At 40.3% G+C, this 257362-nt stretch overlaps 10 protein-coding genes and 1 long non-coding RNA gene across 17 annotated transcripts; 4 read left to right on the forward strand and 7 right to left on the reverse strand.

Moving 5' to 3' along the window:
* Positions 1 to 12575: 12575 nt before the first annotated feature.
* Positions 12576 to 21161, reverse strand: ESM1 (endothelial cell specific molecule 1). The gene is made up of 3 exons (XM_048931934.1): positions 20559 to 21161; positions 16811 to 16966; positions 12576 to 14658 (listed from the first exon to the last, which is right to left on the reverse strand). Exons 1-3 carry the CDS (start codon positions 20857 to 20859, stop codon positions 14558 to 14560), a joined length of 558 nt encoding a protein of 185 aa, XP_048787891.1. The 5' UTR covers positions 20860 to 21161; the 3' UTR covers positions 12576 to 14557.
* Positions 21162 to 34188: 13027 nt separating this feature from the next.
* LOC125686756 (granzyme K-like) lies at positions 34189 to 40327 on the reverse strand. Its single transcript, XM_048931178.1, has 5 exons — positions 40266 to 40327; positions 40033 to 40174; positions 37574 to 37721; positions 35468 to 35743; positions 34189 to 35158 (listed from the first exon to the last, which is right to left on the reverse strand). The coding sequence occupies exons 1-5, from the start codon at positions 40324 to 40326 to the stop codon at positions 34997 to 34999; spliced, it is 789 nt and encodes a 262-aa protein (XP_048787135.1). The 5' UTR covers position 40327; the 3' UTR covers positions 34189 to 34996.
* Positions 40328 to 47165: 6838 nt separating this feature from the next.
* Positions 47166 to 51418, forward strand: LOC125686757 (granzyme A-like). Its single transcript, XM_048931179.1, has 5 exons — positions 47166 to 47226; positions 47942 to 48080; positions 49299 to 49437; positions 50169 to 50447; positions 50878 to 51418. Exons 1-5 carry the CDS (start codon positions 47166 to 47168, stop codon positions 51046 to 51048), a joined length of 789 nt encoding a protein of 262 aa, XP_048787136.1. The 3' UTR covers positions 51049 to 51418.
* Positions 51419 to 52008: 590 nt separating this feature from the next.
* Positions 52009 to 89871, reverse strand: CDC20B (cell division cycle 20B). Of its 5 annotated transcripts, XM_048931797.1 has the most exons (12): positions 89801 to 89871; positions 89488 to 89558; positions 77017 to 77230; positions 75334 to 75455; positions 72474 to 72570; positions 69279 to 69389; positions 67392 to 67588; positions 66555 to 66649; positions 60921 to 61149; positions 59679 to 59804; positions 58839 to 58956; positions 52009 to 56244 (listed from the first exon to the last, which is right to left on the reverse strand). In XM_048931797.1, exons 2-12 carry the CDS (start codon positions 89548 to 89550, stop codon positions 56093 to 56095), a joined length of 1524 nt encoding a protein of 507 aa, XP_048787754.1. In that variant the 5' UTR covers positions 89551 to 89558; positions 89801 to 89871; the 3' UTR covers positions 52009 to 56092. The 5 variants fall into 5 exon arrangements, with proteins under 5 accessions (XP_048787754.1, XP_048787755.1, XP_048787758.1 ...); XM_048931798.1 differs by lacking the exon at positions 69279 to 69389; XM_048931801.1 differs by lacking the exons at positions 89488 to 89558; positions 89801 to 89871 and adding an exon at positions 76231 to 76309 and having other exon boundaries at positions 77017 to 77081.
* Positions 79780 to 83815, forward strand: GPX8 (glutathione peroxidase 8 (putative)). Of its 2 annotated transcripts, XM_048931802.1 has the most exons (3): positions 79787 to 80019; positions 80616 to 80877; positions 83081 to 83815. In XM_048931802.1, the coding sequence occupies exons 1-3, from the start codon at positions 79813 to 79815 to the stop codon at positions 83242 to 83244; spliced, it is 633 nt and encodes a 210-aa protein (XP_048787759.1). In that variant the 5' UTR covers positions 79787 to 79812; the 3' UTR covers positions 83245 to 83815. The 2 variants fall into 2 exon arrangements, with proteins under 2 accessions (XP_048787760.1, XP_048787759.1); XM_048931803.1 differs by lacking the exon at positions 80616 to 80877 and having other exon boundaries at positions 79780 to 80019; positions 83081 to 83261.
* Positions 89872 to 90202: 331 nt separating the features above from the next.
* Positions 90203 to 96104, forward strand: LOC125686796 (uncharacterized). Its single transcript, XR_007373902.1, has 3 exons — positions 90203 to 90428; positions 93527 to 93607; positions 94524 to 96104. It is a non-coding gene; the product is annotated as an uncharacterized LOC125686796 (long non-coding RNA).
* An 8800-nt stretch (positions 96105 to 104904) lies between these two features.
* On the reverse strand, positions 104905 to 107200 carry MCIDAS (multiciliate differentiation and DNA synthesis associated cell cycle protein). Its single transcript, XM_048931739.1, has 5 exons — positions 106757 to 107200; positions 106596 to 106668; positions 106138 to 106322; positions 105921 to 106031; positions 104905 to 105802 (listed from the first exon to the last, which is right to left on the reverse strand). The coding sequence occupies exons 1-5, from the start codon at positions 107198 to 107200 to the stop codon at positions 105416 to 105418; spliced, it is 1200 nt and encodes a 399-aa protein (XP_048787696.1). The 3' UTR covers positions 104905 to 105415.
* A 707-nt stretch (positions 107201 to 107907) lies between these two features.
* On the reverse strand, positions 107908 to 109275 carry CCNO (cyclin O). The gene is made up of 3 exons (XM_048931194.1): positions 108970 to 109275; positions 108712 to 108897; positions 107908 to 108634 (listed from the first exon to the last, which is right to left on the reverse strand). Exons 1-3 carry the CDS (start codon positions 109207 to 109209, stop codon positions 108149 to 108151), a joined length of 912 nt encoding a protein of 303 aa, XP_048787151.1. The 5' UTR covers positions 109210 to 109275; the 3' UTR covers positions 107908 to 108148.
* Positions 109276 to 115557: 6282 nt separating this feature from the next.
* Positions 115558 to 142131, reverse strand: DHX29 (DExH-box helicase 29). The gene is made up of 27 exons (XM_048932387.1): positions 141924 to 142131; positions 140180 to 140259; positions 139403 to 139516; positions 138770 to 138899; positions 138229 to 138371; positions 137701 to 137826; positions 137067 to 137193; positions 136632 to 136793; positions 135887 to 136052; positions 134862 to 134985; positions 133871 to 134467; positions 133016 to 133159; positions 131399 to 131575; positions 130489 to 130629; positions 129229 to 129373; positions 128836 to 128956; positions 128039 to 128123; positions 126973 to 127061; positions 125921 to 126049; positions 125020 to 125095; positions 124078 to 124302; positions 123147 to 123283; positions 122685 to 122778; positions 121709 to 122011; positions 121019 to 121150; positions 119921 to 120017; positions 115558 to 119192 (listed from the first exon to the last, which is right to left on the reverse strand). The coding sequence occupies exons 1-27, from the start codon at positions 142114 to 142116 to the stop codon at positions 119137 to 119139; spliced, it is 4113 nt and encodes a 1370-aa protein (XP_048788344.1). The 5' UTR covers positions 142117 to 142131; the 3' UTR covers positions 115558 to 119136.
* An 83-nt stretch (positions 142132 to 142214) lies between these two features.
* MTREX (Mtr4 exosome RNA helicase) lies at positions 142215 to 184064 on the forward strand. The gene is made up of 27 exons (XM_048932388.1): positions 142215 to 142367; positions 142526 to 142657; positions 145383 to 145449; positions 146068 to 146130; positions 147013 to 147125; positions 147783 to 147957; positions 148207 to 148297; positions 148894 to 149018; positions 151198 to 151296; positions 153008 to 153110; positions 153265 to 153396; positions 154491 to 154570; positions 155216 to 155326; positions 156205 to 156306; positions 157487 to 157612; positions 167709 to 167859; positions 169657 to 169829; positions 170137 to 170205; positions 173973 to 174101; positions 175433 to 175543; positions 175875 to 176063; positions 177076 to 177239; positions 178524 to 178629; positions 179649 to 179705; positions 180113 to 180275; positions 183517 to 183621; positions 183951 to 184064. The coding sequence occupies exons 1-27, from the start codon at positions 142267 to 142269 to the stop codon at positions 184001 to 184003; spliced, it is 3090 nt and encodes a 1029-aa protein (XP_048788345.1). The 5' UTR covers positions 142215 to 142266; the 3' UTR covers positions 184004 to 184064.
* On the reverse strand, positions 184029 to 237324 carry PLPP1 (phospholipid phosphatase 1). Of its 2 annotated transcripts, none has more exons than XM_048932397.1 (6): positions 237106 to 237324; positions 214107 to 214258; positions 210448 to 210728; positions 198581 to 198638; positions 185514 to 185690; positions 184029 to 184491 (listed from the first exon to the last, which is right to left on the reverse strand). In XM_048932397.1, exons 1-6 carry the CDS (start codon positions 237161 to 237163, stop codon positions 184366 to 184368), a joined length of 852 nt encoding a protein of 283 aa, XP_048788354.1. In that variant the 5' UTR covers positions 237164 to 237324; the 3' UTR covers positions 184029 to 184365. The 2 variants fall into 2 exon arrangements, with proteins under 2 accessions (XP_048788354.1, XP_048788353.1); XM_048932396.1 differs by lacking the exon at positions 214107 to 214258 and adding an exon at positions 223435 to 223589.
* Between the last annotated feature and the right edge of the window lie 20038 nt (positions 237325 to 257362).

Raw genomic sequence — 257362 nt, forward strand, 5'->3', positions numbered from 1 at the left:
CTTTCACAAACCCTGTCCAAGATCCAGATACATCCAAGTTTTAGAAAACTAAAAAATTCACAAATTCTCTTGTTTCTAAAGTTCATTATCATGTGGGAAAAGATTAATTGCATTCAAGATGTATGTTTATCTATTAAATCAGATTATTAAATCAGTGTTACCTTCATAATATTTGTTCTCTATTTCCGATCTCTTCATAGCTACTAATACTATTTTTACACAGAAATATAAAGAACATAGGGGTATATGTATCAGTTAAAAGCATTGGGTGGTATTTACTTGGTTTATCTAAGACAACTGAAACATACACAACCACAAGTGATCTCCTTAGTTCTCCTTGAAATCTAAAATTCTGAGCTGCAGTTCCTCTTGCCCTCCAGTGGGCACCAAAATGAATTAGATGAGTGTGTCTAGATGTTTTCCAACTGATGCAGGTTTAGAATCAGAGAGATCTAGCAAGAAAGTGATATTGTGGTTGCAGCTGTATGGATATTATGCATGTGTTTACAGTTACAAGTTCTACAGTGTTCGGCAGAGAGGATGCCTGCAGAGCTCTAGTCCCAGCTGCCCCTCCAGACAAGGCTCAGTGCCACTAGATCAGATCAGCCATAGCTTTGTTAAGTTGTATATAGCCCTGGGACTAATGCACACAAGCTGGTCACGCCATTGACCTCATTTAGCCTGACCCCTTGGTCTCTGTAGCATCTCTCTGTTCAGTATTAGAATCATAGAATCATAGAATCACCAAGGTTGGAAAAGACCTTCAAGATCATCCAGTCCAACTGTTCACCTATTCCCAATAGCTCCTACTAAACCATGTCCCTCAACACAACATCCAGCCTTTCCTTGAACACCCCCAGGCTCGGTGACTCCACCACCTCCCTGGGCAGTGCATTCCAGTGCCTGACCACCCTTTCTGAAAAGTAATACTTCCTCATGTCCAGCCTGAATCTCCCCTGCCATAGCTTGAAACCATTCCCTCTGGTCCTATCACTAATGACACGAGAGAAGAGGCCGACCCCCAAGCACACTGAGATACCCAGAGTGTAGTAGGCAGTGAAAATGGAGTGCTCTCTCAACAAGTAACTTCACTAAGGTGTGAAATAATAACTAGGAGTCTTGCCCACATCTATAAGAAATGGCAAATATGTCATCCACTGCTTCTGAAGCACAGGGAACAAAGAGTAGGCCAGCTTTATGTGGACTTGTATGCTGACTTAAATTCCTAAATAAGATCTCAGTTTTACCCTTAAAAAATTAAAAATTTACTCTCTATCTGAAAGGGCAATAACACAGGTGGGATCTTAAATCTGTGGATGAGCAAGTTTACCTTGTGCAACTCTGCTATCTATTGCATTGTTGGCAAAGAGAAATGCTGAAGGCAATGTCCCTTACCATACTGCTCTGAATGATTTGAAGGTAAACACAGGCTGCACTTTGTGCTGAAAGCAAAGTGCAAAGCCAAGAGTTAATCATTGGCTAGATTGAGGTCCTTAGAGCCACTGGTAAATATTTCCATATGAAACTCAGTCAGTTCGAATGCTCAAATATAGCGTTTCCAAACAGCTTTAGTTTTAGCTGAGAAAGGGGAAAACTGTTCCAGACCAAGTGCTGAAGACATTTCAGCTACGGTGGTGTCTTCTGCTGATTTACTTAGCTAATGAGAGCTGAGTCACAGCGATCAGGAGATTGACACAGAAATGAGAGCATTTTCATGCAGACACACTCTCCACTAATTCCAGAGATGCTTATGGTGTCTCATGCCTGTAGGATGTAGAGCAATCTCATCATGGAAGAAATACCCAAATGCCTTTAAAGGTTCACACTTGAGTAAAATTTACAATATATATGCTTAAGCCTAAATCAGGGAGTTGGTCCTACTGGAGAACAGTGCTCTCAAACACTTGTGTCTACAACTGAGAAATCATTTTTAAAATGTAAAAACTACTGTATCTTCTCTTGCAAAATGTTTATTCTTGCTTTTCCTAAGCTTTGTTTTTCTCCAACAATCTCCAGATATCGATGCCAATGTTATTTTACAATGAAACTAGTTCTGAGTACAATATAATAAACTCCTCCACACAAAACAAACAAATGAAAAGAGAAACAGAAAATCCTTTATCTGTTTATTATTTTTTCAAAAGTAAATAGTTACTCACTGCTATTATAACCACAAATCACTCATGAAAACCTGGGAAAAACGAAGAACAATATCTGTGCCGCTAAACAGCTCTTATTTTAAGAAAATGTACATCATCACAGCAATGCATCTTGGTTTTATTTATAGAACTTCCATTTAAAGCACAAAATACCTATTTGTACTCATAGCAAATCGTTATATGATATGAAGATGTATGCTTTTCATTTTTTCTCTGAATTTCACATAAAATTTAGGAAGGTGTGTTTGAAAGAAAACATTAAGGTGAATCCAAACCTGCAATATTCCCAGAGAACTGTGCTGCCATTTTTAAGATAAAATAACTCACTAGTTATTTAACATATCCAAGTTGCATGTCTTGTTGGTTCTTTCTTTGATCCCACTTGCTTTCTTCCATTGCACTTTGGTCATTTGTTTCCACCCAGCACAAATTCTTTCTAAAGAGCAGATTTAAATCAGCATGAGATAAGCAACACGTTTTCAGTGGAGGTGGTACGGTACAGTCCCAGAAAGTTTACATACGTAGAGAAATTATTTCATTCTCAATGACAAGAAGAGAGCCGAACAGTTGGCTCTTCCCCTTGGAAAACAGGCTCTTTGGCATTATAAGTTGATTGAATTGCCACTTCACAGCGGGATGGTGCATCATGGTAACACTGGCTGTGAGCCTGAAGAAAGTTGCCAACAAAAGCCTTAATGAGTATATAGTTATTCCGGAAAAAAGTCTCCTGTCGGCAGAGCTTATTTGACTCTTGAACTGATTTGAGCTGTGCCAAGAAAAGCACTCTTGCTCAGGTGCAGAGACACTGCCAGTATTGCTGAAACAAAAAACTTTTCTAGTGTAGGCAGAGCTGTAGCATATATATATTACAGAAGCATGGTCCCTCCTGTGCTGACCTGGCCACAGCCTGACTCTGAGATCCTCACTTGGTTTATCAGTCTGGTTTTGCATTAAGAAATGGTTCCATGTGGACTTCAGAAAACCTACCAGTCATGTACTATCCAGGCTGCTTGGATGGGTCCTCCATCCCTCAACACACACATGCAAGAGTGCTGCTCACTTCAGTCCACAGAGGTGGCCCCGCTGCTGCAGAAGTGATATCTCGAACCCATGAAGGCCAAAACTGCAAGTTCACAGCACATACAGACCATATGTTAGGCCTGCATTGTGATCCCCATGCAGTTCCTGGAGCTCCAAGCACCATCTACATAATGAACTTTCAGGAGGGCAGTGAAGGAGGTGCAAAGGAGAGCCTGGATGCAGATTTGGGCATCAGATTTTCTTGTTTCTATTTCTCCACAGAAGTTAAAGGATGAGCTTGAGTTAAATGGAAATCCCTTTTCCACCAAACTTGGAAATATTCTGCAGAATCTCAGATTTTCCAAACTTTCAGCTTGCAAGAAACAAAGAAAGTACTTTTCACAAAATGATGTCACATTTTAACAAACCAAATAGTAAATAAACAAATTTCAAGCACAAGAAGATTTGCTGTAGAGTTAGTAATGAGTTTCTGGGTTCAAACAAGGTATTTTTTTTTTTTAAATGTACTTTATTAGTAATGAACTATTGCTCAAATATAACTTTTGACTGAAGGATTTATTTCAAACAAGAGGACAGTATCATGGGGCTGGTGAAAGCATTTGAAAGTGCTAAGTGTACAAATCAGAAAGGAAAATATTTATTTTTCATGAAGGCATGATGACAAAGAGAAGATTCTGGAGATGTTTCCAGTTGCTGCTTGGATACCTGGCTCCTTGGCCAAGGGACTCATTCGTACAGTTTTTACTTGTCTCATACAAAACTCTTGGCCTTCTGTAAGCCAACTACTTGTTGGTGAAGTATAGCAGAAACAGACCCATTCTTCTCAAGGATAAAAGTCCTGACGTGTAAGCTTCAGTCTTAAAAATTTGCAAATGATTTTCAACATCTCAAGGATTAGGAGGAAACATGAGTCTGTTTCCAGCTCTGGAAACCTGGTTAATGCTATGTCAGGATTTGGGGTGTCACTTTCTTTCCTCTTAAAAACAGGAATGGGAAATGTGCTTTGGAGGTTAAGTTGCAGTCATTATACAAGAGGTAAATATGGCTGGTATTTTAAATTACCAGTGGAGGAACAGGACATATTCATTTCACTGTAGTGCTAAAAGATTCTTAGCTTCAAACATTGGCTCAAATTTTCTTCTGGTTTTTTGTTTGTTTGGTTGGTTGGTTGGTTGGCTGGTTGGTTTTGTTTTCTTTCCTACACGTCCCAGATTAGGAAAAACTGGCCAAAAAAAAAAAAAAAAAAGTGTAAAGAAATAAGCATTTTAAATTTAATTAAACAAACTTACTGGGGGGAAAGGGAATAAATGATGAGTTTTAGATGAAAATGCCATTTTGTTGTGCAGATTTTGAAGTGAAGGCAACATGGTTTTTGTGCTGGAATAACTTTCTCTACATCTCGGAAAAACATCTGTAGTAATAAAAATATAAAAGATCTCTTAAGAACAAGAATTAGAAAAAGATCGGTCAAGAAGAAACAAATAATCCTGGTAGAGAAAGTGAATCTACTTTAGTGCATCAAGAGGCAATAAGAGAATACTTAAAGATTTCCTGCAAACCAGCAATAGTAACATATAACATGTTATTCATACAAGGGAACATAGTCTGATGATGTTATTGAGTCACAGATGGAATATCAGGGATATTGAATAAGGAGATATTGGGTGCTAAATCCCCATGCATAGTAATTACAGCCAACCAAGTCTGTGTATTTACATATTTGCGTGCCCAGCCACTGGGACAAATATGTGAATGTTTTTCTCAGAGCAGCATGGGTTTCAACGGCCCCGCACGGGACTGGGGCTTCTTTGTACTTCACTCCATAAGCTCACAGGAAGACATGGTCTTTGTCCCGAAGCATTTTAATGTCTATGGAGAAACAATGGCATGAAACAAAAGGAGGGAAGCAGAGAGGCAAAGGGACAATGAGGTCTCGCAATTACGTGAGTCAACCCCATGTACAATCATCTGAAAGTCTCCTCGGCTCAATAGCTTTGCTGTCCTGGGATGTGTCCGGGCAGCTGGTGCTTTTGCACAGCTTTGATGGTCTGTCTATTCAGTTTTATTGTTCTGATGTGGAGGATGTTGTTTGCGTTTGTAGGAGAAGGAGGCCTGGTTTGGAGGAGGGAAGCAGGACTTCCAGGTTTCCATGCCACTGCAAAAGGTTTAGGAAATAAAATAAACCTAGGACACACATTGCTGTTTTTCACATCAGGTGAGAGGAATGCAGCAGGAACTCATACTGTTTCTATTATCTATCCTTCTAGACTTTTCTGCCTCTGAAGTCTCAGCAGGCTCAGAGATGTGACTGGACAGGTGCTGTGCAGAAGATCCCCCTGCAACTTAATTTACGTTCCTTGGGAAATCAGTAAAATATAACTGCAGCTGACAGTCAGCAAAACCAATGTGTGCCCTTTGTCTTGCATAGGAACATTTTTTGTATGAAGAAATACTGGTCTCGAATTATGCGCAAATAAAAAAATGTCACATGAATTCTCCAGAGGAAACAGTTGGTAGCTATCTAGCCAGCACTAGGGGAAACATTCATGACTGTCGTGCAAACTTGTTGAGCTACTGTGAATCAGCTCAACGTTAGCCATGTCATTAGTGTTTCTTCATTACATTTACAATAAGATACAGAAAAAGTGCACACCGTTCCCTCAAGTTTCCCGTATAAAACCTTATTGACCAGAAGTCAGATGAACTGTATCCTTCCTCTTATTAAAGTACTAGAAGTTTAAATGTTCTGCAATCACTCTGTTAAAGAGGATAATCCAATATCAAAGTCACCTGCAATAGCTGGCTAAGGCCCTTGGTCTGATGAAGAGCACCTGAAAAGGCATGGACTCCTCTTTCCTCAGTTTGCCATCTGTAGCCTGAAGTGTCTTTCTGTCTGTGAGAGCAACAATGAAGAACACACTAACTGCAGTAAGATGCTCACGGAGTGGTAAAAGATTTTCACCACAGCTTGGTGAAAGATTTTCGTTATACATAGAGCTGCTGCTTTCAGACAATAAATGTTCATGTCTGGTCAGCACAACCTCATCTGCTCTTCTGTACATACTGCTTCTGTGCAATTTGAAGCGCAAGAACTACAGGTAGCTCATTTGCTATTTCTCTTTATGTTTGCGCTGCCAGCCGAACTCTAAATGCTTCTGTCTCCTTCCTCATTAAGGAAGCTATTTATAGCCCCTTTGGCTGCATTCCACTTGAAGGTCAGATTGTTTACATAGAGTGAGGATATATTGTGTTTTTCTAAATACAGAGCACATTTTTTGATCCATTAAAAAAAACTATTTTTCCCTGCACAACATAATGGACAGATAGTACTTCCCACTCCTAACTGCAAATCCAGGGAGTCCCAGAGAATAACTGGGATAGTAGGAATATTGAACTGCATGCAGGAAAATAAAGGACATCTAAGTAATAGGCAAAAGAAAATACAGGTAAATGCAAGTAATAGCATTTATCTCAATTGAGTGTTTATCACTGTCTTATGGTTGCATTTCTTCCAGCAGTGACTAACAGCATACGAAGTCCAGCACAATTTTGTCTTCCTCAGGCAGTACCACTGTTCCCATTATTTGTTTTTCAGGAATTTTACTATTTCTTTTGTTGGAAACAACGTGGGGTTGAAAAATTTGAAGACCTACAAGCCCAAATGAAAAAGGAAAACGATACATGCTATATGAGGTCAAATTATGTGGATATACAGTTTATTATATTTATTATATTTCTTCCACCAAATTCCCCATGTAGTATAAAAGTACTTCGTGTTCTAGTGGAACAAAAGTGTTCCTGTATATGACAGCATATGGTTTTCTCCTTTCTCTGTTGTTTTTTAGTTCTTCAGCATTTCCTCACATTGATGTATCAAAACATTACAAAGATTAGAGCTATTCTCTCCACCTCAGCACTTAAAAACATAAATAAAGAAAATGAGACATTTTATCACTTTGATGTTGCAGCAGTTTGCAAGAGAGCAACACTTGGAATGGACAGAAACTCTCACAAGTTCAACCAGCACATCTATCAGCCTAGAAAGCTATTTTTGACACACCAATTTGATATACCAGGAAAAAAAGTTTCTCGAGAATGAATTTTTATCCAGAATACAGAAGAGGCCAATGTCTGGCCATTGAGCTGTTTATAGGCTCAGTTCTTCGTGGACAGTTGGGGTTACTTCTTCTCCCCTCCAATTAATTCCAGCCACTGCCACACCACCTGGCACTTGGCTGTATTTTGCCCCTGAGCTGCTGCCATTTAACAAATCTATAGCCTGGTTCTTTATTTTTGTTGATGAGACTGCTGCAAAGTTAAGAACCTAAGGAAAAGGAGGTTTAAAATGAAGTGACTGATAACCACCAACCACTTTGCAAAAGCATCCATGAGGATATTCACTTGGGGCTCTGCACGAAAAAAATAGCAAGGGGAAGATTATGGTTGCAGCCCCTACAGTTGCGTTTGCTAACATGGTGTGGACAGCTGGGAGGCTTACAGGACCCACGTCAAAGAATGAACACAGTAGGGCCAAAGGCTGAGACTGGGTGGTGCTTCATTCCCAAAACAGTAATTTCAAATAGAGGAAAATTGAGGGCTTCACAGAAGCCCTCCTCTCTTAGACTAAAATGTGTGAGAAACTGCAGACAAGCCATCTGTTCATAAAGTGACAACACTGGGGTCTGCCAAATCTCCTCCCTCACAGCCAAGTCTTTTTGGGCTATTCTGCAGCACAGCCCAAGCATCTCTGCCACCTGCACTGGTAAGTTCCTCCATGGATGGTCCCATATTGTCTTGGTTATGGTCAACCTGCATGTGCATAAATGTAGCTGATCCATCATCTAATGCCACCAAAGATAAAGCTGTAGTAACATCAGTGAAGCTTTGATCTGGCTGTTGGAAAGAACTTCTATCTCCTGAAGAGGTTCTGGGAAGAAGACTGCCAATTTGGATGGATGTTAGGGAGCTAGAAGTCATTATGAAGAGATTATTGCGATAGAAGGAGTTTCATCTTGATCTAATACGTTTTCACTCTTAAATTATGTTGTTCCCTAAGATGAGCAGCAAGCGCTGAAAGATGGCTTTACCTTAGCTACTGTCAGAGCTGAGACTAGTAAGCATGCACTTCCTACTTCATGTCATCAGATTTCTGGCATCCCAGTATTTGCCCTTATGAGTTGTGTGCCTACTCTGGCAGTAAGTAAAAGCTTTTAAAATGGTGAAAAGGAAGATTTGGGTCACTTTCACTGTTCATCCCTTACTCTGGTATCATAACTACTGTTGGCCAGCATCGACATCAACAAGATAAGCTTTCCGTTTCTCTCAGGAACCCAAGTCCCAGAAATAATTACACCATTTTCAAAATCTTCTAAGATTTGTGTAATTTTTTTTAATGACACCTTTTGGACTGTACAAGTGGCTTGTGGCTTCTGAACTGCTGGATGCATGCTAGGAAGCCTACCCCTGCAATTAAACTAATTGGAAAACAAGGTCTCCTCCTCAACATCTCTTTTTAGACACCAGCTGATGTTACTAATTCTGTGTGGATAGGTCCTAACCTGCTAGCAAATACGCAGTAATGTGAGATTTGTGGTGTAGCTTAAGGGGCAATAACATCTCCTGTTCTAAAACAAGCTGTATGTCATAGATTCATAGAATCATAGAATCATAACCTTATGGGGACAGGCTGAGATGCCTGGGCTCAGAAGAGAAGGCTCCAATGAGACGTTATAGCAGCCTTCCAGTACCTGAAGGGGGTCCACAGGAAAACAGGGGAGGGATTTTTTATATGGGCATGTAGTGACAGGATGAGGGGAAATTGCTCTAAATTGGAAAAGTGTATATTTAGACTAGATATTAGGAAGAAACCCTTTACTGTAAGGGTGGTGAGACACTGGAACTGGAGCTCAGCAAAGCTGTGGATGTCCCCTCCTTGGAGGCATTCAAGGTCAGGCTGGATGGGGCTTAGAGCAGCCTGGTCTAGAGGGAGGTGTCCCTGCCTATAGGGAGAAACATGGAGTCATGTAGAATCATAGAATGATTTGAGTTGAAAGGGACATTAAAGCTCCCCCAGTCCCAATCCTCCTGCCCTGAGCTGATTGCCAACCACCAGCTCAGGCTGCCCCATCCAATCTGGCCTTGAGCATCTCTAGGGACGGAACATCCATAGCTTCTCTGGGCAGCCTGTACCATCACTTCACAGCTCTCTGAACGAAAAATTTCTTCCTAATATCTTACCTAAATTTCCTCTTCTTTGGTTTTAAGCCTTTCCTCTTGGTCCTCTCCTTATCAGAACATGTGAAAAAAAAATAAAGTTGGTCTCTCTCCTGCTTGTAAACTCCCTTCAAGTACTGGAAGGCCACAATGAGGTCTCCCTTTCTTACACATGGGAGAGATGTTTCCATTACTCCAATCACCAGGGCTTTTGCCTGACAGACACAACTTTTCAGATGAGTATAAGATTGCGAATAACTCAGCATATAAATAAGAATAGGACAAGAAGCTTCGTTATAATACACTGTTTTAAAACCGGAGTCCATTTTTATTTCTTTCTTTATTACGGAACTGTGGTGTTGGTCTGGAGCAGTTGTTTCTCAAGTGAAAGGAGGACCAGTACAACCAAGGAGTAGGCTTACATTCTCTTTGCTGCTATTTTCTTATGCTTACAAAGACTTACAATGTTCAAAGCTGAAAAGTAGCAATGAAAATTTCCTAAATGCCTTCAGAAAACCAAGAACTCAACCATTGCTATTAGAAACATGAGTTCCTGAAACTGGACAGCACTGCTTGGATTTCCTTTGAAAAAAAAAGAAGGAAAAAAAAAAAGGCCAAATGCCTGAAGTATGTAAGAAGGAGCCTGTACAGGAGTTAAAGGGAAGCTGCATAGGAAGCAAAGCAGAGCCCAAAATAAAAAGCGGGAATAGAAAACTAAAAATAACAAACAGGAAAGTGTGACACAGCTGCAAGGGCTCTTGTCCATTCTCCCTCAGCATTGTACCTTTTTTTCAGGAACATACTAATATTGTGTTTGGATTTCAATGGCATTCCAATCTATTATTTGTTCTTCAAAAATAGATGTTTCTCTTGTGAAGAGGAAAGATTTTTTCAAGTAATGTTCATATGATTTCAGTTGTCCTAATTTATCAAATAATGCCTTTGTGACCCGGTGCTTGCAAAGAGTGGGAGGACTGTGCAAATTACTTTGATTCAAGAAAAACTCAACTCAACCTCCTTAGGACAGTGAAAGCCATACAGTACGTAATTAACTGTTGCTCTTATTTTCAGGTGAGTATTTATGTGATGGTTTTAAAAGAAAGGATCTAGCACACAAGTGGGAGTTGCGGCTGCTCTGGGAGGGGATCAGGGAGGATCAGGACAGTGCACTAAGGAAATCTCTGTCTTATTCCTCATCCAAACACAGGTTTGTTTGTTTACACAGAGCATCTTGCCTGCCCTACAAGTGCACAAAGTGCTTAAGAGAGAGGGAGCAATGTTTCAGCTTTCACAGTTTTTGGTTTATTAATGTTTATTTAATTGTTATGCTCATTCATTCTGCAAAAACTAAACCATGCATCTAGATTTTGCATCATCACTGGCTGCACAGAACACAGATACAAAAATGACTCTGTTTGAATGGTGTTAGTGCCTATTCTGGGAGAGCAAGAAAGACAGAACATGCCATTTTGTCAGCCTAAGTGTAGTCCGGGACAGTCACAAACCCCAAAGGAAACCACATTAGACCCGCCCAAAGGGGGATCATGGTGCCTGTCAAGTTATCAGTTCCAACTTGTAAAATTCCTATTTTCAGTAGACACAACAAAAACAGGAAATATTTACCAACTCTGCAGGTGTCAGGAAATACCTTCAAACCACTGCTGTGGCTTGACAGTGCAGTTAAATATCAAGCTTATAGAAAGATGACAATAAATATATTTTCATTTAAAACATGCTTCAGTGTGTTTGTTCTAATACATGCATCTCAGCAGATCACAGAAGCAAATTTGTACTGTTAATTACACCCTGGTGATTAGACAATGATATGTGCCACAACACTTATGTGAATGTATTTGTACAAGGAAACAACAGGAAAGTACACTGAAGATGTTTTGTGCAGTTGAAACTGATACAACTGCTTGTCATTAACAGTCTACACTGGGAATATATTTTTTTTATTATTTGAATGGTGGATGGAATATATCTGAATATATCTGAGTCTTCTATATTCCTCAGTGTATTTCAAATGTCATACTAAAGCATATGACGATATATTGTTTGTACTGTTATGGTGTCTGCAACATCCTATAATGTAACAGAAACTATTACACTGTGCTGCGATGTAGACCTTGCCACTGGATCTGCACATCAAATATAAAGTAAGACATACTGTGTATGTTTCCAGTTTACTCTTTGATAGTCGGGAAAATATGTTGGGAAAATTACTTGAAATGAGACCTATTTTCCAAACATACTCTTACTGGAAATAATATAAAGCCCCACTAAAACCGAATCTATAATCTATGTGACCCAAGAACACTGATTATCCGAGAGAAGAACATCTGTATCTAAATTCAGGTTTGTGATGGATAGAAAGGTCATCTGAAAAAGAATGAAACATGCAGAGTTAGGTAAAGAAAAGAAATCTATGTAATTCCACACTTGCAAATATCAGGGAAGAGACCTAGGGTGTGCAGTGTGAAGCAAAAACAGATGTGAGAGGAGAGGTTAGAAAATAGAGAGGAAGGTTAAGAGCCTTTGTTCCCTTAATAACCCTTTCATCATTTGCATTATTTCCTTTACCAGTGTAATCCCACTGCCACTAGTAGCAATAGATAGAAGTTTGAAAGGATGATGAATGACTTTTCTTCCATCATAATCTCATGTTGGAACCTACTCTGTGTGGAGCAGTCTACCGCTGGGGTAACTGGGGAAATGCAAAAGCATTTTGTAAATTGGATGGAAAACAGAAGAAAGCATACAAAAACAGTTTGCGTATGTCCCACTCCTTCTCCATTCATCTTTTATTTGCCATAAATGAATCCACAGGCTATAACTATTTGACAAATCAAATTCCTGGCCACTGAGAGGTTCCCAAACATGTTCTGTTCTGTGCTCAGGGGTAAGCCAGGGAGGGACTTCCCCTGGCAGGCAACCTGGGCCCAGCCACCTCTTTGTGAAGTTGAAGATGGTGGGAAGGCAAAGACACAAGCCACTTGGGCGCAAAGTCACTCTGGAAACAAGCCATTCCCTTAGCTCTTGCCTTCAGCAAAGAAAATTCACCAAGTAGATGCAGACATTGTGAAATCATTTGGGAAGAAAACTGTGCCTAGTCTGCATGCCTAGAGGCTGTGCAATCACCAGCAGAACTGTCGTTAATGGATAAACACAACAGCAATGCTTTCAGATGTTTTTTATTGAACAATAGTTAACACATACTTTTAAAAATCAACCAGCTTATTAGATTTACATTCAAGAACATCATTTATGACACTTGTAAAACAACAATAATGTATGCAAATATTTACTACATTCTTTAAATAATGCAATTCAGTCTGCTGAAAGAGCGTGGATTGGATTCTGCTCTCACTGAAAGTGTCAGAAGATTGCTTTTGATATCAATAGATGAGTATCAATATGTTTTCCTATAAATATCCCAAGACAGAATTTCTCCCTCTCAGTCCTAGACATTCATTACAAGTTAAAATGTGGTATCTGCTAGTTTGAGATTTATGCTTTCTAGATTATCATGGACCCATGCTGCCATATTGATATTTGAAGTCCATAGCAGACATTGTCCTTTTGCTCTGACACGGTGTGACTCAGTGTTTCCCTCTCAGGTAAGCAACCTGCTTTCACTGAAGCTGCCTTTGGATCAAGGTCTGGACTTCTTAAAGGCTCCAGAGTTTCTCTTGGTTGTAGTTACAAGCTAAATTTTCAGATCCTGCACAAAACCTTGGCAGTGGTACTCTGTGCTCCTTGTTTTACTGAAGTCACTGTCAAAGCTCACATTGCTTTCAAAGTGAACATGCAATTCAATTCAAAGTGCATTTCCAATGAGAGTTTTCTGTCTTATGAGGCAGTTCTGAACTTATGCAGCACAGTTTCGTTCTGTTACGCTACATTCACTTCCTTTATCTGAAGATCCAGTCATTTCCAAACATACCGAAAAACCTATCTCTGTGTGGCATTTTGTGTTACAAATATAATCCAGTTTGGCTTGAATGATGGATGCTGCCAAGTTCCCGAAACACTCTGAAGTATATAAATTATACTGACTAAAATGGGGATGCTTGCTCATGCACATAAGAAATGGAGGGCTTGACACCAAAGCATCACAGAATCCCAGAATGGCTGAGGCTGGAAGGGACCTCTGGAGGTCACCTGGACCAACCCCTGCTCCAGTAGGGTCACCTGGAACTCTGTGAGCTTGGCTGCCCTGTCACTTAACTGAGAGTCCGAGTTTTCCATTCGTTTGATTAGATGAGTTCCAGCAGAGTGACAGCTGAGCAACAGCCCATGATGAGGATGGAGAGGATGAAGGTCCATTTGCTGTCCTCTGACCCAATAAATGGAGGCATTGCTCTAACAGCACCAAAACAGCTGCTTTATAGAAGCATACACATTTAAATAATGCCAAGCAACTTCTTTCTTTTCTGATCCTTCTCTATATATCAGTATAATTTACTAAGTATGCTTTTCTTTCCACAGAATTTAATTTCAGAAGTCCTCCTTAATATGGAATATGCCTGCAGTATTTCAGCAAAGTTCTTCAATATAAATTCAAATGTGTTTTCTCCCTGAAGAAAGGTGTATTTACCTCCAAGCAATTGTCACCAAACTTCCAAAGAGCAGAAAATGACCAGTGACTAACACTGGTTTATTTAATTCGCACCACTGAGCTCTTATGTTGTTGTTGTTACGCTGGTGTGACTCAGGGGCATTGCTTTCTATCCTGGGATTTGTTGACATCCCTTTTTATTGACTTGGCTCCATACCCATGGTTTCATTCACCCAAACTGTCAACAGAATTCAGTGAGAGCTTTCCTGGACTGAGGCTGCAAAAGTGGGCTTATGATATTATTTAAATGACTTGTGCTCTTTTTTCAATATTACTATACATTCAGAGATCCCCAATGTTTCTTTCTTCAAATACTTATCAAACAAATATCAAAAAATCATATACACTGTACAGTCTATTTTTAAGTAAACATTTTTCTCATGACAAACAGAATCACAATTGGCCTGTAGAGGTTACATTTTCATACGCTATAGATTTACTTCGTTCTTAAAGTGTGTTGTTGCATATTCAATAATCTGTGAGAAATGCATTCTTTATAAAGTCTTATTAGCACAAGTAAATATCAGCGAGGATTTAGCCACTTCATCACGGGGGTGCGAATTGCTTTCTCCTTAACAAATTCCTCTTTTACAGAATTGCCATCCCCCGATGCCATGTCGTTATCTGAAAATATAATAATAAAGTAGATTTCATGGGAATGAGATGATTAGAATAATTTCCTACAGCAACGTCTCTGGTTTTAGGAACATTTCAGAAAAGTCTCAGCTGACAATAATTTTTGCAGGAATTCACCTGATTTTCACCAGTTATCTGGTTGCAGAATTTCTGCCAGATTGTGGAATAAGACAGATGTGCCTCCTAATAGTCTAAGCAAAAAGCAGGTGATACGAGTTTGGTTTTCTCACTGTAATGCTCAGAAATGACATGGAACCAGCCGCATGTTCTCAAAGGGCTGAAGCTGCAGCTATGCTCAGACAGAGGCCAGCTGGCATGCAACAGCCCAATGTATGCCATTAGGCTCTCTTACAGAAAAAAAAAAAAAAAAAAAAAAGGTAAAATATATCCAGTTTGTCTACTGGAAGTGGTTCCTGGCTCACACTGATTCCTGAGCTGCGACTGAGGTTGCTTGGCAGGGATTGCTGGCCCAGGGCAATGTGTGGCAGCCACTGCCCTACTGTTTGATGAGGAAGGCGACCACGCAAATACACAGAAACATGCTCTGGAAGACTTAAAGTCCTGAGGGTAAATGTAGGCATAATGCCTTCATGGAATACACGGGCCAGAAATACCCAATTAACATACAGAAGTATCCACAGCTGTTTTAATTAACCGAGGATCTGCTCTGAATTATATAGCCACCTCTGAATACCAGTGTTAAATGAAACCTTGCGTGATCATCCTATGAGGCACTATGCATAGAGCACCTGGTCTACATCCATCCCACATTTGAGGAATATATGTTGGTGTAACATTTGCATGGGTAAAAAAGTCCCACTTGTTTCCATGGTGTAAGAACTTCATCCTGGCTGGGATAAAACAATATGCACTGAGGGTGTGGAAGTTTTGGGACAAAAGTGAGGGGAAAGTTCTTGAGGCATCAATTCAAAAAAAAGGTCTGGAATATAACATAAGTATAGTATCTGAAATGCATCTGAAAAATAAACTAAGTAGAAAGCAAGGAATATTTTCTTAATGATATTTTAGCCCCCTTTAATCATTTAAATTTAGTCATTTAAAAAACCAAACCAAAACAAACAAACAAACAAAAAAAACACCTGAAAAGGTGAAGGAACAAAATCATAAAGGAAAATCAGAAAGGATCAGGACTGATCCATCTTGCAAGGTGTTTTGAGCAATCACTTTAAACAAAGTACAAGTGTAAGGCAGTTTGTTTCTGTCTAAGCTTTTCCGAACAGTGGAAGAAACATAACAGATATCAATGCTAAAAGGTCTGGATAGCTAAAAATAGCAAGAGAAAAATCAAAACTAGGCAAGAAAACTGTTGTTTAAGGAGAAATAAAATTCAAAGCATTTGGAGTAAAATCCCAGAGAAGCCTCTGGTAAGTCTAGAATTAAATCCCTAGTATTCATTTAAAATCTTCGCATTTGTATTCATTTTGACTGGTACTTGTATTTAAGGTTAGCATTGTTTGGTTAGGTATACCTCAAGAAAATAAACCAAATGGAAAGAAAAGTTAATCCCAGCTTTGAAAAATTCAGTGTTCACTTCCTCCCTCCTCAAACATTTCGATTTTCCATATGTTCCCTTTGTTTGTTTGCTTGCTTGTTTTTTAAATAAGTCTGAGAAGATCTGCTACAGGTTTCAGACACAATCCTAAACATTAGAACTTATTCCAAAAGTATTGCGATTAGCAACTAAACTGAAGCACTTCATTAAACGGATCACTGACAACTGAATATGTAGAATGCTCTGTTTTCAAGGGAAAAAATACGTTATTTTTACCTATATTAGCTGACAGTGGCAATGTTAATATAACGAAATCCTGTTTTGACTTCATATGAGCTGGTTGATACAAGTCCTCACACATCCTCCCATTGCACAGGTGACACTGCAGTCTTAGTGCACTCAACAGCTGCAAAGAATTTCTCAAATGTTGTGATTTCTGAATGTTTTTACTATGTGTTACTGCTCACCTAACTCCTTGCCTTATGCTAAGGGAGCTGCCAATCAGAGGAAGCCTTGCGCTGTTAGCTCTTTGCTCAGCTTCACCAAAGCTCACACAGAGCTCACATCGCATGCCAGTAGATCATGTACAAGGAGATTACTAGAACCAGCTGCCCCAGGAAGTCTTACCTGTGTGAGAAATTATTTTTCGTCGATTTGGAGGCTTTGAAGCAGACAGTTGAAAAAATGGGAACTTCAAACACTTCCCAGTGACTCTGTCACAGATGCCAGACGGACAGTTGCAAGTTTTCCTGCACTCCATGCCATAGGTACCGTAGGGACACTCTGAAAAAAAGCAATATAGCAAAGTATTCCTCAGTGATCGAGGTCAGCTACCAGTGCCCTCAATAGCTGCCTCGGCTTTGTCCTTAGAAGTAGAAAACCTTTTAGTGCCACCCAGCCAAACTTTAATGAAAACATTTTGGGATGTTGATTATTTGATACAAGTATTTTCAAGTTCTAATAATCACAGATTTTCCCTTCCACGCATTATACACATTATATGCATCATTCCTTTTCCTGCAGCTTGTTTACAGTGTGCTACTCTTCACCGAAACTCTTGTAGTTCTAAAATGCAAATAGAAGGCAATATGAACACATGAATATGCAGTCATCGAGGCTGTTCTTAGAGGTTAAACACTGCATTTAGAGAAGAAGAATTCTTCAGAAAGCTTCTGAGCACACTGTTTGGGCACAAGATCACCTGGTCTGGAGGAGGCGCAGACTCGGTGCTGCCCACGCTGGGGTGCAGAAGGTGCCCCGCAGGCGCCCCGCGCGACCTTACGGAGCTCTCCAGGGTGGCAGTGCATCCTCGCATCCCCAGACATGGGGAGCGCTCCTGCAAACGTCCCAGCACACGTGCAAAGAGTTCTCAGAGAGTGAAGCGCTGCCTGCATATGACAGACAGCAATCAGGGGCAGAGGATTTGCCCCATCCCAGGGCAGATTGCATGACAGGGGATTGTATGATGTGACTTTGCTACAACGCGTATTTTCCCAGAGTTGTGAGACGCGGTGTCACAGCCCTTGTCATCCTCTGTGTTGCTGTTCGTATCTTTGCAGGACCAGAAGTTAAGAGATAACAACACAGAAATTCCAGCATGAACATGCCCTCTCCAGACACCCCCACAAGAAATCAACCCAGGGAACACATGGAGTGTGCCAGAAGAAAGGTCTGTATTTCAGACGATCCTTTCCATCCCAGGGGCCACCCTAAATGATGAGTCCCAGAGTATTTCCCATTCTAGCCCTTGGAGCACGTTAATCCCTCACTGGACCAAGGACACAGGTAGCCCAGACTCCCACAAAACCCTCCGGAAGGGCAACGGCCACTTTACGCACTTATAATACCTTTTCCTGTCATGTTCTTCTGTTCTCCCCTATTTTGAGCACTAGGATCTTCCAAGCCAGACCCGGTTTCTGTACATTTACCATTCCACAACAGGCTTACTCTTCTCTGTCCAATCTCTTGAACCAGTGCAAATATTTAATTTTTCTATACATCCTGGTGTATCTGAAAAGTCAGGATAATGCCCCAAAATGAAGCCAACATTTTACTATTTTCTCTGTACCCACTGGGCACTTTTCCATTAAGGAAAAGCACTGAAAATCCAACCAGTTCCTTGCTGAGCATTCCCTGCTGAGCATCACACAGTGAATCATCGCAGCTTGGAGAACCTCACCAAGTGTTCATATGCCTCCTTTCACACACAGTCTTTGATTTGCTGTTTGTGCACATAAAGCAAAACCCAAACCTTGTCACAAGTAAACAGTTTGCGTATGCACTGTCCTCCCTAAAGAACAAGCAGGGCTGACAGCACACATCCCATGAAGCCTTAATCTGTATGTTGTGAGTACTCAGTTATTCTGCACAGAAAACTGGGACACAAAGGCAATGGGAATAAGCCCAAATCCAAAGAACTATGTAATGACCCTGGCATCGATGATGCTCTTAAGGTCTGACCAAAATGGGAAATTTTAGTCAATTTTGCAGTTTGTAAGTAATATGTAACAGGGACCTGCTCCTACATAAATTACCAGATAGGTTGCAATGATTTAAGGGAAGCAAGAGTAGATTCTCTCTGTGACAGAAATGTATCTTACCAATGAAAGTGCGGAACACCAGCCTTCATAGACTGTTTTGAACAATAATGACATTGCTGCTAATAAAAATATGGAAACCCTTAAAGCATTTTTTAGCTAAGAACCACGAGGAACATGAATTTATACTCAGAAAGCTGCTCTGAAACATGCTGTGCATGTTCTAGCCATTCCAGAATTCAGACACTGAAGAACAGGGAGTTCAGGTTATTTTTTGTCCACTACCTAAAAATAAATTGGTTGCATGATATTAGAGAGAATCCAGCCTCCCTGACTCCAGGAATTACTGCAAACACAAAAGTTATTGAAATTAGTAGGTAATCTGCTAAAATAGCTACAAATGGATACCGAAGTTAAGAATACTTGTCCCCACACTTAGTCTGATGGCATTCACATAAGTACAGAAGGAGATTGTGCCGTCTCTGAGCAGAGATGAAAAAAAGAAATTAGAAATGAGCCCCGTAATAATAAGTGCAAATCTGCCTGTGGGCAATACAAGTCTTAAATACTGCTTTACAACTTCAGCTCATTACGCATTTATTGAGAGTATTTTCTTTGGTTTCTTGGGAAAAAAAAAAATGGTTTTACTCTGTATTTTCAACAGTGCTTCCAAAAATCATCTTCAGAAATTGAGATCTCATCTCCCTCAGCATTTCTTTTTCCAGTTTTAACTGTGCCATTGAAAGACATTCATTTGAGATAGTGAAAAATAAAGAATAGTTCAAATAACTGTTAAAATGATTAGAGATGGTACCATGCACTACAATAATTTTAGTAAAATGAAGATCAGTCATCTATCTCATGAAAGTAATTTTGGTGGGTGCACCAAAGACACGATCCTTACATGTAAATTCTATCCCTTAGAAACAAAATGAGGGTTTTGAATTTCACCCTCTAACATGCACATGAATTCACCTTCACATCCCAACATAAGTAAATGCATGCTTTGTGTAAGTCAGTCTGAATAATTTTTGCAGTGCCTGGTCCTCACTCATGCCTTTCACTACGACTATTAATACTCCTAACATTTAACTGCCAAGATGCCTCTGTGTTTAAGGAAGTTATTCAGAGGCATATCTGTATCTACTCACTGAAGTGGTGTGCAAGAAAACATACTGCTTTCATGCTTTGTAAAGCACTATTGTTAATGGTTTATTTTAAAAGCTTTCCCCAACCTCTCAGCAACCTAATTCCTTTTCTCCTTTAGAAGATTCTCGTGTTTGCATGGAGCAATGATGCTCTTAGCTGGAATGTGCTGAGCTGAGGGTAGATGCAGCCTACCTGGCAGCAGCTGCAAGCAGAGGCAGCCCGCACCCTCCTGCTCCCCATCTCCTGCCACAGGGCTCTGCCTGCCCTGACCATGTCCCCAGAGCAGCTGAGCACCTCACAGGCAGGAATGAATAAGACACAGCGTCCTTCAGCAAGGCTGGACACGCAGGATTAAGGTCTTTGCGTGCTACACAGAGCCACCATGCAGCTCAGCAGAGGGGTCAGGACAGCTTCTGAGTCTCCAAAGTCTCAACCACAAATCTTATTATCCCTGAACACAACCTATCTGTGCTTTCCCACAGATGTCCCTGATTCTAAACAACACTCTCCCATCAGTAAGCCTGGCCCTCCTCCATGTAACACCTTTTGATAAAGGCAAGTATTTCCAACTTTCCTCTCAGGTAAGAGCTGAGCTGGAAAAACCTCTTTTCAGACCTTGCAAGCAGGAGGCTACACGTAGGCTGCTGTCAAATCACCGCAGTGGGTGCATGCAGTGTGATGGTCTTTACCTTTGCAGATACCGAATTCATCACCAAAATCATCCTCCTCAGTGTAAAACTGGCACTTCAGCCCCGGGCCGCACTTGACACCGTCCATGCCCGAGACCGTGCGATAGCACGTCTCGCCCAGCACTGCCGCGCACACCCGGCAGCAGCCGCAGTCGTCCAGCACCGTCCGCTTACAGCGCAAGGTGCTTTTGCACGCATTACTGTCACAGGGCTCGGGGCAATCGACCGCGTATTTCGCACTCCAAGCAGCTCCAGCGTGTGCAGGCATTAGGAGGAGTGTGAGCAACAGGAAGCCCTTCATGTCTCGCAGGGGTCAACGCTCGGTCCCAGGGAGCAGATTGCGGTGTTCAGCCCGGCGCCTGGTGCGGAGGGAAGCAGCGGTACAGAATCCAAAGCAGTAGCTGCACACATCAGCCTACAAGTTTATGAGCTTTATACAGCGTGTTGCCCACATGCTGCACCGTCGTCAGCTTCCTCAATCCGGCAGCGCTGCTCCTGCCAGCCTCCCTTGTTTCAGTTTATGAAATCCAGGATGAAGGTTGGATTAGCACTCTACTGCCATCCAGGAATTGAAAAGCCTGAGCTGATGTAATCTGTTATGTTTAGTTAGTTGTTTTGCATGAGGGCTGAAAACTCTCACATCCGTCTCAAATGCTCAAGGACGACTGCCAAAAGGAAAAAAAAAAAAAGAAAAGAGAAAAAAAAAAAACAACAAAACTACACACACACACACACAAAAAAAAAAAAAAAAAAAAAAAAGAAACAAGAAGGATGCATACCTTCCTTCGGGCCAGCGGCTGCTGGCAGCACCGTTCTGCCCCGAGCACACAGGGAGCCAGGGAGAGTGCACTGGCTGTCTTACGTCCATGGTGATATAGTGATTTTGGACAGAAAAATCTGCACTCTGCCTTTGAGGGGAGGTGGACAGTTGCTGAAAAGTGCAAAATGAGATCATGGCAGCTAGGGTCTGAGCTCAGATATTTCAGTGATGTTTTTCCTGCCTGCTTGAAATAGTACTTTCTAATTGGTATTTAAGTGGAGTTGAACTAAACATCTTACTCAGAGGGTATTGCTAGAATAAGACCAGAATGAAAACAGCATTTTTTGGGCTGTTCTGCAGGAAACTGTGGAAAATGAGATGCCCCTAGCCTCACAGACCAAGAAGAAACCTCCATCCTCTGCCAGCATCAGTCCGCAGCCCCAGCACAGATCAGAGGGACAGATCCGTCCCTCTCTATGCCACCTCCAGTGACCAAGATCTGTGGGACACCCTGGTGATGTTCCTGAGTGAAACCAGTGTGAATAAACAGAAAATAAGCCTGAATTTTTCCCCCATCCCTCTTAGACTCCATTCTCAGTGCCAAAGCCTTGACAAGAAACAGCAAACAAGCTAGGAGTTCAGTGAGACAGATGAGCCACCAGAGAGATGGAAATTTCTGCTCCAGAGAAATAAAGATCTGCAGGAGAGGAAAAACGGAATAAGCCTAATCATAAATAAATCCGAGAACAGCAAAAGTTGCTGCCACTGAAGTTAGTGGGAATGGAGTCAACATAAACTTGTATGTGACCAGCACACCATTCGGGAATCCTGAATCTCGCGTGGGCTGGGGATACTGCCAGGAGTTTGCCAAATAGAAGAGAGGTCTGGAAATATGCTGGAAATACAGGCAATCAGGACAGTCTTCTCTTTATGAATGCAAATGTTCACTGACAAGTCCAAAACAAAATGCTTAGCTCTGCTTTCCTATGGAGAGAAAGAAAAAAACAGCACATTTTATGTTGCATTTGAGAGGATTTTCTCCTGGTCTACAGGGTTATAAAAGCCAGGATGGGATGGGATAGAGTAGGGTAGGGTAGGGTAGGGTAGGGTAGGGCAGGGCAGGGCAGGGTAGGGTAGGGTAGGGTAGGGTAGGGTAGGGTAGGGTAGGGTAGGGTAGGGTAGGGTGGGATGGGATGGGATGGGATGGGATGGGATGGGATGGGATGGGGTGGGATGGGGTGGGGTGGGGTGGGGTGGGGTGGGGTGGGATGGGGTGGGGTGGGGTGGGGTGGGGTGGGATAGGGTAGGATAGGATAGGATAGGATAGGATAGGATAGGATAGGATAGGATAGGATAGGATAGGATAGGATAGGATAGGAGGTGGGAAGGGAGAGAGGAGGGGAGGGAAGTAGGAGATTTAACCCATCAGAAAGGGTCCACACATAGGTAAACATTTGCAATAACTGTATCCATCTTAAAGTATATAATCACACAGAATACATTACTGCTAAACACTGCAGCTAGCAGGCAGAGGCATGCATTCTCTAGCTCATGACTATTTTCACATGTAAGGCAGGACCACAAGCAATGACTTTAAAGTATAAAAATTGAAACCTTAAAGATGGCTTTCCACATAAACTGACTGTTTTATTGGTAGTCATGAAATGACAGCAATGAGAGTAGCAGGTGACCTTACCTTTAAAATCCCATGCATCTACGCTTCTGGGAATACTACAGGCATTGAAGAAAGGTTGTAGGTGAGATTGAGGAGGTGTAAGGGGCAGATAGATCAGAAATGGCTCTGCTGTTCCTGACGCCATCACAGCCACAGCTCAGCCAAAGTAGAGCAGTTGCCACATCAGTCCCATAGCTCACTTTGCTTGCTAAAGTAAGCTCAGAGTAGCAGGTCACATCCTCAGTGCACTAAAACCTACAGGTCTGGAGCAGTGAAGAGCAGGAAGACTCTCCCTCTGGTCACCCTCCTGAGTAGACTTCCACCTGACCTTAAATTCAGTTCTGCTTGTTCATTAATGGATAATGGGGGAGTGTGCAAACCCATCTGCACTTGAACATAGGCATTTATGCCTGATAGTAAACACAAGATGGTAAAACCGTTTTGCGTAAATAAATGTAGGAGGCGGTCCTCATGTAAAACACCAAACAAATCCAAAAGGGCAGCATTTCACATTTGGGTTTCTCACAGGGAAAATGTCCTACGGAGATGATAAAGAAAAAAATTACACACAGATGTGGTGAGGAAAAGAAATTGTAAAAGAAATCAGCATGCTTCCCTAGCAACAAGCCAATATTATTTGGAATAAAATGGAAACTGTATTCTGTGCTTGGAGGTAGAAGCCAAAGTAAATTATTACAATGGATCAAAATATACATGTAATGGAAGAAAACAATATGAGCAGATAGAGGTCTGGCATATACATAAGTGCCATGGAGGAAATAATGATCTTCCATACTGTCCACTGACCAAGTGGTGAAATAAATCCAGTGCTTGCTCCCTCTGGTTTTAGTGTTCCTTTGTTGTTTTACCTGTTGAATCCATTAAGCATTTATTTCCAATGAACAGCTTGAGCCTGTAGAGCCCTCCCTTGAAAATTGCTACTATGGGAATTAATGAAGCTTCCCTAGCTATCAACAGCAGAAAAATTGACACCACTATTTAACTTGCAGAATAAATATACTTTAAAAGTGGAAGATATTCTGGATCAGATCATTTCCGTGCTGAATTTTTTTCAAATTTACAGTAGAAATTAGTGCCAATTTACGTCATAATTACATCGCCACGTATAATATGGTGTTTGCACTATGTTTTACCACTATGGTGGTGTAACTACTGCTTCAGCATCAGTGAACTATGTACTGCGGTTCCAAATGAGTACTTCAGTTTTTCTACTTTGTTTGCAAATAATCCATTTCTGAATTTGTTTGAGAGTCTAGAGTTTGTATTTATGCCCTTTGAAAAGCTTGACCCATCTGTTGAAGATCACCATGAGATGACACACTTGGTGGCACACGGATGTGGTCGATGCACAGGAGCAATCTAACCATAAAGGCAATACTCCAAGGCTTAGCTCATTTTATTCTGTAAGCAGAATGTCAGTCTCTTCAACTCTAACTTAAGCACTTTGAATACTGTAGTCAGCCAGTCTTTTGAACATGTAAGTCTGGTTAAACAGGAAGCATTATCCTTTAACACTGGAAAAGGTTTAACACGTGATCCTTGTTGCTGTTTTCCAAAAGGCAGTCCCTAAACTAAAAATATGTTCCTGTGCATTCCTGAATGATCCAACCTTTTCCTAGGCTTCCTTTACTAAAAGCAATAAGCACAATGCAGTACAACAAGCTAAGATTCAAAGGGAAACACCAAAAGGAAGCAGAGCTGCAAAGTCCAGAATAAAAAGCCAGAAATAGGAAGTAAAAGATAAGAATCAGGAAAGTGAGATACCAACAAGGACTCCCCTTTGTATGATTTCTTTTCTTGTATCTTTTCAATGTATTACTAATTACTCTTTGTTTCGACTGTAGCATGGCAACCCAGCTTCACTTTGGTAAAAATAGATGCTTTGGGACATTTCCTACTTGCTGCAGTCAAGAGATATTTACATCCTTTCTCCAGGCAGACTAGGTGCAATGCAGAGAACAGGGCAGATTAGGTACCTATGTGCAGACCTGAGTAGCCATGGGCTTACCTGCAGAGAGCTTCAGCTGCAGCAGCGACAAAGAATATTGGAAATATATCTGCATATAACTACACACAGAAATAAGTGGCATGCCTAGTCTGAAGCTGAAAGCCAAAGTAGATGTGGAAGCAGTGTAATTGCACCTTTTGGCTTCCTCTCAATCAGTTTATGAATCAAGTCAAATAATTTCACTCTGCTTGGAGAGCGTGTTTAAGGGACAAGAATTGTCTCAGAGTGATGGAAATGGTCTACATGGTAACAGTGGTCAGTGCTCTACAAAGCAAACAAGACTAGATCTGTCACATGCAATAAAAAGGCAGTTTAGAAATGGGAAAACTTAATGAAAAATAGATTAGGATTCTCTTGTGCTGAGATCTTTAATTACAACTATAAAATCATCTGTGTTTCCGGGGAAAGAAAGGCTTCTCAGCTCCAAGATCTCCATTAGAGTTTCTTGAAAGTATGAGGAAGTCACATACCTTCTCTCTACTTCAGAAAATCTACCTTTTTGAATGTAATAGTAAATTTGACCAATCCACCAATGCTCCACCTTTACCACCCCACCACCCTATCAATAGATTCATCAGCAGATGTTTCTCTTGTGAGATTTCTACTAGTAATTTAAATCACTCTGATCAAGCCATGTGTCCATCTAGGAAAAAGGTTTTTCATGCAGAAAAACATCTCCACTATCTTTCAGTTCTTGAGTTCCAAGAATCTGAGGAAAACGTCATGGAAATGATCTTCAAACATTCAGCATCTTCATAGATTAAAGAAAAGAGTAGGTAAATGATGATTCTTTGCATGGTTTTACATGGGTGCCCAGGTGCATATATTCTGCCAATATTGTTTGTACTTTTAAACCTGAGATAATGTGACAGAGATTTTGTCCCCTTCTATTTGACATAATTAATTGATCTAGGAATACACACTGATTGCTCGATTGCCACACAGGTGTTTACTACAAAATGAGAATAAAACTTGTCAGTCTGGGACAAAGTTTTTCATTAATTTTGTTGTGAGATATTGACAGTGGTCAATAAAATGACAAATATCGTGCTCCTTGTTCTTTCCCTACTCCATCTGAATGGTAAATGTATTCTGACTTTATCAGTTTCTGGAAAAGAAGCCAAATTCCTGGGTAACAAACGTTTGCTTATGGCACACGTGCAGAATCTCACCGCACTACTTGGGTTTCAGATCCTAGGTATTAGGAGCAAAAAGTTTAGGATTGATGGGGTGTATCCATTTACTTGTAGCTCTGGCTGATTTTGATCATTAATTTTAAAAATTAAAAAAAAAAAGGAAAGTGTCAAATCTATACGGATGACTATGTCAATAAAACCACTCCTTATATATTAGTGTGATTTCTCCCTTTGTGTACTAAAATACGTTTCTGAAAATGTTGCCATTAAAGAAGCACAGTTATCTTACAGCACGTAGAAAACTTAGCTATGCTTTATGTATAGTTGAGACTTGACTAAGTAGCTGTTTCCTGTAATGAATGAGAAAGCTATTAAAAGCTCAGCTCATGTTGTACTCCTCGGGATGATAACAAGAATGTCTGCAGTCACATGTGTAAGATGTTATTATTTGTATAACTTTGAGATAGATGTCCTTAAGAGAAAATATTTATATGTATTCTTTGCCCTGTTGACAGGATAACAGCCTTTCTACTGGCAGAGAAAAAAACAATCTGAACTAATTCATTTAGATACACAAAATGATAAAATTTGTTTCAACTGTTATTTATCTTTAGCAAAAAATCACTCCTCCTTTTCATAACTACCCATCTGTGAAGCATAAATATTTTCCAGAATAATAAGGTGATTCCAGGAAGGCCATAAGAGGACTTCAGCATCTCCTAGCTGATAAAACTTTAGCAAAGGGCCAACCAAGGTCTAACAGCAGCGGGAGCTGTTACAGAATCTTCTACAGCACTACATGCATTTTCTTTATTTAGGATGAGTGCCAGTTTTTATCATAAGATATGAGATGAAAAGATTGCAAGACAGAGAAGCAGGGATAAAAACTTCCCTATCTCACTCTTAGCCCTCATTAACAGTCTTTTCTTCATTGTGGGCATTTTATTTATTTAAAAGTCTCCAGAGCACTTTTATTTTTCACTGATCAACTTTTGCCACACACACAAAAATCATCTCCTAATAGCAAAAGTGGAACAAGAATGTAGCTCTTCATCCCATTTTTCTCTTGCTTGCAGTCTTCACGCTCTCTCCAGCTCATTTACACATCCTGAAGCCTCTGAGGCATCATGCTAACCAAACCAGAGCCTTGCTCCAGAAGAAGAATTTTAACAGTCTTCAGACACTTTCATGTTGTGTGCAACTGACATCTACTTCAGCAAATAGCTTTGGGTACAGTTTCTGTCATTATCTTGGCCTCCATGAAAAGGAACCCCATCAAGGTCTGGCAGAACAGTGTGGGATCTAGCACCAAGCAGGTCAATAGATCCCCATGATGTATTTCCCCATGGAGTTAACAGGATTTTCAAGTGCACGTATGTTTCCTACATCCGCTGCCCCACAAATCGCATAGCAGAGATATCACTTATTTGAATACATTTTTGCTTATTTTTCCTGGGGTGCATACATTACACTGTGCTCACCCTGAGGTGGACACCAGTGGCACTACTGAATACAACTACCAAACCAAATCCACGTCCAGTATGAAGGGTTTTTTGGTGTGTTTTGAACACAGAGTAAGGAAAGGAATGATTGTGTACAAGCTCTAATTAGAAAGCAATGAGGAGTAACATCTGCACTTTGCCTGTGATGTTTGTGTTCCATTAAACAACAAAACTGACAGAAAGCTTAGAACTACAAACCGCAAACCAAAGAATATCCTCATCCGTTCCAAGTCTACTTCAGCTCAGATCTCATTACTTTCTGCTTTCCTAATATACTGCTACAAGAAAAAATGCTCTTATTGTCATGCAGCTTTACAAGTACAGAACACGACCTGGAGTTCTTTGTCAGGCAAGTTCCTCCTGCTTCACCTCAGACAAATTCGCATTTGTAAACATGCAACTAAATAAATTCTGTTAACCTAGTGCATAAGGTATGGATTGACCTGAAAATGACTTTTTTTTTATATAAGATTACTTATATTTTGAATCCAAAGCTGCAAATCTCCTTGAAATGAATTATTTCACGTAGAAAAGATCGTAATGTTGGCCTATTTTAACTAAAATTCAACAACAGATAAAATATATGCTAGTGGATTAAAGCAACTTTAAAAGAGGCTTCTCAGAAATTTGGTGATTTATGAAAGTTTATATATCATCAAAATACTTGAGAGGATTAAATAAAACATGGAGAGTTTATTGCTTTTCTCATTTTATTCATAGATCAGTTTTAATAATTTGATCAGAAACTTAGTTTAAATTCTAGTCATACAATCAAAAACCTGGAAGCCTAATCATTTAAGACAAATGCCAAGGAAAAAATGATTAAATTATTCAAAACTGCAGCTGATTTCCCAAATTATGAACCAAACAGGCTGAATGTGTCATTTCTCCATACCACTCTTTTATCTTCCAAACTGTTGAAAAATAACTAGAGGTTGTATTAGATGCCTCCTGCCCCGATGGAATAGGCTATTTAAGCCTGTATGTTTTCTGACATAGTTTACAATCAGAAACACTTCAATCAGAAATGCTGTATCATGTATTGAGGGTTGGCTTGTCGTGTCAGTCCATAGAAGTTGTCTGGCTGTTGAGTGAATATGCATTACCTCATCCTGCCTGCCAAGGGGCTGTGAAGGGGGCTGAGGGGAAGGCCAGCTACAGATGGCTGTTTACCACAGGAAGGAGCCCCAAAGCTGTGGCCCAGCAGATATTCCTTGATGTGGATCCCATGAGGTTAGGTTGACCAGAATTTGACAACAGGACCTCCAGTTCTGACTCGAGCGGCTTAGTCTGGTTTACAAAATGAAAAATGCTTTTTCATGGAATAAAACAACAGTAGAAAAGAATTGTATCTGTTCTCTATAGCTAACCTTGAGGAAAAGGATTTTTGTTGTTGTTCATTGCCTGAATCAAGGACTCACACGTAACTGTGCTCATTGAAACCCACCCACAGCCACCAGTAAGTAGAGCTGGGCTAGGCAGACGAATAATTTCGTGCTGTGTGGCCATTTGTTACTTGGAATTCTGCTGAGACCAGAACAGGATGAGGACAGGAACAGGGCTATGATTTTTCGTACCAGGTGCACATTCCCTAGAGTTTAACTGTTGAAAGCCACATCACCGTCAGCATGATGGCAATTTCATTGTCATTTGAAGGCGTTACATGTTTTGTACGCAAGCTAGTCATCCTTCCTTTTAATCATTCGCTTTTATCTGGTATAAAGATAAAATGTTGGCAGTGACAGTTTGAGATGTGGGTGGTCCAAGAAACCTAAAAATTACATCTTCTCCCCTACGTGATTTCAGGATAACCAATGAAACAATTGTTTGTCATTTATTCATTTAAATGAAAATAGTTAACTAAGTGCTCGTCATGTGTTTTGGTTTTTTGTGTTTTTGTTTTTTTTTTTAATGACAGCAGTGATTAAAGCAACATTTTTTTTTTTCATTTTCTTTCTTCTCAGTTTTAATTACTGTTTATCTCTTTTTTTTTATGTGGCTGTGAAGAGGCTTGATATTTTACTGAGGTAAAGCTTTGTAAGAGTGTTTTAATACTTACTTTTTACAACCAAATGTAGGTACAGATGAGACTTGTGAAACTCAACAATTTACGCACTGAGTCTAATTTGTTCGTTTGGAGGTTGCTAAGATCTATTAGTTCCTGTTCCATTTTTTATTAAAATGTTATTGCTCGTATTTCTCATGTAGTTTTTTCTTTTTCATAACAATGATTTGGATCTCACTAGGGATTTTAAATTCAAGTACATTTTTTAAATTGGTGGCAGACTTGCAATGCATGTTTCACAGCTGATTTCAACAGTTTGGAATAACCTGGGACATACTGAATTGAATTCCACATAAATTTAACCTTCTTGCATTTTTCTATACAGTGCTCATTACAAGGGCTGCTCTGAAAGTAATGCCTCCTATTTTGTTATGTTGGCCCATGACATCAGAGGCAGATGGTGGTTTTGCAGTAGAGGCTGAACTTTTCTACAAATATCCCATTACATGTTGCTGCATGACAGATGGCAGCTGACAGGCAGTCTGACAAAACGTCATCTGACACAGGAGTGCTTATGAAGCAAAGGTGTATCACTGAATTCCTCCATGCTTAAAAAATGGCACCCACTGACATTCATCAACACTTGCTGAACATTTATTCAGACCAAACATTGGACATAAGCACAGTGAGGCACTGTTTCAGCAGTGGTTAAAACAATGTGAAAGACAAGCCATATTCCAAATGGCCATGTAGATTTTACTAGTGTGGCCTGCAGGCTCCACAAGTGAAAATGCATAGCTAATGCTCATAACAATGCTGGAAAATAGTATTTTGTACTGAGAAATTACTCTACGAAGTAGTGTTGTTGTGTTCCTTTAATCTACTGTAGTATCCATGGAAGTAAATGGAAGGCATTACTTTCAGAACAACCTACGTACATATTATTAGTAAATAATCAAAAAAGAACTTTTTCAAATGACCACAGGAAGTATCTGAATCAGCTACCAAATTGTTAATGACATGAGAATGAATTTTGGAATCTACAACATAGTGTTAAAAGATTCCACAGTCATATTAGCATCCCTTGCTATAATTTGCCAGCCTATGTAAACTGCCATATTTCGACTTTGAAAGAGTCTTCTTTAATTCTTTTTGGTAAATATCCTATACAGTTATCTTGAAAATCTAAGGGCTTTGTTTATTTCAATCTTGTTCTCTAAATGTTTCTTCCTGATGCCAGACTGAGTTGCCCAGAAGGAAAGTTACTTACACAGCTTGCTGCAGGCAGGTGTTTCTGTAGAAGATAAAACAAAAGATGTTGAAAAAGAGCTGAGAAGGCAAACCGTGCTCCAAACATGTTTATGTTTTCAGGAAGCAACATTTGTTGACAATAGACACTGCCACCTTCTGTACTGACAATTAGAACTTTGGAAAAAAAAAAATTCCCACATTAGACATAAAATGCACTATACATACAAACAGAACAAGTACAAAACATCAGTCACTGCTGCTCTGTACAAAGGTGAGGCAGCAGAATTGAAGGACTGAATATAACCAGCATTTACATCCCTATGCAACATGTGAACGTGAGTTGTCAGCTCCCTCTATTGGATAGAGAGCTGTCAGCCATATGCCAGCATTTTTTGCTCCATTGCACTGCCAGACATCATATGTCTGTGCCATGCTTCATGTCAAAGCATGACCTGGTCAGCCTTCACAGATGCTCCTTGTGCCTATGTAACAGGCTATGAGCAATGCATCAGGCTGCTCAGCTCCTTATGAAACACCCTTAACTAAAAGACCTCAACAAAAACAGAGAGAGTTGCAAATATAAAAACAAAAGCAACCTTGGCAAAAACTAAGTAAACTTAGATATGCTGCAAAGTACAAATGTAGATGGAGTCTAGCTCCAGCCTAGGGCAGAAGGATTTCTGGCACAAGACTCCATTAATCTACTCAGAATTTCCAATGAAGATAAAAAATAGAATAAAATAAAATAAAAATAAATAAATAAATAAACAACCGAAAAAAAAACATTATGAGGGAATTCATCTTGTACAAGGAACCAGTATTTGGAAACTGGAGAGTAATGTGAAAAGAAACTGAAAAGAAACACCCCACAAAAACTTAGAGGTTAGTGTTGGGGTGTGAAAGGGTAAAAGAGACAAGAAGAGAGTTCTCCTTCTGAAGAAAAATGAAACTGCAAATATTGTGCTGGGAACAGTAAATGTACAGTAAACGGCACCACTATCTGCTGAAGATTAGCTCTTCCTAGTTTCTTAAGAACCTGAGATTACTTTTGTCAGGATTCATGCATATCTGTTACAGAACTGTGATGTATTTGGAACTACTTTCTGTGGCTTTCCTGTTTTCAGAACATTTCTGAGAACCAGCCAGCAGTGGTTTCAGCAGTGACGCTTGTGGTCAACCTGTATAGTTAAAATTACTCCGTCTTTCCTAGATGTGTGATATGCACCTATTCTTTGTTGCAGAACTGTGTGTGCTTCCACTGTGTGCTTTCACCGTTGCTAAAAAATGCAGAATTGCAGAGCATTTTGCATCCCCAGTTCAAAACTCCTGGCGTACACAGCGTGTGACCCAGAGGGGCTGGTGGGCAAGCACTCAAATGTGAGAATCTGAGTCATTATTGCAAGACAGATGTTTATCCCCTTGCTTTTCTGTGGGGTGGGTTGACTGCCCACAACACTTTTGCATGGTTTCATTCAGTTTTCAGAACCCACATGTTGGATGTTCATGAATAAGCTGTTTTGTGGTATGGAATGCTAGTACTACTAGAGGTGAACATTTGTCTTTGTGCTGTTGCACAGAAAGACAAGGCACTGATCCACCCACGTTCATGGAGCCAAAAGCATGCCAGCCATTTATCATCTTAGAAAAGCAACCACTTTTCTGAAAGCAGGACAAGGTCTGATATTACATGTGTGGCCACATGTGGGTATGTGTGTGTATAAAGCCCAAGTGTACATGTGTGTATATGTACTCCTGGACTCTAATCCTCATATAGCGACACACAGAGAATTCATGTAAGTACCAGCCAGGGTGTGGGTGTCCAACCTTTCAATTTGCTTAGGTCACACTGAGTGAAAAAGGATTGTCTTGGATCAAATATAAAATATGTAGGATAGTCAATGTAAACATTAGTTCACAAATGTACGTACTGCCAAAAAGTCATGACATGAATAAAGCATGATTGTGAAGCGAGGGATGTTTTTCTCTGATAAGACAAGTTTTATGAATGTCTGCTAAAGAGATACAATCAAAGATCATGATTTTTTGGTTGGATATCTGGGTGTACCTCCATACATTCCACTTCAAAAATTTACTTATGTCCACTGAAAATAAAGTTGGAACTATACCAAATACAGATTTTTTTCAGCAATTGAGGAACCTGTTCTCAAATTCCCTTATCAAAATGGAAAGCAAAGCTGCGTATTTTTTGTTCACAATACCATGTATAGTCAGTATATCTAAATGCTTAATGGTAAGATGGAGTGGTTGAGCTGGCTGTGGCTTGCAATGAGGACCATGTTGGTGCTGGCTGAAGACAGCAAGGAGTTCTTTGGTCATGCTATATCACCGATATCTCCTGGGATGGTTTGAAACCAGGCCAGGACATAGGCACGTGCGTGAGCCTGGCTACATGGCTCCCATGCTGTGGCTGTGGGCCCCATGATGGGGCAGGCTCTTGGGGCAGTTAGATCTAGCATCTGGAGGCCTGGCAATAATGCCCTTCAACCTTCTACACGACCACAAAGAGGAAGAGATGCTCTAAGTGAAGTGAAGGCACTGCAGGAGATTGCATACACGATAGCTCAATCAGAATTAACTGCTGGATTGTGGCTTCCACGCTGCATCAGTTCTGTGAACATATGATGTGACCCTGGGCAGCTGGCTTGGATCAGACAGCCTACAGAGATGCCTTCCAACCTCAAGCATTCTGGCATTACTGCTCACCAGAAACTAAGATACAGTTAGTGTGTGGAAAATCTTTGTCTCTGGGAGATGAAATGCCAATATTACTGCAGTATGGGGCTTTGAAGAGTCTCTTGTAAGGATAGGAAGTAAGATATCCTTGCTGTCATTTAACTTAAAAATGCAAAAGATACTAGTTACTATCTGTAGCATCCTTTGAGACCTCCCAGATGAAAAGTATGAACAACAGCATATTATTCTTTGCTCTCTTATATCATTTGCCCATTTGTTCCACTTTTTCCCAATTTCTGTGTTCCTGGCCTGAGCCAGTTCTCACCAGCATCTTTTAACATCTTGCCATGACCTTCAGTGAGAATAGGATGAAGCTTCCATAAACCATATAGGCAAGTTTCACTACACTGGGACAGATCACCAGTACACATTTGCAAGGTCTGTTTGTTCCTTTACCTACATACTATCCACAAGATACCTTTCCTTTGCTCAGTTCAGTAGTGCAGCTGCTGATCAATAACCAAGGCCAGTATGCTGATGTGCTGGAGTTATTTATTCATATGTGAATATGAATATACGAATGACCCCAAAATCCACAGTATTAATATGATAACAAAAGAACTGCAGAAACTCTGTAGATTGTCACTTCCAAGTAATTGGAAAGAAAGAAACTCAAGAATGCTCAGGAGACAATGGGAATACAGCAAGCCAACCACAGGCTTATTCAGAAACACAGAGGTAAGTCTGTTATTAGAAGTCTGTTGAAATCCACCACAGAATCTAAAATCTCTGTTTAGCTGTTAGACAGACACGGTATTAGAGAAGTGTAATTACACCCATTATAATGAATAGTTACTCTTTTTTCGTGCTATCTATGGAAGATAAATTGGAAAAATGTTTGCTGGCTTTTTATTTTCGTTCCGAGAATGAATCTAGTTAAAGAAATTTTCCGTAATAGTTAAAGTATTTGGTTTTTTAAAATGTAAAAATGAAGTACTTGAACATTTAAACTTGAACATAGAACTTTTTTTACTAATTTTTCTCATTCAACAGATGTCATACTCACTATCAGTCAAAAACGGAATTTTTCTGTGAAAACACATTCAAAAATTTTGTCCTGTCACAGCCACAATGAAAAAGGTGACTTATCACTTTCCAGTCAAACTAAAAGTCAGGGTGAAATCACAAACTGAGTTATCTAAGAGGCAATTTCCTACTGAAGATGAACAAATATTATCTGTACAAAAGGGAATACTGGTGCCTTTTAAACTCAGAAAGCTGTGATTTGTAAAGGTGTAATGCCAGGAAGCACGCCAAGGCACACCAGTTGGCACACCAAGGCAGCTGAAGCACAGCTCTCTATTTACTGGGGCTGTCTTGCCTGTCTCATGCCTCTCCATTAAGAGAAATGGTTTTTTTAATCCAGTCAATGTATTTTTCAGTCAGTCGCGTGTAAACTCCAGGCTTGTCTCCCATTCCACATTTTTCTCCAAAGGAAACAATCCCACTGTATTTTCTGCCACAGATGAGTGGCCCACCTGAGTCTCCCTAAAACAAAACAGAAAGAAAGATCAGCGTGGTTTTCTCTCTCCAGAAAAACATGCAGTGCCATGTGCACCTTGTGTAAGCATGTTCAATTTTGTATTGTTAGATCCGGGCATCTGGAAAAGATCAGATAATTCAGACTCTGAAAGTCCTTCTTTCTGTCCGTTAGTTATAAACAACACCTGAGGAGAGCAGCTTATCTGAAGAAACGCATCTGCAGTGAACTGAGGTAATTCCCCAGCACTGTTGTTCTTAGTGAAAGGAGTATGGTAATTAAAAGCACATCCCTTTCTCTTTTTAATTGCTTCTTACCTTGCAAGCATCTCTCTTTGAAAACATAATTTTCTCTCCAGCACACAACATGTTCCTGGTTATCTTCAAGACTTTTTGCTTTTTATTATATTTTCTCTCACAGTCTTTTCTATCAACAATTTTAACAGTTGCTTCCCGAAGACATTTTGGCAGCTTTCTTGGAGACGTTTCTCCCCATCCGGCCACTGTGCACCTTGAGCCAGGTTTGATATCTTCACCAGTGTCAGGAAGGGACAAACATTTCACATATTTATTCAGATTTGCCATACGATCCAGCTGAAAAAAATAAATAAATAAACATCTTTCTCATGCAGAAAGGATGGGAAGTATAATCTTCAATTCAGCTAGCTACATGGTCTCTTTTTACCACTACTTTTCTTTCTAATAAAACGCTTTTCAATATTTAGGAACTGATTCTGAACTTAATCACACTTCTGTAAATCCAGAAGTACTTTTCTGATTGTTCCAGATCAATGACAGCACTATGAATTCAAGTCCAGATTTTCCACCAATTACTGTAGAAATTACAAACCTGTGCAGGAGTCAGGTTGTTGGATGTATATCCATTCAATAACCCAGCTTGCACTAAACTACTGTGTTGAAATCAGACTTAAGTGACAAACAGAAAAGTCCCAAAGCACTTGGGAGGCAATATGCTCAGAACCACATATGTAAAGAAAAATTGTAAACAACTAGACATGACAGCAGAGGTCTCAGCTGAGGGAAAAACAGGTTTTGAACTCTTCAGACTGCCAGATTTAAATCTGAGAGAGTAAGGGCTTAAATGATCCAAACTATATGCTATATTTTATTGGCCTTTACCTGACAGATTCATCCTTTGGCAGAGGTCATTTTTTTGGACTGTAAATGAAAATAAAGCAAACAATAACACACATACTCAATGCACTGTAAGGACTTGCAGTTACTGAACTGAGCATTCTTTCTATTTTACACATGGTCACTGCACTGCAAATTAACTTCACAAATGCTTACATGTTTTACTGAATGGCTGTCAGTTACAAGATTCTAGCTTTATACTTTTTTTAAAAGGTACTGTAATAAATTATGTGTTTAATTAAAAATCCCTACGGATTTCTGTTGCTGTTGAGAACTTCTGAGCAAAGAAGGTTTACCCCAAGTCACTAAGCACTCCATCAGAACAGAACTGTAGCGACAGGAGGTGAACCCTGCTTCTAACATTATTCCTGTTGCTGAGTCACAGTCAGACAAAGGATTTTAAGGTATCTTTGTCATTCTGGAACAGAGCTGTAGCTGTTAGCTCTAGAAATAACACTTTGTAGTGATCCATTTTAGTATAGTGTCCATTCTCATCAAATAACCCGCTATGGCTTATAAACAGAGACATAACAGTAAAGCACAGTTTGAATAAATGAATAAAAATCCATCCACGATTTCTTAGGTGTTGTACAAAAGTCATGAAGTTTCTAAAGATACAGACAAAATGATGTACAACTCTCATCTTTCCCGAGGGCTTTCGGTTGGCACTGAGACTGTTGTACAGGGCGGCAGTCCTCCATCGCCAGTTCTCCAGAACACCTACAGACACAAGCCTCCCTCTATTCAAAACACCCATGCCCACCCCATGTGACCAGGCTGAGCCAAGAGCTGGTATGCAGGAAATTTGTACATCTCTGCCTCATAAGGGCACACAGGATGATGGTTGCACAATCTAGGATATCTTTCCATTCCACAGTATCATGAGCCCTCTTCATTATGAGATTCTTCATTATGAGCTCTGTGTGCCTAGAGCTGAACTATTCTAGGTCTTTACTCATAATTCTGCCTCATGTGGTCACCCTTAATAATTAAGAACGGGTTTCATGCCCATTTTGTAATCTGTGTTGTGCTTTCAGAAGGGTTGCAGCAGTGAGTGGTTAAATGTGTCTTTACAACAGAATGGGCTTGAAATGTCAGAGTTACAAGATTCAGAGATCTTGTAACTGCATCTAGATCTGTACAACCAAAGCAGAGTTTTCAGTGATGTTGTTAAGCAAACAAAACAATGTACATTTCAATATCACAGAACAGCCAAAACAACCATTAACAATATTTCTTTTGTAATAATACAGTTATGATTAACAGTACCTTGAGGAGCATTATATCATTTTCCTTTGAAGATCTGTTAAACAGGGGATGAGAAAAGAAGTGCACGATCTTAAATCTCTGTTGTTCTTTTTCAGCTTTGAATGCCTGATGGGCTCCAAGAACAACCCTAATATCCGATCTTTGCTTCCTATAATTTAAGGAAGAGCAGGAATAAGTCATTACTAGGACAAGAGTGACATTTCTCAGGATAAACAGAACTTGTGCAACACAAAATTAGCAATTTAATTTTACAACCTGATTAAAAATAGGAAGGATAAAGTTCATTGTGACACCTTAACATGAGCTTGTGTTTTCCTCTACAAACATTTCTTCATTCCTTGTACTAACATTTCTTAACTGTAAATGTTATTTGCTAAAATAACTGACTTTAAGGAGACCCCACGGCTTAGAATTGTTACAAAAAAGCCTACTTATTTTTTAGGGAGGACCACCTGCACAAGGATTAGTGGTACTCATGCCTTTCAAATACATTTTAATGGCTACCTGTGGTCACATGATCTAATCCTGCAAAGGACAGAAACATGCCTGGTTATAGGATAAAGGCTATCTTAATGACATCAGTGAAAACCCAGAGAGAGTTTCATGTCCAGTTCTTGCCAATAGATATTAGAAGTTCAGCAACTCAGATCTCCCTCTCCCCCAAGCTCTCTGAATATCATTGGAAACATTTATTCAAATATGTCTTTCTTGGCTTTGCCCTTCTCAATCTAGTGCAACCCAGTAAGAGGACACTGTCAGAAGACACACTGCTGGTTTTCTGTTCTTCATCTTCAGAAACTCACTATACACAGGAAAACTAATTTGAGATAGAATTGAGACTTTGTCAATCCAAGAAGAGTTATTTTCTTCTTTCCAGTTGCATGCCTCGTTGAAATATTCATTTATTTGCATATGAATTGTTCTTTGTGGAAATAGCTGCAGAGACCATACCAGAGACTGAAAGAAAAAATTATTTTTTTTCACTACTTACACAGTGGAAATTACTTTACAATCCCAAAGCTCCTTTCCTAGGACTCTTTCAAGTACATTCCACTGAAATGTATCTTGCTCCAGTAGTGGAGCAACAGTGCAGAGAGGCCAAGCAATCTGCTGCTGCATATATAGACAAATCACAGATTAGTCATAGAACGGCTTGGGTTGGAATAAACCTCAAAGAACATCTAGTTTCAATCATGTCATTTCAATCCTGTCATTGGCAGGTTTGCAAACCTGCAGATCAAGCATCAGCTCAGGTTGCCCAGGGTCCCATCCAGCCTGGCACCATTGTGCACCTCAGGAAGAGACCAAACAGATGTTTCAATTCCCCACAATTACACAGACTCAGCCAACTCTAAGTTGGTTCAAAAAATGTCTTTGTTACAAAACCAAATCAGTGACTAGACCCATCCACTCAGCAAGACCAGAGACAGCCAGCGCCCTTTCCTATGAGTAGCTCCAAATTTAAATTTTTACAACTGTAACTGACTGGATATCTTGAACCCTGAAGGGTCAAAGACTCCCACAAGAATGTAACTTAACTCCAAATAGGGAGGTCAGGATTTTGTTTTGTAAATGTGTAAAACAGCACATGCTATGCTTGAATATTTCTACCTTTTTTTTTTTTTTTAGCAACCAAACATGACTCAAGTGAAGAACTGTGGAAGTTTATTTTCTAAGGAACCCCTGTCCCCTATTTCAGATTAATGATGGCCAAGCTGCCCATGCTGTGCTTGAGGAGGTCAGATGTCCACAAGTTTGTTATGATTGTCTTGCTTTCCATTACTTAAAATATAGGAAAAAAAAAATATCAGGGGAGCAAAATATGATTTAAATAACATGTTTTAGCCAAAACTTTTACTTCCTAACGCGAACACTAGATGTCCCTCAACCTGAGCCAGCCCTCCAACATGTGTGCCAGCCTCAGCATATCCAGCTTGGGAAGAGGTGCTCGAATCCACATTTGGATCACCAAAAGGATGTAGCTCCTTGTCATAGTTGCTGCCCCGGCATTTTTTGCAAGCATCTGAGTTTTTATGGGCCTAAGAAAGGACACTTAAACTGAAAGGGAATGGGGTTTCCATCTAATTCAGCTTCAGCTCATGGTGTTCTGAAACCTAGTTCCATGCACACAGCTTTGTTTAAGCACTGTGCAGTATGTCCCCTTCTCTAAGACACTGCTGTTTCAAATGCATAGATAATGAGTTTGCTCTTTTAACAGCACAGTCAGTATCTTCCAGCACTGTCAGGATCTGACCAATGCAGATAACAGAGCACTAAGCATAATCAAAGCAACAAACCAACTCAAAGCAGAATAAAAGTTCCTAAGTATGCTTGGTGAAAGAACTCCAGCTTTTACCAACCCTTAAAAAAATTAGTATCTAACTTTCTTTAATTATAGGCTTGAATATCATGGCGCACCTCAGTGAAGAGCTATGAACACCACAGTATAAGGTACTTACTCACAATGTGCTGCTGTCAAAACCCACTTCTTTCTCACAAGAACTCCTCCACACACAGTTGTATTCTTTATCTGGATGGCAGCCATGAAGGGTCGGGAATGGGCACGCACGCAGTGTCCTCCACTAATGTCACTGCAGCCATCTGAAAGGCAATAGAACAGAAGCTATGTTCCTCACCTGTTAGCCAGAGGAAGTATGAATTAGGATATTTTTACTCTTAGAGCACTTCTTACATCTCAGGGGTAGGATAACAGCAATTACAGAGAGAAAAAGAGCTAAGAGGTGGCTGGTCATAGCTTCTGTTACTTACTGATGCAAAATAAGAGAACACCTTTCTATTTAAATGTTTCCTACAGGATATAGTGGTTAAGTGGTTTGATGAGAAACTCCTCCTCTTGAAGTTTCCTTTCCTCCATAGTATTATATTAACTGCAGCTCTGCTCTGCTTCTTTAGGTTCTTTCTTCTTTAAAACCTGCCTGTCCCTGAGTCCATGGCATTCATCAGTTCACATCTCACAGGAACTTCAGCAGACCTGCACACTGGTCTTACGCTAGAAAACAAGTGCTAAGAAAGCTACATGTGATGAATGCATAATACAACCTACTACATCAGAGAATTCAACAACTCTTTAAAGAAGCGCAACTGAATGAATGAGACAAGAAATAGAAGAGTCACTTGAAAAGGCTTCACTGAGAACTGGCAGAAATCTGGAGCTGGTAGCCTAGGAACACCTAATACCTAATACCAACTATACATACTAAGGGCAATGCAGTTTTTTTCTTAGCAGTTATTTTTGTGGGAGCAGGGTTCAGATGTACAAACTCCTACAGTGAGCGGGACTCAAGTGCAAATAAGATTCTTTATCAGTAGTCACCAAATAAAAGATTAAAAGACACAGTGGTGAGATAGACTTTTCTACTGCTCACCCCTGTGTCTGTACCCACACTTTGCATATCTTGTTGGTAAACCACTACAAGTAACAGCACATCACCACATTAAAAAAACTGCTATCGGCTTAAGCACCATTAGAAAGAATCAGAAATGTAACCAACCCAACTTATTTAGCTCTTACTTAAGAGAAAATAGCAGCTCTGCAGATCGTTGAATGAGATTAGAATTGCGACACTTAGAGCACAGAATCTTACTATAAAATTTGAAAGCATTACACAATGCAACGCTATGTAACACGTTTTTGTTTTTGTTTTTTTTTTTTTCAAAAAACTCTTCCCAAGTTCATTTAAGTGAAAAAAAATCACTTTATCTTACAAAAGGGTCAGCTCTAGGTACCCCAGAATCACTCCCCATTCTCAAGATAATCTTGAGATTATTCACACACTGGAGGTTACCTCTGCAAATAATTTCTTTTGCCAGGGGGGTCCTTAAGACATGATGACTTACAAGTTTTTATGGCTTTGTCCTGACACTAAGTGACTGATAGCTTCATACTGTGATCAAGCAGAAGACTCATATATTTCTGCAGCATAATACCTGATGTATATTCTGCCATGTACATACAATTTTGTAAATGTTACATTGGTTGAGGTGTCCCTAAATTAACTAGTTCAACCATGCTGCTAAATTATTCTGTGATATTGCACAGCAAATAGACAAAAATAAGCCTTCATTTTTGCACACAGCTGAGGCAGAAAAGACAATGGAAGCAGAGGGGAAAGTGAAATAGGCATTTAGAGCAGAAAAGGGAATTAAGGGCAAGAAATAACGTCAGGCTGAATAAAATTGAAAATGGGTAGCACAATGAGTATTAAGATTGGTAAATAATGTGTGGCTAGACACCACAAAGCAAATGTTAGATTTCCTAGACTGTGCTAACTTCCATTTCCGTGATCTCAGAGTCCAGCTGCCACAGAGAATTCTAAGCAGTTCAGAAGAATCAGATCATCCCATTCAAGGAAAGATAAAAAACCCCAACTTCTTCCAGTTAGCTTAATCATATCTCATTCTTCAACTCTTATTACCATACACAGGACCCCATCTTGCCAAGACCCAATGCCTAGAGCAGGAGTGACCACACCAATTGGCTAAGAATAACAGTAGCCCTTACTACCCTCTGTCAGAATTTACTGCATAATTAACAAGTTTGCAGGGGGAGCCAGCAGTACGTGGTGGCTACTTTGTGCAGTGCTTTGTGCTGTGGAGGACTGATCAGCTAGAGCTTGGGTACAGAACAAAGAGTTTGGGTGTTGCCCTCTTCAGGTATGAGTGAAAACCAAGAAAAAAACTCTGGATATATGCCCAGTGGAAGGATGGAGCTGAGTGACACTCATGCTGACATCCTCCAGAAATACAAAGAGGGGCAGGAAAAAGTTTAGATCCCTTGATTTTCTTTCCACACAAAAGCAATCCCAGAAAAACAAAGGAAGCTCTATTTCTGAGGCTGGCTGGTTTTGAAGCAAAAAGGAAGTCTCCCAATTTCTAGGGAAGTTCTTTAATCAATGAGCCATTATATTAAAAAGTGTTGTTATCTGTGCTTCAAGAAGAGCTTAAGTGTGGTCCATGTGAATTGAAATTAGATATTCTTCTGGGTATATCTGATCCATATCCACGTCTATCACTTCTAAGTATTTGCCAATCTGTACTAGGTACAAGAGAAATGATCTTGAACCACATCATGGCCCAAGGAGACTTTCTGCATGCCAGTTCCCACTCCAGAATTTCCCCTGACCAATTTTTAGAGCGTGGTTGAGGGGGGTTGAGGAGCTCCCGAGGAACATCCCACCAAACTAAGCCTGGAAGAGCTGCAGGCAGGATGGGCAGGCGAGACAGGACTGGGTGGGAATGCTGCAGAGCTGCCATCTCCACCTTCTTTGCACTGTGATACTGCTGTCTCTATCACAGTCCTAAGATTGTCCCAGCCTATGCTCTTTACCTTTCCCAGCAAGTCTCCAAAAATTTGTCAGAATTTGGCCAAAGATGTGGCCAGTAACACAGTGATACACTGGGGTTGGCTGGGTCTGGAGCAGCACAGGGAGAGTCAGAGAAGACACTGTGCTCCTGGTGGTTGCCTGCTCTGCACTGCTCTCCTGTCCTCCCTTCCCTTCTATGCCTCCTCAGCTCAGGCAACTGCATGCAGTTCTGTAAGGTGTAGAGCTGAGGTCTAAATTGGCATCCTGCAATGGTCTAAAATTGTACTTACGTTCATCCAAAGCAGCACAAAAAGCAGCATGAATGAAAACTGAGCATAGTTACTGGGGAAATTCAGTATAAGAGTCAGAGAAGTGTTTGACACATTCAGAATAGAGCAACCCATTGACCCATGCTTAATGCCCATGGGAAACTTCCTCAGAGTCAAAGGCTTTATCTTGTACTGCGGTTTCTGCTGAGGGAGTGACTGCATCTTGTGGGCAAGGTGGAGGAAAGAGCAGAACACTTTTTTGTTACATTGGTCAGACCTCTTGATACCCAGCTGCTTATGCTGCAGAGGAGCTAATAAAAAAATTGATGATGCACTCTATGGAGAAGGCACTTTTGTTCTGAGGTTTCCTCCTTTATACACAGAATACCAATATAATCTAAACTTGACCATAAACTAACTTACTGCCAAAGCCAAAGAAGCCCAGCCAACTTCCAATTTTTCAGCCTCATTTAATGAGTTAAAACCAGAAGTGTAGTATTTGAGTATGAAACTACTAAAGTGATGATCTGCGTGTCAATCTGACCTTTAATAACTATACAGTCAAACCTGGGAGTAAGAGCTTGTGAAGAAAGCAGTCAGTTGTTATCAAACAGAAGTCTAGATAGCATATTCTTAACTCTAACCATCAATATAAACGGCGTCTCTCAGGATTAGAGATGTAGAATTTTTTTTAAGGCACTGTTGTGCAAATAGCTAAGAAGTTACAGAAAAATAACTTCAGAAATATCTAAGAGTTTGTTTATAGATTGAAAGAGATATGAACCGATTACAGAAGATTTGTTTTCAGATAGTAGGCATAGAGTAGCCTGGAAATATCTGGGAACATTCGGTATTCTGTGTTTCCCAAATAGTTTTTCTTGAAAATAGATCAGGTAAACATAAGATGATACTTTTCAAACCTCTTCTTTTCTAGACATCACACCTCATATAGGAATATATAAGGTTGAATCACTGTAGTTGTATGAGTTCAAGCAGATCTCACTTGTAGAGCACATGGTAAGACTTGCTATTAAAATGCTGTCAGCCCTAGACATCTATTTACAAACGATAAGTGAAACAAGAGTATCTGTGTCACTTGATAATACTGTGTGCAGGACAGTACTGAAAAAAGGATGTTAACAGTGCTGATAGTTATTGGGGATACATGTGCAGGTAGTTAGGAGAAAACTAAAAGGAAACTAAAAGCTTGGTATGGTTTGCAATCATGGATCTATTGCCATGTCACATAGGTAATCATGACTCCAATTTGCAATCTCAAAGAGCTCTGTAATCTCTAAAAAAGGCTCCACTTCTACCTTCACAGAAATTACCAACAACTACCCTCTGCACAGATGGGAGGACAATGGTAAATATTTGTCAGTTGTTTGGTCATATATGGGTAAAAAACACATCAAGCTGAGCCAACTGAGCTTGAAGATGTGACACAGCCAGCACGCAAAAGCTTCCTGCAGACTAATAAGGCTAAAGTCACCCAGAAACCTATCAGGCTGTGTAACAGTGGATCTTTTGATGAATACAGTCAGTTAACAGAATATCTGAAATTCCAGTTTAATACTGATGGAAGGAAGATATTCTATAAGTGGCTATATATTTGGAAAGGAAGGATTTGAGGAACTGTGCCTTTACAAGCCTCCAATAACATTTATTTAGTTTACAGAACTCAGTTTGGGTGCATGAAACTAGGCATTCTGTGACATCAGAGAGCATGGGTTCATGAAAGCCATGCCATGCTTGACCAACCTCATCTCCTTCTACGACTGGGTGACCAGACTGGTAGATGAGGGACAGACTGTTGTCTACCCAGACTTCAGCAAAGCCTTTGACATGGTTTCTCACAGGATTCTCCTGGGGAAACTGGCTGCCCGTGGCCTGCACAGGTATATCCTTCCTTGAGTGAGAAAGTGGCCAGAGGGCCGTGCCCAGAGGGTAGTTAGTGGTGAATGGAGTGTAGTCCAGCTGGCGACCTGTTACAAGTGGTGTCCCTCAGGGGTCGGTACTGGGGCCCATCTTGTTTAATATCTTTATTGATGACCTAGAAGAGGAGATTGAGTGTATCCTCAGTAAATTTACAGATGACACCAAGCTGGGAGGTGGTGTTGATCTGCGTGAGGGTAGGGAGGCCCTTCAGAGGGATCTGGATAAGCTGGATCGCTGGGCTGAGGTGAATGGGATGAGATTCAACAAGGCCAAGTGCCGCGTCCTGCACTTTGGGCCACAACAACCCCATGCAGCGTTATAGGTTTGGGGATGAGTGGCTGGATGAGTGTGAAGTGGAAAGGGACCTGGGGGTGTTGGTTGATGATCAGCTGAACACGAGCCGACAGTGTGCCCAGGTGGCCAAGAAGGTCAACGGCATCCTGGCCTGCATTAGAAATGATGAGGCCAGCAGGAGCAGGGAGGTGATCATCCCCCTGTACTCAGAACTGGTGAGACCGCACTTAAGAGTATTGTGTTCAGTTTTGGGCCCCTCACTGCATGAAACACATTGAGTCCCTGGAACGTGTCCAGAGAAGGGCAATGAAACTGGTGAGGGGTCTGGAGCACAAGTCTTATGAGGAGCGGCTGAGGGAGCTAGGATTGTTCAGTCTGGAGATGAGGAGGCTCAGAGGTGACCTTATTGCTCTCTACTTCCTGAAGGGAGGTTGTGATGAGGAGGGTTTTGGCTTCTTCTCCCAGACAACAAACAGGACCCGAGGAAATGGCCACAAGTTGTACCAGAGGAGGTTTAGATTAGACATAAGGAAGAACTTTTTCTCTCAGAGAGTGGTCAGGTACTGTAATGGCTGCCCAGGGAGGTGTTGGAGTTGCCATCCCTGGCAGTGTTCAAGAGGCGTCTGGATGAGGAGCTGTGAGATATGATTTAGTGGCTTGTGATAGCAATGGTGATGGGAGGATAGTTGGACTAAGTGATCGTTCAGGTTGTTTCCACCCTTGTGATTCTGATTCTGTGATTTGAGTCATGTGTTTTCTTGTCACCTGCATAGGGCTTGTAGAAATGACATGACATCTATAGGAGTAGCATGGCCTTATGTGCCAGCAGCTAAAGGTTCAGTTAGACATAAGACTGCTTAAAACACTTCAAATGGCATTAAACACTTTGCTGTAGACCACTAAACCACACTGCACAGAAGCTCACCCAGTCTAAAGCTCGCAATAAAAGATCAGATGCTGAAAGAAGAAAATATCAGATTCCTTGGCCATGAGGCATTCCTGAATAGTATAGATAACTTTCTAATGGGAAATGGGCTGGGATTTCTCTCTCCTCATTTCAGAGATTGGAATCAGATTCACAAAAAAGGCATGTGCAAGTGTCTCACTCAGACACCTACCTGTGAGAAAGGCACATTTTCTCCTATTTCAGCCAGTGTCCAACTAATGAAGTTAGCAGAGCTTCCAGAGTAATTAAGTTCAAGTAAACAGATTCCTAGCAACTGATCTGCTGAATATCTCTGTAGGATCCCTTGAACATGTTGACCAGGTAGACTTCAGCAATTAGCATTTATGATTAAACTGCAGACACTAAGGCATGTGAGATGGGACAGCATGGTATGGTCTCCCTTTGGTTACACAAGGTCTTTATCGTCTGGGTATTCAAGCTTAGGCACATTGCCCTGAGGTGTCTAAAAGGGAACTAAAGATCTTCAAGTGAGCTACAGAATCAAACTTACACTTATGTAAGATGAGTACCACTGTGTAAGCAGACAGGTAGTGACTTGCAAGATTTCACTTCAGCACTGATACTAGCTCTCTGCTAATGCTACAGAGACAACATGAAGAGGGAGATACTGTCTTCACACCACAACGGATGACATGATTTCTCATTCACACTTCTGCTGTGAGCTATATATTCAGAAAGGTCTTAATGTTTTTTTCACAGTTACAGATGTCAAATGTCCTTAAGAGGAAAAATAAAACCCACATCCTTTTTGTTTAGGTATATATCACAGAGTGAATAGGGGAGGACTCCAGGCAGACACCATGGGTGTTTTTCTCACTCTGTCCACCTCTGCTGCCATCGTTCTCCTGATAATCCCTGGAGGTAAGTGCACAGTTTGATCCTTTTGAAGGTAAACACTGACATACAGAGTTCCATTTAAGTAGAATATATTAGCATAAAGTAGCTGCAATTACTATTGGAGTTAAAATTATGATGTCTTTCTATCTTTCTTATTGTCTTTGATCTTTCCATACAAACCAAATAATTTCTGAATGGATAATAGTAATTAAAACTGCACAGAGGACAAACCGTTTGGAAGAGTTCAGAGAAATTAATATAGCCATTTTCGATCAGTCACTCTACAGGCATATACATAGATGATTTCTTGATTTTCTGTTCTCTTGAAAAGCATGTTCATGTAATGTAACTTACCCTTTATAGCCCAGTTGCCAAGGGTTTGCACAAGACAGACACTGCACAACATGTATCTAGTGGCAAGGCTAGGTTTCTTACAATGAAAGCTGAAAAATTAAACATATCAGAGAACTTCAGGACAATAAACCTGTGCAAGATCAATGACACTTATGTTGTTCTTTTTTTCCTCAACATTCATGCCACTAACCTTATTTTAATGCCACTGAAAGACACATAAGTAGTGCTGCTGAGCACTTTTTAAAGCCTATCCTGAAGACCTGCATAGCAACATATACATTCCTGCATGTCTGTGTATTTCATAATTATGTTAAATGCACTTTTCTAAGAGTTCACAGTGCTTTGCAGCTTAGCTGTGTGTATTATGGCCTACTTTTATTTGTAGATTTGTGCGTGGATATCATCGGAGGACATGAAGTAGCACCACACTCGAGACCATTTATGGCCATGCTCGAAGGAGAAGAATTTTGTGGAGGAGCTTTGATCAAGCCAAACTGGGTGTTAACAGCTGCTCATTGCAATCTGTAAGTTGCTTCTCTAATTTGTAGGTTAGTGAGTACCCAGTTTCCCTCTTCAAGAAGGAAAGTCCATGTCTCTGCTAGTCTAGTACATTTAGCATTATCACGGTCAAGTTTTTAAACTTACAGTGACAACCATGTTTTGGTGAGTAAAAAATAATATAAGAAAGTACACTGATGTTCAGTGTTTCTGATATTTTACAATACACTTGTCATAGGAAAGCACAGAATAACAATGCTGAAATTGTGAATTTGGGGAAAGATCTACGCCTGTTCTCTCAAACAGTGCAATTGGCCAGAGGACTGGCCAGTCCAGATAGCTGCTTATAAAACAGAAACAAGTTCTTGTAATTTTATTCTATAAAAGACAGAGTTCATTACAGAAAGAGGCAGCACATAATTATAAAGGAGCAAAAAATCCTGCAGATGACAGGAGACATTTAGAGACCCGCTTTACAAATTCTGTTAGCTTCTTCCTGTCTGACTCAAGACATGGATGGCTGTTTGGCCTTGCATGCTCCCCCTGCCAGGCGAGATGTGAGGTTTACATCTCACGACCCACCCACTGCCTTTGCTAGGGGGACTGGAGCTGCTGCTGAGCCAGACCTCACACAGGCTCTGTCAACAGCCTGCTCAGGGCCAGTGAATCACTGGACTTGTAACCATTTATCCTGCTACCAGCCAAGCAGAGAGATAACTGGAATCTACGACAAAGAAAGCACAAGGTCCAAAAGCTGTGGAATCAACTTATAGTGAAGAGTGATTCTGGATGAGATCTCATTAAAAAAAAATACATTACATAATTAATTTAAAATTGCTCAGGCAGCACTCACACAGCTCTTCATAGCTGAAGGAACAGCAGAATCACTTCCTCAGGGTTTTGATTGCTACAGTAAGAGACAACTGAGGACCAGCCAGCACAGCTACTCTGACAAGCTTCACCATCCAGCTGCGGCAAACATCAAGCTCCCAAGAGAAACAGCAGGGGCAGCTTCTGAGTCAAGGACCAAACCCTGTTGGTCGCTGGTGCAACTAGAATAGCATCAATTGTGATTCACTAACACAATTTTTCTAAACTACTTGTGGAAACAGACTAATCTTCTACATTCTTCTAAATTACTGTTGCTTTACAGGCCTGAAAAAAGAGACTTACAGCACCACCACAGCAAGGAATTATGGACTTGCAGCAGGTGAATCCCACTAACATGTTATCTTTCTTCTCAGGGAAGGAGGCAGAGTTATTCTTGGAGCCCATTCACGGACAAAAAGGGAAAAAGAAAAACAGGTTATTGAGATTGCAAAAGAAATTCGCTACCCAGGCTACTCTGACAGAAAAAAAGAACATGACATTATGCTGCTGAAGGTATAGATTTACTTACACACTACTGAAGGAATACACATCTCCTGTGATGCACTAGATTTTTCATTCTTGTGAGGAAGAGAGATGGGAGTTTCTGAGAATGTTGTTTCTTGGGTGATACAGACTGGTCTGCAAATCCAGCCGACTGAGAGATTGGGGATACACTGCAGACCAAGACTCAACAATTCCTGAAATATATGCTAGTACTAGCAGTAGAAAAACTGTAGTTTGGCCAAGCTTTTCTGGCTTTTCAACAAAATACTAAATATTCATATACATATGAATATGAATTATTTTTACATATTTCAGATGTAAAAATAACTGGGATAAAAACCATAATATTCTAACTGAAAGATAGTTCCATTAAGAATTTATAACTTCTCTGGTTCTCATTTTTGCCAGCGTCAGTTACTGCTGCTTTTTTGTCCTAGGAAAAAAAGCTTAGATTCCCTATGTATAAATATCTCCCAATGCTTGTGGGTGCAGCAGAAAAAAAACAGGGTCTTTTTGGAGCAAATATTTCAGCAGTTGAATGGATTTTCATTGGAAAGTGGATATTCATTTTCCTTATTCCTGCATTATCACACTGATTACATAAATTCCATCACAAACAGAAATCTCAAAAAAGGTCTGCAGTAATCCCTCATTTCCACAGGTGGAAAAGATCCAGTGATTAACAAGCAGAGATCTCTGTCAGACTCTGCCATAAAAATTATCTTCCTTATCTTCTACAGCTTACGAAAAGAGCAAAAATTAATAACGCTGTGAAAGTAATTCCCCTGCCTACCTCTGGTAAAGATCTCAAACCAGGAACAACCTGTAGAGTAGCAGGATGGGGAGAAACTGAGAATTACATGAAAAAATTCCCTTCTGATACCCTGAAAGAAGTTAACGTCACTGTCATCAGTAGAACAATCTGCAATGACAAGAAACATTACAATTACAATCCTCGTATAACAAAAAACATGATATGTGCAGGAGGATCCAAGAGAGAAAAAGCAGACTCATGTGAAGTAAGTATATTTATTGGCATTATCTGCTTTGACTACATTAAAAATACAACATAAAGTAGTAGTTTTTAGAAACATGGTATATTCCTACCTACAGTTCCAGAAGGAATAATACCACAATAGAGTGAGTTTACTAGGGCTTCTTTTTCTAATCCTTAAAATAAAACACATCTGGATTTTCACTTTCAAAAATACTGGACATATCTTAGCACAGATCTAAGCAAATGGTCACACTGAAGTCTTTTTTTTATTATGATTCTTTGTTAATGATAAACTTAACTTCTGGAGGAGGGGGTGGTGGGGAGGTTAAAGGGAAAAAAAAGGCACAGTCTACATATTTATTTCTACCATGCAACTGGAGTAAGTTTCAAGTAAGGGACAGATTTTGTAGCTTTTGTAAATATGAATGACAATTTTTCTCTTCCTGTTCCAGGGGGATTCAGGTGGACCCTTAATATGCAATAATGTGATGAAAGGTGTCACATCTTTTGGGAAGTCACCATGTGGTTCTCCTAATGGTCCTGGTGTCTACACTCTCATCACAAACCAGTACCTTAAGTGGATAAGGAAAACCATTGGCGGAGACTTACAGACCGAGTATTGACCAAACTATTTCCCACTTTGTGATTGTGCAACAAAATCTAGCTTTGAAATATGCACTCTGCTAGAACAGCTTTTGTAGTTTACAAAGCTGTGGAGTCCATTTGTGACTCAAGCTTTCAGCTTCCTTGCGTTGTGCATTCAAACTGAGCTTTACATAGATGAGTACTTCTGACCAACTGTCAAATCAAAGTGTAATTTCTACCTTTCATTTATTTGAAGCTTCTGCATGTCAACTCTGCATGTGATCTGCATTAAATAAGAGAAGTGGCAATAAAATCTATTTCTCAAAGTTGTCAGTTTATGTGGTACACTGTGTCTGTTGCAGTATAAATATTCCATGCCAATAATGTTTGGGATATGCAAGATTTAAAGGGGAAGGGAGGGGAGGGGAGGGGAAAACAGCTGAAAAGCTGAGAAGTGACAGAAAGTGTCTCAGCTAAAGTACCAACATGAATTGAGTGCTGTCTGTATTACAAGGAAAAAAAAAAAAAAAAAAGGAGAAAGAAATACATTCTTCGAGACTCATAGAATCATTAAGGTCAGCCCTACGATTCCATAGGTTTTTTGTTTGTTTTTGCATTACAAATAGCACTTTTTCATGTCGATATTCCAGCTGAGACACCTCCATGGTTCCAACTCTGCCACTGAGCAGTGGAATTTTTAAGTGCTTCAACAACTACTTGTCAAACAGCAAACAGATCCATTGTGAAAAATGTCTCTCCCCACCTCTATATTGACATATGGGTATTTTCAATCTGTGAATGCCTCAAGGAGGGGGCAGTTTTATTTTGTTTCTTTGGGGTTTCTAAACTGGAAATAGGTATCAAGTAAAAGAAAATGGTCAGCATTCACAAGGTGCATAAATCTAACATAATTTTAATTAAAAAGTATTTTTTCATAATGAACAATTGAACATAATTTATAAACATATTATGGGAAAATATGGATTAAAATACAACTGTTTTCTTCTGATATCCAGTTACTGAGGAGGGCCCAGTCTACTGGATCCTTATTGAAAGTTTTGATGCTGAACATTTTTAATATTTTCTGTCCATTACAGATGTTACACAGTCAGAACTTTTAACATTCCTGATTGTTATTTCTAAAGAGTAATTGCATATGTTTAAGTTACGGACTGAACACACAAACAAGTGCACAAGCACAAGCAAAGGAGCACAAGCACAGAAGCAAAGGAAAGCAGAGAGGAGGATTCTTGGCCAGTAAAGACTGCATCAGCGAAACTAACAGGACAGCTGGCTCACTGACCTACTAACACCCAAAGTGGTGATTTTATTTCTGTTTTAAACACCTAGAAAATGAGTATTCTATTCTATTCCCTTGTCATGCAAACTACCAAATCCTTAGTTTGGGAAGAATTGATTGTAAAATCCTTCAGAAAATACTAAGTATTTATAAGTCTCGTGAAAAATCTGCAGCTGATCTTCAAAACAATCAATCATCCAGGGCTACTTCACTCTCCCCACTGATTAGGCTTACTTTATTACTTTACTCCTTGTCCAACTTCCATTCTGCTATCGCATTTTCATCTTATTGCTTCCTCTGTCCAATTCTGGAAGTCACAACCAGCGAAGCTGAATACAGCTCCAGCACTACTGGAGGGAGTCCATGTAAGTTTAGGTAACAGAGAATCTCAGTAGCAATTAAGATCACATGTATCAGCTAGATTAAGTGTGAACATCAGTCAGTAACATTTTGACACCTAGGATGCGATGTCTACTCACTGTGAACCAGGAAGTGAACAGGTTTATGTTTATACAGCATATAAGTAAAGCAAATACGGCATATTAAGTAAAGCAATGTAATATTTATCTGAGTAGCATCGTCAGACTGTGTAGCCTCAGGAGTCCATTTATGTGCAGAACAAAGGCATTTCCAAATAGAAGTTTCTATAGTCTATTTTACTGCATCATATTCAGATAACCACTTCATTATATTGTCAGTGAATTTTTTCCTCTTCTAAAAATGATTTTTGTTCTGATTCTGATCATTGTCCGAAACTAGTCTGGGTCTGAAACGGAGTCAGCATCAGGCAAAGCATCACCAACAGGAAAAGAGAGGGGATCCTTCCCATTAACTCAACATTGGTGAGATCACCTCTGGAATGCTGTGTCCAGTGCTGTCCTACACTACGGTAGTCCAATGGAGGGCCATCAAGACGAGAAGGGTGTGCAGCAATTTTCCTATGAAGCGAGAGAACTGGGACTGCTCTTTCCAGAGAATAGAAGGCTCAGGGGATGTCACCAATGTCTATAAATACCTGAAAAGAGGGTACGAAGAGGATGAAATTGGGCTCCTTTCAGCATGCCAGTGCCTGGACAAGAGGCAATGGGCACAAACTGAAACACCAGAAGTTCCTTCTGAACATCATTATTTATCTGCTTAATGCAGATAAATAATGCAGGTCATGGAGAACTGGTACAGGCTACCCAGAGAGACTGTGAGGTCTCCTCCTTGGACATCTTCAAAAGCTGCTTGGACACTGTTCTATGGACCCTGCTCTGGCAGCCTTGCTTATGTAGAATTGGAGCACATACACCCAGAGGCCTTTGCCTACCTCAGAAATTCTGTGATTCTGTGAACCATAGACTAGGCATGTTGCACAGAATAAGACAAAAATACACCATGTTATACAAGGAGGATGTCAAGACCTCACATTTTGCCCAGTCCCTCATATATTAAGACCTTAGCACAGGCAGAATGAGGCAACTACACATGAACATTAATTGATTTTCAGCAGTTGTACTCTCTATGTCTGCAAATATTCAGTAACAGTACCTATAAAGCTCAGTGAAGCAGAAGCATGCCTCTCAAGTCCTCAAATTCCTGATAGGAAAGATAGATGCTGGTCATATGGAAGAAACTGACTAGAAAAGGCATGTAAGTATATGTTTAATTTGACTACAGATTAAACACAGACTGGAATTTAAATATATGTTTAAATGTTTTCTCAGATGTGGTCACAAAACAGGGCTACAGTGCACACAGAATTTCATGGGCTATTGGCTAGTCCTGCAGAAATAAGCAACTTCTCTCTCTGTCAGATATTGTGTTGAAATACTTCTGGGGCCAATACAGCTTCACAACTCAATAATGAACTTGGACAATTAAGTACTAAACAATTCTCAGTTTAAAAATAAGTGTTTTTTGTTTTTTGTATTTTGGTTTTTATTTCAACAGATAAACATCCAACAAAATACACCTAACTGCAGTGTTGATTAGTTCCTTCTCCACCACAGTCCTCCACCCTCTTTTCTTTTATTTGGCAAACCAACATTTATGTACCATCCAAGAACAAAAAGAATTTCTGGGGCAATTCCTGAAATACATGAGTAAAGAACTCTACAGAATTCCACAGCTTTTCTCCCAGTGAAAAGAGAGAAAATGCTTTTTTATCACTAAAACAAAACAAAACAAAACAAAACAAAACCAACCTTTAAAATTGTGTAAAACACTATTTTGAATATTTAAGTTGGTCTATTTTAATTAATTTAAGTTAAATAATTGGTCAAATATTACAAGATATGTTAGGAGACAGGCTCAGTGTAAGTTATCTCCCATTCTTAGGCATCAGCTTCTTCATAGTAATTTCAAAATTGATGATTGCTGTTCTCATTTTCTAGCCTTTTCCGAAGATGACACAAGGTGACCACAGAAGGGTTAACTTGGTGGCAGATTTATTGTAAATTAGTAACTTGTCAGGTAAAAAAGATGAGTGGTCTCAACCTGCCAGACCTAAAATTAGTGATCATGTGACTTACAAATATCAGATAAGGCTTTTAAAATGATGAGAACTAAAGACAAGAGAGTTTCACATTCATTTCCTGAGATGCCTGTGCGCCAGTTAATGTTGCTTCTCTTTTCAAACATTTGACCAACAGCTTATTTTTCCATTGACATTGATCTACCCCCCTTATATCCCATTTTCTCACTGTTCAGCTACAGGAAAGACACTAAATACATTTCAACTGGGAAAAAACCCTAATGAGCTTCTGAACTCACGAGGCTTTTAAGACAAATGCAAGAGTGAATCCTTGCCTTTCTTCATTCCCAATAATGAAATCAAAGTTCCAGAGACACTTATGGCTAAAATATGGTTTGGAATTGTATTTGAGTAGCATCTGAAGATCAAATCTGACATTCTTTCTTAGCTGTTGACAGTACATAGGTATTTTACAGAAAACTCCAATTAAAGTGCAAGAGGTGTGGCATTAGGTAAAATTCATACAAGGGTGACAGCTGCCAGATCTGTGGACACCCAGAACTAAATTGCTACCCTTAAGGGATAAAAAACTAACTGCTGCGCTTCTCTGACTATGCCTGTCTGGTTTATTGACAAGTTGATTACAAAACTCTGGATATTAATAGAATTATTATGCAGTTATTTGTATTTCAAACATTTGACAAACACAGTGAGTGCATATAAGGAAAAAATTCTGAACTTGATACAGCTTATTTAGCTAATAAAGTTAATTATCATTGCTATGACAGAAATGCTGAAGAATTGTCAAGAAATCATTTATTTTTATTTAGCATCATGTTTGCTATGATCTCCAGAAATGTTTTGTCGGATTCTGTACTATGAGCTTTGTGATATACGGAACAATCCAGTCCCTTGACTGGTACCTACTGACCCCAGCCCTTGACAGATTCAATGCAATTTAAACAGCCTGGCATTTGGATTCCAATACAGACGCAGACCATGTAGAATTACAAGAATCATAGCTAAAAACAGGACCTAAGACCTTATGTTGGCATGGGCTGGATTCCATCCACGCTTGCTAGTTTAATGAAAACAAAAATGATTTGTTTGAAAGAGTTAGAATTTTTTCCCTCTAGGCTAAGTAAGACAAGCTACTAACATTTCATATAATGGACTAAATGGAGAAAATTGCTTTACTCTTGAAAGAATGACACTATCTTTTGCCATGTTTCAGTTGGAAGGAATACACATATTTTGAATTACTGAATGAGTGAAATACATAAAATCATTTGCTTTCAAGGAAAATAAGTCAAAAGAATGAGCTCTAATAATCATTAGAAAAAAAACTTTCTTTTTTTTCATTGTTCTCTTCATACTCATGGCATTTCCACAGACAAGCTATCCCATCAGCAGCGACCGAAAGGAGCCTCCTCTGATCTGGGCTTAAGGCTATATGCAGGACTCTCCTTTTATGACCTGAAAAATAAAATATGTAAAAAAAAATGCCAAGATACATCACGATTTTACACAGAGATTGTCAATCGCTTTTTCTACCTATAGGTGTTCTGCCTTTACTGCACTGGGTTCATACCCTGCAAGATGTGCAAAGATAGCCTTTTGTATAGAGTATTTTCACATTAAGAGCTGAAGGCAGTATCTTCCTTTAGGGACCAGGCTTTAACTTCCAGGACTGAGCCACACTGAAAAGATATTTCTGTCAAAGGAGAACATGAAACCTGCACTTTTGTTTCTTCTCTGTATTTATAATTAAGTCTGTGTTTGGTAATGAGTCTGACTGCTGAGCTTTCCCATCTGGCTGCTTATGCCTCGCGACACTTAGTAGCTGATCCAACAATTACAAGATAGTGGTTCCAGCTGCTGCATTATTACTGTTGGGAAGATCTTTTAACAGTGATCCCAATGAACAATTTATTGGAATTTTACATTTGGTTTTGTCTGCAGTTTGAGAAAATTTTGGCAGCTGTAACTGAAGGCCAGAAGCTACCCTAGTCTAACAGCATAAATAATGTACACAACTCATTAACTCAGTTATACAAGTGTCTCTCACAGTAGAATCAACTGACGGAACTAAAGAAATTCTTTGATACTAAACTGAGACGAGATTTGCTCCACAGCTTTTACACAGACCTACCATGTGGTCCTGCACAATGTCACTCTTAAGAAAATCCATGGGGATTTTAGGCACATGGGGCACAGGTAATTAGACGTGTTTTTACTGCAATTTGCTGGTCATTAGCTTATTTGGGGGTGACTCACTGACAATCATAAAGCTGACACAGACACCTAAGAGAAAAAAAACGAGGATTTTGAGATGTAGCGTTCCTCGTCTAAAAACAGACCAGTCTTATCCTGAAAAGAAGTGAAAAGTTATGAAGAAAATCTTGGGTGACCATTTTGAACGAATATAGGTGATCTGCGTTCTCAGCCTCTGCACCTGAATTATCCATCAACACAATGGAGGTGGCATTTCTCTTTGTAGCTCAAAACAGCATTATGAAGATAAGCATGTGGAGAACTGTAAGGCCTTCTGAAACTGTAGGATTTATGCAGTAGTACTCCATGAATATGCATAAAACTGCAGACCAAAAGCAAGATTCTGGTGTCCTGGTGCTAAAAAATATCCCCCACCTAAACTTTGTGACTAGAATTTTGATACCATTATTTAATTATTTCAGCAGGTATTATTTTGAGGCTTTGATCCTTCTCAACCTATTAAAGACTACATGATCTTTGTCAGTATCAAAAACCATGAATTTACAAAGACAGCAAATTTCTTACACTCTTGTTCCATTCAGTGTCTCTAACAGCTCTAAAGAAGGAATTGCAGATGTGGTCTTTGGACCACAACACTGATTGAAAAACTTATTACTAGTTTCATTTGAAGAGTTGGGGGATCAGAAGAAATCAGAAAAGTCAAAATTATAAATTTCCATACTTTCCTAGTGGAGAAGGGTGGAGTTTTACAACATTGTTTGAAGATCACACCAGGGTATTTTTTCAAAGAAATTGCATATTTTGTTTTATTGTGTATTTTCTTTGATAAAAACTTTTTTAAGTTCTAAGGGGATTACATTTACATCCAAAATGAATCTTCTAGTAAACTGTTCTATAGTTCTATTAGACTTGAACCAAAAATGGACTCTGGTGTAAAAGGATTAGTATCAGTCAGAATTCTGTTGTAATTATGCTCAGTAATAGGCAATCTCAATTACTGAAGTACTTAACAATGCCTGATGAACTTCATTCCTACTGAGTGTTTTCAAGATATTCAGCATTACATAAAGGATTCAACAACAAAATTCAGTTACATTTATTTGTTTACTGGTTAATTTAACACTGAAACAAGTGAAAATCAATGCATCAAAATGACAGCAAACACAAGCAACAAGAAGGCTTAATAGCAAACAACAGCTGGAACACTACAGCTTTATGGACTGAAACAGAACTGTAAGGAGACTACACTTCCCCTAGCTATCAGCATGGTACAAGGACAACACAAGGCACTGCACTGCTTCACAGTCAAAAGCATTCATTAACAATCAGACAGCTCTTGATAACACACGGAGATTTATCACATTCAAACTTAATTTGGAAGCTGGTACAATATCCTGGCTCAATGAGCTGCAAAACTGAAGAATCATATCTAGTTTGTGTCATTTAAAAGGCCACCAGCCTACAATGTATTTGAAGCAAGCTGACACCAGCACACTCAGTCCAGGTTTAGTAATCCTTAGGGAGAAGTCTAAATCCACAGTCTGCGACTAGGACAGCTTTAGAAATGATAGGAGATCATCACTAAAACTGTACAGAATTTTACAGAAAAAATTTACATCATTATCTTACTAAGTCAATCTTTACGATCTCATGCATCAAGACTTAATGAATGAATACCTGCATGTAGATAAAGAAGTGTAGGTGAGTGCTCTTTAAGCTTTATTTTACTTAAATGTATAATGTACATATTTACAAAAAACAAAACAAAAAAAAAAACTGGTCAGAGAGAAAAATGGGTAATTGAAATATCTAAAACAGTGAACTGAAATACTTGCCATAGAGTTCTGATGAATTGATAAGTGCTGGATGCTTCCATATTTTCATCTGATTTCCAGGAAGGCCTTGTCCAGTCATCAGTTCACTGGTTTTGGGTAACCAGAGCAATGAACAAATCTATTGCAATTTAAAATTCTTTTAGTTTTCAGAATGAGTCAACATAGATCATTCAGGAGATCTGAAATGTTACCTAGAGCATTTGAAGAAGTTACTGAGAAATAGCCTCAGCAGAATATTTACTTATTTAGAAGGATGATTTCATTTCTTGCAACACTTCAAGGTACAGCTGCTCTACAGACTAAATGCATTAATAGCCTATCAGTATGAAACCAAGGTCCTCTAAGCATACCTCCAAGTTGTCACAGCTCCAGGAAAATCATCAGCTATACTGCTTTATTCCAGCTGAGAATTTTTTCTCCGTCTCCTAGTATTCTAACCCAAGAGACTGATGCCTGCCCTCTGACTCTTAGACCTCTCCCCAACCCAGCAATCTGGGTAGCCATCTTCCCCATTAGCACTCTCTCCATGAGAATTCTGGCCAAACCCACTATCGCCACAAATAAAAAGATGATGAAAAGTGTCTGGCTGTGAGACTACCCTCTTTTCAAGCCTTTCTGTGTGAAGAGAAATTGTAAATGAGAAACAAACTACTTCTGATTCCAGCCCCACACTTCAGGGCCAAATGTAGCAAACTGCAGACACACAGAAAATCCTGCTGCTCTCTTGCCCGCAGAACCACCCTCAAAGTCAGTGGGAGTTTGCCAAAGAAGCACAGCTATACCGCTGTGATATACAGCTATACAGAGCAGAGCCAGAGTATGCAGATATTTCATCTTCACCTGAGAATCTGTAGCTGCACTCTGGAGGAGTTTCTCACTGTTTATGTCCCAGACACGCAAAATCCCATCTTTCATTCCACCCCCTGTAGCAAGGACATTGGACTGCCAAGGACACCAGTTCATAGCCTTAAAAAAAAAAAAAAAAAAAAAAAGAAGAAAAGAAATCAGACACCAGAACAGACTGGGAGGTTAGCTGGAAAACAGAATAGATTTTACTTAAAAGCCCAGTTGGAAAAATGATCTGCAACAAGCACCCAGAATATATCTCTTGCTTTTTATTCCTTACTACATTATGCTCTTCCTGCTATACAGATGCATAGGATCCCAAAACTCCAATTACTGCTCTCTTTGTCACTTCTTTACATTAGCCTACCTACACTGCCTTACTTAAGCTCATAACATTCCAGCTTCTCTGCTCGCTCTTCACAGGTCAGTTTCACACCTCAGTACTAGAAGAATCCAACATAATGCAGTTTGACTTCTGTCTAACTCAAGCCGTTGTAGAAGCTTGAGCAATGCCATCTACGGGACTTTAAATAAAGATGGGTTCTTTGAGTTATTTCTTCAATATGCCCAGGGCCCTGGCTCTATCTGAAGAAAAGTTACAAAGAACTCATTTGCACCAGTTTCAATAATCTTCTCTTTATCATCAATGCTTCAGGCTAGTCTCAAACGTTTCTGGGAGGATAAGCAGCTTATAAATGCTGGATTCCTCATTCTTGCTGATATCTGACCTCTCCTTCCCAGACTAGGACTTAATAAAGAATCAAAGTTGTTTCATTTCCAGTTTCTCTCTTCAGATCCTTTGCTATCAGCAATCATAACCTGAAACGGGCAGGAGAGCAGAAGAAACTTCACATTTAAAATCATTTCAGCAGAGGGAATTCCAGAGACAACTTCCAACATCAGAAAGATCCTGTCTGATGATTTTTAAGCATTGTGTCACAGAATTTTACTTTGCAGGATGGAGAAAGAGAGGAGGAGGAGGTTGTAGATTTTTTGATTGATATAATATTTGCAAAGGCCTACTAATCCAGTAGAATTTCATGATCAATCAAAGCATTACTGTATTTATCTGCATCAAGAGAACTGGTATTAAAATTATCTGCATAACAATCAGGAGAGAAGAAGCTAATAGAAATCTAAATAAACTGAGACAATCTGAAAAATTCCACAACAGTTTGCATCAACAACATAACTTCATGAGAATAAATACAGAATTTTTCTTCCTCCTCCATATACCTTAACTGCTGAAGAATGAGGAATGGTTTTCAGTGGCTGTGTCTGCACTTTCACACCAGGATCACTGTGCCAGATATTCAGTGTACCATCACTAGACCCACTTGCGAGCAACTGATTGGTTAATGACCATTTGAGGCTGCAAATGCTTTGTTTGTTTTGGCAAAGAGTACCAACGTGATGCTGAGCCACTCGAACATCATGGTGATGAACAGACCCCAGTCTTGAACCACTGTAATTGAGAAAAGACAGCATGTGTTCAATATTAAAGACAAGATGCTACACTGTCATCCTGAAGTTGCTTCAGTAGTTTCAGCAGCAAACCCCATCAGAGTGAAGCACAACTGCAGAGCAACAATAGAGGGGTGACTGAAAATAGAAAGTAGCAAAGCAGCTGCTCAGTACAAGCCCAGCAAATTACCTGCTCTCCATCACAGTTTTCATTTTCCTGAAGACATACTACAGTGTACACCACCAATCTGTACCTTGTTTAGCAGTTAACCAGTTAATGTAGACTCTAACCTGTACTTCAAGAAAAGTTTTGCAAAATGAATTTTACCAAGGCCAGATATTACTCCAACAAAGAGGAAGGGTAAAACTTTATTGGCCTCGTTAAGGTTTTACCAGTAGTAGTCATTAGCACTCTGCTCTTAAATTCTCTCCCTCACCTTCTCTTTCTCCCTCCCACTTCCACATTGAAAGAAAATCTGCACTAATCAACTCTACTTGTCACAGCTTATTTACCCTTTCATTTTGACACTGTTGTATCACTGTTAGGAAATGCATGCATAGTTTTACCTGTCTTGAGGGACCACTCCCTCAGACTCTGCTCTCCCTTAGTTACCTTGGCCAGCTATGTCAGTTTACTAAGAAGGGCCCATTTTGGAAGCATGGCCTCTATTGCTGTTCTGACACAGGCTTTACTCAGCAATAGTATAACTGAGTTGAATATACTGAAAACAGCTTACAGCATATTTTCTTTTCCCTGGTTTTCATAGAATCTTAAAACCACAGAATCATAGAATTACAAGGATGGAAACAACCTGAACGACCACTTAGTCCAACCATCCTCCCATCACCATTGCTATCACAAGCCACTAAATCATATCTCACAGCTCCTCATCCAGACGCCTCTTGAACACTGCCAGGGATGGCGACTACAACACCTCCTTGGGCAGCCATTCCAGTGCCTGACCACTCTCTGAGAGAAAAAGTTCTTCCTTATGTCTAATCTAAACCTCCTCTGGTACAACTTGGGGCCATTTCCTCGGGTCCTGTTTGTTGTCTGGGAGAAGAAGCCAAAACCCTCCTCATCACAACCTCCCTTCAGGAAGTAGAGAGCAATAAGGTCACCTCTGAGCCTCCTCTTCTCCAGACTGAACAATCCCAGCTCCCTCAGCCGCTCCTCATAAGACTTGTGCTCCAGACCCCTCACCAGTTTTGTTGCCCTTCTCTGCACACGTTCCAGGGACTCAATGTGTTTCATGCAGTGAGGGGCCCAAAACTGAACACAATACTCTAAGTGCGGTCTCACCAGTTCTGAGTACAGGGGGATGATCACCTCCCTGCTCCTGCTGGCCACATCATTTCTAATGCAGGCCAGAATGCCGCTGACCTCCTTGGCCACCTGGGCACACTGTCGGCTCATGTTCAGCCGAGCATCAACCAACACCCCCAGGTCCCTTTCCTCTTCACACTCATCCAGCCACTCATCCCCAAGCCTATAACGCTGCATGGGGTTGTTGTGGCCCAAAGTGCAGGACGCGGCACTTGGCCTTGTTGAACCTCATCCCATTCACCTCAGCCCAGTGATCCAGCTTATCCAGATCCCTCTGAAGGGCCTCCCTACCCTCACGCAGATCAACACCACCTGCCATCTTGGTGTCATCTGCAAACTTTCTGAGGGTACACTCAATCTCCTCTTCTAGGTCATCAATAAAGATATTAAACAAGATGGGCCCCGGTACCGACCCCTGGGGGACACCACTTGTAACAGGTCGCCAGCTGGACTACACTCCATTCACCACTAACTACCCTCTGGGCATGGCCCTCTGGCCACTTTCTCACTCAAGGAAGGCTATACCTGTGCAGGCCACGGGCAGCCAGTTTCCCCAGGAGAATCCTGTGAGAAACCATGTCAAAGGCTTTGCTGAAGTCTGGGTAGACAACAGTCTGTCCCTCATCTACCAGTCTGGTCACCCAGTCGTAGAAGGAGATGAGGTTGGTCAAGCATGGCATGCCTTTCATAAACCTGTGCTAGCTGTGCCTGATCTCCTGGACACCATGACACGCACTGGAAATCGACTGTTCCATCTGTTCTTATGGCACTGAGATAATCAACCTCTATACATATTTTCACAGAATCCTAAAATCATAGAATCCTTAGAGTTGGAAGGGATCTTTAAAGGTCATCTAGTCCATCTCCCCTGCAATGAACAGGGATACCTACAACTAGATGAGGTTGCTCAGAGACTGGTCTAGACTGACCTCGAATGTCTCCAAGGATGAGGCATCCACCATCTCTTTGAACACTGTTCCAGTGCCTCACCATCCTTATTGTAAAAAATTTAATAATCTCTCTTATATCCAATCTAAATCTTCCCTTTTTCAGCTTGATACCATTTTCCCTTGTCCATTAAAAACAGACAATTTTGAAGTGTCTTTCTTACAACTTTGTTTAGATACTGAAAGGCACTATCAATCAGGTCTCCCCAGGGTTTCTCTTCTCCAGGTTAAACAACCCCAGATATCTCAGCCTGTACTCACAGGGGAGATGTGTCATCCCATGGATCATTTTTTTGTATGCCCGCCTCTGGACACACTACAACTATGGAGTGACTATGTCTCTCCTGTACTGAGGACTCCACATCTGGATGCAGTACTCCACATGTGGTCTCTCTCCTGCAGAGCAGATGGCAAGGTTCACCCCCCTTGCCCTGCTGGCCACCCTTCTATCAATGCAGCCCAGAATAAGGTTGGCTTTCTGAGCTGCAAGGGCACATTGCTGGCTCATCTCCAGCTTGCCACCCACTAGTACTCCCAAGCCCTTTTTGGCAGGGCTGTGCTTCATCTTCACATCCCCCAGCTTGTATTAGGGTATCTGAATAACTGAGAAACAAGTATCTCACATTACTGCAACAGATTTATTTAAGGCTATGTTGATTGGAGACACACAGACTCTTAAAGAATTTTCAGATACAAGTTGACTAATTTGGAAAATCTACAAACACATACATTAAGTGACTGATTGCAAGAAATGTCATTCAATGTGCTTGAATTATGGACTTCTCAAACTCCTGAAGGCCACAAAAAATTAGTAAGGTTCCAACCAAGCACTTCACCAGTGAATATTAAGCATGTCTTTATGGAAAATAACTAGGAAGATACACGTCATTATGTCATTATACTCAGAGGCTTCGCTTTCTGAAAAACGATGCAGACCTCCTCCAAAATAATAAGCAGAAAATCTAACCAACAGAAATGGACTGAATTGCCAGTGTTACACATGAAGAGATTTTCAATGACTGAATAAGTGCAAAAGACCTTGGCTCCAGAGAATATTCTTTGAAAAGAAATGGGATTTTTGCTAAATTAAGAAGAAGAGTATGGCCAGCAGGTTGAGAGAGGTGATCCTCCCCCTCTACTCTGCCCTGCTAAGTCCTCATCTGGAGTACCGTGTCCAGTTCTGGGCTCCCCAGTACAAAAAAGACAGGGATCTCTTGGAAAGAGTCCAGTGGAGGGCCACAAAGATGGTGAAGGGCCTGGAGCATCTCTCCTATGAGGAAAGGCTGAGTGAACTGGGTCTGTTCAGCCTTGAGAAAAGGAGACTGAGAGGGGACCTGATCCAGGTCTATAAACATCTAAGGTGTGGGGGGCAGAGTGGTGAGGTCAGACTCTTTTCTGTTCTGGAGACAGGACAAGGGGAAACGGCTGGAAACTGCAGCATAGGAAGTTCCACACAAATGTGCGCAAGAACTTCTTTACAGTGAGGTGACGGAGCACTGGAACAGGCTGCCCAGGGAGGTGGTGGAGTCTCCTTCTCTGGAGATGTTCAAGACCTGCCTGGATGCCTACCTGTGCGACCTGGTGTAGGGAACCTGCTTTGGCAGGGGGTTGGACACGATGATCTCTGGAGGTCCCTTCCAACCCCTACAATTCTGTGATTCTGTGAAGTCAATATTATTTTCTTTTGACACAAAATATTGCATCTATTTTGCTAAATACAAATAGAACCAATTAATTAGGACAAATTAATCTGCTGTACTGAAACGTATTTGGATATCCTTGAGGTTTTGTCATCAGTCTATTTTTAACTATAGGAATTAGTACGCTATTCCAAAGTATCAAAGTACCAACTTATAGTGAAGTTTCCTGTAAAAATGCTGATTTTATTTTAGTAGCAATGAATATTAACTCTATTTTTTTCTGATTATACAGGTAGCTTAACTGTGTAGTAATTAATTGGCTAATATCAAACCTAGAAAGAGAAATAAATGTCATCTGAACTTAATCTATCAACAAGAAGTGTAGTTCACAGTTTCATGTTGAATTTTAGAATCAATTTCTATTCAGAAAGATTTGAAATGTAAGTTTTTATTGCTTTCACTTCTTTGGCTAAGCTGAAATGCAAACTGAAACTGATACTGACTGTGATAAGGTCATGCCAAGCAGACGCTGAAGATGTGTATTTGTAATGTAATTCACAAACATTCTGCAAAAGCCAAAGCATTTTATTAACTGTTGATCAGTTGGTAATGTTGCATCTTACTCTGCCTAGCAGATCCAACAGAATCAAAAGCCACAACATCTTGTGAAACAAAACTACCTCTGGTGATCTCATCAGGAGATAACAACTTTCATTTTGAGATTAACAATATAATCAGTGAATGCTGGGTATAATTTCTGTTTAAGTAAAACAGAAGACTATCACATTATTTTAAAATAGGAGAAACATCCTTTATAATCAAGTTTTCCCTCGCATTCTTCAAGCCTAAGACAAAGATCTGAACTGGAAACTGAGAGAAAAAATGAATAAAACACAAAATTGGATGCTTTATCCTTCTCATGAGTCTGCATATTGAAATGATGCCCAAATATAAAATATTCAACTTGGCAGGGCAAAAGGCAACAATTTTGATCCTTCCTCAAAATAGGGTTCAGTTTCTGGCTAGCACTGAACCGGCCTTTCCTCACAGATACACAGCTAGAGAAGAGTGTAACTCTAACAACCGTGCTTTGCCATGCATCTGAAAAGTCAGTGGAAGGGCAGCCTAAGCTACATGTCCTCTCCCTTGCACTGAGTAAGGTATCTTTTCTGAAATCTGGACCCACTGCAGATAATATCAATTAATGCTCAAATATTCCGAAAAAAAACACAACCACGTGCTCCACATCTTACAGAAATTCTAGAAGCGGTGGCAGATTTCTTAAGAACAGTAAAAACAGAGACTAAAGAGGCAGGTTAAATTCCATTTGGTTGCTTTCCTGACATAAAGAATATTTACATATTGTTTCTGTGGTGGCTGGTAAAGAATAAAGCATTTTCAACCAAAACCAACAAAAACGAATCAAATAATTGGGATGCCTATCTAGATGAAAATATCAGGATTCTTTCTGTGAATAGACTATAGCACTCACCTGCTCAGAATATAATGATTCCAGCTCAGAGCTCCAACTACAGACAGGTGGCCAAACATATTTCTCAACCTTCTTTTCCTTTCAATGTCCCACAGCTGCCAATACAAAACAAACACACAGAACAAATGCAAATTTAACAGAAAAAGAGACAGAAAGAGAGAGGGAGAGAGAGAAATGTCTTTGTTTTCTTCATTTGTTTGCAGGTAAACACTATTCAGTTCTGATATGACATACAGACAACTTCAAGCTCATTCATTTCACACTATTTCTTTCACACAATATTTCACTTTATTTTATTTTAAGAGAATGTGCATTTCTAAATTTAAAGCTATTTATACGCCAGTATTTGGAAGCCTGTGTAGGAAAGCACTGGCGTGATGAATCAGAACTCTACCAGATAGATCCCCACATTATTCAGTATCACAGCCAACATCCAACAAAGACCTTTCAAAACAGGACTGTTCTACAACAGCAGACAGAGTTTTATGTGTATAATCTGAAGTGAAATTCAGGGATGTGAATCTATGAGTACAATTTTTGCTGAAGTTCTAAATGTATCTGTCTCTACTAGAGTGATCTTAGCAAGAGAGATACAAGACTGGCCTTTGCTGAGAAAAATAATTAAAGAGTTCCAATGACTGTTGAAAAGAAAATCTGAGTCCCTCTGTGCAGTTATTCTGTAACATGAGGGATGATGTAATTGTTATACACCATCTACAGAAGAGTTTTTCTGTATTTTAGCCAACTTTCTTGTTTTGTTTCATTAAGCAAAGAAGATTGTCTAATGGACACTTCAGCTAAAAACTGAGAAAGACAAAAAAGTAAAATATTAAGTACTTGCACTTCTCCATCACTAGTGCCAACAGCAAGGCAAGTTCCCTCTTTTATCCAAGCTAGAGATGAAATGTATTTGGAACTGGAATTTAAACCAATGCTTTCAATGCCTTGAAGAGTTCTTCCATTCCAAATATATGCAGCAGATCCCAGAGCAACAGCAATGAGATTTTCAAGGTTCCAGTCCAGTATGTTTAGATCTAGAAAAAAGCTTCTAAAAATTACTGCAAGAAGGTTAGAGGTAATAAGCTGGGGTTGGAGGGGTTATGGCTGGGGCAGAGGCTTTCTTTTATTAGCTACAGGAAAAACTCATGGCATTGCTTCAATGAAGCCATTACCAGCTCATATTCAACTAGGACATAAATGAGAACTAAATGAAGGTGAGTATTTCTAACAAGAAAAGATCTTCATTAGGTTAACTACCACAAATCTGTATATTTATACAGAAGAATATGACTTACAGATTCCTCACTAAATGTTTTTACACCTATCATCCATCATTTTGGATGGCTGCATCACCCAAATTTCTGCCATCAGAAATAAGTGTTCTCCAGTACCAGCTAGAAATGCAAAAACATTCTTGTTCCAAAATAATTCATGTTATTGGTAAAGACATAGGAGAAAGTCTATATGCTACAGTTCTTCCTTGAGCTAGTACTAACATTTACTCTCCATGTAACAGAAGAAAAATGCAGAAAGGAATCAGGGAAATTCTGCACCTCTCCCACAAAGTTTGCTCAGTAAGCAAATGCAAGAAATACTGTTTCCACTTATGTTAGGTGCACTACAGACCCTGGCAAAGGAAGTCATTACACCAGTTAGCCTCAGAACAGCCTGCTGTGTCAGGCAGAAAGTGCAGGCCAGACAGAGTTGCTATGCAACATCTAATTCTGACACAGAATAACAGTACACACTCTGATGTCAATGCGAATCATCAGCTGCTGCATTTATGACAGCTGAAAAGTCATTTTAAATGATCCCTGAAGAAAATAGTTAGCATAGGCCAAGGTCTGATGCTGTGCTTCAGTAACTAAAATCACTCTGAAGAACAGCTTAATCTTTCAGTCAGCTGTTTGATTAGAGTCCTGATTCCTACAGTCAGAAATATGCACTAAAAATAACTTCCAAAGAATTCTACTAATGCTATTGTTTTGTGGATACACCTTGTGCATAATCATGAAAAATCACTCATATAGAAATCCAGACTCAATCTGGATGCAAACAAACTTTTGGCTTGCTCATAGATTTACATCTAAAGAATGCTTGCAAGAACACCTTAGGGAAAAAAAAAAAAGGAAAAAGGAAACAAAACACAAACAACAATCGAAACACAGGAACAATTTCTAACACTTTCAACTATAGAATTGTTATGGTTTCAGAAGTGCTTTAATATATTTGCCGATGTAGAACAGAAAACCATGCATTTTTCTGTGCATGTTTAATTTTACCACGAAAAATGTAGGTGAGAATTTAGTTCAGAAGACATCTATCATCTAAACCATAAACAAATCACTGGTTTCTCCCATAACTAGAGATTTCAAAGTCTGTTACATTAAGTTGCTGTGTTGACAGACTGCTAACAGCTGAAATGTCCTTAGCATGGAGGTATGTTCACTGGTCTGATTTTAAATGTGAATTGAGACCTATTGCTGAAAAAAGTTGCACGAGACGTAGGTGATAATGATTCTAGGGTTTGATCAGTGATCTCTACATTCTGCGACAGGCAGTTTTCATTTTCAAGCTGCAAATGTCTAAGAAAAAATGACATCATGCGTAAGTATTGGAGAATTCCCATTTGATCTGAAGGGGAAACACCCTTGCCATCTTTCTTGAAGTATATATGTGTTCTCAATGTCTGCAGAAGCCTCAGTCTATAAGAAAATAACTTACAGTAATCATCATGCAAACCAGTAATATGAAGCCTCAGTTCTGGCTCCAATGTCACTGATGGCTTCATGATGGTAACAGCTCTGAACTCATTCTGCATCTCTTCTTGGCATCCTGCATTTGAAGATTCATCACACACAGTTCAGTCATGCAAAACACCAAAGCCTTTCACAGTCACTATGTTAGTCTTTGTCTGTGAACCACAGATGTCTAGATGAGTCTAACTCCTCCTGGTTAGGCCAAAACACCCCACAGAAAAGTAAGTGAAATCTTCCTTTTAATAGCTCTATCAAATCTCCATGGATGCACTCAGCTACAGTGGAGAATAGAGTTTGCTGTATTTTGTTTAAATTGCATCACAGTTCATTACAAAATACATTTCATGTCTTTGTCTGGTTAGCTTTTGCGAGAAGTTGCCAGTAGCAGTTCATATGGGCTCTCCCACCTCAAAACCCTCATGCTCCCACCTCAAAACCCTCATGCAGCAATTAACCTTTTTGCTTTCGGTGTTAATTTCTCTTCAACAGCCTCCTCTATCAACACCTAGCACAGGAAAAGGTTTTTAAACCCACTTTGATGACAGCATTCTAAGCTTGTGACCACACAAACTTCAGAAACCAAAGCAGTAACAGTAAGTTTCAAGTATGAGCAAGCAGAACAGTCAGCCTTTGTGGTCACTGTCTACGTGATTCTGCAACAACTGCTAAGCATCATAGTAAAAAAAAAGATCATTATCACCATTAATCATTTAAAGCTACATTTTTATCTAGCTGTAATATGCAGCATGGAGATCTGGAAACTAATATTTCTATATTTCTCTTCATGTTTTGACTTCATTTTTGAAATATTCCCTAGAGAAGAGCACTTAGAATGAACGCCAAAACTTCACAGGAAGAAGACATTATCCAATTCAACAACCACTCTTTCTGTTAGTAAAAATCAACACTGACAAAATTTTTGCACTCTGTAATATAAATACACACATTATAATCTTATACAGAAGTCTTATCAATTACAAATTGTGGAGAACTTTATCTCATACTTATTTCAATCTCAGTCTTATCCCCCAGCCAAAAATGAATTTCTGTCAAAAAACAATTGTTTCTCCTTTCAGCTGTGGTACCTGTCATAGAATCATAGAATAATAAAATCATCAAGATTGGAAAAGGTCTCTAAGACCATCAAGACCAACCAATAAAAGCAAGGCCAAGGCCTTCAGTCTTCCATCAATGTACTAAGTATGACCCTGCTTAGCTTCTGAGATGCTGCCTCTTGCCCACTGAGCACGTGGGACCAGCGGTGATGTGGTGCATCTCACTGGGATGCAGCTCAGACCTAGAGCACATCCATCAGGGATGTAGTGCCCATGCGTATGGGAAGGAGCTTCCATGAATGAGCCGTAAGTGCTGCCCGAGGGCTTTACCACAGTGGTGGTGTCTTCTTATGAGAGGTGCCTCTCTACTGTCCCAGTGTTGCCCCAGGTGCTTTGGGGTCAAGTGCACCAGAAATATCAGTGGTATGCATATAATACAGAGCAAATCAGTCAAATCCTCTACACAAATAAAAGCAGAAGATGAGCAAGAGAAGGGCCACAGTGATTTTCTTCTAAAAGTTTGTGGAATTAAAAAAATCAAGACTTGCAGGAATGGTTGGTTGTAAGACCTTACCTGCCCAATACAACATGTAACAATCCATTCTAACCCTAAAAAAGGTTTAATATCACTGAACTGTGATTAGGGTGTACAGAATAATATGTATTTTAAACATGTAAATTTTTGTTTTGTTTTGTCTTGTTTTTGATATTGTCAACCACTTCCAAACCCAGCCAAGTACGACGGTTTAAGAAAACTGAAGCACTTAGTTACAACAGCCGGAGAACGACAACACTTTTGAGATACTGTGAAAATGATCTCTAATACTGATAGCTGGGGTTAAGCACTGAGAAAGGATGAAATTATCTGTATAACTTATTTCATTTTTCTCTTCTCATGCGTAATTCACTTCAAATTCATAGAAATCACGCTTGCAGCTCTATTCACATACTTTGTGGACAGACGAATGTGCTTTATAGAATTTTTTTATCAGTGGAAATTAAGCTTCATTATCTCATTTTGTGTTATTTTACCTGAGTACTGGAAGATTATCACTGGCTTTTGAAAGAATTTTGGTTTTCACGTGCCTGTGTCAGTTCTCAAAATAAGACTTGAGAAGTGGTAAGTAGTACTGTAACACAAGACCACTCAGTGAACAGGTAGGTGGGTGGAATAAAACCCAATATACCTGATACATGTATTCACTTGCCATCAGGAAAAAAATACTATGATTAATCCCTATACTGATGCTTCTGAAAGCTCTGAATTAAGCTTTATTTGTACAGTAACAAATATATACCAGTCTATCACATACTCCACAACTTCTTCCACAGGAGCTGAACTTCAGGCTCATATAGAGGTTGTTTCTCACTGTCCTTACATGAGCATGAATCAGGTCCTGACTGGTTAAGAATTCAGCACATACAGAAATAGCCAGACCACAGAAAAAAATGACCTAAGACAGAACATAACAAAATATTGGCCTGATGCCTAGCAAACAACCTCATATTAAAAAAAAAATTGTAATATCTGTGTTATTTTACAGATCAGCTCCTCACATCCCAGTTGGCTTATAGTTCACAGTCTCTATATGCTCACTCATTCTCATATTTTTGGAGGAGATCAATCAGCTCCCAGTTAGATGAAATCGTGACTAGAGCAAGGGATAGTTTGTACCACCTACCTTTCCTTACAGGCAGGTGTGGCAAGATCCCATCAGGTTTGCATGTCTTGCTCTCTCATGTACCCAACACACCATTTAATAGATACTCTGGGCCCAGTCTGCAGCAAAAACCTACATTATTTCACACATCTGAAACTGGAAAGCCAAAGGGAAATTGTTTTTAGGGCCACCGATGTGTCTGATGGGGCCAAAACACAAGCCAGGTGATAGATAAAGCATTTAACCACAATGGAAGAGGTGGAGATCCATATCATCAGAGGCTACGAGAACTGCAGGGCAAGTGGATCCAAGCAGTATACACATCTCAGCCACCTTGCACTATTCTGTAACATTTGTGGGAACTGGTGATTTTCTCAGTGTAGACGCAGCCTGTTCTATCTTATCATTCATTGTACATGGGGTATTTGCTACAGTGGAACATACCTTTCCAGATGCAAGTGGCTTTTTCACAGACCTTCATGTCACTTTCTGCCATGCTATATCCAGTTTCTTGGACCATTAGAAGCTGTGTAGTACATTTCTGTCTATGCATAGAAGTGAAAATATGAATGAAGAAATCTGTCAAGAACATATTTAAGTACCATGGTTAGCATAACTACCTCTGAAGTACTGGACTTTCTTCACATAGAAGTTTTAAAACACCTGGACTCCTGGGTAGGAATTCAGCAAAAGATACAGAATATCAATGTCCAAATCGTATGTTCCATCTACAGTAATGATCTTCCCTTCCATAAAATACCAATTCACTGCTAATGATCATAAACATTTTAACAAAGCTGTTTGAACAAGGTCATCTTGCTATTGGAAGATATTTTAGGCCTCTATGTGTCACTCACTGAGTTTTAGTGTCTTCTTGCCCTCCTTTGAATTGGCATTCAGGCTAATTTTGTTAGCACACAACACCAGGTTTCTTTGCATGCAGACAATATATCTAATGCCTTAGGTCTGATCAGTTCTGTGGTGCATATACTGCAGAGTAATTGATTCAGCATGAAACCTACTGTAGTCCTCACCCTGGCTAGAGTCCAAATGTCTGGACTCCATGATCCTATTTGTTAAACCAGTACCACATTTTGAATCCACAGGTGCTAAAAATGTAAGCAAAGTGTCTCAGAGAACTAAGAATTTTTTGTTATATAAACCTCTACCCAGGGGTCAAAGAAATAGATGATGCAGAAGAAAAGTACAGGGAAACCTTAATTGTTATTGGAATTTTTTCCTTCTTCAAAAAAATTATGTTAAGTCTTCAGACAAATTCAGGTAAGGCTGAGATCATCAGGTAAGACTATATGTGTATGTATGTATGTATATATAATCCTTAATAATGCACACTTCTTCATAATGTTGTTGGTTTTTTTCATTGAGATGAATGCTCTCAAGCTTGTTGTCTGTTTGGTCCTTAACTCCTTATTTATAGCCAGGTGGAAATGTCACTGATGTTTTCACCAGCCATTTAGTATGTTCTTTTTAAAATTTTTTCTGAAATCTATCTTTCCAAACACATTCACTTTTATTCTTCCTCAAAACCCCGTTGTAATCATGATAAGAAATGTCTTGCAAAAACAACCAGAAAAAAGTTCTTCTTTTTCAAATATCAGAGCTGTTCTATAGCAAGCCGTCAGCTTTGAGAGGAACTTTCTGAATGATTTATACAGTCAATTTGGCAGAAAGCTAATCTGATTGCTTGCATCTGTGCCTCTAAAATAAGTGCAGATATTTCTATGGAAATCCTACTGTATGTACAAGGAAGCAATCTTTTGTCTCACAAGAAGACCACATACATTCACTGGAATGTGAGAAGATTTTATCCCACAATGTTATTTCAAAGACCCGCACAACAAACTTACAGGAAGTTGTTATGGTCCTTGGTGTAGAACTCTGAATAAGAGAATGAGATATGAAGGACTAACACTGACATTAGTAAAGTCACTGCAATCACCTTTAATATCACATAAAAACTGAAGCAAAAGAAGTACGTTTTACCAATGCTACTTCATACTTATCTCACAAAAAGGTTTTCTTTAATTTCTCTGTGGGGTATATACAACTAAGATTACTAGGCCCCTTTTCAACAATCTTAAAATGCACACTCTCCATAAGATCACGGTGGGTGAAAAGGCTGGAAAGGACTTTTCTTGACATATGATTTTTCCAGAATAATTTGCTTACTTAGAAAGGAAAGTGATTGTCATGAAAACTGGTTTTCTCAAGATGTTGTAAATGCATAGGTTGTTTTGCAACATTCAGTGGTCTTCAAAAGTACAAGTATTAAAAGAAACAACCAACCAGACTTCTAGCCCAGCTATCTTGACATTACCTCTTTTTCTTTGAAGTTTATTTTGACACTCTCATGGGAATTTTTCAACAATATTAAGAATTGTAAACCAGTACAAGCAACAACATTAGGTGTGCAGCTATCAAGTTTCCTCACTCAGGAGTTACTCTCAAAAAAGTCACCACTTAGGTGACTAAGGTGACTTTTTACATAGGTATCTATGACCTTGTAATTGGTGTAATCCAGGAAAGGGAATGCAGGTCAGTGACTACAAGTTTATAACTTAATATATACAATAGTCACAATCGGGTAGCATGAAAATATTGACCTTGCTTTCAGTATATGTAATGGTAATAACTTTTATTAACACAGATAAGTATCACCGTGATTCATATGAGAAGTCAGTTTTCAGTAAGTTAACAAAAATGAGTGGGTTTATTTAAGATGACTAAAAGGAAATAAACAAAGCCTAAAGAGAAACGAAATTTTGTGCCAGTGGCCACTAGTAAAAATGAAGGGTAAAGTGTTCAGCAATAAAAAACAGCACCAGAGTGGGAGGAGATATGAAGCCTTTATTTCACATAGTAGATTCCATGCGTTCTTCTGTCCTCTACCAATAACTGTTAAACATAACTACTTACCTTTTAGCTTCTAGTCATGACGAAAAACTTTATTCACAGCTACTTTTTGGCAAAATTTTTACAGTAGCCCATTCTGTCTACGTGACAAAATGTACTACATCCTGTGCGACTGAAAAAATGATCTTCACTGTGGTTGTGAATCACATGAAAAACTGAGTCATTCATCGCCCTTCAATTTAGTTTTACTCAGAAAGAGAAATACACTAAATAAAGTTAATGATATAGCAATTGTTCCTGACATTTTTCTAGTGGATATTTCCTAAACTGATATCTTCTTGTTATTGTTCTCAATGTAAATATGGTAGCATCTGCACAAAAGATGAGGTAATAAAACACATCAGCAAATATTCTATAAGCATTTACTCACCTGCTTTTTTTGTAGTTCAGTTTTCCTGTCGTTTCTCCTTTCCAAGCCTGCTGCAGTATGCCTGCTAGACAGAGTCACAGCACTTTTCATGATGGAGGGTTTCTTAAGCATCTTATCCATCACTGAAAACAAACAATTTTAATAGTATAAATATATAATTTATATATATATACATTATATATATAATAAAAACTAAAGGTATTTTTTTTAATTTACAGAGAAGTATTTCAAGTCAAGTACTTTTCAGCACATTACTTATTAAAAGCTTATCTGACATACTAAATGGGACAATACAAACACCGACATTTGAACTGGTCTGTTTTCCCTTTATTGTTAGAGAAATGAAACAGACACTTATGCTATTCATCTCATCTTAAAGTAGATGTCTGAAAAATGTCATACTGCTCACTCACTTTATAAACAGTCTATATTTATTTCTGTAGCTCATATCAATTCACTGGCTACAGAGGATCCTACCTCACATAAAATCCAAGTCATACTGGTTTTCACCAGTGCTGGTGGCAAGAACATCCAGGACTTTCTGTTCTAGAAACAGATAATGTATAACTGAGTTTGCTTAAGAGCCTGATTTTCCAACAGCTGGGCATGCCTTTTGTCCACACTGCTGAAGAGTATTCTGCTCTGCAGAAGACAGAATTTCAGTTTGTCTCCAACAGTCATAGTCATAGCCTCATGGGAACACATCAGGAATGCTAAAGAATACCTTTTATTTGCTGTCTAAATATTTCCATTATTAATCAAGGAATAAAGCACATTTGTTTATTTCCCTCATTATTCCAGGAAGCTTTTCTTGTATATGCAGTGTGTAAACCATTCTCCACCTTTCCTTACCACTACTATAGTAGGAGTGAGCTTGTTTAAAGGTTAAAGTCTTACTGTTTCCTCGGCCTCCCTCTGCTGTGGATGGAGAAAAATAACCTCCTCCAGAGTCAGTTCTTCAGACCATGTCAAAGTCCTGAAAGTTTAAGCAGTGTTCTGAACAGCATTCAGACAAGCCTCTCCCTAAGATGAACTGCGGGCGAGTGCTCCTTGGCAGACAGGACTTTTATCAATACCTAAAGCCTGAGGCATCAGAGGGGAGAATAACATAGGGCAGGCTTCTCTATCAGTGTGCTGTCTGTACGTGTGCACTACAACATGTCCAGGCACGCAGACTGGTTAAAGTTCTGCAGTTATGGCCAGGTCAGTGGTATCCATGTGCAGTGGAAAGGAGACGCAGAAGGGAGAGGTCTTCTGCAAGAATTCTTTCTGTCCTGTCAGTTATTGTTAGCTACTTCATAAGCAAAAGCGCAACAACAAAAGAGATTCTATTGCAGATGCAAAAAAAAGTTCGCCTGCAACAGAAATTACTTGCTTAAAGAAGAGGTTTAGGCTTGTCTTTTAACTGCCACGTTTGATGTCAACCAGATGTATGGCCTGCTGTCCTATCTGCCTGTGCAGTAGTAGCCGGAACCTTGGGCCTGGCTCTCTTATCATGTCAGCAGTGTAATCCCGCTAGAGGAAAGCTGCCTCTGATCTCATTGCCTGCACAAACTGCCACTGCAGCAGCCGCAGCCCTTGTCCACTAGGACATGGGGAGCACAGTGGCACACCTTGCGCTAACTGCCTGCTCCTGCTGATTTCAGCAGTCCCTTCACGATGCCGCCCTGTCTCCTGCCCCACCTGCAGTCCTCCCGCGCGTGCTGACGAGCCGGGCGCCCCGGAGGGCACAAAGGCCTGCGCTGCGGGCCCGGCGCGGCTCTGCTGTGAGGCCTCCCGCATGTCGCTGCTGCCACCTTGTGACAACAGGGCTGCTCGCCACCGGAACCCTGGCCGTCAGCTTCCTCTTGATGGAGCTCTCAAACCGGGAGTACGTGGTCCCGTCTGAATCCAGGGCCTGCACGAGTGAAGGGAGGCAAAACACCAAAACCGGTCATCACAGAATGTTGTTCTGTCCTTTCACACTATCTCAAGTCTTCATGAGTTCAGTCTCTCTCAGAACAAGCAAGCCATGGAAATGGACCTTGGCCTGAGGACACCCGGAACAACACTTGAGTGTAGACTCCTGCCTGGCTAAAACTCTGCAGGGTGAGGACAGCCTCCAGAGCTCTGCACATGGACTGGGGCAGCTGGTATCCTGCTCCACACAGCTCCTGTGGCTGCCGGGCTGGAGCACACTGTGACGAACAGGGCGTTCACTGCCCACAGCTAGCCGCAGGAGTCCCACCAAAACTGGAGCTGATAGAGATTCACGGTCACTAAATTAAAATGTCCTACTGATCTCTAGGTTAAGAGAAATATCAAGTATAAAGTAATCAGAGTTCAGGAGAGCAACTTTTCACAAGAGTCATAGAATCATGGAATCATTAAGGCAGGAAAAGACCTCTAAGATCATCAATTCCAATCATGAACCCATCCCCATCGTGCTCACAGACCATGTCTCCCACCTCTATGTGATTCTTGAACATCTCTAGGGACGGTGACTCCACCAGCTGCCTGGACAGCCCATAAACTCAATTACTTGCATGTAAACAGGTTCAGCTCGTGAAGAATTAAGGAAGATGACTCCTGACACAGTGATCAATGGGGTTTACCGTTCCCAGCTCACACAGAAGAAGCAGCTACCCTCACTGCACAGGAGTTGCTCAAAGCTAGGAGGGCTACTACTACCATGTATTTTGATCAACAGGATATTTACCGTTCCATAAAGAAATATTCAAATAAGAAGGGAAGTTAACAACTTTAGGGATTTAAGTGTCAGAGAGAAGGGAAGCAGCACATAGAAAATGGGGGGGGGGGGGAGGGGGAGGGGAAGGGAAGAAAAAAGAAAATACGTATATAGATACGAAATGAAAAATTCTGCTAGTCAGGTAAACACTCCTGAATGAATTAACAATATCAGGTCAAGGCAAGTGACAAAAACCTAAACTAAGGAAGGCAAAATTTCAGGTAAAAGTGGGAAGCCTGAAGAGCAGTAAGACAAGGGCATGATGAGGATATGGTGTAACTAGTTCTTATTGGTGTATAGATAAAAAATGAACGTGCACTTTTTGCCATGATCACGCATAAGAGAAGAAAGCCAAATTTGTGTCACTCACATTCTAGGATACAATAGTGGCCTATGAAAGACCAGACCTTTCAGACATTTAGTTTGAGGTCCTGGGCTGGTCACTCCTGTGATAAAAACACTCAGACAAAACTAAATGTTGGCTGTTTGGAACCAGGCTGGCTTTCTATCTTTGCCCAAAGGAAGATTTATTTCATTTATGACTTCAGAATTTTCTCACCACCAGGATGCCTTGCTCAAGTTATTATTTTCAACACCGCACTTAACATATTTACGAATACTGAAACAAGATCAAATAACAGATTAACATTTCTTACTTTTAAATCCATTCAAAAAGACAACTCCTAAACAAGTGCATCAGAGAAACTCAAATTTTAAAAAATGTACCAAAATTTAGATTGTGAGAGCATAGATAACACTGAACACAAGATTCTGCTTTTCAGACAGTTTTAGAGCAACATTTTAGAGCAAAGAGTGAAAGTATCAAGAACAATAGGGAAGAACAGCAAGTATAATAGGATTCTTAATCATTGTTAGATATTTCAGCATATATTTTTGATATAATGTTCAGTGAAAATTACAAGCTTTCAAGACATAAGCACCAGCATCCTGCCTGTTGCATTTTCCATTTCTGAAATCAAGCACATTCAAATTTGCTTTTAAAGCTGGCATTGTCACTTATGTTAAAACACCATGCACTGAAGGCTCATGGCCAGGCTGATTCCAAGCCTCACATATCCCCAGGACACAAGAAACATCCACATAGGTACTGAATTATAGTAACATTATCTCCCAACAGAACAGTATGAAACTCTCAATAGACTCCTGTTCAAGAAACATGCAGCTTATCTATTTAGAGAACATGATACAAATTATTCAACATACCATTATGATATTGTACAAATCAAGTGAAGTTGAGGTGGTATCAAAGCCACTGAAAAGCAACAGACACACTCAAACCCAAAGTTTTATCGGCAGTTCTACCTGCCTTACGTACACAGCTGGCCCCAGACTGCTCAAACTCAGGCCTGTCTCACTGAGCAGCTGTGCCAGGGACACCTGAGGGGCTTAAGGGGTGCCAGAGCTGCATTACAGACACAAAACAAGGATCCAGGGCAATTCCTCAGGGCAGTGTGCAAGCTGATACAGTGCTCCACAAAAAGCTGGCCAAACAGAGCAATCAGCATCCTTAGGTGATGGCAACATGCTTTTTATTTATTTTTTCCTAGCAGGGGGCATTTCCATACTTTACCAAGCACTCTAAAGGCGAGCAGCGGCATCCTGAAGTGAAACGGCTGCTTCTGAAACTGTGTCAAAATGAGCAGCTTGTCCTTTCTAGTCTGAGTAGCGAGTTTCATGTTTCAGCTCCTCCTTCACATTCCAGGCCTGCGTTGGCTCCGATCTTTTCGAAAATGGAGCCTCTCACAACCGCCTATCCTCTGAAATATTCAGTGCCTAAAGCTAGAGTCTTTGTTGTTTTTTTGTCAATGGTTTTTTGCACGGCAGTCCTCTGCCTACTGCAACTCAGATTTTTTAAACCTAAAACTAAAGATTTTTATTCTTTTGAAATCAAGGATTCGCGGGGAAGAATCATTTCCTTGGAGAAGTACAGAGGGAAAGTAAGTTACAACTTCTTTATGTATTTTCTTTGATTCTTCATTGGAAAGCAGACATCCATTTCTAGGTGAACAAGACAGTCTGTTGTGGGAACTTACAGCAGAGTTTTGTGCTAAATTCCTGTTACATAAGCAATAAGCTAGAGAGAAATTTATTTTTTTTAGGCTTGCTTCCAGAATTAACTATTAGAACTAATAAAAGAAAAAAAATGTTTTATTCATTATAAATTAATATAGTCTTGCAATTGAATTTGTGCATTTGATCTTAGTTAAGAATGGCAGCATGTTCTGTCGAATATTAAATGTATATCTGAGAATATGGCTTTAATGTCTGTTCTAAAAACACAGGTTTTTTTACTTAAAACTGTAAGCTTTAAGTTTATGCATTTACTGAATGTTTAAAGCAGGATATCTCAAAGTAAATGCTTCAGCTGCTATTATTTTATCAGCTTAAAGAAATAATGATCAGATAAATTATGTCCAGCTCCCAGGCAGAAACAACACTGCAACAGTAGGGGGATATCTCGTGTTAAGACTTAATGAAATCTCTATGCCATCTCTGGTTTCTTTCTCAGTGTTCTCACTTTATTTCTCCAAAGGCAACTTTGGTTGTAAACGTGGCGAGTTACTGCCAACACACAGACAAAAATTACATCGCTCTGCAAGATCTACACAGGGAGTTTGGTCCCTCCCACTTCACTGTGCTGGCCTTCCCCTGCAATCAGTTCGGAGAATCAGAGCCTGGCTCAAGCCAGGAAATAGAGGCTTTTGCCAAGGGGAACTACGGAGTAACCTTCCCTGTTTTCCACAAAATCAAGATCCTGGGATCAGAAGCAGAGCCTGCCTTTAAATTTTTAATAGGTAACTATTTTATTTCCTGCACTGAGCTACCTTCTACTGGTATTCTTCTTCAACTCCAGTCGGAGTTTAGCAGGCCCAGTCTGAGCATACATTACTTGTCTTCATAGTCTATGGAGAAAAAAAGGCATTCTTCGTGCACACAACTTATCTCATTTTAATGAGGATATTAAAAAAAAAAAAAAAAGAAGAGTGAAAAGAGCTGTACCCTGAATGCATCCATTTCTCCTCACTGACAATAAAATATCTTATTGTGACCAACCTCGATAGAAACATACAGTGATGGATGTAGATGGTTCAAAGGTCTGAACCATCTACAAAATCCTATGTCAGATTACATGACTTTTGTTAGAAAGCATTTTATTTTTTTACAGAGAAAAATATAAGTAAGGATGCCTTAATATTACTGGAAAATTTAACATAAAAACATGCAGATGAGAAAATCCTCCTTTAGCATAGACTCATATGTCTTGCTTGTAAGTACTGTAACCTACACACTGTAGGACATATAGCCACTAATGCATTAATTTGTCTTGTGAGCTTCAGGACCCAACCTGTAAATCCCACTTTCACAAACACTGTGCAGTACTGTTGCAGAAAGCACTTGCTGACTTAGGTTCTCACACTCTCACAAGCAACATGAAATTTTGCTCAGTTGTCCAAAAACCTCACAAAGCCTCTGTTTCTCCTGAATTTTGGCCACATCTTTGACCAATACTAAAAACGGATATTGTGAAAAGAAGGATATTTAGAACATAGCTGTTCTCTCTAACATCTCTTTATCTAGAAAATGAGGAAGGAGGAGGCCCAAATATGTACTGCATCTTCCTGCCCACAAACGGGATCACAGCTACATAAGCTAATACCAAGCCAATATCTGTAGCTACCAAGATACAGGTGCTTCTCCAGATAATCACAGTAGTCCTATGAGAGATGCAGGTACCTCTCTCTCTATTCCAGTTCTTCACAGCTCCTCTTGTCAGAAAACTGTATCAACATTTAAATGAAAGGTCTTAAACCACTGAAGCCCATTTCTTTTTCCCGTACTCTCTGTATACATTCCTGAAAACTACTGTCATGCTCCTCCTCTTTTAGGAGACTCTTAAGTAGTTGCTGTTGTCATCTTAATTGCATTTCTTCCTATCTCCTCTTAGGCAAGTCACTAAATATATCAGGCAAACCCTTACTGTTATGAATTGCCCCTTGATTTAGTGGAATTACTGAATGCACTCTGGAGATGCCTCTCTTCTGATTACAGAGAAGACAAGGACAAGTAGGTGCTAGAGCTGGATGGCACTGGACCCAGATAATAACTCCCAGTGTCAGATAATAATACAGAACCAGGTCTGCTATATTCACACATTCAGTACTCTAACATACAGGGAGAAAGATACTTTGATGCTCACACATTTTGAAATAACAACTTTTTCCTTTCTGAATCACACTTTTTCATATTAAATTACTGTGCATCTTCAGTTAAAGAGGAAACTGTCCTTCATTTGCTTGTCTTGACATTCAGAAGGCTGAACATCTTCATGCTACATCTCCTGACTGTGACTTCTAGCTAGCATTTTTCCAGCACTAACAGCTCAATGCAAAAAAGAATTCACTGGCAGTAGAACATGGTGTCAGAGCCTTCACACAACTACTTGTTACTTTCATAGCATCAGCAAGATATTTTGCTGGACCAGTGAAACATTTGTAGCATCATCATTCCCTCCCCTGTGCATTTGTACTCAAGATATTCTTATACATTAATAATTACTGAAAGAGTACTTAGAGTTGGGATTATGTCACCTAAAGACTGATTCTTGATAAAACAAGTCTGCAAAGATATGGTTACTAGCTGGGTCAGAATTTCCATCTGTCTTGCTCCAATTTATAGGAGGGAGATGAGGTTCTTTTAATATCTGTATACCTGGCATGAGAAACAATGGTTCAAATGTTGGTCCAACCAGTTTATTATAAATCCTAATCAGGGAGATGGGGAAGGAAAGAAGGGCAATAGAAAAGATAGGAAAGAAGCAAGAATCGCGTAAAAGAATAATCTGTTACACCATCATACCCACTCATTATCACTGAGTCCTCTTACAGTCATAACATTACTAATATAGTTCAAAATGAATATATGTAGAATCACTGCAGGATAATGAAACAATTACAAGAGAAAGGGCGTCACTAAAATTATCTTATGCCATTCTTACAGATTCTTCAAAGAAAGAACCTCGCTGGAATTTCTGGAAATATCTTGTCAGCCCTGAGGGTAAAGTTGTAAAATTCTGGAGACCTGAAGAGTCGATAGAAAGTATCAAGCCAGCAATAGCATCGTTAATTAGACAGATCATAATGAAAAAAAGAGAAGACCTCTGAAAAACCGTTCACTCTGTGAATCCATTCAGTGGCACAGATGAACACCTTACTACATTCCTGGGAAATGCTGCTAGAAGAAAAACAATCAGGGGATATTTTTTTCTTTTTGATGTTAGTATTTTCAGCTACACTATGTCAATTAATGTTGGGATGACTTCTGCAACAGCCTTAAGAACCACTGAGATTACTGAAAATGGCAAGGCAATCAGAACACTGCAGGAACGGACCTTCAGTTTTCATACAGTTCTTTAAATTGCTAATAAGAGCTAATTATAATTGTTATCAGTAGGCAAATAGCTAAAAAGAAGAGGTTTGGTGATTAATTACTCAGTATTTGTACAAAAAAAAAAAAAAATTTCCACGTGCCAGTGAAAATAAGTTTTGATATTCCATTTATACATAACCGTTTGACTGAAAGATGTGGGACTGAGAGCCATCATATTAGGGTTTATAGAGACAAATGCAGCTGACCATACCAGCTTTATAATATTGACAGATGAAAATGTCTGAATTGTGAAGCTGTCAATTTAGTTGTAAAAAACTGTACATAGAAAATAATATTATTAGAAGTAAAAGATGCAAAAATAATTCTTTGCCTGCTTTGTGTGTATTTTGATTCACTTCACCTTTTCAGCAATACTTTTGTCTTCTTTAGCCTTCTCCATACATTTGCACTGCAGTATAAGGTCTTGGCTACTAGCTCATTTGCTAGATTTCCAGTTTTCTGACCTGGATCCAGGTAGGGCCTTTGTGCATATATACATATGAGTGCTTACAGTAGGATTCAAAGAGTAACACAAATCAACTGCACAGCATTCTAAAAGACATCAGCTAGCACAGCTTTCTGAAGCTGTCCAATACAATGCTCCCCAGAATACCCAGAATACCTACTAGAATAAGCCTCCAAACAGAAGCTGAAAAGGGAGACAAAGATTCATGCCTTCTCTTCTTGCAGTTTACCCACTCCAGCATGTAACTACAAAACCATTTCCAGTTCTGTTCCAATGTTCTAGTTCAAACTGCCAAATGTTTTGACTGAAAGAATGAATTAAGTAAATTAATTGATGGAGACCGTAAAGAGGAATAAAGACCCTGCTCCAGCTGTCTAAGTCTTAAAGGAGAGCTGAGAGAACAGAAATGAGAGAAACCAGCATCTCAGAACTAAGAAGAAGAATAATTTTTTTTACAACAAGGTTGGTGAGATACTAGAATAGGATGCCCAGAGAGGTGATGGAAATCCCATCCTTGGAGACATTCAAGGTCAGACTGGACCAGGCTCTGATCAGCCTGACTTAGCTGCAGAAGTCCCTATTCATTGCAGGGGAGTGGGAATAAATGACCTTTAAAGGTCCCTTCCAGTTCAAACAGTACTATAATACATTCTTAAAACCATTCTTGGTAAAAATAAAGCATCCTTATCTATAAGATTTACACAGATTACAAAAGGCAAATAAATAGGAAGCAAGTTAGAACACTGTTATACAAGCACAAATTTATAGATAATGTTCAAAATTCAGCACAATTACCTGAAAGCATATTTGTGTAAATATCCACTTATGGTTTATATAAGATATGGTTATAAAGCTATATACTATATTACAAGCACTATTAACAGATAAAAAACTGTCTGTTGGATTCTCAAATAATCCCACCAACTTCAGCTAAAACTGCCCTTAGAAGATTAACAGAGCCCAGTCCATAAATGTTAAGGTTTATTAAATTCCATCTACAATATCCTATTCTATGCCTCCCTCACTCCTTAGATCTGACATATACTCTTTACTTCCACTGTTTATCATTTAGCTGACAGCTCATATTTCCAATAGAATTTACACTGGGGTGGATATATTTTAAATCCAGCTCTGTCACTGTTTGGACAATTCCCTATTAATTCATGTAATATTGGAAATTGTAGCATGACTTCCCAAACAAAATTTTTTTAGTCAGTAAGACCAGCTCCTTTTCTCATGCTCGCTCCTCCAATCAAAGACAAAGGCATTGCACTTCCTATAGGGAACAGACTATAGCCCATGATATCACCTTACCTGTCTCTGTCATGGTAAAGCCAAAAAAATGACAAGTGTGCAAAGAATTGCGCAGACAAATTTTGAACTCTGGCCCTGGGCAGCTTGTTTAGCTGGATGTTGTTCCTGCCAGTCTGAACAGCCTCTACGCATGATCAATATTCCTATCAACATGACTTTCCAATTTACAAAGCAATATACAGTTTTTCTTATGCAGTCAGGTTCCTCATCAAACCAGAACTATTTTATTTCCCTGCTTTGGATCTGTCTCCTGTTCCTACTGCCATCTGGATTTCCGTCCTGGTTTTGGCCTTTTATCATCTCAACTCTCTAGTTATGTGATTTTTGCTCCTGTTTTTTACCTGGTTCCTACATTTTGCCTCTGGATCACGATTAACAGATGGCCTGGACATTTTACTCCTGAATGTGTTAGTGCTGTTTTTGTGATGCTTGGATTGATGGGGAAAGAAATAAAGAAAAAAAAACTTAGAAATTAAGCTCCTCCCATTCATTTATTGACAAAATACACATATAGAATAAACTGCCATCTGTAGTTGAAAACTTTTAAATGTACCTCTGCAATGAATATCCTTTGAGTGTGAGCCTGATTCTTTACACAGTGAAGAAGGAGAAATAGGGGACTCCCAGAAGCGTTCTAGGCTGGGCTGGATGGGGCTGTGAGCAACCTGGTCTAGAGCAAGGTGTCCCTGCCTATAGTAGGGGGCTGGAACTAGATGATCTTAAAGGTCCCTTCCAACCCAAACCACTCTATGATTCTATGATTCTTCTCTGCTTATACTTTGTCTCTTTTTGTCCTACTCCTCAGGCCAAACAATGTTCCCTCAGAGCAAGCAGGATTGCTTTCAGAGCCACAGATTCCAGGAAGTGAGGCCATACTACTGTATGTCACCTACTTCAGTGCACTAGATGATTTTAAGATTATTTTATTTACACCTAAGTGTCACCAATTCAGTGTGGAATTCACTAACATCAACACTAACTACAGTTCATCAGATATTTCTTTCCCTACTCATTTTTGCTCATTTTCAATCATTTTTTTCATCAAAGGAAGTAAATTTCAGTGAATCATAACCATTGTGTTACTGCCAGTTCCCATTTAAGTGAGCTTCGCCTGAGCTGGAATCACACACCTCTTCACCTGAAGTAGGACCTACAGCAGTAAAGAAAAAGCAGAGTGCCAAAACCACATCTGTGGTTCTACTGTCCTTATTTTGATGAATGTTCCGAAGACTAACAGACATAAGAAAACATTCACGTGGGACCCAAACCTGAAGTTTTTACTTAAGTTATTGACTTAAGTAAGCAGCGTTGCTAGTTTAATTAGCCACATAATTGTGTAAAACACAGTTAAACATATTTTTATCAATTCCGTCAGTTTGCATAACCTAGTACACCTACTTTCAGCTGGCATAGGGCTCCACACCAGCTAAGGAACTGATGAGGTATTTGTAATAACAGTCTTTACATTCCTGTCTCAATAGTGACCCAGTGATGTGCTAATGTGGCAGTGTAGTTAGTTGCTGGTGTATGAAGAGCAGCTAACTAACAATACACTGCCTAATCACCACACACAGCGCTAGGTGGACACTAACTGCAGAGCTTCACAAACATTGCTCCTATTTCTTTTCACAGATCTTCATTTAGAAGATTTGCAAGGCATATTACTTGCTTCATTTGTGTGCTCCTATAATAAACAGATTTTTTTGCCTTCTGTAAAATGCCAAGATGAGGATAAACTTAGTATTTTGTTGCCTGTGGCAGTATGTGTGATAGAAGTTTGCAGTGTAACATGAATCAAAAGGATTCAATTGATTCAATGAATCAATTTTCTCCCAGCCCACATCCTCCTGAGAAATAATACTATGTCCTATTCAAATAGTGCTTCCTGATGAGACTACATGCAGATTTTTAGGACATCTATGGTCACAAATTAAGTTATTTTATGAAGCAAGTGGAGAAGAAAAACTCTAAAATGGACTTCTCTTTTTTTCTATAGAATGGAAAGGTAACTACTTTTTCAGATATAGCCTTCAGGTAGTTAGTGAAAATTTCTAATTATTCATTAAAAATAAAACTAAAATAACATTGATTGCATTTGCCAAATATCACTAAACAGAATTTAAGAAAAAAAATTTTAAATCATGCAGTTTTTAGTTGTGATTATTCAGCTTTAAGAAAACTTCCAGAGAGTTTAAAGTTGTTTGAAATTACTACTGAACTAATAACTAACTGAACTAATAGCTACTGAACAAACTGCCTATCTCTTTCAAGTATTTCTAAACTCCTGCTGCCTTGGTATCTATGTGCAGATGAAAATCAGAGACTGAATCAGTCAAAAGTTCTCTCAGTTCTCTGGATAACGGGAATATTATTCCAAAAGTGAGCCAAAAATACATATAAAATTAAAAAAAAAACAAAACAAAACAAAACAAAATCAATCAAGATGATGCAAAAGATTCTACACATAAAAATAGCAGCTCTCCAGTTTGATGCTAAAGGTATGTGGAGCAGGATAGCAACTGCATGTTAGCTGATGTTAAGAGTTTCAACCAGCTAACATACACTGCCACCCCACCGCACACTGCTGGAAATCCGATCTCTAATTCCGACCAAAGTGCCCTCCTCCACACAGCGGCAGTCTGTCCCTGCAGCAGGTGGCAGTGCGCTAGTGGCTGCCCCATTCAGCACAGCAGCCGCTAACTGCACACTGCCTTCCCACCACAGGGTCCATGCAGAGTGAGATTTGTCATGAAATGCACGTGCCTAGAAGGCATATTTTATTGCTTACCTAAATTCAGCACTGTTTCCTCTTTTGAGATTCGTGCTCTAAAGTAAACATGCATACATATATATATATATATATATATTCAAGCAGTAAATGCCTTCATGGCACATATAAGTTTCTGATTCGGTAAGACTTGAATTACAGTAGTAACACAAAGCCCATGTGGAGTGTGACAAGAATCAGATCCCAGACTGTCAAAAAAAGGAACAGAAAATTGTTAACAGATTCTCACATGCACCAGTATGTTATCTCCACTTCGTATTACACACACTTGTTTCTGTCCTTTTTGTCCATGGGCAACTACACCAGTAATTGCAGGATCCCAGGCTTGACAGTAAATGAGCCTGGAGTCTAATTCACGATAGTATATTTTCTTATTCTGAAATAACAATTATCACTAATTACTTCATAGTAAAAATTAACTTCAGGTGTTGAGGCACACTGTGCCTCCATTTACAGCTATGAGAAAAGCCTGAAGACCCCAAGACTCAAGTTCAGAGATACAGGATGGGTGGAGGTAACACTTTACCCCCAGCACTCGTGTTGATGGAAAGCCCTTTGAAACAATGCTGAAGACATCTGCTGAGTTAGGTGTTTTATATCAAATTGAGTGAATAACAAATGCGAAGCTTTTCCCTTGCTTCTTTAAAAACAGCTCCTAGATCACTCAAATTAAATTGCACCGGCCCTGAATTCTCAGTACAATACACCAGAACATTCACTTGCCTGAGTGCTGCTGTCAGCAACTGCAGAACAGCACTGGTTTAACAGACTTGTGCTGGTTCCACAGGATGAGCCATCTCTGCTGTTCCACGATGCTCTTGAGCGAGGCAGTCTGGAGCGCCGTGAGCAGCTGTTGGCACCTTGGGACAACAGCCAGCTAACACGCACTGCCAGGCTGCAGCGTTCCGCTCCATCTCAGCCACCAGCTGCCTCCAGCCCCTTCTCTTGGAGCCCCATCTCTGCTTGCTTCCACAACACAGCTTTTCCCCTGGTGTCACCTAAGTACAGTATCAATTTTGGAGTGATATCCTCAGCATGCTGATGGCAACACCACACTGCTCATCTCCCACTTCAGCACTTTCAGTGTGGTCATTGTTTGTTACAGTGCCGCCCACTCCATCACGTAGTCTCACCAGGTTTTGTTATTGGTGCCTTCACACACAAGGTACCTGTGCCTTGCATCCTGCACTTTGGTGATGGTTCTGAGTCCTCCCCTCAACAGCTTTACCATAGTTTGTGTTATTTAGCATTTCAGATCCTGCAGTTAAGAAGGTGTAAGTATTAACAAGAAAGTAAAAAGTTGTTTCTCAAAATCACATGCTAGAGCCTCCTCCTTTCTCTCCCCCAGAAATACAGAAAGGGAGCACTTCAGCACAAGCAGCCAAGAGCAAACATCTGTTCTGCCCTTACCTCAGCCGTTTTCTGTAGGTGTTGCTCCCTGCTCCACTCAAGGGCTTTTCCAAGCACACTCATAACTCTTCCTTGAAAGAAAAGAGGCACGGCACTCAGTGGATGCGTGGTTCCCAAAGGGGCAGCAGCTCCTCCCCCGCCATCCCTCCATCCCATCCCTCCTGGATGCAGACAGGTGCAGTCCTCGGGCAGCGGCAGCCCCGCATCCTCACAGAGCGCTGGGACCCCAGGCGCCGTTATCCATAGCCGGTACTCCTCTGCCCTCACCCACCCCCCGGCAGACTTTCCTCCTTCCCAGTCCATCCCTGCGGACCTGCTGAGCCCTCCGTTTGAGCGACCTGACCGCAGGGCTCCCGCAGTGGCACAGCCCAGACAGCGGGCAGATGTGAGAAAGGCCGGCTCCAGACACGGCCCTTGTAGGCAGACGGCCGCGGGGCAGCGATGCCACCCGGCCTCCTCGCACCCTCCGCCGGCCGCCGGCGCTCTTTAAGTGTCCGCGGGCGCGGCCGGCGAGGCGGGAACCCACTGCTGGCCCGGCCCGGCCCGGCCCGGCGCTGCCCGCCGGCGGGACGCGGCGCGCCCGGGCTGCGCGGCGGCGCCAAGGAGCGGCGGCGGCGGCAAAGGAGCGCGGCGCGGCGTGGCGGAACCCCCGCGGCCGCGGGTAGCGAGGCGGGCCGGATCCGTTCCGTGCCCGGGGCAGGCAGGCGATGCAGGACCCCGACGCCGGGCGGGGGCGACGCGAGGCCCGCACCTGTCCCGTTCTCGCGGTGCCGGCGGGACGGGGGGCTCGGCGCGTGAAGGGCAGCGCGCAGGGCTGCTTCTCAGGGCTGCTGGCAGCCTGGGCCTTGGAATCCTGTTGGAGCAGTGTTTAATCGGATCCCAAGAAATAGCAGGAGAGAAGAGCAGTTACCAGCACACTTTTCTTCTGCATTTTGTTCAAAGTAAGTTCTGAGCGGTACTTTGTCGGCTTTTGTCGCATGCTCCAGCTTGTGCAGTTACACCACTTGAGTTCTCAACTGGCAAGAGCTGAGGGACACACAGCTTGTCAGGAAACCCATTTTTCCTCATGCTAACTTCTAAGTTTTGGAATTACCATTAGAATCACAGAATCATTGAACCGTTTGAATTGGAAGGGACCTTCAAAGATCATCCAGTCCAACTGCCCTGCAATGAACAGGGGCACACAGCTACACCAGGTTGCTCAGAGCCTGGCCTAGCCTGGCCTTGAATGTCTTCAGGGATGGGGCATCCACCACCTCTGCAGGCAACCTGTTCATGCCTCAACATCATTATTATAAAAAGCTTCTCTTCTACCCAATCTTAATCTCCCCTCTTTTCGTATGAAACCATTTCCCCTTGTCCTATCACCATAGCACCATGACTGCTCAAGGGACTGTCCCCTTCTTTCCTGTAGCTCCCCTTTAGATACTGAAAGGCCACTCTCAGGACTCCCCAGAGTCTTCTCTAACCAGGCTGAACATCCCCAGTTATCTCAACCTGTCCTCATATGGAGATGTTCCATCCCTTGGATCATTTTTATGACTCTTCTCTGAATACACTCCAACAGGTCCAGGTCTCCATGTCCCATTAAAATGTTATTTTCCAGGACTAAGAATATAGTGCCACATATGAAATGGACTCAAATTTCCCTTATTTATGTTTTCACTTTTCCCCAGAAGAAGACACTTTCCAACTGGGAAAGTGATAGTTGACAAAGGAAAATTTTCTCTGAAAAATCTCTTCATGTCTTATCCCGCTTTCCTTGTCAATTCTATAGCATGATGTCTGGATGAGGAGATCATACAAGCAAGGCAAGAGTGGAGAACATATATTTATTAATAGCTCCGTTCTCAACAAAACTTAGACAGCAAGTTGTAGAGCTGTTACACCAAATGAGTGAAAAACTGTTTCAGAGGTGTCATTTTGTCATCTCACTGCTGGTAAGGAGACAGTAAAGGACACGCAGACTATCAAGTGGCTGAGTCACTCAGAATCACTCTAACACTCAGTGTAAAACAAACAATAAGGAGAGCAGGACTTACGCCACAAAGACTTGTTTGCCAGGTGTTCGTTTAACTGAAGATGAACTCATCTTACCGAAGTAATACTCAAGCAAACATTGCCAGCCAGTGCTTCTCTGCATAGTCACTGCCTGGAGTCAGCACTGGCAAGTGCTGCAGAACCAGCTCGTGGAAACAGTCACCCATCCATCAGCAAAACTCAAGCAAAGTGCATCCAACAGTTACTTACCAGACCACTTCCCAGGCCTCTAACAAAGCTTTAGCTTCCTAAAACTTACTGAGAAGTATATTTCAGATGAGCAAATCAGTAACAGTGCAATTTTAAGTGAGAATAATTTGCCTCATAGTGCAGTGCTCTAAAGGGTTTATCATCTGAGAGCTTTATGGCTGCAAAATGCAGTAAAAACCTGAAGTTTTTTGAGTCAGCAAGCATTTGTTTGAGTGAATGAGAGTTAGAATTAATCAAACTTCAGTGGAGGAAATGTTTAAAAAAAACTTGAAACATCCTTAATCTAGAATAATTATTATGAAACTGTTGTCCAGTTGTCAGAGTCAAGTCAGACTCTGTTCCCAATTTTATGGAAAAAAAAAAAGGGAGAAAGAGAGAGGGAGAGAGAGAGCTCTGATATAGTTGCAGATTGCTCTGTAACTTCTCAAGAAGTCTTCTCAAAATCTTCTCAAGAAACCAATTACAAACACTACCAGAAGTCTCCTGTGGAATATAATAGTTATTCTGATTTTCTGACACTTTCAGGATACATTTGTACAGTGTAAGCAATTCCACATTCATTAAAGGTGACTTCTTCATTGAAGTGCGTAATATTTTGGGAATGATGTGATAAGTGAGAGTTCTATTGCCACTTACAAACTGGGAATGAATTATAAACAGTGCAACTTGGTTTTAGAAAAGCTGCCCACAGGTGAGCACATAACTTGAAATACTACCAGCACTTCACTAAAATTTCTTCAAAATGAAATTAAATGATCAAATATCTTGATTTTTCTCTCACTTTTTCTCCTTTTAAGCTCCACATTATGGAACACATGCAGCCAATTGCTCCGTTATTTCACTTACATAGAGGAAATGTGGGTTTGCATTGTTCAGATTCTAGCTCACTGTTAAGCACATTCCCTTAAAATCGGAATGTAAAAACCATGCAATTTGTCTTTCTGGCAGCAGATGGTGCTAATATGTTTTGGTTCACCGAAGCCAAGTTCAAAGTCTTGCAATTGGATTGTGGCAACCCCCCACTGTCAGTACAAGCTGGGGGATGAAAGGATGGAGCACAGCCTTGCTATAAAGGACCTGGTGGTGCCAGTGGATGGGAAGCTGGGCATGAGTCAGTAAAGTGCCAGCTCAGCCCAGAAAGCCAACCATATTCTGGGCTACATCAAAAGAAGCAGGGCCTTCAGGGCGATGCAGGTCATCCTGCCCCTCTACTCTGTGCTGTGAGACTTGACTTGAGTACTGCATCCAAATGTGGAGTCCTCAGTACACGGGAGAAACGGATCTGTTGGAGCACGTCCAGAGGAGTGCAGCAAAAATGACCAAAGGGATAGAACATCTCTCCTATGAGGATAGCTGAGAGAGCTGGATCTGTTCAGCCCGGAGGAAGGCTCAGGGGAGACTTGAGAGTGGTCTTTTAGTATCTAAGTTTCAATACCTAAAGATGCAGTAACACAACAGACTCGTTAGCATTGTCTGCAGTGATACGATAAGAGGAAATGGTTTCAGACTAAAAGAGGAGAGACTTAGAAAATATAAGAAAAAAGTTTGTTACAATAAGGATGGTGGGGCAATAAAGCTGGTTGCCCAGAAAGCTAGTGGGTGCCCCGTCCCTGGAGACTTTCAAGGCCAGGCTGGAACATGCTCTGAACAACCTGACCTAGCTGTAGGTATCTGTTCTCATGGCAGGGGAGTTGGACTGGATTAAGAATCCCTTCCAATTCAGATGGTTCTATGGTTCTATCAGCTTCAGCATACTTTGAGATAAAATATCATTTTTTTTCGTTTGAAGGTGAGATGTGAACATGAACAGCAAGCTTCACAAAGTCACCAGACAATTAAGGCATGGCAGAGGCACCACATTCAGGAAAAGGTGAGTTCATCACATGCAAACTGAACAAGAAGAAACAGGAGCACAGGTGTCTCAGTATGTAATAATAAGGATGCTTATTGACAGAGGTGATGCTAAAATATACTTATTTCTAACAAGTAAAAAGGTCACAAGATCTCATAATTGAAAACTGTCTTAAAGTAATAGATCAAAGATTGTCTCCATTTCAGCAAAAGAGAAACAAAAACAAGATTTCCAAAGGCTAGAGAAACTTTCCTGACTAAGGAGAACAGTGAACACGGGGTATGCCCTGGTCTAAAGCAATACAAATGGTTTTCCAGAGAGAGTGTAGTTACTGTCTGTGATACCCAACTGGAGAAACTAAAAGAGATGTAACCAATTGTGCAAGAAAGAAAGGAAGTGACTTTTTTGGAAATTGAAGAGATAAATCTGAATATGATTCATAAAGATTCTCTTTTGCTCTTTGAAATATGTAGGGGAAAATTGTTTAACCCATTTTGATGAAAATTTTATTCCCATCAGCAGTTGCAAAGTGATGAGAAGTTTCTGGAAAGTGTGGCTTCCTGATAGCTTGAAATGGAAGTATCTGTTTTATGAGAAGCTCACAGTGGTCTTGAGGAATTGAAAGATTTTTCTTCCTGTGTTTATTTGTGGTTCTCCTTAGTTTTCAGCCACTATTCCAGAAAGATCCCAATCTTGTCTACTCAGACATGTCAGGGCTGTGAGTAAATTAGAGGAATAGTTCTTATGGTACAGAGCAAACTCTGAGGTCTGATAATAGACTTAGATAATGGTTTCCATTTGCAAGGGGCAGATTTGATTCTCAAAAACATACCTGTGCACTATGGTGTACCACCTTTACATTCTTCTGTTCTTTGTGCGTTTGTGCCACACAAATGACTTAAACTTCTGTTATTTTCAATGTTATATTTAACAGTGAATACTGTCTTAGTTCACAAGCTGTGTAAGTAGATAATGTGGGAATACAAGAAGAACTATTCAGAGCAGCAGCTGCGAAACAAGATAAACAGCATGAGAACCAAGGATACCTCTATAAGAAGAGAAGAAGCAAAAGGAGCAGCTCACAGCTCTGATTGGGTAAGCACCTGCAGGCACGGTTAAGGAGTGATTGTAAAATACTCTGTTGACATGTAAAGGTGGATGGGAAGGTTGTAAGAACAAATGGGAAAGCTAAAAAAGGAAACTTGTGAATGTATATAAATGAGGTGAGAACTTGTAAGAAACAATTCAGATCATTCACATCTGAGTCCATGCAGCAAACACTGCAGATGAAGATCTCTTTAATTCAAGCAGGAATTTGTGTTAGCTGTCAGTCTGTGGCAAGATGTGTACAGGATTTTTAATTGTTCTGAAAACAGAAGATAAAATAAGAAAAAAGGGAAAAAAAAAAAAGAAATCACTGAAGCTAAGAAAGCTGACAAAGAAACTGGCACACTAACGAGTTTTGTCAAGCAGGTATTCCCTTTATTACAGTGCTAGGTGCATGGGGGATTGCTCCCACCAGGCATCTACACCAAGAGAAGCAGTGACTACATATTTAAGGGTATAGTGAATGAATATATATGCATTTCATTCCAAGGACATGGGCAGCAATAACATCTCTGGTGGTCATGGGATGAAAGACGAGGTCATGCTTGCTGTAAATTTCCAACCTTTTAAGGGGAGTAGACCAAACTGGTTCTCACTGATGTTACATTGAGCCGAGGCATCTGTTTTGCCATTTTATCTTCAACAGCGGGACATCTATTCTACTTTCTTATCTTCATTTGACAACAAGCTCTGCAGCCTCCTCTGTGCTCTCTTCTTGAGCTTACATTTATGCAAGCCTCTGTCCTTCAGCTTACATCTGTTCAAGTTATGTGAGATGCTGTTCTCACAATATAGAAAAGCTGTTCTCTTGATTCACCATTTATCAAGTGATAATGCTTGGAGGGCTGCATTTTAGTAAAGTGTTTGGCCTTTAATGCAGAATACTCTTGAGTTTCAGGATTGCTGGTTTTAATGTGGCTTTTAGCTTTCCTAAAACAACACAATTCATTTCCTAAAACAATACAAATCAATTTCGTCAGTATTACATTATAGTAATCACCCCTTTTCTCTGTTCATCTGGCAGATGAAGAGCTATCCTTTTAGGTGATACCTTTTCAAGCCTTTCTGCAAAGTTTCTCCCTTCAGTGTATACTCCTTTTTTTTTTTTCTGTAACATTAAGAATTCAGTTGGGTGAGACACTGCTGCAAAGACTGTCTTAGTTAAGGCTCACAGAACAGAATCCTGTGCTTGCAGTTTTTTTAGCTTGGCTGAATTCCATCCCAACAACAGAACATCTAGGTTTCTTGCCAGCTGCTAGATATGTACCTAAATAATATTTCAACCTGGAATCCAGAGATTCTGGATTAACCAACTGCCAAAATGCCACCAATATGCATTTCTTTCCAAAGCGTTTCTAGCCATTTCTATTGGTAGCACAGTACTTGGTATTGGTAAAAAAAAAAAAAAAAAAAATTCAGAACCCACCTGCACATTATCCTGTGTGACCTAATCTAGGTGTCCCTGCTCCAGCAGAGGGATTGGATTGGATTGGATTGGATGGGATTGGATGGGATGATCTTTTGAGGTCCCTTCCAGTCCCTGACATTCTGTGATTCTGTGTTTACCATTTGGTTATTCACATGTACTCAGTGACTTCCAGTAAGATGTGGAATGTAGCTCCGTTACAGTACTTGGGAAGCATAACTGTGTATATGCTTAACAGTTTATATTATTACTACTAGGCACTTCCTAGTGCAGGATGCTTATTGAGGAAAGCACTGAGGAAAAAATGCATGTTATTCTCATCATCATGATACACCGATAAAAACAAAAAAAGAATTACCACATGGGAGCTTTGTTTTGAAAAGGTACTTACAGTTTAGGATACAACTTCAGCTTCATTGAGGGCTATAGTACCACCACTGTGAAAAGGAGTGGAGAGCTTCCATTCAGTGCTGGGCAGCTGTACTCCCTGAAGAACTGTCTGAAAATTCATCAGATTGAAACATGAACTCAAAATTGTCTGTGAGTACAACTGGACTGTGAAGAAAACAGTTCCACAAAGATCAGACAATTTAATTGAAGCAGTTCTCCATCCAAAATCAATTTGAATTTGTTTACAAAATTGTTCCTGAAATTCTGTGGCATCTGCATACCATGGAGACCATCTCTAATTTCAGTTCAAGAAAACAGTATTAGGGGAATTGAGTTGGACTGTATTTGAAGCTATTTGTCTTTTCATTTGAGTACTACAGTCTTTGGATCATGTCAGTAGCTACAGTCACAGATAATGTAACTCACTATCAAGATGCTGACTTTATTGTAGATGTTCATATATTTCAGCTCTTTCATCCTTCCGAGTTTCTGAAACCATTCTGAAATGCTCAGTGTACAAATACAGTCACGTCCGTCTACCCACAATGTTTGGAATGCTGTCCCCTCACTGCAGATATGAGTCCATTACAGCTTGTCTCAGAGGAATGTTTTTCCTTCAGTTCTGCAATGCTGTATTCCTGAGTCCACTCAAAGACCCAGTGAGGTAAAGGAATTGCTGTGTGAATTTCACCAGAATTAACTGCATAACATACGAAAACAGAGGAGCACAGTACTAATGTGTGCATAAATTGAGCTGTGTTGGGGGCTATCAGATAAAACAAGAATAAAATGACAGAAAACATTTATCAATAAATATGTCTGAAATTGCATCAGTAACACCTTTCACACAAGCAACCCACTGTAAGAGGTTGATCTATTTTAAAAGAATGCAAAATGCCCAAGGACATATTTGAAATCTAAATGTGTTTGGAAACCTTCTTATCTGTGATTCTCCTTCCCCTTTGATTAAACAAGTATGTTTGCTTTGCAATAGAATGTGCTTGGAAGTGTTTTATTTAAGCAAAGTGACTGGTTATCTTATGGGGCAGTTTTCAAAAGCATCTGATGCCCCTAATATGTATTTTGTTCACTGACCCTTTCTCTGTGCTGCTTAAGACTCGGAAGAAGAATCCTGCACAGAAAACCTTTACCAGTGATCGAGAAGAACATGATTCCACAGGCACTGAGTTTCTCATTTTTGCATCCAAATCTCCCCTTCTGTACTAGCAATTGGATGTGTGCAAAATGACAAGTGAAAAAAGCCTGCTATGATTGCTTCCAGCTCAAAGAAAGTTTTTTCATCAGCATAACTGAAAGTGTGTCTATGAAGTTCATGCCTTCCTATGCTGCATAAGCCTGACTCAAAAGCCACAGAGCAGGCCAACAGTCTCCTTTATTTCTTTGAAAGGGCTGTGGAAATATGAACAGCCCAGGAAGAATAGTAGAGAACTTTCAGAGATTGAACAGGAACTTGGGGGTTTCCAAGTTGAGAGACATTGTTGTTTTTTTTTTCAAAATATTCATACTTAGCATAGGATGCCAGAAGTGTGATAAAGTGAGTTACAGAATTTGTGTAGAAAATGACAACTTGCTCATCTACTTTTTGGGAAATCAGGAAAATCCTTTCTAAATATCCATGTCTCTAATTCTTCTGTGAGAGGTTGGTCAGGGTCAGTGCTCCTTGCACTGATGTTTTGCCATATTCTATGTTCTGTGTTCTATGTTCTATGCTCCATGTTACAGTTCTATAAAGAAAAAAAAAAGAAGAAAAAAGATTAAAAAAATAAAGAATTTAATATGAAAAAAAAAAAAAAAAAAAAAGATTTAATATAGTTAGCTCTGTTAAAATATGTTCCCTTTCTTTTTTACATATTTGGGATATTTGGCCATGAAATTCTGAGTCTTCTACCAGAAGGAGAAACAAGCAAGAAGGATAGACACTTTCAAAAAGCATCTTATGGCAGAGACAAGGTTACAGAGCATGCAGCACAACAAGTTCTGGTTTTGGTGTTCTGAGCACTTTTGAACTATCAACACAACTTTCAAAAATTATCTTCAGGCAGAGACTGTAAGTTTACAGAGCATGCAGCACAACAAGTTCTGGTTTTGGGACTCTGGGCACTTCTGAACTATCAACACAGTAGAAGGCCAGCAGACAAGCAGACTTGGAGAAGGGAGGAAGATGATAACGTGTAAATGTACTGTCAATCTTTTTTTTTCCATTTAGTTTAATTTGAAGTTATATGAGCTCTGACCAACAGGAACCGTTTCATGCATTTTTAAGCTGATGACTTGATAAACCAGGTTAAAACTTACCACCAGGTGCTGTGTTCTCCTAAATTAATGTGGGTAAGTAAAGCCTCGTCTTTCTGCCTAAAGCACTGCACAGGCACCCATCACCACCACAATGTAGGAGCTCTCTAAAATGATCACTACCTTCTTTCTTGTTGAGAAGAGACAAAATGGAGTCCTCCATTTTTTTTCAGACTGTTTGCACAAAAAATACATGCTCTTTTCCTCTTAACACCTAAATCTGTTGTACACTTTCCTTCCATTGATTGTTTTGTCCTTGTGGATCTTCCACTAGCAGGCTGGAAGTTTCCTTGTTGCATGGAAAATGAATTTTGAGAGAAACAATGATTGCAGACAGAGAAACAATAGCTTGGGTGAAAAAAAAAAGCTTTCTAAATCAGGAAAAGCCTGACGTTGAATGGAAATTCTGTGCAGATAAATGCTGTAGAAGATTTGCTGGCTGAAAGAAGAAAAGGCAAGGCAAGGCAGGGAAAGGAAGGGGAGGGGAGGGGAGGGGAGGGGAGGGGAGGGGAGGGGAGGGGAGGGGAAGGAAAAGGGAAGGAGAGGGGAGGGAAGGTGGGGGAGGGGAGGGGAGAAAGAGAGAAAGAAAGAGAGAAAGGGAGGGAGGGAGGGAGGAATGGAGGGAGGGAGAGAGGGAGGGAGGGAGGAATGGAGGGAGGGAGGAAAGGGAAAAAAAGAGAAAGATCCCAAAGTCACCAAGATTCAGAGGTGAATTGTTTGGGAAACATCCAACGGTAAGGAATCAGACATACAATGGCTACAATATTTCATTGCACCTGCTACACAAAGAAGTGGAAATTGTAATAACTCTTCCACTTCTGGGCACTTAAAACGATAAACAACCTATTTAGGCTAGCATCTTTCTGATTACATAATCATAAGCTCAACCTTTTTTTTCTAAGTCCCAGCACAAGGCTTATTATGTAATTCAGAAGACCAGAAGCTTAAATAGCTTTGCCCCATGCTTTGGGGCACACAGCTTGCCCCACACAGAGCACAGAGGCAGATCTACTGAGTTGTGGGGTTTCCCAGCATGTGCAAAGCTGTGCTGGTGGTGGTGGAGACATACCTTTCTCAGGACCTGATGGAATGGCTCCACAGTGGGAGCATGTAGAGGGTCCAAGCTCCACCCCTTTTGATCCCATGCCTGCTAGAAGATACAGAGCTCAGCAGTCCTTCCATGTCAGAGCTGAGGAAAGCAGTTCTGCAGCTGCATTTTACTGTGTCAGACGCTTGGCATCTATTAATGGGGTTCATGCATGGCAGTGAATGGATACTTTAAAATAGCACCTTTACATTTTAAGGGTGAGTTTAAAGGGTAACTCTATAGCAATGTAACTGTTTATGGTTTATCATTATAACCCTGTGGTGTTACATGCCAAAGGTGTCTGTGTCTGACGATGCTCCTCAGAGTGGCAGTGGGAATTGATTCAGTCTCATTAGCCAATTAACAGTCCAGTTAATGAAAACAAAATGAATGAAAACAAAAACAACAAACAACATATGTGGCCATTCTATGTTACTTTTGGATCATCATACCAGGACACCTCTAACACAGAGCACTATGAGTGAAAGCAATCACAAGAAACTTTTGAGCATGTTAATCACAGAATCACTCAGGTTGGATAAGACCTTAAAGATCATCGAGTACAACCATGGACCTAACCATACTGTCCTAACTCTAACAACCCTCCACAATCATGTTCCTGAGCACCACATCCAAATGGTTTTTAAATGCATCCAGGATGGTGACTCAACCACACCTCTGGGGAGCCTATGCCAGTGCTTAACAATCCTTCCTGTAAAGAAGTTTTCCTCATATCCAGCCTAAACCTCCCGTGCCACAACTTGAGGCCACTTCCCCTCGTCCCGTCACCTGTCACCAGTGAGAAGAGACCACCCCTGCTCTCACTGCAATCACCTTCCAGGTACTGGAAGGGAGCAATAAGGTCTCCCTTCAGCCTCCTTTTCCCCAGACTAAACAGCCCCAGTTCCTTCAATCTCCCCTCGTAGGCCATGTTCTCCAAGCCCTTCACAAGCCTTGTTGCCCTTCTTCGGCCTTGCTCCAGCACCTCAGTGTCCTGTGTACTGTGTACACTGTGTACTGTGTACAGCGTACTGAGGTGCCCAAAACTGAACACAGTACTCGAGGTGAGACCTCACCAGCACCAAGTACAGGGGCAGGATGACTTCCCTAGTCCTGCTCACCTCACCATTCCTGATACAAGCCAGGATGCCATGGGCCTTCTTGGCCACCTGGGCACACTGCTGGCTCATACTCAGCCAACTGTCCATCAATACACCAAGGTCCCTTTCCATCAGGCACCTTTCCAGCCACTCTTCCCCAGGCCTGTAGGGTTGCCTGGGGTTGCTGTGACCAAAATGCAGGACCCAACACTTGGCCCCGTTGAAATACATACAGTTAACCTTGGCCCATCAATCCAGTCTGTCCAGGTCCCTCTGTAGTGCCCTTCTCCCCTCAGAAAGATCAACACTGCCCCCCAACTAGGAGTCATCTGCAAACTTACTGAGGGTGCACTCAATCCCCTCATCAAGATTAATAAAGATGTCAAATAGAAGCTGCCCCAGTACCAAGCCCTGGGGGACAGCACTCGTGACCGGCCACCAGCTGGATTTAGCTCTGTTGGCCACAGCTCTTTGGATCTGGTCATCACCCAGCGGAGCGTACGCCCATCCAAACCAGCCAGCTTCTCCATGAGAATGCTGTGGGGGACAGTGTTGAAGGCCTTACTGAACTCCAGGTAAACCACATTGACAGCCTTACTCTCATCCACTAAGCAGGTCACCTTGCCATAGAATGAAATCAGCTTTGTCAGACAGGCTTTACCATTCGTAAACCCATGCTGACAGGGCCTGATCCCCTGGTTGACCTTTAACTGGTCCATGGTGGCTTCCGAGATTATCCGTTCCACAACCTTCCGGGCACTGAGGTGAGACTGACAGGTCTGTAGCTACCAGGATCACCTTTCCAGCCCTTTTTGAAGATGGGCGTCACATTTGCCAGTCTCCAGCCTGCTGGGACATCCTTGGTTAGCCAGGACTGCCAAAGAATGATGGAGAGTGGTTTGGCAACCACATCCTCCAACTCCCTCAGCACTCTAGGGTGCAATCCATCCGGCCCCATGGACTTGTGAGTATCCAGCCTTCAGAGCAGGTCCAAAACCACCTCAGAGATAAAGCAGGGCCCTTCTGTTCCCCATCCCTTTCTACCAGTGCAAAGGGCTTTGTTCCCAGGGAGTAACAAGTCTTACTATTAAAGACCGAAGCAATGAAGGCATTAAGCACCTCAGCCTTATCCTGATCCTTGGTCACCAAGTTGCCCTTGGCATCCAACAAGGGATGGAGATTCTCCCTAGCCCTCCTCTTGCTGTTGATGCGTTTACAAAAGTATTTATTGTTTACCTTAGTGGCCAATTTCAGTTCTAGCTGGGCTTAGGCTTTTCTAATTTTCTTCCTGCACAGCTTCACTACATACCTGTAATCATCATACGTAGCTTGCCCACTTTTCCAAAGGCCATAAACTTTTCTTTTGCTCTTGAGTTCCAGCCAAAGGTCTCTGTTCAGCCAGATCGGCCTCCTTCCCTGTTGGCTCGTCTTCCATGACTTGGGGAGGGTCAGCTCCTGCACCTTTAAAATAACTTCCTTAAAGTATTCCCAGCCTTCCTGGGCTCCCATGCTCTTCAAAAATAGCTCCCATGTGATCCTCTCAACCATGGTCCTTGAAAGTTAAAGTCTGCCCTCCAGAAGTCCAAGGTGGCAGTTCTGCTGACTCCCCTCCATGGTTCAACAAGGATCTAGAAACCTAGCATCTTGTGATCACTTTGCCCCAGACAGCCTCCAACCTTTATATCCCCCAAGAGATCTTCTCTGTTAACAAACAGCAGGCCCAGGATTTTGCTTCCCCTCGTTGTCTCCCTCACTAGCTGTGTCAGGAGTTTATCTCCCACACACTCTAGGAACCTCCAGGACTGTTCCCTATCTGCTATATTACAAATACAGCAGATGTCTGGGAAGTTGAAGTTCCCCACAAGAACGAGCGGGAGTGACCTTGAGACCTCACCCAACTGTTTATAAAGCATCTTGCCCGCCTCTTCATCCTGGTAGCAGACTCCCACAGTAATATCAGTCTTATTGGTCTTCACTTTTATTCTGACCCATAAGATCTCAGCCCTATCATCACCATCATGAATTTCCACACATTCACATTCTTTCTTAACATAGAGGGCTACACCACCACCTTCCTGCCTTGCCTGTCTCTTCTGAAAAGTCGGTAGCCATCCATCACAGCACTCCAGCTGTGTGAGTAATTCCACCACATTTCCATGATGGCTGTATCATAGCTTTCTGACCGCACAATGGGCGCCAGCTCCTCCTGTTTATTGCCCATGCTGTGTGCATTAGTGGGGCACCTGAACTGGGCCTCCTTTTGAGTGGCAGTAGCCCTAATACCTTCATGACCGTACTCAGGTGTTTCCATAGCCACAAACCTCACGTCAACCCTCATGTTCTCCTACAAAAGGCTGAGTTGTCCTCTTCCTTCACCAAGACACAAGACTGTGGGATCTTACTAGCATATCCCTCTCCTACAAGCACTGGACGTGACATACAGGCTCCATTCCAGTGACCCCGGTTACACCTCCATCCCCTTTCATACCTAGTTTAAAGGTCTATGAATGAGCCTTTCCAACTCGCGTCTTAAGACCCCTTTCCACCGGTGGCAGAAGTTACTCCTATCGGTTGCCAGCCAGCCTCGTCTTGTGCAAACAGAGCAGAGGTCAAAAAACCCAAATCCCTGCCAGGCACACCAGGCTCTGAGCCAGGTATTAATCCATTGGCCCATTATATTTAGTGCCTCATTATTCCCTATAACTGGAATGATAGAGGAGAACAGAACCTGAGGTGCTCCCAAACCCCTTACCTCTTATCACCCTTTACCTCTTTATTGCTTCTCAGCCTTTTGGCTAAGATCAAGTGTAGTGTAGTGTAGTTAACTGCAAGATTAAGTGAATGAGCATTTACCTTTAGCTCTGAAAAGACAAAGCAGCAGTAAAAACAGTGCTAGCAACAGTCATAGAGTGATCATTTTGTTGTTGCAACCCCCAGAATTCTGCATTTCTTACATGTCACTAGGAATGTCTATGAGAATTATGAACTACATCTATATATGTATCTATATATATATTCTGCATATATCTATGTCTGCATACAGAGGAAATATCTGTACAAGCTACTTTGTGTTATCAGTTTACGCTCTGAGTGCAGCTCAGCACAGGTTTTCTCTCCTGCCCTCTCACACAGTATTTCTGCCACAGTAATAAAGGTCTTTCTCTAAGAACTGAATGACTCTGTACTTGTCCCAGGGACAAGCCCTCAGCATCCCAACCCCAGCCCTGCTGCAATGTCACTGCCAGAGAGCAGGGCCACAGCTGCTGAATGATTGCAGTACTGGGGGACATGGATGCTGGAGGTCCATAGGCACTGAAGGACCACAGACACTGAGGGTCTCAGACGCTCGGATCTCTACTGTCTCCAAGGAACCACACGCACAACACTGAGGGCAGAGCTGCAGCTGCCCTAAGACATGTTCCACTGAGACCATGGAACATGGCTGCCGCCACAGTGGTACAGCACAGTGCTGCTGGTTTTCTGCTAGCCTGTATGGCATTCTGGGACATCCAAGTGTAGAGAAGTGGAAAAAACAATCATTTCACAGGTACCAAATCTCCATCCTGGGCAAAGAACGGTGCCTTCACTCGTTCATGTATCACAGGAAAGGAGTGGGGGGGTCATTTTGTGCAGTTGGTGTTTCAGCTCTCCAGCCATGGGGGCAAGTGACACATATCCACTCATGAGACTGAGTGTCAGCGGCACTTCTTGCTTCAGGCAACAGCACTGAGCAATAGCAGCAGTGTGTTCCACCCTGAAGTTTTCTGCTTGGGCACAGGGAGCAAAGGAGCTCCATGTGGAAGCACAGCTTGCTGCTGGACTTGCTCTGATGAAAGAAAATACGTAAGTGTAATGCAAAATGCTGCAGTGCTAAATAAGTACAAACCAAAGGCAATTTTAGGCACTGTTTAATCATCGCACTGAGTGCAAGCACACATGGACAGTAGCAGACATGAATGACAAACTGCAATTTGTAAACACTGTGGATTTAAAACATCACGATGCGGAGGGCAGCCACATCCAAATACAGTGGAGGGCACGCTCGTTGTGGCACAGGCTGTCTGCAGCCGCTGCTCTTGTCACAGCTGTAGTTTTCAGCAGCCGTTTTCCAGCGACGATTCTGTGTTCCACTGCGCAAGTCGGGCAGATTTGCGCAATACGGTGGCTCCGCATCCATTAGCCCGCATACTGACGGCGAGTTATCAGCCGGGCCGATGCAGTTCTCCCCAAATCCCCGCGCCGCAGCACCTCCCGAGGGCAGGCAGCCGATCGGCTGCTCGGCCACGCGCGTGCACAGCGCTCTCTCTTCCCGCCCTTCCGCAGCGCAAAGTCCTCGGGCATCCGAAAAGTTGCCCATTCTCGCCCCAGAGAGCAGCGCTGCCGGGAGGGCACCCCGCGGGCTCTCAGCGCGGCACCCATCGGAAGCGGTACCCTCCGTCGGCGGTGTGCAAGGTGAACGCGTTGCCCTGCGGGAAGGCCAACGTGCGGATGCCGCCCTGCTCACCGAAGGCCACCCGCAGACTGCCGCCGCCTTCCAGCTCCGCGTCGCCGGCGCTCAGCGGGACGGCCGCGCGCGCGGTGCGCAGCCCGCGGAAGGCGCCGTGGAGCCGCGGGCGCTTGGCGGCGGGACTGCCCGCCAGGCTGCGCAGAGCCGCGCGGCACTGCGCCGACACCGCCCGCAGCATGCCGCCCACGCCCGCCGCCTCCGCGCGCCCGCAGCACCCGGCGGGAGGAGGAGGAGCGGGAGGAGGAAGAGCCGCGCCGCCGGGGCGCGCCGGGAGCATCAGCTTCTGCCGGAGGGGAGAGAGGCTTCAGCGCACCGCCCCGTAGCCCCGCAGCGCCTCGCCCCGGCACGCTCTGTGCGGCCCGGCCGCCCCGCGCCCCGCACTGTCGGTGGGCGGCACTCACGTCGAGCACCGTGGCCAGCTGCCGAGCCTGGTTCGCCAGCTCCTTCAGCTGCACGTTGCTCTCCCGTAGCGTCTCCAGCTCCTCCTGCTTCTGCGCCAGAGCCTCCTGCAGCTGCGGGCACGAGCGGACAGTGGGCGCTCGGGACAGCTCCGGCGCCTGAGGAACACGGGGACGTGCCAGCGTCCCCAGCGGGATGACGGCTCGGCCCGGGCCCTACCTGGCTGTTTTCCTCCAGAGCATCTCCAAGTGCCTGCCCTTGTCTCTCGGCCGCGTCCCGCCAGCACGGCTGCAGGGATTCCGGGGGCTGCGGGCGCTCCACACAGGTGCCGAAGGCCACGTCCTCACCGAGGGAGAAGTCGAAGTCAGCGCAGTCCGGCGGTGGGGGCACCCAGGTGGAGGCATCTGGAGAGAAAAACCCAGAGGGTGATGGCATAGGGCTGGGGGTTCAGACCCTGACTCACCGTCCCCGTTCTGAGCACCCCCCGGCGGCCGTGTCCCTGCTGTGTGCACTGGCCCCACCTGGGTTTCAGTTCTACCCCCAAGGGGACGCGCTGCCGTGTCGGCCGTCACAAGCATCCAAACACCCGAGAAAGCAAAAACAGAAGCAGACCGAACGCAGCACGCAGACACTGCGTTACTCCACATCTGGCCAGGAGAGGATGGACATCTACTTGCCAGACATAAAATCATGGACAGCATCTCTGAGATCCTGGAAATCGAACTCCGGCTCATCCTGCAGGCACGGGCCCTGGGGACGAATGAAGACCGGTGAAGAGGTGGAGTTGGCTCCGACAGCCGCAACTGCCGGAGCCGCGCAGGATGACCTGCGGGGTTACCTGCGGTGGGGCGGCGGGGCCGACCATGGCGGCTGGGAGGACGGGGCCGCGGGCTACCAGCTCCTGCCAGTCACGGGCGGCGTGCGCCGTGGGCGGCGAGAGACGGCGGTGAGAGAGAGCTGGGGCCGGGCCGGAGGGGCCGCGGCGGGGCCGGGGCTCGGGTCCGCGAGGGCTCAGCCCCGTCGGAGATGTCCCCGCCGCCGCCCCGCTGGACCGCGCGGGCTTTTTAGCTCCGCGGACGGGCGGGCCCGGCGCCCGGTTGGGGCAGATGCTGCCGAAAGCCCGGCGGCCGCCCTGCTCCATGCCGTCGCGTCGCCCCCGACCTGGCCGACGCCTCTGCTCCGCTCCCCGCTCGGCGCGCAGTGGGGCCGCGGGGAGCCGGGGCCGGAGCCAGCCCGCGGGATGCCCGCCCGCCTCCATCCCTCTGCCGGGGCGGGGAACCATCCCGCCAACCCCGCGCCCGCGCCCGCGGAACCCGCGCCCGCGGTGCCGCTGGGCTGTCGGGGCGGGGCGGAGCCGCCGCGCAGAGCCCCCACCCCGAGCGCCGCATGGCCGCCCCGGGCCCGGACTGCCGCCGCGGGTCCCGGCGGGGGGAGGTGGGCGGGAGTCGGATTGCGCGCTGGGACTCCGCGCCGTGGCTCCGCGCCGTGTCGGGGCTTCCCGCTGAACGGCGTACGACGGGGACAGACAACCTGACCAGTGGCATCGTGCACGCGGTGTGGGTGCGGTCCCCCCTACGCACCTCTATGCGCGGACGGGCAACGAAATAAAGAAAGATCGCTGTCGTGTTACGTCTCTCCTGTTAATTTTTTAAACTTACTCTACCTTTTTTTTTTTTCCCCTTTATTTTTTCCCGGTGCCACACGGCCACTTGGCTGGGAGTTCGCCCGGGGTCACGGGCTGGCCAGGAAAGTTAGCAGTCCCGTAGTGTCTTTTGTACCGTTCCGTTCTCTTACATTGCGCCGAACTTATGTTTTGCTTTTTTCTTCCTGATCACGAGCATCACCGAGCCAGCACACGGTGTGAAACAGGAGATCACTCTGGCGGGTTAATTGTTAATGGGACCTGATTGTCGATGTGATCCCCGCTGCGCCCGCGCACCTTCCTCCACCCCCCGTCTGCCCCAGGCAATGAACCACGCGCAGCTGATGTACAGGAATAGAGTTTATTTCGCTTCTCTCGGGCTCTCCTCCCGCTCGGGTGCCGTTACGGACAGCCCCCCGAATAAATAACGCGGTACCCGGCTATGTGTGTATTATTTACACGCTGGATGCAGAAACACAAAACAATCTCTGATCAGTGAGCGATCACGCGCATATTCCTCGCGGTGCCACACACGGTCACCTCCCGACCAGAGGCGACGCGCAGCGCGGGGCTCCCGCAGCCCCGCCGTCACTCGCCGTCCCTCAGCCACAGGCACTTCCGCAGCACCTCCGCGGGCACCACGAGCGGCAGCGTCGCGGCGTTGAGCGACACGAGCAGCCGCAGCTCAGCCATGCAGTTCCGCAGCTCCTGCCGCCGGTACCCGCTGACCCGCAGGTCCAGCGGGCAGCGGTGCAGGAGCAGCCGGTCCGCCAGCCCCAGGCTGGCCGCGGCCAGCAGCGACGGCGGGTACTTGGTGAAGGTGTAGTCGGCCAGGCTGATTTCCGCTACGCCCCGCGCCAGGCTCCCCGCGTCCGCCGCTTCGCCGGAGTCGGCGCCCGGAGCCTCCAGCCGCACCCGGGTGAAATGCTCGAGGAAGAAGGAGACGGTGGGCGCGCCCAGGCTGAAACCCAGCTTGTGCAGGACGATGCACTCCAGGTTGCAGAGTTGCTCCCTGCTGAAGGCGTTGCAGCAGAGGGCGAGGAGCTGCTTGACTCTGGGGGGGTGCATCTCCACCTGTGGGGGGAAGGACGGAGCGAGGAAAGGGGCTGCTGGGGCGCGAGGGCGACCGGCTCGCACTCACTCGGCCGTACCTGCTTGCAGGCGAGGAGCAGAGCCGTGGCCCCGAGCAGCTGGAAGCAGTCGGCGGCCACCGGGGTGGTGTCTAGGAAACGGTCGATGATGTTGACGGTCAGGCAGAACGCCTCGAAGGAGTACCCCAGCTCGCGGTGCACGGGGATGAGCCAGCTGATCAGCAGGCAGCGCGCCTCCGCGGTCACCTGCGCGGACAGAAGCGGGATGAGCGGGCCGGGCCGGGCCGGACCGGGCCCCACTCTCCCCGAAGTCCCCACCTGCGGCTGCCGGGCAAGCGGCTCCCGCGGCTGGAAGCGGCTCTCCAGCGCCTTGCGGGAGAGGTACCAGCTCTCCCCGTACTCGCGGAAGGTCTGCAGCTCCAGGCGGCTCTCCGCGCTCGTCTCCTCCTTCTTCAGCCGCCGGCTCCGCCGCAGGAGCGCCGGGCAGTGCCTTGGCCTGGGGCCGCTCTTCAGCCGCTGCAGGGTGGCTCCCCGCCGCCCGTCCGCCTCCGCCACCATGGGCGCGAGCCGCGCGCAGCAGCGGTGTCCGAGCGGCAGCGCTGCGCCGCGGTATTTGAGCGCTGGGAGGCGGGGAGCGGGCAGAGGCAGGAAATCGGTCTCCAAAACAAAACCCAGAACACAGTCGAGGAGGAGCCGGGCCGTCGCAGCTCCTCACACCTTCGCACTTCTTCCAAGCGACCGGGATGCGCCTGAGAGCCGCGCGGTGTTGGGCGTGGGGACCGCGGTTGCACTGCTGCGAAGGCTCCGACGAATGCTCTAAGGACGGAGAACACCGGACACAGGTACCCAACACCCACTCATGCCACAGCCCGCTCCTTGCACCCTGAAACTGCTGCGTTCTCCTTTTTGCCGCTACTGAAATAAACGACTTTCTGAGTCCCAAAGTTTTCACTGAGAACCCAGAGCGCTTTGACAACTACAGCTCACGATGGAAATATTTTCATTTGATGCTGCCAGGAAGCGCAGCACGAACAGAAAAGGGGAGGTATCGGGAGACATTCAGAGTGCTGCAGGGCTCCTGCAAAGTCTCCATGCTACTCCCATCAGCTGACTGTTCATATGGCAGAGCACTGTTCCACACAAACGGAGGGATATCAGGATGTTCTTATACTGCAACCCTTGGCTTAAAGAAACAGAACTGAGGCCAAACATGGCAATTTAAATCAGATATGATTTGCTTTTGTGATGCGTTGGTTAGGAAAAGATGCTCACCTGGGTCAAAGGGTGGGAAAGAAAGCTACAGGAAATCACAGAATCACAGAATTGTAGGGGTTGGAAGGGACCTCCAGAGATTATTGTCCGACCTCCCTGCCAAAGCAGGTTCCCTACAGCAGGTAGCACAGGTAGGCATCCAGGCAGGTCTTGAACATCTCCAGAGAAGGAGACTCCACCACCTCCCTGGGCAGCCTGTTCCAGTGCTCCGTCACCTCACTGTAAAGAAGTTCTTGCGCACATTTGTGCGGAACTTCCTATGCTGCAGTTTTGGCAGAAATGGAGATGTGTAAATGCAACGGAGATTCAAGCAGCCCCCAGTCCAACAGCAGCAGAGGAGATAGGAACTCTGCAGTCTGAGTTTGAGGGAAATACCTTCAAAGGGGAAGATGTATCTTTAAAATAAAGTACAGCTGCCTTTAAAATAAAGCACAACCTAAGAAGTACTTTTTAATGTGGTCTAATAGAGATAGGATGAAGGGGAAATGTTTAGAATGAAGACATTTGGATTACTTGTTGGGGGAAACGCTTTACTGAGGGGGCTGTGAGGCACAGCTGCCCAGAGAAGCTGTGGGTGCCCTTCCCTGGGGGCACTTGAGGCCAGGCTGGGTGGGCACTGGGCAGCCTGAGCTGGTGGGGGGCAACATGCCCATGGCAGGGGGTTTGGGGCTGAGTGAGATCTAAGAACCCTTCCACCCCAAGCAGTCTGTGGTTCTATGAGTTTGTTGAGACTCCCAGTGAGAAGGATCCAGCAAGAGCTGTTCTGTGTCTGTGTCATAGTTTTATGATTTTTATTATCAGTATTCCACATCATAACATCCTGTAAAGCTCATGAAATTAAAGAGTTAATACTCCAGTTCCGTGGACTCACTTCCAGATACCTGGTTCTCAGATGAGAAGAGCTACATATCCAAGAGGACATCACTGTGTTCAGAGGGGAAGATAAGACCCACAAGTGATGGGATTCTCTCTCACTGCCTGGCAGTGTGTGGGTGGCTCCTCAGCCATTCCACCTTCAATTCAAAGCAAGGCCTTCGGTTTCGGACACTCTCTCTCATTTTATTTGACTTATTAGACTCAATTCCAATTATACTGTATTCTATTTTGTAATCTTGCAATTCAGTAAAATCAACTTTCCTTCTCAGATTGTTGCTGCTGTTCTGTCTTTGGGCACAGCTCCCATCTCCCTGCTCTCCCTTTTACCCTTTCCCTTTTTTTGGGCCGGTGGGCCTGCAGGCCTGCTGCCCCATGCTGGATAGAGATTGATCTAGATAACTCCGTGACAGATTTTGGTGGAGAAAGCAGGCACTCTGAACTGTTTAACATTAGCAGAAAAAAAGAAAAAGGATTTCTGTAAGTCAGAGAGTTGCAGAGCACTGGTAGCTAGCTTTGACCTTCATAGATTAGACTGTAGGGGCAGTCTGCCAGGCTCCGGACTCTGTACTGAGTGTTTTTGTTGGTTTGTTTTTTTCTTTTTTAGCAAATGCCAGCTATGAAACTGTTCTTCATTTTAGGAAGAACATGAAGGATTAAAGACCAGTATGTTTTTTGGAAGTTACTGGTTTCTTACTAAGTTCATCATTTCCTGTTGTGGAGTTGTATGAATATACAAACAAGTAAGGGCACTGATGAGACACCTGCCTGGTACCCGTATTCAATGTTGTATGATTTGAATATTGACAATTACATCCCAGATGAAATAGCTGATTTTACGAACAACACAGTGTTTAAGCCAGTTTCCAGGCTCTCCTCTTGGTTCTTTATGCATTTTTGGAATGCTGAGATAGTGATTGTGTTTGTGCTCATGTTATCAATTTCCCAAAATGGATAGGACAAGGGCGAATGGTTTTAAACTGAGACAGGGGAGGTTTAGGTTAGATATTAGGAGGAAGTTTTTCACACAGAGGGTGGCAAAGCACTGGAACAGGTTGCCCAAGGAGGCTGTGGATGCTGCATTCCTGGAGGCATTCAAGGCCAGGCTGGATGTGGCTCTGGGCAGCCTGGTCTGGTGGTTGGTGACCCTGCACGTAGCAGGGGGTTGAAACTTCATGATCATTGTGGTCCTTTTCAATCCAGGCCATTCTATGATTCTATGATTCTATGATTCTATGATTCTGATTCTGTGATTCTATGATTCTATGATATGGTCAGTGCATAAAGCCAGTGGAGAATGGAGGCTCACGGTAGATTACTGTGGCCCGAATGAGGTCAAACCCCCACTGAGTGCTGCTGTGCCAGATATGTTAGAATTCCAGTATGAACTGTAGTCAAAAGCAGCCATACAGCATGTCACCATGGACACTGACAATGCCTTCTTCTCCATTCCTTTGGCCACAGAATGCAGGCCACAGTTTGCTTTCATCTGGAAGGGCATTCAGTATACTTGGAACCATTTGCCCCAGGGGTGGAAACATAGCCCAACCATTTGCCATGGGTTAATCCAAACTCCATCAGAACAGGGTGGTGCTCCTGAGCACCTGGAGTATATTGGTGATATCATTGTGTAGGGAGATACATCAGAGGTAGTTTTCAAGGAAGGAGAGTGAATAATCCAAATTCTTCTGCATGGTGGTTCCACTATTAAGTGAAGCAAAGTGAAAGGACCTGCCCAGGAAATCCAGTTCCTGGGAGTATAATGGCAAGATGGGTTTCATCACATCCCAGCAGATGTGATTGACAAAATCACTGCTATGTCTCCATGCACTAGCAAGAAAGGGACACAATCTTTTCTGGGCATAGTGGGCTTTTGGAGAATGCATGTTCCAAACTATAGCTTCATTGTAAGCCCCCTTTATCAGGTGACACAGAATAATAGTAATTCTGCATAGGGTTCTGACCAGCAGCAGGCATTTGAGCAAATCAAACAGGAGATAGCCCAAATCATGTCCCTGGGACCAGTACGGATGGGACAGAACGTAAAGAACATCCTCTACACTGCTGCTGGAGAGAAAGGTCCCACTTGGAGTTTGTGGCAGAGCCTCAGGAATGAGCCGAGGCCGACCCCTGGGGTTTTGGAGTAGAGCATACAGGTCAGGAGAGTGCTACGCTCCAACTGAAAAGGAGATCTTAGCTGCATATGAGGGGGTTCGGGCTGCTTCTGAAGTAATTGGCAGTGAAACACAGCTCCTCCTGGCACCTGGACTGCCAGTGCTGAACTGGATGTTTAAAGGAAAGGTTCCCTCCACCCATCATGCTACTGATGCCACTTGGAGTAAGTGGGTTGCGTTGATTACGCAGCGAGCGCGGATGGGGAACCTCAGCCATCCAGGAATCCTAGAGGAATCCAGGAATCCTAGATCATGGACTGGCCTGAAGGTAAAAAATTTGGAACACCACCTGCAGAATTGGTGCTGTGAGCTAAAGCAGCCCCACTATACAATGAACTACCAGAAAATGAAATTTGCTGTTCACAGATGGATCATGTTGTACTGTGGGAAAGCATCGCAGATGGAAAGCTGCTGTGTGGAGCCCCACACAACAAGTTGCAGAGGCCACTGAAGGGAAAGGAGATCGAGCCAATTTGCAGAGGTAAAGGCTGCCCAGCTGGCCTTAGATGTTGCTGAGCGGGAGAGGTGGCCAATGCTCTGTCTTTACACTGACTCATGGATGGTAGCAAATGCCTTATGGGGGTGGTTGCAGCAGTTGGAACAAATCAACTGGCAACAGAAGAGTAAACCTATTTGCGCTGCTGAACTGTGGAAAGATATTGCTGCCTGAATAAAGGATATGGCTGCAAAGGTGTACCACATAGATGCTCATGTGCCCAAGGGCAGGGCTACTGAAGAACAGCAAAACAACCATCAGGTAGACCAAGCTGCCAGAATTGAGGTGGCTCAAATAGACCTGGACTGGCAGAACAAGGGTGAATTATTTCTAGCTTGGTGGGCCCGAGACCTCGGGCCGTCATGGAAGAGATACAACATACAAATGGGCTAGAGACCAAGAGGTGGACTTCACTGTGGATGCTATTGCACAGGTTATTCATGACTGTGACACATGTGCCACAATTAAACAAGCCAAGAGGATGAAACCTCTCTGGGAGGAAAGGCGATGGCAAAAGTACAAATATGGGGAGGCATGGCAGGTTGATTATATCACCTTGCCACGATCTTGCAATGGTAAGCATTATGTGCTTACTATGGTGGAGGCAACCACTGGTGGCTTGCAAAATGCAGTACCCCATGCTACTGCCTAAAACACCATATTAGGCCTGGAGAGACAAATCCTATGGTGACATGGCACTCCAGAAAGAATTAAGTCTGACAATGGGACTCATTTCAAAAACTCTCTTGTAAATGTTTGGGCCAAAGATCATGGCATTGAATGGATTTATCGCATTCCCTACCATGCACCAGCTTCTGGTAAAATTGAACGCTACAATGGGCAGTTAAAAACCATGTTGAAAGCAACCGGTGGCAGAACATTCAAGCACTGGGAGAAGCATTTGGCAGAAGCCACCTGGTTGGTCAACACTTGAGGATCTGTTGTGATGGTCCTGCCTAATCCAGCTCCCTACCCACTGTGCAGGGAGATAAGGTCCCTGTAGTACATGTAAAGAACATGCTGGGAAAAGCAGTTGGGTCCTTCCAGCCTCTGGGAAGGGCAAACCTCTCCCTGGAACTGTTTTGCTTAGGGACCTTGGTCCACTTGGTGGGTGATGGAGAAGAATGAGGATGTCCAGTGTGTAGCACAAGGGAATTTGATGGTGGGGGAGTGTAGTCAGTAATTCCAGAGCCACATATGTAATGCATTTTAATTATTGCTTGTTTGTATATATGCATATATATTTAGCATGATACAGTGATGTGGAATGTCATGGAGTTTTGTTTTTTGTCAGTAATCCACATCATAACATCATGTAAAGCACAGGGAATTAAAGAGTTAATACTGCAGATCTGACTTCCAGAAACCCGGTTCTCAGAAGAGAAGGAAACATACACAGATTGATCTGGTTAACTCCGTGAGAGTCTGACTAATGCTTTGAGGGAAAACAACAACAACGTAGTAAAAGTATTTATTAAATACATGGAACAAAAAGAAAATGCATCCATTCAGAAGAGCACAGGCACAAAGCATACTCTGCATATGCAGAAAGCCACTGTGATCTTTTTTTTTTTAAATCCCCATTAAATGTTAAGATAAGTATATTTATCTGCAATACCACAGTTTGACCTGTTTCATCTGTTTTGCAGAGACTGCTGATCACCCCAGATGCAGTCACCAATTCCTTAGTTATTACAATAAGTCTCTGTATTAACAACAGAAAGAGATTACAAAGCAGGGCATGCTGGGGAAACGCAAAGAATTCCTGTCAGCTTCAACATTACCATACATAAATGGAATTAAAAGTCTATATTCACCATAATTAAATAAAGGAGAAAAATCTCAAGGACAAATACCAGTCTTACTGAGATTTAGTCATTTTAAGATACCAATTGACATTTGAAATTCAAACCCAAAAGAAAGAGGAGTTTAACAGTTGTCCAACTACTGAAATATATCTCCAATTCACATTTCCAAAGGAGAGAAATAAAAGATTTAAACCAGAACAAAACCCAGGAAATCACTGCTTGACATTTTGCTATCTGGGATGAAAATTTAACTTTATCTTCCAAGAATGCAATTTATAGGTTGTTTTTTTTTTTGTATCTACACTTTTACTACAGAAAAGAATGCATGTAAGAAACAGAGTGCAAAATTGAGGCATGAAGATCAAACCTTAAGCAATTAGAAGTACTTATGTAAGTGTTGTAGACTTCACAATTAAAAATAATGCACTCCCTGTCTTTTCCAGGAAAGCTGCAACACTATTAGCTTATCACAATTCATAAAGGATAGCAGATTGATTACTTTTACCTCAGAGGCCCTAGGAAAGCACTATGACTTGCCTTTTTCCAGAATGGAGTATAAGTTACTGTTCACAGATCAGTTTATCAGTATCCCATGGTTTCCCTTTAGCACAGCACTACCAGTTCTATCATCATCTAACAGGTTATTTCTGTGTATTTTCCTTGGTCTCTCTGAAGATCATATACTTTCCTCATTAGCTCCTTAAAAAGGAAGACACCACTAACCTGCTGCATGGAACCTGTACTTCTCAAATGAAATAAATCTTCTGCACCATGCAACTGCCTGCACGTGCAGGGTTCCTGCTCAGAGTGCAACTGCTGCATGGTGAAAGGTAACAGTTTCTTTACTCTAATAGCTGAGATCCTGATCCGAAATTCTCACTTCACTGTTGTAAACAGTGTAAGAGGATCTGTTTCACTATGTTATCTGGTTAAGGACTATTCAGTATGAAAGCAAGAAAAACAAAATTTCTGTTAGGGGAGAGTCGGGTTGGGGATTAGGAAAAGGCTCCTCCCACAGGGCAATGAGGTCCTGGAGGCTGCTCAGGGCAGTGGTCATGGCACCAAGCTGACAGAGTTCAAATTGCGTCTGGACAACACTCCCAGACACGGGGTTTGAATTTTTCATATTCCACGATTCTATGGAGTTAAACACGCAGATGCACAAAAATTAAGGAACAAGTCAGCAGACTAATGAAGACCTCTGGTCTTCAGCCATTTTTTTTTTTTCAGCCATTTAATGATCTGCTCCAATATAGCACTGAAGGGAGTCGCAATGAGCATTGTGACAATTAAAGGGGCTTGTGAGACTACATATAAAGATCATTACAAGATAAGAGGGCTTGTGGGAAAGCAAAACTTATTCCAGTGCCCCCAGAGACAGGCCAAAGGCAGGAATTCTTGCAGGTGAATGGTAAGAACAAGTGTGAGAAACACAAAGGAAAGAGATGGGCTGGTGGTCACTACATCTGGCTAAGCCCTGCATCTGAACGTGGTACACTATCTCCTTGTTACAGCATTTTTTAAAATTGTAAGCCATACAGAAAAGATGATATCTGTAAGACATGTTGATTTAATACCATATATTCATAGCTTAAAAAAAAACTTGCAGAACCAACATATGAAATAGCTGTGTTCTGCTTGCATATATCTACTAAGCACTACCCTACTGAGATTCAAGACCCAGTTTTGAATTACTAGTACAGTCTGCATCATTAATGGTATGATCAGTACAACAGAAGCAAAGAAAGCTGAAGTTGGCCACAGACATTTTTATATAAAAGAACCTGCTTTCACCATTCATCTCCTGTTTGGAGACTGGGAAGGAGGTGAACTGACCAGGTGAATGAGCGGCTGTGTGGAAGGTGTCACACTCAGGGCTTTGGGTTCTCTGATCTCAGTCACACCTTAAAGGGACAGAGAATGTAGATATTGGATGGGACACAACTGAACACGTGGGGCAAGAATATTGTGGGCAGCATGCTGGCTGGATTTGCTAACAGAGCTTTAAACTAGATTCAACAGCGGAAGTGAATGCAGTTTTGAGTAACAGGGAGGACCCAAAGTACACTGTCAGTCTAGGAAGAAGCAGTGAAAAAACTCAAATTTGTCCTAAAGGAATTGAGTAGGGCTTCTCTAAGAAAGTAATGTGACTGGTAGCTCAGCTGAAGTGTATCTATACCAAAACATGCAGCACGGGAAACAAGCAGGAGAAGATGGAAGCTGTGCCATAACTAGAAAACTATGACCAGATTGCTACCATGGAAATGCAGTGGGATAAACTGCACAGTTGGAACAATGCAGTTTAGGAGCTACAAGAGTTTTAGAAGATACAGACAAGGAAGGAAGGGAGGGGAGATGCCCTCTTAACAAATGGATAGACTACAAGAAATTGCCTGTTAGAAACAGCCAGGTTCAGGTTGAGGTTGCGGGCAAAAATTCAGGAATGGAATAAAGGACATTAGGCTGCCTCATCAAGAAAAGTATGTTGACAAAGTCTTCTTGCTTCAGAGGATAACTTCCTCGTCCAAGTATTAGACAAACCAATGAGAGGAGAAGCACTACTCCACTAGGTGCTCACCAATGCGAGAATATCATCAAATAAGAGTGAAGGATGTTCTGGGCTGTAGCAACCATGCCCTGGTTGAGTTTGTGATCTTGAGGAATGTCAGCCTGACAAAGAACAGAGTCAAGATTCCATCTGTTTAAGGAATTACTGGATGGGATGCCATGGGAATACCCTGTCCCTAAGCTGTCCTTAGGGCAAAGGAAAGGAAGAGAGAGAGCAGTTTTTAAGAATGCTTTTTTGAGTGTGCAAGAGCTCTCCATCCCCAAGCATACAAAATCAAACCAAGGAGGCAGGAAATCAGCAAGTTCAACAAATGCAAGGTACTACACCTAGTCTGGGATTCCCCTGAACACGTACACTGACTGGGAGAAGAACTCATCAAGATCAACCCTGAAAAAAAAAAAAAAAAAGAAAAGGACTCAGGGGTTCTGGTGGTTGAAAAGTTTGAGGCAAGCCAGCACTGTACACTTGCAGACAAGGCCAACTGTATCCTGGGCTGCATTAAAAGAGGGGTGGCCCTCAGGGTGAGGGAGGTTATTGTTCCTGCTCCGCCCTTGTAAGGCATCACCTACAGTACTGCATCCAGGTCTGGAGCCCCCAGCAGCAAAAAGACATGAAAATGTTGGAGCAGACCCAAAGGAGAGCCATGAAGATAAGGGGAATGGAGCACCCTCCCACAAATAAATGTTGAAGGAGTTAAACAGAGAAGGGTCTGCAGAGATCTCACTGCAGCCTTCCAGTACTTAAAGGGAAGTTATAAACAGGAGGGAAATCAATTTTTCTTTTTTAAACACAGTTTGATAATGACAGGACAGTGGAGAATGGTTTTTACACTAAAATGAGATTTAGATTAGAGGGAATCTAGGAGGAAATTCTTTACTCAGAGGGTGATGAGGCACTGCAACGGGCTGCCCAGAGAAGCTGCGAATGCCTCATTCCTAGCTGGATGAAGCAGGGCTCTGGACAGTCAGATCTAACTTGTGGCAACCCTGCCCACAGTAGGGGAGTTGGAACTAGGTATCTCTAAAGTCCCTTCCAACCAAAGCCACTCTGTGATTCCATGATCATTCATACATTCTGATAAATGGCGCTGGCATAAAAGGATAAACTTATTAATCTGTACACATTCATCTTTAAAGATGATACAGAAATGTAAGTTCTATGAAGAAATCATGCAGTCTTCCCACATCATAACTGGCATTAACCAAACTAATCATTTAAATACTTTCATTTAGTGTTGGAGTGTGCATTTCTCCTGGCATTACCAAAGCTCTGGATTCTCACTTAAGTCCAGTTTCAGTTACTATTTTCTGTTTTTATCAGTTCTTTGATGATGTGTAAAACCTTATCATCTAGGAAAGAAAACACAAACACAACAGTAAGCAAAAAATAAGCTTAAAAACAGATTCCATCCCCCCCACCTCCCCCCCAAAAAATCAAGAAAATCAGAAGATGAATCTAGCTATCACAGAAAACTGAAGAAAATTTTTGATTTTTTTTTGGTTATGGTGGACTCTAATGTAAGGCTAGCAAATTCTGTCCACAGGATGCAATTAGCAAGTTTGTAAAAAAAAAAAAAAAAAAAAAAAAAAAAAAAAAAATTGAGAAAATGACTGTGCTACTCCAGATGCATTAGCATACTGCACCTCACTTCCTCCCCATCTACACCATTCTTCTGAACTGCTAGTGTTCCAAAACTTCAGCTGTGCTCCTCCATCCCTAATTTCAGGGAGCAGAAATGCAATTTCACCCTGTTACCCTGAATTGTGAGATAACTCACATAACATTTAAAATTCATCCAACACATGTCATTTAATTTTTCTTTTATATTTTTCACCATGTACTACCACCATCTTGATATGAGATGTTTAAAATAACAGTTGTGCAGATCACTATGCATCTTTGGATGAGCTTAATAAGATGTAGGAACTATATTGAACTTTTGAATTTCTCTGAAGATAATGAAATTATGTTCAGGTTACACTAATCCTGTTGAAGGTGTAGAGTACTAATCCTTTATCAGATCTGCCACAAGGTCCATTTAGTAAATATTGTAACAGCAATGCAATAATAAAGTTACCTTCAAGTGACATTTTAGGATTTTCAAGTTTCTTCTGTAAGACAGACTCTATGAGAACTCTCAGTTGTTTGAAAATTACTGCTATCTTTACAGGAGCCTATAAAGAACAGAGAAGACAAATATTCACACTACTGCCAAAAGTATTCTATGCAAAAACTCAGATAAAAAGGACTACCTCACATACACAGAAGTTTATAACAATATTCCTATACACATTCAGCACATGCATAGCTTTAAGTGTATGGATAGCATATCCATGAAGTAACTAGGCTTACACTATGCTCTCTAATCTGTTTGCAGCTGTTGTTTGTAGCATCACAGTCTGAAGAACAGCAGAACGTACGTATCAAACATAACAACCAGCATACAATGAATGTATTGATACCCATAGCCTCCTTTTTTTTTTTTTTTTTTTTTTAATTCCCCCCCCCCTCCCCCTCAGTTTAAACTGAAAGCATTTGCAGTTTATAGACTTCTTTGAGTGTAGCACAGTGCCCACAGGAGCACTGAATGTTGTAATCAAGTAACTACTGTTTGCCACTTAACAGGATGCAGAGGATTTTGGCACGTGACTTGTTTCAGTTTGTCTACAAAAATATAGTAAGAAAATGCATTCAGTTTTTTCCATTCCCAAATAAATCTTAAATTTGGAAGATAAATCCATCCCAAATCAAGCAAACAGGTGCTTTCCATTTGGATTTTTTTTTTTCTTTCAGCAACAAAAAATAAAATAAGTAGTGTTACAAGGATAAATAGGTACCCACATACTAGCAAGACTGCACAGAAGGGCACACATTTGCTCCATGGAAGCAAGGTTTAGTTTCTAATTCAAATACCTTCTCTACCAACACTGACTTTATTCCTGAAGAGGGGGAACTGATTTGTAATAAGCTACACATTATTAGACCTCCTTCCCCTGCTAGCTGTAAAGATTTCACTACACACAAATTTTCCCATAATTCTCTTAAGTCCTCTCCTTTCCTTCCCTCCCTTCAACCTACATAAGCAGTATTCAAAAGCAGGACTTCAAGAGTGAAGATTAACTGTGTAACACAGAAGCCAATGGAACCATAAAAAGTAGTCACCACTCCAGCACACCTGAAAATGGATCCAGCCATCAACTGTCAGGAGACGCTCCCGATGCTGGACTTCTATATCCCCACCAAAAAGCAAAATGGGAAAGGGTGATATCAGAGTGGTCTCTCTCAAGTACACTTTTGCATACCTCACCTGTTTATAAACAAACACGAGAATTAAAAACAAGCAAACAGAAATCCCTAAGATCTACATAATCAAACTTAAGTACTTACTTTTTCTTTAACAACCCAATCAAAACAAATTATTGTACACAATAGTTGTTGGCAATTTACCTCCTCCATACTACAGAAGACATAACATCTAACCCACTTTGAGTGACCAGGAAATCGGTTCAGTGCTACAACTTCCCTGTTTAAAACTTAAATTTCATGTCTCTCTTCTGGTTAAGGCTGTGATAAATGTTATACGTTACTTCTGGCTTTGGAGCTTCTCCAAAATAGGAAAAAAGAACTGAAACAAGAAGGGGGCACTTTCACACAGAAGAGTCAGTTTTGTTTGTTTCACTGCTCCCAGAAAAACGGACATTGGGAATGTTAGATATCATCAAGGACTCCTAAAGATGAACCAGATATTCCCATATATTTTACATTAGTGTATGTTATTTAACCTTAGAGGTGCAATGCCACTTTCACACTATCAGCTACATTCACTGTTTTTCTAGCTAACTCTTTGATAGAGCCACGACATTACCTTCTCCTGGTAAAGAAGCCATCCATATATCTGTAAGTCTCGATTTACTGAGGAGGGATGCACTTGTGCTTTACCCTGAGCAGTTTCTACCAGGCATGCCAGCTTCTCTGTGATGTCCACAGATTTTGTATATATTATTTTTCCTACATTGTCATACAGCCCTGCAGTCAGTACAGCTTTAAGAAGAGCAATTTCATGGAGAGACAGGGATTGTGTGGCTCCATTTCCATCCCATCGATGCTGAGTTGTAGGTGCTGTGAACCCTGCTGCTCTGACCACCTTTATGAGTTCTTGCTTCACATCCTGAAATTAGTAAAATAGTAAAATTCTAAATTTGAAACAGGTACATATTGAAATCTGTCCTTAAGAGGTTATTTAAGCATGACTGTGCTTTATCTTTCAAACTGAGTGACAGATCTCATCTAAGAATCAGATAGTGTTAGTATTTTAATTCACAAATTTTTACTTTCTGATGGAAATAAGGATGAATTTTCCCAACATGAGTAACTGCAAAACTGACATGGAAGTGCAGATGAAGAAAAGGTGCGTCACTGAACTCCTCCACGTGGGAAAGTTACACTCACTGACATTCATCAGTGCTTGCTGAACACTTATGGAGTCCAGACAGCGAATGTGAGCACAGCGAGGCACTGCGTGGTGAATTTCAGTAATGGTGACAGTGGGTTATCTCCACTGTAAGAGATCTTTACAAGCACAGAAGACAGGCTGTCGTATGTACATAACAGGTGGAAACACACAGCTAGCAATGGAGTATGTTGAAAAACAGTGTTTTGTAGCTGAGAATTTGCTATATCAAATAGTGTTATTGGGCTCTTTGTATCTGTTGTCATTTCCATGAAAATGAATAGGAAGCATTACTTTCACAGTGACCCATGTAAGTTGGGATACATTATCATTTAAAAAGGGTAGGATGTTTCCATAGGAATCAGGTGCAGAATTTAATTATTTCATGTACCTCCAGAGTTAAAAGTGAAGTTCTATTTAGGAAATTTCTTCGACAGTAAGTCATTTCAGCACGATGTCCTCCTTCTTGCCGAGCCTTTTTCCACCTAAGGAAAAAAATCCATCTTATTACACCAAAAAGGACAGTACAATAATACTCCCTCCATATCTACACTATAATACTCAATATTCAGATCAACACAGCACAAAAGACAGGAAAAAAAAAAAAAAAACAACTTTAAACCTAGGATAAAAAAAACCAGTATGCCAATGGTACACCAGCAAGCATATTTTAAAGAATATGGTAACAAGCAAATTATCCTTTTGTGTTTCCATGTTTAACAATCTATTGTTATTCTCATGAGAAAAGCTTCAGGTGCTACCATTCAAAAGAAAGTGCTTCATAAAGACTGTTTTCAGAACCACATTTCTTGTGTTACTAGTTTTGTCATAAGAACAAGAAAACATCACTTACCCCAGGTAAGCATTGTAGATTGTTATATGATCTGAGACTGCCAGTGCTATAGATGATTTTGCAAGATCTGCTTCATCTTTCCGACCAATTGGTGTAGTAAATGGTGATTTTTCTGTCATAACAGCAGCCAAAGTTGCCTGCAGTCAATAAAGCATAAAACATTTCAGAGTATTGTTCTGTGATGTTACAGATGTGCCTTGCAAATAACTGTAAATTTTCTTTTACATTAGTATTTAATAGTTTCTGATTACCTTAATTATATTAAAAGACAACTTACATGCTAATATATACTGATGAAAACTAAAGTACTGAATCTCAAAACTCAGATGAAACAGCTTGTCACACGACAGGAATATCCAGTATGATATAGTGACGGTCAACAGATTGAACAACATCTGATTTAGATTAGACAATGTTACCAGGAGAACTTTTGATTTATACATCAATTTCAATTTTCAGATTTCAGCAGCTAACATACTCATGCAGTCTCCAATTTGCATGCACCCAGGATTAGCTGAAAGTGTAAGCTACACCACAGTGCCCACATCGTAAATTACCATGTCAAGTTAATTTGCAGTAACTTTCTATCAGAACACTGTTAGCCTGCATCAGCTGCAAGCAAATCCAGACTGGTATTGCTCATATTCAAGAGCTTCTTCTACAAGCATCATACCCCCCCCAACATCACGACTAACAACTACAGATCCAAGTTTGACTACTCTCCTATGAATGGCAACTGGAGTTTACGAACATTAACATTATATTCTCCCTCCAGGATATTCAGATCTCTTCACCTTAAATAACACATTTTAACTTCATATTTAGTCCTTTCAGCATTTTGTAATAAACTGGATTAAACAGCTAACATTTTCTAAAAAAAAAATTAATATGCAAGTAATTTAGGTAAGCATGGCTATATTTGTTTACTTACCACAGGATCCAAGCAGCCAAATATAGCGCCAAATATAAGCATTTTGCCAATTTTCACATTGACAGGAAGGGCTGCGAGGTGCTGGCCCAGTGGAGTCAGTTTGGGCTCATTTAACTGACAAGCACCTATTTTCCTTAACAAGTTCATTGCATTACCAATTACTTGTGGTTGTGGTGGATCTAATGCTCTGGAAAGGAAGTCTTCAGGAGAGCCAAGGTTGCATTTCTACAGAGCAAATAGGCATAAATTTCAGAATAAAGTCTACTTTACCAGGTGAAAACAAATACAGTAATTTAACAAACTTCTACAGCAGCTACAAAGGAAACTGAAAAAATTCTTGCAGCCAAAAATCCATGTTCCTTCTTCTCTTAACCAATTTCTTGGTTATAAGAATGAAGATGCCTCCCTACACTACGTTTACATAACCTCATTGTCCAGAAAGATTAGTTATGGTATGAAGAGTGATCAGAGAAGTGTTATCAGTGGTCAGAAGTAAGCATCAGACTGACAAATCTGCATAGACGGAATTCAACATCTTGGCACTAATTTGCAACTAAAGTGAAACTGTTTGCTACAACCCAGCATTTTAAATACAAGCACCTTACAAATGCTTGGCAATACAATCCTCAGATATAAAACAGTGGGGGAGTGGGGAGAAAAATAATCATTCTTCTGCACTAGTTTTCCCATGCACTTACTCAGGATGAGGGAAATGGGCATGGAATTTCAGCAGATACCAGTTCAAAGGATATTTAACTGAGTTTGTGTTCAGTTAGAGGTTAAATGGTGTACTATCAGATGCAATTCTCTTTCATTCAGCATGCTCTGGATTTCCCATGACACAAGGGTGGGAAAAACTCTGCTAACTAAACCAGATTAAGGCAGTCTTAGCAAGTCCCTTTTTAGCTAACAAAGTCAGTAATTTCAGAACTAAAACCATACCATAATGTGAAGGCATAATTCTTCCAAAGGCACACGTAATATTTCTGGAACTGAATACTCCATGAAACTTTCAAACCTGCAATGTCAAAAACAAAGAATCAAGGATATGCAGTTTAGCTTTAGAATTCAAGTTGTAACCTCAGGTTTCAGATGCTCATTCTTCAAGAATATTCTTTTTGGAGGTGTTGAGGTCATGTATCTTAACGCATGAATAGACTGCTCATTAAATTAAGGCATACGGTATCCTGGAAGGCAGAGCTTTAGTGAAAATGCAGAAAAGGCAGTAAAGATCTAATTTTCAAAACAAATTCTTACAATGCATTGCTCTCAAATCAAAATGGAAGTCGTATGTGGTTAAAATGCACATTTCACTTAGGATTTCAGAATGCATTCAAATGAAATTTAGGTTAAGGTAAAGTTACAGTAAAGTAAGGGCCCTTCTGCTCCAGAGAGGCAGGAAATATGTTATTCCACTGCAGTAAAACTAACATCACCTGCCACATAATTTGTCTTTTTCTCTTATCCACGTAGACACCACTTCAGAAGCTTACAGATCTGCCTGACAAGATTAAAAAACTCAATGTTCAGGAGGCAACATTTGTATATACTTGGTGCATGGCAGCAAGCAATTCCTCAAGTTCCATAACACCATGTTTCTACTTTCACTTTAAAAAAGAAAGTTAGAAAACACATTACAGGTGTAAAGAGTACGATTTACTATAAAAAAGGAAACTAAAATTAAGACACTAGTTATCACTTCATTGAAGTTGTTCAACTTACTTGCAGTTTTACAGATGACTTTCGAGTTTGCATAATAAAAATAAACTTCAATGAAGCTTCTGTTTTTCTCAGAACAAAGACAACGGTATCTGTGTGATTTACCAAAACAAGTGTACAGTACCTGTCTCTTGTGTACATTCGGAAGCAGAATCCATCCCTAACACGCCCAGCTCTTCCTTGGCGTTGCAAAGCACTAGCTTTGCTAACAAAAGTCTCCTCCAAGGAACTCATCTGACTGCTTTCATGATACCTTAAAAATTATAAAGCAAGTGCCAGTCTTCAGATTTCAGAATTAAAAATTTTTATGTATATTCTATAATCAACTAAAAATAACTGTCTATTGAGACTGTATTTATTAGTACTTACTTGAGAATATGATGTTCAGTTTGAAAACTAAGCATAGTTGGGGGAAACTGCATGTCATAGAACCTTGGATACAACTGATGAACAAACGTATATAATTTGGCAAAGAGATGTAGCATTAGTTTATCAACTTCATCTCCCTAGCAGTTTAGAATCGGTTCATACTTGTGGCAACAAAGCATGGACTGAGATGTGAACAATCCAGATTGTTTATTATGGGTTCTCACATAACTTATACACATTCACAATTTTTTTAGCTTTCCCATCCTCCTGTACAACTTTCCCATCTGCCTTTATGTCAACAAAGTATTCCACAAATGCTCTGTAACTGTGATTACAGTTGCTTATCCAGCCAGAACCATGAGCTGTTCCTTCTGCTTTTCTCTTCTTCTAGCGATATCCTTGATTCTCAGCCTTACCTTCTCATGCTTTTTATCTTGCTTCACAGCTGCTGCTCTGAATAACCTTTCTTGTATTCCCACATATACTTTATAAAGATTTACACATTTAAGATAGAAAAACATTAACCCTTAAAACCTGGGATAGTATGAAAATGATTTACTTTACATCTAAACCAGTACTTAACCATAATGATTCTTATCCATAAAAAGCTCCCCTTACTATTCTTCATATCATTTTAAAGTCCAAATCTCCATCCCAATCTTGCACCTAAATTGCAAACCATTATATGAGCTTATGTTTTTCATCTGTAAGTTAATAAGGATACCACAAAACTCCCTCAATGCTAGCACGTAAACATTAACAGAAATATCAGTTGTGTTACTGATGGAAAAAAAAGAAATCCCTCACCTGTTTTCTTTTGTTCTCCCAGAATCAATTACAAAGACAACATCTGGTATTGTAATACCTGTCTCTGCTATATTAGTTGCCAAGACAATCTGAAATAGAATAGCAAAAATAAAAGAATTATGAAAAGTCAGTTTTCGTCTTTGAAATCAATATTTTGAAAACACTGTTAGTTTCTTACCCAGAATTATTTTCCTAGATAATCTGACACAGCATTAAAACTATGCTAGTTGAAAAATTATTCAGCTTTCTACAATTAATGAGGAAACAAAAGTTGTGAGAATTTCACACTTTTTTTTTTTTAATCCATCAAGTATATAGCAGCTATTACTTGCTAAAAATAGCCAATATGACTAGCCTGGCAGTAACCAAAACTATTTCTGAAATGAAAAGTTATTACTGTAGTTAAATTGTTAAAAAAAAAAAAAAAAAAAAAAAAAAAACTCTTTGAAAAAACATTAGGTTTAAGAGTTTGCCTGATCTCTGTCAAGGTTTTCACAGCACATTAACTTCAATCTATTACACAGCACCAGCTCAGAATCACAGAATCGCAGGGGTTGCAAGGGACCTTAAGAGAACTCCAACAACCCTGCTGCAGCAGGTTCCCTACAATAGGTCACACAGGTAGGCATCCAGCCAGACTTGAATATCTCCATAGAAGACGACTCCACAATCTCCACAACCTGTTCCAGTGTTCCATCACCCTTACTGTACAGAAGTTCTTCCATAAGTTAGTACTTCCTATGTTCAAGCTCTAGGCCATTACTCTTTGCTCTGCTGCTACACACTGCCATCTGCCTCCCACCTCCATTTGGATATTTATTGACATTTATCACATCCCCTCTTAGTCTTCTTCAGGGTACTCAGCCTTTCCTCATACAGGAGACACTCCACAATCTTTAGCACCTTTGTGGCCCTCTGCTGGACCTCTGCTGAAAAAAAACCAGAAGAACTTCCTTCCTAGTGAGAAAGTTCTAGGAGCAACTGGTTGTCATGTGGTTCTGTATGATATAACTTCAGTTCACTGAAAGAAATAATTTCTTACTTTGCCTTTTTAATTATGTCATACCTTTCTAACGCCAAGAGGAGGTATTGTAAATGCAGCTGCTTGATCTTGCGTTGAAAGAACAGAATGCAAAGCTATCAATCTGTGCCTAAAATAAGAAATTACACTAATCAATATGTATACTACCATACAATAAGACCAGAATAATGAGAGAAAAGTTGAAGAAAGCAACTAGAATGGACACTAGAAAGAGTAAGAACTTTGTATGGTTAGGCATGAAAACCTTCTTCTGTATTTCACTACAATTTTAAGAATAATACTGCAAACACTGTTAGTTCACAGAGATTTTTTCTTTAGCAATAACGCTGGAGAAGTACTAGTACTACTGTAAAACTCCACGTAAATTTACACAAATAGCATAGTAAAAAACAGAATTAGGTGTCTACAAGTCTGAGACCTTCACATCATGCTTTTGAGATAAGGACTGCCACTGAAGCTTTGTACATAACTACAAACATGTAGCTTTCAGCACAAATAAGAGAAGTCTTCAAGAAGAGTCAGACACAGATTTATATTTCCTTCTTTTCTAGACCTTAAGTACATCTATGAATATTTAGAATTTGACAGCAAACGTTCTTCATATGTTATAGCTTCACTATCCCTTATTTATCCATAAAATAAGTTTCATCTGTACCATTTCTAAGCACTTCTTTTCTGCAAAGTAAAAGATATTTGTAGTGTAAAGTAGGCTCAAAGGTGCAATTATCAACATCTGTTTTCAAGAATGGCAGGCCATAAAAATCAAGAAGAATATATTAGTCAAGTTAATCAGCTGATTTTATAGGGAATATCTACATCACCTATCACACAAGCTAAATCTTCTGTCAGTTGAAATGAGATCATACAATTGCTGGATATGAGCAAGGCCTGGTAAAAAGATCAGCACAGCACCTTCAGTGTTCTTGAACTGGGGACTTCTATCTGGAAAGTTACAATAAAGACAAACAGGTAAGACAAAAAAAAAAAATTTGCAAACAGCTTCATCTGGTGACAGGAAATAATTCTGAGGCCTGAGTGTTTTATTGTTATTTAGGATATTTTACATAAAAATGAATACAAGTATTCTTATTGCAAGTGTATGTGTGTATACACACACACACACACACACACACTTGTATTTTTATATACATACACTGCAAGTAAACCTGGGAAGTAAGTAGAAAGGGCAGTCACAAGTACATCTTAAGAAGTACCTAAGTATGCAAGCAGCTCCAAAATAAGTTCAAGGTTGATCTTGTAAGGATTCATATAGAAGACTGCTTGCTGGGTCCGACTGCTATACTTTTGATAGTAAGGAGCCAAATCAATACCAGATCCAGACTGGACTGGGACATACTCCTAGAAAGGAAGAAAAAAAAAATCATGTTTGGTGTTTTAAAACAAGAGGAGAATGTTAATTTGTCACTTACTTTAGGGCCCCTTGAAGTAGATATTGTGATAAGTGACAATTAATTGACTAACTTCACATGGACATCAGTGAGAGTTAGATTTAATCAAAGACATCTACATATCCAGTGTATGTATACAGGATGTTCATTCTGCGAACTACACATTGCCTATAAATATCTCAGAGATACATACTTAACAGGCCTCTATATTAGGTAGTACTGTTCTAAGTTATTTCACTGTTACAAGTTATTTTACTGTTAATTAAAGCACTTTAGAAAGAAGCTCGCCACCACATTCTCATGGACTGGAGTCTCAACACAAATAATAAAAAATGGAGGACCACTTCAGAGTACTTTGACTTCAACTAAAACATGTTGCTTTGATGATCTGTCTAGCCATCACTGGACAAAATTAGCAGAGAACAGCATATTCAGAATAGGTACACCTGTGTCATCACACCAAACTAAGTATACCCGGAGAAGCCTCAAGACAGCAAGTTGTCCGACAGGCATGAACAGACTAAAGTTGCCAGAAGTCAAAAGACATTTGTAACCTCCTTCCTTAAAGAGTTGTAATTCAGAAGCAAGTACAACTGTCGTTGTAGAATGGTTATAGTATTAATCACAGCCTGTTGATCCAAAAAGTTCTACTGTCTTACAGAAATCATCTTATTTGGCATGCCAAGCTGGAGGATCTTGAGAGGATGTGGCCTTGTCATTTCTTTTTCAGTTCACTAGTGAGAATAATTCTTTGGGAGAACTAACTCAAATGCTTTTCCCTGATGCTGCTTACAGGTCTAGAGCTGGGAGTCTGCACAAGAGAAACAACAGAACTCAGCGTCAAATACATTAAAATCATGACAGCTATAGAGGAATTGGAAGATGAAAAAACAAAAGGACATATATTTACTAAACACTTTATTTCCACTACAGAAGAGCCATTGTGTCTGTCTCGAATCAACTGCTGAAATAACATTGTTTTACACACTCCAACTACATTTAACAAATGTAGTTGAACGTAATAAAATAAAAATCTAAAACTGAAACTAGAAATGCCTATTTTACCTGATACTTTGTGGTGCCTCCTCCTTTTGTAGTAATATTTATCATTATTTCTTCCTCTTCCTCTAAAAATTTCTGACAATATTCTGAGTCTTTCTCCAGAACATAGCCAGTTGCTTCAATTACATCTTCAATATGGAAAACCTTCAATGAAAAATCCCAAAAGAAATTAAAAGGTATATCAAAAACTATTCAGCAGCTTCTTTGTTCTTTAAGGCTTACCATACAGAGTTGAATGGGTTGTCCTTTCCTGTATTAATACTGTAATAGATTTGGCAAATTTGGCTTAATTTTTCATGATTTTTGAAAACTTAATTTAGAAGCAATGACTTTAATGTACCCCATATAACAATCAACACTGCATTTATCATAGCCTATAAGAAGTATGAGAAATATACAACTTTGTCATTGCATAGGTGTATGTAGGAAGTATCTGCTTGCACATGTAGAAAGTACAGAGAAATCAACCTCTCTCCTTTTTGTGCTATCTAGAATGAACAGAGAAAAATAAAAATGTTGCGGCTCAAGCAAGAACTGATTTTACATCTCTTTCTCTGGAGATATTAAAAACCTTCCTGGATGCTTTCTTGTGCAACCCACAGTAAGGAACTTGCTTTAATAAGGGGGTTGGACTAGATTATCTTCAGATTATCTCTGTCTCTTCTAACTCCTGTTATTCCATTAATCAATGGATTACCGATCAGAAAAAACACTAAAACCATATAATATTACAATTCAAAGCACTGAAACAATTTTAAGTTTTCAAAAAGGAAAGAGTCTACTAGTCATTGAGATACACGCTTAAGTTATTTTTCTTATAAAAATGACATAGTTACATTCACTGTACATGCTAACTAGTCAAACATTGTATAGGTACAGAGTGCCTTTTATAATCAAAGAAACATTCACCTACCTCAACAGGGTAACTTCTCCCTGAGATCCTTAAAATGGGACAGTGTGAAAAATAGCTGGAAAACTTCTCACTGTCTACAGTAGCACTCATCAAAATCAGATGCAGGTCTGAACGCTTATGCAAGATCTCTTTCAGGATAACTAGTAAGAAATCAGACTGGACACTTCTTTCATGTACCTAGAAGAAGAAAAAAAATATATCTTAGGATCACCAAGGTTCGAAAACACCTCCAAGATCACCCAGTCCAACCATTCATCTACTAGTATTTCTGCATTAAGTCATGTCCCTTAGTACAACATCTGAATATTCTTTGAATTACTCCACCACATCCCTGAGCAGCCCATTTCAGTGTTTGACCACTCTTTCAGTGAAGAAAATTTTCCTAACATCCAACAGAAGTCTCCTCTGGCACAATTTGAAGCATTCCCTGTAGTCCTGTTGCTAGTTACGTGGGAAAAGCTAACCTGCAATTCACCATAACCTTTCAGGTAGTTGTAGACAGTGATAAAGCCTCCCCTGAGCCTCCTCGTCTCCAAACTAAACAACCTCAGTTCACTCAGCTGCATCTCATACAACTTGTGCTCCAGAACCCTAACCATCACCCTTCTCCAGACAGGCTTCAAGGCCTTGATGTCTTTCTTGTAGTGAAGGGCTCAAAACCAAACACAGTATTTGAGGCATGGCCTTTATCAGAGCTGAGTATACAGAGAAGCAATCACTTTCCTGCTCCTGCTGACAACACTTGCTCTGATATAAGACAGGATACCATTTGCCTTCTTGGCCACCTGAGCACACTAATGGCTCATGTTTAGCTGAGTGCTGAGCAGCACCTCTAGGCCCATTTCTTCTGCAGCCTTCCAGCCACTGTGGTCACAAGCCTAGACAGCGCTATGGGCTTCGGGCAAAAATGCAGGAGCTGGAACTTGGTCATATTGAACTCCTTCCCACTGACCTCAGCCCAGTGAACCTGCCTGTACAGATCCTTCTGCAGGGCTTTCCTACCCCTAGATACCAAGATGGAAGGAAGTGTGGATTTGTCACCTGCTTACTTACTGGCAGTGCACTAAGTCCCCTCATCCAGGTCATCATTAAAGATATTAAACAGGACAGGCCCCAGTACTAACCCCTGGCAAACACCACTCATGACCAGTTCACCACCACTCTCTAGGCCTGGCCAGCCAGTTCTTTACCCGTAAAGGAGTATTATACCTGTCCAAGACACAGGCTGCCAGCTTCTCCAAGAGAACCTGGCACTGTGAGACAGTGTCAAAGGCATTGCTGAAGCCTAAGCAGACTACATCAACAGCTTTTCCCTTATCCATCCAGGCAGGTCACTTAATCATAGAGGGAGACCAGGTTGGTAAGGCAGGACCTGCCTTTCACAAACCCATTCTGACTTGGCCCGATCCCCCAGCTGTACCACAGATGCTGCAGTGGTCTCACTCCAGATGATCTATTCCATAACCTTTCTTGGCACTGAGGTCAGGCTGACAGGCCTGTAGATCCCCAGATCCTTTTTGCAATCTTTCTAATCTTTTCACAAGATTAGACAAGAAAGCTGTCAGAAATCTAGGCCCAGGGTAACTATAGCTTCTGTAGAACAAAAGAGTTAATAACCTCATCTACAATAACATGAGATATACTTGAGAGAAGACCATCTTCTTGAAGTTTCCGAAGCAAAACACCTGTTGTACAGTACAGCAGTCTGGTGGCTTCTCCTGTTCTTGACTCCATACGTATTTGATACCCACATAGGGAGTTCTATAAGAGAAATAATATATTAAAAAATAGCAATAATTTAAAATAGCAAACAAGCAACAAACACTCAATATTAACTTTAAGCACGTTAGATTTGATACTGTACAAGTTACTATCTAATCGGCACGATTACTTCTACATTGTTTTTCCCTTACGCATTTGTCTTTGTTACAAAAGGGAAAACGCATTAGAAGACAGTAAATTTCTCCAGAGCAGTAAAGAGATGCTCAGTATTCTTTTTAAGGCTTCTTTTTATAATGTATTTATGGAGCCCCTCTAGGAATTTCACACAAAGACTACCATAGAACACACAGAACCTTGCATTTCTACAAGTAAAATTATAGCTTATTTGGAAGGGACCTCAAAACTGAGGCAGACTTGAAGACAGATTTGACTGCTCAGCTTTATCCAGCACAGTTGTCTATCCATGACGGATATGAGACCTCCCACAGCAATCTGCGCTGGTATGTGACAATCCCCATCATCAAACAGTTCCTCTTAGTCACTTTTTTTTTTTTTTTTTTAAGAAATCATGTATACATACTCAGTGGTCTACAGATGACAATCTATAAAAAACAGCAGACACAGCAAAAAGAAGAAAAATACATTTCACTATTCCTTACACAACCAAATAATTATGTGTTTTACTTCGTAACAAGTATCCTGCTCCCTACATTTAATCAAAATTGAAATAGGAATAAAGATACTTCTTACTTTTCCTCCAGGTCCAGATTCACAGCCTAGCTCCTCACAAACCCTTGTGGCCAAACTCACTGCTGAAATTCTTCGGGGTTGTGTGCACACAATATTACATTTACTTGTTCCCTCATCCAGCAACAAATCTTCTAACAAGAAATGGGGAACCTGAGTACTCTTCCCACTGCCTGTTTCACCAGCTACAACAACTACTCGATGTTTTTTGAGAGTTTCCACAATTGAATGTCTGTGCTTAAATACAGGTAATTCTTGTCTTTCTTTCAGGAATTTTTGGTATCTGGGGGAACTTTGCAGCTTTCTGAACAAATTCCTTGAAGGTTCCAAATTATCGATGTCTGCGGTCTCAAGGGAGGTATTGCTGAAGTCCTCATCAGAAACTAGGTTCTCCCAAGAATCTTCAGGACCTTCAGATACTTCTGGCTGCTTTTCAGATTGTAGCTGCTGCTGCTGTTTTAATTTGTTTAATAATTTAGCAATAAAGGTATCACGAGGCTTGTTAGTTTCTATTTTGTTTTCTTCTTCCTTTTTCTTTTCAATATCACTCCACTCTAGCCAGACATCTCGGTAGGTAGGAGGCAGCAACTGATGAACTGACTTTGGGAGAAAAAATTAAAAAGTTACTCTGCATACTACTCGCAGTTATCACTAATGTTATGCATAAATGAACTTGAAGATCAGAAGATGTAAAACATGAAATAAGGACCTTTTCTAAAAACAGAGACTATGAAAACAGGAACACAGGTATCAAAAGTGCTTTATAGTCTTAATCTTGTGTTCTTCACAACACTGGAAGAACAGTTTTAATACAGATTAACTTCCTGTCCATGTGCTGTGGCACATGTGACTGTCAGTAAAATCAAATAAAGGTATAACTCAAGCAAATAACGGCTAACATTTCAATAAACTGTTTCTAGAATTTAACTAAAGATACTATAATGTAAAAATGCAAACAGAGTTCAAGCTGAAAACAGAAACACTAGTGTCTTACCTGTCCCTTAGTTAGATGATAGAGTGCCAAAGTAGCAGCTAAGTGTTGTGCTTGCATACTGTCTTCTGTTACAATTGTAGGACACATCGTCATTACATCATCTGATGACTTGGTAACCCTGACCCTTAAAGACAGATTCATACAGGCATTTCTCTTAATCTTTCCTAGCTATATAAACAGCACACATTTTAATGTTTTTTGTTAAAAAAAAAAAAAAAAAAAAAAAGGAGTGAAAATATAGAAACTCAGCACACTATTACTCAACAACTTTTTGTAATCAGTACTTCTATAATTACTTAACACAGCTTAGATACTGAAAGTATAGTTAAACAGATGTTAACATCTCAGCAGATTGTTAGCAGATACATGCCAGACACAACAGCGATCAGATTTAATACAGTCTCAGAGGAACAATACATTCAAACTGTTCATAGCTTCTACTTTGAGCAAGAAGATGGGATTTTCACTTTACTTAGTTGCTCCAAGAAGTACAGCTAATTGTCAATACCATGTTTACCTGCTCTATATATAATAATATTCTATTTCATAGCACTGCATTATAGATTCACATTCAAAGAGAATTGGAATGTTTTGGTTACAGATTAACAGTAGCTTCCACTCAACTCTCTAACTCCCACTTTAAAAGAAATCCCAAAAGGGGAATACAAAAAAAAAAAATTAATGACTAAAACCAAAGATTTAACATGTTGGTTTGACCAAGAATTCTAGAAGTCAGTTGTCCAAAATTATCTCCCAGAATTTGCTTTGAAAAAGAATTTGAAGCTTGATAAGCTAACCCCCTTAAGGGATCAATCAGTTCTATTTTTGCCATATTGTCCAGCCTTGGGATTACTTTTGTAAAGCCATCCAGCGTAAAAATATCTTCCTGCTAGACAAAAATCACTTCAGACAAACACTATTATCTACTTAAAAATCCAGACCAACCTGACAAAACACAAGTAACCAGCATTTCTACATTTAAATGAACCAAAAGGAAAATTGAAAAGATCATGGGAAATACATACCTACATTTCCAGTATCTTCCAACTGGAACCTTTTCAAAAGCAGGATTTGGGCTCTTGGGAAAATTCTTCCTGCACCAGTCAATCAAAAATTGTTTTGGTGATTTACCAGTCCAGCTTCGAGCACTATAATCAAAATTTCTTATATCTAGTGGTTCTTTCTTTTTGGCTACAAGAGTAAAATGATACACGTTTTAATTTTCCCAAAGTTTATTTTAAATCTGTTACAATCAAGAATTGTTAAATTTTGGTTCAAACATGTTTTTATTGAACCAGTTACTTTTCTAAAGTGTTGAACAGGTCTATAAAATAAATAGAAAATACTGGTGCTGATACCTCAGAGAAATCCCAGCTTCTTCAAAAGGAGGTATCTAGCAGAAAATTAACTGCAATATTCTATTGTTGATAACTCAGTAATTTAAGAGCTTTTACCAGTGTTTGTCCAAAACTAATATAATAGTTTGAAGGTTTAAGATGAATATAGTACAGAAAGTTGAGAAGGTGTTAATTAATGGCAATAGTCACAAGTCCCACAGCAATGGAAAAAATGCAAGATTTTAGACCTAACAGTATGCCAGAAATAGTTTGCCATCAAGCATTAAAAAATAAATACAGAGCCTACCAGATCAGCTAGGTCAGCAAGACAGCCCACCTGCCTTTGCCCACCACCAGAACTTCACAATTGCACAATGAATTGTCATAATCCTTAACAAAGTGATACTGTAAATCTGTTGTACAACTTTCAAACCTTTTTCTTCCTTTGCAGTACCATCAGGTTTTTCAAGCAAACTCAAATTCAGAGTGGTTTCTTGAGGTTGAGGTGGGGGAGCCTTTTTCTTTTCCTTCTGTTGTTGGTTTGACGTTTTTGTAGCTGGATCAAAGACAGGATGCTCTTCAAGCATTGCCATTTCTGTCAAAGAGAGAATATAACTTATTCTCATCAATCGCTGTCTATCTGTGTTTAATTAATTACATAAATTCATATTGAGAACCCAAAAATTCAAATTAATGAAATGATATTGACTTTTTCTAGCTTAATCCCCATGAAAAGAATAAGTTCAGGACAGTCTGTAGTTCACACAGTGGTGTGAAACACAATTAAATGAATTTAATCTTATTCAATCAACCTATTTAACTAACAGATACACAGGCCACAAAACAAAATTAATTTGCTTGCTGCTACCTTGTTGAATTCTTCTTATTTTCTCTTGTGCCACCTTCTGACCTTGCTTGTCTTTGTCTTGCTTGGAGACGCTTGCTTGTTCTTTTGCTTCTGAAAGCTTTGCAGCCAGATGTACATACCTTTCATTCTATTTCAAACAATTATCAATTACAAGCTTAATATTACATGGTTTTTTTTGTTTTTTTGTTTTTTTTCTTTTTTTTTTTTTTTTTTTTTTTTTTTTTAAGTTCAGTAGAAGTTACACATCATTCTTTATATCAAGCTTAAAAACTAGTCATTCCTCATTTATGGTTTAACAGTTATTTAACAGTTGAAGCCTCTTAGATTTACAGAGACTTTCTTTATCTCACTGAGATTTATTTCAGGAATTCTTCCTTCCCAGCAAAATGCATTCAGTATTCTGAGCCCAGTCCAAAAAAGAAAGAAGAAAAACAACTTAGGAAAACTGCCAACATATTTCCACTCAGTTGCCTGCAATGATGTAAAATTTTAAGATAACTTAAAAATAGACTAGCTATTCAACCTGCAGTTTTTAATAATCAGATCCAAAAACTGCAGATGTATTAGACTTAACAGTTTTTGCAGGACTTCTCATGAAACATTCTATCGTACTGGGTCAAACATTCTATCTTACTGGGTCAAACTTCTCTTCATCTGTCTCTTTCACAGATTCATTTTTCTCTTCGTCACTCTGTTGCTCAGCGTACCGCAAAATCCACTCCTTCACACTCATTTCTTTCTGTTCTTTTGTACTTTTCTCCTAGGGAGGGTAACCAAAATTATTAGTAACAGTAAGCAAAAGCACTGACATTTATCTCGGTATTAAGGAAACTACTGTTTAAGATTATCATGTAACTTGACTTATATTCATGTACAAATGACAGTCTTTCTTGTCATAAAGAGAATGAATCCAGGAGAAAAAATAAGCTATGATGTGCAGTTAGTTAACTCAAACAATGAACTGTAGAATTTAAACGACTCTACATGGAAAAAAGTTAACTCTCACATGACTGCTCCATTATAGTTAAAATAATGAGAGAATTATTAAGCATAACCTATTTTCAGAATTTTGCCATGTCAGTGCTGAAGTTGTTGCAAATTCCACGCTTGGGAAAGTTTTGTGCTCCCTTACCACCACATACAAATAAATTTCACTAATTACCTTAGTTTCAGGGCTGTTCTCTTTCTTTTTCTTATCTGTTAAGCGAGGTGGATGTTCACGTTGTGACACTGGAGAACAAAATTTTGCTCTAGGTCTATGTTGCTGCTCTTCAAACTGCTGGCTAAAGCCTTCAGGCAAGGCATCTTCAAAATAAATTAAAAAAAAATACAAAACAGGTCACAAATTATGTCAAAAACAACTACTGAAATTGTAACGTAAAGCATGATTCTATGTCGGGTTCCAACCAGAAGAAGGTAAAATAAAAACAGTATGCCTGAAATAGAAGTTGACCTACCAACATTTAGGTAGGTCAATATTTACTTTCTGGACTTTCAAAGAACTCTACAAGTAGGAAGAAAAGGACCTGTGACTATAAAAAGTCACAAAAACAATCAGCAGCATAACTAGGAAAAGAACACTGCTGTGACTACTGGTCTTAGTGGAACAACCTATTTGACCGCTACCGGCAAGTACTGCCACATCAGAGCCAGTCATACTGTTCTATTAAAAACTGTGTTCAGTTCTCTGCCACCGTACTTACCATCAGGAAGGTTTAAACAAAGCCAGTCAAGTGCAGAATGAAGATCACCACCATATAAAAGTGTATTTTTCATTGCATCTTCAATGTGTTCAGTCTTAAAAGAAAACCTTTGTAAAGCCATGTAAACATCCTACAAATAATAATGCGTTTTAAAATATTAGCATTTAAAGTATCAATTTAATATTGGCTCACACTCCTATTTCTCCACTTCCCAAATAACTGGTATTAAATGGACATAAAAAGGATAAATTAACTTATGAAAAGATGGAATAGAAAAATCTTGTTCTGAGTAAAAATCTAATAATAATTTTAATTGTAAATATACACACACGTAGAAATAAAGCCACTTCCTATCTCTGATACAGTGTACGTATTTTTCAGCTATGGTACAGAACCAATAGAATAGAAAACAAAAGAACAGAGATTACAGTCTACTATGCTATCTATTTGAAAAGTGATTGTGATTACCGAAAGCACAGAGACATCTTTTCTGATAAACATACTAACTGATTCCACTGGCTAATTATTAATGAAATTAATGGAAAACATGGTACACTAGTTTGTACTATACACAGGAGTATAAATGATGAAAAAACAGACAGCCTAAATAAGCAAGGTCATTTTAAACTCCACCTGTAGTTTCTTAGCAGTCAGTCTTCTGGAAATCATTCCTTTGTCATTGTTTTGTTTTTTATGGTCATTGATTACATCAATAATCCTTTTCTCCAAATTACTGCTTATCATTACCTGCATAAGGAGAAGTAGTCAGTATGAAGCAAAATATTACAAGTTTTTATGACATTTCAACACTCTTTATGACAGAGTAATGGAAATACAGACACTCAAATGCATATTCAAATACATACTTCTGTTTTTCCACAAATGTGGTAAAACTTTCTTGTGAAAAAGAACAGATTATTCTTTTTTTTAACTGTATATTCCTACCTGAAATAGAACAATTCGTTCCCAATCAAGAAATGCTCATTTACATCTCCAAGGGAGAAATTATTTCCGTTGTTACATTGTAAGAAAGAAAATAACCTACTGTAATGAGCAAGACCTTCCTTTTCCATTTATAAAAGAACTGATAAAACATAATTTGATCATTAAGACAATCTTTTTATTCTATCTTCCTTATTTGGCTTACAAAAATCTAGATATAGCAATTCTAATATCCTTAGCATTCCTAAAACATGAAGCATGTAATGTATCTTTTGTTACTCAAACAAATACAGGTGTTCTTCTGCCGTAATAGTCTATCCTATTTCTCAAGGCAAACTCAAAACCTCAAGCAGCTCAAGCATCAAGGACTAATACACAAATGTTGCTTACTTGCATAGCAATGAGTAAACATTTCTCAGGTAAAACAGCACCATAAAAAACAAAACTGTTTTACATGAAGATACTCACCTTAAGAATAGATTTATCTAGATTAGCAGCTGCAGCAGCACTGGAATCTATTGGTGAACTAAAACTGTAAGTTTTTGGACCTGCAAAATGCAGTAATCATCAATTACATGAGCAGAGCACAGAAAACACTCTTTATAAAGAGTGTTTTTAAAGCAGATCTAATATGTGGGAGGTTAAAGCAGGGAAAGATCATGCTATTATGCCTGTAACATGCATGCGTATAATGGCTACAAGATCGATGGTACAGAAAGACTTTCTACCAAGGAATAGCAATGAAGGAAGTTGAGGAGGATATTGGGTAGAAATGGTACCTAGCTAGGTTACTCAGCTACAATTGGTGTGGGAGAATGTAAAAGTAACCTCTGGAAGTATCACTGAATGTCTGACCCGTTTCTACCTAGGTGATATCTGTTTTTGGCCTCTGTCTGATAGCACAGCTTGATGTTGGATGTCATTCTTTTTGAGAATGCATATACTGTTTCTGCTACTGCGCAACCATACATAAACCAGATAACCTCAGAGCTTCAGCACCCTGTAGACCAGTGGACAGAGTGAAGCCCTCTAGGAAGTACTACCGCCACCCAGCCTCTAGGAAGGCAGGATAGCATGCCAGCACTGGACAGCCTGCAAAGTTGCACGAGGACAGTTTGCTGCTGGGTCAGGACTGGATGCAGAGAATAGCATTTCAGAAAAGAGTAGTCAACTCTGGTCTGGAGCTACAGACAGCAATTAGGCACTGACAAGGTAATTACTACTACTCTGTCCAATTGTTCAATACTAGGGTTATGCTAACTTATCACTTAAACCAACTTGTTTTTGACCATAGCATATAAATGAGATAGAATCATAAATCATCCAGGTCAGACTGCCAAGATCATCCAGTCCAACCATCTACCTGCCATCAATGTTTCCCCACTAAACCATATCCCTTAGTACAACACCTAAACACTTCCTGAACAGCTCCAGAGATGGTGACTCAACCACATCTCCCTGGGCAGCATCTGACCACTCTTCAGTTTCTGAGAACAATAGAGAATTACGGTATTGAAAATGTGAGACTTGAAAGGCATCAGAAACCAGATTTGAGAAAACAGAGCACATACTGAGAGGCTCAGGAAGTCCAAAACACAGCATAGCGGAAGAGACTGCAGGACTTCATGTTAACAGGCAGTGATCTCCAGCAGCCAGACCACTACCACAGACAGCAGTACAGGCTGCTGCTGGCACTACCAGGCATGAGAACCGTGTCTGACAGATGCAGTGTGCCAAAAGAAGCAGGCAGTGCTGTGAGGTACCAGCTCAGGGCCGTTTCCAGCAGTCTGTCCTGCCGTTCCCACAGCCCAACTGGGAAGTTGCCTGCCCTGCAGCTAATACCATCTCGAAAGTCCCACCAAGAGAAAATAAGACACAACCCAGGCTAGCTCGGCTCTGTGCACAGATAGGAACAGCACCACGTCAAAACAAACAGAGCAGGCAGCCTCCCGAGAGGCTGTCTGTGACCACCTCAGCGGAAGGCAGCCACAAGACCGCCCTAGAACACCCCGGGACGGGACGGCCCGGCGCAGGCCCGACAGCTCCGCTAGGACAGACTCCGGACTACACTCTCTCCAGGCTCACTCACTTCAGACCAGCCCCTTTCTGCCCCGCCTCCCCCCGACAGAGCCGCCGTACGAAGAGATCCGAATGCGACGCCTGCGAACGGCCGCCGGCCGGGCCCCTCCTTCCCGCAGCCGGGCCCCGCTACCTTGCTTGACGCGGGGCTCCTTGCAGGCGGGCGACGGCCGCGGGGCCGCTCTGCTGCCCGCCGCCTCTTTGGCAGCAGCGGCACCGGCCTCGGCGGCGGCTCGCGATCTAGCGGCAGCGGTGGCCGCGGCGGCGGCGGAAGCAGCGTGGGCCGAGCCGCCGCCGCCACGGTGCTTCTTGCCGCGGCCGCCCATGACGCCCCGTACCGGAAGCGGAAGCGGCCGGGAGCGCGCGCGGGGAGGTGGTTCTGGATATCGCCCGCCCCCCCGCTGCCATTGGCGGCACCTGCGGAGCGGTTGGCGGGAGGGGCTGCGCCGCGCGGGGAGCTGTGGGAGCGCGGCAAGATGGCGGACGCGTTTGGGGATGAGCTTTTCAGCGTGTTTGAGGGTGACGCGGCCGCCGCCAGAAGCAAAGCGGGTGTCGCTGAGGCTGCCAGAGGACTGGGGTGAGGCTGGGGGAGCTGGGCCGGCCCGGCCCGGCCCGGGGTGGCTGGCCTCGGCGGGAAGCTTTGGTGGGGAAACGCTGCGCGCGTGGGGCGTTTCATGAGCGGGTTCCCGGGTTGCGCCCTGAGCACGGTGCGATCTGCGCCCTCTGTGTTCGCAGAAAGCGGCAGGAGGACATACCGTCGGGAGCCGGGCTGGGGAAAACCAGAAGGGACGCTGAGGTCGACAGCACGGAAGGAGCGAGTTCGGGAAAGAAGCCGAAACTGGAAGATGTCACGTCAGAAGATAATAAGTAAGTACCCGGCTTGCTTACAGAGGCTATGTAAAGGAACAGTAGCTGGACAAAATGATTAACTGAACGCCTGTTGTGATGGATGAATGTGTAAGGCTTTGCTATAGTATGAATTCAGATATGACTCTGTTGAATCTGGTATGTTTATGTGAGGGTGTGCTAATGAGGAGTAACACTGTAAGCAAAAGGTGCTTGTAAAGAGGGAAAGTAGATCCAGAGTTGCCATTTTAAGTCAGTTTCACCTTTAGTGGTGTCACTAAAATGTGTGCTTGCCCACAGTACCCACAGTAGCTCTCTGAAATAATCACAGAATCATAGAATGGCTTGGGTTGGCAGGGACCTCAAGGATCATTAAGCTGCAACCCCTCCTTCTCCAGACTGAACAAGCCCAGCTCCCACAGTCTCTTTTCGTAAGGGAGGTGCTCCAGTCCCCTGATTATCATTGTGATCCTCCTCTGGGGCCCTCTCCAACAGCTTCCTCTCTTTCTTGTATGGGGTCCCCAGACCTGAATGCAGTACTCCACGTGGGGCCTCATGAGAGCAGAGTAGAGAGGGACAATCACCACCCTGTCTTTGTTGGCCACCCTTTTCTGATGAAGCCCAGGATACCATTTGCTTTCTGAGCTGCAAAAGAGAGAAATGTACAGGAAGTGGAAGCAAGGTTGTGTAGCCTGGGAGGAATACAAGGCTGTTGTCCGTATGCATAGAGATAGAATTAGAAAGGCTAAGGCACAGATTAAGCTGAACTTGGCAAGGGATGTGAGAGGGTTCTACACAAGAAGGGGTTCTACAGGCATATAGTCAGGAGGAGACAGGATAAGGAGAGAGTTCCCCCTCTGATGAAAGGTAATGGACAGCTGGCTTAGGACATAGGAAAAGCTGAGGTACTCAATGAGTGCTTTGCCTCAGTCTTCAGGCTTCCCATGCCATGGATCCTGAAACTCTAGGTGAGGGTGTGGGGAGTGGTTTCTGTCCCCCTGTAACAGTGGAACAAGTCCGAGACCTCATGTAGCTGAATGTATGTAAGTCCACAAGGCTGGATGATATGCATCTCAGGGTTCTGAGGGAGATGGCTGATGTGGTTGCTGAGCCACTCTCTGTCATATTTGAAAAAACTTGGCTATCTGATGAAGTCCCCGGTGACTGGAAAAAGGGAAATGTTACTCCCAAGGAAGAAAGAAGACCCAGGGACCCACATTCTAGTAAGCCTCACCTCTGTGCCTGTGAAGATCATGGAGCAGATCCTCATAGAAGGCACATGTGAGATGTGATTTGAGACAGCCAGCATGGTTTCACCAAGGGCAGATCGTGCCTGACCGATCTGGTAGCCTTCTATGATGGAGTGACGGCTTCGGTGGATGGAGGAAGGGCGATGGATGTCATCTACCTGGACTTCTGCAAGGTTTTTGATATGGTCCCTCACCACATCCTTCTCTCTAAATTGAAGAGGTGTGGATTTGAAGAATGGACTTTAAATGGATGGATTTTTGATGGATTAGGAATTGGCTGGCTGGATGCAGCCAAAGGGTCATCAGTGACACAGATGATGGCATTGAGTACACCCTCAGCAAGTCCGTGGATGACACCAAGCTGAGCAGTGCAGTCAATACACTGGAGAGAAGGGAAGCCATCCAGAGGGACCTGGACAGGCTGTAGAAGTGTGCCCATGAAAACCTAATGAGGTTCAGTAAAGCCAAGTTCAGGGTGCTGCAGTTGGGTCAGGGCAATCCCAGGTATTTATAAAGACTGGGAGAAGAGCTCCTTGACAGCAGTCCTGAAGAGAAGAATTTGGGGATTCTGGTAGACGAGTCTGATGGGGGTTGATCATGAGCCAGCAGTATGCACTTGCAGCCCTGAAGGCCAACTGTGTTCTGGGCTGCATTAAAAAAGGGGTGGCCAGCAGGAAGAGGGAGGTGATTGTCACCCTCTACTCAGCTCTTGTGAGGCCCCATCTGCAGTACTGCATCCAGGCCAGGGGGCCCCAGTACAGGAAGGATATGGAGCTCTTAGAGCAGGTCCAGAGGAGGGTCACTAAGATGATCAGAGGGCTGGAGCACCTCTACTATGAGGAAAGGTTGAGGGAATTGGGCTTGTTTAGCTTGGAGAGCAGAAGGCTGTAGGGAGACCTTGTTGTGGCAATCCAGTACTTGAAGGGAGAGTGTAAACAGGAGAAGGAATGGCTGTTTATGAGGGTTGATAGTGATAGGATAAGGGGGAATGGTTTTAAACTGAGACAGGGGAGGTTTAGGTTAGATATTAGGAGGAAGTTTTTCACACTTCACCAGAAGGTGGTGACACACTGGAACAGGCTGTGGATGCCCCATCCCTGGCGGCATTCAAGGCCAGGCTGGATGTGGCTCTGAGCAGCCTGATCTGGTGATTGGTGACCCTGCACATAGCAGGGGGTTGAAACTACATGATGTTATGGTCCTTTTCAACCCAGGCCATTCTATGATTCAAAAGATGTTTTGTGATACAAATTTTTTTAGGTGTTAAAAATCAGAAAGTGTGATAGCTAAAGTATGTAGTTATCGTATAGTAAAATGTAACTGTCAAGTAATCTTAGTACTTAGTAGTACTTAGTACTATTCAGTTTAAGTTTGTGCATCTTTTTGGTTTTGTTTTGTTGCAGTTAAAGTAGAGGTGACGTTTAACTTCTTCCCATATGTAAAGAGAACAGAGTTTTCACATACATTTCTGACAATCCTAACTTAAGTGTTTTTAGTCTGGCAGACCTGATGCCACATGTGAAGGTTCAAGCTGTGGAAACTGTTGAAGGCTGCACACATGAGGTAAGTGCAATGTAAATGAACATGGAAAGTCTAGACTTTCTTGTACAAGTGCATGTGTTACTATTGGTATTATAAGATCATTTATATAATATTGTTTATATTTATTGTTGTACTAATTACAGGTTATTTGATAACACACTTAAAATTGTTGCTCGTGTTGTAATGTAGTAACTGAAGAGAACTTAAGCATTTAACATGAGAGAATGTTAACATTTGTCCCCTCAAGGGACAGGAACTTCACGTGTGTAAAGGCATTTTCCTTGTAAGGGGAGTGAGATCAATACGAACTGAGTAATTGCCTATAACCTCTGGTGGTCAGAAGCCCTGACTGCATCTAGGCCTGAAAAGTTCATGTTTCAAGCTAGCTAAAGCAGACACATTTCACGTCAGGCAGCAGAGAATTTCAGAACTAAGAAAAGTAGTTGGTGATAGAGGTGGGTAGAGATGGTAAGAGGAAGGAAGGACACACTGGAACATGAGCCTATAGAACCAGGACAATAGAAATTCAGGTAAGTTTTAATATATTTATAATCTCTTGCCCAAGGTAGTCATAGCTTTTCTTGTGACTGGAGCGGACACAGGATGTTCTAACATTTTTGTTTAAAATGCATTTTATAGGTTGCACTTCCAGCAGATGAAGAGTTCACAGGTCTGAAGCCAAGGACTGGAAAACCTGCAAAAGTATGTGTGTGAGATTTGTACAAAGGGGGTTAAAAGCACTGATGTCCACTTACCTCTCGTATAAACCATAGGCATGGCGCTCTGCAAGATCAGCATGAAAAGCAGTTGAAGGAGGGAGTCTTGCAGTAACAGAATGCCCCTGTTTTGGCTGAAGGTTGCAGGAATAAGCAGATAAACAGTCCCAGCGCAGTCTTGAAGGGAAGGAGTGGGACTTCTTGCTTGATGAACTGTGAATTTAATATTAGAATTAACACGCCTGAGTATGATGATCAGCTCTAAGAATATAACGCTAAACTTTCATGACTGTAGTATTCAGCTCTCCACCCACACTTTGCAAAACTATCCAGTGAATGTCTTGGTAGGCTTTGGCAGACAGGCATTTGTGAACTTGTTCAGTGAAAACTTCTGGGAGGCACTCTCTCACAGGCGAATATCATGTATTACTGATTTTGTAAGACTCTTCTTGGAGACTGGCAGGCAAAGTCCAAACTATACTAGAAATGCAATCGTGTTAAGTTACCTCTGTTATCTTTTGGTCTAAGTAGATGAGGAAAAAGGTTGTGCTTTGCTAGTAAGGCTAGATAGTGGCCCAGAAAGATGGTTTGTAATGAATGAGATTGATACCTGTATTTTAAGTTTGGTAGAGTAAAATGAAGTGCTCGAATGGAGTGTTGTTATGATTTGTTTTTATTCTGTGACATCAGACAGTAGTTTCACTGGTACATTATGGTTTCTCTTCCTGACTTTTAAGATTAATTGAAATTACAGCTGTCTACTGCATGATTTCTTTCTGCCTGTAGTCTGCATGCTTAATCAGAAAATAACTAGGTACAGATAATGATCTATGATAAAAATATGTATTTTCTCTGTTTCTTTTTCCAGGAATACCCATTTAGTCTTGATGCCTTTCAGAGAGAAGCTATTTTGTGTGTAGATAATAACCAGTCTGTATTGGTGTCAGCTCATACCTCAGCTGGTAAAACGGTGTGTGCAGAGTAAGTAGTTTTCTGACAATCTGACCAGGGAATGATGTGATGTTTTTCCTGTCTTTTTATTCAGCCATTGTTTTGTTTTTGTTTTTATTTTTTTCTTTTTTTTTTTTAATTAAATTGACTAAATTCAATACACCACATTTTTTTCGTTTTTCTTTTCTAGTGGTTAGTGGCTTTTTTAATGTTTGTCTTCTTGTTGAGATATTTTTCTGTGTAAGGAGAGGAAAAATTCTGCAATATGGATTTGTTTCCCAGCTTTTATCTGTAACTAATAAAGAAGTTTGTGTATGTTTTATTTTCTGTCAGAATTTTATTGTATTTGCGTTTTGCTGTATGTCAGACGAAAGGGTTTGACAACTGGATGTTTGTCAGGATTTGGTCTGGCAGCACAATTGCTTTACTGACCTGAGTAGTGAGGTATATGTATAAATATATTAGGATATGGGTTCAAATAGTAATAGTTAGATTTTTGGTTAAAATGAGATGTGCTCAAATTCCATATAAATTCATTAACTTGTCAGTGATTGATTGCTCTCCAAAGGGGTAGGAGTAGTGTTCCGAATTTTTTTAAATTATTTTTTAAATCAGAAGATCAAAGGAAAGTAAGAAGTTGTTAATTTCTTCCTGACAACTTTTAATATGTACAATGTTTGAACATAGGTATGCAATTGCCTTAGCCTTGAGAGAAAAACAGCGTGTGATATTTACAAGTCCAATTAAAGCTTTGAGTAATCAGAAGTACCGTGAGATGTATGAAGAGTTCCAGGATGTTGGTTTGATGACTGGAGATGTCACCATTAATCCTACAGCTTCTTGTTTGGTGATGACAACAGAGGTAATCAACATGAATTCTTAATCTGTCTATTTTTTTACCCTTTTTTGATTGATAAGGTCTAATATTGTTAGATTAATGTTACCAGAAGCTCAGGTTTAAAAAAAAAAAAATTTATAAAATTCATGATTTCCCTCCTTCTCTTGATTCAACTTCTAGTTACTGAAAAAAAATTAGTAAATCTCTGTAAATTCATGCTTCTATACTCTCAGTCAGGAGTTTTCTATCTCAATTTTTTCTCACTTTTTCTAGATTTTGAGAAGTATGCTCTACAGAGGTTCTGAGGTTATGCGAGAAGTTGCATGGGTTATTTTTGATGAAATCCATTACATGAGAGATTCAGGTATCTTCTACCTTTTGTTTTCATATCTTTATTGTTCAAGAGCAAAGACTGTTTCCTTTGAAGAACTAAAATTTTGTTATTTCTTACATCAGTCATCTTAGTGCACCATAAATCATTCAAAATTTGTTTTTTAGTGAATATGTGAAATTGTTCTTTTGTGCAGCAATTTACATTTTCTTTGTTGAGAGAAAGGCAACTTTGAAGACGTTTGTATAGTAACTATGTCATAGAATCACAATGATTTGGGTTGGAAGGGACCTTATCTTAGCCCGTTCCAACCCCTCTGCAACAGGCAGTGCTCCCCCCAGCAGGTCAGCTATCCAGGGCCCCATCCAACCTGAGCTTGAATGCCACAAGGGATGGAGTATCCAGTACTTCTTTTGGCAACCTGTTCCAGTACCTCACCACCCTCTGCATAAAAAATGTCCCCCCCTAGCATCAAATCTAAATCTGTCCTCTTTTAGTTTATAACTGTTCCCCCTTGTCCTACCAAACATATCTGATTTTTTAGTTTTTATTTTGTTATTAAGTGTGCTTGGCTTCAAAACTTTGCTTTAATTACAGATTTTCCATGTGACTTTTTTTATTATTTTCAGAACGTGGTGTGGTTTGGGAAGAGACAATTATTTTGCTCCCTGACAATGTTCATTATGTGTTCCTTTCTGCTACTATTCCAAACGCTCGTCAGTTTGCTGAATGGATTTGCCATCTTCACAAACAGGTCACTTTTTTGAGGCAATATACCTTTATCCTGGTGATCTTGTGGATGTATGAGCCTCTTTAGTCATGATGTTATAGCTTATAAATTATAGCATTTATGTACTTTTAGCCTTTGTATCTGTATGGGCTTTTGGTTCTGTGTAGGAACGTTAAAGCTATTTGTTTTAAAGGATATTTTCAGCAGTTATTTAAACACCAGCTTGGTTTCAATGAATACTCTGAATTATGAAACACTGTGACAGTACTGTGATTTTCAGAGTCAAGTCTTTTCAGGAGACTTCAAAGGGTTTACGTTTGCAATAAATAAACACCATATTCACCTCTGTTTCAAGGAAAAAAAACTTTTATTTTCAATTTGCATTAAAATAGGTGCATACTTGTCAGTGGGTAAGAGGCAGGATGGCAAGGTAAGAGGCAGGATGTTCATCATCTGTTTTTATGAGATCTCAGTTACAGCCTGGATATGCTTGCAAAATTCATGTAAATTCATTATTATCTAGCTGCTTTTTCTGTTAGGATTGTATGTTGGTTATGTGGTGATTTCTTTGAACGATCAGTGAATTCAGTTGCTGTCCAAAATAGGGTGCAGAAAGTGTTTATTGAGAATCTGTAGTGTTGAAGGAAGATTTCCAGAAAAAAGCACACACTTGCAGTACTGAACAGCTCACTGTCATGTCAAAAGACCTTCAGAAAATCAGGGTTCCTAGAACAGTTAGGTAGACAGAGATAAAGCTGAACAACTGGGTGCAGGTAGGGTGCAGGGCAGGATTCTGGAAGAAGTCAGACTGGGCAGAAGAAGGTAGGGAGGCAGTGTGCAGGTCCTTTGAACAGGCAGGGATAGCAGGCATCAGTTTCTCAGTAGTGAGTGCCATCATGGTAGTCCTTTCTGAACTGAAGATTTTCAGTCAGTAGATGTTTTTTAGTCCCTGGAATACATCCTACATAATTATAGAAATATCTTACTATCTCAGGTGGTAGGCAGGTTCCTTATCACACCCTTTGCTTAGCAGCTGCTGCTTGTTCACTTCCTTATGAGTAGAGCAGTTTTTTTTCCCAGCTGACAGAGTTGTGTATTTTCTGTGACTAGTAGCTGTCCATCTGTTCTGGGACTTCTGTTTTCCACCTTTTCCCATATTCAGGGCCCTTGGTATTATCTCTGGCTTAAGTTTTCCTTGGCAGTTACTGGCTCAGATTCTCACAGCAAATTCTGGAAATTAGTTTAAGGCCAGCATTGCTTTCTTGCTCAATATAGCATAGTTAGTATAAATTATGTAGCCTTGTTACTAGCAGTGCCAGTGCTGTTTTTACTTTGGAGTATGTGTATGATGCATTCATGAAAAGGACATGCAGAAATCAAAAGTAGATCATAAAAGCACAGGAGATAATATGTAAGCATGCAAACAAAATGACAAAGTAGAAATGTGACAAATGTAACCTGTCCCATAACTACTCAGGTAATTTTTATTCTATTTTTCATAGAGATGGTTTTGCAGACAAGATTATGTGAGTTAGAATTTGGGAAGTTAATATCCACTAGAAGTTGCTCTGGTTTTAAAAATAACCCAAAGATTTAATTCTCACATGGCTTGTGTTGAAAGGAGTGTTAGCATAAAAGAAATCTGCTGAAGATTGGCACAAAGCTTTGACTTTGTTTTGCAGATTGCTGAACTGACTTCTTAAAGTAGATTTATGCAATATTCAATGTTTTAAAGGAAATTTTTATGTTTTCTTCTAAACAAGCTTTCTTCATCCGTTAAAACCTTGAACGTTTTAAAAAGTCAACAATATTATTTTTTTGGGTGATGCAAGAAATAATGCAGGTGATATTACAAAATGGAAATAGTTCTTTCTTTGGTTTTAAAAGATGTTAAGCCACGTTGAGTCTGTGTAGTAATGTAGAAGAGAACGTTACCTGTCTTTTTCTGATTCATGAGAGAGAAATGTTATTGTCAGCTTGTGTCCTACAGGATTTCCAAGGTTTCATGTATTTAAATAGCATCGTTAGTATAAAATCCATATACAGGAAAGAAATTTTAAGTTAGTTTCTTTGAGTCTTAGATTCTGGCTTTTAAAAATACATATTTTAATAGTAATGGATTAGATTTTCCATTAAGCAAGTATATATATGTATTATAATTAGAAACATAAAATATTTATATATATACTGTTCTTTGTTGTAGCCTTGCCATGTGATATATACAGACTATCGACCTACTCCACTGCAGCATTACATATTCCCAGCAGGAGGAGATGGACTACGTCTTGTTGTTGATGAAAATGTAAGGAATATTCAGTTTGAAAGGCCTTTTTCCTAGCTTATTAGTAATGAACTTCATCTTTTGCAAAATTTGATTGGCTATGCAAAGGATATGTGTGTTTATAATATGAAGTGGGTAACAGTGATGTCTGAGTGGCTTTTGGAGTCATATAGAAGAGAGAGATTTTGTTATCTGGTGTCATGTTTTCCACTTAGTAACGCTTTGCTGAGTTGTTTAAAGTACCCTTACCCTTGTTTTCTGATACTTCCTTTAATGTTTCTCACTTAATTTTTATTTATTTATTTTTTAAAATGATAGTACTATTTGAAATTGACTTCAGTTAAGGAGGCAAAGTGTTTCTGTGTGTTTAGGTGATTCAGAAATAGTGATGTGTTTAAAGTTCATTAATGACTTGCACAGTAGTATCTTATGCCATGAACAGTAGGTCTTCATTGGGCAGCATATTTTCATAAATACATTCCAAAAAGTCAGTTTTGCTCTTGTGTTATTGTATTGGATATACCTGTCAAGGTTTTGGTAGCTGGAGCACTGCAGGGGTGGCCTCTGTGAGCAGAGCCCTACAACTGTCTCATGGCAGATCCAAAAAGGACCCACTGCTGCCAAAGCTGAGTCACGAGCAATGCTGGATGTGCTCTGGAAAAACACAATAAAGAAAGGAAAAAAATTCTGTGTGGAAGTAGCTGAAAGAGGGGAGTCAGAAAATGGGAGAGAAGCAAACCTGCAGCCACTAAGGTCATCGTGGGGTGGCAGGAGGTACTCCAGATACACCCTGCAGCCCGTGGAGAGGGCCATGGTGGGGCAGGCTGTCCATTTGGAGCCTATGGACTTGTCATAGAGCAGATCTGCGCTCGTAGCCCATACAGGGCTGTGGCATGAGGGAAGCTGTAGCCCATGGAGAGCCCCTGCAGCAACAGGCTCCAGGCCCGAGCTGCTGCCCAGGGATAGGAGCCCACTGTAGAGTAGAAGGTCTGGAGAATTTGTCACTTGTGGTGCTCCGTGCTAAAGCAGTGTGCTCCTGAAGGATGTGTCTGGTGGTACGAAGCCATGTTGGAGCACCACTTGGAGAGCTGCAAGTCTGCAGGATCAGGGGGGGAAGGCTGGCATCCCATGGGGGGAACTCTGTGAAGCAGGGGCAGGGAATGGCCATGAAGAAGTTGAAAAAATGAACCATTGTTGGCTGATCCCTGCCCCCCTGCGATACTTGGTGGGCTGTGAGGAATGTGTTTTTAGTTTGCTTTTAGTTTCTCAGTGCTCTAATCTGTTAATAAAAGGCAAAATTACATCAGTCTCCCTGTGTTGAGTCTGCTTCGCCTCCTGTGGTAGTTAGTGATTGATCTCCCTGTCCATATGTCAACCCTTGAGTCCTTCTCATCTTATTTTCTCACCCCATTAATTTGATAAGAGAGTATGAGAAAGCAGTGTAATAGCGTTCAGTTGGCCATCAGTGTTAAACCAGTGTAGTCATTCAGCATGTCTGTTGTAGTAGGTGGTGTAATGATTAGAATAATGTGCACTAAACCGAAGATACAAATGTAATTCTGACAATTCTAAGCTGTGCCATTAGTGATGTCTCTTGCTGGCTTTATGCATTATTTTGTCCTTCAACCTGTAAATATATAGTAATGGTACTCAGTATGTAAAGTATTATGAATTTATTCAGTAGGCTGTTGTAAGAAGTAATTGTTTTACAAAGGTTGTCTTCTATATCTAGGGGGATTTCAGAGAAGATAATTTTAATACAGCAATGCAAGTGCTCAGAGATGCAGGAGATTTAGCAAAAGGAGACCAGAAGGGCAGGAAAGGAGGAACAAAAGGTGAGTTCTTAACTGATTTCTTACAAAACTATGCTATTTTTGTTTGTTTGTTTGAAAAGAAAAAAAAAAAGGTTGCACCTAAGTTATGCTTCTATTTTAGATCTTCTGTAAGATAAATTTTTGCTAAAATGAAATTCGTGAAATCTCTCTGCAGGCCCTTCCAACGTATTTAAGATTGTGAAGATGATCATGGAGAGGAATTTCCAGCCTGTAATCATTTTCAGCTTCAGTAAGAAGGACTGTGAAGCCTACGCTCTTCAGATGACAAAGTTAGATTTTAATACAGGTAACAATAAGTAAAATGCAGTTGTAATTTTACTTTAAATGTTATTCTAGATAAATATTTCTATTTCACTTATATAAAAACAAATAAAAAAACACTTACTGCTTTCTTATATACCATTCCAGTGCATCAGCCTATTTTCAATAGGAATGTATTCATATGCAGAGTAGTATGTGATCATTGCAGTGTTTAGCTGTATTCTATTTGAATGTTTTCTTTAGAAGAGATATCACTGTGATAATAGTGCAAGAGATTCTAGAAAATTCTGTCTGGAAATCTGATTATTCTCTCAAAGTTAAAATGGTCGTATAACGAGGCACTGTTCTCTCTCAGCTGTTCAATCCACTTTTCTTACTTCCTCTCCCATCTACTTAAGTAAAAACTCAAATGCTGAACTGAAGTTTTTTTTTTTTTTTTTTTTTTTTTTTTTTTTTTTTTTTTGTGGATTAAGTCCAAGCTTGGAAAATGAGCTTCAGTTCATGGCCCATAAATTTTTGGAGTAGTTTCAAAATTATAAGAGAGATGTTTTAAATCAGAATATTGTTTCATGTTTGTGAGCTGTTCAGAGTTCTTGCTTGCTCACTTGTCCCAGTCGTGGTGCCTTCTGCTTCAGATTGCAAAAAATGTGCAGCCATTTCAGTCTGAAAATGTAAAGGTCTGCATCATTATAGAGATATGTATTTCTGAGCTTTCTTTGATCATACCTTTAAATACAAATTCTTGATGTTTCTGGTACTTGTGTGGAGTGTAGGTAAGGCTTAAGAATTAGTGGCGGAGAGGACAGTCAAGGACTAGTAGGTAGGAGGGAAATGTGGAGATTCATGACATAGACAATACATAAAGCTGAGAAATCTCGATGTTGATAGTAGCTGAGGTTTGGGTTATTTTCCAGGTTTGTACTAGCCTTTCCTTGGCAGCCCGCATTCGTTAGTTGTCTGACGCGGATAGATATGGGTGGTTGTGTGTAGATTTTACTGCCTGCCTTTGCACTACTTCTATTGTAACGTTTTACAGATCTCAGAATGTCATAATTGCTTTATTTACATAGCTTATTAACCTTTTAGATTTTGTTATAAAATTACAAATTGCTTTCTCAGACGAAGAAAAAAAGATGGTTGAAGAAGTGTTCAATAATGCAATTGACTGTCTGTCAGATGAAGACAAAAAACTTCCTCAGGTGAGAGAAGACTGAATTGGGGGAGCTGCTTGTCACCTGTTCTCTGTGACTTTTGAGGCCATGGGTTATGAATAATAGGCTCAGAAATAATAAATTGATCTCACTGAATTTACTGTTCCTTGCATTGCTCTTTGGCTTTGTGAAATAGGGCTCTGTGACCAGGATTCTTTCTTGTTGGGATTCTAACAAATCACATGTGGCAAAATTGAACAGGGAGCTCTCACCCTTTATTTCAGTGTTGTTTCTTTTAGGTATGTTTTTCAATGCACACAAGGGCTTGTAAAACTGTTTGAAGAGTTCAACCACAGATGCGTTGTGCACTTTATCAGATATCAACTCCTGAGCGTCTCAGAAAGTTCTTTATATAGACAAATACTGATTGCAGACGTGAATTACAGTGTGGCTACACAGTTGACCTTACCCTATTGAAGAACTACTCCAGTTTTGAAAAGGTTGACTGTTGGCTTTGCAGTTGTTATCATTCCTAATTCTCAATAGAAAATAAATTGAGGGGGTCTTTATTGTATTTAGAATCAGGAAATGGTGGGCTTTATAAACTTCAAGAGATTTTCAATACAGTTGTTTTGCTTCTGCAGAGCACATTACACTTTGCTTACTAGTGTTAATTAATGTGTTTCTTCCCAGGTTGAGCATGTGCTGCCTCTTCTGAAACGTGGAATAGGCATCCATCATGGTGGTCTGCTTCCTATCTTAAAAGAAACCATAGAAATTCTTTTCTCAGAGGGCCTCATAAAGGTATGTTTTATGTCCACATTTGTATTTTTCTTGTTCTGGCATACGGTTGATCATCCAGACAAACTAAGTATGTCTTAGCACAGATTGTATACTGGTATAAAGTGGGAATCTGTTTCTTGAGTGAAAAAGGGGAGAGAAAAGGTCATTGCAAATGCCAAACTGAAAAGCGCTTTGTGCTTTGGATATGCCTCCAGCAGAATTAGGGTGTTGTTTTGGTTTTTTTTTTCAAACGCAGTATGGCAAGTAAGCAGTTCTGAAAAAAGCTACATACATTTAGAGGGAAGGGGTCTATCTTGTGGATTTTAATATTGAGCTCTACAAGTGTCCTTAATTTGTTGCATCTCCTTTCCCTTGAAGAACATGTGTATTTGCATAAATACCTCCATGTTTATCTGGAAAAAAAAGAAATAAGCTGCTTTTTACCCCATGTTAAATGCTTTAGTCTTTTACGCTTTGATGCAGATGTCTTATGTTAGTACGTAAATACATCTGTAATTTTATTTTATTCTAAAGTATTAAAGCATACATAGTCCAAGTCCAAAATTTTTGTCTATTGTATGATGCATGCTTATGAAGAAGCAAGTTCAAGAGGCAGGAGTGATTTTTGAAATCCTACAAGTGCTTCTAATATTTAATGCATTTCCAGGACTTGTGTTTACTTTGGCACATGGTGTCATGTAACTATTCCTCTTGTTTTCCTAGAAGAAGTAAGTGAAGGAGAAAGAATGTTTTTGTTGCAGTTTTTAAATATTGAATGCTTCTATGTTCCTATGTTGACAGTATGTAAGAAGTGCAATCTGGAGTTTTTGCAATGTTTAACTATTTGCATTTGCTTAAGAGTCTGTTTTTGCTTGCCTAACTTTGGTTTGTTTATTTAGGCCTTGTTTGCAACAGAAACTTTTGCTATGGGAATTAATATGCCAGCCAGGACTGTACTGTTTACAAGTGCCTCCAAATTTGATGGGAAAGATTTCCGATGGGTATGTGAAAAAGAGATTCTATGGGAGAATGATTCAATCATGTTATTTAAACTTTTACAAACATGAACTTTACTGTTGACATATCCATTTCAGTGTAGTAGATTTGTTTTTTTTTCCAAAATATTTTTATTTGTTCACTACTCTCTTTCCTGAAGACAAGATTCTCCAGAGTACACATAAAATTATTAAATAGATACAGCAGAAGAACATCAAACACAAACTTGTGCTGAATATTGGACTGGTCTAAGAGTTGTGCACAATTTGTCGTGGAGTGTGAATATCTTTTCGTCCATGTCAGAGGAATCTGAATAATACACTGACTCAGCATTGTGTCATAATGATAACTAGATTTTGATAGACTCAAGAGAAAAGATGGTTTTCTTCTGAGAGAATATTGATTGTTCTGTTATAGCACATTGTTTTGGGTATTCCATAGAAGAAGAGAGATGTGAGAAAGAAGAAACAGGTTCTTAAACATCTGGAACTGAATTTACTTGAATGTTTTAAACATTTAAAGCAGATGTCTGATTCACATGTAAATAATAATAAGGTTGTGTAAATCATCACAGAGAAGCTTTATAAGTGTTATAGTTTATCTTTCAAAGTTGGGAAAACAGGTAAATGGAACAAGTGAGAATGAGTTTTGAAATAAACATGTCTCTTTGGTCTTAATTTGGCTTTTCAGTTTCACACTTTGTTCAGTCTGATTGGATGACTTAAAATATGCAAGAATTAGCTATCTTTGTGCATCAGACCTGGGTAACTGCTGCTTTTAAAATGTTATAGCACATGCTTTTTTATTCCATTCTTGAAGATATATTACAGTAATCTCTACCATGTGTAGTAATATTCTATGGTGTGAAGTATGAGTAAAACTTGTTTTTTTGCTTATTAAAACAGTGATAAGTGTTAAGAAAATTACTGTAGTTATGTATCATTAAATGTAGCCATGAAAATGCTGGTCAAGTTATCCTGTTGATACATAAGGATGGATTTTTCTGAGCAGCTTAGTCATCAGTGCAATGACTAACGAATTTGATTGGTGAAAACTCCATGTCATATGTGACCGTTTTGTTAGTTTTTATACATCGTGAGCATGTACTGTGTGTGTAATTGTAAATAGCTCTTTCTGTGTTCTTGCTGTTTTTCTAATGTTTGTTATTTTTCTCTTTTATATTAGATCTCCTCAGGTGAATACATTCAAATGTCAGGTCGTGCAGGTCGCCGAGGTATGGATGACAGAGGAATAGTAATTCTTATGGTGGATGAAAAAATGAGTCCAACAATTGGCAAGCAACTTTTAAAGGTAGGATAAATGTAACTTTTTTATTGATTTTTGTTTTGTTTTTAGTTTCTCAGAGATCTTCAGGTAGAATTCTGTCTTGTTTTCTGATACTAATACCGCAGTGAACTGTTGTTTTTTGCTGACCAGTCAATTGATGAGTGTTACTGACCTGTAAAGGTTTGCTGAACTCCCAAAGTAGTAAAAGTACTGGTTCTGTGATGAAATAAAGAATGTTAGTGAACTTTTCGGTGTAGTACACAAACTGGTCAGAATCAAGATGAAGCAGAAAAATGGGGTGCATAAGATGACTAAAAAAAAGGTTGACTGTCAGTGAGCTAAAATTAACTATGAAGAAATTCACAGTGCATGAATCAGAAGAGGTTCTGTAATATAACCATTAGATTATGGGGCTTCTGCAAACTATAATGGATGTTGTTATAGTTAATTGCAAATTTCCTTTATAATTGGGATATGAGAAGCTGCAGTCATTCTCACTTTTATTTAAAGGCTATGGCCAAAGTGACCATAATGAATCAAAATTTTCTGCTGTGTCTATAAACAATCATAGATTACTTGCAATAATTGTGCAAATGCCTAAAAACCGAGCACTTGAGGAATGGCTCAGCATGCTGATCAGGAGCATAAAAATGGCAGATCATTATTTTTAGTGTTAGTATAAACTGTGGAAATCATCATAAAATCAACATGAGGATATACTAATCAAAGGCTTGCATCTGTAGGTCTTGTACTGGAAAAAAAAAAGTTCAAAAGCTAGTAGTTCTCTATTTTGTTCAGGGAAATCTAAGAGCAAGCTAAAATATGTGCTTGGCTGCTGTTATTTCTGTGTCTCGATCTCTCAGTGCTACATGTTGATTCATAACAGACATACGAGGCATGCAAATAGTGTTTGCCTTCTGAAGTCAGAATTTTCATGAATGTTTGCTAATAAGTTTTGAAAAATACTCCAGCTCATTCATGTAGCATTAATCTTTGAATTTATTTCTTAATTTTGGTTTGTTTTCTCTTTAGAATTTACTTGTGGCATGTGTTTGCACTCTTAAAGCATTTGTGCCTGTCAGCAGTATTTAAAGACCAGGTATTTTAACTAGATCTTTGAGTGTCATTTTGTGGTACACTTAAAGAAGGATTTCCATCACTGAAAAACCAAACATCTGGAGATACAATATGAGAGAAGAAAATACTTCATTTTTTTTACATTTTTAATTTCGGTTGTTTGAAAACTATAGAACTCAACATACAATATTATAAAATATAAGGAAAATATTTAAGATATAAATATTTTATGATTTCCTTATGATTTTGATACCATCTATATATATATTGTTTTTTCTGGATTTTGAGGGAAGAATAAGGAACATTTCCATTATTGGAACTACAAGCTTTTTTGTTTCTTTTGAATTATGACGAAACAAAATGGGGGAAAATGCTGCAGACTTCTTCCATGTCTGTATTATGTCTTGGTTATTCTCCACTGATCTACCTAAATTTACACATTTCATTAATTTGTCACGCTGCTTCATCAGAAAGCAAGGACTGAATTGAAATTTTCTTTTAAAAAGATTGGAAAGGACTATAATAATTGTACTGATGGCTTTTGAATGTTCTGTAACTCTTCAGCCAGTTGCTGAAAAGGTAATAAAAGCAATAGTTTGAAATGAGCAGTGCAGTATTTAAATATAAATATATTTTTTCTTTTTTAAATACAAAACAGGCCAAGGATGCATGCCAACTATGTTTTCTACAGTATTCATCCTGTACTCAACATTAAGTGCACTTAGATTACAATTTACTTAGTGATGACCAGTGTTTATCTGTGGGGAAAATGATGACTGTGTTTTGTAATGGTATTTTGCTGCCACATCAAATTTTTTGTCTTTTCTTCAGGACAAGCTAAAGATTAATATGGAGAAATTTGGATTAAAGATCCTTATTGAGAGTGATAGGACACTCACATAACAACATTTATATAGTAGTTCTTTAACCCTTATGTGTATCTGATTCCAAGCATTTCCTGAATGCTAGAGTAAAACATCTAAGAAATAATGCTATCTGCTGCTTAAGCCTGTGATCAGTTAATTAAGGGCTTTGTGTGTGTACCAGTAGTACAGAGCTGTGCTGTTTGGCTATAATGCTGTTCTTTGCGATGTTGCATACAGTACTTCAAGCTTAAAATCCAAAGTTCAGATCCTAGATTGAGTTCTTATGCAGGATATTTGTAACTGTTTCTTAAACTCGGTGACATGCATTTGTCTTCTGCAATGTAACTAGGTTTTTTGTTTATCCTTAGTGTTGTTTGACCGCTGCGAGTTTCATAAACTGACGACTTGCTCTAATCCACAAAACTAAATGCTTGCAGTACTGTTGGAGAGCTTTCTGAAGACAGTACATTATAGTTTTACGTTTGCATAGAATTAAGTATTTCATGAGAATTCTTGAGGGAGGGAGAAGGGAGTCTGGATGAGAAATTCTCAACTACAGTATATTAGTTTAGGTGAGAAATGAAAAGCTGCTTCTTGACACTAGATGGCCTTTGAAACTAGAGCAGCATCTGTCTGGTTAGCATTTGGCCATGCAAGTCTCTGTAAGAATAGATGCTAATTGAGATCCTGAACTGTGGTAATCTGTTATTTCTCTAAAAGTCAAAAATCTCTAGCTAACTGTGGAAATGAGTATACTCATTTGTATACTGTATACTGAAAGAAAATGTGCTAGTATAGGTTTTAGAGAGTTGGATTTGAGTTTATCATTGCTTTGCTTCTACTTACTTCTCAGGAGAAATTAGATGGACTGAAAAATTGAAAGAAAACATTTGTCTAACCAGATAAAATATAGAATTGAGCTCTCCTTGTCATGTGTGTATGGAACATGAAATGCCCCAGCGCCAAGTTGCAGAAGGCCACATCTGGCTCTTTAGCAGGGCCTTCATTGAGTGACAGTACTGCACCTGCTATGCTGCTATGAGAAACCCATCTGATCTCCTGCACTTTGTTTTGTTTCTTAGGTTATTTTATTGTAATAGCCAAATGGATAGGGCAGCAATTCTGAGCATTTAATACATTTCACTTTAAGTCCCTGCCTATTTTATGTCCACAGTGCAGTAATGCGCTGGAAAGTTTCTCAGATTTGCAGGAGCCCGAATTGTTCTATGATTATTGATGCAGCATCGTTAGATCATGTGTTCTAGTCAGCTGCTCCTCGTTGCATATAGCTCAGTTCCTTTCAGACTCCCAGTTACAAAGAAAATTCTATTTTGTGTGGGAAAAAAAAAACCACTGGCATAAAAATAAGTAGATTTATGCTGATCAGGAGTAAATGTAGGACTGAAAGTGGCGAGATATTGAGAAGACATTTTGATTGTTAGAACAAATTTTCTGGAATATAGGTGATCTGACAAAACTTTTTTCGCAGTAAGTGAAGCTGTCTGTCTGCAGAAGGGATTAATAGTAAGCTTTTGCCACCAGTGTTGTTTTTTGTGTATTTTAGCTTTAGAAAGTGTAACAAAAGAAAGAAACAAAAAAGAAAATCAGAAAATGAAGAAAATGTTAGTTAATGTACAGGGAATATAAAACATACACAGAAGGAATTCACTTAATCTTTGACTATGCTTTTATGTTCCTTCCTTTGGCTCGTCTGATATTGACTAATAAGGCTCTGAGCCTGCTACTTGTTGCTTGCTGTGTTTTCATACAAACAAGTACTAGCTGCAGGATCAAGTCTGGAGAGTGGTGGTCAATGGTTCCATGTCTGGATGGAGGCTGGTGATGAGAAGTGTCCCCCAGGAGTTAGGCTCTCTGATTGATACTCTCTGATATCTGGATCAAAAACACTGACAGTGGGATTGAGCAAGTTTGCTGATAATACCAAGCTGTGGGGTGTAGTCAATGCACCAGAGGGATGGGATGCCATCCAGAAGGATGGGGACCTAGACAGGCTTGAGCAGTGCACCCAGGTGAACCTCATGGAATTCAACAAATCCAAGTGCAAGGTGTTGCATCTGGGTCAGACAACCTTCACCAGCAATACAAACTGGGGGATGAAAGGATTGAGTGCAGCCCTTCTGAAAAAGACTTGTAGGTACTGGTAGATGGCAAGCTGGACATGAGCCAGCAGTGTGCCCCTGCGGCCTTGATTGCCAACCTGATCCTGGGCTGCATCAAAAGTAGTGTGACCAGCAGGTCAAGGGAGGTGATGCTGCCCCTCTACTCTGCACTGGTGAGGCCCCATCTGGAGGCCTCTGGTATCCCTGTTCACTGCAGGGGAGTTGGACAAGATTAACTTTCAGTGTTCCTTCCAACTAAAAAATGTCTGTGATTTGGGAGTGTGTATATAGTGCAGCAGGTAATACACTCCAGTGTGACTGTTATCCCCCTAGCCTTCAGTCCCTTGCCAAGTATCAGTTTAACATACCAGCTTAATTGTAGAATTGTATTTTCATTTGACTGTAAGCTTACTCATATGGAAAAAAGGGAAAGAAAAAAAAAAAAATCATTAGCCTTTTAAAAAGCTTACCAAAGTCTACTTTGGGAGAGAAATAGGCTGGGTTTTGACCATAACACTTGTTAGAAAAGCCATTGCAAAATCTAAACAAACACATTGTCACTAATAGTTTGAGCACTGCATAACCTTCCTTCCTTGTAATTCAGAGTTGTGAAGTAAGTGAGAATCTCAATGAAACAAACAAGTTTTGGATACTTGGTCAAAATTTACTGTAAAAATATGTTTTTTACTTTTATTTTAAACTGGCAGACTTCTGCTTTGTTCTTCCAGAGCTTGGATTGCAGAAATTTTCCAGGCTTCAGTTCAGGAAGACATTTAACTTCCAACCTTAGTTTTAAAATCTGCTTTGAGTCAATAAGACTTTAGTGTGAAATTGTGGAAGCAACTGTTCGATGGGAGACAGATACTCAAAGACCATCTTGTACAGCCTTACATTTTTATAGACAAGCTAGCAGATAGAAAGAACTACTTGCTCTTTTCTTCCAACATTTACAGTCAAAATGTAGGGAGATCAGGTGTATCATATGGCATATAAAGTATCCAGTCACTGTTGGACTACAGCTGATGCTCTTCCTGAGCCAGGAGAACTAAGCTAACTGCTACTATTTATTAACTGTAGTTGCTGCTTATTCATACCAGAAGTTACTTGAAGTTTTTTTTACCTCTGTGGAAGCATTTTGTCCCCAGCTGTCATATTTTTTGGAAATTTACTGTTGTTATGATGAACTTACCACTGTCTATTGCAAATTTAAATACATTCTGAATGTTTAAGCTAGGAGTTCTCTGTCTTCTTATTCTTAAAGCTGTTAAGGTGTGATATGAGGACAAGATTTCCTTTTTTTTTTTTTGTTAAATTTTTTTTTTTTTAGAAATCTGCTGTATTTGAGACCACATTTTCTTTGAACTTCAAAGTAGTGTATTTTTACTGAAACTGTAAGTTGTCACTATCACTGACGTGACAATTCTGTAGTAGTGGATCTGAAACCAAGAAGAGTAACTGAATTAGCTTCTGAGTGCAGATACAGCTCCTACTTGCTGTTTTACGTTTGAGTTTCTTTCTAGTACATCTAGCTTGAATGCAGCAAGATTTGTTTCTCAGATGTTACGCAAGTGCAGTTATAGAGTTATCAGCATGGATCCAAAAGAATCATTGCACAGTAGAATGCTGAACATTTGTTAAATTGCTGGATTTGTTCCTAGCGTGTTTTCATCCTGTGCAGAACAATTAATGTGGCATCGTATGATCCTGTATCAGAGTGATCTGTATTTGAAATTTTAAAGTTAATGTACAGTAATTGTATTGTATAAAATATTTAGCTCTAAAGATTTGCCTGACAGTTTAAATATTACTTTGTGAAGTCAGGATACCTCAGTAGAAACGTGTAGGATTTTTTTTTCCATTCTATTTTTTTTCTATGCTCTGTTCAGAGGTTTGAGTTATAAGCCTGAAGTAAAACAAAGGGATGGTAGGAGAGAAAGTTCTATCATTCAAAGCTAATTTGGTGGGTGCAAGAAAATAAGGGTACGTTTCATGAAAGAGAAGCTGATATATGTTTATTTTTCTTTAAGCCTTTTATTACAATTGGAGTTTTTGTGAAACCAAAATTGGGATGTTTCTCATTAGTAAAACCTGTGAAAAGAAATCTCCTGCCATCCGCAGTGGCCTCTGCCTGCATTGGTACAACTGTTTTGGGGGGCAAAGCTGTGAGCCAGATTGGTAACAATTTTGTGCATAAGATAGCTGTTCACTGTTTTCTGCTAAAAACTCTTCCTGAGCATCTTCTGTGATTTTTTGCAGTTGTACTAACTTTGCTCAAGGTAATCCTATAATCACTGTAACTGTGCATTGTTTTGTATTTCTGAGAGCTAATTATTCATATGCAATAACTAAGCAGTTGATATGTGGAAAAAATGCATGCTGTTACTGTATCACTGCTTGTGTCTTATGAATGTATCAAGTTGTCACTTTATTTAATGAAGTCTTTTTTTGTCTTGTGAGTTACTAATGATGACTCATACAGACTGCTGAGTGTAATTCTTTCCAACTTGTAAGGAAAAGAGTCATTGATGTCTTAAATATCAATTTGTTCTGTTATGAACTTCTTTTCTGGCTTAAAAACAAACCCAAAAAAGCTGTTGTTTCCTCTTTTGAAATTCATTTATTCAGCTTATTTGTGGAAACTTTGATAAATGAAATTATCAGTGTACCCAGTGGCCTAAAATATGTCCTGCTATGCATTTAACTTTTATTTAGTTCTTTTGTTGCTCAGAAATACATAATTGCCTCTTTCATCCTCATTAGCACTTAATGTCCCTGTGACTTAAACATCTTATGTTCCCTGTGAAAGCTCTGCACGTTTTCCATGACAAGTTGAAGAGCAAAAAGTTCTATGCAAAATTTGTTCCCCTCTCTACACTGAAACTGTTTTGAAAATGTAAGCATTTTTTCCCACTGTAAGAGAGCAGGAGGAGCAACCCTTACCAAACATAAGCCTTGCTTAACAGCACATGCCATTAGACAGTAAAGACAGCCTCATACCTCCAGCTAGGCAAGGTTTCCTATTTTTAACAGCAAGGAAAACAAAAAATATTGTATTGTTTTTATTAAAAAAAAGCTGTGAGTATCAATTCTAATATCCATTAACCTCCATCTTCACCACTTGATTTATCTTTCTAATAGATAGGAGCAAGGAGTGTATGACTAGCAACCTCTTTGATTTGATTGTAGAAGATGTTCCATTGCAAAATCATTGACAGTGAAACAGGACACAGTGTGTAGTGCTCTAATTTTCAGTTAATTATTAGCTAGATTATTTCTGTAATGAATTGCTCATGCCCACATTCTAATATGATCAGCTGAAGCCTATCGTTTTGTTCCAACCCAGATCTTGAAAGAATGCTCCTTTTAAGCTGACTTAAAACTTATTAAGAGGTGGAATGTTCGCAAGAACACCAAATGGGTTATTAATTTTTGAGAACTTTAGTTCATGTATCCAAGCTGTTCTTGTTTATCTAGACTGTTCCTATCCGGAGCGATAAAAATCTTTGCAGAGTTGTTCCCTCTACTCTAGTCTTTTTTAGTTGTGTTTTTTTTTTTTTTTTTTTTTTTTTTTTAACTTATTCAGAAATAAATCTGTTGCTACTGTCTGTTGAAGACTGGAGGCAGTAGACCGTTCTCTCTGAAGTGAAAGAGTTGCTTGCAGAAGGGAGATACCTAAGTGGTAATTCTCCGATATTTAATTTGCAGATGCGGGATGTGTTTGGAAGTGACTGTTCAGTACACCTCTAAGCAGTTAAACTTTTGCATGACTTGCTGCTTCTTCCCTTCTCTAACATAGAACCTTTTCTCTGAAACTGTGGAGTGGATTTCTGCACAGACCAAAAGAACTTGAGGCAGATGATTGCATACCTTAGTCTGTAGAAGGGTAAATTGATTAACCAAGGTATCTGTGGTAGCAGATCAGCTAAGTGTCATGCATATGCTTCACAGTATTTTAAAGAAAGTGATAGTGAATAGTGAGGAAACTGGTGACATGGAGTTTTACAAGAGAAAGGAATTTAAAGAGGAGCAAAAACATGACAAATAAAATGTAACTTGTACTTATTTGCTTCCTTTTCCTTTAGTATCAAGCAAGCTCCAGGATGGTTGTACATTTCATTCTGCATAAGCGTTTAGGAAAGGAAAGGCCACCTTTTCTTATTGATGCATCTCATATTTCCCCATCTCCTGTTGTTCCCTTCCACCCTGCATGTGACAAGTGTCTTTATATAACCACCAATTGCCTGTTCAGTGACCATGCCTGTGTTCTTTATTTGCCAGCAAGATCTGGTTCCCTGGTCATATTTTGTGTGTGGTTAGCATGGAAAAATGACTGAATTTTGCTGTTAGTTTTCCTACTGCAGTTGCATAATCCGTCTGTTGCTAATAGGTATTTGAAGCAAGGATATCCAGATGATTGCTGTCCATTAAATGTGAGTCTGTTGATAGCCTAGGTTAGTCAGTAGAGAGTAATATACGCTATGGAATTCTCTGGCAGTCAAATACAGTAAGGCTACTACAGTTCTGTTTAGGTTGGAGAAATAACAGCTTTGATTTTCAAGAAGAAAAAGTAGCCAGCTCTTAAATGGGTCTAGGAGAGCTGGAGCCAGGCTCCACCCCTTCCGGCAGCACAGGTGAATTGCCTTCAGCTCTGTTCTCGTGGCGGACTCATGGCTCGCCTCAGGTGATCAATCAGAGGTTCAGGCCGTGACTCAGCAGTTCCCATACACATTTGTTTTTAAATTGCTCCTTCTTCACAGTTGTACTGATTTTGAAAAGCCTTTAAAGTGAATCTGCAGGAATGTCTGGTCTGTTTTGGAATATGTTGTGCGTATGTTGTAAAGAATACAGTGTTTTCTCACTTCCTGGTAGTACTGCTGAGAGTCTTCTGCTTCTGATTTTATTCCTCCAAATAGTTGATAATCTTATTAGCATGCAGTTAAATTACATCTTAGAGTAATGCAACTCAAAGGGTGAAGGATGAGGTACACAGTGCGATCAAAGTGATCGATCACAGTGACGTTTTGCACGATCTCCTCAAGGACTGTACAGCTATGGCCATAGCTGGCTTAGTGAGTGTAATCCAGCTGTTTTGATTGATGCCTTACTAGAGTCATAAATGCTGGTGTGAGAAATAATCCGACCCTCCTGAACTGGTACTGGTATAATCACTATGTCATTCTTTAGTACATGCCATTCTGTAAATGGCACTCTGTTTCAGAGAATCAAGCTTTTAGGGAGTGGTGCTTTCTCTTTCCTGGAAGATGGATATATTTAGAATAATGGACAAGAGGCACGTAATCCTGGTTTCAGGTCTTAAAAAAAGACAGCTGTGTTGTATGTTGTTTAGCATCAGCAATAGAAGTTCTCTGATCTCCAGGTATCTATAGAAACTTGAGATTTCCTCCACACTTTGCAGCTTCACAGAATCCCAGAAGGGCTGAGGTGGGCAGGCACCTCGGGGCTCATCTGCTCCAACCCCAAGCAGACAAACCCAGTGCAGGGTGCCCTGGCCCATGTCCAGGTGGCTTTTGTGCATCTCCAGAAATAGAGAGTCCACAGCCTCTATGGAACAACCTATAAACTAATTTTAGACTGAGGCTTTCCTTAGATTGAAGAAGATGCAGAATACCTATTTTCAAACAAACTTCATTGTGATCAGTAAGTCTCCTTAGAAAAAGGTGTGCGAGTAAGTTTTTCCAGAATATAAAAATAATGGATTGCTTTTAGTGGCTAGACGGCTTACTTTAAAGTTGAAGCAATAGAATCCAGATAACGGTTACAAGAAATGCAGAAGATTTCATCTGAACTTTTCATTTATGACATGGCAGTATGTATATTGTTTAATATAATATACGTAAAACATACAAATGTTGTTACATGCTGGGCATAAAAAAATTGCTTAGGATTTAATGAGAGAAGTAATCTATATTCAAGACAATTTATGCTACCCATCAAAGCAGCTCTTTGTATAAATCACATTGTGATTTGTTAGATGTGCTCCTATATGCTGCAATTAATTTATTTACTAGCTGGACAATGTTCTTGAATCTTTTTCAGGGTTCAGCTGATCCCTTAAACAGTGCATTCCACCTGACCTACAACATGGTATTGAACTTGCTTAGAGTAGAAGAAATTAACCCCGAATACATGTTAGAGAAATCGTTCTACCAATTTCAACATTACAGAGCTATTCCAGGAGTGGTAGAAAGTAAGTATCCTTGTATGTTACTCTCAATTATGAAACCTGGCATAAAAGCTACTGTAGCAGCAATGTTGGTCATTTGAACTCCATTGTCCTTGTGTGATCCTATGTAGTGCTTGTTTTCCCTATCAGCAGATGCCAGTGCACTTTTTGCTATTTTGTTACAATTTCAGGAAGAGTAATTTCCTCTTCTCTTTAAGATCTATGCTGACCTGCATTGTCAGTCTATAGAGAGGGCGTTCTCCTGAGATTTGGACAAAAATGGTTACCCCCATTGGTAACCTCTAGGACAGGCAGAGAGAAAATAATTCAAAAATTCTTGCAGTTTGCAAGAGGGGCAGAGAGGATAAGTTTTATATTTTAGTGACATGTAGAATTTAGCTAAAATAATTTTAAGTCTCATTGCAGTTGCTAAGGCATGCTGTATTCAGAGTAGTAGTGTGTGGGGGGGAAAAGAGGACTGAGACTTTATTTGCACTCCATTTAGTTGACTAAATTTTGAGCCATGATCTTTTAATAATGTGTTTTCATGAGCCAAAGTCAGTTTCCAAAGATCTCAGCCAATATTTGGGAATGAGAAAATTTAACTCAAAATTAAGAAGACAAGATAAACTGCTTCCTTTGCCACCCATACGTGAGCAACTCATCTGTTTGACTGTTAATAGAATATCAAGAGACAGAGTGCACTTGTGTGCAGTATATGTGTGGGACTGATAAACAAGTTCATTTTTGTCCTGATTCCCTTTGCAGAGCTTCTTACAGTTTGCAAGTGCAGTATTTATGGCAGTAGTAGTCAAACATAGTATGTGTTTCTTGAGAGCTTGCCTGTTCCAATTGGCATGCCTAAATCTTCATGCTGGCATTCCAGCATTACTATTTAAATAAAGAAATGGAGCTGAAGAACTTTTTTCTGTGTGTTTTTTCATGTTTCTTGCTTAGGCACCATAGCGTTTAGAATTTTTTTAATCATTTCAGCTGCAATCTAGAATACAAAGCAGAGAAATGTTTTTTTAGGTCGAGGTGCAAATCATGTCACCAGTGTGAATTGCTAGCTTTTTTAATTTAAAAAAATAAAAGCTTGGCAGCTAAAAATAGGGAGCACTTCCCTGAATTGTGTCTCAGGCTCAACTGAAGTGAGATTTTTTAGTCACTTGTGTGTACCCAAATAGCATGCACGTAGGTAAATTTGTAGAGGATGGCCATCTTTATAGTAAGTCCTTTGTTTATATCGACTTGTGTTTCCAGCATGAGAGAAGGAAGCGTGTTCCTTAAAATAAGAACTGATTTGCTTAAATAAGATGTGAAAACACTTGAGGAAGAAAAGCAGTGAATTCAGAGCAATATGCATGTAAAACAGAACACTGATTCTCATGAGGGAAGTCATTAGAAGATGTCTGTGCACAAGTATTTTTTTGTAGGAAAAGGTCAGAGAGCCCTGCTATGCGGTGAATCCCCTCTTACAGATCATTGCTGGGCTTTATGGGACTTCTCTGCAAACCTAAGTCAGTGATTTCTGGACAATTGGTGGCCCAGGCTTCTCTGTTTTCAGGCTTGTTTACAAAATGTGCTGTGGTTTGTTTGGGTTTTAAAAATAAACAAATAAATGATGGTAAGCACTATGTTTAATTTACTATAAATAAAATTTATTGGACACTCTTAGAAATTTCCAGTTTTTCAGAAAACGGATTATTGCACACAGAAAGTATGTCTTGAAAATGCTGGTTTTGTGGATGTGAAAGAGAAACATCGACTTCTACATTTGTGAAATTATTCATGTCCATGGGATTTTACTTTTTATTATAGAGGTGAATAAATTGGAAGAACAGTACAACAAAATAGTAATTCCCAATGAAGAAAATGTGGTCATATACTATAAAATCCGACAGCAGCTTGCAAAACTGGGTAAAGAGATTGAAGAATATATTCACAAGCCAAAGTATTGCTTGCCCTTTCTACAGCCAGGAAGACTGGTAAAGGTAAATGGAGATTTTTTTGTTGCTCTTTGGTTTTGTTTCAGCGACTGCCTTCCTGTGGCGTTTGCCTTGTTCGTTTGTCTTCTTTAGTTTACTGTCTTAAAAAGTTTTGTGCATCCTACTAACGGTTTTTACTTTCATTACATGTCTCTCTGTTAAACAGTCAGCAATGAAAGAAAAATAAATGCTGTTTTGATGGTGAATAGTAGTCCGTACGACTGCTGTTGTAAATAACGAAAGTAAGAAAATGCACTCTCACTATGATGTAGCTATACACAGGTGGTGTTACAATGTCTTCTGATGTTTTCAGGTGAAAAATGAAGATGATGACTTTGGATGGGGAGTGGTGGTTAATTTCTCAAAGAAATCCAATGTTAAGGTAAAATGCGTGTTCTCTCTGTTAGAAAAACATCTATCTTACTGTTTTAACTTTCTGAAAATAAGATGGATCTCCTGTTTTCTTTGTGGTTTTCAAAGATAAAAACTTTACCCTTTCACCCCAAATTTAGATAAAATTCAGGCCTTACCAAAGTGGATGTCTAAGGAAAAAAATTACGGCAGTTAGGACAAACACTCAATCCTAGGTTCATTTTAAAATATTCAGTATATTTATGGAGGAGATTCTCATTTATCTGATATAACTGACTCAAAAGCACGCTTGAAAATGCAAAATTTCAAGATACTTAGTTTCTTTCTGAGGTGTCCCCAGCATTGGTATCCTATATGCTGTGTTATTTAATCTCAGAAAATTTTTAGAAGCTGTGGGAGTTGAGAGCACAGGGAGGCTGACATCCAGCACCGTGTAGAAGGTTATGTTAAAATCAGGAATCGTATCTTCAGTCATAAGCTAGTAGCTGAGATGTGAGACTGTTTATGCCCTGATTTATTGCTGCAGGTTAAGGGTTGGAAAGTTCAAGTACAAACAAAGCAGAAGAATAGAAATGGATTTAGGGAAATGTGCAAGAAAATACGGAATGCAGTAATGAAATTGAAGCCAGATTTGTTTTTTCCTTCCCAAAGTCCTTTTTTACAGTTGGTCTCTGCGTAACCCCAGAGACCATATTTTGGTTTCCCTTTTAGAATTGTTTTGATGAGCTGCTCTTCTGACTAAACTGAAAACTAAGTTTAAAGTATATTTTTATGCGGTAATCTTGTTGCTGTAATTTTGGCAGTAGAGCTTTGGCATTAATTACCAGTGGTAAACGTGAAGCAGACTCCAGTGGTACCTCTATTTTGTGGCACCTTTTGCTGCTTTTTAATATATATATTCAATAAAGGGGAAATGAGAAGAATACGTGCATGCAGAACTTGCTAGAAGGGTTTTTATTTTGTATTTCCATCTTCCTTTTTGAATGTCTAATTTCTTTTTTTTCAAGTTGGAAAAATAGGCTGTTTCTGCTGTTGTTCAACTGTGCTTCTGGGCTGCTTTTTTAGTAGAACGACATGAGCAGTAAAGTACATTTCCCTGACTCCAGGCTTTTATGTAAAATTACCAACTTATGTATCACTGAAGGCATTTCTACCAGCGTTGTGTCTACAGCACTTTTTGCCTTCCCTGTCTGGCCTGCCTCGCTGTTGTGCAAAGCCATTAGGTTTGAACATTAGCTTTGAAATTACAGCATCTTCTGAAGATGATGGCTCTGGCTTCAGCTCCAGTTTTTGGTTGAGTTTAATCAAGTTGCTCCAGCAGCTGGCTTGAATTTTTCCTTCTGAATCGTATGGAAAGATTGACAATAGGAGCTGAAAATTATGGAATAGCCTTGAAGTTATGTAAATTTAAAATCAGTATGGAAAAAATGGTTACTATGAGCAGATGCATAATAAATGAGCACTTGCAGAAGCTGTTAGTTTCTTAGTTTCATGTCTCTGTCTTTGCATCTGCCCTAGGATACAGATGCATACCCTCATTACTCTTTAATATCATTTTTTACTTAATGAATATTGGCAGTATGTGATTATTGTGCTTTATCTTTAAACTTTCCTCTGTCTTTAAACCATTACACTTCTTTGATTTGCTTTCACAAATAATGTTGAATAAAACGCTTGTTTTATTGTTACACTTGGATGTACTCCATGTTGTCTTCTGTTGCTTAATTGTAGACAGCAATTTTTTTGTCTGTTAATTGTTCTTGTTATTGAAATTTGAGATAGCATAATTTAATGTTTCCTGTGTAGATTTTATAGTTCTTGCATATTAGATTTCTGTACTTACCTGTGGATGTTTATGTGTAATGGTTGTAATGTTTGGAGTATAATTGGTGGAGACTATGTTTAGAGTATATGTGGGGTAATATTGAGAGTTCTCTGTCACAGTCACTGAATTTTCTGGAAATCTCATCTTACCAGGAATCTGAATTTGTTACCTGTGACGTGTTCACTGATTCAGAGGTCAGGCGTGCTGTCTAGTGCTGTTTTGTTTCCAGGCAGATGATGTAAGAGATGCTTAAGGGCAAGTCCCTGGGATGCATCACATCATGCAGTGCTCTATGAAAGGGGGCATTCTAACTTGGCATGACAGGGATTTTTCTACTAACAAGTTTTTACAGTGTGTCCTAGTTTTATTTTTGCTCTTACACATAAAGACGTAGGTATTCATCTTCAAGTTTTTGGGACCCAAGATATTGTAGTTATGGAAAAGGAAACGTCTTCTAGCAGTCTAGGTTACATTGTGTCTGGTCAGCATTGTCTGAATCCATTGGCATACCTAAACTTACATTAACAGTATTAATATTAACAATATTAACAGTAAATATTTGTGACTCTTCCGCTCCTCTTTTTTTAGTAGGTTTAGTGCAGTGAACATCAGTATAGTTACAAACACCTGTTTTCTAGACATCCCCAGTCATAGCATTCTGTGTAGTGTCTAAGTGCTTCAGTCTCTTTGCCAAGCCAGTGTTGTGCTTTCCATAGCTGTGGCTGAATACTGCTTCCAATCTATGTGGACTTTTTACACAATCTATTACTTTCAAATAGCAGTTCAGAGGACAGCAGTGTTCTGTCGGTGTTGTGCATGGCTGCTTGAGTCCTTTTTGCAAATGTAGGACACATTTCAGACAGAAGTTTCTTCCCCAGCAAGTAAATGGATTTTTATTATGAAATAACCTAGCCTGTAGAAAAGGCTAACTCTGTTTTTCTGTTTTATTTATCATGATGGTTTCCTGTAAGTTTCTGAAAGTCCCTTAGAAATGTTGGATGGCTCCATCCTTCTTTGCATGCACTTGAAAGCAAAACCATGCGTTGCACAGTGCCCATTAAAATCGAACTTAATAAACATAAGTTTTATGAAGACCTCTCCCCCAAACCTGTAATTGGAAGGGGAAAAACTTGTGTATATAAATTCAAAACACAGTGCCTATCTTTGATTTTAGGCCTGTAATTTTATTCTACTAGAAGTCATAAAAAATTTGCTGGTAGGAAGTGTTCATTTGAACAACCTTACTGTGTGTCAGTCCAGTCAAATAACCTGACATATGTGCTTTGCCTTTAAAAGCAGTATGTAATAAAGGTTACAGCTTTGCAAGCAGTACTGTTTAACGGCTGCATCCACATGATTGTGTTCTTTAAGTAGATGTAAAACAACAAGTGTGCAATTTGGAATGTATAAATTCTTGGCCTGCAAGATACAATTTTGTCTGCTGCAGATAAAGCATGTTATGCTGGAAGATTTTTGTTCTATCCTTACTGCAGGGAAAAACTTGAACTTGCAAACCTGTGGATGAAACAGACCCCCACAACTTTCTTTTTTTCTTTCCAAAGACAAAACTATGAAGTTCAGTATTACCAGATATTTTGCATTACAGTTCAAAAGATACTGGCTTACTAGTAAAGTGTTCCATCTAGAAGAAAAAAAAAAAGGCAGAAGCAGCTAAAGCTTCTGTTACACTACAGATCACATTGGAGAGTATGGATTAAGAGAAAGGAATTTTTTTGGGGGGTGTGTTTTTCTGTGTGATGGATCTTGTAAATCAGTATGGATTCAGTAGTTTTCAGAACGAGTGTACTGCATCTGTGAACTGATGCTCTGCGAAGAGAGATGAGCTGCTGCTCATCTCATACCTTTAATACTGAATAAAATTGTGCTTTTTCCTTCCTTCTCACTGTTATTTTATGTAACTGATGTTGATCTGTTTTCTCTGCCCTCAACAGCCTAATTCTGGTGAATTGGACCCATTATATGTAGTTGAAGTGCTCCTGCACTGCAGCAAAGAGAGTCTGAAAAATGCTGCCACTGAGGCTGCAAAGCCAGCAAGACCTGATGAGAAAGGAGAGATGCAGGTTTGTTATAAGTATTTATTCTAACTAGTTTCTTGTAATTGCTCTACAAGATTCTGTTTCCAAAGCATTTGAAAACTGTAGAAGGGAGATTGATTCATTAAGAGGAGCTGTATGCCTTTTTTAAGGGGTTGCTGGTAATACTTAAGAAGAAACTGTTTCAGCAGTGAGCAAATTACTTGAGTCTGTTTGTTACCATGTCAAGGACTGCTTTGAAACTTAGTTCTTGTGCCCTTAAGTTTTTGGAATCAGTGTAGGAAAGACCATAGCTGCTGTGTGAACATAGTTACTAAAATGACCTGTATGTTTTACCTTCAAGCAGTGAAGTGTCTGTAAACTGTTTTCTTTCTGATGTTTTGGGATTTTGGAGCATGCCTTTCTTATATGAAATTTGAGAATTTAGTTAGAATGTAGGTAGTCTTTGAGTAGTCAGTTTCAGCAGTGATATTTGGCAGATTCTTTCTTTGAAAGTCTCTTCAGTTGCGAATCTGAAAACTGAAGAAGAGATCTTTTTTTGATTTCTATTCTTCCTCTTTTTACCCCTTTCAAACTCTTTCATATTTGCAAGTCTATCTCAATCAAAAATAAAATTGAAAATTTTTGTGAAAAGGTTGCATTACATAAAGTTTTCAGTTTTAGCAGCCTGTATCAAAACAAGCTGTTACAGATCAGATACAATTGTTCAGCTTGTTTAGAGTTCTTTTTCACAATTCTAAGCTACTGATGGCATCTTTGTGGTTTTGATGCTAGTGGATACATATTTTCTTATTTGTTATTTTCTGTTAATATTTCTACTTGTATTTGTAACAGTAATTTGTCTATTTTGGATTATAAGAGCTATTCCAGTAGAAAAAAGGCAAGAAAAAAGAGTGTCAAAAGTGTCTAGAGATCATCATCTTGTAAAAACTAAATACACACATGATGACTTCGTAATGCAGGGTAATTTGTTGGATTATTCTGTGTATTTCAGTGAAATAGTTAAGAAATACATTTCAATCTAATCTTAATATAAATATTGAATGAGAGTACATATTCAGTAGTCATATCTACTTCTTGCTGCACTGGAATACAAGCAATAGGAAAACTGATTTTTTTTTATTTTATTTTTTTTCTGCTTGAGCCTCTCTCCAGACTGAATGGAATATGGAATTTTCCCATTTGGCCAGACTGACTTATTGGTGCTTTACCTCGTTATTCATTTTTGCTGCTTCCTTGTACTCCTTTATCCACTGCTGTGTCCTTGTTTACTCAGTTTCCCTTTTCCTTTGTGAAGTTTTACAAGGCAGAAGTGACAACACGTATTTTAGTGACTGGGTACTGCGCTCTGCTCGTAGGTCGTTCCTGTTCTGGTGCATCTCCTCTCGGCCATCAGCAGTGTCAGACTGTACATACCCAAAGACCTGAGGCCTATTGACAACAGGCAGAGTGTGCTGAAATCTATACAGGTAGGTTTCTCAAGAGCTGTGAAAGCTGTCTGCTTCGATTAGAGGGGCACACTTGAACAAAGGGCAACTAGTTTTAAATAAATTTGTCTAAATTTTGAGTCACATCAGGAGTAGTTTTAAAAGGGATTGGAAACTGGGAATGTATATCAGTTGTATCCCTTTTCAGACTGTCTTTGAGAACTACTGGAATATCTTGTACCAAACTTCCACCTCCTCCTTTCACATCCCTGTAACTGTGTCAGACTATTTTTAAAATTGTATTTTGTTGTGCTGTTACAATATTAAAAGAAAATTTATTTTGTCTTCTTTTTTTCTTCTGTTTACATTCAAGGAAGTACAGAAGCGATTTCCTGATGGGGTGCCATTATTGGATCCTATTGATGACATGGGTATCAAAGATCAAGGACTGAAGAAAGTCATCCAGAAAGTAGAAGCATTTGAGCATAGGATGTATTCACATCCTCTTCATAATGATCCCAATTTAGAAACTATATATAAACTTTGTGAAAGAAAAGCACAGGTAAAATATAAAACAACAGACTATACCCTGTATATCTGTGTCTACTTGAAGAGAGGCTTAATTGCTTTTCTTTTTCTTCTCAAAGCACAATTCTATCTTAAATAAAGTGAGAAATACTGAATCTCATTAACAAACTGGCAAGGTTGTGCCATTTCCTTCACTGATCTGTAAAAGAAAGCTTTTCAGAAATGCTCACTAGAGATTAAAAGGTTACAGAGGTGTCACTAAAGTTCTGTTCAGTCAGTAGGACCACAGCATGCCCACAGATAATTAAAACTTGTCATTCATAATAAGCTTGTGCAGAGCTGAGGTGAGCTGATGGGGCTTACTAGCTTGGAGAGATTACCTTGCAAACCACTGTGCTGCTTTTTCCTGACTCCCGGCTTGGAAGCAGTATACTTATTTTGTGCAGGGTTGCACCCTGCTAAACTGAAAGTAGCTGGATATAAAAATAATTTATTTGTTTCTGTCCTTCTCCAGAGAGCAAATCCTCTAGGATTCTCTTCATGGGAGTAAGTTTATTTCTGTCAGGAAAAGCGCAAGGTTGTATGTGTTAAGACCTAATGGACCAAGCAGACTTCCACAGGGGTGTCTGTGCTGTGCACTCTGCCATTAGGATGATGATAGTCTGTGATGTGATAAACTGGAGAAGCTGCATGTATTCAATGAAGGAATTGGCAATGGGGTGTAGTATTGGTCTTAGATGAAGTGTCAGCTCACAACCAAAGATCTCTTCTGTAATTTTTTTAATTTATTTTTTTTCCTTCTGCATAAATAGTGGAATTTCCCAAACATGCTGGAGTTCTTTATGGGTGTATGGAGCCAATACAACTTTTTGGTGTTTTTCACTTTATTTATAACTTTCATCTTCTTAATAGAGTTATTGGAGTCAGTTTCAACTGCTGTGACTGTTTACTGTAGTTCTGAGGCTTCCACGCATATTAAATGTCTCTAGACAGTGGCATCTGTTAACAAAGCAACATTTAATTCTCTCCTCCTGACACACCCCTAGATTGCTATGGATATTAAAGCAGCAAAGCGAGAACTGAAAAAGGCCAGAACTGTCTTACAAATGGATGAACTCAAATGCCGCAAGCGTGTTTTGAGGAGGCTGGGTTTTGCCACGTCTTCCGATGTCATTGAGATGAAAGGACGTGTTGCCTGTGAAATCAGCAGGTAATTGTTTCTGTGCCAAGCGTTCGTCATGCAGGCACGCTCAGCTGGCCTCACGGAAACTGGCGTGTCACGTTCATGTTTTAATATTCTGGGACCAGTGGAAGAAAAGGTTCTTCTTAGGCTATGAGAGGTGTGTCATAAAGGGAATGTATGAATTAGAGCAATAAATGGCACCTGAAGAACAAAATACAGTATATGCCAAAAGTAAAACGTGGATGTTAGAATGATGGAATAGTGGCTAGTTTCTTACACAGCTTAAGCAATGGTATGGGTTGTTGTTTAATACTGTATGTTACAGGAGAGGATTCTTAGCACAGAGCCACTCGTTACACCCAAACATGGGTGTAACAGTGAGTGTCAGCAATTACTGAGTCACTAACAGGTTTAGAATACAGCTTAATTGGTTCCATAGGGCAGCTGGCACAAATCTATAGGAGCGATGCATTTTATTGTAATGCATTTAACAGGTATGTGTATATTGAAAGATATTGTAAAGATTCCATGGAAACTCATGAACTGGACTCTGTTTCAGGGCGTAACTCGAACACTGATAGAGCAGTGTATTTTTAGGAGTCAGTATGAATGTTTTTACTTCTTGCCCTATAGACTATCTGTACCATCCGCCCTAAAAAATGTGATAAATTTCAGCTGCAGCAGCATTTTATCAACTCCTCACTTCCAGGATCTGTTTTCTGATGAGTTTCAATTTTTGTTGTTTTAAAAAAATCAAGTTATTTCTGCCATCTTATGCATCATCTGATAAATTCTAAATAGACATGTAGTCATATCAAGAATTTGATGTTTTATCCAAGTGGTAGGTTTGGATTTTGTACTGGTGTCATGCATTTCCTTTTGGAACTTGGTGTGGAATCTTTATTCTTCAAGGAAGTTGAAACAAATTTTTCCTCTTCCCAGTATCTTGGAAATACCTGGTTGAATCTCTTTGTTTGAGCAACAACAGTGCCAATCCGTGTCTCTCCCTTGTTATTTTCAATCTCTTGATGTTCTGTCTGATAAAACTGTTAACCTGAACTGTTATGAACTATCAGGAGACATTATCTCTAGTCCAGTTAGAGCTTTTAGTTACTTTATATTAACATCTTATTCATTGGCATCCCTCTCAAAAAGCCAATGCATCAGTTTTTTGCATTCCAGTGAGTGAAATTAAGAAGCTTTTGTATTTTAGCTATGGGAAGTCACTTCACAAAACAGTTAACAATACTTTGTTTAAAAATGACAGTTAAGTCTTCTCTCTAAGCGTTCTTCTCTTTGTTTTTGTTTTAGTGCTGATGAACTTCTACTGACAGAGATGATGTTTAATGGGCTCTTCAATGACTTATCTGCAGAACAGGCAACTGCGCTGCTAAGCTGTTTTGTCTTTCAAGAGAACGTGAGTTCCTTCCTGAGTCTATGAATTCTAGACGTTCCCATCTACCAACAGTACTGCTTCTAATTCAGTTCCAGAAATTGGCGATACTAGTACAGTCCATTGCATGTTTTTATCTGAAGTTGTTTCAACACGAAGTGCCTTTGAGCACACGCACAGATTTTGTCAGTATCTGTTTCTTAAGCTCTGGAGTGCAGTTATTTTTAATGGAGGCATGCCTGTGCTTTGTTATTTGGACAGTACCCTTGGCCTGTTGATGGAAATGGCAGTGTCACGTGGCATTGATACAAATGAAAAGCAAGACCGTGCACATTTAATACCTGATACCTTTGTTTTCCTGCCTGCAAGCAATATAGAAGTTTACTGCATTTTCCCAATGTCACCAAAAAAAATAAACTTCCATATAAAATCTCACTGCAGGTGGCTAGCAAGGCTTAGCACTCAGGCTGACTCAAAAGGTAGAAAGTAGCAAATACTACTAAATTATTCTTGTTAGTAGAAGGGATGCCAAAGTAAGCCATTGCTCATAAGCAACAGAAAATTAAAAGCTAGGATCCAGTGCTGTGGTTTGCTTAGCAGTAGTGTTCATGTCTGAACAGCTTGAACATAAAATGTAGCTGCAATTGTAAGGCTGTATTTTCTTAAATTACCACTGCTGTTTGTTAAAAGTGTTTCCTTTTTATATTCTTGACAAAAAGTTTGTAACAGCTCTAGTAAATGGTGAGCATTTTTGCAGTTTGAAGTTGTGCAACAGTTTATGGAAGAAATTCTGTCACTGCTCAGAAAGCACGTACTTTTTTTTTTTTACTTGTCATGTACAGGAAAGATTTGTTTTCTATTTGGTTTGAAAAGGAGTTCATGGGGAATTCAGTAGATTAAGAGTGTTTGATAATAAGTTTGGAAAGTCACAGAAATCATTTAGGATGATGTTAGCACACATGGTAGCTTTTACTTTTGCATCTAATTTGGTTTACAGGAAATACATGGGAGTGCATGAAGTTATTTAGTATTTTCTTTTTCAGTCCAACGAAATGCCAAAACTGACAGAGCAGCTGGCAGGACCACTTCGACAAATGCAGGTAATGCCCTGGAGATCTGCCTGAGCACAGGGGCAGTGAGATCTAGCAAAGCATGTGTGTAATAAGTGCATGCTAAGATGTGGTTTTGGATCATCACGTGGCTGGCACTGATTGCATGTGGTTCTACAGTGTGTTGTAATGACTTATCTAAGTTGCTATAATCCCTACTGCTAATTTAAAGCATGCATTTTAGAAACTTTGTATAAGCTTGCTTACAACACTAAGCTGTTAGTGCAGGCAGATTTAAATAACAATGTGATCAGTGTCTTGTTTCTGATACTGAGTGACTTTGTTACTCAGCTGGAAAGGAAACCTTGACTTGCATCCATTACCTACTGATGTGTATTTCTATTGGTTTAACACTTAGTCTGTTTAAGCTTGTAAATTTTAAATATTTTATTTTAAAGGAGTGTGCTAAAAGAATCGCCAGGGTATCAGCAGAAGCAAAACTGGAAATTGATGAAGAAAATTACTTAAATTCTTTCAGACCCAACCTCATGGATGTTGTATACACATGGGCAAATGGAGCTAGCTTTGCTCACATTTGCAAAATGACTGATGTCTTTGAAGGTATGTTGATCAGTTCTTCTTTAGGCTGATAACAGATACACAAAAGTGTCTACATCTTAGTTCTCAATGTCTTTGTAGTAGGTCGTTAACTGTTTGAACTCCGATGTATTCAAGTATGTGTGTGGCTAAAACAAAGTGGGAAAAAACTTTCTGCAATATAGTTTAACTTACAGTTACACTGCTAATGATTTAGAATCTGCCTCTTAAGAAAGGATATATCTCTGTTTTTTAAATCCTTCCATGAATCTCAAAAATTCTAGCCATTGCAAAAAGTAGTAATGACTTGTTAGGGCAAAACACCATATTCCAAATGCTGCTGCTAAGGAAGAAAAGTACTGCTCTTGCACTTCTGCTCATTAGTTAAGCTATTTATTTGCTTGTTAAGTTGAAAGTTCCTCCTGCTATCTTAGTGATGATAGAAGTGAGAGGTATTCACATCTGTTTAGGCTGTTTGTAAAACATAGCCCAGGTGAGAGATTACATCTAATTTGTTTCCTAAAATGGTAATGCTAGAAACTGTCTCTTCAGGAATCATAATTAGGACTTTACATTATTTTTAAAGTAAAACGATTTAGAGCCCATTTGCTTCCTAAAAAAAAAAAAAAAAAAAAAAGCATTCAATGAAGGTCCTACCAAAATGAGAAACCTGATTTTTTCTTTGATGAAGTGTGTTGAAGGTTGTGAAGGATTATAGGATTAATAATTATTGTATTATAATTGTGTGTATAAGGACTGATACTGGAAATCCTTGATGAGGTTGTTACCGTTAACTGCTGTCTTGCCTCCCTGAAGTTCCATTTTCATGTTTGTATGTGGTTGCAAATGGGAGGCCTTAAAACAAATTCCACTGCACAGTCCCAGGAACTTCCTAAGCCAGGATACCTGTGAGTAACAGGAATCCCAGCAGTCTTGGATTCTGCATTCAGCAAACACCTCGCATTGAAAAGAAGGTCTGAGAGGCTGCAGATGCGTTTTGAGAAAGGGAATATAGAAAGGGGAATATGCAGTAACTGGCTTACTTGAGTTTTTATGTTAGTTCTTGACTGCTCAGAATAATGCGTTGGGGCACCAGCATTTTCTTTGTTAGTCATCTCTGTCAGGTCATTTTGGCGTGCTTTCTGTTGACTGGAATAGCTCTAGCTTCTCCAGAATTAACTCATACAGGTCTGTTTGGAGAAGTTCAATTTGCACAGCAGGGGATGCATGAGTCTTACCTTAATTTGCAGCTGGTTTTCTGTGCGTTGTCCGGAAGGATGGAAAGCACATCATACATCTTCTATCACTTTAAATGCAATCACAGGAGAGTTTGCAGTCATTATCCAAGTTGATGTAGTGATTTTAATGAAATGGAGACACATAGACCTGTTAGGAGAGACATGGATCTGTTGGAGCATGTCCAGAGGAGGGCCACAAAACTGATCCATGGAATGGAACTCGCTCCTACAGGGGCAGGCTTAGAGCTGGTGCTGTTCAGCCTGGAGAAGACTGCAAGGTGACCTGATAGCAGCCTTTCAGTATCTAAAGGGGAGCTACAGGAAAGAAGGGGACAGACTCTTGAGCAGGGTCTGTGGCGATAGGACAAGGGGAAATGGTTTCAAGCTCAGAGAGTATATTTAAGGTTAGATATACAGAAAATCTCTTTTACACTGAGGGTGGTGAGGCTGCCTAGTGATGTGGTGGATGCCACCTTTCAAGGGCAGGCTGGATAAGGCCCTGGACAACCGGATCTAGCCATGGTGTACCTGTTCTTTGCAGGGGAGTTGGACTAGATGGCCTTCAGTGAAGTGCCTTCCAACTCTTAGGATTCTGTGTAAAGCATAAATATTAAGTAAATAAGTAAAAGTCCTTTGAGATTGTTACCATGGAGTGTGATGGATTGTTAAAGGGTTCTCTGCCTTGCAGGTAACATGCAATTATCAGTGAAGAGATCCTGCTATTACAGGGAATTCCAACTTCCCTGCTCTGCGCTGATTGCAGTAAAGAAGCAGAAAATACTGTTAAGAGTCTATTGGAAGACACCGTGTTTGTGGTTTTTAAACTGGCTTTTCATAAGCTCCCAAACCAATTAAAAGTGTTTTCTGGGAAGACTCTGTGCTTCATGGGTGAAAGTTTCATGTTCAGTGTTGTGCCACCACCCAGGCTAACAGGCACTTGCAGAACTTTCTATGCAGAAAGCTCGAGTTGATGGTACTGCTATCATAAGCTATAGAGGAAGCCTTAAAGAAAGATTGCCTTTTGTTATTTTATCAGAACTGATGGTCAAATTTCAGCTTCAGCTGCAGTTGCCAGCAGTGTGAATGCTTGCATGTGTGGTAAGTAGGTGGCTACAGCACAAGCCCCAGCGTGCCTGCCACAGCTAGGAGCAGTGGTAATGGGTTAATGAAAATGAGTTGTCATTAAGTTGAAATGTGTGTGTTGGAAAGAAATGGAGATTAGAGAAGCTTTTTAAAGCAGTGGGGAAGATGGGTTAAAGTGAACTAAGTACCCCTGTTAATCAGCTCCAGATTTACTTTTGTTTTGTGCAAGAAACTACAGACAATAGTCATTTAGTCTCAAACAGCAGGGGTTTTCTTACACCAAAAAAAAAAAAAGAAAGAGAAAAAAAAGAAAAAGCAAAGCCTGCAACACCCCAGTTAATGGTCCTTGTAGGTGACTATTTCCTGGAAGGGCAGTAAATGGAGATGAGCAGCAGCTATGGGAGGCATACAGGAACACAGCATGGCTGTGCTCAGGGGAGGTACCCATGATGTGCCGATGCCCACTGGCTTCCATATGTTTTTCCACATCATGTCATTGCAGTGGCTTTTGCAAACTGCGACTCTCACACAAGCTATTTGTGCTGTAGAAACTGACATCACACAGATATTTTTTTTAGAAGAGAAGCCTCCTTTTATTATCCCTAATAACTGTTCCTAATACACTAAGTCCAGGGCAAATATCCTATCCTAGATATGATTACTTGAACAGTTATTTTGTGTACAGTAATCTGACTCTAGGTACAAGGTGACTCTAGAAGAAAGGAACAGAGGGCACACTACTTGTATGCTGGTAAACAAGCACTAGTACTGGGATTATTTTGTGCAGCTTGAGCTGAAATAAGTTGAATGATTAAAAATTTTTGAAGAAAATCTTTTGAAATGCAATAAACTAATGTGGATACTAGGTTATGGTCTAGAAATTATTTGTTTGGTGAAGTATTGGCTCGGGAGATGCAAAGTGATCTGTCACTCTTCTTATACAGGTAGCATAATTCGTTGCATGAGAAGGCTAGAAGAATTGCTTCGGCAAATGTGTCAGGCAGCAAAAGCAATTGGAAACACAGAGCTGGAAAATAAGTTTGCAGAGGGTAGGTATTTCACTTCAAGAGTAAGTATTCTGCAAAATATGAGGGAAGCTTTGATGTTCTTTGTTCTGGGGCTTGGTAACATAAACCTCTGCTGTTGACTTCAAGGCAAGGAGTAGCATTGCTCTCCCTATGCGATAACACCCATATATGCTAACCCAGTGCTACATAAGAAGTCAGGCTTTCTAAGTGTCTGTCTGAAAATGAACACACAGTGCCTTAAGTCCCAAGTCACTTCCTCTGGTACTGCAGACTGTAACGGTGTTCGTAGCAGAAGTGTTTGTTTCAGTTGTAGTGGGAGGTAACGTTTTCCTTTCTTTTTTTTTTTATAGGTATTACAAAAATCAAGAGAGATATTGTGTTTGCAGCGAGCCTTTACCTGTAACAAAGTTCATAAGCTTCACATGCCATCTTGAGTCAAGACATTGTTTTAATTGTATTTAAACCACAATAATTTCAACAAGGCATGTACAAACAGCAGTGTACGTAATGAGTGTTACCACATTCATAATAAAAATTTACAGTTTTACTATCTTTTGGTATTGTTTTTTTTTAAAGCAAGAGCTTGATCCAACAGCAATGTAAAGTTTAGATATACAGAACTGTTAGTGTTACTTATATACAGGTAAAGTGAGCATCCAAGAGCAGCAGCAGTCCTTCAAAGGCATTTACTTATATTACATAATTAGACTGGTGAAATTCTTTTCCTTTCAGAGACCAAGACAGTTGAAGTAAGTGAATCATCCTTCATGGTTGATGATTGCTGCCAAAGTGATTTCCATTTGTTGGTGTCTCATGCAGGGTTGTATGGGAATCTTCTTTTGGTTGAAATGTACATCCTCTCACTTTGAAGAAGTCAGACACATACACAACCTGAATGAATAAAGTAGTGTTAATCTCCTCTTTGAAACAAAGTATTTACCTGCTTTTATCCATTAACATGAAGATAAATTCCACGCTCAATATTAAAAAGCAAAATCTAAAGAGATTTAAACATCAGAGAGGTGGAGGTGGTTCAGCAGGCACTGCTTTTCTCTTAAGTATCACTTAAGTCACATTTCTCCAGAGCTGTTTAAAACAGTCTTCGCTCACAGAACTCCCTTCCTGATACACATCTCACCCACAGCCCCTGTGTCTGCTGGACCAACTCTGCCTCTGTTATCTTTTTCTGAATTCCTTTAAACATGCATACCACGTTGGGTTACTGTAGTTGTCTGTTTCCATCCAAGTTGGTTGAAAAGCTCTTAGGCTCGAGCAATTGTATTTTGTGTAACAGACAAAACAGCCCCATCTCATCACTGGCCCAGAGCCTGCCTCACTATCCTCAGAATTGCTGCTGCACCTTGTTTAAGAAGTCATTCAGTCCAAGAAGTTATTTTCCTTCTCCAGCAGTGTTCAAAAGGAAAGACAGGTGTGCTTTCATAGAATCACAGAAGGGCCAGGGTTGGAAGGGACCTCAGGCATCATCAAGCTCCATCCCCTCTGCCACATCCAGGGCCACCAACCTCCCCATTTAATATCAGACCAGGCTGCCCAGGGCCCCACCCAACCTGCTCTTGAACACCTCCAGGGACGGGGCATCCACAACCTGACATCCAACCTAAATCTTCCCTCCCTCAACTTAAAGCCATTTCCCCTTGTCCTGTCATGATCTACCCTTGCAGAGAATTGAATCCCCTCCTGTTTGCAGGCTCCCTTTAGGTCCTGGAAAGCTGCAATAGGTCACCCCACAGCCATCTCTTCTCCAGGCCGAACAAGCCCAGCTCGCTCAGCCTGTCTTTGCAGGGGAGGTGCTCCAGCCCTCTGTCTGTCTTTCCTCCAAACAGGGCTGCCCACCACTCTGCAGTTCTGCCCAAACATTTGATACACTCGTACACAGTTCAGGAGTTACTTACAATGAGTATAGCTACGAGTGCGCCTTGGATGAGCCCTGTTAAAACATCACTCCAGTGATGTTTGTAGTCAGAAACACGGGACAGACCCACATAAATGGATGCAGCAATCAGACCAAACTGTATGGTAGGACGTACGAGTCTTGCCCAGTCTCCTTTCATTCTGGCCTGCAGATAAAGCTAAGAAAAGAAAAGAAATTGTAAAATATTGTAGATACAGAAGCAGTTACACAGAGTTGTCTCATGTTTGTGTAAAGCGTTGAGGGGAAACCTGTGGTTGAAGACATTTTAACATCCAGCAGTGCTGCGCTCTCAACAGTATACCATGGCAAAGGTTTGATAGTCGGAGTTCATGTTTTACATAAACTACAAACTGCTATATTGATGAAATGTACAACTTACTGTACTTCCACCGAAGTAACAGCCTTTTAAGGCTTAGAAAGAACCCCATGGAAATTTAATTGCCACATTGATTACAGTTAAGTAGATTTCTTATCAAGAGTAGCTGGCAACTGTATAGTCTTTCAAAAGTAGGAAGCCCCATCTCACTCCAACTGGAAAGCACATTAGCTCCTTGAGTAAAGTTCACAAGATTCATGAAGTTCGCATGATCTATGACCAGTTTCTAAGATTTATTCCCAATCACATTCCTCAGCTGTCACTGGTTTAACTTCACTTGATCTATTCCAAGTCCTTTTCTACCAGCATATTAGCCATGCTCCCAGTCTGGTATACAAATGGATGCATGCAACTCCCATTCTTTTTCTCTCTCCTCCCTTAGTGCTACCTATCTTATGTGTATTTCTGCTTGCATTGTGTTGCCCCAGGCTCATGCTATGACAACCCAAAGACAGCAAAGACCCTGCTTTTGTTTCCTTGTCTGCTCTGCCTAGGACAAGACCTCTTATTTCAGCTGCAAGAGGAGCTTCTAACAGCCACCCCATAAACATCACAGATTTTATTCTACAAGTTGATCCTGTCACACTAAAAAAAAAAAAAAAGCACAAAGTTACTGTATTTTCTGAGAAGAACAATTCAGTTGGAAATTATATTTAAAGCAAAGTACATCTTTCACTACCATCTAGGAACTCCAGGTCTAGTACAAACCTTAACTGACAGCTTCTATGATTTTGAAAGACTAACCTAAAACACAGACTTTAGGCACTGAGACAACATCGTAAGCTCTTGATAAATCCCTTAGCTGACAGCTTCAAAAGCCAGGGCTACTTTCTAGAAGCACTGCTTTCACAATGTAAATATCAGCACAGAGCATGTAGTGTAGATACAAAGGTGCTACTTTCCAAAGTTAAACATTTGGGGAATGGTTGGTTGGTTTCTCTGAGTAACTTGCATCATGACTTTGGCATGATGACTTTTCAGCTATAAATGGGCTGTCAGAAAGATCAATGCTATCCATAACTACTTCTCTTTAATAGCAAGGTCAGGATGAAATCAGACTCTGAGGAAGTTACAGCTAAGCCTGAACTGGAAAATTTTTTCTTTCAAGTAGCAGCGCTTGGCATATTTCTGGGGATCTTAATTTTACCACAGAGGAATAAAGGGAAGATTGTTGAGCCACTTCAAAAGTCAGTTGTCACAGCGTTCTTCTAACAAAAGGTGTTTTAATGGTCCTGTGTTAACACTACTCTGGGATTTATGAAGAGCAGAGCAGAGGTGGGTCCAGGGAGAACACATTGGTAGTCTGCAAAGAGCTGGCTGTGCATCCGACAATGGGTGTTCTTTCCCCTTTCCCACTGAATTCTGCTGAAGACAGCAAGAATTAGCTTGCTGTAATATTATTTTTTTTTCCCCCCATGTAAGCATTTCTGGTAGTTGGCAGACGCACAGTTATTAAGAGTTATGCAACTGCAGATACTTGGGAAACTGCATTTACCTCTCAAGAAATAAAATGAGGCAAGCTCACAGACATAATAAAATAGAGATTGAATCTCCCGTAAGCAGCACGTATTCAGAGCATGTCTCTGATTTTCCTCCTGCATGACAAAGCAGCAAGCAAAAAGGGACATCTACATGACAATCTCATTTCTGAGCTGAGAGCAGTCTCAATCAGAATTCAGATCTGGAGCTTCATGCAAACCTAAGCATCAACTCCAGTAGCCATACAGAAAATCCAGAGTCCCAATTGAAAACCCTGCTAGAGGATGATGGATTTACACCACTCCAAAACAAAGTATGTTATGGGTGAGAAATCACACCACAGAGAAGCAGGATGACTGACTGAGGCTGTGTGTAGTTTCAGAGTAACAGCTGCTCTTCTGGTTACAATTGGATTTTCTGATACTGCTCATTAGATTGAGAGTCATTTCTTCTATAAGCCAGCCACTGCAGTGGCAGATTCCATGTTATTTTTAAACAGGTAATTTCACATGCACATTACTTACAGCAGGCTCAGACAGTCATGCTCCCCCACAGACTGTTACTACAACCATGACTCAGAAAGACTGCAGCAACAAATCTGGCCTGAAGTAGGTCAGTAACGCTGGAGTAGAAAATAAAGTGGTCAAAAGAGAAAGGAGTTTTTACCTCTTGACTATATTTCCTGTAAAAAGCTTCATGCCAGAAGCGTGCCTGAGTGCTGCATATAGCACTATGTGCATCATGCATGTTTGTCCTGGCACTACACCAACAGAGCTATTTTGACCCTGTTGACTAACACTGAAGATCATTTACAGAACCCCTCCCTGTATACACGGCATGCCTCTGGGCTTTTTGAACCTGGTTTTGCTCCTCTTTTAAGCCACAACACAGGCAAAGAAGAGAAACAGAAAGAAATCCCTGCCATTCCTCCCTCCCAGTTCAGGTCTCTGGGAATAAGCTTTCTTTTTCATCAGCAGAAGCAGGAGGAATGTCAGGAAGCTTCATCTTGCTAATAGGACTGTAAAGCGCCTTGCAGTCCTTCCTTTGTTGCTGATAAAATATTCAGGAGCCTGGAAGAGAGTGCAACAGCCAGAGCTATTCAGGTAGGACTGTGCCTCTGTGAGCTGCAGCTATTTACCACACTGTCCATCTTCTCTGCCATCCTAACAATCTCTCTGATCTTTAAGCTGCGCTATTCAGCCATGATCCAATGATCCATTTCTCTTCCCTCCTCCAGTTTCTCATGGTTTGGTGTGGTTTTTTGTTGGTTTGTTTTTTTTGTTTTTGTTGTTTTTAAACTGCACAAACAGATTTCAGAAACATTCCTGAGATAGGATTAAAAGTAATCACCAGCGTTTCTTTCACAGGCTAATGCTTACTGTATAATGAAAATATGTTCTCTACACCACACACATCCTGAACACAAGTTTCTTCTTAATCTATGGTCTGGTACTCCATTTCTAAAAATACACACAGGAATGAAGAGAAACTCGCAGCCACTTTGTGGCTCCTTGCAAGAAGCCACAGACATGAATGGAAGGGTCTCTGCAACTAGAGAATTATTTGCTACTCAACATTTCTAGCATAATTTTCAAGTATTTGCTCTTTCACCAGGACAGCATTAATATACACTACACATAGCTGCCTGCCTAATTTTAAAGTGCAGTGACTATTTCCTAGACAGACGTGTGGGGTGTAATCCATGTGGCTTCACGAGAGAATTTCCTAACAGTCAACATCTCACATCCCTACCTTAAGGCACAGAATCTTAACTCTGCTAAACCCCATTCATTTCACTGGGGAAGGCAATCTTTCAAATACTGAGTTTTAATGTTTAGAACTTATACAACATTTTTCATTTAATATCTATCTTCTGTTTTTCTTTCCAGAAGCCTGTTACATACGTTTTCCACACTGCAAAACTTTTTTTTTTTTTCATTAAGTCACCGCCAGTCCTCCTACAAGAAGGGAAGGAAAATGAAGAAAACATTGTGTGTTCTTTCCCTCCTCCATTACCCCATAAAGACTTAATTTGTCCATCTATTCGTTTGTTCTGTCATCATTTGAAAGCTGTTTTATTTAACAGCATTTTAAAATTTCCTGATGTCAAAGGGCCTTTTTAATTACATTCCGTAAATGTATCCTACTCTGTCTCAAGGAATGAGAAGATGGGTTTCCCTTTGGAGATGCACCTATTTCTCCATTCCCCCTCCTCCCCCAACTGTTTTTTGCCTCAATCCTACTATATTCATTGCATTGTAAAATTAATTTAGCAAGCCAGAACGTACAATTGTTATCCTGGTGAGACCTCCCCAAGACATGGAAGAATCAGAACACTTCTAAATTTGCCCAAGTAAAAGAGATAAAGGTCAGTAGAAAAAGAAAAGAGCAGAAGATCAGTTTTTCCTATCAAATAAGCCCAACTTAGAGACACCACAGTAGTCCAATACAAACTTCATACTTGGTCTACTTTTGGTCATCGTCTATCCTCAGTTTCATGGTGTCTACCTGAGCATCAAGAAAGAGCACAATTCAGCTGATCCCAGAAATCCGAAGAGCCACGAGGAGCAGTCAGTGCTGCAGAACCCCACCATAAGGATTTTTTCCCAATCCAAGCTCTGAACTGGCGTTGCATAAAAGCTACTTCAAGCTTGTGCACACATGTATGTAGTCAGCATTATTGTTTATGGGGTGAAGGGACTGGGTACAAAGGTTGTATGTTTGGGTTTTACGTTGTTAATGAGGAAGAAGTGGAAAGAAGAATGGAAAGCACGGGAGGCACCAGCAGCCATTCAGACTTCAGAAAAAACAGCCAGCCTCAGCAATTATTACGGAGGGCCTCCAGAAGACCTGAGGAGAATAAAGGCTGAGAATCTAGGCACACTGAAGGACAGGAAAACTGTGTTTCTATTGACATATCAAATACATCCTTTCAGGACACAGTCCTCCTGTTCTCAAATGGTAAGGTCTTCCACAAGCAAGCTGTGTGGATGCACTGGCAGCCAATGTAGCAATCCATCCTCCATCTCCAGCAGTTATTAAGTATGGCCTATCTGTAGGGAGAGTAGAATCCAATAACCTTGATACAAGCTTATACAAGACAAAGTTTGCACCTGAGTATTTTCAGTATAAGCAGTTATTCAACACGACCCTGCAAAAGAATGGAGCAGATGAGACCATACATTCACCCTGTTGGTTGTTTTTTTCATAACACTATGAAGCAACAAAAATCATTAAGACACGCGGATGACCTGCCATCTATTCCGTCCCATTCCTGCTCAGCAATCCGCAGACCAAGACCTCTCTGTTCTGCTTGCAATAGGCAACACAGAAGAAAAAAAGGCCTCCTGTCACATCTTCCAAGCTTTCCACTCCTGTGGAAGTATGGAGATTAATTCCACCCTTTTGCACATTAGAAGAAACAGAGATTACTTTGTACAAAAGCCATTTTGTATAGAACCTATTATTCTTATTTTTGCTCTGTTAGCAAAAACTCCAGAATTCCAAGCAGTATAGGAAATCCAGGAAACTGAGTAAAAATTGCAAATTCTCAGCACAAGTGTCCCAACAGGCACAAGAAGTGCTGAGAAACAGCATAGCAGTCACACGAGCTTGCACTCTGCAACCATTAATTACAAGTGCAAGAGCTCCCTTCATTCCCAAAGCACCATTTATAAACACAGGGCTCTAGGCATCAACCAGCCAAGCACTGCCAGCAAACCAGGAATCCAGTGTGCATTTTTGTGAAGCTTGATGTTAACATGTAGTGCCTAACTGAAGTAATTTTAAAAGACATACTTGCATCCAAACAGAAAACTTACCAACTTATGAACCACAAAGGTGTAGGACAATTTAAGTAAAGCATGAGTTGAGGATCTTCAAAAAGAAAAAAAAAAAAAAAAGCTTGGAGACTAAGGTCTGTTATGCCTTCCTAATGAGATTTAATTTTCTTAAATAAATAAATACTTACCACAGAATCACTCAGGTTGGAAAAGACCTTAAAGATCATCGAGTCCAACCACAACCTAACCATACTACCCTAACCCTACCATAAGGCCATTAGATATCATTTAATAAATAGGTGTAGCTTTTGTATGCTGAAACCTAAACTACAGCCAACTAAAACCAAAATACTTTACTTATTAAATACTCTACTTATGATCCCTGTTTTATCTGCATCTCTATTTTCTTTGGAGTGGTCAGAAAACAAAGGAGAAAGAAGCCACCAATTCAGAAATATTTTTCCCTTTTTATAGAAGGAAAAGGATATAGGTTTGCACTTAGTTCCAGGTGGAGATGCACATGGGCTGCTGCTGAAACTCTATCCTCATACACTCCACCCAGGCATTCCTCCTGACACCTGAGCCACCTCTGGTGTTTGAACATGATGTGCTGGTCAGGGAGCTGCTCCATTGGACAGATAAATAAAGGAAACAAAGTTTGCCAGAGGAGGGCAAAAAGGCAGCGTACATATTAGCCTAGCCTCAGACAGCTGCACACTGCCATCAGAAAGTATTTGACACTGTGAGAGCTGCCTCCCATGCAACAGAGAAACCTCCTGTCATGTATTAGTTTAGAAGGCAAACTGAAAGTACAGTCAATGTATTTTATACAGACATTTCCACCAGACAAGTAATAATTCTTCAGTTGTTTTGTTTAGTAATCCTCCAGCTGCAGCTTAGCTGTACGTTGTAGAAAAATTTACTGACATCACTTTTTACCATAAAGCAGGGAAAACTTCAACATTCTATTTTACTCCAAAAACTAACGCTTGTCCTTTTCTGATGAGAAAAGTATTTGCTTCTGTTCCTCTAGCAAACACCAAATTACAGAAGCCTCTACAGAAGGTGAACTCTGCAAGGAAATGCTTTCATCTTTGTCCTGCAGGAGCTAATTCACAATAATCTCATCACTACCAACAGCTGCAATTCCCAAGTGCACTATAGAAGTCTCTTTTCTCTTCATTTGCCTGCTACTGAGAAGTCTAAACACTGGTACTGAATGAGTACTAGGAGAGTATGCAAGTAGGAGAAACACAAGCGTCTCCATCCTTGAGTCTCATAGCATGACCAGTTATCCTTTATTTTTTAATTTGTGCTTCAAGTAACATGCTTCTGCCCAAAGCTACAGCCACACAAAATACTCTCAGTAAGACATGTCCCCCTATTAGTTTCTGAAGACCAGACAGTCCTCAACTTTCACATGGGCAGGAACTCACTAGGGACTTCCATAGCTTAGTTCAAGTACTGTTTGGGAAAGTGAAGAAACACTGCCATGCAAACAGACACATGTAAGATACTGTAGTAAAGGCTACCAGGCCCTTATTTGGGAATTGCTGCACCCAACCTTTAATCCCAACATAAACAAGATTTCAGGAGCAACGTCTGATTTTCACATTTAGGATTATAAATATATACACACCCACCAAAAAAAAAAAAAAAAAAACCAAACAAACAAACAAACAAAAAAAAAACAACCAAAAAACAGCCTAAACCCAGCTTCCATTTGTGTCTAGCATGTTGCCTCTCTGTACAGGGCATAGGCTGCCAGTCCAGGTCACTGAAATACAAATTGCTCTCTAGTTCTCTTCTATAATTTCCTGCTTCCATGAGCACACAAGATCTACTTTCCCAGTGAACAGTGGAAGAGCTTGTGAGCAACTCAAGTTACCTTTCACAGATTCTTTACCCCCCCCCAACCCACATTACTCTCCCCAGAATAGCATGGCAGCTTGGCTGGTTCCTGAGCACAATTCCTCACCCTAGCAAGGGGCAGCCAGTAACATGCCCAGGCTACCTGCAGCCAAGTCCGACTCCATTACAGCAACTCAATCCTCAGGGCTGCACCCATTGCTGCCAACTGCAGTGGCTGCAAAAGGGTCATTCTGGCCAATGAAGATAGAGCACACATTGAACAACTTAGGTAGATTTCAGATAGAACATTTAAAACTTTTTTTTTTTTTTTAATGAAAGTCTGAAGTGTTGATGGACAGCAGTATCTACTTTCAAGGCAGGAATGATATTTTAGTAGCAGAGAAATTGCTAGGAAAGGTGTTCAGTTACACTCGTCCTCCTATCTTCCAATCCAGATAAGATGGTTTTGTTAATACAAGGGGGAATGTGTCAGCTGTTTAATAATGAAAGGGAAGGAGCAGCAAGGGGTGGGGATGCCAACATTTTGTGCTCCAGCATCTGTTACTAAATCACTAGGTTCCCAGATGCTGCTGCTGCTCAATCTCCCCATGGTTTCCACATGAAGTTGCTGTTAGCAAAAGCTTCCCAGAGATAACAGTTCAGTCTCAAGCTGATCCATCTATCTCAGCCAAAAGAATCCCAAAACACATTCACCATCATTGCTTCCTGGCCTGACACTTTACAACTCATTCCATAAGATGACAAATAAAAAGACTAAAAGCAAACAAGTCTAGCCTAAAAACTCAGGTCTTAAACTGGTCTGCCAGACACCACAGTTTTTTGACAGTAACATGGCATCATAATATCCAGTTTGGTGCTATTTAACACTTCCTAAAGATACTAAAGAGATATTCTGTATTATCTTTCTTCCAAAAATGTTAGATAAGTGTTTTATGAAACAGAATTAGTGCATCCTTCCCCTTTCCCAAAGGGATGAACAGACTGCCTCTCCCAGTGGGAAGTCTCACTGACCATAGGCACCATCACAGAATGGCCAGGGTTGGAAGGGACCTCAAGGATCATGAATCTCCAACCATCTCATGAATCATCCTTGTGTCTATTTTCATGCCATGCAGTCACACACAGCAAGCTACACAAGATCAATTGAGCTGAAGATTTTGCACATAAACACACTGGAAATCCAGGTACAAGAACAAGATTTAAGCTCATTACAGGTTTCTGTAGAAGGCTTTAACCAGATACCAGCTTAATGAGGCTGCTATCCATTATGGATGTATTTCAGGTGATGTGGAATCAAAGACTCATTCCTTTTACTTAGACAACCTTAACAGATGTAAGGGAGGCAAACTGCTCACAAAGGGAAATTCAGAAAGGTAATAATAAGTAGCTGTAAATACTGGTGAGCAAAGCTTCCCAAAAATACACATTCAAGTTACATACAAGTAAATATTCCCATCCCTGAAGTTAGAAGTTCACTTCTGCTCTCTACAAACCAGAGAACAAACTAAGGAGAAAAGCTTCAAATTCCCAGTTCTGATTTACTTCAGATTATTCATTTTGAACAGTTCAGAGGACGTGGTATTCATTCATGTTTCCCTAGCTCCTCCCAGGTGTAATTTATGTATTTTCAGTTTGGAAGTTTACACTTCCCAGCTCTTATCCTTTCCATTTTGTTCAGACTGCCATGTTTTTCAGCTGGCACTTCTGCTCATCAGTAATCCCAAGGCATAATTCTCTATAGATACTTAAATCAGATTTTCTTCTGGGATTCCTGAAGCAAGGAAATTGAGACCATGTAGTCAGAACCCCTGCTTCCATGCTAATGAAGCCTCCAGAAAACATACATTAAAGTTGCAGCACGTCTAAAGAGAAGAAAAAACAAAACACATCCTTCCCATTAAGTATAAAGACTGAATTGCATACTATTTTCACATAATCTTCCCTCACTTTGAGACTAGACATTCATCACAGAAGTACGTTTAAACCTGCAGTTTTTTCCTCCCAGTATCAGGAGCTGTGCATAGCTTCCAGACTTCCCAAATTTTTCTTATCACCAATAGCTCTCTGTGAAGTACCACATCCCCTGTGAAGTACTACATACACTACCAGCATAAGTCACCAGTCACCACATGCACATCTCGTGCCTGCCTCTGTACCTTCTTCCAGACATCATTCCCACTAACCTCTTGTGCTAAACTTTTGCTTAGTAGGGAATGCACAGATGACTGCATAGAGACACTTGTAAAGCCCACTTTTCTATTACCAAAAGGAAGCACTTAAGAGTTCTAGCAGCAGAAGCCCTGCATGTTAGGTAAGAAAAAGATGTGCTAAGTGAGAAAAATTCAAACCAGGCTGCAGTCCTTTGATTTTTGCCAATACTAAAAAAATGTTTTTGCCCCTTAGGATTAGAACCAGCATGCTTCTGCTCCTCATGGAGATAAACAATGTAAAGCAGATAGCACAGCATAAATGCTCAATACGAAGGCACAACCAGCTCCTAACTTTTATGTCCTTCTTACATTGCTACTAGAGAAACTTCTGCCTTGGTTCAATCTTCATTCAGAGCATCAGAACATCCTGCTAAGTAGTAAGACCCTGAAGGATTATTACTCTATGTACATTATTACTCCATGGACATTACTGTAGCTGTTTAGAAGTCAAAGCATCTAAAATCACTGGAAGTGATATCACCTCTTACTAGTTTTTTAAATCCACCAGGTGCTCCTGTACATAACAGAACGTGCAGCTACCATTTAACTTGCTTCTTACACAGCAATTCTGTCTCAGGTAACTGAGCTGAAGAGGCATTCCATTACTTATCTAATATTCTGCAATTTATCTTGATTTAAGCCACATACTTTAAGCACATCCTCATTTTACAGTAGCAATGCCTGTGCTATCTGTGGCGGTGATCATTTCCCATTTGACTTCTCCCAGTACTGCTCCTTCATGCACAACCTGCCAGTGTACATGCATTCAGAACAGTTAAAAGAACACGTCCTGCAGTACACACAAGGCAGATTCCTCTAGTCCTTAGGAAACCAGCATCTGGTTATGATTAACGCTGCTATGAGTAATGCCACATGTTCACAATTTTGTCCTGCTCATGACTCAGACTGCAGCTGGAGTAAGTGTGCAAAGAGCAGATGAAGCCAGCATCAGAGTTCAGTGAACAAACAGGTTATCAAATGCTGCAGGCCTGGTTTAGAGCCAGGAGCAGCACTCTGCCTTGCCACGTGGGCAAGGAGGAGGGTGAGAAAGCATTTGCCTCATCTTCCTGTAGTAGCTGCCTGCTTAAATACTTTTGTTTTGTGGTTGGCTTTTTAAAAAAACTACCAAGACCACAGTCAATGCAAAGGTTGGTATGCAGTGATACCATATTAATTAGCAGAAAAACACACCTACACCTGCACAGAAGTTGTTAGCCTTCTTCAGATGTTCCTATGAAAAAACAACTCTAATCTCAAAGTCTCCTACTGTTTGTACTGCTCAGCCAGAGAAGTTAAACAAGAAACAGAGGTGCAGGAAAAGAAAAAGAACACCTCCTCCCCCAGGCAGGGTCAGACTGCTATAAAAAAAAAAGTCTTATCAAAATTGGACTGTGTAAACTCAAGGTATAGTTTAGTAGGAAACATGTGAGAAGATAAATTCCTTCAATGACTGACAATATTTCACTTTCTGAGCACAATATCCAAACACTGGGGGTTACAACAGCAGTTTCTTGCACCATCTCCCAAGAGCCAAAACTGTAGCAGCAGCCACCATGAGGCTGAATGTGTGACCAAACAGGTCCACTGCAGGCCTTTGAGCACACTTTGAAATTATGTTCCTTCTTGTGTACTTCCAATTTCAAGACTGCTTTCCTTTCTCTAACATTTGTAATTCTGCTCTGAACATTTTTCTGCCACCCCTGAATGATATATGAATTTATGTGCAATACATCACTGCTTCGCAAATGCCTTGTTATGAGAGTTAAGGATATCTGTACACCTGCAGGTTAAGGGACTGATACAAGCTCTGGATTTACAGCATTTTAAAATGGGACACAGAAGGATCTGACTCATATTGTCTACCTCCTTCCCCATGCAGAAGGTTGCTAAGTGTGAAGCATGCAGATAAGCACACAAAACTCCATAGCTGACTGCATCTCAGTTTATGAGTTCAGCAACTCTGCACACAAGCATGAATTTAGAAAAGAAACCACCAAGCACATGTACAGGCTACTACAGACAGGGTTATTCAAACCATGTGAAGAAACTCGCATATTCAAAAGAAGAATAGCAAATAAAAATCTTGCTCTTTTTGCCAAAGGTTGCATTTTTTTCTAAAATCCTAGCAAATTAAACAGAGCCTGGAAGTCCAAGCATAAATATCACTACACAGCACTCATGCTATTTAGATGTTGTCTCAGTGTTAAGGCAAATAACTAGGGCATAGGAAGATTGAGCACAGGTAGGGGGAGTTCTCATTATGAGGCAAGATTTCAAAACAGCAACCTTCCTCTGAGTCCATACTGGCTGAAAAGTCCTGATCACGACCACCTTTCCCACAAGACATGTCAAGCTGGACTCATTCATACAAGTAGCAGAGATAAAAGTTCAGACAGACTGAGATCTATGACCAATGACTTTCATCCAATCAGTACAGATTATTATAAACCAGACTCATTATTATCATGCACATCGTAAATTTTCTCTGGTCTAAGTTTGTGCTTCTGAAGGGCTGCAACGTCATATTCTCACAGGGATCATGAAACCATGTAAGAAGAGATTAAGGGACAATTGAACACAGCAGGACAAGTCAGTATTAGGTTGCTACATAACAGTAATAGCTTCATCATATCACGGAAATGGTGGTTTTGATCCATGTATTCCATTTTTTGGAACTGCATCACAAGTAGACCTGTATGATTTTGGAGACTAGAAGTGACAATGAACAAGGAAAAAAACAGTGGTTGTTTTGTTTTTGTTTTTTTTTTTTAAACACAGCTGAACAGATGAGAAACATTACAGTATATTGTATATAAGTATCCAATTTTTAGTGTTACAAAGCTTATTCTAGGAGGAGTTTTTTTGACTCAAGCTAACTTGAACTGAAGCGTATGAGGCTTTAGGCTTGAAATTGAAAATCAACACTCAAGGAAGAAGCCCTTCAAATCCTCATACATTGGAAACTATCAAAAAAATTGTAGTCTTATTTTAATTTCTGCAGCTAAACTTCTCCCCTCACTTCCCATGCCCTTTAACTCTTCTCCTGTTGGGGTGAGGAAAAAGGAGAGGTATGTAAAAGTAGAAAGAATTAGAAAATAAAGTCGGTCTCCTGTTTAGAACTTATGGACTCATTCATATTTGATTAAGCTTAAGTCTAGGGCTTTGTATTGATTTATTTCTTTAATGAAACATGCAAAGCCTAATCAAATCAAACATTTCTTATTGTAGAGTTTTGCATCAGGTAAATAAGAGCTGGGTTGGGTTTTGTTGTTGTTGTTGTTGTTTGTTTTTTCCCCCACTACTAAATACATGGAAAAAACATACTTACTGCTAGGAATAGCATGCAGTACATGGAGAACGAAGAATGGCCAGAATAAAATGATAGTCTGGAAGAAAAAACAACAGACATTTCAGTATTTTTCCATGTTTGCCACAGTGATGTTATCTTACAGAAGTTAACAGGAAAAAAAACAAACATTCCCATGCCATTTCAAGATTGCTATCAAGGCATAACAGACATCAGTTGTTTCTGTCAGTAGGTTTTGACAATTAGCAGAAGCCCCACTGTTTCAACATCAAGTTGATCTCAGCGTCAGGCAGTAACTCCCTGTCCTTCAACTCAAGTTCAACCTGTAAGCAAGCACATCCTGAAACTAGAAACAGCGTATATTAGAGCAGAATAGTTGTTTAGCATTCTGACGTTTCTGAAAATTTTCAGGACAAAAAGCCTAAATATACCAATTAAAAATCAAGTGTTTATCAGATAATCACAGTATGCACACAAGCAGCGCAGTTACTGTATGTCACCATCAAGAGACAACATAAACTGCTCCTATTTAGATGTGCACATTTCTGAAATGTGAGAGTTCATATAGACCATGATTGTCTGCCACTGAAGGGAAGAAAGGCAGCTAGCCAAGTGCCAAAGCTGACACCTAACCCTGTATTTGTAGAAACAGCTTTACACTTGGCTATTTCCGTTAGGGAAGGCAACACTACCTCTGACTTCTAAACAGCTTCTGGAAGGCCCAGGCTGAAAGGCACTAACATCACCACTTCATCACCAACTTCACCTTTAGGGAAGTGGCTTAGAAAAAAAGCATAGAGCAGCAGATGCCTGACAGGGCACAGAACAAAGCCCAGCCACTTCTTCGTCAAGAAGAGACAACAAAATGCTAAGAGATTTCTGATCCAGTCCTAAACGGGGAAATGAAACTATACTTCAGCTCTCTTCTACACATTACACAGAGCACATTGTTGAGAAAACATTTAAGTCTCTTCACAGGTTATCTAGCAGGTCTCACTCAGCCTTCTGTGTAATTTAAGGGTGCTGTGTTACACCCTCACTTAAACCTGACAAACAAATTAGCACAGGTTAATAAGTTTTGTGGATTCCCAGGCAGCTCCCTGCCACCTCCAGCAGGTGTCCCAGCTGGTCACCGCACCTGGGGGCCTGAATCAGGGATCAGTAGAAAGTCTCAGTCAGTCTGCTCTCCTGTCAAAGAGTAACAGCGTGCCGCAGGGCAATCGGGTTTACCGCAGACATACCACAGGGGAGGTAAGAAAGCAATCTCGTGCACAAAACTCCAAAACTGCATGATTAGTTTGCATGCACAGCATTAAGAAATGCACTGCGGAGGAGTAAGAAACTTACATCAAGTGTTCTCTGTAGCTCTTAGTTTACATTTGACTATATTGGACTTTCAAACCACAAAAACAGCTATTTTTGAGCTATTTCAAACACTACGAAGAGCTTTGTTTCAAAGAAACTGGAATGAACTCCAAAAAGATGAGCTTTGTATATGTAAGTATCACAGATGTTTTCAATTCTTCAGTATAAAAAACATCTTCAGATGTTTAAAATTAAAAAAAAAAAAAAAAAGTAAAACTGCAATTTTTGCAGGATAACCTTCCTCTACTCCAGTACTTCTTAACTCTACTGCGTTAAGATCTGTTTAGAACTCTGCTGTGAAAGCCAGAATGACAAGAACCTGGAAACGTTCTGTCTGTCGGACACAACAACCAAGTACTCTTGAAGTGCCAGCAATGAACTCCTACTATGCCAGTATTTTATCCACCACCATTTAGGTTATTGCTGTTGTCATTAGATCTTCTCCTGTATCTCCTGAGGGCAACACACTGCCAGCTGAAGGAATTCAGAAGGTTATTGAATGAGAGAAAAGATTTCTTACATTCATTTTTTTGAATCAATATGTTAAATATGTTGCAGCCTACAGACATTCGTGGTTCTAGACAAACATAAGCACAGTGTAACATTAAGAATACCTTGTTCCAGGTTGAAGATTGCAAAATTTAAGTGCACTCTCATCTGACAGATTAAATTAGCTGTACATGACTGAAAACTTAGTGTTTAGCACATGAAGTATTGCCAAAAATACAACTTGGACAAAATATTGATCCAATTTGTACATTGTGCAATCCCAGTGAAAGTTCTTTGGCAATACTGCTGTCTCTGGACTTGTTAAAAATAAAACAATAATTGTTAAAAATCTTAATGCTTTTCCATTGTTTCAGTTAAAATATTTTGAAAAGGTTTCATGACCATTCCTCAGCACACAAATACCTTCTCAAAGCCAGCAAAACATCCTGTCTACTGTACCAGACAACCTGCTTCACAGCCCAGGCCTCCTTGGAAGCACATTGCCAGTGCTGGCCTGCCATGAGTCAGGAATTTTACAAGTAAATAACAATTAAGAAATAAAAGTAATTAAATATATATATAGATATATACATACATACATACCAGCACTTACTAGTTCTAAAATGACCAAAGTATTAGAATTTTTGCAGATAAAATCCTACAGACAATCCTGAAAAACTCTACTTTGGCTAATGAAGGACAAATTATCCCAGTAGGAATTTGCATCTCAGATTTCATGAGCATTCAAATGGTTTCATGGGATATTGTTCCCATGTCATGAAATAATGTTGGTAACCGTAAAGTTTTGTTTCAATTCTTTCAAAACCAGCAAGTCCAAAGTCAAAAGACCAGATCTGCAATCTATGTCTTTTACTCAGTATCTACCTCAACTGGTTAATTAGAACATGAGGAGCAAAGCTTCATTTAATCAGGAAAAATCAAAAGCTGTTTCCACTATTACTACCAAGATAGAAGAGTAACTTAAGAAGTAACATCAAACCAATTTCAGCTATCAATTGATATCTAAAGCATACTTAGCTCCTAATGTGTACAGTGAGCTCGCTATCTAAAAAAGGTCTTAAAATAAGAGAACTTAAGGGCTGGTTAGTTTTCCTGAAGCTTAGTTTTGCCACAAGTTTATGTATTATATGATATAGATGAAATTAAAGATAGCTCTACCTCCTAGAAATGGTTACCATAGAAGTGATTATGATTATCACTACAGTCTGCTACTGCAAGCCCACATTTTTAAAGGTTACTTGGAAAAGTAATCAAAGTATGAACAACTCTTGCAGAGAAGCTGCAAACTACAGCAAATACTGAACCACTTAATACTTTTAATCAGGATTTCTAACAACAAATAAGTAAATCTAAGTAAGTCTAAGAAAGAACACCTTGTTGGCTTTGATATTTACAACAGTTTAATTCTGGTCTATTCTTTTTTGTGCATATAGGACAATTTAGTTAGGAGAATGCAACCTATCTGAAAGCAGCATTTCTTGAATCACCTCATGTAGACAGTAAACCTCACAATATGTAAACTGCCGTCCCCTTTATTCAAGGCTTCTGCAAGGAAATATGGTACAGCTTGAGGACAAGATATTCCTAACAAGGTACAAGGCCAGCTGGATTACCTACTAGAGCTGTACAGAGCAGTAAGTTTCCTAGATTTTTCACAGTGTAAACAGATGCATAAAATCATAAAATGGCCTGGGTGAAAAGGATTACAATGATCATCCAGTTTCAACCTCCTGCTATGTGCAGAGTCACCAACCACCAGACCAGGCTGCCCAGAGCCACATCCAGCCTGGCCTTGAATGCCTCCAGGGATGGGGCATCCACAGCCTCCTTGGGCAACCTGTTCCAGTGCTTCACCACCCTCTGTGCGAAAAAATTCCTCCTAATATAATATCTAATTCTAAGGATTCTACAATTCTAACAACAAAAATAAAAAACACAGAAATAGGAGGTTCTAGGAAGAAATAAGCAAGTTTTTGTTGTAGATTGTTTTTTTTTTCCTATTTGCAATTACTTTCCTCCCCCTTTTCCACAAGTCTTTTGAAACAAGCTTTGTAAATACTGTAAGAAGTGGGGGAAGAAAGTCAACTTTTTCATGTCAGGATTATTGTACAGTGGTTTCACTTCACTGAATGTCAGAATGCTCGTCTCCACTACTAGGTTGAGCAGGCTCTTAAGCCTCTGCAAACACAGTCTACTGGGTTTCCCTTACCCCACAATACATGGAAACAGGCAGATAACATGCAATATCTGTTTTTCCATTTTTAAACAGAAAGATTGCACATTAGCAGGATAATCTATTTGGGCAACAACTAGTTACCTGGCTGTTCTGCATTTGTCACCTTGTACATATTGTGCATATTGACATGCAGTTACTAGAAGAGTAAACTGCATTGTGAGATAACCAGTAGGGGGAAAAAGATGGATTAGTCTCCTGCTTTTTCTTTTCAAATGAGCAGCAGGTCATGACTACTCTTGGATTTACAAATATTCTTCTTCAGTTTCCATTCATGAAGTAACAAGTTACCAAAACTGATATTCTTACCATGCACAAGTATGTATGTTTTGAAGACAGTATTACTAAGACCAACCTACCAGCATATTGCAACAGCATTGCATACTCACGCTGCAGAACCACCTCTAAGTCTGCTTCTGTCAGGTTTGACTGTGTCACTCAGTTTAACTCAACACACAATTGGAGTGCTTTATTTCTTCCTATGCCTCTAGTTAGCATCTTCAAAAAAAAAAAAAAAAAAACAAACCCAAACAAACAAAAAAAATTAGGAACTTGTTTACTTTATCAGTAATACAGGAAAAAGTGAGAGTGAAAGCATCAATAGACTCAAACCAACATTTAAGCCTTTAAGTCTGGTTAGCGTAGAAGCTCTTTTCATGGGCCATGATCTCATTAGAATGAAGGAAAAGGAAGATCAGACACATGATCCAGACTGCAGAATGGCTTCTCAGTAGCTTATTGCGAGCTCATCTTTCATATCAGTTCCTCCTATCACCAGTTAATTTCTATTGCAGAGGCAGCTTGTTATCTAGATTAAGAACAACCCTACTTCATCATTCACTGTAGCCCAGGAGCAGCTTCTAAAGTTTTTAAAAGTTAAAGAGATTAATTCACTACCACATTTCAGCTTTTTCCTTCCATGTAAACTTTTCATCAGCATCAAGTGTGGGTGTCCTGACTTTAGGTTCCATTTCTCAAGATTATTTGGATAGGAGTAGAAGTCTTCACAAATTAACCGTTTTATGTCTCAAATGACACCAATGCCAAAACGGACAAACTAAATCACTTGATTAATAGTGAAAAAGTATCTGGCATTGTATTCATCCCCTCAACAGCTTTGGTGTCCAAGCTTCTTAATTACTTTTTGGCATGCATCTTTTCAGAAGAGAAAGCTACTGATTAGATTCTGATGAAAACTACTCAACATTCAAGCTTCAGTACTGTGTAAGAGCTCATATGTTAAAAGCTGTTACAGAAGTAATCGGAATGCAATATACAACATAAAAGTAGAGTTCTAGCAAACATGTAGTTAACAAGTTTGTACAAACTTTAGAGACATTTCTGATTCATTATGTTGATACAAACTGATTCGGATAAGTAAACTATTTAGTTATGTTTGAATGATTAAGCATGGTTTGATTTTTGACAAAGCTTTTCAGTTTCCAAACAAAGTTTTTATGAAGTATTCCAGTATGAATTTATTTTAGTACAAACTAATGCTTCATCTTAGAAATACCCTCAATATCAAGAGAGTGCAGAAAGAACAATTGTTTACCAAAGACAGATTAATCAGAATCAAGTGTCCAGTCTTTTGGGCTAGGCTTGAAGAAATCCATAGCAAACCAATTGCAAAAATTATCTAATGAAACAGGGAGAAAACATGACTGATTTGCATTTTAGTGAGTATTGTCTCATTTAGTTTTGAAGGTGTTTTCATCAGGTAGAAGAAGCAACATCAGAGTTTCCAACTTTACTTTGAAGCTCAACTAAACTTTAAAGCAGGTTAGCCCCGTGCCAGCTGTCTGACATGAGTACTTAGCTCCTGGGTACTGCTCTGTGCAATTTAACTGCAATCACTGGCATGATCTGCACACACCACCTGTGAAAGAGCTCAAACAGGCAGCTCTAAACAAAGAGAAAGTAAAATTCCTGGCAAATGATTAGTCAAGGGCACCACCTTGGCAGTTGTACTGAAATAAATTATAAAGGTCAAAGCAGTCAGCTCTAATTTCCTAAAGACCTCTTTGAAGATTACACTTTGAGTTTGCAATAGCAGACTACACAGCTTATTCCAAGAGCAGGCAGCAATATATCAACAGGAATAGGGAGCTGTTTTTTTCCCCACAAACTTCCAAGTTCTGATATAAATCTGTACATTAGCAGTACAATCATAGCCATGAACATTAACAGCTGTGCTATCAGTTACTAGTAATGGGTCTACATGACAGACTGAAACTAGAGATTTTCAACTATTCAATGGTAAACTGACCTTCAAATAAAGTGTTTCTCACACACAAACATTCCTGCTGGTCTGCTTTTGAGGCAAACACAGTTTAGATTGCACAGACTGCCTCTAAAGTAGCTTGCCTTGTGCAACGTGGTTTAGTATCTACCACCTATGGTTCAAAGGTTTTAGTTGTGTGTATATGTTTAGTGAGCAGACAAATAAATCAGCAAGGACAACTTCTTGGACTTGCCTAGTCATCAGGTTCTCCTAGTCCTACAAACCCAGGACTCTGAACTTTTATGTTCCAGCCTACCACCATACTCAGATATAACTTCTAAATACTTTTGTCAGTGGAAAAAAAAATATCTTAGAAGTCAGTGTTTATAACACTGGGAGAAATCCACACTGCCCATCTCAAACGTAGTAAGCACCGCATCCAAGAAAAGTTGGGAGTAAACACAGGAAGCCAGAGCAAGTAGACTAAGAGCATTTTTGCACACACCCAGGATGATTACATGAAGGTGGGGGGCAATACTCCTCACTGAGCAAGAAGGCGTGCAGATGGAAACTAGTTTAACCTGTCAAAGCAAGAGAATAAACCAACCAGCTGCACTGCACACTGCAACCAAGTTTAGCTACTAGAGGTTGGCATTTGCAGTTTAAATGAACTTGCAGGTGTTCAGCATGTTTTATAAATACCCATGCCAATGCTGCCTCTCTCTCTCTGTATTCAACCATCCTATTAACAGGCAGTGTGGACGTCAAGAAAAATTAAAGAATTATTTGTTTCAATTTGAAGTTTCCTAAAAAAAAAAAAAAAAAAAAAAAGCTCTGAAAAATGTCCTCAGAATTCAAGTGTGTACCGTGAAGGGTATTAACTCTAAGAAAAAAAGCAAGAGTCTTAACAGTAAGGTCTTTTCAATATGTACTACACAACAAAAATATAGCAAATATTTTATGCAGAGTCAGTAGATGTTGAAATATCATCACTGTCTGCACCCATCTGCAGATCACCTGTATCTTCTATTTGCTAAGAAACAGAGGTTATGAAAGACATTGCATTTATGCACATGCATAATACATACAGTGGCTTACTTCTGAAGCTGTAATCACAGCTAAAATTTTTGCTGACAGGGCTAATTTGTCAAAAGAATGTTTAGAATTATGTTCTCATGCCCTCCTGTGCAATGAAGCTCAAATGACAATATGTTTATATATACAAAAATGTGTAAATACATAAAATCTAAAAAACTTGAACCAGAAGTCACCCAGATTTGAAATTCAATCCAGATTTTTCAGATGCAACCCACATGGTCAATAAATCCCATTACAAAGGGACACATCTGGCAATTATGAAATCCAGTTTGGAAGAGATTTAATATACAAACAAGACAAAAAATACTTATACCCTATGTTTCTGTAAGAGACCAGAAACAAGTCAACAATACTTAAATAGCAGAAGTTTTGAGAAACAAGACTCAGACACCTCCAAATTAATCAAAGGTCAATAAATGAATAAAAGCTAACAGATAAATGAGTTCAAGAAACTACATTATGCATTGACCCTTCTCTTTTTACAATGCACTATCAGGTACAGCTGGAGATGCAAACAGAAAAGCAAAGTTAAAGTATCTCAAAGAGAAAGCCTGCTTCAATGTTTTGAGGCCAATGATCAAGCTTTTCCAAGGGCTCAGGAAATATGGAAAATTGTTAAGTATTCTTTTCAGTTTTAATAAGAAATTTAATTTTATAAACAAATCATAAATCAAGATATCTCAGCACCCACTTATCATACTGGGTTAGGAATCCAGATGCATCATATGCAGGAGGGCTTCTTAGGAAACACCGGAAGTCTCAAGATCTACTGAGAAGACAATGTGGCAGGTACAAACAATTCAACAGCTTTTCTTTTTTGGCAATGTTGCTGGACAGGCCACGCAGGAAAGGTGCTTCTCTGAATCTTATTCAGCAAATATACTGAACTTATCAGACATATAAGCAGCACTGGAGGCAGTGACCATGTGATGCTAGGATTTCTGGGACAAAATCATCACAGCATAAGAATCTCCCATCCCCTTGCACAAGAAAACAAATAGGAATAGCAAAACATCTTGATCCAGTAAGCACCATCTGACTGAGTTCAGACCAAAAAAGCACAAGAGGTAGAAACAGACCATCTATCAAGGACAATAATTGATGCATCACACAAGCATGCTGTAAAGAACTGCTAAGGCTGGAGCTGGAAAGACTACTCTATTCAACAGTAGAAGAAATTGAATGAGAGTAGCAGATGACAAGAATTCATACAACTGTATATAAAGACAGAACTTTACAGCTATTTTATGAACGGTAGAAGACTTCAGTTTTTAAGAAAGCAAGCATATTTGTTTTCTGTAGGGTTTCAGGCAAGATACCACAAAAAGTGTCATTCACAGTAACTGCTGCACCAAAATACAGTATTAAAAATACAAAACTGCATTACCTTCATAACCTACCTGCCAGTTCTCCATAGTTCTGGAGTATATCTGAATTGATTCCTAAGCATTATTAAGTTAAATTGATTTGTCCCAGTTAAATCATTTTTGAGATTTATGACCACTCATACAACAGCACAACTTATGAGAAAGTTAGAACAAACCATAAGTTTTAAAAGTTAGGAGCCCATTGCTTTCCAATATTGTAAGAAGTTGGATGCTATGTTACCAATATGTTTCACAATCCTTATCAGGTTTTGATTCTACAAGCTGACTTTATTCTTTTTATAACTTCTACATTGTTTTGGGAAGCGATTTTTACAAACAGAAAAATTAAAGTAAGTATACTTCCTAATTTTAAAGTTCTATGCAGAACTTGTCCAAATTACATGTCCAGATGTAAACAGAATTTGCACTTCTTTCCTCCATAAGGCTATTAGTGTCTCCATGACAATACCGTACAATATTATTCAGGAGACAATGAGTAGTAACACTGCATACTTCATATTACATCATTTATTCTCAACACTCTGTGGATAAAGTTCAAATAGTCTCAGTTTCAGTAAAGCCTTTTGTAAAGGTCAGGTGTAGTATGTTGTTTGTGTTACCAAGTTCGTAACACAATAAACAGAGGTGACAGCATAATCCTCAATGAAATATTAAAAAAAAATTAAGCTGTACATAGCAGCTAATACATTGTTTAAGAACTAAAAATTATTCGCAACTCTTCAGTACCTTAAGTTTGTTCTGTCTCCTTTGCTCACGTGTTTGTGCACCTTGATTACGAGTTTATCGTGAGTTTTTCCCCAGTGTTCAACATACTCCCCCTCTACTCTGCCCTGGTAAGGCCTCATCTGGAGTACTGCGTCCAGTTCTGGGCTCCCCAGTACAAAAAAGACAGGGATCTCTTGGAAAGAGTCCAGCGGAGGGCCACAAAGATGGTGAAGGGCCTGGAGCATCTCTCCTATGAAGAAAGGCTGAGTGAACTGGGTCTGTTCAGCCTTGAGAAGAGGAGACTGAGAGGGGACCTGATCCAGGTCTATAAATATCTAAGGTGTGGGGGGCAGAATGGCGAGGCCGGACTCTTTTCAGTGGTGAGTGGAGACAGGACAAGGGGAAATGGCCGGAAACTGCAGCATAGGAAGTTCTGCACAAATGTGCGCAAGAACTTCTTTACAGTGAGGTGACGGAGCACTGGAACAGGCTGCCCAGGGAGGTGGTGGAGTCTCCTTCTCTGGAGATGTTCAAGACCATTCTAGACACCTACTTGTGCGACCTGTGAGGGAACCTGCTTTGGCAGGGGGGTTGGACTCGATATCTGAAGGTCCCTTCCAACCCCTACGATTCTGTGACCTACATAACTACACTAGACATTCAAGCTTACAAGCTCATTTTGGACAAGTGAAACCAGCAAATATAGTAAAGTACACTTAAGAGAGAAATAGCAGAATATTTATTTACAGCTCCTGCTGGGAAATATCTATGGTTTCTATTAACTCCTTCCAATGCATGAACACTAACAAGATTCATGAACAATCTGCCACAGACTAGTTAGGAAGTATGCCTTATGACTAACAAAGAATGGAGAAGTCACGTGTCCTTCCTGAATCCTCTATGCCTACTCCTCTTTCAGGAATCCAGGTAAATTGCCGATCATTTTAATAGCCCAGCACACCTACCCCTGTTCTACCAGGCCCTGCTTTGTTCAAGTGAGAGATTAAACAGCCATTTGGCAAGTTACTATCGTTAATAATACTAAAGAAAGTATCTGTAAGGCAATCATATCAAGACATGCATTTGTGCTGTTTATGAGAACTGACATTAATTACTCACACCACTAACAGGAGATCAACTTGTTTTTCCCCTCCACCCCTTAATTCAGAGACATGAACACTCATCCTTGCATAGACTACTTTTCTAAAACACTAAAAACAAGAGGTATATCCAATAATGAACTTATACAGTATGGTATTCTTTTCCACAGTACAACTACATTTAAAAATACATCCACATCTTTGTAATCGCTTTGTAATCTCCCATCTGAATAAGTATTAGAAGCTCTGCACACGACTAGCTGGAATTGAACACAACAATACTTTCATAAAAGTTTCAGAGCATATTTTTATATAAATCACTCAGCCTAAAATTATTTGAAGTACTGCACACCAGCTTCTGCATCAAAACTAACTTAAATGCCAGAGAATGCCTGAAGAAAGGGTTCTCCTACCAGCAGGTAGGAAAACACTACTTACTAATACCCACACTCATCAACTTAAGAATTTCTAATTTAAATAAAAATTACATTTTAATGTAATATACATCAACTTCCATATGCAGCTTTCAACAAGATATGAATGATATTTACACTTGTATACTTATTGTGATCCTCAGCTTAGTTTAACCAACAGTATTAATGGAAGTGCAAGTATACCACAGCAGTTGTCAAGGGGCGAAAGCTAAAGCTACCAAACGCTGAAGACAACCATTTTCAGAGTAAAAGAAGATACAGAATTCAAGAATTAGCATAATCAAGTTCAGGCTAGTGTAAAAACTTCACTTGAACTAACTAAAATCCAGTGCTACCTTAATCAGTGTAGACAACCAAGCAGAACTCCACTGCAACATCTTCATGTTATAACATAAATATGTGCACAAATATAATTCAAGTGTATCTTTACTCAAGACCTCCTGCAATTCAGCAGGCTCCCAGTTGTACTTGAAATGGTAGTATTCATTTGATGTTTTCAACAAAACATGCAGTGATGCTTATCCAAATCACTAAGCTTCCACCCAGCTTAGGAGATGAAAAGAGAGATCAAAACAGCACAGCAAGCATACTTTAAGTACACTATAAATTTTTACTCTGGAAGTGGTTTTCTCACTATCAATTAAAAAAAAAAAAAAAGTAAATAAAGTTTAGATTTTTTCTGTGTTCAGTCTCCCAAGTTATATTACTACCCAGTCAGCATGTCCAGTTCAGAACCTGTGATTTCATACACTATGAACTCATCATACCCAAGACATTACCAAGCCATGAAAGAGGTCTCAAAACCAAGCCTACAAGACCACTTAGACTCACCTTCCTTCATTGATCTTTGCTTTGTCTCCTTGGCACGGGAAGTTCTCAATGTAACCCAGACTGCAGTTGATCTGTGTCCAGTCAGGCTGGCACACCGCAAGGAAGTGAGGACGCAGTCTGCCTATGGAGTACTTGGCAATGTCCGTCAATGACTGGCTAGCAGCTGCTCCAAAAATGAAGGTTCCAATGGCTTTGTAAATAGTGGCTACGTAGTTATTTCTGACAAATGAGTTTGAGTGCAAATGGTTATAAAAGACAGAGAGAGACTCTCCTAAGATTATCTGAAAGAGAAAGAAGGACAGCAGTTAATCACTTAAAAAATACTATTGTTAATGATCAAGCATATCATTTCAGATTAAAGAAAATTGAGTTGCAGAATTTACGCTCCCTAGGAGTTGATAGTAATCATTTCTAAAACTTTAAAACACATTATTTAAAATAAATCATTTTTGTCCTACTCTGCATCACGTTGCACTTTATAAAAGCAAGTTGTACAGGTAAGCTGATTCTCAGAATATTTATTACAACAAAGCTTCCACTGGGTAAAATTCATTCATACTGTTTGACACAGAGCTGATGAAAAGTATTCTCTTCAATTTTATATTCCATCCTACACTGACTTTTCACTACTTTAGTATCTGCTAAACAGAATTCTTCTGTCTTATCAGGTTTTTCATGGTTTTTTGTTTTGGTTTGGTTGTTTTTTGTTTTTTGTTTTTTTGTGAAGCCAGAAACCATTCTGAAGCATCTAAATTTGATTTTCACATGTGAAAGGCCAGTTATTTAAACAAAGTAACCTCCTAATCCTTAAGAAAAGTTTATCTTTAGGGGAGAAAAAACTCAAAGGATTTCTCATATTGCGTGTTCAAAGTATATGCATCATGAACTTATTAAGTATTGATAGGAAAGGAGATTTTTTCCTCCAACATCTGCCTTTGGCAGAAAGCATGTTTTTCTTAGAACAGGTATATAAATCTTCAGTCCCACTGCTTATATTACTATTTCATCCAGAGTGGCTGGATATGAGTCAGCCAGCCCCATTTTATATAGAAAGGCTTTTCTACAGGAATAGATTAGATATATGTGTATAAAGTCACTTTCAAAAATCCTAAGGATTCAGTGATAGCTCCATCTATCACTTACAAGAGTGACACATCCATGATGTCAGAAAGGCAGAGACTGTGAATTAAGCTGTACAAAAAGGCACTGACACCTGAGGAAAGTGGCTGTCGGTAGCTCCGCACATGTAAAGCAGGCAGACATGTTAATAAGGGTACAACACTAACAATTTTTTTGCATTCTGCACCCAGCTGGAACATTAACTGAAGCAGAGAAACACCAAAACAAGGACAAAAAGCTGAAAAAAAATCTACATTTCAAGCACAGAAGTCAGTATGTTCTTAAAACAAATCCTAGAGAATACCTCTTAATGAAGTAAACTGAAACAAAGTATTACAGCCACAATTAATCCTATTAAAAGAACAAGGCTGAAAAGCTTAAAGAAAGGCTCAGTTGAGATGACAAAAAGTGACATCACTACAGCTACGTCACTGGACTCACAGTATTCATCTGCAGTGGTCTACATAAAAGCACTGAGGATAAGACACTAATACTTGCTTTTAAGTGTCTGACTTGATGATTTTCTGGCAAGACTGTTTTCATTTCATCACTAAAAGATCTCTAAATGTTCTGAAGGTGGCTTCATTAGACAAGCATGTATACAGACTCACATGGAGACTGGATAAAAATCAAAGGAAAATCATTCATTAAAAATTACTAAGTTCATTGAAGCCTTTTCTGACTCAGACAGGCCCTCATCTAAAAGTGGCCAATAGGAAAGTATTTTTCTGTTCTTTCTTACTTCTGTTTTAACCACTGCTGAAATGAAATAAACTAGATGGACCTCAGCTGTGACCAAGTACGGCTGCTCTTATGGAGTACTGACTACCAGCATGAGCAGAGTGAAAGAAGTGGTCCTACCATAAAAGGCAAGATCTTCCAGCACAGATCTCTTGCCAGTTAACTGAACAAACAGTAAAAAAAAGTTTTTGCTGTATTTCTTTTAAGTTCTTGAACCATAGGCTTTCCTCCTACTCACAAAAAAAAAAAAAAACACCAGAGCAAGCCAGTTCTGGTTCCCAGTCCTCACATTTCTACAGATACGGAAAAAAGATCCCATCCAGGAGCACACAACCTACATGTTGACATGTTTGAACCTAGAAAAAAATCCCTGTCTTGAGTATTTGTACAAGAGTCAGACTGCCATAGTTTTCTCTGATTTGTAACCCAGAGAAGCAGTTAGCCAATATTCTGCTTCTTTTCCTGTTTTAATTTCAAGAATATACTTGGATAAATTGTTAAACACCTAAAGACCTTATCTGGCATGAAAGTTTCAGTTCTGCTCAAATTGTAACGTGATCAACTCTGATGACAATCAGCACATAGATACAATGAACTGAGTATATAAGCTTCCTGACATATCTGAACTGTGATGCTGAAACCTCACCTGGAGGGCAGTCACACAAGATATAAGGCATGAAACGGTTAACTGGTGAGCTCCAGACTTACTCTCAATTGATGACATGTTCATGCCACTTCAGGCATTAGCACTGATACTTCTTGCTTACACTTCCAGGAGCCCTTTCACTCAACCCAGCAGAAAGCTAAAAGCTATTTTCAACCAGATTAAGGATTTCCAGTAGCTTGCACAATTCAGACGTGACACTGTAGGTGGCAAAAGACAGTGCTGTAAGCGGAACCTGACTTTTTCCTCAATAAGAAGCTATTACGTTGGCTCACCTGGCAGAGTACAACTAAATCTCAAGGGGCAGAGTTAAAATATGCTCGAATCAGTTCATTTAAGCTAGGAGTTGCAGTCAAAGAGGGAGATCCTAAACTGCCTCATCCCATTCAATGGATACTTAGCAGTTGCACAGGAATATTACCAGTTTGCTGATTCAATGTGAAAGGAAGACAACCTTAGGAACTCAGTTGATTCAAATGAGGTGCAGAATAAAAGTAAACCCTGGCATTAACTCAAACATAAATGGATTCTGTGTGAAGGTGCAACTTCTGGAAAAAAATTCCCTGGCTACTCATTCTTTTTTTCTAGGGTTATGTTTGTGGTTAGTTCTGATTGAAGTCAGAATTTTGAGGGTTTCTATTATTAGTTTATTCAAGAAGTTTGTACTTAAGTTATACTTCCACATATAGAAGAACTTCCAATGATTGTGCAGCAGGTAGGAAAGCTGTCTAATATGTTATACTGAATTGTCTTCTGAAAAGAGCAGTTCCCAGAACAGGAATGTTCAAGACAGTCATTTGGTGCACATCTGTGTTATTTTCAATCAATAAGGAACTAATTTTCCGTATCTCAAGCCACAGAATTAAGTAACTTAAAAAAAAAAGACAACTACTGTCATAATTCTACCATGTTCTTTTTCTGTTCTCCAATTCTATTTGTTTGGCTTCAAAAAGCAGAAATTTATCAAGTTATCTTTTTTAGAACACCATTACTACTGCTTCAATACCTAGTTGAAGGGCATTATTTTGAAGCTGGGAAAACCTACAGAACACAGTTTTAGAGATCTGTATTAACAGATTCCCCCTCCTTCCCACCCCCTCTGAAACCAAATGCAATGAAAAAAAGTTTAACTTACAACAATTATACTGAAAGGAACAATTATTCCTGCTAACAACTTATAAGAAATGGTGTCCTCTTTGTATGGATAGCGGATGGATTCATCACTACAGAAAACTCCTCTCTGGAAGGGGATACGTCTTGAACTGAGAATTGCAAAAGGCAAGCCAGCTAGCAAAAAGGAAAAAAATACATTACAAAAGCAACATTAAATCTATAGTGATTATTACACCCCCAAATATGCAAAGAGAAGTGCATAAAGAGGAAGAGGCATGCAGCAAGTCAGAAAGTTATGCACTTTGCCCGATGACTGCCTTTTTGTTTTTGCAGCTCCCTGGAAAGGCTGCTGAATCATACATACAAGCATAAGGAAGGAAGATAGGATTTCTTTCACCTTCATATTTGTAGCACATCAAGCATGAAAGCAGTCTGAAACCATGAATGAGTAAACAGTTCAGTGACAGCCACTGAATTACTCAATTTGCTGCTACTGCCACAGTTATTCACTATTCACTTACATTGCAGTGAGCAACAATTGTCCCTTTACCTCTTTTCTGGCCAGGTTGAGAAATTAGGAGAGCAGAAACTCTCATTTCATAAAAGCAGAAAATGCGTGCTCCTCAGGGAGTGCAAAAGCAGAGGGAGTTTTTAGGAAGGGGGGAAGGGTTGACTACTTGTGCATACAAGAAGCCTCCTCACTTCACACACTCACTGGACAGGTCCAAGGAACAATGTGGTCACTGCACATGCCCAACAGCCTCAGGCTTGGAGATATTATTCCTATCTTCCACAAAAGAAGTTTCTGACTCACCCTAAGCACAAGATGAAGATGAAATTGTTTGTAGCTCAGGAGACCTGCAACACTAACTAAAACTGGTCATTTGAAAGCAAAGTTCACAAGAAGCTCAAAATAGAGCAAAAATTCCCACAAACAAGTATAGTCACATTTTCTAAGCCTGATCCTTCAGACTTGACACACACAGACTCCGCAGGCACTGCCTGTATGGGGATGAACTACCTCAGAAAGAAGTGACTGTATAATAAAAAAGTAGTGGGAGGCTACCAGGAACATTGAACAAAACTGTCTTTTTTTGATTTAGTGACATTAAGTGTTTAAGAGCACTAGCTTAAAATTCATTAATATCACATACAAAATGCATACCAGCTTAGAGTTAAAGAACATCTGCAGGGAGAAAGTGTTTGTTATCTACCAATCTACCATCCTTATCACAAGGATAAAAACCAGCCTCTTTGCTGCCTGCCAGAAGGATGCTGCTGAAGTCACATTTCCCCTAACAGAGGTTCTGAGGAGACACAATCCAGCTCTTCCTTACCATATACACACATCAACCACCCTCAAGTGTCTACAAACACTTGAAAAAAAAAGTAAATATAGAAAGAATTAAAAAAAGAAAAAAAAAATGCAGGGAGGAAAAAAACGGATGGATTAAAAAAGAAAAACATAGCAATCAAGTAGTAGAAGAATTGAGTGGTAGGAAGAGCAGGGGCACACCAAGTTAATGCTCAGGTTTAAAAAAAAAAAAAAAAACAAAAAAAACCAAAACTTTAGGATTTTGAAAAGGATCCTTTCTCCCTTTTTAATCTCCACCAAAGTCCTCCAAACTAAGCCTGACTCTTGGGCCAGGCACGGATGAGGAGTAATTCAGCTACACCAGTGATTTGCTTCAGATCTTGCTCTTCACATTATGTTGAAGTAAGTGTTTTAAATAAATGCTCCACTTTAAAACTAGAAGAACAAACAACAAGCTAATGACTCACAAGATGAGAACTTCCTTGAAGTGATCCCTAATGAGTGTGATACAGCACAGCCATAGTGCAGTAGTTTAGAGCTCCTGGTAGCACCCAGCTGGGATACTTGGGCACATCACAATCAGATGTACTCTGTATTGCTAGTTATAAAATTTAATAGCATGCAGAACTTCCTGTTACTTCCAGGGAAGAAAAAACCTGCCACTGTGAAAAGGAGCTATTACCAGTTCCACACCAGAGAGACTATGATTGACCTAGTGCTGGAAGCCATCCAGGCACACCAGCGGAACAGAAAAAGGACAGAAGCACAGGTTAAGAGCTGAGCCAAGCCAAAGCCTATCCAAAACACTGAACCATTCAGATACCCGCCAGCAGAGAACCCTGAGAGCTCAGCTGTGCTGTGCAAACACAGCCTTTCTACCAGTGGGGGAAAAAAAAAAAAAAAGCTGTCCATTCATCTTAATAAGAACAAAATGGATTTGGAAGACACCACAGCCCTCATTTCTGCCCTCCCCCTGTGCTGGTGTTATGACAGCATACCTCTACATCATCAGCTGTTTGGTAATTAGCTACATTGTGTGACATGAGTGAACCTGCTGATTGTTAACATGACAAAGAGTGACGGAATTAAAATTCTGTTTTTGCTCTGCACATATGAAGATTTGATACTTCTTTAGATCTAAAAAAAAAAAAAAAAAAAAGATGTAAAGATATAAAGAAAAAGGCTTATTTTCACACTGGTGATTTTTACAGGTTTACTCTTTTAGATTAGATTCAATCGCAGGAAAGCTGTTGCTCACAAAATTGAGTTCAGCCTAAAAACACAAGTCACAGAATGGCTGAGGGACTTCTGGGTCCATGTGGTCCAACTCCTACCCAGGAAGGACACCCAGACCAGGGCACCCAGGACCATGTCTGGATGGTTATCAAAACCTAAAGTCTCTGCTCTCCTAGTCAGGTGTTGTCTCTGGCACCAGGTCACCAGCTATGTATTACTCTTCTTAAAAGTATGCTTTATGAAAAATAGCATCAAGGCGACTTACTCCTCATTTCCTCCTACCCCAACCTCACTCTTACAGTTTTTCATCATCAGCAAGCTTCCAGAGAGCTTGGGTTATATTTATTTTGTTGTGTTTTGAAACTGCATTCTTTTTTGCAAAGAAAAGGTGTCTGAAACGTGTGCCCACTCTTCAGCAATACTGAATTTATGCAGTAATTAGTCTGCAATTCCTTGCAGCATTATCCTATATCAAGTCAGTGTAAACAGAATAGTTAAGTTTAAGTGAACAAGTTAAAGTTTGTGGTTGTTTTGCTTTTTAAGCAAATAGGAACCATCTAAATTAAGTTAAAATGTCTTCTCTTTCATAATTTCATTTCCCTCACTTGAGTGAGACACGTTTTCATCAGTTTGGTACATCATTCAGTTTAATGTTCCATTGCTTGAGTTTACCAGACTCTTGATCTAGCAAAATAAAAAGCATGGTTAAAGAACTTCACTCTAGCACTCAAACTTCTTTCTAGACCAAAAAATTCCACCAATCTTTCTGGATTCTAAGCACTATTACTGAGATAAAAAACATAGCAGCAACTATTGTTGTACACTTGTAACTTGCAAATTCTGAATGGACTACTCAAAAAAACAGTTTTAAGTATGAATTTACAGAATTAATTGTTTTAGACAGCTTTGAGGAAGCTCTTCGGTAGCTGAAGATCACTAAGTGTTTGCAAACACTCCTATTTAGCACAAAAGTCAACATTTCCAAAAGTCATATCCAGTAAAACTTAGGTAGGACAGAACAATTTCATTAAAGACAGTCTTAAAAGTTCTAGATATCTACCTGGAATTAATTTGAAAAGTTAAACAGTGTTAGGGAAGCGATGAATACTTGAAGTAATTAAGTTTTAATTTTTGTAAGAACAGTTTTTTTAATGAGGTGACAATCAGATACAATCAGAAGATTAATCAAGATTTTTTTATCTAATGCAATTAAACCCAGAGTCACACAATCGTTATTTACTATTTGTTCAGTCCAAGATAGTTCCTAGTCACGATCACACTAGTTTTGAGGTCTTTTTGGTTAAAGTACCATCCAATGTCAGTAGCTACTCCCTCAGAATATGCTCCATACAGCATATTTAATCTACTTTCTTCTTTTAAATACACACAATTCATTTCGCTGCTAGCTGGTTTCAAGGGAAGGAAAGCAAAGAATTCAAATCAGAGGGGTAACTACTGTTTCTGACAAGAAGAAAAATAGCTCAATATTTGGGCTTTTGTTCTGTTTTTAAATGATCCAAAGTTTGATTTTTAAAAGATCCAAGGTTTGATTTTTTAAAAACAGATCAAGAAATCCCCTAAAACCAAGCTCAGTATGTAAACTGAAATCCTTTCAAAGGCACATCTTAAGTACTTTTGCAGCGCAAGTTTGGCTTTCACAGATACAAGCAAAAAAAGCAGTGGAAGTGACATAAAAGCACTGAAAGAGACATGCCTCTTAGTACAAGAAGCACAAAGTTAGCCCTACAACTGTGATAGACATGTTACTTATTTTACCCTCACAGATACCAGTTCCAGAGGATAGGAATGAGCTTTCACTTTATGGCAGCAATTTCTAAATTATGAAGCCTGCAGAGGACTAGAAATGACTGAAGATTAAGTGACACTGTGTTCATAACAGTATAGTTGTCATCAACATCAAGATCTTCTTAACAAAATCACAGACCAAATGTTACAGGTTTTAGAGCTGTTATACTTCCTAGTCAGGAGATTTATCCGCCTAAAATGCACAAAATTTTTTTCTCAAGGAGAAAGAGGTTCAACAGTGGATCACTAAGGTGGGGCAGGGGAGAAGGGGGGGGGGGGGGGGGGAAGGAAACACCTCTGTTCATTTTGCGTACTTGCACATTGTCAAGCCATGTGAAAGGAAAAGCCCTACTTTTTCTACAGATATCAGTTTTTTCCCCTCAAACAAGCTGCAATTTCAAAGGGAAAAGTCTGGCAACATTAAAAAAAAAAAAGAATTACTAAAAAAAAATAATTAATTGGGTTCAAAGTTTCACATGAAAGTAAAATAATAATAATAGGGAGTTATCTTTTAAGTGCAAAGTAGAGATTGCTAAGGGTCATTAAAGGCTCTCTCTCTGTCAAATACTTCCCATACAATAACACCAAAAAGCACCTCATACATATACTTTATTTTCCAAGTCACTTGTAACATTGTGAGGAAAATGCCTACAAGGAAGATGACAAAAGGTATGCTAAGAAAAATTATAAGGTTGGGAAAAGGTTAGCAGTAGGGTAATCTCAGGTCCAAGTCATGATAGCTAGTGTTATGCAGCATATAATTCATTAATAATTCTTGTTGACAATTCTTTGATACAGTGGAAGAGCAAGGTCTTCCAGTTTTATCTGAAAAACTACTCTAAGGACATGGGAACACAAGGAGATTTGTGAAACAGTAAGTTCAGAGTCATGCACATAGAGTTAATTACTCATATGTTGGAATGACAAGCTCCCAGAGCTCATCTAAGGGGGAAAAGCTTTATTTCCTATGGCTGTTGTAACTACTGCAATAGAGCAGACATGAGAAATGCTAGTGCCTTTGGAAAAACCTAATTAGATGGCCAACAACAATTTTTTTCTGATACAGCATTCAAACAGTTTGCAAATTTATCTAATCTTACACGATGACAGATGGACTCCTAAAGTACATTCTTCATTATCTCAAAAATGAAAAGAGTTGGAATTTGCACAGTACAATAGAACACGAGGGCTGTAAATCAACTAATTGCATTGGCAACAGATAATACAATAGCAATCCATCAAAAAGCAAGAATTAAAGAACAACAAATACAAACAGCTGTTACAAATATACACTATAAGGTGAATATTCTGAAACAGTCTTTCAGACAGAATTCAGTAAGTAAAAATACAAGTAGTTCAGCTTGATAAGACTAAGTATTTCCTAGTTACATCACATACTTCTCTTGTCCAATGCAGTCATCCAATCTAATGGATTAGACTTCCACTCAAGCTGTTACAATTTCTGACTGATTGTATTTTTACTTTTCAGTAAATACTCTGCAGAAGTCTATTCTTTTCATGTTTCTGTCTTGATCACGTTCCTACATCTATGCACAAGCACTGGATAACTATGGTTTTTCTACAGAGAAAGGCAACAAAATTAAAATGATTTGTCTCTGCAGGCTGAGACAAAGAATAAAGACAGCAAAACCACCACCACTTCAATCCTATAATCTAATGCCAACTTCACTAGTACAGCTACAAACTAGAAAAGATCTAATCTTCCTGTGAAAAAGATTCCATAGAAAAAACTAAGATTGTCTCCTTACACCAGAAATTCAAATCAGAGTGTAAGTTAAACACTTCCCCTGCATATTTTTAGAGATTCACTACAAGTTGTCAGCAAAAACATCCGTAGTGTTTATCTGTACAACACCAGAAATCCTGCCTGGAAATATGTGCTTTGTGACAACTTGATCAAGGCTTCACAGCAGAGAATCACTCCATACAATCACTCACATTCTGCAGGATGGTAAAGGTATCACACAGCTCTTTGCAGACAAAGTTAGACTTCCATTTCCTCAGGTAACGGGACAACTCTACTTTCTATTTCTTAAAAAGAAAATTATAGCTAAAGAGGGCACCTAGCAAGAAGTGGAATTATGTCATTAATCCTTGGCTCATCAAGATCAACTGCAATATTTTGTCATTCACTTCATGCAGAAGAAAAGGGTAAAAAGCCCAGCTCTCTTCACAAGTAATTTTCTGCATAAGGCAGAACAGCAAGTGTGATCAGGTGAGCCAGAGGCTGAAAGACAGACTATCCAAATAACCATTTGCTTTCCATAATGCAGATATCTTTTTTTCTTGTTTTCCTCAACTTCTTCCCACAAGTTCTTTCTATTTCGTGAGGAGACAGAGCTGAGGTTAAGTCCAACTTAAAAAACATGTGTCCTGTTCAAGTTTAGTATGAGGACAAAGATTGCACAGAAATGCAATTTATCAGCTTTTCCTTGCTTAGCATTAGATACTATTACTGGTGTGAATTTATTTTTAAGTCAGATCCGTTCACAAAAGTCTTATTGCCAGGATAAGATGTTGACTAGGTATAGATAATCAGAGCTACTTCCAATACACTTTTGTGAGTCAGCTCTGTCATTGCTGAAGACTTTGACTTCCAAAAACTTATGCTGCCTTGCAATCAAATCTCAAGCCTCCAATGAGACTGTCCAGTGGAAGAAATCAGCCCGAACGTCTGATTCTCCTGTTCCCAGCCAGGTCAGATTTCCTCCTTCCACTTGATAATGACAAGCTTGAAATTAAGCAGCATTCAGTTGGACTCCACCTAAAATTCAGCAACAGAAACTTAGGTCTGAACAGTTTGCCTTAGCTCTTAAATTTTCAGTGGGCACGAAGGTTAGTCTTCACCTCTTGCAAAAGGTCAAAGAACTGCCTACAGACAATTCCAGAATTCATCCTACAACCCTATTCTCTTTTCCTTCCAAGTTCCAGCAATGAAATACAAATACAATTTAGATATCCCTTGCTTCGATAGAGTCCCATCAGCTTCAAAGTCAGATCTTTTCAGAAAATACTGTAATTAGCTTTTATTCTATAACTTCCACTACTTTATGAAAGTGATATTTTATAAGGAGTTCATTGGCTTAGAAATACCTCAAATGTTTCCTCCCCTCTCCCTACAACACATGTATTTTGGAAATGATAGTTACATGTTCCAACTCTTTGAACAGACGTAATAAAATTTTACTATGAGAATCCTACAAGTGCAACAGAAGCAAAATGTTATTAGAGATTATTCTGTTCTGATAAGTCTTATTCAAATTTATAATTTCAGAGACGTTGTCAATTGAAATTGCAGTAGTAGTCTTCACCAATTACTGGAAGTTTATGGTTAGGTACGTTTACCATAAGGTCAAGAGTTCCTCTCCCATTTTAGAGAGAAAATAAGAGGGGAAAAAAAAAAAAAAAAAAAGAGAAAAGCTGACTTTCTACTACAGAAATAAATCCTTTAAATATGACAGCGAAGCTTAAAGAAAAAATAATCAAGCAATTCAACGCATAATTTAAAGTAATTGAAGTGCCTCTTCAGAAGTTCAACACTGCTTGGGAATGCTATTGCTAGTTCACTTCTACTCATCAATTTAGACACACATGAATGCTTGTGAAAAAGAATGTATAGCAAATTGACAGATTCAGACTGCTTTTCTCAAGAAATGGAACTGAATGGAACTGATGACAATTCTGTTGGTGCCTCAGAGCACTTCCATTCTGTTCTGCTGCTGTGAGGTTGCTGAGAACCGCTTCAAATGGGGAGATTGGTGGCCTTGCCTATGGCAGGGGGGTTGAAAATTCATGATGCTTGAGGTCACTTCCAAACTGGACCATCCTGTGATTATGTTATATTTTTTTCATTCACTTTCTCTGCAACTTTAATAAACAGGCATTTAAAGTTTGAGTAATAAGGTATACAGATTTCAGACATGTTTTAAATGACTATCCCGTTCTTTAATCAGTTCAACATATACTTTTCACAGATTCACAGAATGTCAGGGATTGGAAGGGACCTTAAAAGATCACCCAGCCCAATCCCCCTGCCAGAGCAGGAACACCTAGATCAGGTCACACAGGATTACATCCAAGTGGGTTTTGAATGTCTCCAGAGAAGTAGACCCCACAACCTCTATGGGCAGCCTGAATTTTCTCCTGATTAACTGGACATTCAAATTTCTCAGAAGACCAGAAATGATTATGACTCTCTAATATTGTTTGGTCAACCACTGCAAACAGACAAGATGGAATAATCTTTAGCCTGAACTTCTGAGTAGTTAGATTTTGGTTCTCTAAAACTGTACTAAAACTTGTCTAAAAATCAGGCTTGAAATATTCTTAAGAAATCTACTGCAGTGTTAAAAATATTCTTTGTACAAATCATGTGGTCTTCAAAGGACAAAAGACTAAGCCTCTTTTCTGCAAGCCTCTGTATTTTCCAGCTTCTGTATCCCATTTTGAAGGGTTTAAGGAGTGCTCACATTTTTTAAACACAAGCCACGGTGTTCAAATTAGACAAATTTAGTGAAAGTATATGAAAGCAACACTCACTAAGTACAGATCTGTGTACTCCACTGAAGTGGAAATCTTATCACCACAAACATTCAGACTAACTCACTGTGAACAAAAGACAGATTATTTGTCTCATAGAACTTCGGAAGTCTGTACTATTTTTCTCCCCAAAGATAATGAACTAGGCTCACTAATGCAGCAAATCTATTTCTTTGTTGTTGCTGTTCCTGAAGCAAATAAGATTAGAGTTACTAGCAGTTAGAGATTAGTACTGGATTTTCTGTGCAGACAGCAGTAGCTAACTGCATCTTTCACATGCATATGATCATTTATAAATAAGATCCCATATATACAGGACTTTCCCTTTATAACCTCTCTGTTGGCTTCAACTCAGTAAAGTCATAGTGCTTTAATCTTGGAATGTATTCATTTTACTCCCATCACCAATGCTTCCTATATATTAGCTACTTACAGATAAAATGGGCAGGGTGAACCCCACTGTGTAGAGGACAGTGGATGTGATGGTACTGTCATGGAACGGATACTTGATGCTGTCATCATTACAGAAAAAGCCTCTCTGATACGGTTTTATTTTGGCCAAGTTTAGAACACCAAGAGGTAAGCCAGCTGTTGGGGGAAGGAGAAACAAAAACAACAAAAACAAAAAACAATACATGTGGTTAAATCAAAAAACATTTTTAAACATGCATGGAAGAAGATACCAAACATGCAAAACTCAAATTTCCCACGTCACAGTAAATGATCATGCAACATACATATTTACCAAATCCTTTTCATAGAAATTTACCATATATTTGCTCACTTCAGAAAGATTCTGATATCACCCACCAGACGTAGAAGTTTAGTAGAGCTTTTAAAATCCTCACACACTGAACCAAGGTTATCCTTAAGAACAGTATTTGCCACTCACCTGACCAGCCAGCTATTGAGGGTACGCTGCCTTCTATTTGCCCTTTTATGTCCTTTCCTTCACCACCAACCTATGACATTGGCTTGTATCTAAATTACCAGCCCTGTTCTACATAATCTGGCCAGTATTTACAGAGATACATACAGTCTGTGCTTTTTGTGGGCTTTTTTTGTGTTTCTTTTTTCTTTTGAGGAGGGTAGTTAAAGATTTCATGCAAGTATGTTTCATGCAGGTAAGATAAGAGAACTTCAGAGACACCAACAGGAGATAGGGACATTTAGGACTGGCAATAGGATTTTTAGTTTTAAAAGTTGCATTTACACAGCAGTACTGTACAAAATATGCAAGAGCATTATCTTCTGGAACAGTTACCAAAATACTACCAAGTAGGTCACGTGTGGAAATAATCACATCCTCACTTTTCTTTAAATGCTAACTGATGCTCTTCAGAAGGTAACTACGTAAGACTTTTTAATCCCCCCCTTACTCCCCCCCCCCCAAAAAAAACCCAAAACTGCTACAACATCAAAAGGTTTTGAGGTTCCCCTCCTCCCCCCCCCAGTACTGTCCATGACATTTTCAACTCAATGTTTTTTAATTTTTTATTCATTTTTTTTAAGCCAGCATCACCTGCTTCTTACAAAAGCTTACAAAAAGATTCTGTGCTTTGCTTGGCTTGTCTCTCAAGGTGCTTGAGTTTAGGTTCATTGGGATAGGTTATTTCATTTTGCCAGCTGCCAAAATATATTCTCCAAGTGTCCCAGTCAGAAGCTGGAAGACACTCTAGGACTTGCAAATATCACAGGATTCCTACTTCACAGATCCCAGGTTTCTTGCCACTAATGTACAAAGGTTTACAGTTCTGGTTTCTTTTTTTTTTTTTTTTTTTTTTTTAATTAATAAAGATTTATTTAGGAATTGGAAGAGAGCCATTAACCAAGCAAAAAGAAAATAAGAGTGTGAGAAGCAGCATTTTAAGCCTACCAGCAAAATAACTTTTCATTTGAATATAAAGAGGCTTTTTGTAGTGCAGCTGCAACAGGAGAGAATTACTCACTCTGTAACCCAGTTAAGATACAAGCTTGAGGGCACTTTATTTTTTTTATTTTTCTCTCTCCAATTAAGAAAAGTTTCTGACAAGGTTGTTCTCAGTTTTCATTTAAGAGACAAGTTTTCATTAAATTATGAGTGAACTGTAGAAGGTGTTTTTTTTTTTCCCCACTAAATAGACTTCTCATAAACAAACTTAATGAGAAAAATAATAGTTTGTGAGAATTTCTGCATAAAAATTATCCAGATTCTTCTGGTGCCTCTACATTTAAGTATTTCTTCTAACATTTTTGTTTATTTCTACATCTTTTTCAACAACATAAAAGGACCATGCATATTTTCGTTAAAATAAAGTGATTTGGTTACATTATTAAAAGCACATGTGGTACATAATCTAGAGTTTAAATTAAGAAAAGTAGGTTTAAATTAAGACTGGGCAGTTGTGAAATGGGGAGGAAAAACAGCGAGTGGAGTCAGATGAGGACAGTTTCACAAAAGTGACTGCAAAATTCATCCGTGCACTCAAAAGCAGAAGAACATGAAGAAACAGGTTATACATTCAACACTAGCTGCCAATGCTCATTTCTTACACTACTGTTAAAATTGTTATTGAAATCTAAATGATATGCTGTTTTCCAGCAGTGGATTAGCAGATTTTGGAAAATAATGTTTAGTAGAAATTTAACCAATGCCAAAATAGTAGCAGTATTTTTACTACTGCTCATTTTATAGGGAGAGACACTTCAGAGAAACAGTCCCAAAGTTTTCACAATAGAAAATAACATTAATGTTCGTAACAGACCAGTATTACTGTTACAGATGCCAAACTTCTCCGTGGCCTTTATGGAAGCTGACTGCATGTGCATGTGTTCAGATCCATTAGCTTTTACAAACTGGAGGAAAGGATGACCACAATCAAACACAAGATTACAAAGCTAAAAGGCAATCTTGTACACCAATGCCCATACCTTGCCCTCTTCACAATGCACCTCTTCTTCCCCTTTTCCTAGCCAGAAGTAATTTCCAAGTATCTACCCTATCTCATGGCTTTCAGCAGTAAAGGATTGCTTCTGGAAGCTCCCCATATTTCAGCTCAGAACTCAGGTTTCTCTTTTCCGTTAAAAGTTCTCCTAGTTGATCTAGTCAACTGCCAGGGACCAACAGATTCCAGGCTGTTTTGACAGCAGCAAGGAACTACTGCTCCAGTTCTGACAACATATGCTAACCCCAGAAATCAAATAGAAAAAAAGGACCTTAGAAATTTGGAGTCTTCAACAATGACAGAGTAGTTACAAAGCCTCAAACACATGGACTAGAGTAGAAAAGAACACAGGATGGAGACTGAAGATAGCAAGACTCTCAGACTTTGTAAAGACCAAGCAGGAGCTGGAGGGCAGACACAGCTTCAAGTTTACGGCTAGACCTACTAAGAACAAGGCAGTATACATTGCACAAAGCCAAGCTACCCAAAATAGTTACACTGGACTACACTGAATTCACAAGAAAATAGAAATCAATCTTCTAGGTTCAAGTCACTTGAAGCCTAGCTTCCAGTGGGAACATACAGACAGCACACAGTAATATAAATAGCATTCAAGGATCTTGCATTTATTTATCCACATCCGGTGGTACAAAATGAGATGAAAAAAGCCCATAAGGAAGAAAACATGTGAAACAGGGTAGGAGTATAGTCTGTGACAACTACCTCTTGTCCAGGCTCTGGGCACCACTGGAAAGAGCCTGCTCTGCCTTCTTGGTACCCCTCCTTCAGGTATTTATAGACACTAGTGAGATCCGTCTCAGCCTCCTCCACTCCCAGAAGAGCAGTCCCAGCTCTCTCGACATCCCCCTGCAGAAGAGGTGCTCCATACCCTTCATCTCCTCAGCAGACTTCTACTGGATTCATTTTGATGTGTCCAGGTATCTGTTATACCAGGGGTACAGAACTGGACACGGGACTCCAATGTGTCCCCACCAGTGGCAAGTACAAGGGGAAGGATCTCCTCTCTTGACCTGCTGGCAGTATTTTACCTAATGCAGCCAAGAACAACATTAGCCTTCTCAGCAACAAGGGCACATTGCTGACTCATGTTCAGATATCTTTATCTAAACACACAAAAAATATCCTAGCATTTATAGATAAGATAGCTTCTGCTACAGTTGACAGCTGCCAAAATATTTAACATCAATATTTGAGAAAATATTTGAGAAAATAAGCTTCAAAAATGGAAAATACTGTGTTTGTGATTTACTCATAATTTAGGAACCCTTTCCTAATCAAGGGTATGGACACAGGTTAGATGGCACTTTAGAGAAGTGTCTCAGATTAAGACTATTTTGTAAGTTTTATAGTTGACAAACAAATTCTTGTTCTCATTATATACTGCATTATCCAGTTCAGAATTGAGTGTCACTCACAAAGCTCTAGAAGTTTCTGGTCATGTTTTTAAGAGCAACTTCAAGGTAGCCTAAGTTGTCCTAACCTGCTATTCTGTTATCATAATGTCAACAGCTTTTGACATTAACCTGCCTCCCCACTCAAAAAAAAAATTAAAAGGAAAAGAAAAAAAGGAAAATTCATCGAACATGGATCTTACTCATCCAGCTGAGTGCTGAACTTAAAACTGGTATAAGGTAGAAAATGTAAACAAATACCCAACACTGTGAAAAGTAGAATAGTCTCAGATCAGCTTAAATGCCTCATGAAATCTCATTTGTGGCTGGAATCCACTCTCCTCCCCAGTTTTAAGTAGTTCAAAGTAATTAAATACTTTTTGTAAACATCCTTTAATCAACCCAATGGCCTCCTTATCACGGGATAAAGATAATGTTCATTTTATCTGTGACATCTTACAAGCTTCTGCAAATTGTGGACTCTAGCTCTCCGTGACACAGAAGAGTTGAAGTTACCTTCAAACAACTATGGAAAATAAAGATATCCTAGCTTGAATATTAACTAAAAAATTTTGTCATGCTATACCAAGCTTAAAAGCGCTACTTAAAAGAAACTGTATTAAAATAAAGTCAGAGTGATTTTTAGAACAACTGTAGAGAAATATGAAAATAGGATCTCTACATGCTGATTGCGATGCTCTGGCACAAGGCATGCTTTGGCTTTTGAAAAGGAATCCCCAATTTACATCTGAACTGGGAGAAAGAAGTGTTAAACAGGAATTTAGGCTGTACTGGAAAAAATCTCCACAGAGCATTGTAAATGCTATCTTCAGAACAAATCATTTATCAGCTACTCGTTAAGAAAAGTTACCACAGTATTTCTACATGAGATTATACAACCCCACACCCATGTAAATGGAGTCATTCTGAACTGAACCTCTATAGTTGGTAACCACTATTGCAAGCAAAGAAAAATGAGATTTTTTTCTACTCTTACACATGTATTTGTGCTTTTATTTTCAGCCAGGACAGACATGTTTGCTTTCCTGCTCATTTTGGAGTGTACAATCTAGAGCAAGGAGATATGTGAGAGATTTAAGGAAACTGAGACAGGTCAGCCTCATGCTACTAGAGTGAATTTTGTAATACCTGTAAAAGAAACTTTCCTCTGCACAGAAGCAATGGTGCTGAAAAAGTTTCTTCAGTGAACAGTTAAGAGAAAGGCACAAAAGAGTTCTAAAGGACAGTGTAGCAGGAATACAGAAAACTACTCCAGAAAGGAGGAAAAAAAATTAAGAAAAAAGCATTTATAGACTTTTGACTCCTAAAAGTGAAGGATGGACAAAAGAAATCCAAAAAGCTATATTCACCAGATGAGAAGCGAGAGTAGACTCCTTGTGAGGTGTCAGGAACCTTCCCAGAAGATTTAATTTAAACTTCTATCCCAAGGAATGAAAAATATTTTTATCACCCACTCACCAATTATTCTGGTAACACTTGAGACTGCTAGGCTCAAATAACCAATAGAAACACGCTGTAAAGACCAAACAACATTTGAATTTCTGCTCCAGTACCAGAAATAAATTTGCAAATGTAGATGGACTGCATTTTGATTTATTTTCTTATATGCAAGTTGCTTCACAGAAAAGCCAGATGAGCAGCCTGGACTGGCTAGCAGTATTTTCACTAAGTGACTCCTTCCCCATGCCCTATGCTTTAGTTGAAAAATGGCAGTGGTGGTGGAGGCATGAGTGAGGCAAAGGAAACCTTACTGTGAACTATGCCAGCCTAAAAGCAGGACAGCATGTTTTCCAGCCCAGTCATTAACTAGCATTGAGTAGCTAGTAACAGAATCAATAGTTTCCCTTGCACTCAACAATTAACATTAGTTCACTTCTCTGCATTACACAACGTTTGTCTATCCGATTCATTTTTACACAAGTGAATTGTGTTCTCTTAATTCTGCATTTCACTCTCCAAGAAGATACAGCACAATCAACTAAAAATAAATAAATAAATAATTTTTAGAAGCACCTGTTGGGAGTGTAAAAACCCACAGCTGTTTTCTCTGTGAGCATTCAGTGAAGTACAAGTACAAAAGTAAGAAGAGCTAACGTACATTAGTCCCTCATCTCTACACTGTTCTATTCAATGCAGAGAAAACCAAGTGGCTTAAACAATCCTGTAGGAGGACACAAGCCAAGGGCTGTGCCCTGGGTTCTGCTTCTGGTTGGCAGGAGGAAGAGGTCCAAGCTAAGCAAGCCCAAAGACAACCACATGGAATTTATCAGCAGTTCACCCAGCAGGAAAAGGCCAGTTTCTGTTATAGCTGACACCTGACAAAGACTAACAGATTAATTGTTAAAAGTGGAGGGAAAAAAAAAAAGATTAAGGTAAGAGTGGGAAAAGAAAACATCAGTAGCTTCGTGCATTGCAGTATTCAAAGGAAGTGAGCTGCAGCCAGAACAAGGGAGAACGAGTTCTCCCACTATAAATATTCCTCCTGAAATTCAATATTTATCACTGTACTATGTGCCCTTTTAAAGGCTGTGATTGTATTGTATAGAAAATTTAAAAGCTCATAGATATAAAAATCACACACACTCCTTAAGATCGAGATCTTCTACAAACAATCTACCTAAAGTAATATGCTTACGAACAGTGAACACAGTATAGCACAAGAAACTGAAATGTCAAATTTGGCTGTTGGCAAGACTGGGAGGAATTTTAAAAAATTTTATTTTATTTTTTTAAGTTGCAGTTGATGTGAACTGAAGTTGTCATTTAAGACCAGCAGCATTTTAAACTCCAGAAGTTGTAACTATTTTTCCATTTTAATCTTTGTTTTGAGGAAGCTAATAGCAAGAGGCTTTCAGATGATTTCACGTACATCCTGATCTAAAATACCATTCAGTCTCGAGAAAACAGGAAATTATTAAATATGGAATATAAACGCTCTTTTCCTCGCTGAGGCTTGCAATCCTAATGTTTAAACATGCTCTAACAACCTACAGTTCTACAGTGGCAATGCTACAAAAGGGACTTGGTACTCCCATAAAATTGTATACTTCGTCATCGTGAAGTACTTCATACATACACAGTGCTGCATGCCATTCTGATTATAATGAATATTTCTAGGCACTGAGCTTTTTCTTGTCCTGTTGTTTTTCTTCTTCCATTGTTCTCTTGATACCCATGGAGCATGAAAATAAACTCTGTATTAAACTAAATAGAATTAAGAACGGAAAAGTAACCAATAGCATTCTATATACTTTTGGGCTATCAGAGCATTTGCTTTGTATTGGTTCAGGACAACACAGTATTGATTTAACCAGAACTTGTAACCATCCATGTAATACTGCTCTTGATTCTTGAATAATTGATACTGCCACAGTGCAGAGAAATCTTCCAGTGCTCATATAATAGCAGGAGTAGCTTCCCAGCTCTGGTAAAAAAAAATCACCACTGCTTCATCTGTGATCTAAGTTTCCACACATTAATGATTAGCAGTTGCATTTTCCATGTCTTGATGGCTGGAAAACTTAGATTAAGGAAGTGATGGGAAGCAAGCATACAAACAGAAATAATTGTACTTCCATCCCCCAGGAATCTCATTTAGCTCTGGCGCTAGCCACCACACTGGGCTGGAATATTTTAACAGGATAACAGCACTGCAGTATAGACTCACTAAAGACTTGATTTCACTGACTCAGGAAAACGGTGCAGAGCTCCCTGAAGAAACACCAAGTAAATACACATGGAATACACTGACTGAGAAGTCATTTTGGGGTATTTAATAGAGAACAGTTCCCGACTGAAGCTATTCTCTCACATCACTATCTGCCAAAACAGCTCCATCAGCTTCATGTAATCTGAATCCACTGCCTTTTGGATACTTGAAAGTAGGGAAGCTACAGTTATAGATATATACGTGTTCTTTAACATCCCAGTACTCAGCTACCTAACGATCAGTAACAGGCTTACCATAAGCATCAACAAAAGGACCAAGTTACAAGGGATAAGAATGCACAACGTAAGACTGAGGGAGAAAAATCCATGTTATTCAAAGAGAAAGGAAGACACTAAGATGCTGAAATTTGTTATATAGTCACTTCTACACTTAGAGAAAAGACTGATCAAAGATATGCTTCAGTACAGCTCCTGCTTTCTCCTTCCCTAGGAAAGGATCAGGTAGCAAAGATCATTTCTTCTATACCAGGGAGGTCTAGCTAACATCTCAAAGCCACCTCACAAGATCTGTTTTATGTGATTATTCCCCAAGAGGAACAGGCTTCCTCTTGCAGGGCGGGGTGGGGGGAAAAAGAGGTTCATACAGGATAGGGAAGAGCCCATCCCCCATTCAAGTGCAGACATAGCAGTAACCAAGCCCATACCAACAAACCCCTGACAGTGCTCACAGCCACCTTTCTACAGTAATACGTTTTTTTTTTTTTACCAATGAGCTTCTAAATTAAAAAAAAAAAAAAAAAAAAAGTGCTAAACAAAATGTTTCCCTTTCTCTACCACCCAAAGTGAGTCTGTTTTGCTGTTTAAATTCTCCTGACCTAGTTTGGGAAGCAGTACTCAGTTGTCTGGCTTAAGTTGCTAAGTGAGAATTCTCATCTAGAACCTACCAGATTCACGTTACTCCGATGCTACCCCGTTCCATGGCTTCAGGAAGGCTCAGACAGTAGGCTATCACAGCTTTACCTGATCTTTGGCATCTTGTCAGCATGATTGTGCTCCTACATACTACTAAGCATCAACAGTCAACCGATATTTTGCCCCCTTAGACCAGGGCTGCGACTGTGCAGATGCCAAACAAAGGTGCTTTTTGTTAGTATGAGCTCGTGTGATCCAAGTCTTTAGAGTCAATTCAATGTGTCCAATCAGCACAGGCTCTAGCTTGCACCAGAGCAGCTATAAGATGAGGTAGGATCACTTCCACAATGAGGGATGTGATATTTCACCGTTTAGCTGCAGTGCAGCATTTCATTTTCTATAGAATATAGGAACAGAAATATCTCTTCAACTGCTCCCTTGAACAAAGGGCACCATCTTTATACTAGCACGCTGTGAGAGCCCTTCTGCCTGTTTCAAATAAAACACACCAAGATTTGAGCATTTGCCAAGAAGCATCTTTCTCTGCTCTGCCAAGAATGAAGAGTATAGCACAAAGTGGTTCACAGGAAGTCACTGGAAGGTGAATCAGGATTTACATGGTGCTGCTCTAGGCAAGTGCAAGAACTTCTCTTGTGAGAACAGGTTAGCCAGAGGACAAGATAACACTTAACAGCAACACCTGGCAAAGCAAGAACCTGTCTGCTGGCTTTGAAGTATTCATTAACTAGTCATGTTCTAACTGAAAACTCCGCCATAGAATTCCAAGCAAGACAGAGAGGATCTCCATATCAAGTACCAAGGAACATCATCTCCACTGGAAAACTCAGTCTTATGTGTTCAAGAAAGCTCTGTGCGAGATGGAAGGCTTTCTGAGTTTTAGGTGACAAATGTGTTTCCAAGGAACTTAAAAAGTCCTACTGAACACCATCCTGTGGTACTCAGTGGACAGTATCGTTTGAAGATAAGTGCTCTTTGACACAAAGCTGTTATGGCTTAACTATGAACTCATGCACTAGATGAGAAAAGAAAAAAAAAAAAAGGCTAAGCATATACATGATGTGGAAAATAAGAACGGTGACCCATGTATCTGTGAGTCATAAGTAAGAGGGGAGGATGTTTTATTGAAACTAGGGCAATCAATCAGGAAGTTCTAACCCACATAGAAGCAGGTCTTTCTTCACTGAACAGCAATACCTTGCTGTCTTGCACAAGGTTGCCTCCACCAACAAATGCTCTCAGAACAGAGTAACAGTACTTAAATCAAGAACATTGTACAGGGAGCACAAAATGGTTCAGCCATCTATCTTCCATGCAACACACACTGTGAAAGCAAATACACCTGCTCTATGTGCATGTTTGATATTTATCATATTGCCCTGTATCACAGCACATCCCTGTAATCTAAACAGTCAATGTTTAGAGAAAAAGAAAGCCATGTAAGCAGTTTGTATTTTATTTTTGTTCATATGTTCTTTTTTAGAACTTTCCCCTCTCTTACTCAAATGAACTTAAAAGTGGTTTTGGGACATCAAATTAAGACTGCCACCATCTCATCTTTTCCACCACCACCAGCCTACAGATCCCTTCTCTTTTTGCATTTGCTACTTGCAGTTCAGGGAGCTTAAGTATTTGAGAAGCAAAAAATCCCACTGCAAAAGAACAATTAGGCAGCAGGTAAGCTTTCACTGGCACCTTGAAACCACCAAGTACTTAAGTAGCTCAGCACTATTTTCAGCCTATTGCAGAAGGATCAGAAGAGTAAAGATCTAAATATATATATTTTTTTCTTTTAATTAATGTTTCCTAATTTCAGGTTTACATATTCTTACATTACAGCAGCAAACACAACTGACAAGTACACAGCTTGCTAACAAAAGCTATAGGATCACTGACAAAAATCAAGGAAGAGGATGGGAAACAGTTCCGTTGAACCTGATCCTTGCAGTGAAGTTGAACAAGAATGAACAAGAATTGCACCAAACAGACCTGAACTGAATTGTCCTAGAGTCTAACTTCGCAGAGAATGTTTTTCTTACTTCCTAGTCACCTCTGCAGAAATTAATTATAAGTTAATTACATTTTTTCCAATACTAGCCTGACTCACACCTAATGCGTTTGATCTAAAAGTAAACATATTTAATACTCTCTCACTCATTCTGGGATGATTCCCAACTTTGTTCTTAAGGTGTTTTCTAGCTACCTTAAGAAGGAGCCTAATAAAAATCAAATAATAGCCTTGTTGAAGACATCAGCCAAAAGCAAATTAATTCCTGTAAGCTATTATTTATCCTTGTGAACATACAATAAATAAGAAAAACCCCAACTCTTAGTATCAGTGTAAAACAGCTTTACTGTTTAAACTGAATATAAGTCCTAGACACATCTGTGCAGTGCCATATGAAATGTCATTCCATCAATACAATAAGGATAGACATGCAGTAAACCTTATTATGCAGGAGAAAGAAGCTCTGTTGCCCTGGCCATTGTGCTTTCCAGAGAACAGAGTAGCTACTGACTGATGTCTATTGGACCGCACAGAGCAAGGGAACTTTCCCCAGCACTACTGCAGACCTCTGTGCAGCCATGCAGCACACACACACACAGCCAGCACTGCAGCACAGCCTCCTCACTGCTCTTCTAACAGCAAGCACTGCAGAAGTCTGCAGCCTATGGTGGTTGGGTTTTTGTGTTTTTTTTTTTTAAATAATGGTTTGATGCTTATCAGGGGAAAATGAGTATTCTGATAAGAAGAATAGCTTAAGATCACCTTCCCAGAATTCCTTCTCCCTTACCAGATGGAAAGGTGGACAGGGAGGATGCTTTCTTTAAGACCAGTTAAGAGCTGAACTCCGTTTCAGTTTGGTTGCCTGGAACAACCTAAGTCCAATGGCTTGACACTACATTAACCAGGAGACTCTAACCTGCTCTTGTTTTATGACCTGAACTTAGCAATTCCTTGTTGTTTTGTAGTTTGCTTTGTTTGTTTGTTTTAATCTCTTCCTTTCTGGAACATTTGTGTTCTAAAATGTTGGGAAAGTTGAACCTGTGCAAGGAACGGTTGGAAGAACAAGTCACATGCAGTCATCTGCATTCACAGTGACCTCACGAGTCAGGTCACCATTACTTGAAGTGATATCCTTGTTTTTTCTGTCCTGCACTGCTAAGACAGAGTTATTGTTTTTCTTACCCATCTTCACTGACAGAAAGCAAGCAGAGGTGGCAGAGGGACAAGAAGAGAAGAAGCAAGTCAAGCTGCTCATTGGTAAGTTACCTCAGGGTCACAAGCACAGCACTGGTAGCCCTCTGCAAAGCAGAACAGGCTATTGCACACAGACAAGGCTCTGTCCTTAATTAAAGCTGGTTTACTACACAGTTGAAGAAGTTTCCTCTTGGAGGCTTTACGGTCTCTTTGGTGGAGATACTGTGTATCAGGTTAGCCGAAAGACACTTTATCCAGGCAGTTACTTCGGCCATTTGATCAGATATCAAAATGTGTGAGTAGGGGGAAGGGCAAAGTAGGATGAAAAGGAACCAGTTTTCTTATACTGAAAAATTAAAACAGATCCCCCTTCCAGATGCACAGGCTTAAACCCCATGTTCTAAGGACCCTCCCGGAGTTATGCGGGAGCCAAAGAGAAGAGGAAGAGAGAAGAACTCAGTCCTTTATCTAGTATTTAACCAATTCCTTCATTTCTAATACTTTGCCCCAAATGGAATTTAACTGAAACCTGTTAATTCAACATGTTGATGTCGAAAATGTCAAGGTGCTTCACACTGAAGCACACCTCCACTACCAAGGAAGCGGGGAGGAAAAAGCTTCTGTCAACCATTTTATTTTTTTATCATTGAATGCCATTTAGTTCCTTCAAATAGGAAGATTAATAACCTGTATCTAATGCCTATCACCAGCCTAAACAAGCAAGAACACGGCTCATATGTTTTATACTGATGCTAGAGATATCTCCGAGCAAGACACTTAGTGAGCCAGACCTGTCTGAACACTCCCTGCTGAACATGACAGGAGCAAGCCCAGCTTTTTCACTGAAGAGCAGAACTCTTTTGATTACGAAGTGAAGATTAAGGACAAAAAAAAAAAAAAAAAAAAAAAAAAAAAAACCAAAAAAACGAAACACCACCACCTTATGAAGGCTTCTTCCAAGTCACCAAGAAGAGCAGTCTATCAGACACAAAGATGCTTCCCTGGTTCCCAACACCCAAATGTCCAGGAGTCACAGCACTGCAAACCCCCTACGCTGATCAATAATTAACGCCACTGCTCGCACCGTGTGATTACAGAGAAGAGAACAACTGACAGGTCACAGCTGTGGTTCTAAGAGGGAAGGAGAGACAGGCGGACAGAGACAAGCGAGTAGGATGCCGTTCTCTGGGCCAGCTCGGGGAAGCTGCGGCAGCGCTGCGGTCCAACAGTGAGCACAGCCCCGCACCAAAGCCCCCCGCCCCGCCCCACGCCGGCTGCTCAGCGACGTGAGCACAGACAGCTCGGACCAACGCAGTTCAGACCTCAACCTGCAGCAAGAGCTCTGTCCCTGAGTAAGCACGCAACTCAGACCTTGAAGCAACGCGAATCCTCGCTGCACAGCACCTGATGTGGACTTCAGACAACAGTCCGAGGAGTTTTCCCTGCGCTGTCCCTGGCTTGTCGTTCCGGGCAGCCCCGAGGCTCCTCCGATCTCGGGCCGTAGACCCCTTACCTCCCTTCCCGCGGGGAGATCCGCCGCAGCCGGCTGGCCAGCCAGCCTGCGAGGTGCGGGAACGAAGAGCGGAGAACAAAAAGAAGGAGCTGCCGGCGCCCCTGAGCTATCACCCAGCCCTGAGAGCTAGCAGCCTGCCGCTTCCACTGGGACACGACCCCGCCGGGACGAGAGCCGGGGACGACTGGAGACAGCCAGCGACCAGATTCCTGCGCAGTCCGGTGGCAGTGAAGTGAGGAGGAGGAAGGAGCGGAGCGGACAGAGGGACAGAGGCGGAGGGAGAGGCACGGGGACGCGCGGAGCGGCGGGAGGGAGCGCCGTGCGTGCGGCCGGCGTGGGACCGTGCGGGAGGCAGCGCCGCGGGGCACCGAGAGCCCTCACACCCTCGCACCCGCCCGACGCCAAGCCCGGGGCCCCGCGCCCGCCGACCTACCCAGCACCACGCAGACCACGTCCAGCGCCACGAAGGGCAGCCGCGTCCTGTCAAACATGCTGGCGGCGCGCGGCGGCTCCTCCTCACGCGGTGACAGCCGGAGCCCGAGGGGCGGGAGCGGAGCGGAGGCGGGCAGGGAAGCTCAGCCGCGCCCGAGCCGATGGCGCCCGCCCCCCGCCGCCCTGCGCCCGCACTGCGCTACTGCCTCCACTGCGGCGCCCACCGCGCTTTAAGGGAGGCGGCGGGGGGGGGGGGGGGTGGGGGTGGGAGGAGGTCGGAGGAAGGGGAGGCGGGAGCGGAGGAGCACCGCCCGGCCCCCACCCGCGGCCGGCACACCCCGCACGGCGGACGCAGCCGAGGTGCCGGCCCTGCCCGCCGATGGCGCCCGCTCCGCCCCGCGGAGCAGCCGCGTGGGGCGCGGAGCTCCTCCTCCGCGCGGGGGGCGGGCGAGGTGGCGGACGGACGGGGCGGGGCCAGCGGATCCGGAGTGCGCGCCCCGCCTCGCCTCGGGCGGCCGCCGTCACTCGCTGCTTTTCACGCGGCGCGGCTTTTCTCGCAGCGCTGTGGCAGGCGTTGAGGCGGGCGACGAGTGCCGGGGCGGCATCGGGACCCTCTGCGTCCCGCGGGAGGGGATGAGCGAGGGCCCGGCGCCATGGGGGCGCGGCGGGGTCCCCGCAACCCGAGGGGAGTTGTCACCTGCCGGCGGGAAAGGTGAAAGGGAAAATCACGCAGGAATAGAGAATACCCAATCTTCGGCACAACTCGGCACTTCGTTCCTCACGAAAAGCTTTTACTCTGAAAAAGCAGTGACCCACATTACAAGTGTCCTAGTGCCCGCTTGTTGTAGAAGCGCTTGCCACACGGCAGCATGGTTCCCACCGGCGCTGCTGCTGCTCCGTGCGGGGCAGGCTCCTCTCTGAGGTGCATGGCACTGCCAGCATCGGGCACGGCACTTTCTGCCCTCTCATCTATTCCACCCCCAGGTTCTGCAGACTGTTTGGGTCTGTTTGGGAGGAACAGGTTTAGGGGATCAGCGAGAGCAACCAGGACTTGAGATGGAAATGTCCCTCAGTGTGCTGTGTCTCCAACTCAAGCACACTGTCTGAATACGTTACATAAGCAGGTCTCCATGGAGAGTCTATATATAAAGTTCTGTACAGCAGCATATGAAAGACTTCTTGATTTTTCTGCAACGTCGAAGAAGAAAGACAGCTAGAAATCACATACGGTGTGCCTCCAGAAATCACAAATTCCTTTGTTTTCTTTCACAATTGGGGCGTTATTGACAGAAGTCACAGAATCAATCAGTCATAGAATGGCTTGGGAGAGAGGGGACCTTAAAGTACAACCAGTTCCAATCCCTCTGCCATGGGCAGGGCTGACCCCCATCAGATCAGGCTGCCCCCAGCCTCCTCCAACCTGGCCATTAATGCCTCCAGGGACAGGGCATCCACAGCTTCTGAGTGCCTCACTGCCCTCCTAACTTCTAGTCTCAATTTCCTTTGCAAGCACTCTACGGTTCTCCCAAGGCAGAAGCTCTAGAGTTGTCTGGAAATACAGAACATCACCATGAGCTGTAGCATAGCCAGGCAGGGGCGAGACCAGGGTCTGTTTGTGAGTGCTCTTGAAAGGAGTGTTCAGCCTGCTCTTCACACAGGGAGATCATCTGTGAGGTGTGCTGGTCCTGAAAGTAGCAGGAGGAAAATTCCCCAAAAGACTTTTGTGTGGAGAGGGGAAAAAAAAGAAGAGGAAAAAAAAAAAAAAAAAAAAAACCAAAGAATGCAAATGTTCCATGCACAACTGCTGTAGTTGCTTACTTCAGCCCCAAAGCATCATGCTAATCTTTCTCAGACCAAACACCAAACAATTCTCCCAACCCACACCCCTGTTCAGTAAATTAGAGACCAAAGACATCACACTGGCTAATTTAAGTGGAACACTTCCCAGAAGATGGTATGCTACAGTCATGACACTTAAAACACCTGAAAATTGAGCTGTAGCAGCACAGCATTCCCAAGCAAAGGAATTAATCATGTTTAACTGCCACACAGTTTCTACATCTCTGTTTTATCCCTGAGACAGCTTGCCTGAGGGAAGAGCAAGTCTTCTGGCAGAATTCAGGGACAAAATTGGTCACAGAGTTCCTCTCCAAACTTTCCATTGCACAAGGGATACGTTCCTTGCTGTCGCAACCACATTCCCACCACTGCGCTGGCGGATGTCCGGGAAACCCCCAGCTGAGCAGAGTGTAGGGACCAGGTCAGCCCTGCATTGTACCAAGCATTCAGAAAGCTTTTCTGCGCCTTCCTTTGTGGCTAGCTACCAGTGATGGAAACACACCAACACAAGCCCTTCCAGACCAAACAAATAATTGCATATGTTGTGTTAGTGCAAGTGCTGTATCCCTGGGTATGCGACTGATTATTTTACATTAACAGAATGACTTGTGCAAAAGTAAAATAATAAAAAAGAAAAGCTTAATTTCCTTTAACATAAAATATATCTCCCAACAACAACATTCAGAATAGCATATGCCCGTCCCTAGCAGCAAGGCTCCTGGATATCTATCATTCTGTTCACTGCAAGCCACAGGTGTCAGAGCAGATCTGCCTATATGTTTGACCAGGTTTGTGTTAAAGAACATTTTTGAGCTGGGACACAAGTAAAATGAAAGCAACAGACAATGGTCATAAGCAGCATTTTATCCCTTCATGAAATAGTTGAGTATTATTATCTTGCATTTAGACTCTCTGAATATCTTAACCTCTTACTTCTCGTTTGGTAAGCTCATTTCATTGTTTTATTTCCCTTTTCCTTTAATTGAGAGAATCCTAAAGTCAGGTTAATGCTCTATTCATTTCTATGTCCTGGTTCTTCCAGAAATCACAGATCTTCAGTATTTTGCCCATCCTCCTTAAAAGTTTTGTGTATGCTAGGATTAAACCCTCAGGAAGTTTGTCATTAGCCTCTGGTAGTACTTGTATGCTAATTGAGTAGTACCGGCCCAACAGGGCCCTTAACTGCAATTAACATTCATATAGAGCAGTAACTGGAGTAAATGAGGGGACTTTCCGAGGCTTATTTCTCTGCAGCTTGATCTGTGGCAGGAGTCAATAGCTCTAAACGAGCTGCTATCGCTCAGGAAAGAGATTGCAGGGTAGTCCTGGATGCTTCTGGGAAGCCATCAGCTCAGTGCTCGACTGAGATCCTCAGCTGGCGAGTGGGAGCTGCTAGGGAAGAAACTGATAGCAATCCAAACAGTGTCATTAAAGCACGTTCCTGAATACCGGCGATCCCAAGCCAGAATGCATACAGTTGAAAGAGAAAAAGCTCCAATGAAGGCAAAGGAAGGATTATTAGAATATTTATACAGAGGTATATAAGAAAAACAAAGATAAAAATAGGATTTTTCAACATGGAAAGGAGGATACGGGAGGGTAAAAGGCTTTATAAGGTAACCTGTACAAGGCTTTGTAAGGTACAGATCTAGGAATCGTGAGATGTGTAGAGAAGACAAAAACATAGGAAGTATTCACTAATCTGCATCAGATGAGAACTGGTGAGAAGCTAAGTAAGGTGTCAGACAAGAGGGCTCCTTGTTAACACTGGAATATTGTGGAATTCATTGCCTCAGGTTGCTGTGGGCCACGACATCACAAAGGGGCCAAAGGGCATGAGGTAAGCTTTTTAGACCATGGGTCCTCTCCTAAACAGTAATCTCTATAGTTTAGAAGCGTCAGAACTTCTGAATTCCTGCATTTTATAAAGGTGTGCTGGAAACAAGTGTCACACAGACTGCCTCCTAAATCCCTGAAGCCTCTGCCTGCTCGGTGATGTTGGGCAGTATTGGGCTGCTTGGATATAATCTGAAACAGGTTTTAGTTAAACTCAAAGCCAGTCAACGGCTGCAGCGTTAGCACCACAAAACATCAATAATTAACAGGGATGGAATAGTTCAGACTTGTTAGTAATGCTCTGTTAAACTGACTTAATTTTGTGTGGTTACCTCTAGTTTAACTACCAAAATCGCACGCATGTAGTAAGGCTACAAAAGAGAATCAAGGAAGGAAGTGTGCTGAGGTGACTCTCCTGAACTCTCCTATGCTATTTGTCCAGGAAGCAGGATTTTCCCCTAATGAAAGTACACACAGTCCTGACTAGTTCTGGGACAAGGACCCCTAAAGTCAGCTGCCATGCTTTGCTTATTAAGTTTCAGAAAGCAGAATTTAGATTCCATCAACATATCTTAGCTTCACATCTTCTGTTTGGTCTGTTTAGTTGTTTTATTTTCCTTGCTCCCATGTCTCGTGTCTGTTTTTCAGTCAGGGAGCTGTGAGCAATAAAGAATCTTTGTATTCCTAATGAACAAAGCAAGAGGATTTTCCTGCATTCTCTCCCTTAATATTTTTTCCATTAAATACAGATTATACCAGTCTGGGTACCTCACCCCCAACACCTCTTCTAAGATGCACTCACTAAAATCTCCTACTTTCAGGCCAATGACATGGGATTGACACCTATGGTGCTCCACTCTTTCACTGCTGGGAAGTTAGGATCCTGTAGGACTCTGCACCCTCAACTTTATACTGAAGTCATAACAGCATTTCTGTAAGAGTGGTAACACCATGTTTGTACAAATGACAAGTTATTTCTAAATATTAGCCATAGAACTAAGGAATCAAGCAGATGTCACCCAACAATCTAATAATATAAAATTAACATCTGTGCTCATGTAATGATTGAAAATTAATTAAATCCCGAGTACATACCTTTGTTTATACATATTTTAATAACATACACCATACAGCCTCAGAAGATCATTTAGTATATTCCGGAAAACACTTCAGGCTGTGCCTTACATAAGTTAATTAAGCAGGTTAATTAAACACACAAAAAACAGGTACTGGCACATGATTGCCCACACTATTTATTTGTTAGCTCACAAATAGTGTTATAGCTCAGAACTATGTAGCACACTTCCAAGTAATTTCTGGGCATGGGCTGGGGTTAGTACAAGTAATGGGACAGTCTCCCACGGCAAGCTTGCACACACGTGTACCATTTTTGACAAAGAAAATCAGCCATACGAACATCAGATACACTCTTACTAGTTGACCTAAGCAACTGTCCCTGTTGGCTGTTACTAGGGCTAAGCAACTGTCCCTGTTTGCTCTTTATTGGGTTTTACTGTTTGTTTCAATTTCAAATACTGCTCTGGAGCAATAATGGATTCTGAAGGGAAGAATGTCCTCTGGGCACTCATAAAATGTCCATGGCTGAGTGAAACTTTTATTAAAAAAAATCTTAATATTATTGCAAATCAGAGTGATTCAGGAGCTGCAGGATTTGTGTCCTCCATCTACTGCTTTCCTTTCCCTCTTCTCTTCCTGGTCACACTTTGCAGTTAAACCAGCCACCAAATCAGAAGTACCTCAAGCAGCATTAGGAATCTCAAGAGACGAACTTCAACAGATACACCAGTTGCACAGTAAAGAACTTTCCAATGAAGTATCAAAAGCAAACCATTTTGACCCATTACATTCAGCCTCCAAAGGCTGGTTTCTTATATCTTTGGGTATCCATGCATCAACTTCAACAGACACAGAAATGTATTAGTGCATATCTTTCAGGTACTTCTCATGTTTCACTGGCTGACCAAAGCTGCACATTCAGAGCGCAGCCACGGAAATATCTGCTCCTGTTGCTCATCCCTGCTTGGCCACAGCAGTCACACCTCTTACATTCCATGCATTAAACAGGCAGCAAACCGGTCTGAAATGCTTTGGAGCAGCACAGGAAGAAACAAAAGCAGAGAAATGCAGGGAGAAACAGAGCTGAGTTTATTCCCCAGGCCTGTTGTTTTACTCCTGCTAGGTGGGTGGGCAGCCTTATGCTGCCCCTGCAGCCCTACACGTTCTTGTTTATACTGGAAAGTCTTCTGAACAGTAATGGCCCCTTAACTATGTGCATTACCTAACACTGTGCATTGTGCCTGCAGATACTGCAGTACTCATATTTAGGCAAAATTATGCTCCAAAGCCAAGACAAGGCTAATAGAGCGCAAATGGCTAAGGGAATATGTTTGCAGAAGGGGCCTTTTGCAACATTTCTAGTAATGGCATTGTGCTGTTACAGTGTTGCTCTTGTTCAAGATCCACAGACTTGTCTTTTTTTTTTTTTTTTTTTCCTTGCTATCAAACCAAGGAAATTTATTCATAACATTTTGTTGTTGTTTTCTTAAGACATTATAAACCTTGGACATCATCCCGTGTGCTAATACAACACAATTACAATAGCCTAGTACATAAACAGCTGCAACTACAGAAATAAATTAAAAGGGGGCTTTGAAGGTGAAATAACAATAGGCAAAATGTCACCAAAAACCTCAAGCTGGTAGAATCAGCAAAGCAAAAAGAAACTCACTTCAACATCAACTGTGGAACATGCTCATTTCTTGCACCCCTGAATTATTCTTCCCAGAACATAATCAGGATCAGTTCCTGCTCAAAATAAAATTAAGGATGGAGGAGAACAAATCAATAGATAATTGTAAGGTTTATTATTTAGTATTCCTCTTCAAAGAATTATAAGGATTTGAATCTTCATACACTCATCATCTAATGAAAGCTTTTGCATCTCCATCTTCTATAAATAGTACTCAACTCCATGAAATAGTCATCAGAGTTCACAAAAAGCCACAGCTGGAGCTTTTCCAACATGCAGAGAGTTCAGTTACCAAAATCACTTCCTCCTAGTCCTACACACAGAGTAGGAAATGTGGAATTCCACTTTGCTCTTGTCCCTTTACACAGATTCATCCTTTTGCCAACAGCAGATTCAGTGTCTTGAGGTGCAAGTCAATGGTCCTGTAATCTACTGCCAGAGCACAGAATGTCCAGATTCTAATTAAGCCCTGACCACTTGGTGTTTACTTTTATTACACTAATACCAAGAGGCCCTAGTGAGATTGGAGCCAACTGTGCTATGTGCTGCACACACTCACAGCCGTTGCCTCACAGAACTCACAAAGCAGGGCGAGAGAAAGAAAGTATTATTTTCCACAGCAGCAAAAAGAGCCCCAATTTTGCTGCCATTCTCCTTGAGGCGTTAGTCCTGAGAGACAAGGAACAAACCTGTACTGTACGAGTAGTAGTCTGAGCAGATGAAAGTATGCAAATATCCTCCTATTTTATCTTTCCCTGCGACACTGCTTCTTTCCCAACAAGATTAAGTGATAAAAATAACAGTGAAGTCAGCACTGGGCAGGGATGCCGTAGTGTCTGGAACACAAGAAGCCCTGAAAGCAGGCAAGAGTCTTTCAGGCTCCCATAGCCAGAGCAGCCACTTGGCAAAAGAGAGGAGAAGGATTGTATCTGTCAGAATAACTTTTATGGGACCCAACTCTTCCAGGGATTGTTTTAAATCCACAAAATGTTCTTGAGTGTTAATACCAGCATTGGGACACTTGCGTTAGCAGATAAACGTGCAAGAACACGTTCCTAGACATCTGCAATGTTACTGCACATCTGAGCAGTCTGCTGAAACTTGGTCCAAGGTCCACGAGGTCCTTGGGCTCCTGAAATGATTTCCAAGGTTTGTAATAAATTGTGCTGCTGAAGCGAAGTGCAGTTAAGCAATTCTCACATGATAGAAACAACGTGTGGTGTACTAAACTAAAACCAGTCAATGTTATTTTAACTTTTTAGCCTTTTAAAGTGTTTGGAAGGGAACAGAGACATTATCCTAAAGAAACTAATACCTACAGATGTTGGGAAAAAAAAGCAGAAAACATAGAATGATACCCCTAGATTACCACCCTCACTATTAAAGTCGATAATACTGATATATAATACTGATCTTTGCTGTGCTTTGCATTACCCAGAAGTGAGGAAGATGGCTGTAATTGTTCACGTAAGCACTTCCCAAGACATCTTAGGGGCTGGGATGAATTGCTATATCCCTCCACCTTATGGCTGTATGGGTCACAGTATGTATGTCAGGGTTCATTTGCAAGCATAAAAGGCATTGCAGCATTTTCGAATTGCCCTTCCTGGTGCATACACTGGCTTCTGTCAGATAAGTCAGTAGGCAGGTGGTGTGGACTTTCAAGGAGTTTGTTCTTGAACAGGAACACAAGCCACATGCTTACATACACCAAATGCTTATATACACCATGTGCCTCTGTTTCCCTCTCTCAGGTGGAGAAGATAACACTGCTGTACTGCAAGTGGATACTGTGAAGGTAAACAAGACACAAATGACAAGAGGCATGGATATAGATGTCATGGATTTAAACTTATGGCACAGATTTAATTCGTTCCCTTCTCTAATGCAAATGTTATTATTGCAAAATTTGCAAGTAATAATTGTATGTTTGAGGCTTACATAGTAGTTTTCATTCAGTTTATCATACAATGAACACAACTGCTAGATTTCAGATGTAAACTCAGATTATTTTAGATAAGAGCCATCAAGGTTATACTGCATCAACATAAACAATAAACAGCCATGATGGTTCTTCTTACAAACAGCTTCCTGTAGAGAACATAAACTAAGCAGATCCATGCAAGTGTAACCCAGTGTGGTAGTTATCTTGTACAGTACTGGCTATCTGGAGAGAAATTCAAGAGCAGAGCTGCCTCCTCATAGAATCTTCACATGAATCAACAGGGCAAAATCTGACTCACTGCCTAACTACTCTGTGTATACTCTAAAAATAGGCACAGGGCAGTATTCCATCTCAGACTCAGCACTTGGGAGAGGATACCTGTTGCAGTCATTTGTTATAAACCTGGTCTTTGTTTTGCTTCAGAGTTTGTGGAGCGTGTGATATATAAACATACTGGAGCAGCCATGACAGGTTGGCAAAGGTACCCACAACTGAACCTGCTTTTTACAGCTATCTGTAATCGGCATTTCACCACTGTTACTCTGCTGTTACAATGAAAGCTAAAAGGAAAGCTAGGAGTGAGTGTGAAGGGACATGAGGTAGCCAAGGAAATACACATATACAAAATGAGTTTGCTTCTGTGGGCGTATGTGTGACATAGTGCAATTGTAAATCGTAACATTGTATCTGCTCAGTATGCCCATGGTATTGTTTGCTTTCTATTAAGCTTTTTGTACTATGCTTGCTTTAAAAAATTAATTACTATCATTATTTTTAAACTTGTACATAAATCAACACTGTGGAAAAGAACCCTTTTGGCTTAATCACGTTAGCACAACTGAGATTAGTGGCTCTGAAAGGCTGGTAAGCAAGAAAACCTGAGAGGATGCCGATTTTGCTGTAATTCTGCTACACATGTTCTGGAAAAGAAGGGGGAAATCAGCTCCCCAAATCTCCCAAGTGAGTGTTTCTGCTGCCAAAATGGGGCAGGACATAATCTGACTGCTGGCTCTTGTGAGGGAGAGAGAGGCTAGGCCAGGATTAACTGGTCAAAAAAGGCTGCAGAACTCTTGTTTCTTGCATCTTCCTTGCTCTAATGTGAGGTAGGTGCTGAGTACTCTTGTGACTCTAGAGATGACTGCAGATGACTGTAGGGTTAGGTCACCACTGACCACACAGACATTAGAAATACACTTAAGTACCAACTTCTAAGAAGTCTATTAGTCATCTATGACTTCAACAATCTGAACCATAATGGATACTGTGATAGAGCTCTAAGTCTACAATCCAGATCATTTTTAAACACATTTCTTTAATTTTACTCATTGCTGGAACTTGTTTGCTGAAATGTTCTGTACAACATATGTAATTGTTTACAACATGGGAAGCCTCCCTTTTCTTTGTAATGTACTCCCAGCTGAAACATATCATTGATTTTTCTTGTACTCTGATCATTTGAAACACACTTGTATTTGAATCTCACAAATGTGGGTGCACAGATAGCTGTATTTATCACACTAAATAACAGTGTTTAAATTGTAATTCAATTCAGCTCTAGATTTTATGCTGAGCAGCAGAGAAAAAAACAACATGTTGAAGAGAAATTATCATACATGTTAGAAGAAAAGACCTTCAACCATCAGTACAGTTCAAAGTCATTCATGGATTCAAAGCCTTTGGAGATGGGGGTGCAGCTTAGAAGACTGTAACAGAGCTGTCAGCAGGAGGAGAAAGGAAGCAAAGAAAACGTAGAAGCATCTGTGGCATGCTCAGTAAATGAGAAATACCCATGTGATTTTATCGCTGTTGTTAGTGCTCAGTTGTGTAAGAAACATTTTTAAATAAAAGGGTGAAGGACTGCTGTACACATAGTGGTTCAAAGAAGTGGAGGAGCCTCACCTGAAAGCACTGGACTGGACAATGACTGCAACAGCCCAGGTAAAAGACTTGGTGAATCCACTCTAAATGAGATTAGTGTCAATTACAAAATCACTGTGAATATTATTTCACAGTGGAAGACAATTGTGGGTTGCATTCCGAGTTTTTGAAACAGGAAGGTGGCACAGATTACAGTATTCCAATGTGAAGATCCCTGATAAACTAACTCAGCATCAGTCCTTCGGGCTTTTTTTAAAAGCAGGAGAGAGTATCTAAAAACATGCTGAGAAAGGTTCGGATTCCAGAAATGCAGTGACTCATGCATTTCCAAAACAGCCTTATAACAAGTAGCTGTCCAAATTTCCTATTATATGTAATGCACTTTCAGTGGTGCTGCTGGCATGCTTCCCTCTGAGTCAGTATTGAACCAGTGCCCCAGTTCAGTTAGGTGACCACTGTGCTGCTGGAGCTTCTGTCAGTCAACAAATGTCAAACAAATATCCCAGTTTCTTGTAGTCAACTGTGTCCCCTTCCAGATGGCAGAGTCCTGTTAATCTTTTTAAAATACCTGACACAAAGTTGTTATGTCCCTAATTCAACCTGACCTTTCCTATGGCTCCTCCATGTACTGTGTGACAAGCTCTTTCAGGCACGGGAAAACATGGGGAGAGGTGGGGAGGAAGGTAAGGTAGAGGAAATTAAAAGCACCAATTTTAGCCATATAGATATGAAGGGATTCAAAGATGCCAGGAGCAAGACTACTTGCTTTTTCCTTGCTTACAACTTGCTTAATCTTCCATGGAAATTTCTCCATTTCCCTCTTTCTATCCTGAGTTGCACAGCTAATAAGAGACACTGCAGCCTTTGGGAATCACTGATCTGTTTATGAGAGGCTCAGTACAGCCAGTAAACAAAGTAGAGCTCGAGTCAATAATTAAATATTAGCAGCATTGAGCTTGAACAGAAACAAACCTATCCAAATCTTCTGAAATTGCACAAAACAAGAAAACAGATTGCAATGCAAAATTTGGGCCCTTGTGGGCATCTAATTATCAGATGCTATTGCCACATGCAATGAATAGCAAAAGCCTCCATTGCTTTTTTTTCTTTTTCTTCCCTTCCCTTTGCTTTTCTTCCTTTCTGATTAATGTACTAGTAGTTTCACTGAACAAAAGAGAGGATGAGACTCTATGTGCCTTCCTAATAAAACTTCTGTCTTCTAAAAATTTGCCTGCTTCATACTATGTGGAATGTATGTAGGAAATTGTGTCCTAAAGACAATTCAATTGAATCGATAGTTTGGTTTTAAGGAGTCAAGTTTGAATTTTTCCCAGAGCATATTCCTTGCCTGCTGGAATAGAGTGAATTTTTCATGGTTAGGTGTTGCCTAATGTGTGCTGGAAAACCACCTTTGTAGATCTGCACCGGCAAGATGGTATTTGAATCTGTTGGAATGTTCTACATATTCATATAGCCTGAAGGCTGGAAACTTTTTATCACCAGCAGAGTAGCACAGATGTCAGTAAAGATACAGTTCAGGCAATGGAAAATGAGATCAAAACAGTTGTTGAGATTCAAATTTTCTTCAAAACACCTTTTTGAATGCAGAAGTGCAGATGTCTTTTGTGGAGAAGTACTGATTAGCAGACTATGCTTTACTGGGCCCCAGAGACAGCTTAGATAAGTACTGCTTGGTTCCCAATAGGACTTCAGATGTAAATAGGGCAAATGCAGCATCTTTGCTTGGTTGTAATGAGAAAGACTGGCCATGTCCCCGTGGCTAAGACTAAGGCGAATAACTTCTTACAGCATTTTCAACAGCATTTCCTTCCCTAGAGATATTTCTGGCTAAATCTTACTCCATTTTTTAGCAACAATGGATTCCACAAATCTTGTGCTTAGGGATGTAACTCTGCCTCCAGTAATTTCTCTCAGGTGGCAAGGCAGTAAAAAACATTCATAGTAATGAGCAGCAACCTAAATCTGATATCCTTTTTAACCCAGTGCTATGAAGTTTAGAATCTATTTCCATCCTCTCTCTAATAATCCAGATAGATATCTTGCAATTAACTCCTTTTTTTTTTTTTTTTTTTTTTTTTTTTTTTTTTTTACAATCATTTTAAAACACTCCTCTTAAAAATACTTCGTTGCAAGAACAAGTCAATCAGAGAGCTCCTGATAGATGGAGGAGGGACATGGACAGCTCTCATACTACCATTAAGTTTCTGCTTTTGCAGCTGACAGGATCCACAAGCTTTACTGATGACCGGAGATCCCTTGGTGTGTGCAGCCACACTGCTGTGCATACAACAGCTGGAAAAATTGCTGCTGCCACCTTGAAAAACATACTTTTTCTTCACAGTTGCAACTCTCTTACATGCAGTTGGCAGCACAGCAATTAGGGAACCTTTACCTTGTGGGATAAATCCATGAGCTACATTAAATAAAGTGTTATATACACACATTAAACAAGAATATTCATGTACTCCATTACATGATACTTAAAACAAAAGAAAAACCAGAGAACAATGCAATATGCACGTATCCAGGAAAGGGAAAGAAAACCTGTTGTATAAGTATTGCTATAAAAAGCAGTAAAACTTCTGCCAGAAACCGTGTAGACTCTTACACAGATTTACAATTGTGTTTGATCGTCCTCCTTCAGCTTCTCATGGGACAAATGTCTAGCTTTGTCATTCTTTATTATGAAACTGACATCAGTCAGCTGGTTTGTAGCCAACTGCACTAATAATAAACTGGCAAGGATATCAAGAATTACTGGAACTATTTGGTCATCTTGAAACTGAAAAAGGAGACTTACTCCAAAACTCTTGAAGGCAAAAAAGTATCACTCTTAAATGCAGTTTCTGTAATAAATGTCTTGCAGCAGAAAGAAACTTAGTAAGTTCAAATTATTTCAGTTAATTTAAAGCCACTGGTCTTAGATCCATAAGGAGGACCTGGCAATAGGACCCCTCTCTTGAGAGATTCAGAGATTCATTTAATAGTAGCAAACAAAAATGTATATTGCTGAAGATACAAACATTTAAAAGCATAGAAGAAAGGTGTTAAAAATGAAATTTCATATTTATTGCTTACAGCTCAGTAAGTAAAATACTCCATTTGTTTCATAAGGTTTATAGTTGAATAAGGAAAGTTAAGAGGATGCGCAGGCTTTTGTATCAGCTACATCAGCACACTATTTGCATGTTTGACTGACCCACTTACACAGTTATTTGAAGACTTTCAGCTTTTCTGCTTTTCTGGGCTGAGGTCATTCACTTACAGCTTTGCAGTGTTAATCTGGCTCCCATGGAGTACTGTTGGTTAGGGACATCTAGCTGATTGCTTTTGAGTATCTGCCTGACACCAGAGCTCCATGAAACTCAGAAGTATCTTACTAATACTTCAGTGAGTGCTAAGAAGATGGAAACAATCACACAATGCTTTCCTCCATGTCTTTAGGTTTCTGGATGGAACTTCACATGTCTTGAAGCAGCTTTTGCCATTGCCTGCCATTTTTACATTCATCTTGATACCAAAGAGCACTTGTTATCAATTTGGTATGTACTAGGAGCTTTCGATCTATCAGATGCAAAGACTCTTTTTGGGTATTCTTCTTTGATATAACTGTTTTGAATTCTAGTGTAGATAAGAGAAAAAGTTGCTTCTCATGGTATAATGAGGAAATTTGCCAAATTAGGGAAAGTGGAATACAGGGGATGAAGGACAGGGTCTTAAGACCACCAGAGAGCTGCATGGCACATGCTCAAAGGACATCAGCATTTATTAATGGGTTCTTGGAAAAGAATGAATATGTGCGCTGTTTCCAGGAAATAAACTGCATATGTATATTTTAACTGCACAAATATAGCACCTGAAGTCCGACAGGATGTGCTTGGTTCATCAAGTCACCTGGCATGTATAATGAAATAAAGAATGCCTGCTTCCTAATGCTTCAATAGTGTTAGGGAGTTTTCTTCCCAGATTTTCCGATGACTATTTCATATTATTTCTTCTACAGCTTTGGTGTGAATCAATAAGGCATCACAACACATTTTAACTCTTTTGAGAGTTCCTGAAGTAAGAACAGCAAAGCAATCAAGTAAGAAAGCAATCAGCTTAGCAGTGATGATGCAACTTGCCAGTTTCAGGGTACCTCCATCAGCTGTGAATGGCTGGAAACTGGATGTGGCCTGAAGCAAATGCAGCTGTGCATACCTGTATAAAACCAGCAGATCTGTGATTGCTCTCTCCTCTTTACTCCCAGCAGAAAACATAACTCTTGAACTCATTAAAGTCATCATAGCTAACGAATAACACCAAACCAAAATCCTTACAGCTATTGCATGATTTATTATTGTTTCTGTTAGCCTGTCAAGTTGCCAGTTGTCACACACTCATCCTATTGGTAGAATGAATATCAAGGAGGAAGTATGGTGTAACTGTTCTCAGCCTGGCATGGCCAAACTTCATGGCAAAAGGATGCAATGTGTATTTTGGGCACTAAAGCAATGGCTTACACATAGACTATTTGTGTGAGGCATACCAGCTGTGCGCTCATGTCAACACTAGAATGAACTACTTCGGTCTCTAGATCCTCAAAAAGCGTTGCTTTTTACTTGACTTGCATGCCCAGTGACCCCTTATTAGCTCAGTCATTGGAGAACTTGATAGACATACCTGACAGATACACAACTATTCATTTGCTGTAAAAGAGCTATCAGCAGGGGCTGTTTGTAGTTACTTTAAGCAAAACTGGATTCATGGTTTTATGACTTTTGTTATCTGTATTATATGTGTATATAACATCATGCAGAGCACTGGGAGTTAAAGAGTTAATGCTCCAGCTCCATGGACTGCTGATTTTCCAGGTGCCTGGATCTCAGAAGAACATCTATGTACCCCAGAGGACTTTGCATTTCTGTTTTCCATTCAGAGGGAAAGACAAAACTGTTCACAGGTCATGAGACACCCCTTCTCCTTTTCTGCTCATCTTGTCAGCATGTTGCTCCCTAGCCATCTCACCTTCAGCTTTAGAGTAAGGCCTTCAGTTTTGGACATTGTCTCTCACTTATTTGATTTATTAGCTTCAATTCCAATTAACTTGTATTCCCAGTATTATAGTTAGTAAACTAACTTTCCTTCCCATATCATTGCCACTGTTTTTATTTATTTACTTATTACTGTTTCTTTCTCTTTTTGTTCCCTTCCCTTCTTTTTTTTGGACTAGTGGGCCTGTAGACCTGCTGTACCCATCATGAACACAGACAGATCTAGAGATAAGTCCATGACAAAAAAGCATGATACAATGAGTAAGTAGTGATGCCAAAAGAGAAACACATCAGAAAACTGAGCTCTGGGGCTTCTGTGACTTCACATATTGACAACATTTTAAAGTAAACATGGTCAGAAAAGTTCAGAGTCTGCTCTTCAGCTATCTGCTAGCTTGAGGTTAGTGGTCAGTAGCGAAGGGAGTGAGCTATATGGAAATTCACATAGCGCTCCAAAAAGGGAGGATATTTTGCAGCTCTGTAGGAGGAATGGAAGACCATTCCTTATGAGTGTTTTTGAAAAGGACAGAGTGCCCTTAGTGTTTCCTTTTCTTCCCCAGAAATACATGACAACATCTACACACAGCTGACTATTCACCAAATTTAGCAGGTCCATCTTGGTGCACACTTTCTGTGTGGTTCAAGTGCTATAAAATACTCCACAGAGAAATGCTGCTGATAAACAACTATAACTGAACAAGCGCATGGGGGTGCAACAGTGCAACCACGCACAAATCCCAGAGTTCTTATGTGTTCTTGCCCAAAGAGTCAGAAAAGGCAAGATACACCCTGGGATGAAATAGCCAGCTCAGAGTAGGTTAAAGGTGTTACAGTTCTTTCTGAACAAACTGCCATAACAAAATAGAAAGAAAAAAAAGCACAACAAACCCACATTAAAATCATAAATGTACTTCTCACTTATGCTGTGTTTTAGTCTGGTATTCACCCTTCCACCGCTTTTTAAAAGGTGAAATCTGTTTTATTGTACTCTATAATGCAATATACTGCAGGTCTGACCACACCTGAATCAAAGCTGCTGAAGTACACTCAGCTTCTTGCATGGAAAGCCGAATACTGCTGTTTCTGATGGAATCATCCTGTCACTGCCAGAACCTTTTCAAGAGCAATTTCTTCAAGGCCTGAATCAGTGCCCATTGAAAGGAAAGGAAAGGATTCCTACTGATGGCAGTAGGCCCAAGTAAGCCAAAGGTTTAGGCTGCCTTTGCCAGGAAATTTTGTTTTGATGACTTTTAAAGCTTTGCCTTTGTACTTCACTTTCTTATGGAGCTTATTTTTCAGTGAATTTTTTTCCAGACCTTTCATACTCTGGATAAAATGGAGTTGATGTGGTTCTGTCCCTGATTCAGCACAGATCATTTTATCAGATTAATTCTTAGAGACTTGAGTCAGGGTGCTCCGAGAAGCACACACAATGTTAAAACATTGTGCTGTCCAGTAGCCTGATTTTTTTCAGTATGAATACATGGGACAAAGGTAAAAGCTAAAGAAAACGGTATAATGCCCTCACAACAAAACCACAGAAGCCAGTTTACCCTGTGGCTGAAGCCCTCTTGCAGTTTGGCTTAGGAAGTAAGAATTGACACTTCAGTGCAGATGGGGAACGGTGAAGATTTTACTACAGAAGAATCTAGGAGGGTCTCATAAGGTCCCACGGAACGTGGGAGAGCCTGTGGTTATGTATGTGCTCCTTTGATGCCACTAGATGGAAATTTATTACCTAGATGCAAATCAGGTGAACAAACCTGTCTTAAAGGGGTTAATTAGGGCACTTGAACTGTGTACAAAATAAGACTGGAAAGGAATGAGAAAGAATGTGCACTGTAGATATGGGTTTATTTCTGGAGATCTAGCCCATCATTGATTGCAATTGCTATGATACCTACCTGCAGAAAAGAAGTACTTATGCATCCTGTACACAAGTAGACTCAAAGACTACTTTCTGTTGTCTTTAATTCACTTGCTCTCTTCTTCTGGAATACATAGTTTCAGGCCAGACTTCAGATATTTAAATAAAAATAAAATACAAAAATCAACCACTCAAAATAGCAAATTTTGTTATATTTTCAATATCGTAGATAATATTTCAGAGAAGTAATTACAGCTACCTGGATCAGAGGTTATCCCTAAGCTCATTCCTTTTGTATACCCTTGTCATAACAAGGGCAGAGAAGATAACATTTAAACCTGAAACAACACTGAAAATCAAATACATAATTTCTAGGGCTCAACAAATCAAGATACAGGAAGACTTCAGTTTCCTAGGCAAGAGTAAATGGTCATGGTAACTTCAGCAAAGGCAGGATGTGATCTTTTGCCCGTTTATTCATCTCTCTGCACCCATACGTTCCTGTATTTCCGTAACACTGGAGGAATTCAGTTACACGAATTCTCTCTCAAACTGAAAGACTGCAGACAGGTTAAGTCTTAAGCTGGTAAAGAGTGTTGCACTCTACTAGGAAAAGTAATGCCACATGATCACAGCCTTCTCCAATCCACAATGCCAGCACAAAGAAGCAGCAGGAATCATCCTCAAAGCTCTACCACCCAACTTGTACCAGCCCAGAATGCCTGAGCTCTTCACAGAAGGGTGAGGATATCTCCCCGAAGTTGCTTATGCTAACTTGATACCGGGTATCTGGGCTCCCTAACACAAACCTTGTATGAAGGCAACTAGATATTCAACAGAGAGAAAAAAATAAGTTTCAGTGCAAAGCATCCTCCTCTCTGTCCCTGTAACTGGACTGTAATTTGAGTCCCTTATAGCAATTTCGTAATACAGACTCATTTTGCTCTAAGACATGAAGCCAGCTGGGCAGCTGGGATAATGTCTCTGTCTGGTGTGGCATTTAATATCTAGCCTGGAAGTCCAATGTGTAGGCATTTCTTCGCCCCTCATACTGCAGCTGAATGACTCTGCTGTGTTGATTTGAAATGACCTGACTAATCTCAACTTCCTCTAACAGTTTAATGAAATGTCAGAAGTGAACAAGGTCCATGGAATTGAAAAAAGACCATTCAAACAATGATGAAAAGAAACACATGGACAACAATTTTTAAACAGTCTTTGGACTATTGGAAATAATTCAGTGAGTTCTAGCCAAGCTGCAACATAAACATACTAAGAAGGGATTGAAAAACGTTTTATATAAAGCTGCATTTTTTATCTAGACTGTGTAATCCACAAAAATGAGATATATGGGAAAAGCCATCAGTAGGTGAGTTAAAAAAAAATAAAAGACCCTCCCTGCTCCCCTCATATCTGTCGGTGTTTGGAAAAACAAACCACAAAACAACAGTTACGTAGTTCTGGTTCCACCATCTGAAATTACAGGAGGGAGAGGCAAAAGGATCTGGCAAACTGAGTCCCGCTCCTTTCCAAGGAAAGCTTAATGGCACTCTCAACTGCAGAAATTAAATATGCTGATCGTAGCACAGCCTCACAGAATACCAACTAAGAGGGAAAAACTTACACCATAATCCCTGTGAGGTAAGGTACAATCAGCTAAAACAAACTCTTTGGGGCTTTTAGTGTCACTAACATCTTACATCCTATCAGGAAGTAAAATGTCTTAAAAAGCATAAAAATGCTCTCCAGAGGTTACCATATCTCACTTCCCTGTGCTGCAGCAGGACATGGCCATCATAGCAGTAATCTGAAAGCACACAGGAATCCCTGGCACACTAGAGAATTCAGACTCTATCTCTAAGATTAGAAGGCCATAAACTCTCCAGGAGTCTCTCCTTCCTGCAGCAGATCCAGCATTCATTCAGTTACACTCCCACTGCCTCTCAGCATTGCTGTGCCACACTAGGTTTGAGGGGTGTTTGTGAATGAAGGTCACAGAAGAGTTTCCAAACTTTGGGGCTGCAGCACGCTCTTGCATGTTAACAATTTCCAGTACTCAAAGCTGGGAGACAGCAAGCCTGAGCAATGACAGAAAACTTACCATCTCTCTGCAACCCTTGCACTCTCAAGGCAATGTTCTATGAAAAATGTGATGTGATCGCATAATTAAAAGCTAACTCTTGTGCAGAAACCTAGAAGGCAGGGAATGGAACAATCCAGAAGATGAAAGGGCATAGCGTAAAGCCAATAAGGCTTTTGGCATTGCAATCAAATGCCATTACCGTGGAATATTTTTCAGTACGTGAAGCCTGAACATTTGAAATTTTTTAAGAAAAATGTTACATAACATGCTTTCCCAAAATTCCTGTCTAAATGATGCAACATTTGAATCTTGAATGCTCATTTTTGCTGCAAAAATCATTTGAACTAATGGATTTAATATATTAACTGGCATCTAGGCATGTATTAATACAGATATAAGAGGAAAAACGGACTTGCAGGAGTAGACACAGCTGTGACTGGCAAAACTGAGACAAAAGTGAAAGCTAGTAAGTAAAGGAGAGATTTTGAAGACTGCTAGAAAAGGAAGAATCTGGACCATGACAACACTAAGCAAGCAGAACAGATAACGCTAGGCCATTACAGAGAAGGCCTGTACAAGCTTGGATATATAGAAGGTAATTTTTTCTCTCGTCATGGCAGAAGGCAGACTTAAAGCCCTGTCACCTGCCCTTGCCTTTGGAAAATAAAACCATTTCTGTTTAACGTGAGTCTTCCACTGAAGTACTAATCCCTTGGTCAAGGTGTTCAAACCACATGTAATCACCCAACCTCTGCTGCACAGACACGTCCACAACTGCTCCTGGAGCTTTCTGGGAGTTTTCCTGGCTACTGATGGCTTTGGCAGTGCCTAAAGGTCATGCTGGGTTAATCTCTTACACTGCTTGAGATCTGGATTTGAGTTTGATGATATCAGCCATATGCTCACGTGCAATGGAGCCTCATGCAATGAAAACTTCAGGTTGTGTCACAGAGTTACCACATTAATACGGAGGGCTGGATTTTCAG

This window comes from Lagopus muta, chromosome Z (genome assembly GCF_023343835.1).
Source record: "Lagopus muta isolate bLagMut1 chromosome Z, bLagMut1 primary, whole genome shotgun sequence".
Lineage (NCBI taxonomy): Eukaryota > Metazoa > Chordata > Aves > Galliformes > Phasianidae > Lagopus > Lagopus muta.

Excerpts from the sequence above, each read along its gene's own strand:
- MTREX (XM_048932388.1), top strand. The coding sequence starts at position 142,267 with ATGGCGGACGCGTTTGGGGATGAGCTTTTCAGCGTGTTTGAGGGTGAC. Across the intron at positions 178,630-179,648 it reads GTTTTGTCTTTCAAGAGAAC|TCCAACGAAATGCCAAAACT; the intron begins GTGAGTTCCTTC and ends TTTCTTTTTCAG. Across the intron at positions 180,276-183,516 it reads AATGACTGATGTCTTTGAAG|GTAGCATAATTCGTTGCATG; the intron begins GTATGTTGATCA and ends CTTCTTATACAG.
- DHX29 (XM_048932387.1), bottom strand. The coding sequence starts at position 142,116 with ATGGGCGGCCGCGGCAAGAAGCACCGTGGCGGCGGCGGCTCGGCCCAC. Across the intron at positions 122,779-123,146 it reads ATCTACAATGCTTACCTGGG|GTGGAAAAAGGCTCGGCAAG; the intron begins GTAAGTGATGTT and ends TTTTTTCCTTAG. Across the intron at positions 119,193-119,920 it reads TCCTAAAATGTCACTTGAAG|ATGATAAGGTTTTACACATC; the intron begins GTAACTTTATTA and ends TTTCTTTCCTAG.
- PLPP1 (XM_048932396.1), bottom strand. The coding sequence starts at position 237,163 with ATGTTTGACAGGACGCGGCTGCCCTTCGTGGCGCTGGACGTGGTCTGC. Across the intron at positions 223,590-237,105 it reads CGTGGTCTGCGTGGTGCTGG|CTGGCTTACCTCTTGGTGTT; the intron begins GTAGGTCGGCGG and ends TTCCCCCAACAG. Across the intron at positions 184,492-185,513 it reads CACTCGTAGCTATACTCATT|GTTGTGTATGTGTCTGACTT; the intron begins GTAAGTAACTCC and ends TTATTCATTCAG.
- MCIDAS (XM_048931739.1), bottom strand. The coding sequence starts at position 107,200 with ATGGTTCCCCGCCCCGGCAGAGGGATGGAGGCGGGCGGGCATCCCGCG. Across the intron at positions 106,032-106,137 it reads CTCTGGAGGAAAACAGCCAG|CTGCAGGAGGCTCTGGCGCA; the intron begins GTAGGGCCCGGG and ends TCGTGCCCGCAG. Across the intron at positions 105,803-105,920 it reads AGCTGGCCACGGTGCTCGAC|AAGCTGATGCTCCCGGCGCG; the intron begins GTGAGTGCCGCC and ends CCCCTCCGGCAG.
- LOC125686756 (XM_048931178.1), bottom strand. The coding sequence starts at position 40,326 with ATGACCAGCCACCTCTTAGCTCTTTTTCTCTCTGTAATTGCTGTTATC. Across the intron at positions 37,722-40,032 it reads TTGACAGCAGCACATTGTGA|GAAGCAAAGATCGGATATTA; the intron begins GTAAGTACCTTA and ends CTTAAATTATAG. Across the intron at positions 35,159-35,467 it reads CAAAGAGAGATGCTTGCAAG|GGAGACTCAGGTGGGCCACT; the intron begins GTAAGAAGCAAT and ends GTTTTGTTTTAG.
- GPX8 (XM_048931802.1), top strand. The coding sequence starts at position 79,813 with ATGGAGCCTCTCACAACCGCCTATCCTCTGAAATATTCAGTGCCTAAA. Across the intron at positions 80,020-80,615 it reads TGGAGAAGTACAGAGGGAAA|GCAACTTTGGTTGTAAACGT; the intron begins GTAAGTTACAAC and ends ATTTCTCCAAAG. Across the intron at positions 80,878-83,080 it reads TGCCTTTAAATTTTTAATAG|ATTCTTCAAAGAAAGAACCT; the intron begins GTAACTATTTTA and ends CCATTCTTACAG.
- ESM1 (XM_048931934.1), bottom strand. The coding sequence starts at position 20,859 with ATGAAGGGCTTCCTGTTGCTCACACTCCTCCTAATGCCTGCACACGCT. Across the intron at positions 16,967-20,558 it reads TGAATTCGGTATCTGCAAAG|AGTGTCCCTACGGTACCTAT; the intron begins GTAAAGACCATC and ends GCTTTTTTTCAG. Across the intron at positions 14,659-16,810 it reads AAAAATAATTTCTCACACAG|ATAACGACATGGCATCGGGG; the intron begins GTAAGACTTCCT and ends TTATATTTTCAG.
- CDC20B (XM_048931797.1), bottom strand. The coding sequence starts at position 89,550 with ATGAGTGTGCTTGGAAAAGCCCTTGAGTGGAGCAGGGAGCAACACCTA. Across the intron at positions 67,589-69,278 it reads TGGTTTGCATGATGATTACT|ATCTAAACATACTGGACTGG; the intron begins GTAAGTTATTTT and ends GCTTTTTTCTAG. Across the intron at positions 61,150-66,554 it reads AATCATTATATTCTGAGCAG|TGGTTCAAGACTGGGGTCTG; the intron begins GTGAGTGCTATA and ends TCTCAATTACAG.
- LOC125686757 (XM_048931179.1), top strand. The coding sequence starts at position 47,166 with ATGGGTGTTTTTCTCACTCTGTCCACCTCTGCTGCCATCGTTCTCCTG. Across the intron at positions 47,227-47,941 it reads TCTCCTGATAATCCCTGGAG|ATTTGTGCGTGGATATCATC; the intron begins GTAAGTGCACAG and ends TTTTATTTGTAG. Across the intron at positions 50,448-50,877 it reads AAAAAGCAGACTCATGTGAA|GGGGATTCAGGTGGACCCTT; the intron begins GTAAGTATATTT and ends TTCCTGTTCCAG.
- CCNO (XM_048931194.1), bottom strand. The coding sequence starts at position 109,209 with ATGGTGGCGGAGGCGGACGGGCGGCGGGGAGCCACCCTGCAGCGGCTG. Across the intron at positions 108,898-108,969 it reads CGCTTGCCCGGCAGCCGCAG|GTGACCGCGGAGGCGCGCTG; the intron begins GTGGGGACTTCG and ends CTGTCCGCGCAG. Across the intron at positions 108,635-108,711 it reads TGCTCCTCGCCTGCAAGCAG|GTGGAGATGCACCCCCCCAG; the intron begins GTACGGCCGAGT and ends TTCCCCCCACAG.